This window comes from Phascolarctos cinereus, unplaced genomic scaffold (genome assembly GCF_003287225.1).
Source record: "Phascolarctos cinereus isolate Bilbo 61053 unplaced genomic scaffold, phaCin_HiC Scaffold_9;HRSCAF=440, whole genome shotgun sequence".
Lineage (NCBI taxonomy): Eukaryota > Metazoa > Chordata > Mammalia > Diprotodontia > Phascolarctidae > Phascolarctos > Phascolarctos cinereus.
The window spans coordinates 18784721-19073078 of NW_027556402.1; the positions used below are offsets into that span (position 1 = coordinate 18784721).

Consider the following 288358-nt stretch of genomic DNA (forward strand, 5'->3'; position numbering starts at 1 on the left):
CCATTAACAATCATATAAAAATTATTCTAATTACTTAATAATAAGAGAAACACCAATCAAAACAAATGTAAAGCTTTACCACACACCCTGCAAACTGGCAAAAATAACAGCAGATAGGAACAGTCATTGTGGAAAGATAGGCACACCAGTGCACTGTTGGAGGAGTTTTAAGAAGATATCTCCTTCCCTTCCTTTGCAAAGGAGGGAGGTCCACAGTTGTGGAACATTTTATTGGTTGGTTTTGCTGATTGCTTTTTCCCTTCCTCTTTTTCTTTTTTTTTTCTTTCAAAAATGTTCTTTGTTATATTGGATGGTTCTTTGGGAAGGAGAGAAAAAAGAATACAGAGGAAAATTTAGGCAATGTAAAAGATATTTCAGACAGTTAGGTGGTGCCATAGTGCAGAGAGTGCTGAGCCTGAAATCAGGAAGAGCTGAGTTCAAATTTGGCCTCAGATACTTGGTAGCTATGTGACCCTGGGGAAGTCACTTAACACTGTTTGCCTCAGTTTTCTCATCTATAAAACGAGCTGAAGAAGGAAACGGCAAACCACTTCTGTGTCTTTGCCAAGGAAACGCAAATGAGATCACAAAAAGTCAGATATGACTGAAATGACTCAATAACAAATTATCATTATTATTATTAAGTTGTGTATTGATATCAAGTGTGTTTCGGTAGGGAGACAATGAGAACATTTACCTGAAAAATTCAGGCCCTAAAACATTTACACCTGATTTAGTTAAGTAACTGGTGCCAAAGAGACTTGCATTATCTATATCTGAGAATCTTAATGATCCATTTCAATCTGTTGGTGCATTTCTAATCTTGAGTTTGACTTGATTCTGTGAAGAAGCAGAGAAGCAGAGAAGCAGAGAAGAAAGTTGCTAATGTCTTGTTTTAAGTCTATTCACCCAACAGATTCTTTTTAAGCCAATCAATGTTGCTTCTTTTTTTTTCCTTTCAGATTATAGTAGAATGGGGGCTCCTCCTTGAGGAAGAAGTCTAGTAACATTATACATTTCATCTCAAGAAATAGGTCAGGATATTCTGGAGCTAAAGCATTCCACAACTTAGAGAAGGTGGCAAGAATGCATGTGTAGACTTTGCCACTTCCCTGCTCACAGAAGCAAAGAATCCAGCCTTCTTCTTTTACATACACATATGTATCTCCATATAGAGGACACCAGGAGAAAGATGGCATCTCTCGACATGGCAGATGTTGGGGAGCTGTTTCCTGGAGAATCATGATATGGAATGGAAGTACCTTGGAGAGGTAAACCACGAGCCATGCCTAGAGGATCTGTACTTAGTTCTAGGCAGCTAAACACATGTTGAAAGAGCAGGCTATTTCATTGGGGATAAAGTTATTCAAAATATTTCATCAGATTCAACTATGGTCCCTTTTCCTCAGTGCCTTGGAGAAGGAACTCAGTGACCAGGAAAGGAGGTAGCGTCAATGATCTTATGAATTCAAAAGGTCCAGAGGGCTCCTTGTCATTTCAGCTAGCAGAGAATCAATGTATGAAAGGTATGGAATTTCTTTCTGTGTCTCACTGTTGCAGAGTCTGGGTTCCACAGCTAAAGTATTGATGGCCTAAGGAAAAAGGAAAGACCTTGGGGAATGACCTTCAGCACTCTAGCCCCGGAAAAAGCTGAGACACAGACTTGTCTGACAGTGATGACAACTTTAGACGATAACTTGGTAGGACCAATAGAAACTTAGCTAAGTGGTGAGCCTTCCCACTCCCACCCCCTCCCTCAGAACCAGGTGGCTGGTGTAAGGAGGATTATGTTCCTGAGACATTGGGGAAAATGTACATTTGTTCTTGCTATATCTATGAAGCAAATATATATTTGCAATAGCTACATACTATTAAGTGGTTAAATAGAACTGGAATGAAGGTCATTGCCCCTAACAAATGGGGGGAACAAAACCAATCAGGCTCAAGCCTTTAGAATACCTTGGAACCCTGAAGGGGATGTTGTCTGCCTGGCCTTGAGAGAATGGGCCAGTGTACACCCTCCTAGAATGTTAAAGATAGTAATATTCTGTCTGGTTTGAGGAGCATTATTGACTTATGAGAGAAAACGTGGCAAGAGGTAACCTCAGAGCTAGGAAGGCTTGTGTTTAAGTGTTACTTCTTACACTTACTGACTGTGTGACCCTGGGTAAGTCATTTAACTTCTTAGTGCTCTAGACAACTCTGAACATTACAGAAAGTGCCAATTTGCATCCACGGAAGGGATTTCTTCACCTAGGAGTTCATTATCCCAAGTGACATGTCACTGTCTGCTTGTATGATGTATTTGACTTCCCACTCCTCTCCCTGTCTATTAGAATTTAAGGGGAAAGGTGGGAAACAAAAATTGTTCAAAGGAAAGTTATCTGAAAAATGCTAACTGCTGGGAAGAGAAGTACTCCGCACTTGGAAATTAGACACCCTGGCAGCTTCTGTCTGACGAATGCCAGCTCACCAAATTTTGCAGGGAGCTGGAGTGAGAGAGATGGAACTCTGGCTATCAACTCTGAGAACATTCATTCTGGGTGATTTTTTTTAAAGATAAAAAATCCAATTTTTATTTGGTATATGCAGGTTTAGTAAGGGTGGACACATACAGAGGGATATAAAAATGCCTTTCCCCACCCCCCACCCCAAATAAGAAACTGCTGCTGGGTGAAGGAATTTAAGGAATAATTGAGCTAATTGAGCTGCACCAAAATTCCTCTCCCTTCCCCCAAAACAGTAAATCAAAATGATAAACAAGGGATCCCTGGGTAACAGAGAGAAATCGATCTCTGACAAGGGTCCATTCCTTTCTTAAGGGTGAAGATGCTAAGTTAACCCAGAAACATCATCGCAAATAACTGAAATTTTTAAGAAGTCAGGTACGATGTCAGTCCAGCAGTACATTAGTAACCCAGGAAAATAATGAAACAAGAGTCAGACCAAGACTATCATATCACTGCCAAAGAAGATTTTACAAAGTTCCATAATGCACTTGTGTATTAGGAAGGGGTGGGATGGAGAGAGAGAGAAGAAAGATGGAAAAATAGAGACAGAGCCACAAAGAGAAGGAGGGAAGGGGAGAGAGACAGAGAGAGAGAGATACACAGAGAGGAAGAGACACAGAGAGGGAGAGACACAGAGAGGGGGAGACAGAGAGAGAGAGAGAGAGAGAGAGAGAGAGAGAGAGAGAGAGAGAGAGAGAGAGAGAGAGAGAGAGAGAGAATACACTTATCTGTACGTTGTTTCCCCCTAAGTAGAATGTAAGTTTATTTTGGGCAGGGACCAATTTGTTGTTGTATTCATCTCTCCAGCACCTAGCACAATGCCTGGCACGTGGCAGGCAATCAAATGGTTATTGAATTGAATTGTATTAAATTGAAAGGAATCAGTATCCACCACCTTATGGGAAGACATCATGGTTGACTAGGCAGTAAGGTGAAAAAAGCCTCCAGCTTCTTGAAATAGAAGGAATCCACAACCCCAAAGCATCTTTCAGCCTTCTGCTAGAATTCAGGGCTGAACAGGGATCCAAATGTCAATGCTGACCAAGTCTCCCTATGCGGAAGGCATAGGAGAGCAGAGAGTGAATGTGCTCTAGAAACAATCAGAATGGTGTGACCATGCATACAATAAGGTTAGTAATTTTACAAAATGAATCTCTTATCAGATTTTGAAGGCAAAAAATGGATTAAATGATTTTTATAAATATTTAGAACCCATTCATCCACTCTCTTGCTTGGTAAAGAACCAAAAACCTCTTCAAATTCGGTTTCAGCCAAGATCTTCCTTCATCCATCCACCACCTCCTTGCCCTCTCCATTCTGCATGCATAAACCAACATAGAGAATCACAGGCAGAAGACAGTGAATTCCCACCCCACATTCTCAGATTTGGGCCCTCAGTGGAAACTGTCCAGGCAACCGTTGAATTGTTTGAGTTTGAAAACACAAGAGAAAAAGTTCTAACTATGTCTGAAAGATGCTTTCTTTTGCATAATACCTTCATCTCTCCACCACCAGCTTTCTCCTCACTAGAAAGAAATGTGTGCCTAATAGCCGCTTACTACTGATGGTTACTGAATAAATAAATGAATGTGTGGAATAAATGAATATGTGGATGAAAGAATGAGCTAAGGTTTCTGAGATGTGCTGTCCCCTCTCCCAGGGAATACATTTTACTGCTGAGGTCCTCCTTCCATCCCTGAAGTGCCTTTCCCTGGAGTAACCTCCAGCTACTTTCAGCAGCTGTGTTAATGGGGCAAGCTGAGCATTATTAATCTGCTTTTGCTATGCATAAATGTTCACTTCTCCTTCATGCTTTTCTCCCATGTCTTAAAGGCCCTCCCTCCCTTTCTCCATCTCTTAAAATCCCTAATTTTCTTCAAAGCTCATCTCAAATGCCAACTTCTACATAAGCCTACCTCTTACTAGTAATGTTTTCTTTTCCCCAAAAAAATTAAAAGCCCACCTTGTATTTATTTCTATGTATCACATACTCTGGGCAAATTCTCCAACCCCGACATAAACTGAGAAGTTGGGTCCCCAGAGGGGACCCTTAGGATTGGGGGGGGGGACCCTGAGAGGCTTAAGCATGTTTTTGTAAGGTTATAGCTCATAAGCCCCCATTGCCATGTTCCCCTCGCTGATTGTCAGATGATGTCAGTTAGTCACACAAACAATAAGTTTCAGAAATAAGTATTTGCTAAAGTTATATCATAAGAACAGTTGGTATGAAACACCCTGCCTCCTCAAAGTATGTGAGTCATGATCCCACAAGTACATACGGTTCAGGGGAGAATGGAATCAAGCTTGGAGCACCTACTGCAAAGCTCCTGGAAATCCCTTTGCTGGAGTCCTCACAATGTTCTCCCTGGGGATAGCTGAAGCTTTGCACTGGGCTCTTTGGAGAGTTCCAAAGCTATCTTTTCTCACGTATCTAGGTTGGCCTTGGCTCTCCATGCCAATACTGCCATCAGTCATGGCTATTCCTGAGGTTCTTTTAGGATATAAAGGAGATCTCCAAATACTTTGACCTTCCAAAGTTCACAAAGCCATCCTTTGATCAAGGTAGGGGAGGAGACAGAAACTACAATGATCCTCTCATCCCCACATGTGATGATGATAACGATAACTAGTATTTCTAAATCGCTTCAAAGTTTGCAAAGCCATATATATACATGTGCGTGTGTCTACATACACACACACACATACATGCACATATATACATACACAACTTTGCAAACTTCATCTGTATAATACATACATACATATATACACATATACTCGTACATACATATATACACATACACATACATATATATGAGCAGCTCAGTGGTGCAGCAGATAGAATGCCAGGCCTGGAGTCAGGAAGACCTGAGTTCAAATCCAGCCCTCAGACTCTTACTAGCTATGTGACCCTAGGCAAGTCACTTAACTCTGTTTGCCTCAGTTTCCTCATCTATAAAACAGCTGGAGAAGGAAATGGCAAACCACTCCATTATATTTGCCAAGAAAGTCCCAAATGGGGTCAGACATGACTGAAACCCTATGAGGTAGGTGCTATTATTATCCCATTTTGCAGATGAGGAAACTGAGGGAAACAGCAGTTAGATGACTTTGACCAAGTAAGGGTCTCAGGCAGGATTTGAGCTCAGGACTTCTTGACTCCAAATCCTTAGCTACTCTTACCGGCTAGCTAATTCTTAGGCATTTGGCTGGGCCCGTTCCCTCCTCTAAGCAGCCAGACACTTACAGGATGGGTTCCAATGTGGTTTGCTGATTTATGGAGGATAGAACATAGAACACAGCTTAGTGCAATGCTACAGATTCAACAGAGATGACTTCACCTGATAAAGAGGGTCAGGGTCTTTGGTCAGTTACCTGAAGGGCAGTGAAGCGGTTAATTGGTTCATCCAGGATCCATCTTTATGTGGATATACTTTGAAAATTTATACTTATATTTGGACATATCACCTCCCCTGATGGAATGCAATCTCTATTGTTTTAGGGGAGGACCTGTTTCATTTCTGGGTTTGTATTTGCAAAGCTTAGCACAAGCAGCAATTTAATAAGTGACTGTAAATTGACTTATTGATTAATTATGTCAGCGCATATCAGATCTTTTTTGCAGGTTCTCTCTAATGAAGGGGGTGGGCGATGATAAAAAAGAAGTGATGAGTAGAAGAAAGGTGATTTTATAGGAGTAATAGTGAATATTTGTTTGTATAGTAATACACAGACACACATATATAGTAACAGTGAATGTTTGGGGGTGGGGAGGATCAGTGGTAGCGTTAATACGTGAGGCAAGAGGCACCATGTACTGTTGTAACCAAAAATAGTGGTGGATACTGTGCTATAAGAAATGATGAGCTTGTTAATTGTAAACATGGGAAGACTTGCAAAAAAGAACGAATCATGAGATGTGTAGAACCAAGACAAAGGTGTACAACAGCAATATTGTTCTAAGAACAGCTTTGAATGACTAAGTTTTTGAAGTAGTATAAATACTCAGATAAACTACAAAAGACCTACGAAGGAAGATGCTATCCGCATCTACAGAAAGAAGTGATAAATAGAAGTCTATACAGTGTGGTTTTACATACATATACACATACTTGTATCTAACGGTAGCCTTCTCTCAGGTGGGGTGAGAAGGGAGGGAGAACAAAAGTAAGTGCACAGCAGAGAACAAAAGAAAACCTAGAAGGAAGCACAGAAAAACAGGGTAGCTTTGAAAACTGTGTAGTGTTTATTACATAATTTTTTTAGAAAAGTAAACAGCATGAAATGGAAATTCATGATTTTGTATCAAATCCTCTTTTTGTGTTGTACTGTGTGTGTGTGGAAATGTTCTTTTTTTGTCTGTATTTAAGTTCAAAATGAATTTAAATTTTTTTTAAAAGAATAGGGAAAAGCACAGAGGACAGGGACTTTTTTTTAATCAGGCAGAGAATTCTCTGTGTCCCGCATCTCTATCAGTCACTGGAATTACTGTGTGTGTGATCAGCTCTAGACAGGTTTTCTCCTTTGTTTTAAGACTGATCTCAGAAACTCTATGATGAATGAGAGGTCCTAGTTCATTTTATTGTCACTAAGGCAGGGGAGGAGGTGAGGGTGAAGGAAAGAAAGGGAAAAGCATCATGTGTAGTCCCTAATCTCGTCATCCAATTCCAGTTGGAGTTCAGAGAATCACAGATGTTTAGGACTGGAAGTTGTCTCAGCAGGCATTTAGTGCCACCCATTCACAAAAGGAAATCCCTCTGCAACACATACGACAAGGAATTTTCCAGTTGCTGCATGAAGATCTCCAAGGAAAGAAGGAAGCTTCCTTCACTTTGAATCACTTCTAACCCTTAGCAAGTTCTCTTTTATTTGTTCTGTGAAGTTTGGATTCAGTCAAAGGGCCGCACTTGAGGCCCTAGAGGGCCGTATGTTACTTCAAGGCCGAAGGTTCCCCTCCCCTGTGAGACTATCCATTGCTCCTGGTTATTCTCTCTGGGGCCAAAAAAATCAAGTCTAACGCATCCTTCCTAGCCCTTTCCATACTTGAAGACAGCATCAGTCCTCCCCATGTCTTCTTTTCTCCAAGTGAAATATCCCCCGTTCTACTCATTGCTTTAATTACGTTAGTTCAGCAACACAGGGAAGCCAGCTCTTTTTCTTAATATCTTATTTTTTCCCCAGTTACATGTAAAAAACCATTTTTAACATTCATTTTTAAAAATGTTGACTTCGAAATCCCCTCCCTTGCTTCCTCTTCTCCCCCTACCCTCATTGAGAAGGCAAGCAATCTGATACAGGTTTTCATGTGCAGTCACGCAAAATATATTTCCACATTAGTCATGTTGTAAAAAAAAAAACAGACCAAAAAAATGAGAAAAATAAAGAAATCTTTTAAAAGTATGCTTTGATCTATATTCTGATCCTGTCAGTTCTCTTTCTGGAGGTGGATAGCATTTTTTACCATAAGTCAGAAGCTAACTCTTGGTCTAAATCTAGTTCCCTTGTTAGTAAGGGTCACAATTTCACTAGCAATATTCCAGAACCTTCTAAATTAATTTGTAAAGGGCTTCAGTTACATTTGTAATCAAATGGATTTGTACCATGTCCATTCCATTCATGGGAGCTGTAGAGCCTTCAAAATCCTTCCCTCACATGCTATTGAGAAACCCTACTTCCATGTTGTCCTTGGTGTAACATCCAAGTTCCCATATGGTCCAGAGGGGACTTTATACATCTAATCCAATCTCCACATTTTATAGAGCAAGAAACAGAGAGTTTAAGTGACTTGCTCAAAATTACTCAGGCAGTTAAGTTGGAATCTCAGATTCTCTGACTCCAAATTCAGCTCTTTTCCCACTATATCACATAGGCTTTTGTGGAGGTCATGTAGGTATTTGATTTCCTAACACATTTACTTCCTCTTTAATGTGTTATATAACACATAACATGTAACCATGGGCTTATCAGTATCATTGCCATAGAGAATAGGTGAACCAAGGTGTTTATCCAGTATTCCCCAAGACATTACCCAGTGTTACCCAAGTTACTGTGGCTTTTGTTGCTCTTGAATGAACTTCCAGGAAGAAGCAGTAGTGGCCATGCTGGAAAAACTGGGGGTGCAGACAGAGCCTCACATGGGTCTTCATTCTGGACTATATGAATAGGAGCTAAGTAATGACTAGGTAGCCATTACCCAGCTAATGAACACAAATAGAGACCATGGAATCCAAGGTTCCAACCAGAGTGCACCACAGAAAGGTGGAAAACACATGAGATTGGATAGCACGGTTTTTAGAGTGCCCAGTCTAAAAGCAGGAAGACTCATTTTCCTGAGTTCAAATCCAGTCTCAGGCAGTTACTAGCTGTGCGACTCTGGGCAAGTCACAACTCTGTTTTCCTCCATTTCCTCATCTGTAAAATGAGCTGGAAAAGGAAATGGCAAGCCACTCCAGTATCTTTGCCAAGAAAACTTCACTAGAGATCATGAAGAGTCAGACATGACTAAACAGCAAAATAAGGTTGGACTTAACAACAACAATGGGGCCGACAGATCGTGGAGGAGCTGTTGAGACTGTACACCTAGTTCCTACAACTTTGCTTTCCCACTTTTGTCCCCCTGAGAGAGTAAGCCACTCTCTCTTTACCAAATGAAGTCCCATTGCTTCGTTGTGACCAGTGTGAGAAGAGAAAGGGAGAGAACAGCAAGTTTTTGTCAGGTCTCCTTTACAGCCCCATGCAGCCTACATAAGATATTCCCTGATTGCTCATTCCTATTTTATCTAATTTTTGTTGTGATGACTGATCTGGGCTCTCTCATTTTGTCACACTATTTCGAGTTGTTAAAACTAGATGACCATCTCAGACCAAACACTTTACACTAGCTGTGTGACCCTGGGAAAGTCACTTAACCCCCATTGCCTAAAAAATTTAAAAAAAAATAATAAAAAACTAGATGACCATCAACCTGAATATATTGGACAAAAGCGAGAAAGAATCTGTGTGTGTGTGTGTGTGTGTGTGTGTCTGTGTCTGTGTGTCTGTGTCTCTCTGTGCCCCTGTTTCTGTCTCTGTATCTGTGTGTCTGTGTCTGTGTCTGTCTGTGTCTCTGTCTCTGCCTCTGTCTCTCTGTCCATCTTCTGACTCTCTCTCTCTCTCTCTCTCTCTCTCTCTCTCTCTCTCTCTCTCTCTCTCTCTCTCTCCCTCTTTTTCTGCCAAACTGGTTGTGGGAGTGGGGGTGAAGATTGACGGGAGCCAAGTTGATAAAAGATTGTGTACTATTTTCATAGCCTTCCAGAGTGTATGAGTCCCAATTATACTCCAGAACTAGAGAGAGAGCTATAAAAACAGTGAGGTAGAAATCCAAGCACAGTAGAGGAAGGGGGAGGGGGAAACAGCTGCTTATATTGTCTGAGGTTGTCTTGGGGCTCCTGGTTCCTCTACTCTGTGGCTGCTTTGTCTGATCACCTGGGTTGTGTTTTTTTTTGGGGGAGGAGGAGGGATGAAGGGGGAGGGAAACAGAGGAGCAGGAAGGGAAACAGACAAGCATGTGTGCTCGTCTGATGCTAAAGGAATCCCTGGCTTTTCTCAATCACTCCCCCAAGTGGCTAGAAATATATACTACATACTAGAAATATATATTATATTTACAGAAATATGTATTGAAATAAATTTAACTTTGAAAACATTTTGAGAACTTTTATGATACCACAGGAATAGATTATTTTTTGTATTTGTTCTTGGATAGAAATTAGCCTGTCATAAATGATGAATGTACAAAAGCATTTCTTTTCCAAATACGAGAACTCATTCCTAGAAAGCCTAAAAGGATGTGTTGCTTCAGAATAATGTGATTACAGGCCGTATTTAGTAACATTAAACCACTGTAGAGACTGTATGACATAGTATAGAGAGAGCTCAGCCAGGAAGACCTAGGATACTGGTCATGCAACTTCCCAGTTCCCCAACTCTACAACAGTTGTCTCCAAATTTTTCAATGGAGCAACACTTCAGCAAAAAGTAAATAAATAAATGAATGAATGAATGAATGAAAGAATGAATGAATACAATTGAGCATGCACCTCCAATATATGTATTTTTTATACATTAGATGTGTGTACTATATGCTAATAGTGTATATATTATGAAACACAAAAATAGAAAATTTAAAGATGCTACAATATTTTGAAAATATTTCATTAAAAGTACTTTTTTGCTTAAAGTTGTTATTAATAATAATGATAATTTAGATGACAGCAATGTGATAATCTGCTTTATTGTGTTTTTTTTTTAATTTTAGTCTAACACTATGTAATAAAGCAATTTAAAAGTCTGGTTCTAGGTTTGATTTCAACATGGCTGACATTACCGAAAAAAACATCTCACAAAGATACATAAATCCAAATGCATCAGTTGTCTCGATCTACATCTGGCCACTGGACCCAAATGACTCTGGAGGTGAAAGTGAGGCTGGTGACTTTACACAGCCCTCCCTCACTCAAATCCAGTGCAGTTGGAAGTCATGACATCACCTTCCTGTGATGGTCCTCTTCAAGAATAAAGGACAAACCACACAAGCACACAAGATCCAAATGGCAACAGAGCACCATTGGCTATACACACTAAATCGTGATACTCATTTTTCCATCACATCCAACAATTTTACAAAAGTTTTATGGAAAGTCAACCAGTAAATTTCCATCTTCTCTGACATCAATCAGTTGGTGTTGGAAGGTGTTGCATTTTTATTTTTGTGATAAATAGGTTAAAAAAAACACTGAAACTCTTCATTCAGGAAAAATTTTAACAGTCTAGAAAATTCTGCTTCTGTGGTTTTTAAGTGTGCAGATACAAGGGCTTTTAGAGGTGACACTTTAAATCATTTTCAGCAACCCAGGGAGAGGAGAATAAGTATCTTGGAGGAGATGTTGGTCAGCAGTCTCAGAGACTGCAAGAAGGATGAGCATTAAGAACAGGCCATTAGATCTGGCAATTAAGAGATTGTTGGTAACTTTGAAGAGGCTAGTTTCAGCTGAATGAGGAGTCAGAGCTACCTAGGAGGTTAGGAACCTGTAAAACAAGATAGATTGTGGTGCCCTACACAGAAACTGGGAAGTTCAGAAGAGTAATTTGAGGGGAAAGACAATGGAAAGGAGCTACGGTGAACACTGGGAATCATCCATATCTGCTTAACCTGCGCCACTTACTCTTTTCTAAAATGCAAAATTCTAAAAATGCCCAAATGATGTTCTTACTCACCAGCCACTGCCCCAGACCATGAAGCAAATGCCCTAAGGGGAAAGCTGCAGGAACCACAAGGTGATAAGGGTGTGGAAAGTGTGAGTAGGTTAGAGGGGAAGGGAACTGTGTCGACCTGGCTGTTTGAAGTTAGGTTTCAACTGCCTTGCAAGGCTAAGGGAGGCCAGCCAGGAGAAGGGGCAGAGTGTTCTGTCTTTGTTGAGTTGTTTCAGTCATGTCTGACTCTGTGTGACCCCATTTGGGGTTTTCTTGGCAAAGATACTGGAGTGGATTGCCATTTCCTTCTTCAGCTCATCTGAGAGATGAGGAAGCTGAGGCAAACACGGTGAAGTGACTTGCCTAGGGTCCCAGGACTACTAAGTGTCTGAGGTTAGATTTGAACTCAGGTCTTCCTGACTCCAGGTCCAACACTCTATCCACTGAGCTACCTAGCTAAACTAGAATGAGTAAAAGATGTGGTGCAGTTGTGTCAGAGCAGAAAGATGTTGGGTGTGACTACTCTCACCTCTCCCCAAGGGGTTGATCACACCCTGTTTGGACTCAGGCTTTGTCCCTCCAGCTCTCTGACATTGGTCCCCATTTCAGAGACCACAGCCCTGAGATAATAACTTCCAGAGCAATTACTGGCCTGAATCAGAAGAGGGGTTGTCCTTCCTGGGTGCTCTCTACATCAGTGAAATCATGGGTACAGTAACAAAATTAAAAAAAAAACACATCAGACCTAACTTGGAAAAATACAAAGCTCAAGCTTCCCATAGGGAATATGATGAAGAAAGAAACTCACAGATGGCTAAGAAGATGTTTGGAGTGCTTGGTCTGGAATCAGGAAGACCTGAGTTTAAATCCAGCATCAGATGCTTGTTAGCTATGTAACCTGAGCAAGGCACTTAACCGCTGGCTGCCTCAGTTTCTCCATCTGGCATATAATAATTATTTTGAGGGATCCTAATTATTATTTTCATTGTCATCAAAATGGGGATAAACATAGCCCTTGTCTACCAAGGATAATGCTAGTTCAGTGCTTTGCAAACCTTAAAAACGTTCTATAGAGATGCTAGCTGCTGATGTTGCTGTTGGTAGCACTGCTGTTATTCGAGGGTCCCTTCCAAGGGATAAGATTACATCTCTAGATTACATAATCTCAAATGTGTCAAATATAAAACATAATGCGTGCAAAAGATTACAATCTCTAGAGAAGTGAGGAGTCAGATTTTTATAAATTCAATTCTATTTTATTTTCAAGTCAATATACTCTCCTCCCATCTTCCCACCATTAACAAAACAAAGGGAGAGGAAAAAAAATCTGTTACAAACCACTACAGTAAAGCAAAAAAAAAAAAATTCTTTCATTGACCATCTAGTTTCTTTTGATAAAAGCAAGAGGTAGAACAAACTAGGGAGTCCACCACTGAAGCAATGCATATTTCATACCCCTACTCTACAGTAGGTAGACCAAACTAGTGATCATCAGAAATTCAATATGATCTCTGATTTCAAGGAAGTTACTGGATGGTGGGGAAAATAGGGTAAGAATTTATACAGTACACATAAATATCAAGAACATGTAAACACATGCATTTAAAGGTATATTAATGAAATAACTAGAGTGTTGCTTATTTCTCTTCGAAGAGTAGGATGAATGGAAAGAGGTGGGATTAGTCTAGGAAGGCTTCATGAGGATGTAGAGCAGAGTTCTGAAGGAGTTTAGTGGGAAAGGAAATATTCAGGAGGAAGAAAGAATGAGTCACTCATTGGGAAGAAAAGCTATAGGTTTGCTTGGCTAGAGCTAAAAATATGAGTCAGGAAATGACGATAAATGGAAGATGTCAGTTAAAGGGTACTCTCTTGTTTTAGTCTTAGACTTCTAGAACTGTATTTATGAATACAGAATTCATTGGATAGCCACATATTCAGGAGTACAGGAGTGCCAAGAGATTGAGAGGAGTCTTTCTAGCTCAGAATAAGGGTGCCGAAATTCATGTGGAGTTACTAAGGCATGTCACAATTTGTGAAAATTGCAACCAATAATTATGAAAATGAGTAGAGAACATAACACAGAGCAAGTGATCACAATCATTACAATAATTGACAGATTATTTTGTGGGGGCCTAGGAAAGTATCAGTATTTTCCCCTTATTTATTTGCCTTAACACACTGTGAAAACCTAGGAGGGAAATTGTGGTTTTGATTCTTGTATATTGAGAACGATGGAATAATTTTAAACACGAAGAGATTTCTTTTTTTAAAAAAAGTCATAATATAAATCTTAAATTTGTGATTACAAAAGCAGGCCATACAAAGCTGATTTCATAAGGTTCATTAAGATACTGACATACCTCTTTCAAGGTCATTTGGGTTTTTATAAAAGATACTTCACATGTCTTTGGATTTTTCCAGTCTTTTGACTTTGTTACAGTATTTGTTGTTGTCCCCTGGAGTCATTGAGTTCTATGGCTTGGTCTTTGGTTGTGACTAATGGGAATTTGAATAATGTGAGATTCAATTTGATGCAAATTACCAAATGATACCAGATCACATTAAATGTGAGCCAAAATTCAATTAATGAGAAGTGTATGAAAGAGACTTTTAACACACTGCTTTATTAGATCGTAATCTGCACTTGCCTATAGTAATATGTGGATATTATGAATTGCTGTGTATCAACAATTGTGTTATCTTTTGTAAAGAAGAGGCTTTCACAAAATGGGCCAAAGAAAAGATACTTCAGATGGAAATCCTGCCAGCACAAAAAAAAAAAAGCTTGTTATTACATTAGAACAAAAATTTGGTGAAATTGAATGGCATGTATACAATCTTAGTGGATTCTAAAGGAGGATAAAACATCAGAATGCCCCAACCCACAGCAGGGAATACTATCAAACACATAGGTGACATTTCTTAAAAGACAAAATTGCATCACCTTTTGTGGTTTGCAAATAATGCGAGAAATAGAAATGTTACAATGAGAAAAATGGAGTGTCTTTAAGCTGCATGGATTGACGGTTGCAATCAATACATTCCTCTTAGCAGAGAAGTCATTCAGATAAAAGCTTCAAGTTTATTTTCAGCTGTGAAAGAAAATGGAAGGGAAATGGATAGTGAAGAAACTTTAACTGAAAGCATTAGTTGGCTCAATTGTTTTCAAAATCAAGTTCAGTTCCACAATATTAAAGATGTGAGAGAGGCACCTGGTCAGATGAGGACACAGCTGCTGAATATCCTTATATTGTGAAGAAAATAATAGGCAGCTAGGTAAAACAATGGATACAGTGCTGGCCCTGGAGTCAGAAGGACCTCAGTTCAAATCCAGCCTCAGACACTTCCTAGCTATGTGACCCTGGGTAAGTCACTTTACTCTCTTTGCCTCAGTTCTTCATCCTTAAAATGAGCTGGAAAAGAAAATGGCAAACCACTCCAGTATCTCCGCCAAGAAAACTCCAGATGGTGTCGTGAAGAGTCAGGCACTACTGAACTACAGCAATGGAAGAAGGTGGATACACAGAGCAGCAACATTTTAATGTGGATGAAACAGATTTATTCTGGAAGAGGATGTCTTCAAAAATTTATGTTTCTAAGGAAGAAAAACTCCCCCTGGATTTATAGTGTCTAAGGATGCTTTTATTAGGAGGTAATGGAGAAGGGGATTTTATATCAAAACTAATGTTTTGTTGTTGCTGCAAGTTCAGTCATGCCCAAACAAGCTTAAATAATGTGCAAACAGGGTTGAGTGAATTTCCCAGGGTCACACTGCTAGTAAATGTCTGAGGCTGGATTTGAAGTCAGGTCTTCCTGAATCCACCCAGAGCCCTATCCACTGTGCCACACCTTGTGTTCTGGGAGGCTACAACCATCAATCTTCCAGTGCTTTGGCAGTTACATAAGAAAGCATGGGTGACTGAAGCTGTTTTAAAAGGCCAGTTTTCAAGTTACTCTAGCCCAGCTTTTGAAAAATATTGCAAGGACAACAATATCTCATTTAAAGCATTACTGATTTTAGAAAATGCCCCGGGTAATCTAACTACCTTGTGGTTCATTGGGTGAGAATGTGAGCCTTCAAATTCAATGAGATGTGGATAAAGCTCTTGCAAGTTTAAATAAAGATAAGACTGTTCAATCTAGGACGCTAAGATATTTTAAATGACAATAACAATGTTTTTGTCTTATTGCCAGTGTAGGCTTATCTTTAAATACAATATTCAGTCATTTAAATTTTTTTTAATCTTACTTTCTGTGACTCATCTATTACTCAGCTTGTAATAAACTTGTATAAGGAAAATATTTTTCTTATCCTTTGCTGTTCTATAACATTCATAAATTTTTAAAAATTTATCAAAAAAATTTTCATTGCATGTTTACATTGGGTGTTGCCATATTATTTTATTTCAAATAGTCCAACTATTTCATGGGATTTACTATTTGCAGTAGACAGACCCTACCCGTACTTATTATATTCTAACTTTCAGAGCATCCTCAGGTTTCCTACCTTCTGTTCTAAACTCTTCATCTCATTTTGATTTTTTGCCTCCAAAGCTCTGATTTCATTCTTTAAAAGTCTCTTCCTTCATTGCTTCCAGCCATGCTTGTGTCTTTGTGGTCATGACATCTTTTCTCTGAGGATCTGCTTGTAATTGTAGGTTTACTTGCTTTGAGGGGGTCTCTTTCTTGGGTGTCTCTCGGCCCATATTATTTCTTTATTGTGTGGAGTGTCTTCTATTTATTCATATTTGCAACCCCAGTTCCTGATTCAGGATTTTGTATCAAGGCCAGGGCCTGCCCTCTCTTCTATTCTTAGACGGGGAGATCTGTCCCTGCTGGCCCTGACCTGAAATCAATGGGTTTGGGTTTCGTCTTTCTCTTCCTCTATCATTCTGAGTTAGAGTACTATGATCATTGAGTGCCCTAGACTATTCCTGGTCAGAATTCTGGTGTCCTTAGGTCTCCCCTAAGCGTCTCAGCTTAGTGTGCTGAGACTTCCAGTGCCACTGGAGTATGCCAGTCGGGTAGTGCCAGCTTCTGGCCCCCTACACCTTCTGACCACCCAGGAGATTTTTCACAATGGCACTGTGAGCTTCGAAAACCCGTTAACGTAACATGGCAGGCTTCAAGTGTCCCTGGAGCATTCCCGGTCTGGACATTAGCAGGCTCCTAGCCTTTTTACCTAAGTTTACTCTACTTTGTGTCTGCAGGTTTCTGGAAGTCTTTTTATGCAGCTCAGCCTGCATGAAGGCACTTAACTGTTGTTTGTCTGAATTTCTTGATCATTGTTGGATCTCATTCATTCCCTTTTAGATCTTTGCAGGACTGTACATGAGAGAGCTAGACTTCTCAGTGACCCTTCAGATCACCATCTTAATAGGATACCTATTAAATTTAATTTTATTCTATGGAGTCCAATATCTATCTGTGACAGTATCTTTACATCCTACTGTCTAGTATGTTAGCTGTCCCTCCAGTTTTTTGTAATCTTCAAATATGATAAGAACACCATCTATGCCTTTCTTCACATCACTGATCAAAATGACAAACATTCAAGAGGTCAAGGACAAATTTCCAGAACACTCCACTGAAGATCTCTTTTCAAGCTGACCTCCATTAATTAATGCCCATTCTTTAGATCCAACCATTCAACTAATTCTGGAACTTTCTTATTGTACTATCAAGTAATCCACCTCTCTATCTTTTCCACAAGAAATACAGAGTGGGCCAATTAACTAGGCACATCTCCAATCAATAATAATTTGGAACATTTTTTCATATGACTATAAGTTGATTTGATTTCTTCTTTGGAAAACTGCCTGTTTGTGTCCTTTGACTGAACAGTCCTACATGAGTAAAAAAAAGAGGGAAAAAAGCTTGAAAATTTGAGAGATAAAGAAATGAAAATTTAAAAGTTAATGAATTGATAAAACTAAGAGCTTTTAAAAATCTCTGACAAAATTAATAAGCCATTAGCTAAACTGATTTTTTTAGGAAAGGAAAATCAAATTATCACAATAAAAAATTGACATGAACTTAAAGCAAATAGAGATCAAGAGAATTATTAGAAATTTCTATATATGATTACAGGCTAACGAGTTTTAAATTCAAAAGATTGCATGAATAGCTATAAAAATATGAGATACCCAAATGAACAAAACAGGAAATTTTGATCCTAAACAATGCATTCATTTTTTAAAGCAAGCTGAAAGTGCATTGGGGGAAGGCTGGTAGCCCAGCGGATAGAGCACCAGCCCAGGGGTCAGGACGACTCATCTTCCTGAGTTCAAATCTAATCTCAGACACTTGCTAACTATATGACCCTGGGCAAATCATTTAACCCTTTTTGCCTCAGTTTCTACATCTGTAAAATGAGCTGGAGAAGGAAATGGCAAACCACTTCAGTATCTTTGCAAAAAAAAAAAACAAAAACATAAAAACCAAATGGGTATAGGAAGAGTCAGACATGACTGAAAAGGCTAAATGACAACAAAAAGTCCTGTCCAGCTAAAGATGTGTGATCCTATGAACCAAATCGAGATGCCAGATGTTTCAATAAAATGTAAGAAAAGAGACTGCACAAATAAATCTAAAAAGTAATTTACTTTGACAAAGCTGAACAAATACTAAAGTTATTCAATGATAGGAAAATAATTCATATAATAAATCATTAAAATCCAATTCACTTGCAAGTTATGGTATCACCTTCCTGATGTCAAGGACCTTTTCAAGAACAAAGGACAAATAACAACCTATGAGGAGTCTGAGCTGCCCCACTGGGGACCCAACTGACCAGTTCCAGTTGAGCAACACACTTCCACACTTCCTTCCTTCCTTCTGTCCTTCCTTCCTTCTGTCTTTCCTTCCTTCCTTCCTTCCTTCCTTCCTTCCTTCCTTCCTTCCTTCCTTCCTTTCTTCCTTCTGTCCTTCCTTCTGTTCTTCCTTCCTTCTCCCATCCCCTTTCTTCCTTCTCTTTCCCTTCCCTTCCCTCTTTCCTCTCCTTCTGTCTACATAGGATATCATACCCTTACCTGTGGGTGCTCTGTCCAAAGGAATGTAAATTTTGATAGCCGAAACCTAGTGTAAACCCCTCCCCAAACCATTTTGAACCCCAACATTTGAGAAAGCCTAAAACCCAGATTGGCCAATCAGGAGAGAAATTTTGGCCCACTCTGGGCTTAATCTACCATAATGCTTTGCATGCTCTGCTCTCTGAGTGAACCCAGAATGCCCCTTCCTGTGTCAACAGCTGAAGCCGACCAAAAGCATTCTTCTGTTTATGGCCGTTAAGGCACCTTAACCTAGACACTACCTTGAATAATGAGATTTTTCTTACCTTAGTATTTTATAGACATAAACTGCACCATGTCATGTTAATGCTGAAACAAACACAGACATCCTGGATCTATAATTTCAATTGACACTTTGTTATTTCTCTTGTCTTATTGTATTTATAACCTATTCAACTAAGAAACTTCTTTTCTCATGCTATTGTTAAAAAAATATGGAGGCTATATTTTTTTTTGAGTGACACAAACACCCTGAGTTGAGATTGCTCTAAGAATATAAATTGTCTATTCCAAATTGTTTAAGTCAGTCAGCATTAAAGCTTTGATTCCATGTACATCTCACTAACTTTAAAGGAACAAATAGTATGAATTTATTTATCACTGAGCTTGTTTACAGGCTAGATTTCTTTCTATAAAGACCATACTTTAAATCCAATTCACTCTGGCTTTCATAGATCGGACAACAATAGGTTCCCACCCAAGCCCACTTAGTGATCATTGTTTTGGCACTGATGGCTCAGAGTGAATGTAAATAATAATTGTTTCTGTCTTCCCCTACCAGATTGATTTTAATTAGGTAAAAGAAGTCATTCCTCAGCTCATTTCTTACCTAGCCTTAATCACTGAATGGGTATTGCCTCAGTCAAATTGAAACCTGTTAAAGACGTTAGCTTAAATGATCTAGACAATTCCAAAAGACTCATCGTGGAAAATGCAATCCACATCCAGAGAAAGAACTAAGGAGTCTGAATGCCGATCAAAGCACATGTCCTAATGGTTAAGATTCAGTGCTCTCACTGCCATGGCCCAGGTTCAATTCCCAGTCAGGGAACCAAAATATGTTGCAGTTTGGAACCTCAAAATGCAAGGGTTCAGGGTGGGGATCTGCTTCAAAAGAATTCAACCACTCAAGCCTTCTTTCAGTCCAAGTGGTGAGTTGATTGTAATACCAAAAGAAGCAGGCCAGACTCATAGGGAGTACTATTTGTGATGCCAATTGTGACACTGATACAAGCGGGCCAGATTTTAAGAATCTGAACAATTTAATGGGGGCAAGATCAACATTTTTATACTTAAAGACTGCAGGAAGACCTGAATGGGATTGAGTGGCAAGTAAGCTAATTAAGTAAACAGGGTAGACTGGGGTGCACCAGGTGCCCCAGGCAAATGCCTGGAATTGGATTCCCAAAATTTATAGGAAAGTTCAAGGACTTTTCTTTTTAGGGGTCCAGATCTCCCCCCTCCACCATCATTCCTGTATCTCACTCCATTCCTTAGAGTCCCTTCCATTTTGCCCTCTAGAATTTCCATTCCATAATCAACAAATTTCCCCCGATTTTAGACCTCTTCCTCTCATATTCCATCCATTTTTGGTACTCACAGAGACTCTTCCAGATGGCACTGGATCCCAGATTATCCTTTCTAACACTGGCTGTACTTTCTCTCATATCTTCCAACACTAGTCTTGGGAGAAGGAGCCATAATACTCCTTGATTACCCCTGTCACTTCCTGATTTTCCTTTTGTGACCATCACACATCAACCTCCCCTCCTTCATGTTATCCAGATTTATTACCCAATCTATATCTTCATGGTAGTTATCTACTTGACCTCAGGTCATTCTCCCTTCTTTCTCAAGCAGATAAGTACCTGACCCACAGAACTGGTCTCTGCACTGACTCTTGCCCTTATACTAGAGTACTTCAAATTCCATGTTGATGTCCCTTTAGCCACACTAGCTTCCCAGTTCCTCAGTCCTCTTAAATCCTATGGCCTATCATTTCCTCTCCATTCATCTATATATAAGGATGGCCACACACCTGATCTCAAGATCACACATAAGTACTTCATTCTCATGATCAAAAACTCCACAATCTCAGTGTCAGATTATAACCTCTTATCCTTCCATCTCTCTATGCTTTATTCTCCTAACCCTATTCTTTTTTTAAATTGTTTTTATTCTGAATTCAGACTCCAAAAATAAAAGGAATTTCTATATACATAGACAGGAGAACACAAAAAGGATTCTATGTAAAACTATGAATCTCCATTGAATTCTACTTGCTTCAAAAAAAAAAGTGTATAACAAATTCCATACAATAGTCTCAAAAATATTCTGCTTTTCTATACTTCTTCTGATCCTTCCTTGTTTTCTCCTCTTCATCTTCATCCTAAGCAGTAATACCTCCTCTTCTCAATGCCCTCTTCTAACTTTCCCAACTATCTTCTAGAAAACCAGTTTGACTTTATACTTTGTTCTTCTTTCAAGTCCCTTTTCCCTTGTCCTATCAAAGCTGATATTTTACCAAATATCAACTTCCTGTCCTTTCTACCATTTAGCTCTTCTTTTCTATTGCTTGTGTGCTGCTGAATGGAACTGAAAGAAGTCAAATAATCAAGTCAAAAGAAGCTCTCACCACAGCAAGGCATTACCTTTATTCCTTCAGAATTCCCTATTCTACTTGCCATGACAGCTTTTCCAATCCTCCTTTCCCCTCCTCACATCTCCAACACCATCCTTTCCCCCTCCCTCTCAGCTGAGTACCTCTTCTCATAATTTGTTGAGAAAATAGAGGCCATCCTCTATGAGCTCCCTTATCTGCTCTTCTCCACATCTCAGAGCCCCTTGATATTGTTTTCCTTTTCCCAATATCTGATGAAGAAGTGACTCTTTTCCTCAGCAAGGCCAACTCCTCTACTTGTACCCTTGGTGCCAAATCATTATCTCCAGCAGACTGGCCAACAATCATCCCCTTCCCTCTAATCTTCAATTGTCCCTTATGAGGGGAAGTTCCTTTCCCGTTGCCTACAGGATGCTTTTGTGATGCCTTGCATCCTTAAAAGAAAAAAAATAAATAACAGACCTTTTCTAGAATCTACCTTCCCCTCAACCTACTTTGCTATGCCTCTTTTACTTTTCATAGACAACTTCCTTAAAAAGGAAAAAAAAGTTATCTATGCTCTTAATTTCCATTTCTTTCATTCACTTCTCAAGTCTTTGCAATATGGCTTCCCATTTCATCACTCAACTGAAACTGCTCTACCTAACTTTATCAATGATCTTTTAATTGTCACATTGGACAACCTTTTCTCATTCTTCACTCTTCTTAACCTTGTGGCAGCATTAGACTTTGTTGAACATCTTTTTGATTCTCTCTCCTCTCTGTTTTCCTAAACCCCCCCCTTCTCATTTCTTACCTGTATGCACCCTTCTTCCCTGATTCATCATCAAAAGCACATGCCCTACCTGTGGGTATAATCCAAAGTGTGACACTTTCTACATTTTCTTACCTAATGACCTCATCAGCTCTCTTGGCTTTAATTACTATCTCTATTTAATGATTGTCTCTATTTGAATGATTCCCATCTCTAACCCTAGTCTCTCTCCTCAGTCCCAGTCACCCATATCCAACTGTCTGTTAAACATTTTAAACTAGATGCTCTTTAGGCATCTCAAATTTAATGTGTAAAAAAGAAATTCTCTTTCTCCAAAAATCTATTCCTCTACTCAATTTCCCTGGTTCTCTCCAGGTTATCACTATCTTTCCTGTCACCTAGATTCACTATGTTGGCATAATTCTCAACTCCCCTCTGTCCCTCAGCCCACATATCCTACCAATTGCCTAATATTGTTATTTCTACCTCTCGAACATCTCTAGTATCCATCCCTTTCTCTGTACTCACTGGGCCACTGCTCTAGTCCAGTTACTTATCACCTGTTTCCTGGACTTCTAGTTTCCTTATTAGTCTCCCCACCTTAAATCTCACCCCAACCCATTCTCCACAGATTTGCTAAGGGCAAGTCAGCTAATCTCCCTAGGCCTTAGTTTCTTCATCTTCAAAATGGGAGGTTTGGACTAGACAATTTCTGAGATTCTTTCCAGCCCTACATGTGTTATCCTGTGATCTTAAAGCACAGTTCTAACTATGTCACTCCCCTACTCAATAAACTCCAGTGGCTCCTTATTGCTTCAAGGATCAAATATCAACTTATTTTTTTCCACTTTTGATTCTTAAAGCTCTGGCCCTAACCTAACTTTAGCCTGGTTATACATTTCTCTCCAGGCCACATTTAGGAGCCCAGATAGCTTGTTGCTCCTTATTCCATCTGTCTCATCTCTGGCCTTTGCATTGGCTGTCCCTTACCTCTAGGATATGATTCCACTTCTTCTCTTTTCAGAATAGCTTCTTCGATTCAAAACAACTCAGACAGGAAATCTTTCCTTATTCCCATGGTTACAAGGGCCCTCATCCCTTAAACTATGCTTTATTTATTTGGTGTATATTTATATGTGTGCATGTTTTCTCCCCTGAGAGCATGTCAGTCCTTCGAGGTAAGAGATGGTTTGGTGTATGTCTTTGTATCTCCAGTACCTAGAACAGCACCTGCCACATAGTAGGCGCTTAATACATGCTTGTCCATTGATTGACTGTGACTATCTTTCTTGGCCATTAATTAAGTACCAGCAGTGAAATCAAGTCTTTTATCTATAGGCTGCCCTGAGAACAGCTCTCAGGAATATTAGCTCATGTTTCTAATTATGCTACTGCCTATGTAATTTTGGACACAACATTTAAAATCTCCAGTTGCCTCATTTTCATCATGTATAGACCCCATTTGTTACTTAATTATAAAGTACATTAGATGGAAGGGGGTCTAGTGCTTGGCATTTACTGATTGATTGATTGATTCAATGTAATACATGGAAAACATACTAGAGTAGAAATCAGAATACAGGGATTCCAAGCTTGGTTGTGCTACAAGCTATCACTTAACATTTCTGTTGTTCAGTTACTTTTCAATCCTGTCCAATTCATGACTCCATTTGGGGTTTTCTTGGCAAAGATACTGGAGTGGTTTGCCATTTGCTTCTCCATCTCATTTTGCAGATGAGGAAACTGAGGCAAACTGGACTAAGCAACTTGCCCAAGGTCATACAGTAGTAAGTGCTGAAACTAGATGTGAAGTCAGGGAGATGAGTCTTCCTGACTCCAGGGCCAGAGCTCTATCCATCTAGCTGCTCCCAAACATTTCTATGTGATGTTATAAGACCAGATAAATCTGGCAGAAATATGTCTATCTTTCCTCTGAGATCATTTGCACTTGATCCTTTCACAAAATACCACAACTTCACTGGGCTTACCACTACCTTTGAGATGTGCTAACCCTGCAATAATAGGGCAAGGGAGTTCAGTGTGGAATTATACCAGTAAAGGAAGAGAGACACCATTTTCAAAAATGTTTATACAGAATCAGCCAGACTTTTTCCAAGCAAATGATTTTGAATGTGTTAAGGGAGGGAGAAGGGGTATGTGTGGGTGTGTGCGTATGAGCTGTCAAAATTCTCTTACAAACATTTCTAGAAGCCAATATCCCAGGGGCTTCTGACTAGTAGGAAAGCTCACTAGGGGGATGCAGGAAAAAATAGGGAGAGAGGAAAGACAATGTGAACATCCTCATAATTCCACATGTCAATCAGCACATTACAACTGCAATAAAAAAAGTAATTATTCTGATTTTTCATATTTATCATTGTTATCAACACGACTTTAGGAAGATCTAGTGAGTGTGTGAAGATAGTAAGGTCGAAGCCTGTTTACCTAAATTATCCTCTGCTTTGGAAGAGTCATGTTACAATGTTATTACATGTCTTGAGAAAGGGCAAATGGTTCCATCTATCTAAAAGAGGATAAATACAGTGATAATTATCTTGAGAAATCATGGTTCTTATAGGCAGAGAAACATAAAAGATTGAGCATCTAATGAAGGAAGTATAATTTGCCACTCCAAACCACAAAATTCCACATTGGGGTACAAATCATCCAATCTGGTTGTCTCTGCTTCCTTCTTCTTCTTCTTCTTCTTTTTTTTTTGCTTAGGCAATCAGGATTAAGTGACTTGCCCAGGGTCACACAGCTAGTAAGTGTTAGGTGTCTGAGGCTGGATTTGAATTCAGAGCCTCCTGACTCCAAGGCCAGAGCTCTATTCACTGTGCCACCTAACTGCCCCTTCTGCTTCCTTCTTTTGCCAGCTAATTGCCCAATTCTCTGCTTCCCTTTGGCTGTGAAAGCAGATGGTCTCATTTTGACTCACCTCATGTTTTGAATTATTAAGAAGTGAAGTCTGTAGCATTTTGAAACTTTTCTAAAAAAAACTTTCCTAACTTTGTAATATGATGTTAAACTTTTATAATATGACACTTAAATATTGTACATTCATTGTAAACTGTGTCATCCTCAATTCCTCTCTCTCTCACTTACTCTGTCTCTGTCTCTGTCTCTGTCTCTGTCTCTGTCTCTGTCTCTGTCTCTCTCTCTCTCTCTCTCTCTCTCTCTCTCTCTCTCTCTCACACACACACACACACACACACACTCTCTCTCTCTCTCTCTCTCTCTCTCTCTCACTTACTCTGTCTCTGTCTCTCTCTCTCTCTCTCACACACACACACACAAACACACACACACACTCTCTCTCTCTCTCACTTATTCTGTCTCTGTCTCTCTCTCTCTCTCTCTCTCTCACTTACTCTGTCTCTGTCTCTCTCTCTCTCTCTCTCACACACACACACAAACACACACACACACACTCTCTCTCTCTCTCTCTCTCTCACACACACACACAAACACACACACACACTCTCTCTCTCTCACTTACTCTGTCTCTGTCTCTGTCTCTCTCTCTCTCTCTCTCTCTCACTTACTCTGTCTCTGTCTCTGTCTCTGTCTCTGTCTCTCTCTCTCTCTCTCTCTCTCTCTCTCTCTCTCTCTCTCTCACACACACACACACACACACACATCCCACATCCAATCTGTTGCTAAGCCCTATTGATTCTACCCTTGCAACATCTCTCATGTAAATCTTCCTTCCTTCTGACACTGCTGTCACCCAGTACGGTGCTCATCGCGTCACATGTGTGCTATTGCCATCATCTTGTGGATTTTTCTAAAGTGCAGACCGTGGCCGCGTCGCTCTTCCCTCCACCCAATTTAGTGAACTCTAATCGCTCCCCATCACTGGAGGGATCGTCCCTTCACAGCCTGGTTCCTTCCTAACTTTCCATCCTCATAGACTGTGATCTAGAGACACTAGCATCGTTGATGCTCCTCACACAAGACGCTACATCTACCAACTCCTTCTCTTTTTTGTTTTTGGCTAGGCAATGGGGTTAAGTGACTTGCCCAGGGTCACACAGCTAGTAAGTGTTATGTGTCTGAGGCCGGATTTGAACTCAGGTCCTCCTGAATCCAGGACTGGTGCTCTATCCACTGTGCCACCTAGCTTCCCCTTCCTTATCTTTTTATTGGCTATTCTCTATACCTGGTGTATGCTCCCTCCTCATCTCTACCTCTTGACATCCTTCAAATTTCACCCCAAATCTTCCTTCTGCACAAGGTCTTTCCTAGTCCCCCTCAACCCTTAGTGCCTTCCCTCCAAGGTATATATATAATATGTGTGTGTGTGTGCACGTACGTGTGTGTATACATATATACACACATACATATGTGTGTGCATGCTTGTACATGTGTATGCATATATGTAGCATATACTTATATATTGTACTTCTATCTATGTTTGTATATGTGTATATATGTGTGTATGTATATATACACATATGTTGTGTGTAGGTAGCTAGACAGATATAGTGCATAATTGTTTACATGTTGCCTCCCCCATTAGAATGTGAGCTCCTTGACAGCAAGGACTGGTTTTGCCTTTGTTTACATCCCCAATGCATAGCACAGTTGTCTGGTAGATAGTAAACACTTAAAACAATAAATCCTAATTGATTGAGATCTGGTGAAAATGACCAGAGCATTTGAAAAGTTACATTGGCTGAAAAATCTTCCACTTCTATCATCTCCAAGTCTAATCTTTTTAAATTTTTTTTTTAATTTGGCAAGGCAATAGAGGGTAAGTGACTTGCCCTGGGTCACACAGCTAGTGAGTGTCACATGTCTGAGGCCGGATTTGAACTCAGGTCCTCCTGACTCCAGGGCCAGTGCTCCACCCACTGCACCACCTAGCGGCCCCCAATCTAACCTTTTTTAATGACCAAGTCAGGAATTTCAGGTGGTATATCCAACTAAATATCCAGAAATGGGTGGTGATCATAGGCTCAGAGACAGAGATGCAAGGGACCTACTTCAGAGGCCATCTAGTTTAAATCCCTCATTTTCCAGTGAAGAAATTGAAGCCCATAGAAGTTGAGACTTCCCTAAGATCACCCAGGTCGAAAGCACCAGAGATGGGATTTGAGGCCAGGTTCATATCTCTGAGAATAAATAATTCAAATAATATAAGCACTGGCTCTTCCAACCTTAGTTTAATATATTTTTTCTTTCCCTGTAAAATCAAGGAGAAGAATTATACCAGAGCCTCTAATTGATGCGAGTGAACTCTATGTCAGAAAGAAATTAGTGGTTTATTCTCTTTTGGCAGTTTTTCCAAGCAATAAAGTATGACTCAAGCAAAAGCAAGTTTGAACACACAAAGAGCAAGGAAGAATAAACTGGGAGAATTTTTCTACATAATATTCAACCTTAATTTTTCCGAGGTCATGTTCTCATTAGATATCGTTAGGGAAACAAGGTACTGATTCATATTTCAGTAGAGCCATGCAGAAAGTCTTTGCAAGATAATGTTCTTAAGGGACTGCAATAAATTGGAGTCAGATCTGTAGCATTTGTCATCCAAGAAGGTTGATGGTGCTCCTATGACCCTGGGTAATTATGACAACCTCAGCAGCTCTGAGACATCAGTATAGATCAACGCCTCCTGTTTAATTGCCATGAATATGTTAGAATTCTCATCACTCATTAAGCCATGCCTTACTGTGGCCAGGCTGTCTCAGAGAACAGATTGGCTGTGTGCTTTCGCCAATCACTGATGGACTGGCCCAACCATCTACCAGCTGTTTTGTAAGGTTTAGAAACTCCTACATCCTTAGCAGTATTCACTGAGCAAACATCTTCTAATGTGGACTCCACATGAGAGATCCCCCGGGACCTCAAATTCAACATAACCTCAAAATGTGCCATTCCTTCTGACATCTTTATTTTCATTTATAACAGGGAAGCAAGGGAAATGAGGAGTGAAGATGAGAAGGGAGAGTGTTCATTCTAGGCATAAGGAAGAAGCAAAGGAATCTTTTTTTCCCCCTTAAATTAGAAACACTCTCAAAATTCATTTCTCTGGGCTCACTCTCCCGAACCACACTGGCACTAGTAGGTCAGGCTGCTTCTCCCCTCAGCATTTTTGGAGATGACCTTGCGGGACTTTCTTTTACTTTTGCTTATAGTCCCAATTATGTGTGTTCTCCCCCTATGTTAGTTGCCAGTTAATATTTCCCCAATATCAATTAGCTAATTAATGTCAATTAACTTTTACACAAGATTCTTTATTAAGGGGAAAAGAGGAAGCATGTCTTTTTTTTACTTAGTGAAAGTGTTATTTCTTTTTTAGTTTTCAATATTCACTTTTATAAGATTTTGAGTTCCAAATTTTTTTTCTCCCTCCTTCCTTCTCCTCCCCCTCTCCAAGTTGGCAAGCAATCTGATATAGACTATACATGTACAATCATATTAAACATATTGCCATATTAGTCATGTTATGAAAAAAGAATCAAAACAGAAAGGAAAAACCATAAGAAGGAAAGAGAAAAAAAAGAAAAAAATAGTATGTTTCAGTTTGCATTTGGGTACCATAATTCTTTCTCTGGATGTGAATAGCGTTTTCCGTCATGAGTCGTTTGGAATTGTAGATCATTGTATCACTGAGCAGAGCTAAGTCTGTCAAAGTTGGTCATTGAAGAGTGTTGCTGTCACTGTCTACAATATCAGGAAAAAGCATTTCTGAACCACTATGTTCCAGGCACTGAGCTAAGCACTTTTACAAATATGATCTCATTTGACACTCACAACAACCCTATGTTGTTACTATGCCCGCTTTACAGTTGAGAAAACTGAGGAAGGCAGAGGTTAAGAAGGTATAGCAAGAAGCAAAGTACAGCAGCCTCCCAAAACTGGGAACTCATTCTTCTCTACACACTACATTCTCCCAAGAAAAGCAGATTCTGTTTTTTTAAGGCAATTGGGATTAAGTGACTTGCTCAGGGTCACACAGCTAGTAAGTGTCAAGGGTTTGGTCTGAGGCCAGATTTGAACTCAGGTCCTCCTGATGGTCCTCCTGACTTCAGGGCCAGTGCTCTATCCACTGTGCCACCTAACTGCCCCTAAAAAGCAGACTCTTAAGATGGTTGTAACAAAATATTTCTCCCACTACATTTAATTCTGTGTGCCAAGCAGAAGAACCCACCCCTCCCTTGCTTGCAGGGTGTGATGTCTCAGATGCTGGTTTGATTCCCTGCTGATCTGGGGCAAGCAGTTCACTCCTCAAGGCTGGTGCCTCACCAGGCTCAGGAACGGCAGCTACCAGCCAGCCATAACCACCCCAAGTTGTTGGCTCTCTGAAGGTTCTCCTTGCCTTTCAAAACTCATACGGTTATAACATGATCCACTCCAACTGCGGTACTCATTCACCTAAAGTCAAGAAAGAACAGAGACAAAAGAAACACTGGCACCATGATTTTGTGGCCACATGCTACATCTCCTATCACCCAGAGGCTTATGATAAATAGTCCTTGACTTGCCAGGAGGGAAGAAGGAGAGTTTCTCAGCTAGACCCTTATTATGAGCTCAGTTCCCACTGAGCAGCCAATTAAAGAATTTTTTTTTTGGTACCACTCAGTAAGACTTTAGGTAGCAGAAGAGACCTGCAAATACTCTGAAGCAGGGAGGGGAAGCCCTTCCTCCATCACCAATTCCTAGAAGTTTGCTTGCCAAGCCTCCAGGTGAATATTACAGAAGGCAGAGAATCTTGGGCATGCTCTAAGGACTGGCACCTCATTGACCTCTTATCAGTCCCCTATTCTACACTGGTGGCACCACCACTATCATATTAGTCACTCCAGCCCCAAGCCTCAAGGCTCTCTTTAACTCTTGCCCTTCCCTGATCCCTCACATTCAATCTGTTGTCAAGTCAGTGACAGTAGGCACATGTATTTTTCAATTTATTTTATTTTTAATTGATGGAATAAAGCAAGAATTTCCATAACATAGTACAATAAAAAAGATTATTGCACATGACTGCTATGCACAACTTGCTCTTCCTTTCAAATATGCAACAAAATTATCATTTTAATTCTTTTTTTCCCCCTTTTTTCTTCCCTTCCCTCTCTGCCCTAGAGATGGCTACCATTAGACACAAATAGGTACATATTTGTAAAATTATTCTCTCCATATATATATATGCATATGTACATAATATAATATATACATATATATATCAGTTCTTTCTCTGGATACAGATAGTGTCTTTCTTCATATGTCCTTTAAAGTTAATTTAGTTGGTTATAACAGACAAAATAAGTTATTGGCTCAAAGTCATCCTTAAAACAATGTTGCTGTTACTGTATACAACGTTCTCTTGGTTCTACTCATTTCAGCAGACACATTTTAAAAGATGGATGAAAACAAAACAGAACCTATTAAGATATATGCTATTCTCAAAGTGGAATCCTCTTCCCAACCTCACCACCAAGAAGCCTTACGGAAGCCAGCTTCTTTCCTCTGCTGGAAGAAGAAAGCAGACATTTCCTTGGTTCTCTTTCTCCAGCTTCACACTTACTCCTCCATCTCTATCATAGCCACCCAGTACTACTGTTCCACCAGGTTCATGCAAGACAGAGAGCGTGTTGAATACTGTTTTGATTTTTTGGTACCATCTCCTCAGTGCAAAATGAAAGCAAAGTCTCCAGTCTTTGTTTTTCCCTGTTTGCCAATATCCCTCTCCCCTCAATCTTTACCAGTTCCCAACCTTTCACATCACTTCATCCGTCTTCAGAGTCGAGCAATCTTGATTCTTCTTAGCTATTCCAACAGCACAGGGATGGAGGAAAAATCCCACAACCCATTCTATTATGCCTAGAGGGCTGTGCTGGACACTGGGCTAGATCACAAGTTCAGATCAGGCACAGTTCCTGCCCTCATGGAACTTGATCTCTAGGAAGGGTATTACTTATACAAATATGACTGGGGTGAAGAAGGAGACACCTATATTCTAAGGAGCAATACAATAAGCAAATGCTCTTTCTAACAGGAACTACTGTGTCTGGGATGCTAGGAGACGGGCTAGGAGATGAGGCTCCTGAGGAGACTTTAGCAACACAGAGACAGCTCAGCTGGGATGCAAAAGTCTAAGCCAGCCTGGACCGTGCAGATAGAAGAAGGTTCTGGCCACAGAGCAGACCAGAGCTGGAACAGAGGATTAGATGACCAGGCAGACTAGAGGCAGTGACTGACTTCTGGGCAGGCTACCAATTACGACAAGGGAAAGGAGCAGAGCTGTGCAGCAAGGCTGGGGCAATGACCAAATGTGATTAGTGACGGGGCTCCGGACTATCCAGAAATGCAGCTATTTTCCTTAATTTTGCAGGTGGGGACCCAGAGGGAAGAATTTCCCTCTAGCATACCAGAGAAGAAGACAGTGATAATGCGCTCATTTGGGAAATTAATTTTTAGACTTTCTAATTTAAAAAAAAAAGATTCCTTTGCTGCTTCCCATGCCTAGAATGTTCTCTCCCCTCATCTCCACCTCCACCTTCCCTTAAGTCTCAGCTAAAGTCCAACCTTCTTCGAGAAGCATTTCCCATAATGCCTTCCCTCTGACACCACCTCAATTTATTCTGTCTGTGTCTTGTTTGTACATAACTGTACATGGTTGTTTGAAGGCTGTTCCTGTAAATTCCTAGAGATAACTTATACATCAAGTGAAGGATAGAGACTGTGTTTGGCTTCCTTTTCTATCCTCAGTGTTTAGCACAGTGCCTGGAACATAGTAGGCATTTAATAAATGTTTATTGATTGAGAGAGGGATTCTTTTTTTTTTCCCTTTCTCTGTATCCCTAGCACTGAGCACAGTGCCTGGCAAATAGCAGGTGTTTAATAAATGCTAGTCAATTGACTAACTCAAGTCAAATGTATTTGTGGATAATGTTATTGTTTACCTAGGTATAATGCTTCTTGGCAAGATAAGAGTTAATCTCAATTATCTCAGAAAACACATTTTCTTGGTCTTTCTTCATTGTCCTCTATTTGGCCATCACATTTAACAGTCTCTCCAGGATGACAGTTAATTCTCAGTCTTCTCTCATGTTCTTCATAGAATGGCAGTTAAAGTCTCCCTCTAAGATCCCGCTGCCTTTAAAGGACACAGTAACATTAGTTAGTCTCTGTGGGAGAGGTTTGAAGTTAGTGTGCAAAATAAACTCTTCCATTAAACTACAGAGATACTGAGACATAACAGATAGTGAAGAGAGAAGTCAGAAAGAGGTGCCTTCAAATGCTGCCCTGGACATATATTAGCTATGTGACCATGTCACTTAACTTTCAGTTCCTGAGGCCCCTCTTTTTTTTTGGTTTTTTTTTCTTTTGGCTAGGCAATGGGGTTAAGAGACTTGACCAGGGTCACACAGCTAGTATGTGTTATGTGTCTGAGACCGGATTTGAACTCAGGTCCTCCTGAATCCAGGGCCAGTGGATTCACCCTGAGGCCCCTCTTTAAGATGACAAGTTGCTACAGAAGAGTTAGTTATTCAGTCAATAAGTATTTAAGGGTCTACTATGTGCCAGGCACTGTGCCAAGAGTCAATTCACATTAAAGGAGGGAATGCCAGCACCAAGAGTTCCATCAAAATGTATCACCTGGGTGACCAATTTTTGCCTTCCAGAAACAAACTAAGCTTATTAAATGGATTAAACCAGTGATTTTTTTTTCCTCCCTGAAATGTTCTAAGAGTTTTTCTTCTTGTGATAAAAGCAATACCTTGCAGACTTGTACCTTAGAGACTTGTAAACGTTGAGTTCCCAGAGGGATGTGCCTTGCAGAGGAACTCTTAACTTTTTCATCAAGTATGTTTAAACATATGGTAAAATAAGTGGTTCTTTCTAAAGCAAGAAAGGTAATGTGGAATAGAGCTAGAGAGCTGGAATTGGCTCCAGGAAGACCTGAATTCAAGTCTCACCTCTGACTTAGGGCAAGTCACTTACCTTCGGTATTCTAGGAAACTCTCTGAGTCTAAAATATATGTTGCAGAGAAGTTACCAACCTGTACTGACAGAGGGGATTCCTTTTATCAGTAAAATCAGAGGCCCAGCATCTCAGCTCTCAGCCACACTGAGTGCATCTTTCGACAAGCATCTTCTGACAAGTGCATCTTCTAACCCCAGATATCGACAGTAGCAGCAGCTAATGGAAGGTGGTAAGTGCCCTGGGAGCCCATAATGCCACTGCTTCCTGGACAGTAAAAGTCAGCATGAGGAGCTTTTTTTTTTTTTACTGTGGACTCAGGGGAGCTGCGTCCAAATAATGCTACATCCTTGCTGAATATCCTTTCCATGCTGTTGTTAAGTAAAGCCCTTTTAGCTGGATGTTGTATGGTCTATAAATGTCCCATCTGGTTCCAATCTCAAACCTGAACCAATGGGATGGCCTAAGTCAGGCCTGGCCCAAAACAGATTGTACTTTTCATGTTTCAGTTGAAATGGGATTATAATGTTGTATTACGTTATGGGGCCACAACTCACTTGACCACCCCTCATGTCCTCTTCCTCCATATATTTAGCCTCCCTCCAGTTTCTTTTTTATTTTCAATTACATAAAATTCTGCTATGAAAATCTTTGAACATGTAACTCTTTCTAAAAAAAAAACTGTCAATACTGCCTTCTAAGTAAATTTCCAACACTGAAATTATCAGGTCAGAATTGACTCATTTGGGTTTGGAGGTGGAGGACGGCTGAGCATAATTTATAGTCTTAGAGAGTTGTCTAGAGCACTCAGAGTGCTTTAAGTGGTTTGCCCAGGGTCACATAGCTAATATGTGTTAGAACCAGGACTTGAACGAATATCTTCCTACCTCCCAGGCTAGACCACTCTCTGCCAGCCACATGGTTAGACAGTTGGCTTTAGATTCAGGAAAAGCTGATACATACTGGCCTGGGTATATGACCCTGGGCAAATCACTAATGTCTCAAACAATTCTACAAGTAGCAAAGGGGTTGCTTATCTGGATTGGCAGGGGGTAAAGTTCATATGCTAATGAAATCACACTTCCTCCAGCCTACTCCCTCCCTAATAGAAAATCTGAGATGTTAGCCTTTTTTTTAATCATCATTTAGAGTAAGAGAATAGCTTTCAATTCAGCCTACAAAGAAAGCACTGAGTTCTTTTAGAATAGAAAAGTACAATGAGATCATCATGGTTCATAAATATCCCCATATTGTGAAAACATCACACTTAAACTGTCATTCAAAATCTAAAGATACAGGCTGTTATCATTACACTAGGCCAGCAAAAATATCTCTTATTTAATACAGTTGTGACTGCCTTTATGGTCACTTCAACACTTCAGGCACCTAAAACAGAGGTTCCTAACCTTTTTAGGATCATGGATCCCACTGGAAATCCAATCAAGCCTATGGACTCCTCAGAATAATACTTTCAGACACATAAAACAAAATACATACAATTATAAAGGAAACCATTAGGCTTAAATAGTTATTTAAATTTTTAAAATGAATAAATTCTTAACCCCCAGGTTAAGAAACTCTGGTAAAAGATAGAAAGAAAATACATTAGTCAACTCGAGGTAACATACATTATATCAAAATCACAACTGGAAAGCAGAAGGTGTAGATACTTAATTGGCATCAGCAACTGAACTACAAACATTGTCTGGGAAGCCCCTCAATACAAAACCATCCCCAAAGCCTGTACTTCAACTAAAAATATATCCTCCAAGAAGTCAGGTACCAAAGTGCTTTTCAGATACTTCATGACATAGACTAACTGATTTGAAATTGCCTAATATAAAGCTACATTGCATTAAAGAATGCCATAATTATCCCCTAAGTATACAGTCTCTGCCTCCATGGCAACTAAAGCAGAGATGCTGAAGCCCTCAGTCACCATACTGACTAGACTAGAAAATATAGGGACACTAGAGGGGAAGCATTTAAAGGGGGTGGAAAAAAAACTTGATTGAATTTGCAGAGGCTCACCACCAAGAAGGTGGAGGAATTGCCCCTCAAGGGTTGTAATGTTTCCCCCTCCCAAAAGGAAATGAGGAATTCATTGAAGTAAAAGAACAATAACAACAAAATTTATACGTACAACTTTCTCAAAATGAACGATAACATCATAGAATTTAGAGCTGGAAAGGACCTTGGAGAGATGGGGAAATAGCTATAGATAAAATAAATGACACAGGTGAATGAAGATTAATTGGAACCCAAAGTTTTAAGAACAATTGTTAAAAAAAATTGTTTTCATAGGCAACTGGGAAATAAGATATACAGGAAATGGGGTATAGAAATCTATCCTGCCCTACAGGAAAATCAAAGGGGAAGGGAATAAGAGAAGGGGGGGGAGATATAGAAGGGAGGGCAGATTAGGGAAAGGGGTATTCAGAATGCATGCCATCTTTAGGTGGGGGGGAGGGATGAGATGGGGAGAAAATTTGGAATTAAAAATCTTGTGGAAGTGAATGTTGAAAACTAAAAATTAATTAATTAATTAATTAAAAAAAGAGAGAAAATGAAGATTGAAACCTAGGACTTCTGATTTCCAAAGTAATGTTTTTTTATACTACACTACCCAAGCTGGGACAACAAAAGGAACTGAGTCCAATTTGACGATCATTCATTAACTACCTGCTATATGCCAGGCATTGCTCAAAGTGCTGGAGCTACAAAGATGAAAAATAATCTTTGAAGGAGCTCATAATTTCATTTGGGAAAATATACATTATATAAGTAATTGTGATACAAGGTAGAACGGGTGAAGGGAGAGGAAAAATAAAGACAGTGTACCCTAAGAAAATAAGAGAAAGAAGAAATCACTTTCCAATGGGGCCAATCATGGAAGGCTTCATGGTCAACATATCATCTGAGCTGGGACATAAAGGAAACAAAAGATTTCAATTGGTAGTGAGGCAGAGGAAATATATTTTAAGCATGAGGAGACAATGTGCATAAACATGGAAGAATAAAGGACAACACGTGGTAAGGTCTGGGGCTTGGGAAAATAAGTCCAAGCTACGTGGAAAATGTTTTAGAAAAAGAAGAGACTGGAAGAAAATTGGGATTGCAGGTGACTGGTGATCAGGGTTTGAGCTCAGGGGATAATTCTGTAAATGTGAAAGATATTGGGGAGGTAGACAAGACTGAGCTTAAAAAGTTAGGGTGAAATGGAGGAAGGAAGATAATTATGAGGTTTCGAGTTCAGTGGTTCCATTAACAGAAATAGGGAGGTATCAGAAATAACCCTGCATAGGGTAACTATTAAGTTAAAGAGCAAAAGGCTATTCAATTATTTGTTTTATGGTAAAGAGAAGTGAGCACAAGTTCTGAGCCCCTGCATTTTGACATAATCCTGCAGAAAAAAGTGTGATACAGTTATTCAACAGTCCAATGTCCAACCTCCTTTAGCCTTCTGGTAGCCTTGGTGGGGGTTCATGACCATCTGAGCAAAGTAACAAATGACTGAAGAACTTCTTGGCACATAACACACTCGCCATACCAATCTTGGCAAAGTCCGGAGTCTCACAGGCTATCTTTCATCACCATCCTTTGCTCTTGTAGACAACAGCATATAATGCATATATCATTAAAGCAAGAGTGAAACGATCAGGATTCTTGACCAGGTACAATGTACTTAACCACTTCTATCATAGATTTCCTCTTTTGGAAAATAAAATATCTGCTCTATCTAATTTATGAAGCCATTGTGAGAATCATATAAAATAATGTGTGATCTTCTTGAGATGCATATAAAACAATCAATATATAAACCTACTTAAAATAATCATAAAAGAGGGAAAAATCTGTCTTACTCATGAGTTCATCCCATTTACATTCACAGTTATGGTGACTTCTATGATTTGTTCTTTGACTAATTCATTATTTAGGATTTCATTGTTGAGCCTCCATTTGGGTCTAGCTCTTTTGTCTGTGCTCCCTGAACTGATAATTATTTTTATTGCATTACAGTCTGTAAATGACGTATTTATTATTTCTGCCTTTTTACAAAAGAAAAAAAATTGATTCACACGTAGGCAAGCATGAAGTCTAATCCACGATATTTCAGGTATCTCCCCCATTACTTTGATTTGACTTCTGCTTTCACTTTTCTCTCCTTGTGTACATTTAGAATGAAATCTTAATACTCTCTGTTAAGAGAAGTTAATATTGTACTATTGTATTAATAACCAATTTTTAATTTGTGATCCATCCTTTTCCTCCTATTTCTGCTAAGACCCACTCCTGAAAAGGTCAGGCAGTTTAGAAGAGTATAACTGAGTAAAGTAATCTTCTCCCAGCCCCAAGGTATCTATCTACCTGGGAAGGAACCCTTACTTTTTGTTTACTTTGTAGACAAAAGCCAGCCTCAACTAGAGCTTCCCCAACCACAATCATGTTTCCTTGTCCTTGACCCCCTCCATTAGAGGTTAGGGCAATCCAGCTCATGAGGGAGAAAACTAGCTAGAAATGTCCAGATGGAAACATTCTCCCTTTCGCAGATGCCTTGAGGCTACTGAGCCTCATGATCAAACAACGTTATCAGCAGGAGGAGATGAAGACTTTTACTCTACCTTCTCATTAAACGTTTGCCAGTCAGGGTTGAATTTCACTTGTCAGGGGAGTTCTCTGTGAGAAGGCATATATCTGATGTAAGGCATTACAGAGTCTCCCTTGGAAACATTGGTTGCCTAGAGAAACCATTGACCATCAATTTATTGATTATTAGCTAGACTAATTTATAAATTGGTTATTAATTATCTGGAAAGTATCTCTTAGAGAGAGACACAAAACATAGAATTTGGTTATTTTGTTTTCCTTGGTTGATGAATTTGTTTGTTCTTGTGTTTCTGGGGTTCTTAAAAATTAAGTAATTTCTCCAGGTGTGTTTGAAAATTAAATAATTTCTCCAGGCCTGGTTTTTCCATCTAAGAATGTGTCAAATGCTTCTTTGTTTGTTGAATGCCCATCTTTTAGTATTCATGGTTAGGTTCAGGAATGCAGAGTAGGTCACCATGGACTGCATATTAAGCTCTTTTGCTCTTTGGAATATTTCATTCCACATCTTCCTGCAATTTCTGGTGAATACTTTTTGTTTGAATTTCCTTTCCTTTATATTTGAAAGTCTTTTTTCTGGTTGCCGGAAGAATCTATGACTTGACAGTGGGATTGTTAAATTTAATCACTTGGAGTTTGCGACACTGTTATTTTTTCCACTAGAGGTCATATATGGATTCTTTCAATTGCAACTGGTTTTTTGTGTTCAGAAATTCTAGGCAGTTTCCTTTTATTATTTCTTGTATTGTGGTGTTTGGGTTTTTGACTTGTCATTTTCTTCTGAGAGTCCTATAACCCTTAACTTGTCTCTACGAATCTTGTCTTTGAGATCAACATGTTTTGTTTGTATAGAGATATTTTCTTTTAATGCTATTGTTCTTTGCTTCTCTTCCAGATTATTCTTTACTTTTTTCTCACAATATCAATCAGTTATCTTCTCTTTTGTTTCTTTGGTGGCACTTGCCACTACAGATTCAATTCTTTCTATTCTGCCAATTATTTCTGATGTGTGAGCCATCAGTTCTGTTTTTACAAATTTTGTTTCTCTTTTAAACAACTCAGAAACATCCTTCCATTGTCTCTTGGGAATTCATGGGCTCTTCTGCCTTATCAGGTGTTGAATAATTTTCCTTTCTCTTGCAATATTTATTCATAGATTTCTGGGATCTTTTACCTGATCTGGAAGCCATATTCCTTTCTGTTATTAATGTCTTCCCTATTTACTTTTCTGCTTATGTTCAAGGTCTTTAACTTAATTTTCTTCCTCTTTTTTTCTACTTATAGTCAGGAGATTATAGATTGCTATACATTGCTTACTTTCTGACTCCTTACCCTTTGGTTTGACTAGGGTCCTGACCTCAAAACTGTCTCAGCTTCTTCTCTTACTAGACTATTCATGGTTCACAATCTATGGCATCTGGCCCAAGTAATTTCTAGGGAGACAGAAATGACACCATCTGGTTGCTAGGTTCTTTCTCTCTGGCTTAGTGGAGTGCCACATTGGCCTGTGCCTCAGCTCTCTGGTTGAGCTCTGTTGCAGCACAGCCCTCTGACACTCTGTACAGTACTATCACAGCCTGAACAACTCTCTGCCTTTTTTTTTTTTTATTTCCAAAACACTGGGAACAGGGGGGTAGGGTGTAGAGCTGAGTTCTGTTGCAAATCTGTGGGTCAGTTGGCTTGTGTTGCCACAAGATGGGTAGTGAGGGAGGGAGTGCTGAGTGAACATGTTAGAGATGAGGGAGCTATGTGCTCCTGGCCAGACCCTCGACCCCAGTGTCAACAGTCCTCTCTATCTGTCTCCCTGTGCTGACAGGGCTGGAAAAAAATGACTCACTGTTACTTTTTTTTCTTGGATTTTCCAGGTAGGACTTGATCTGGTACATTTTCTGGACCTTTGTGGTTATAGTTGTAGAGGGGAGCTCAGCTGTACTGCTTTCTTGGCTGGTCCCCCAAACTGGCTTTTTCAAATGGATATTTACTGAAAACACAGAATAACACAGAAGTACAAATACCACCCTACCCCCCAAAAAAGAAAACAATGGGGCACACTTTCATTCCCTAGTACTTTCCATCTCCTATGCTCATTTATCTAAAAACAGAGAAGAATGAAACACAAGCAAGTCAAAACCCACAGCACCAAGTTGGTGGCTGTTTCTTCCTTTACTGCCACCAAGAAAAGAGAAAATAATTTAGCCTGTTAGTGGCTGTGGTACATGCACTGGGTTCTCTTAGTAAACATTCAAAACTTTCCTTCATCAGATAGTAAGAAGACCAGAAAGAGTCACAGAAGAATACCTAAACATGTTCTGAATTAGGCCAGTTCACTACATCTCACAATTCAACAAGCACCCACATGGGTCGGCACCAGGCCGAGCTGACAGTATTTGCTCAAAGGACTGGACCTCTGTTGACTAATCCCCATTGCAGTCCTAATGTCAAGGGTTCTCAGACATACCTGATTAAGGTCCATCTGTTGTTTTAACCTCAGTAGCAGAATGAAATGAGATGCTGGCAGACCATCTAACATTTAACACATCCCCCCCCCCAAAAAAAAAAGTTTGCTTAACATTAGCATGCAAAAGATATCCAGCAAAGAAATGTTAATGATTTAGTTAGGCACAACTCCTCTGCTATGTCATGACAGGATATCTAGTCAGCAGAGTATGTCAGTACTAGGGAGCCCCTCAGCTACTCATGCATTGTGCTTTTATACTGAAGCCACCAGGAAGGTAAGTCAATGATTTATTTGAGCCTTAGTCCCCTGGACCAGATAAATCTTGAAGATGACTTCACTGCCTTTTAATGAGAAACTAGCATAGTCTACATGCCAGAGACCTTAGTTGGCTTTGTTCCTACAAAACAAGGGAAGGATAAAACAAAGAGAAATATAGATTAATATCACTAATTAATATTGATTCAAAAGTTTTATATAAAATTTTGGCAGAAAGACTTGGCAAAATACCCAAAAAATATTCATTCTCATAAAAATGAATTTATAATACATATAACAAGCATGGGTCAACATTATGAAAATAATTAATACCATTAAACTCATAAAATCTTCTAAACCTACATAATTATATCAACAGATGCAAATAAAAATTTTAATAATCATTTATGCTTTAAAAAGCTGCAAAAATGTAAACATAGAATGCTTTTTTAAAATGATAATAAGCATATCTCCAGACCCAAAAGCTAGGATCAAATGAAATGGAGAAATAGAAGTTTTCCTAATAAGTATAGGAGCAAAGCAAGGATGCTGCCTTCCATGTTGTTATTTGATATAGTTCTCGAGATGCCAGCAACAGTTTAAAAAGAAATTAAAGCTATATGTGTAGTCAACAATAAAACTATCTCTATTTGTTGAAGACATCACAGTTTATGTAGAAAATCCTGGAGAATCAGCAAAGAAACTAAGCTAATAAAATACCTTCATTAATAGCATTTCTACATAGCAATAATTAAACCCAGGAGAAAATAATAGAAAATGGAAGTCTCATTTGAAATAATTACAAAATACATAAAATATCTGAAAGTCAAACTATCAAAGCACACTCAAAAACTACGTAGTTACAATTAAAACTCACCTCAAAGAAATAAAGAATGATCTAAATAACTGGAGGTATGTTCAATGCTAATGACTAGGCTGAAACAGTATAAAAAATATACCCAAATTAACTTTCAGATTTAATGTTATGCCAATTAAAATGCCAAAAGAATGCTCACTAGAGCTAGATAAAACAACAAAATTCATGAATGAATAAGCAGTCTAGAGGGGAGACTACCACTTCCAAATCTCCAATTATGTAAATCAATAGTCAACAAAACTCTTTGGTACTGGTTTACAAAACACCAACTCCACAAAAGCAGATCAGTAAAACAGACTAGGTAATGATGACTTATAATCAATTAATTTAACCTAGTGTTCAATAAATTCAAGATTACAGATCACTTAGAGATGAACTTACAAATGGACTAAAATTACTGAGAAAAATGGCAACGTTTGACAGAAACTGGGTTTAGACCCACAATTTACACCATACACACCATAAGTTCATACTACTTAAAAAAAAACTGAAAGAAAACAAATCAAATATCACACATAGTGAACTAGAGGGGAATTCTTAACCAAACAAGGACTAAAAAACAGATAGTTTTGATTATATGTGTAACTTTTTTTTTTTGTGAGGGCAATTGGGGTTGAGTGACTTGCCCAGGGTCACACAGCTAGTGAGTGTTATGTGTCTAAGGTCAAATCTGAACTCAGGTCCTTCTGACTCCAGGGCCAGTGCCCTATCCACTGGGCCACCTACCTACCCTATAACTTCTTTTTCGAATCTCCCCTGTGGAAGTCATTAGAATCCCATCTTTTACCAAAAGCTTTCCCCACCCCTCTTAAATCTAGTGGTTTCCTTCTCTTGATTATTTCCTATATAGCCTGTACATAGCCTGCTTTGCATATGTTTGTTTGCACATTGTCTCCTCCATTAAACTATAAGCTCCTTGAGGGGGTGGGGGCCATCTTTTGCCTCTTTTTGAATCCACAGGGCTGAGCACATTGTCTTGCACATAGGTGCATAAAAATGTTTATTGACTGGTGGAATAGACTGTGGAGGATTCGGCAGTTTGACTGAAGAAGAAAGAATCAATGCAAACGGCAAAGAAAAAAAGGTTAAGAAAAATTTTCTTGGAAAAACTGTCAACTGTTCTTTGATAAAGAGATATTATAAAGAGAACTTTGTAAAGACCAAGTCTAGAGATATGATGTCTAAGAGTGATGCCTAGAGAGAAGCGGGAGAGATTTTTTTCTTCTTGTCCTGACTGGAGAGAAGTTGGAGAGGGCAGAGAAAATGTAAGGATATTCTTTCTTTACAAAACTAGTGTAATCTTTATCTTTTGAAGAGGTTGAAGAGAATTCTTGCAATCAGATTTTCTTTGGCAAGCCAAATGAACAAAACATTGTTGGACTTTTTCCAAAAGTGAAGAGAACACATCTGCCGTTATAGTAATACAGTTTGTAATGACATCTTTCTCTCAATTGTTTTTGTTTGGTACTTATTGAGCTGTTAATCAATTGCATGTTCAATTATTAAGCTATTAATTTAATTTATTAATTTGTATTTATTTAATCCTGAGAGTCAGGATTTTAATATATAGAAATATGCATAACTACTTACAGAAAAGAAGTTTTCTCCAGGTTACTTAACATTTGATGACCTAAAGTGGGTCTCTGAGCTTAAGCTGTAAAACATGTTGAAATTGTATTAACTAATAAGCAAATATCTAAACATACCCCTGAATTATTCTACAACTCAGAATGATGGGATTAAATATGAGAATGAGTCAAGCAGCAGGCATGAGGGGTGACTGAAAAGTGAAAGTGATGGTGCATATAGTTCCTAGGGGCTAACCCCTGAAGCTCTGTTAAACATAAAATTTTTTAAGTTTTGCAAGAACAAAATCAATGTATCTAAGGTAAGCACAGAAGTAATAGATTTGATCTTCATTCAAACATCTCTGATAAAAGTCAGCTAACTAAAATACATAAGAAACTGATACAAACTTATAACATCAAAAACCATTCCCTATCAGATAAGAGAACAAAGAATATGAAAGTTTTCAAAAGCTATGTGAACTGCTAATAACCATATAAAAGATGGCTCCAAGTCACTAATAATAAATGAAAATCAAAATGACTTTGAGGATTCAGCTCACACCTAGCAAATCATCAAAGATTACTCAGGAAAAAAAATGAGAGTATTAAATATTAGAGGGGCTATAGAGAGACAGGAACACTAATTGATGCATTGTATAGAGCTCTGGATTGGTGCAATCATTCTGGAAAGCAATTTGGAATTATGTTAAGAAAGTGCTCATAAACTGTAACCTAGAGATTTCACAGTAAAGCCATAATATACCCAATGGAATGGAAAAGTGTATATTAAGTGCTAGGCTCTGGGAATACAAATAGAAAAAATGAGACAGCCCATGAGCTAAGGGAGTTCTCATTCTTATTAGGGGAAACAACGCATAGAGCAGAGTTCAGATTCAGGGCAGATGGAAAGGCCATGTGGTCCTTAAGATGCAGTGGCAGATGACAAGGTCCAGGAGTCCTTTGCACATGACCATGGAAGATCCAAGATAGAAAGGTCCCAGATGTCCTGCAATAATTATAGAAATACTTTTTACAGAAGCAACTGGAAACAAAGTAGGTGTCCTTTGATGGGTGAATGGCTAAACAAACCTGGTACATAAAAATGATGTAAGACATGATGAATGTGAAGAAGGCAAGGAGACACAGGAAGACTTAGGAATGGATACGAGGTGAAGTCAGCAGAACCAAAAAAGATATAAACAGAAAAAGGCAACAAAAATCAAAGCCAATGCTACATAATGTTAATGACCAAGTCTGATCCAAAGAAGAAATATGAGACTGCACTTTTCCATTTTCTTTACAGAAGAGGCTATGGATGTGGACTACACGGCTTATGTCGATGGACCTGAGTGATGAGCTCAGTGGTTTTATTGATTTGCTTGGTTTTTTTTCCTTTTATTTTATAAAGGATGGCTCTGAATAGGGGAGGAGTGGGATTTTTTTTGGGGGGGGAAATGAAGGTGACATTAAAGGCAAGACTATGAGAATTTGTACTTACTAAGGGCCAGGCATTGTGCTGCATATTGGAGATACAAATACGGGGGCTTGGGGGGGAATACAGCCACTGTCCTTCAAGAGCCTAGCACTAATGGGAGAAAGCACACAAAAGGGAGCTTAAAGGGGTTGGGGGGTAGGTACCACCACAGGGGGCATGGCATCCAAGTTGAAAAGCCAGAAACAAAGCAGGGAGGGGAATGAAGAACAACTAGCCTAGGGCACTCACAAAATGAAGCTCCCCACATCCCACCTCACCCATAGGAGAATGGAGCCAGCATGGTAGAGGGAGATTCCAAGAGTGAAGAGATCACAAGTACTGAAGCCGCTGGAAAACAGTGGCCAAGTCCAGTAAGTCAAAGCCAGCGGGGGAACGAAAGATGGCCAGCCTGGGCCCCTCCTCAAAACATGGATTAAAATGAATAAAAAGCAGAGGAAATGTGCCAGGTTCTAGCACAATCCTATTTCCAGAAACATCTTCAACCTGCCAAGATGTCTTCTGTTTTCGTCACCAGCTTCCCCACATATGGGACTCAAGATTCTCTTTCCCCAAACTCTCCACGTACTCCTGGGTGGGAGACTGCATTGGAAAGAAGCCTCTGACACAACGCAATTGCATTTTCCCCTGGACAGTGATTCGCTCCCTCCTTCAGGAAGGGCCTTTAATGCATTCAGTTCACTAAACAAACATTGCAACAGTAATGACTGGTAGTGCATCTGGCTGTTTGTTTGAACATTTATTAGACATAAATAGAGTACTGCAACGATCTTGGCGGATTGGTGTACAGCAGGTGATCAGCTGAGTTCGATACTATGCACTGTGCGCCCAAGACACTACATCTGACATTACATGAGCCAGAAAAAAAAAAAGTGAAATGAAAGGCAGACAAGCAGATGTCCTGGGACTTAGGTGAATGGAAAGGTCTAGGACACTCTGAAGAGGAAAGTGTACAAGAGAGGGATTCTACAGAAAGGAATGCAACATTTATACCGACTGTGTCTCATCCACATGAGACAAGCCCACCATGTGAAGGCACAGTGCGAGAGCAGGAACCGACAGAAGTCCCTAGCCCAGCCACGGACTTGCAATCTCACTGTCCAGCAGGGGCCGCCCTGGGCCGGAGCTCCCAGGACCCAGGCGGCTGCGGGAGGGGAGGGGACGGGAGTGCAGGGCCAGGAGAGGAGAGAGAGGATCGGGTTGACTTTGTCATCACAGTCCAGGCCAGCAGGAGGGACTGGCGAGTGGGAGGGGTTTCACTGCAGCAGAGCGGCAGCGGCGGCGGCAGCGGCGGCAGTGCTGGGCTGGGATGCGAGCAGAGACTCGCCGGGCACCGGAGGGCAGAGCACTGAGTGCACCCGCTGCCGGGACCCGAGCCCCGAACCTTCTGGGCTGTGCGCGGAGCGCCCCGGGGACGCGGAGGAGATCGCTTGGGACCAGCGAAGGAACCTGCCTCCCGCGGCCAGCCTCTCGCAGCTGGGGGTCTCTCTCCACGCAGGCGGAGGAGCTGGAGCTCCGAGCCGAGCCCAGGCCAGAGCCTCAGGGGTACCATGGTGTGCCACACTCTCTTCACCCTGCTCGTCTTCGCGACAGGTACTTTAGCTTAAGTTCTCCCTTTGGGGAAAGACCCGGGTTAGGGTTTCCGGGGCAGTGAAATGAACTCCGCCGGTGCAGACGAATTAGCCTCTATTTTCCCTTGCGAGTCTAGGATCTTGGTGTGCGTGTGCACAGAGGGGTGGACCTGGAAGGGGGAGAGGGGGGTTGGACTTGAACTTGGGTCTGTACTTGCGTCTGGATGTTTGAGGCGTGTGTGCGTCTATGTGCTTGGACTGGGGAGGAGACGGGTTGGGGGGCGGGGTTGGACTTGAACTTAGGTCTGTACCGGCGTTTGGATGTTTGAGGTAGAGAGCGTCTGACTGTGATATTTTTTTGTTTGTTTTTTATTTTTTATTTTTTCTGACTGCGATATTGACACGATGGATTCTTAGGGACAGACTCTGGCCCAGGGAAGGAAGAACAGGTGGGCGCTCAGCGGCGCGACTTCCATTCCCAGAGCCCAGGTTTGAGGGCTGCCCAGAGACTGCATGGGCTCCCCGGGGCCAGCAGCGCTGGCGGTAGAGATGGGGATGGGCTGTCACACCAGGGAGTGAAGGGGGCAAAGATGAGGAGCCTCAGCTGCCTGGGACGGGCTGGGTGCGAAAAGTTTCCTCCTGAAAAGGAGGGGTTGGGACCGCCTGCGAGGGCGATGGGGTGCCAGGCTCTGCCCCTCCCCGAGGCTGCCGGCTCCCTCCTTGACCATTCGGGGATGCTGTGACGAAGCAGCGCCCGCGGCCCAAGGGGCTACCGAGAGCGGGGCCGAGGAGCAGCTACTTGAGATCTGCAGGAGAGAAGGAAGCGAGGACTGAGGCTGCCTATCTGAAAGGGTGAGAGGTTCTTCCACTTACAGGCTCCATGCAAGCAGGACAGAGAACTAAGTCAGGCAGTCTTCCGCTCCTCCCAGCGCCACTGCATCCCACCTCATCCTCCCACCCACCCCCTGCCTTCCCCCGCAGACTGGGGACCACGCGCGCCATCCCTACCTGCCTCTGCTGTCTAAGGAGAAGAGCTCTCTCTCTAGATCTCCCAAGATCGGGGCGGGGCAGGGAGCGGGGTGGCGCTGAGAATGTGTGTGTGTGTGTGTGTGTGTGTGTGTGTGTGTGTGTGTGTGTATGTGTGTGTGTGTGTGTGAGAGAGAGAGAGAGAGAGAGAGAGAGAGAGAGAGAGAGAGAGAGAGAGAGAGAGAGAGCGCAAAGGAAGCTGGTCTCCTACCTTCAAATATAGCTTGAAAAAACCCAAACCAAAAACAACCAAAAAGTTAGGGGCCGGAGGATTCCAGAGGACAGCGCTGAATCAGGAGTCAAAGGGAACTTTCGAATTCCTACCCAGCCACTTAACTCCCTGTGTGATTTGTGGCTAATTAATTAACCTCTCCCTGCCTGCTTCCTCTCTGTAGAGGAAGGAAGGTGATTGGAGTAAATGACCTCTTAGGGCCCTTCCACCTCTATGATCTATGCTTAAAATGGTCAATTTGTGACAAACCCAGATAATACTTAAATTTCTGTCATTCTTAGACCAACTTTTTTCATCTATTATTAATAGCTAGCACGTATAGACAGGGCTTTAGGGTTTGCAAATATCTCATTTCATCCTGACAACAATCCTGGGAGGTAGGTGCTATTATTATCCCTATTTTGCTGATGAGGAAGCTGAGGCAGGCAGCGGTTAAAATAACTGTTCAGGGACACACATCTTTGTTTTTCTTTTTTTCTGAAAGGCAATGATTTGCCCAGGGCCATACAGCTAGTGTCAAGTGTTTGATCTGAGGCCGGATTTGAACTCAGATCCTCCTGACTTCAGGGCCAGTGCTCTATCCACTGTGCCACCCAGAGGCCCTCAGGGACTGCCCCGACTCTAATAATCTAATAACAATAATAATCTAATAAGAGTCTGAGGTCTGATTGGAACTGGTCTTCCTGACTCCGCCTAGTGCTCGATTCACTGCCTCTTATTAAATTGGAAAGTAGAATTTCAGGCCCATTTTTAAAATGGGAGGTTTCCAGAGATTGTTAGAAGAAAAAGAGATGTTAGAAAACATCAGTCCAACCTTCTCATTTTACTGAGGAAAAAACTGAGGCCCAGAAAGGGAACCAACTCGCCCAAAGAGAAGATTTGGGGCAGAAATAGTGGTTTCTTAACTCCTAGTTCACTAAGGGTGACTTTAGACCACAAAGCCCACATCTTCTGCATTCAGGAAAATTGCTGATTTTTTTCCCCATTAGTTGTATCTCTATATCTCTGGTTAATTGATATATGTGGGCACTCTATTTTGACTAGGTATTTGCAACAGAACAGAAGGAACCAGGCATAGGTTTTTCTGAATATGGGAGAGGTTCCATTCTAAGGAAATGTAACAGCAAAAATAATGAGCCATATGATTCTCTAATTCTTTTATTAGCAACTAGAACATAATTAACAAAATAAACATTTCTTTATCCAAAAGCCCTAAAAAGAATCCCAAATCATGAAAAAGAGAATATAAGAAAATCAATTACATATGATTGTACTGCATATGTATATTTAGCATTATGGTACCAAAAATTGCCCTTTTTGTCTGTTTCCCTGTCAGAACTGCCTTCTGCTCTCTTCTGTGCATTTAAAAATATTTAATGGTCTTTTCTTTTCTTTTTTTTTATCATAATCACTACCCCCCCCAGACTCTGCTCAAGTCACCACTCCCCTCCCCATAAAAAACCTTTCTTCATAACTATTAAATACAGTCAAGAAAAACACATTTGTGTCATATCTATATTATGTGAAACTGTTTCTTATTTTGTCCCTATAGCCCGTTACCTGTCCGTTTAGAGATGGGAGACATTTTATCAGCAGTATTCTGGAATCATAATTGGTTGTTGCATTACTGAATTTTTAAGTCTTTCAAAGTTCTTTTCATTTTCATTATTTTGGTTCTTGTACAAATAATTCCACTGCCTCTGCTGACTGCATCCTCTCTGACTCCCAGCTTCCTCTGAATTGTCCCTTTTCTTCATTTGTTATGGTTAAATAGTATTCCATTACATTCCTATGCAGCAATTTCCTCATTTCCCAATTGATGGATACCCACTATCTTTCCAGTTCTTTGCTTCAATGAAATGTGCTTCCATAACCATTTTTGTGCATAGGAATCCTTCCCTCTGACTTTGATCTCTGAATCAAGGGGTCAGAGGGATCCACAATTTAGTCATTGGATGGGGCATAACTCCAAATTGCTTTCCAGAATGGCTGGATCAATTTGAAGTTCCACTAAAGGAACATTGGTGTAACTGGCCTACTACAACCCCTCTGACAACGGTAATTTTCTTCTTTTGTTAACTTTTCCATCTGATTGATGTGAGGCAGGACACCAGAGTTGGTTTACTTGGTATTTCCTTAATTATTCATTATTTGGAGTCCTTTTCTTTTTTCATATAGTAACTGATAACTTGAATTTTTTCCCTTGAAAGTTACCTGTCCATATTTTTGACCATTTATCTCCTGGAACATGGCTCTTTTTCTTACATATTTTTTATCAGAGAAATTTCCTGCAAAAATTTTCATATTAATTCTTTCCCTTCCAATTATAACTGCACTGATTTTGTTTGTACAAAAACTTTTCAGTTTTATGCAATAAAAATTGTCGATTTTGCCTCCTGTGATCATGTTATGTCAAGAACTGTCCCTCTATCAGTAAATGAGAAAGGTATCTCTTTCCATTTTCCTCCTTTTAAAAACAAGATGGACTTTTATATCTAGGTCATATATCTATTTGGGGGCTTATTATGTATAGTATGAATTGTTGATCTAAGTCTAATTTTTCTCAGACTGTTTTTCAACTTTCCCAGCAGTTTCTATTGAATATTGAATCTCAACTCTAGCCATTTATTTCCTTGAATATTGTGCTAATCTGTTCATTTCCTTCTGGACTTTGTTAACCTAATCTGTTCCATTAATCAAATTTTCTATTTTTAACTAGTAATAAATAATAATAGCATTAGCCTATATATAGCACTTAAAGGTTTGCAAAGTCTTTATGTGTTGTATCTCATTTGATACTCACAATTATGTTGTGAGTTAATGCTGCTATTTTCCTCATTTTACCAATGAGGAAACTGAGAAAAGAAAAATTAAGGGACTTGCCTAGGATCACATAGCAGGATTCAAACTCAGGTATTCCGGGTTTAAAGTCCAGCACTCTACCCGTGGTACCACCCAGATGCTTCAGATTATTGTCATGATTCTTATTTTCTGGTACAGTTTGAGATCTGTCTTCCTCCTTACATTTTTCCCCATTATATCCATAAACTTCTTGACCTTTTGTTCCTCCAGATGAAGTTTCTAATTTTGTCTAGTTCTAGAAAGTAACCCTTTGTTAGTTTAGTTGGTATGGTATTGAATCTGTAAATTAATTTAGACTTTTTTTTTAGCACAGCCCAATCATGCACAATTCACACCTTTCCAATTATTTGTCTTTATTTTTGTAAAGAGTAGCTTATAGTTTCGTTCATATAATTTCCTCTGTGTGTGTGTGTGTGTGTGTGTGTTGATAAAAGTCCCAGTGATTCTTAAAATTCTCCTCAACTGGTCTCTTTTCCTTCTCCTAGCACAATTCTTAAATGGGAGTTGGTTCCAACCCCTGGTTTAACCCTGACAAGCCCCTCCAAAATGATGAGGATCATGCTGGTATCAGGCCTCCTGCACAGCCCTTCAGGAGCTGAGTTCACTTTGTGTGCTATTGTGTCCACAGGGCTCTAAGGAGTGTCCAGGTGGGACCTGTAAGGGTGTGCTGGCAAATATTTTAACAAATGGCTCTCCGGGAAAAAAAAAAGTACATTTGACATACTTTTATGTTTAATCTGAACTATTAACATTTTCTCCATTACTTTAAGACTAGACAATTAAAAAATAATTAACAAACCAAGCCTTGATCTGTATCTTTTGCTGATATCCAAGATGTAAATGCTCTGCAATGAAAGTTTAACAATGGGTCATAACTTGGAAAAGCTGGCTCGGCACACCCCTGCCTGTCTCTCTATGCAGTGACTTATCAGGACTGGTCCTGTTCCCCATTCTGTTCTGAAACACCAGTGCTGGGATCTAGCTTTTGTTTTTGAGAGGCAATGTGGTATAGTAAGAAAAAAATAATGGTTTGCTGCCAGAGTCCTGGGTTACAATCTCTGATTCAGCATTTACTAGCTGGGGGACCTGATCAAGTCACTAAAACTTTCAAAGCTTCAGTTCCCTCATCTCTTAAATGTAAATAATAAAACTTGCAATACCTTCTTCATTGTTGTAAGGAAAGGGTGCTGTAAATCTTAAGGTGATTGTGTGTGTGTGTGTGTGTGTGTGTGTGTGTGTTCTAAATCTTAAGGTGATATATATATATATATAATAAAAAAAACATATTTTTTATTATTATTCTTACCTCATTTGTGCAGGCATAGTTAAGAGTCTAGTAGAATCATTGAAAATAACAGTTTTTTTTTACTTCTGAATTTGTACTTTGGCAGTGGTTATGAGTGCTATTTGTCTGGAATTTAAGTCTATTGCACCTGGAGAAAAAAGTTTAAATTAATCCAATTATCCCTTAAGATTGTTTTCAACCAAAAGGAGTGCCCATTAGGACCAAAAGTATCCTGGGTGATTATTTCTATCAGAAAAGTACTGAATCATAAATTGTTTATGCTTACACTGGAGAGAAGGATTTGGAGGGGGTTGCAAAGAACTGAAATGGGAATTATTTTGTCAGCATTATTTTTTCTTGTCCCTGCAGTCTTGCCACCCCCTCCCTGTCCCTTCTTTTTCTGTTTTAAGAAATTTTCAGGAAGCCAACTGTTAAAATAAAAAAACAAACAAACAACAACAAAAATTGAGACTGAATATTTAAATCCTAGGAAAAAAGGGAAGGGGTAGAATGAGGCTTTTCTTACTGGGAACCAATCCTAACTATATATCTAGAGCATTTCCCCTTCATTTCTTCACGCTGACATTTTTATACACACTGAAAATAGACATCTATTTTCAACAACATCGCAAACGGGTCTTTGCATTTGCTTTTCACTTTAAAAAAAGAAACAAAACTTGTGTGGTTTTTACACCAAAAGAACCAAAGCAGAACATTTGGTATGTAATAGATGCTTGATAATCAAATTGTTAAATTGCTGAATTTATTTGAAGAGTTTTAAAAGTCTTACAGCTGTGTGTGAAGTCAACCTTGATGTCTCAAAATTTAAAAAAAAAACACCCTTCTTAATAATAGAGTGTGGTGTGGTTTTAACCCAATTTATTACTATTATATATGTGTATGTATGTATATGTATGTGTGTATATATATATATATATATACATAATATATATGTGTGTATATATATATATATATATATATATATATATATATATATATATACATAATATATATGTTACTCAATTCTCCTCTTGGACAGAGACAAAGGTAATAATACTGCCACTCTCATTTCTATCTCAACTGTCCTAAGAAGTTAGGAATTCTTTACATTCCTACCACAAGTTTCCTCAATCATTTTCTATGGAGGAAGATGGTTTAGAGTGAGAGAGGAGAGAGAGTCAGGGAAAGCAGTTAAGAGGCTATTCCAATAGTCCAGGTGAAAGGTGATGAGGATCTGAACTAAGATGATGGTCTCACGAGTGGAGACATGGGCGTATGGGCTGGAGATGTGGGGGCAGAATTGACAAAATCTGGTTAACTGATTAACTATGGAGCATTATGGAGAAGGAAGCCAAGGCCAATTCGGATATTGTGAGAATGGGTGAACGGAAGGATGGTGGCCCTCTACCTCGCACCATATAAATCTGCACCTATATCTACCAACTGTCTACAGAAGGGAGAAAGTATATATTTTTAAAAAATTTTCAGTGTGAACTTCATCATTAATAAACACAAACATTTCAATACACAAAGAACAAGAAAGAAGCTCCCATAAGAAACTGTGGACCTCTCTAAATGTCTTTATGTTTAAAGAAACATTTATCATCATCATCACCAATGCTGGGTTTCCCTCTCTCACCCAGCCTAGAAGGACAGTGGCCACTCACAAGCCACCACTGGTTAGCAGAGGAGCTTTGACCTGCTCCATTTCCAACCTGGGCAGTTTGATCCTCTTAGATAGGCTGATGGCTCCCTGAACCCAGGCTCTTACCACTCTGTTGGTGCTAGATTTACTGGTGACACCTGATACCTTAGCCCACTGCCTCTCAGAACTCCTAAACTCAACTGATGCACCAGCTGTAGGCTCCCTAGTAGCAAGGATTACAGGGGTGTGCCATCCCACTGGGGGCAGTTAGGTGGTGCAGTGGATAGAATGCTGGGCCTGCAGTCAGGAAGACTCATCTCCCTGAGTTCAATCCAGCTTCAGACATGTATAAACTGTGTGACTCTAGGCAAGTCACTTAACCCTGTTTGCCTCAGTTTCCTCATCTGTAAAATGAACTGGAGAAGGAAATGGCAAACCACTCCAATATCTTTTCCAAGAAAACCTCAAATGCGGTCATGAAGAGTCAGACACAATTGAAAAATAGCTGAACAGCAGCAAGAATCATCCCACTCAGTAAAAATATTAACGGTATAAAAGTATTAAAAAAATTACTTCCATCTATGTCTCCTCCTATACTTTTCCCCCTCCTTCCATGCACTTTAAAAAAAATCTTATTGATGTTCTTTTTTTCCCATATCTAACACTTCCTACTAATCTGGCCCCAACACAGAACATCTTCCTTGTAACAAAAAAAAAAAAAAGCATTCTTCAGAAAAAAATAAAGCAACACACTGGCCATGTCTACGTAACATAGCATATCATCACTTCTTCGAGATCAAGATTAGACAGTGTGTGTCATTTGAATTAAGGTCTTCAAGTATTGTTTTCATTTATACTTTTGTATTCAATACATTCTCTTAAGTCCTTAAACCATAGATTTAGAGTGAAAGGGTCTTAAGGGCCATCTGGTTCACAGACTACACACACACACACACACACACACACACACACACACAAATAAAGCAACCAAAGCCTAGAGAAGTTAAAGTCATACAAGTATTAAATAGCCAAGGTGGGATTTGAATGCAGAGCTTTACTCTAAATTTGTCGCTCTTTCCTCTAAAACAGGAAGCCTCTATTTGCTCATGACAGTCCTTTCTTTCCTCAACATCCATTCTTCAAGCCCAATATAATTCCATTACATTAATATAACTCGATTTGTTTAGCCATTGTCTCCTCCCTCCACCATGAGCACTGTCTTTGTCTACTTTTCTTTTTTTCCTACAAAGAGTGTTTATGGGACTTTCTGTCTATGGGAAAATGAACAGTCGGTTGGATCACAAGGTCAAAAGTTATTGACTTTTTCCTCAAATAATTCCAAATTATTCGCCAGAATGGTCAGACCAATTCAAAGCTTTATCAACAGTTTGTCAAAGCTCACTAACAACAGTCTCCTGGTAGTTTGGGTTAGATTCTAGAAAAAAAATGAGATTTATTATGTCATAGCAGGTGAAAGCTATTCAGCAAGGATAGGCATTGATTTGATACAGTTGATGCAGCTAAATGAAGCATCCTTGCCTGAGTTCCCCATTATGGTCTACCAGACACGAGAGAAACCCTGGAGTTCATCATGGGCATTTTACATAATGGCTCATCATGGCATGTTAGCAGACCACTGAGCCTGCTAAGACTGGAGGATGGCTTCGATACATTTTTAAGGCAAAAGTAACCTAACATGCTTGGGGGAAGGAGTTAGAGCATTGATCCTACCACATAGTCCTTGGGAGAAAATGTGTATCTCTAAACACTTTCATGAACAGAAGAGAGAGAAAAAAATTAATGAATTGGGCACACAATTTTTAAAAAAAAATTTAAATGGCAAGTAAAAACAAATAAACATGAGAATAGAACGTCTGAAAATAAAAAAAAAATTGAAAACAACCAGCACCTTTTGACACCTCATTTTTTAAAAAAAGAAAATCATTGATTAAAAGGTATTAACTCTGTCTAACACTAAGAATTTACACCAAGCAGAAACCTTGTAGACTTCACTGCCATTTGGTAAAAGAAAATAAAAGTGTTGAGGAATGGTTTTGATTCTATTACCTTCATTTTAATGCTGAGATTTCAAAATTCTTCATCAATGTTAAATAAGAATGATTTACATCAGGTAGTTGAAGAATCAGCTGTCACCACTTCAGAGTTGCAGCTGTTCAGCAACCTGAAACCTTTAACCATGCGAAAGAGTATCAGAGAAGTATTCCTTAAATATTTACTGTCCAGGCACTGGGCTAGGAAGGAGTTGGGTTTACAGGTACAAAAAAAAAAAAAATGAAGCAGTCCCTACACCCAATGAGCTTCCATTGCCATGAAATACATGCCTAAGGTAAAACTCATGATTAGACAATTTGGGAGCGCCCTGCCTCTCAGTTAAGGTGCTAAATCAAACACCTGGAGGTGTTTTATTATATTAAAAGGGGGCAATAAAAATACAATGGAAAGAAGGCTGGTTTGGGAGTGACAGAATCAGAGTTAGAATTCCAGTCCTGCTGTTTATTACCTGTGTGACCTTAATCAAGTCATTAACCTCTCTGAGCCTCAGTTTTCCTATCTGTAAAATGAGAGGCTTGGACTAGATGATCCCTAAGGTCCTTCCAGCTCCAACTGTGATCTCAAGTGGAGAGTCAGCATCGAATTTGCGTTTTCATTAAAGGAGTGGGTCTGAATCCTTCTGATTCCCACAATGAGATCATTGAAGCCAAAACATTGGCTGTTGGAGAAAGCACAAAAGACCTGTTTTTAGGTCTTCATTTACTTGTTTCAGTGCATCTAGACAATAGGCCAAGCCTCAGTCTCTTTATTTGGAAGAAGAGGAAGATAATGCCTATTTCAACCAATTCCTGGTAGTGTTATGATACTACACATGTGCTTCCTCCACATCTGGAGTAGTTCCCCTTGCCCCACTTTGAAATCCTTGCCTTTTTCCAAGGGCATCCTCATCTGCCACCTCCTTTGTGCATCCTTCTCTGAGCCTCCAACTGGAAATTACCTTTCCCTTCCTGAATCTGTCATACCACTCTGGACCTTTCTTTTGTAATTTTGTTTGTTTGTTTGTTTGTTTTGGTGAAGCAATTGGGGTTAAGTGACTTGCCCAGAGTCACACAGCTAGTGAGTGTTATGTGTCTGAGGCTAGATTTGAACTCAGGTCCTTCTGACCCCAGGGCCAGTGTCCTATCCACTGTGCCACCTAGCTGTCCCCTTTCTTTTGTAATTTTGTGGATTTCTGCAGCCCTCTTTTATCTCTCCTCCTGGGTTGTCAATCCCCTGTGTGGGCAAGGACTAAGTCTTCTTTTATCATATATCCCCAGCTACAAGCGTAGGGCCTGAAATATAGCAGTCGCTTAATAAATGTTGAATAAAATCGATCAGACTAGATAATGCATGAAATAATGTGTGAAAGCACCATATAAACGCAAGACATTTGTAGTAATTTTGGCTTGGACCTATAATTTCATTGAAATAGGGAATACCCAGTGTGGGGAAAAAAAACTCTATTAATGCTGGCCAACATCTATTCTACAACTTATAGTCTTAGAGAGCTTACTAGGATGCTGAGATTTTCCATAACTTATTATATAAATGGGAGTTATTAGTTGTAACAGTAGAAGCAACAGCAATAGTAATGGTAATAATGGTGATAACAATGGTGGTGGTGGTGGTGGTAATGGTGCTGATAGTGGTGGCAATGATGGTGTTCATGATGGTGGGTAGTCTGCTAAGATATAATGGTGTTTCAATCTGTGTCATTGGAGAAAGTACCAACATAGATGAAATTTAATTCAATAACAAACTCACTGTTTCCTAGTCCCTGGGGATACATAGACAAAAATGAAATAATCCTTGCCTTTAAGGAGCTTATCATCTATTGGCAGAAAACAGCATTTCTATGGAAAGGGGCCCAGTCTCCCATTCCCTTACCCTCACTAATACTATTAGTACAAAGTAGACAGATTCAGTCATGGGTCTTGACTCTTAGAAGGTCATTTTCTATTTAGCTCTTGATTACAGCCCTGAAACTCAAGGGCAACCTCCAAAATAAAGCCTAGGTATGACTGATTATGCTTTTCCCCTAATGTGGGTAACAGGATCCCTAACACAGAGTGTAAGATGGGTATCAGGTATGGGACAGCCTTTATTTCACTCACCACAAAAATTCGTAAAACCCAAAGGACTTATAAGGAACCGTGAACAAGTTCAGAAGTATAAATCACTCTAATAGCCTAATAGACCCCCTCCAGAACGTTGAAGAAAGTATGCTTAAAGGACATCATCATCACCAGCAAAATACTATGTAAAAGTATAATGGGAAAGGAGGGGAGTCAAGCTCACCAGGAAAAGCTGGGGGGTTTTCTTTTTCTTCCATCATTGTAAACCTCAAGAAATGCCACTCAGACTACCCGCTGCTTAAAAGGCATTAGACATTTCTTACACGTCATTATGGAAATGCTCAAAGTACTGAATATGGAATAATGCCATTATCTCAGGCTCTGTGCCTTCACAAAATATAGCTGCCTTTCTAATAGCATTGGTCACCTACCACTGCATCCCCAATGCTTCGCTATTAACTCTATCCATTGCCTTAAAAATAGATGGGGTTTCCTTTGGAAAACCCAATGAATAGCCGCAGAAGAATTCTAGGGAATGCTCCTGGATGGCCCCTGCTTGAATTATCTCATCATAAGATTCTGGCCGTGTACTGGGTGTTGCATTCTTTAGTAAGAGCAGAAATGGGAGGAAACAAGAGTAACGAGCATGTTAGTGACTACCTCTGCAGACCCCATGCTTTGTCTTTATTTTATACACTTTTCAGAAATACTTCCTTGTATGGGTGCTAAGCTCCTTGAGGACTGGAACTGTCTGGTTTGGGGTTTTGTATACCTAACACAGTGCCTGGCATAATAGAGGGTGTTTAATAAATGCTTATTGACTGATTATTAATTAAAGTTCCCTATGTAAGGGCTACATTGTACTATGTACGGTCTCACTACTGCTGTTGGCCAAATATCAAATTCTAAGATCTTTGTGCTTGACAGGTTGCAATGGTCCTTCTGTTTAATTGATTTATTTCTGCATGCTGCTCCAGGTCACACATCAGTCTTTTCAGCCACGAGATTCACACAATTCCTGTCAGTAAGCTATTTTCCCATACAAAAGAGAACATACCCAAAGGACCTACTAACTTATAAATGATATCTCCTCCATCAAATGAGTTTTAAGCCTTTGACTGTGGCAGAGAGTGATAGCAGATTTGTTTGCAACCCATAAGCAGGGGAAGTTGAACTATCATTATGGTGTAGGGGAAAGGGGTGATGAATTTGGAGTGAGATTCAAATCATGGTCTCTCTACTTTCTACCTTTGGGATCATGGGGAAGTCATTTCCCTTTTTTTGTGAGGGGGAGTGTCTCACTTTCTTCATCTATGTCTTTGCTGGTACTTCTTTTGCTGGCTAGGATTCCTTTTTTAAAACAAATTTTCCTATGGGCTTTTAGCTAAGTTTTTTGTAGTTTTGAGGTGGAAGAAGTCACGTTTTTCCATTTCTCATTGGACTTCGTGATCATCATTCAGTCAGGTGCTATTATTAGGCTTTGCCAGAACAGGTGTGTGGGAACTGGGTGGTCTGCCTCCGTTCACACTTTCATTTGGCTGGAAGGTAAGCTAAAGAATTTAATGAGAATGTGTGAAGGCTTTTGTCTGTCTCATGGGTAATCATAAAGTACTGCACCGTTTCCTGCTCCTGAAGACTATACAGTCATGAATTTCTGACCGCGTGTAGCATTATATCTGGTAGTGGAGAACTTGGTTTTCATTCTTGGATGTGGGCTGACACCAGTGAATATGGCCAATGTCAAAGTCACTGGCTTCTTCCCAGGCTTCTGTCATTCAAAACATACTCATGTTAACCTCCACCTCATTTAAGGGAGGCATGTTTAATTATTGAACGGCTGCCAACAAGAACATGGGCTGAAAAATGTATAATTAGCCAGCATCCTTGAGACAGCACTGACCATGAAAAAATCTTGTTATCAAATTACCTGGAACTGGTTATGTACAACTTGGACAAACCACTGCTGTTAACATCAGAGAAAAGGAAATGGATTGATCCTTTGCAATCAGAAATGTGTGTCTCACTGATTATTTGACAGCCATCTGGCATATCTTCAGGTTGGAATGAGTACAGAACATCTGGAAGTGCCATAGGTTGGACTGCAAAGGGAAGTATTATCAAGGACATAGCTAATGTCCTCCCTCTAGGGAACCACAATGGGAAAAGAGCTGGCTAGCTTGGTGGCTTGTGTGAGGCCAACGGTGCACAGCCTCTTGTCAGGACAAGCTGAAGAGGAGAAAGTTCTGCTGTGTGAGAGGAATCCATTCTCCTCTGCCTGCATTGGGACACCAAATTCTCTTTCCATTGCCTAGTGAATGATTTATCATTGGATAAGAAAGGTGGAAATAATAGGCATTGTAACTATGCGACAATGTAGCTATAACAATATAACTCTATAGCATTATACATACATAACACACAATATACATATACATATATGTACATACATATATATACCTATATGTCTATATTGTAGAGATATGTATGTATGTGTATATGTATACATATAAATGCTGTACTTCATTTTTCTCAATGAAACAGACCTTAGAAAGAGGTTGTCATTCTAAATGAAACTATATCAGGGCAATACTTGCTTGGAAAAACAGAGTATACTACTTTTTCACTTAAAATCGAATATAACTTTGAAGGGATGTCTATATTTTGTACAGGAATAAAATAGTACTTTAAAAAATAGTGTTATTAACTGTTTCTCCACAATTAACTTTGGTTATATTAACTGATAGGTGGCTATTTTGATCCAAAGAATTTGGAACAAAAAGATATTATATGTATATGTGTGTGTATATATGTATGTATGTGCATATATATATATATATATATATATATATATATATTTCTAACCACCCCTGCAATAATAATAATAATAGCTAGCATTTACATAGCACTTTGTAAATATTATTTCATTTTATCCTCATAACAACCCTGGAGGTAGGTGCTACTATTATTCCTATTTTTACAGATAAGGAAACTGAGGCAAATGGAGGTGGAGTGACTTGCCCAAAGTCACATAGCTACTAAGTGTCTGGAGCAGAATTGAAACTCAGGTCTTTCTGACTCCAGATGTAGCATTCTACCCATCATGACACCTAGCCGCCTAAGTAAGTAAGATATATTCAAACCACATAAATGAAATGGGGCCGCCTAGTAGGTCACCACCATTAGTGCTGATGAGATTTCTGTGTAGACACTGATTGGTGTGTAGTAATAAAGCATTTTACAGATCAAAAATGCTCCATAGATTATTGAAGTCCTCTGAGCAGTTGTAAGTTATCTTATGCGTATTTAAAGCACTTTGAGGGGCTTTTCTCCTGGACTTGCATGATTGCGTTACCTGAGGATTTTCTACAGATTTTTTGACTATACCAAGTTCCTCTAAAATGAAGCTTGGCTGAAAGCACTATATAGACAGGTATTTTTCCAACCATGACAATATGCATTAATGGTACTTGGGTATGATTACTCATCAGTATGCTCAAAGGGGAGGGGCAGACGAGAACAAGGCCAGTTAAGCAAGTAGAGTGGCCTCTCTGGACAAACAGGAATGGTTTGTGGCCTGGAAATAGAATTTGCTCTTGCAGTACACTGAAAGGGATGTAGGAGGGCTCTCTTAAATGTTAAAGAACAGTCTGTGAAAAAAGCACCATCACCCACCCCTCCCTCCCAAATGTGTATGTACCCACCTGCACATGGAGTTAAGGCATAATGTTGTGGAGGGAAGGAAGGAAGGAAGGAAGGAAGGAAGGAAGGAAGGAAGGAAGGAAGGAAGGACTAAAGGAAGGAAGAAAGGAAGGGAAAGAGAGAGGGAGGAAGGAAGGGAGGAAAGAAAGAAGGGAAAGAGAGAGGGAGGAAAAAGGAAGGAAAGAAGGAAGGGAAAGACAGAAGGAAGGAAGAAGGAAGGAAGGAAGGAAGGAAGGAAGGAAGGAAGGAAGGAAGGAAAGAAGAAAAGAGGGAGAAAGGAAGGAAGGACTAAAGGAAGGAAGAAAGGAATAAAGGAAAGAAGAAAGGAAGGGAAAGAGAGAGGGAGGAAGGAAGGGAGGAAAGAAGGAAGGGAAAGAGAGAGGGAGGAAAAAGGAAGGAAAGAAGGAAGGGAAAGACAGAAGAAGGAAGGAAGGAAGGAAGGAAGGAAGGAAGGAAGGAAGGAAGGAAGGAAGGAAGGAAGGAAGGAAGGCATAAACACATTACCTAATGAACACATTGGCAGGGACTTTCATTTTCATTTGCCTTGTATTATTATCGTTGAATCCAGAGCAGAGCCCCAAGACAGTTGTGTCCATTACCAGGAAGATCTGATTAAAACAGGAGGTCAGGAATATGGAGTGCTGTCTTGACTGCTGAGTCCTCTCAATGGACTCACCATGAAGGGACCAGTTTCATAAAAGTATCCAAAGATCACTGAATGGAGGGATATGGGACACCAAAAACCAATGTAGCCTACTTCATAATAACACAATAATAAATATACTACTTTAGGGCTTACAAAGCACTGACACACCCATACACACAAGGACGCATGCACACACATGCACATATACACACACCCTGTGAGGTAGGTAGTGCAAGAATTATTACTATCCTTTTAAAGTTGAAGGAACCAAAGTTGATGGAGGTTGAGTAATATACCCGATGTCCAGCAGCTAGTTAAATGTCAGTCAGGATTTTTACCTATTTCTTCTGACACTAAGACAGTAATGTCTGAACTTGTCGCTCCCCTGCTCAAGAAGCTTCCATGGCTCCCTCTTGTCTCATAAATCCATGCAACCCCCTTGGCTTGACATCAAGTCTTTCACAATTTAGCTCCAACCTATCCTGATGGACCAATTTCACATTACCTGCCCTCATACACTCAACATTCCAGTCAAACTGACCTACTTACTGCTCCCCACACCTGACATTCCATCTCCTGACTCTATGCTTCAGCATTCATTGTCCCCTTGCCTAGAATATCCCACCCATCCCCCCACCCCCTACACAATCAGTCTCTTAGAATCTTAACTGCCATTAAGGCTCAGCTCCAAAGCCGCCTCTTACAAGATATCTTTCCTGGCCCAGGTGTGGGTACTCTTTCTTCTCTGCCACACTCCCCCTCCACAATATTAAATTTACTTTGTGTATACTTTGTACTTACTTATCTATTTGCATGTTATTTCCTCCCTGTAAAACATCAGCCCTTTAAGGAATGCTCGCTTTTTCTCTTTCTCTCCCTAGTGCCTGACATAGTGTCTGACACATAGTAGGTGCTCAATAAATGTTTATTGAATAGACTAATATAGAATTGTGTACTACTCTTTCATTAGTATAAAATGAAATTTTTTTTTGCAAAGAACTTGGCTAACATTAAAGCACTATATAAATTTTAGCTATTGTATTATTATTATTATTATTATTATTATTATTAATATTCCCCTGTCCATCTCTATACCATCTTTCTCATATTTGTATTATTTGAAAAAATCGAGCTCTGAACACTAACCAAATGCTGGGAAGAGGGGCATTGCAGGGGGCTACAAACACCACGTTGGTGAAAAATGGGGATACGGTCTCAGCCTACTTTATTGTGTTTCACTACATAGACTTAAGTGAAGTGAAGGTTAGTCCACTGAGAAACCTAGAGCGGAGACCTTAAAGTTCATTCCTTTATTTTCACAGATGAGGAAACGGAGGCCTGGACCAAGATTACATAATAAATGAGGAAGGTCTTCCTGATTCCAGGTCCAACCTTCAATCTACTAAACTACGATGTCTGAGAATGACCTTTTATCTCTTCGTCATCACAGACAGTTTGGAGTTGGGAGTTTTTCTCATTTTAATGTTTGTAAATCACAGTTTAACCTTTGAAATTTGTTGTCAGAACACAGCATTTACCAGCCCAATAAACATGGGTTCTTGCTAACAAACTTTCCACATAAAAAGTAATTACAGTCTCAAAACAGCAGGCCCTGGCTCCTTTCCATCCCTTTTTCTCAAGCAATCTCTTTTAGCACCCGAAAAAGGAGGGGCAAAGATGGTTCCAAAAGGGCAGGCTCTGGTGTACCTTTGAACCTGGGAGGGCACAAGGAATCATTCTGAACCAAGAAATGAGCTAAAATAAGATGTTTGTGTGGGAGAGAGGAGGCCCTCCCCCCAGCTTTCATCTTCAAAGTTTTAAAATGTTTATTGCCAGGTGTGGTGGCACGTACTTGTAATCCCCAGTTGTCTGAAAGGCTAACACTGTCATCTCTTGAGCTTGGGCCCTTTGAGCGGCAAGGCACAATGCCAATCTGATGTCTGAACTAAGTTCAGAGATCAGATGGGGAGCCTCTGGGAGCCGATGGAGGAGGGGTGGGTACCAGGGGCCACTGGGAGCCACTGGATTCCCTAAGGAGAGACCATCTGGCTCAGATCCAAAACTGAACAGATCAAAGCTCACATGCCTATCACAGTGTGCCCCTGAACTTCCCATCTGGGAAAGTTAGAGAGCCTCAATTTAAAAAATTTTTTTATTTAATTAATTTTTAATAGTATTTTATTTGTTTCCCAGTCACATGTAAGGAAATTTTTTATCATTCATTTTTACAAGATTCTGAGTTCCAGATTTTTCTCCCTCTCTTCCTTCCCTCTTCTGAAAATGGTATGCAGTTTTATATAATTTATACATGTGCTATCATGTAAAAATCTTTCCATATTAATCACAGTTGCGAAAGAAGAAACAGGTCAACAGGAGAAAAAAAATTGCGAGCCTGAATCTTTAAAAGAAACATCAATATATATTTGTCATTAATCTTTTCCCAATATATTCTTCTCTCCCTTTCCCAAAGAGCCATCACTTGTAAGCCCTAGAAAAAAATTTAAATAATTAATATATTATTTTTAAAATCATCTTTTCCCAATATATCCCCCTCTTCTCCCCTGCCCAGAGAGTTATTACTTGTAACCCTTAGGAAGGAAATTATAAAGAAAAAAAGCGGTTTAACAAACCTAGCCCATAACTGGGTCTGACAATGTGTATGATATTCCACAGTCAGAGTCTTCCACTTCTCCAGTGAAGAGAGGGAAGTACATTTTTTTTCATCTATCTTTTGGAGATAAACATTGTCATTTTTATTAAACAGCTTTTCATTATTCTTGTTTTGTTTATTCTTTTCATTTAAATTGCTGTAGTCATTCTGTATACTGTCTTCTCATTTCATTCTGCATCTGTTGATTCATGTGAGTTTTCTCATGCCTCTCCTCCCATCTTTTCCTTGCTACCAATAACAAATATAGCCAGTAAGACCATATTCCACAACTCTTCTCTTGTCCCTAAAGTGAAAAAGGCTGTCTCTCTTGGACCAAGCCAATCAACCAAATCTAGGACAAAGGGGAACCAATAGGATTGATTTTTTTTCTACTTCTGAACTACCTATATTGAAGACTACTTATTTATATATGAGCAACAAAAATTAAGAACTTAATCATAGGATCCTAGATTGATAATGAAAAACAACTTTGGGGGCCATCTAATCTAGCTCCTTTAATTTGTAGATGAAAAAACCAACTTGCCCAGGATCGTATAGTGACCCACATCTTCTGATTCCAAAATCATGCCCTTTTCCACTGTCCCATGATGCTTCTAGGCTGTCAATCATCACTAAAGTAGATTATGAGAATGGTTTAGACAAATACACACACAATATATACACAGTCACAAGAGCAGTAAAGAATCAAAGAATCTTCAAGATGGCCCTAGACCTGAGCATTAAAGAGAGCTGGTGTTCCAAGATGGAAGAAGGGAGAGAGTATGCTTGAACACTCACAGCATCAACTCTAGACCGCAATATAATCAGTTGACAGTAGAGTTCTAGGGTACTAAAAAATGCATTACCAAAGTTGGATTAGGTGGTATTATAATTTATTGGGCACAATTTGTTATAATAATGATCATGTATGACCTGGAGTCTAAAGCTAATTTGGTGGTCTCAGTGTCTCCCACTCCAGTTATCCTTTGGCCATCAAATCCCATAAACATTATGTCAGGGTTTCTGCTGATCTTTCCCACTAACTCTTCCTTATCATTCCAACAACTTGGCTGGCCACACATTTGTAATGTTAGGAACCTAGACCCCAAGATCTGACTTAGCAGGGAGATGGAGAGCTTTAGTTCATCCTGGGGAAAGCAATGGTAGTCTTGTAATTTTTTAGCCTGGCTATGTAAGGTAGTTTCAGAATGGAGCTATGAACCTGTGTGAATGTGCTTCCACCTGGAAAAGACATTAAGTCTGGGTCCTACCTGAAATATGCCCCTGCAGGTTAAAGGAGTGTTCCTCTCCAACAAGGTCCCCACATAAGATGGAGAACTCTAGGTGTTTTAATAATGTTGGTCCTAGGAATGATGATAAAATGGTCCCAATGGTTCTTTTCAGTCATTTAGAGCAATGGCAGTTGTTCAGTTGTTTTTCAGTCATATCTGACTCTTTGTGACCCCGTTTGGGGTTTGTTTTCTTGGCAAAGATACTGGAGCAGTTTACCATTTCCTTCTCCAGCTCATTTTACAGATGAGGAAACTGAGGCAAACAGGGTTAAGTGACTTGCCCAGGGTCACACAGCTAGGAAGTGTCTGAGGCTGGATTTGAACTCATGAAGAGGAGTCTTCCTGACTCCAGGCGCTACCTAGCTACCCCAGTGGCATCAAATTCGAATAGAAATGAGGGCAGCACATATTGACCTGGAAAACTACATACTAACATCGTTTGTGTTCTGTTGTATTTTTCTTTATTTCCATTTTAATCTAATTCTGGCAGCACTCCTGTGATCCCTCTGACCTAATGGATGACTGTGACTGACACACTTTCTCTCTCCTATGGAGACCCAAGGGCCTCCTTCCTCTTCCCACCTCGCCTCAGCTCTGGCTGGAGACTAAAAATGTTCTCTGTCATTTTAAGGGCAAAATTTCTCCCAAGTCTTATGCCAAGCCACTATTCATTAAATCGAATCAGTCAGGGTTTTAGTGACCATCAATTTTTCTTTGTGTTTTTTATATATAGAAGTAATAACATCCCTATTGAAAAGGTGACTTGTCAAGGCAATCAGATTGTAAGTACTGGCTACTTTCGGCTGGCATCCTGGGACGGATTTATTCCTCCCTCCCTCTCTTCTTCCCCTCACTGGGCAGAAAGGAGACCAGGAATCAATCATCCTGTGGTTCAGCTGCCAATTAGGTATTCTGAGCTACACCTGTTTAGTGGGCAGAGGGAAAAGTAAAGACCCAGGTGGCCAGCTCCCAGCAGTATAATCTTACCAACATGCCTGTCAATTCCCGGCAATCTCTGGCCCATTCCCTTACCGCCCAGCCTCCAATGTCACAAAGGTCACCTGCCAAATAATTCCCTGTATTTCAGTGGGATACTGAAGCTGCCCAGAGCAGAGTGCACCATTCTGTTTCTGCCCCCTACACTTCTCATCTGGGGAAGTTAGAGAGCCTTAATCTTTCTTTAAAAATAGTGACATATTTTGTTGTTAAAACCATCTTTTCCCATTATATTCCTCTTCCCTTCCCAGAGAACCATCACTTGTAACCCCAGAAATTTTTAAAAATCATTAATATATATTATTTTAAATATCACCTTTTTGCCAATATATCCCTCTCCTCTCCCCTACCCAGAGAGCTCAATCTTCAATAAGATGGAGGAAATTTTTCTCCTCCCACTCTAGTCCATTTTCCACTTAACTGTTAAATTGATCATGTCACAAACACCCCATTCAGTAAACTCCAATGGCTTCTATTACCTCCAGCATAAAAAATAAAATCCTTTGTTTTTCAACGTCCTTCATAATGTGCTCCCTTCCCACCTTTCCAGTCTTCCTACGCCTTCCTTTCCTCCAAGTACTCTATGATCCGGTGACACTGGCTTCCTTGTTCCTCAAACGAGATCCCCCCCCATCTTCTAAGTCTGTGCTTTTGTTTTGTTTTGTTTTTTGGCTAGGAAATGGGGTTAAGTGACTTGCCCAGGGTCACACAGCTAGTAAATGTTAGGTGTCTGAGGCCGGATTTGAACTCAGGTCCTCCTGACTCCAGGTCAGTGTTCTATCCACTGTGCCACCTAGCTGCCCCTGTGCATTTTCATTCGATGGCCCCCATACTGGAGAGCGGTTTCCTTTTAGCCTCAGGTAGAGTCTCACCTTTGGCAAGAAGCCTCCACCCCATGGTCCTTAATCTTAGTGCCTTCTTTCTCTCTGCGGATTATTTCTAGTTTTCCCCATATTTATCTTGTTTGCACATAGTTATTTGTGTGTCGCCTCTCCCATTCTACTGGGAGTCGAGAGCAAAGACTTTTTTTTATCCCCGGTGCTTAGCACATTGCTTGGCACATCTGTTGTTGTTATTCAGTCATTCAGTTGAATCCGATTCTTCAAGGACCCCAGCGCTGTCCACAGGCTTTTCTTGGCAAAGATACTGCAGTGGTTTGCCATTTCCTTCTCCAATGGATTAAGGCTAATAGAGGTTGAGTGGCTTGCCCAGGGTCATACAGTTAATAAGTGTCTGAGGCTGGATTTGAACTCAGGTCTTCCTAACTCCAGGCCCATAGCTCTATCCATTGAGCCATCTAGCTGCCTCACCTGGCACATAGTAGGGCCTTAATAAATGTTTGTTGTTTGCTTCCTTGGTGACTTCCTTCTTGCTGTGGCTTCTTTCTTCTCCTTCCCCCTCAAAATCAAAGTCAGGGCCAATTCTGAAATCTGGTTGAGTTGCCTGTCCACTCTTCGGAGTCTCTGCCATGCTGCCACTGCTACGGGGGCCCTTGCCAGTAACTGCTCCCTCTGTCACCTACCCCACTATCCACTCAGCCAGAGTCAGGGTCAGCCCCCTTGTGCAAGAGCCTGGATGATGTTCCAGGATCCTGTGCCAGGGCAGGACAACTGCCGCTTCTGGGGTTGGACTCTGCCTTGCTCTGCCTGGCTGGCACCAGAAGCCAGAGAGAGCATGTAGCCCCAGGCTGGTCCACCAGATCGGTGAGATCAGGAGCTGCCACGTGGGAGAGCTCAGGCAACTCCCTGGGATTTTAGCTTATCAGGCCAGGACTTGAAATCCCTTCCTGTCAGGGGTCATCCTCTCTGATTCAGGAAACCCCTCTTGCTGCCAGCTGGCCCCACCCCGGAGAGACCCAGGAGTTCCTAACATCTTGATTGCCCAGTGTCAAGTATGTCAAGCTCAGAGACAAGAAAAGAGTTAGAGAAAGAGACAGAATTTATTAAATGCTTCCTATGTGCTAGGCACTGTGGAAAGTGGTGAAAAGAGAAACAAAAAGACAGAAGGGAGGGAAGGAGAGAGAGGAGGAGGAGGAGAGAGCATCAGACAAAGAGACAGAGAGAGGAAGAGAGAGAAGGAAGAAGAGAAACAGAAAAGGGGAAGTAGAAAAAGAGAGGGAGCAAGAGGGAGAGGGAGGACAGGAGGGAAGGGAGGGAAGAGGAGAGAGACAAGAGATACACAAAGAGAGACACAGAGAAAGAGAGAGATCAATCCATCATATTTTTTAAGTGCCTACTATGTGCCAGGCACTGTTCTAAGCCCTGGGGATACAAAAAAAAGGCAAAAGACAGCCCCTGCCTTCAAGGAGCTTACAATCTAAGACAGACAGAAAGACAGAGGCAAACACATATAGAGCTAGGAAAAAGGGAAAGAGACACAGAGACAGAGAGAATTATGGTGCACAGTTTATAATTCAGAAGTGAAAGGGAAGCCGTCTCTCTTTTGAAACTTTTTAAACTTGTGCTACACATCCTTGTCCTCAGCAAACTAATTGGACTGCATTTGCCGCATTTGTCCCTATCTCTGATTCCAGAAAAGTGTCTGGGCTCTTGGGGAGAATCAGGCAATTTTGTCTCAACATCAGCGTGGCATCCTGCCCAATGGCCTTCTGAGTGACACATAAAGAATCCCTAGCTATTCCTTCAGCATGTTTTTTTTTCAGATTATCCCAAGATTGTGGTCTAGAGCATTGATATGGTGGTTCTCAACCTAAGCCTGCCAGCCACTGGGCCCAGAGACCACCACCACCTGCAATACAAGAAATCATACAAATTTGACCAGCAGTAGTTTGCTGCGGTTTTTTGGGGGGTATGGTTGTTATTAATGACACAAAATGGCCAGACTTTACTCTCTAATCTCCTAGGGATGGGGTCACCTCACAGTAAGCAACCCCCATTCTAGAGGTATCTGAGCCATCTCTAGAAACCCAGAAGCCAGTTCTCGTTCTCTCTCTCTCTCTCTCTCTCTCTCTCTCTCTCTCTCTCTCTCTCTCTCTCTCTCCCCATTTCTGTCTCTCTCAGTCTGTCTCTGTCTCTAGAGATTCATGTGTGTGTGTGTGTGTGTGTGTGTGTGTGTGTGTGTGTATAAATAGATAGAATATATGGTATATCTGTGTACACATATATCAGGGCTAGTTGGTAAGTGGGTAGAGTGCTGGGCCTGGCATCAGGAAGACCTGAGTTCACATCTGGCCTCAGACACTTACTAGCTGCTTGACCCTAAGCAAGTCACTTAATCTCTGCCTCAGTTTCCTCATCTATAAAATAGGGAATGATAGTAGCACCTACCTCACAGGGCCATTGGGAGGATCAAATGAGATTATAATTGTAGACAGCTTAGCAGAGTGCCTGGCACATAGCAGGTACTCTATACATATTAGCTACTATTATCATAATTCTTTGTATGCGTATGTCTACCCACCTCTAACTAAAGGGTTTTGTTTGCTAGAACATACAAAATACATATGAAGAACCTGAAAACTACTTAATATTTCTTGGGCATTGTGTATTGTCTCATGAATAACAGAACACAGCATTACCTGTTCAAATAGCCTCCTTTTCCCCTGGAATCAATTCCCCAAAATCCCTGTGGTAGAAGAGATAATTTCTTAGATCATGTTCACTGATATAGATAGGAGAAATTTTCCGAGAAGAGTATGGTTTCTATGTCAAAACACTATTGGTTAAAAAAAAGAAGAAAAATTTTAGAAAGATTTGATCCTATAAACAAAGGCTTGTTTTTAGGGTTTTGTTTTTTGTTTTTTTAATGAGAACTGAGTTCATGCTGTGATGAAGAGTCAGGAAACAGATGACCAGTCTCATTATATTTTTAACATCTCAGAGAAAGATATTGTTTTGACAAAACTGTGCTGAGGCAGCTTGGAGTCAGCATTTGGTGCTCAGAAGGAGAGGGACCAAAAGTTTGATATTTAACAATTGACACTAATTCCATCAATCAGGAAGTCTGAGGTCAGCCAGGAGGTAGGGAAGTTCACCATGCCACCTAGTTGGCTCTGTGCTTAGAGTGAGTAGCATGTCTCCCATGATTTTATATATCAACATTTCTGCCTACATGCCAAGAGGAAGGCAAACCAAGCCCACCCTCTCCGCTAACTGAGAACATGCCGTAAGAAAAAGTGGAGGATCTGATAGTGGAGAGAAATATGCTGGGGAAGCAAGGGGAAAGGGGCCATCGAGTTTGAAGATGTCAGGTCCAACCGCGATCCATCAGGGAATGGCCTCCATGTCTGGCAGTGGAGGAAGAGATAGCTGAATTGCAAGCAGACTGGAATGATTTTCAATGACGCATGCACTTTGTGTTATAAATGTTGGACCACTCACTAGGTAAAGTGTAGCTAAATTCTCCATTGGAATTTTTCACTTGGCATCTGGGCCTGAAAAGTAGAGGCCCAGCTCCAGAACCAACCCTCTCAGAAACAAAGAGCCCTCTTTGTGTGGCATTTCTCAATGAAGATTAGTGGAACCAGGAACCATCATCCAAGGGGAAAGGCTTCTATAAACCCAAGGAAAACACAGAACTTTACCCCCAACCTGCCATTCCAGTGTTAGGTCATATCACTCATCTTCACACATATTGTGGTTATGTGCCATACAATTTATCTCCTACATACCCTGGGAGCAAATGCTCATGGGTGGTAGAAATTGAGCCTTAAATATCTTTGTCTCACCCTTAGGCCTTTACGTACAGTTTCAATAAATGAATGATCATTATGTAACATTTAGTTTGTTTCTTGAGCTGAGCTAAGCAAAGTCTTTCCCTTATTAATGGTAGATGCCCAAATTTGACAGACAATATTTTTGATCAGCTTGTATATATAATATATATTATATATATATGTATATATATATATATATATATATATATATGTATATTTAGATCATTTATAACCAGAGATTTTAATACTAATCATTTGTGAACAGTGATTGACTTCTATCCACCAATCAAAATGCCCAACCTTTGCAATTTCATGGAGGGCAATTGGTAGATCTGAGTTTGCTGAAGAATCTATAATTCTCCTTACTGATTCTCATCTCATGTGTGGCACTGTTTGCTAGATTGAAAAGAAATTAATTAACACTGCCTTTCCTGCATTGGGATTTAGGCTGGTCTTGAAATGGAAAAAATAATAAACCCCAAATGTCCAGTAGCAAACTGAACTGATAAGCCTTGTGATTAAAATTCATATTTTTAAACTTAAATTCTCATTCCTTTTTCAAGATTTTATTAAAAATAATTTTGTTATCTTCATATTAAATTCAAACTCTTTTTTAATTTGAGGACTACAGGAAAATATGGGTAATTAGCAAATTCGGAAACTCTTATTTACAAATCAAAACAGAGTGAATAATTTAGGCTTGGGCCCTGGTGTATGATCTCCATTCACAATGGCTATGCCTCATGACTTTGAATGAAAACCTAATTCTCTGGGATCTAACATGGTGAATGCAGGTTTCTGATAAATCTTTGGATATGTCATACTATCCATAGATTGCTCATATAAAAATATTCTGAATACATTTATCTTTAAGGGACTTGGGCACTGAGTCTCAGTTTCCTAATCTGCTAAATCCAGGAGTTACATAATATTTAACATCCTTTTTAGCCCTGATATTCTAAGCTTAAGAGTCTAGCTTTCCATGACATTGCTGTCTCCTGGTTCTCCTACTATTTGTCTGAACTCTCTCAGTATTCTGTGTCAGATCTTCACTCAGACTGTGCACAATAGCCATGGGTGTCCCACAGGGCTCTCCTGAGTCCCCTATTTTTTCCCTCTCCTTCACTTGGTGATCTCTTCAGCTCCCATGGATTCAGTGACTGTCTTTATGCTGATGATCCCCAAATCTACTAATCCGGCCCTAATATCTCTTCTGACCACCAGACTTGCATCTCCAGCTCCCTGGTGGACGTCTCAAATTATATATCCTGTAGTCATCTTAAACTCATTATTTTCAAAACTGAACTCATTATCCTTCCCACCAAATGCTTCTCCTCTTTCTAACTTCTCTATTACTGTTGAGTACACCATCATCCTCCCAACCACTCAGGCTTGAAACCTAGCTGTCATCTTCACCTCCTCCCTCCCTCTGATCCCTCATATCCTATCTGTTGCCAAGAACTGTCTCTTATATATGCTGCTTTCTCTCCTCTGACACTGCCCTTAACACCACAAGCTTCAACTACAGCAACAGTCCTCTGGTGAATCCTTCCTAATCATGAGTCTCTCCCTCACTCCATCCATCGTCAATTCAGCTGTTAGTGATCTTCCTAAAGAGCAGGTCTTGCCATGGCAACCCCACAGCTCCCATTCAAAAATCTCCAATGGTTCCCTATCACCTCCAGGATCAAATATAAAATCCTCTGGCATGCGAAGCTCATCATAACCGGCCCCTTCACCTTCTAGTTTTATTACACTTCACACACCCACAAACACACACTGGGCTCCAATGATAATTAGCTTCCTTTCTCCAACAAGAAACTCCATCTCTTAATTGACTCTGCCTCCCTCCTTCTTAGGTTCCCTGGTTTCCTTCAATTCCCAGCTAAAATCCTACCTTCTACAGGAAATCTTTCCCAACTCCCTTAATTCTAGTGCCTTTTTTCTATTGATTATTTCCAGTTCATTCCGTATATGTTATTTTTGTACACAGTTGTTCTCATGTTATCTCCTCCATTAGATATGAGCTTCTTAAAAGGAAGGACTGTCTATGATAATTCTTGGTATCTTCAGCACTTAGCATGGTGCCTGACACATAGTTGGTGTTGTTCGGCCATTTTCAGTCATGTCCAACTCCTCATGATCCAATTTAGGGTTTTCTTGACAAAAATACTGGAGTGGTTTGCCATTTCCTTCTCCAGCTCATTTTACAAATGAGGAAACTGTGGCAAACAGGGTTAAATGACTCACCTAGGGTCACACAGCTAGTAAGTGTCTGAGGCCAGATTTGAACTCACAAAGATGAGTCTTCCTAATTCCAGGCCCAGAGCTCTATCCACTGTGTCACCTAGCTGCACCAGCTCCTAGGTTTGTTGACTGACTGATTAATAATTGAGCCTTTGTGTGATAATTCAGAAGGTGCTTGAGAATCCTGCTATGCCTGGGACTCTTTATTACCATTACTAACATCCACTATCATTTCATGGGCTATGTGTAGATTCAGAGAATGGAGAAGCCAGCTGTTAGTGTATGTAATGGTATCTTTTGGAAGCCATGAACATTAGCACGGGACCTTACATACTCCAGGCCAGAAAAAGAAGATGGATTTCATAGGAATCAAGATAGTGCCAAATATAAATTCAGACTTCAGGAATGAAGTTATGGCTTCAGTGAGCACTCTTTTAGGTCCCTACCTTTCATGTACCCATTATAATGACCTACGACAGGGGTTAGGAACCTGTGGCCTTAAGGCCACACGTGGCCCGCTAGGTCCTCAAGTGCGGCCAGTCAAAAAGCCACTGATCTATGAGAATTTACCTGGACGGTACTTCCCACCCCCACCCCATTCCCAGGCTTGAATTTGGGCAACCTGTCTATATATGGAAGAAAAATCTAAGGGAACGACCCAAAAATTCCTTCTCTGTGGTCAAGGTTTAAAGAAGTATTTTGTTAAGTTCAGGGTCTTTCCCCACTTTATGGGGAGGTTGTGACACCCTGGGTTAACTCTCTGTGCCCAGCAAAAACAGTTATTGCAACTGATTTCCTGAGTTCTGTAGATTTGCAGGTGTTCTTTCCAGAATAAAATATAATGTCATTCAGAGAAGGGAACCATGGTGGTTCTCACCAGGGGCACTGTTGAGATTTGAAGCAAAATAGGAGAATATTTCTTCCTTTTTTTTTTCCTTCTTTCCTGCAAATAGAAATTCAACAGACACTGAAGCATGGCAATTATTCTGTTATGTTATGCCAATATTAATCCTTTCTCTTCAGTAGTTTTGTGACATTAAATAATTGGCAGAGATTTTAAAAATTATTTTTATTTGTTTTGTTAAATATTTTCCAATTAAATGTTAAAAACTTTTAATAATTTTTAGAAATTTTGAGTTCCAAATTCTCTCCCTCTGTCCCCTCCCCCATCTCAAGAAGACAAGCAATTCAGCACTGATTATACATGTGAAATCATGCAAAACATATTTCATTATTCACCATGTTGCAAAGGAAAATGCAAACAAAATAAAACAACAAAAATAGAGAGTAGAAAAAAAGTGTGCTTCAATCTGCACTCAAAATTCATCAGTTCTCTCCCTAGAGGTGGATAGCATTTTTCATCATACATCCTTTGGAATTGTCTTAGGTCATTGTCTTGTTCAGAGTAGCTAAGTCATTCACAGTTGATTGTCCTTACGATATTTCATTACTGTGTCCACTGTCCTCCTGGTTCTGCTCACTTCACTTTGTATCAGTTCATATATGTCTTCCCAGGTTTTTCTAAAACCATCCTGCTCATCATTTCTTATAGCATGGCAGTATTCCATCATAATCATATACCACAATTTCTTCAGCCAGTCTCCAATTGATAGGCATCCTCTCAGTAACTAGCAGAGATATTTGTCATCATCAGGCATTACTCTTTCATCTTCTAGATATGCTAAATGTACTGAGAAATGCATGATATATTTATTTTCATTCTGATGGCTAAATGATATGCATGTAGCCGTGGAAACATAAAAGAGTATTTTGCCAACACAGAGAAAAGTATGATCATATCCCAATTGTAACAGGGAATTCTAAAAATACTGTCTCATTATAGGTTTTTAGCTCTTGTGGCCAAAATGACCCAATAAAAAAAATTAGAAATACTGAAATTGAAACACATGTGCAGATAAGTACATGTTTAGTACTGATTAAAATATAAACCAATGGAACAGATTAGACAAGGAAGAAGCAGAAACAATTGGGCCCAATAACTTAATTTTGGCCTGGTAAGCCTGAAAACAGGAAAGAACTACTTACTTAAAAACATCTACTTGAAGAAGTAGACAGAGCACCGGACCTCAAACCAGGAAGACCTGAGTTCAAATCTGGTCGCAGACACATACTGTGTTTGACTCTGAGCAGGTTCCTTAACAGAACTGTCAGTTTCCTCTTTATAAAATTGGAATAGCTACCTCTGAGAATTGATATAATGATCAAATGAGATAATATTTGGAAAGTCCTTTTTTGCAAAACTTAAAGTGCTATATAAAAGCTAGTTATTATTATTGTTATTAGACAAGCATTCCTGGGGGAACCTAAAAAGTTTGGCAGAAATTGGGCTTAATTCAACATCTCATAACATATACCACAATAAACTAAATAAAATAAAAAGTAAAATAAAGTAGATACATGGCCTGAATATTAAAGACCATTCTGTAAACATATTTAAAGAGAACTAGATCATGTACCTTTCATAGCTAAGGTTAGAGAGTGAATTCTTAACCAAACAAGGGATATCAAAGATAATTTTGATTATATGAAATGGAAAAGCTTTTGCATGAACAAAATTAATGCAGCTAGGATAAGAAGGAAAGCAGTCGATTGTATCAACCATGTATGAGCCTGACATCCAAGGTGTAATGTTAACTAAGGAGTATATAAGACCATTCCATTCCCTAAAAAATAAATCGTCAAAGGGTATGAAGGAGCAGTTTTCAATACGGAAATATTAGGTGCTATAAATACAAGAAATATTAATAAAATGTTTTAAAGAGAAAATGCATGCAGGAATGTTGTTCATTCTTCATTTTTGAAGAGGACCAATGACATAATAGGTGATATCTGGACTTGCTCATGAATTGGATTTAAGTGAGGCACAGTTACACAAAGCTGTTAGCCTCACTCTCTCTTCCAGAGCCATCAAAGGAATGTATGCTAAGACAAAAGATTTCAATAAAATGATTTTTAAAAGAAGAAAATGCAGAAGGAAATGTATGTTAGCTAATTCCAGCTAGACCGGATGCCTCGATATCTTTTGGGAAAATCTCTTATTGCATTTTATTCCCATCTTCATTATGCTTTTAGGTCTGCGTTCTTGACCTACAGTATATGTGGGCATGAAGTATTTGGACCCTGTCCTACTGACCTGGGCCACAGGATCTAGGAGAGTTCAAACTGTGGGAGTTTGAACTGAGAGAGTCTCTTAATGGAGAGACGTGTGTTTAGAATTCCCAGCTACATTTGGGTTGGAATCAAACTGGCTGAGCACCAGAGCTTGCTTCCCCTTTATTGGCAAAACGCCACCAGTTCTTTTCTGTATCCTTGCCCAGATGTATATGTATTTAGCCATCAAAATCAGACAAATAAATCATGCATCTCTCATTTTAGTCAGTGCAAAGCTTTGCTGATTCAAAGAAAGCATTGGTCGATAATCTGAAAATACAACTTTCTTCAGCTGAGAAAAGATGAGCCGGCGGAGGAGTTGATGTCCAAAGGCTTGATTTGGGAGCATAAACATAGGGAGAGAGCCCCACATGGCATACTTCCTGACATGTGTGTGTTACATCGGCCTAGGGCCACCAAGGATGCTACGAGAACCCTATATGCTTGTATAATGTTGAAAGCAGCAGTTCACCTTATATGGCAGGTAGAGTGGAAGCTTGACTCTTGTAATAAATGACTTTGCCTTTGTTCAGTGAAGGTCAAGAATTGCATGCCTTAGAAATATTTATATATGGTAGACTTTACATCCTAGCTATTTAAAGGCTTCTCATTAGTACTGAATGGCTAAAAACAATGGAAAACATCTAGATATCTTGGAATGGTAAGAGGAAAATAGCTTTTGCTAGAATTTAGAGGGGTCAATCATAGACATCTTTAAAAGCTCACATCCACATGTGCCCAATACAGAATGTCCCAAAAGTCTTAGTTCAGTTTTAACCTTATTAAAGCTGAAAACTTTGGGACACTATGTATAATTAAATGAGAAATTAAATTTAAAGACCAAATGTGGTGGCTTTTTATGTATGAATGAATGAAAAGGAATATTTCAAGTACTTCCTATGTGGTTGAGTGGTGGGCATACAAATACAGGACTATGAAAGACCCTTCCCTCAAAGAACTTACGTTCTAATAGGGAAAGGCAATACATGTAGAGGAGTGGGGGCCTGGGAAGGGAAGTTTGGTCTGTAGAGCCCCTGGGATGGATACTAAATGAAGTCAGAGGGCAATTGGTTGGCATGCCTTTTCCAGGAATGGTAATGCTGATTTGGTTTCTCTTGTCAGAATGAAAGATGGAGCAAGAGGGGTAGAGGGTGGTGTCTGAGTGTAACAGCATAGCAGGAAGATGGCCAGAGTGCAGCATGGTGGGTCTGGGACCGACTGGAGATGTTTAACTCTGACTCTGGAGTCAGTGCAACTGGATTCAGATCTCACCTCCGGACACTCTCTGTGTGAAATTGAGCATATTGTCCAGTCTCCCTGGACCTTGCTTCCCTCATTATAAACTGAGGTCAGGGACAATCTCTCTGCTTCCTTGTAGCTCCTCCTTCTCTATGATTCTAGGATTCTAGGATCTAGGTAGGCAAGCATGGACCAGGAAGGGTGAAGGGCGTGGTAGCAAGGTGCTAGGAGTGCAGTGCAGTGCATCTAGGCTGGTGAGATCTGGTGAACTCTTCCCAATCAGGAGAAAATGACCACAGGATGGAAGTGGGAAGATTCAGTTGAGAGGAGAAGGTGGAGTGTAGCAATAAAGAAGGAATACTTTCTGAACCACCCTGTTCCCTAAACCCAAACCTATTTCTTCTGCAGTGTCCACTCTCTTCTGACCTTGAAAGGAAAATAAATAGCATACGTGGCCCCAGAGCACTCAGGCTGACACATTTACAAGGTATACGTACGTGACATTAAGGAAGTGATCAGTAGTTCTCTAAGTTTTATGATTTTAAGTGTCATATAGTCCCAGACTTACATGCTATTAGTATTATGTCCCTAGAGTCTAAAATTAAACGTTATGAAAAATCACATGCATCAATGAATCAGTTGTTGTATTAATATGTAGAAAAAATAAGATAGTGAAGGCACGTGAGTTGTGGTGGATAGAGAGCCAGCCTCAGAATCAGTCTAATTAATACCCAAATTACAGCATGACTAAGAAACTGAATAAAATCATAGCTATCTTCTAGATTTGGCATTCTGAGGCATAATCACATCAGTCCCCTCATTTTATGGGTGAGGAAAATCCCAGGAGCAGTTGTTTTCAGTCATGTCCAACTCTTCATGACTCCATTTGGGGTTTTCTTGACAAAGATACCCTAGTAGTTTGCCATTTCCTTCTTCAGCTCATTTTACAGATGAAGAAACTGAGGCAAACAGGGCTAAGTGACTTGCCCAGGTTCATACAGCTAGTAAGTGTCTGAGGACATATTTTCTGAATCCTTGTTTGTAGCCAGAGGGCATAGTTAAATGAATAACTGACAAATATCTCATCTCACCAATTTTGACAAACCGTAAGAAAAATATTAAACACTAGTTGTTCTAAATACCCAGCATCAGGAGCTGTTTGCTTATGCACCAAGGACAGAGACAACACCCCCTCCCCCAGTTTAGCCAAGGTGTGGCTGAGAGGGCTATGCCAAATCCCCACCCCTTCGCCTGCTGTTTGATTTGCTACCTTATCAATTTTCTGACATCAGGTTCAAACACGATTTAAAATTACAAACATTTTTACAGGGTGTCCCAAAAGTCTTAATGCAATTTTAAGTTATTAAGACAAAATTGCACTAAGACTTTTGGTACACCCTATATTCCCTACTAAATTAATAGAAATTCATCATCTGTCTCACTAATTAATGATTTGCTTTGAATTCCCATACCAATTTATTAGCCAAACTAGAATAATACCTTTTCCCATAAGTTTTCACTCATCTTGGGCCAACTAGATGGCATGGTGAATAGAGCACTAAATTTATAGTTAGGAAGACCTGGGTTTGAATCCTGACTCAGAAACTTACTAGTTGAGGAAGCCTAGGCATTTAATGTCCATCAGTCACAGTTTCCTCATCTGTAAAATGGGAATTTCACAGATCCTAATTTACAGGATTGTAATGAGCATCAATGAAATATACATAAACATATGTATGTATACATATATAATACAAGTATATGTAAAGCATTTGCAAACTTTAAAAAGGTATATAAATGTTAGCTATTATTATTGTCTCTCTCAATATCAAGCATGACAGAGAAGAGAGGAGAGAAAAAGAGGGAGAGAGGGAATGAGAAAGAGAGAAGAGAAAAATGAGAGAGGAGAGAGAAAGAGAAGAAGAAGAAGAAGAAGAAGAAGAAGAAAGAAGAAGAAGAAGGAAGAAGAAAGAAGAAGAAGAAGAAGAAGAGAAGAAGAAGAAGAAGAAGAAGAAGAAGAGGACAGACAGGCAGAGAGAGAGAGAAGAAGAGAGAGAGAGAGAGAATGAGACAGAAAGAGAGAATGATAGAGATGGGGAGGGAGGGAGAGACACAGAGACAAAGAGACAGAGACATACAGACAGAGAATGAGGGAACTTCATTATTTACTTCTCTGTCCCTGGCTACTCACCTTCTCTGCAAGTCGTATACTGAAGTACTGTGATGGAGCAGAGAAAGAGTATAGAATAAGGTAAGTGAAAATAAGCCTCCGTTACATTCTGCACTGATCAGCGCCTTAGAATCTAAACCTTTGCATTAGTTGAAAAACTAATGGAAAATTAGAAGAGGTTTCAGAGAAGACACGTGTGTGATTGTGTGTATGATTGTGTATATACATATACACATATATGTCTGTGTATATATGTGTATATTTCTATATATATAGTGCGTGCGTGTGTGTGTGTGTGTGTGTGCGCGCGCGCGCGTGTGCGCGTGCGCATCTCTGTATATGACTCCAGGTCTGGAAAACAGTAGCTCTGAGGAAAATTTAAAGAAGTTGCAATAATTTAATCAAAGTGAAAAGAAGACTGAGACGTAATCCAATAAAATTCTTTCATTTTTTGAGCTTCTCCAAACTTTTTAATGGGGCAGCTAGGTGGCACCTAGAGCTGGAGGCAGGAAGATCTGAGTTCAAATCCAGCCTCAGATACGTCCTAGCTGTATGACCCTGGGCAAGTCATTGCCCCTGTTTGCCTCAGTTTCCTCACATGTAAAATGAGCTGGAGAAGGAAATGGCAAATCACTCCAGTATCTCTGCCAAGAAAACCCCAAATGGGGTCATGGAGAGTCAGACTGAACAACAAATTTTTGGTTTGGGTTTTCCTGTAGACTTTAGCTTCTTTTCTGTGTGGCTGAGTCTAGCTACCTAAAGCATTGTGGAAGGGAAATTAGCAAAGTGAGCTGGTGAATGCAAAGACAATTATGCTGTGAACCTGATGAAGGCGGACAGCTAATCCAAACCATTCAGGCACTTATTTTGTTCTCTTTTCTTTCCTCCTCATCTATTCTGGTGACCCCAATACCGGAGTTTTAGGGATGTGACTTTTCCAGATAATTATCTCAGCTCTCCAATTCATTTGGAGTTAGTAGATTACTGCCCTGAGGTCAATTCCATTCCTATATATTGTGAGAAGCAAATTTTTAATAAACCTTTTTTTTTAACAACCTGCAGAATAATCAGGTTTCAACTTTGAAACCAAACCACCAGCTCTCTGTGAGCTTGGCACATCAGTGGGTGGGGCTGAGGCCAGGCCCTCCTGTCCCACAGAACACACATCCTTCACTCAAATGTAGCCTAGTTTCAGTTTGAGTGGCCCCTCCGGAACCAAAATTAGCTGGGTATTTGGGCAGCCCTCCAGATTAGTCGGTGTCATGCACGTTTCTCAGTATTTGTGGAGAGATGACAGAACGTGGGTGTTTCAGATGGCTTTTGCTTCTTCTGACCTGAAAACATCTGAATCCTGTGGCCAAATGCTTGCTGGGAAGGGGCTGCACCTTAGCTATGCAAGGAAGCGACATCATCTGAATCCCAGGCCAAGTGTTACACCAACAACCTGCCTCACAAATGGATCGGAATGTGGGCCCCCGTTCATTGGAACGAATAAGCCCTGCTGTCTCAGGCAGTGCTATGTCACTGAAGTAAGGATGTGGATCCAGAAGCAGATATTCCCCCAATTAGCACGCACCCATTCGTTCTCTGTCTCCCCAAATTAATAATAATACCAAAAAACCAATTTAAACACGTAAAAATGTGCATGATTATGCAAAACAAATTCCCTTGGGCCCAGTCCAAAACTGTACATCCTCTTCCGCGTTTTAAGTCAGTCGTCTCTCCGGCTCATCTTAGTCTTCTGGAATCCTGCTTCATCACTGGCTTCACCAGAGTGCTAAAGAGTCCTTCAAAATTGCTCTCTCTGTAATGTGGTCATTATAGACATCATTCTCCCAGTTCTTCTCACTTACTCAGTATTGCTTCATAATGGTCTTCCCAATTTCCTCAAAAACTGCCCATTTTTTCCAGCTGTTTTGGCAAAATAATATGCCATTGCATTTGCATACCATGATTTGCTCAGATTAGCTATTGGGAGTTTGGATACTTCCTAGGTTTTTCTTTTTTTTCCTTCCTTCCTTCCTTCCTTCCTTCCTTCCTTCCTTCCTTCCTTTCTTTTTTCCTTTCTTTTTTCTTCTTTGCTTCCATTCATTCTTCTTTTCTTTCTTTTCTCTTTCTTCCTTCCTTCTTCTTCTTTCATTCCTTCTTTCCTTCCTTCCTTCCTTTCTTTTTTCTTTCATTATTCCTTCCTTTCTCTCTTTCTCTTCCTTCTTTCCTTCCTTCTTTCCTTCCTTTCTTTCTTCCTTCCTTCCTCTTTCTCTTCTTCCTTTCTACTTTCCTTCCTTTCTTTATTTCTTCCTTCCATTCTTTCTTTTTTCTTTCTTCTTTCTCTTTCTCTTTCTTCCTTTCTTTCTTCCTTTTCCCCTTCCTTCCTTCCTTTCTTTCATTATTCCTTTCTTTCTCTCTCTCTTGCTTCTTTCCTTTCTTTCTTCCTTCCTTTGTGTCTTCCTTCTTTTCTTTTTTTGCTACTATGAAAAGAATTGCACATAAATGTTTTTGCACATATGGGCCCTTTTCCTCTTTCTTCAATATCTTGGAGGTATAGGCCTACCAAAGGTGTGGCTGGGTCAAAGCATCTGCACAGTTTAGTGATCTTTCCAACTGTTTTCAAGAATGGCTAGACTAGGTCACGTCTCCACCAACAATGCATTTAGATGCCTGCAGATATAAAAACATTTAAGTATAGAATCTCAGAATTGGAAGGGATCTCAGGCCCTTTCTACTCCAACTCTGTCTACACTGCCTGTCTGAGACTCCTTTCTACAATTTACATAATAAGTGATCATATCCAGGGGTGGGGAACCTGTGGTCTCAAGGCCCCCACACTGGACCTAGAGGGCCACATGTGGCCTTGAGCCCGCAGGTTTCCCTCCCTGATATAGATCTTTTCTTGAAGTAAATAGAACACTAGACTTGTAGTCAGGAAGATTCAAATCTGGCTTCAGACACTTACTAGCTATGTCCCTGGGCAAGTCACTTAATGTCTGTCTGCCTCAGTTTCCTCAATTATAAAATGGGAAATATTAGCACTACCTCCTAGGATCATTGTGAGGATCAAATGAGATCATATTTATAAAGCATTTAGCACAACATCTGACATGTGTTGTTGTTCAGTCTTTTCAGCTGTGTCCAACTTTTAGTGACCCCATTTGGGATTTTCTGGGCAAAGAAACTGGAGTGGTTTGCCATTTCCTTCTCCAGTTCATTTTATAAATGAGGAAACTGAGGCAAACAGGATTAAGTGACTTGCCCAGGGTCACGCAGCTAGTAAGTGTCAGAGGCCAGATCTGAACTCAGGAACATGACTCTTCCTGATTCCAGGCCCGATGCTCTATCCAATATGCCATATAGTAGGTATTTAATAAATTCTTGCCCCCTTCTCTTCTGAGCAAACCTTTCCTATCCCACTTTTGGACAGCTATAATTGTTACAATCAACTAAACTGCAAGTCTTTTCTTAGCCAAAAAAAAAAAACCCACCTTATTCTGGTACAGATCTTGATTTTGATGCAGACTGGAGTTCGTGTTCCTTAAGCCTTTGCAAACAGGGGTTTGTAATTGAGCAAGGGAAAGAAATGACCTCAGCCCCACCTGTGGACTCTTGGTTTACCTTACCCAGGCAACTGAGTCCATGGCCACCTTCTTTCCTCGATTCCTTTCTGTTTAGGAACTGTCAGTGGGCAGCAACTGACACAGAATCTCTATGTGGAGCTGCTGTTGTGTCTTGCAGTTCTGCTGGGCTATGAGCCCTGTGTCCTCACCCAACTTATCTGTCAAGTTCAAGCCTGAAGGTTTGCAGATAGATCCCTATGGGTTGCTAGCCTTATGTCACAGGGATCACTGAGAAAAGAGCATTTAGCTATAGCAAGGAAGTAGTGAAGCTGGCAAAGGAAGACATCATTTTTCCTCCTAACAGAACTTTCTGATCTGATAAGATCCCTGAGTTCTTCACCACATTGTCTTAAGTGAGTTCTGAAAGGAGTTGAAAGAAGGGAATACACACACACACACCACACACACACACACACACACACACACACACACACACACACACACCCCTCTCACCAAATGGCCCTTTCACTCAGCTAACACTTGTTGGGAGATTTTCTTGGGAATGATTGATTGCAGGAAAGTTAAAGAAGATTGGGACAGACAGATCAGTGCGCATGACCCAAGTGGACTCTCAATGCAGAGACAAATGGCCAGTCAATCACCAGAGCAGGAGGGGACTAAGGAACACCAGCACAAGGAGAAGATTGCAGCAAATGTGGAGCACAATTTTCTTGAAACGTTGGTTAGGCATGGCAGAAAGGTATCACATTCTTTCTCAGCTGCCACATTCTTTCTCAGCTGTTTCTCTTTTGTTAAGACTCTTATTTTTATGACATTTCTTAGCCAACTCCTGAAATAAAGCAAACATATGTCTAGTATTTCTCTAATTTTTAGTAATTTATAATATTCCTTTTAGTATTCTTTTTAGTTCTCACCTCCCATCTCCCATCTGTTGCAAAGTCCTGTTGACTCCGCTTTGGCAGCATTTTTCATATATATATCCATTCTCTCCTCTGAAACTGCCCCCACTCTGGTGCAGACCCTCATCCCCTACCCCCAACCCCACCCCCATTCCTAGACTATTGTGATACCTTTCTGTTTGGTCTCCTTGACTTAAGTGTCTCTCTATTCCAGCCCATTTTCCATTCAGCTACCAAAGCAATCTCCCTAAGGTGCACAGGTCCGACCAAGTGCATGTACTTTTTGTTATTATTATTCTGTAGTTTCAGTCATGTCTGAGTCTTCATGACCCCATTTGGAGTTTTCTCAAGAAAGATACTGGGGTGGTTTGCCATTTCCTTCTCCAGCTCATTTTACAGATGAGGAAACTGAGGCAAACAGGGTGAAGTGACTTGCCCACAGTCCCACAGCTAGTACACGTCTGAGGCCAGATTTGAAGTCAGGAAGAGGAGTCTTTCTGAGTGCAGGCCTGATATACTATCTACTCACTACACCACCTATCTGCCCCATTCAAGACTATACCAACCATAATGTATTTATAGACTTTTATTCCACTTCTATTTTTAATTTTGTCTCTTACAAAGGAAAAGACAAACTGTTCTAAATAGAGCAAAGAAATTAGGCGTAAATCTCTAATTAGTCAAACAAACTCCAAAAGTGAAATAAGAGCATTTGTACAGCCTCTCACTTAACAAGAATTATTTTTAAGGGTAGGCAGTAGTGTTGAAAATGTTTTCCCCAAAATCTGATGATTGCAATATCAGATTTTACAAATCAAAATTTTACAAAAGCAAGCACATTTTTACAGATCTGGACATATAAAAATCAGTTTCTTTTCATTATCTAAGCATCCACCCATTATGTAGACAGTAATTATAATAAGTCTCTCAACTGTTTGGATTCTTGTTTCTGAACGTTGTCATGGCATTACAAACTGACCATTGGATTTTTGAGTCAGAGGGCCTGAGTTCAGATCCCACGTCGGCTAACTGTGTGACCTTAGGTGGGAGACTTTTAATACTTTCATGCCCTAGTTTCCTCACTTATAAAATGAGAAGGCTCAACGAAGTGATATCCGTAAGGTCTATTCAACTCTAAAGCCTATGGTCCTGTGAGGAAATGTAAACCCTGTTAATGTTTCATTTAGTAATTTAGTGCAGCTGGTGGATAGAGGTCTGGTCTTCAAGTCACGATGACCTGGCCCTGAATCCCGCCACAGGCCTTCCCTTCCTCCTTTTCTCTGAGCAAATCACTTAATCTCTCTAAAACTCATTTGTAAAATAGGGTTCATTACAATAGCACCTCCTCCCGGACGATGGGAGGATTCAATGAGATACTGTCTGGAAAGTGCTTTGTAAACCTGAAAGTGCTATATAAATGCTAGCTGGTATCATTAGGGTCAAGAGATCTGGGTTTAGCTCCCAGCTGTTTGACCTTGGGCAAGGCTAAAACCATTGGTCTGAACATCTCTCAGCTTCTGCAAGAAATGGAGACCATAATCTCTGTGCTGCTAACCTCACTGAATAAGGAAGAAAGGGAAAAACCTTCATGTGAAGTATAAACGCACTTTATCCTCATTCTCTTTGTTACATGGGAGAAGAGGAGCAAAATAATGGCTAGCTTGAATATTGGCTTCTTTCTTCAGTCATTTCAGTTTTGTCTGACTCTTCATGACCCCCTTTTGGAGTTTTCTTGGCAAAGATATGGGAATGGCTTGCCATTTCCTTCTCCAACTCACTTTACAGACGAGGAAACCAAGGCAAACAGAGTTAAGTGACTTGCCCAGGGTCACTCAGCTAGTACCTGTCTGAGGCTGGATTTGAACGCATGAAGAGGAGTCTTCCTGACTCCAGGGCCGTGCACTATGGCTCCATGTAGCTGCAAGTGTTGGTAGCTCCACAGAAATTACAGTAGGGACCTGGGCTTCTAAACGATGAGCCTGTTTCTTGCCAAAGAACAGTAAGTTACTCACCAAAGCCCACCTGCAGAAGGCAGAGAGGAAATTCATTTCCTCCCAGCATTGTTTTGTGGTTTCTTCTACAACGACATTTTTGAAGATTGCTTTTAGGACAGACAGCAGAGCTTCTCTCTTGAATGACCTTTATTTTGCTTTGCCTTAATAAAAGTGGACAGATGGTGGTATAAGCTGGGCCAGATTCACCTCAGAGCTATTACAGAAGACCCAAATTTTAACATGTAACATCAAGCTACATTGCTGTTGTTTGTGTCTAAATGATGTAATAGTGATGTAGTAATAACATGATAGAACTCTTACTAAACACACATAGTGCGGTCCTATCTGTCAAAGTTACTGAGATTCACAGACAGGAATAATCTTTCCTGAGACAGAACCAGAGAGGTCTAAATATAGGCACATAGTAAAACTCTAATATTCCTTTCTGCAAACTGTGGGCCAGCCTCTTGGGACTCTGGGTTCACACAGGCTGCATACAATCCTATACTATCCTGAGCCGAAAGCAGCTCAGTTTCTTTCTTTTGTCTCCACCCTGGAGTTTATTCTCGGAAGTTTTCAAAATAAAGACAACATATGGCTCATGCCTAGTTTCCCCAAATGTGGCTAACAGGGTCCCTAACTCCCATATAGGAACTCAATATGGGTTTCAGGCATCATGCAGTATTTATTTCTCCCCCATTCTGTGGGTACATGAGATGCAGAGGAATCACAGGAGCCCATAAATAAACAGAGAAAGAAAGCATTCCAGTAATCCATTAGACATCCCTTGGAAGGTAAAGGCACTTTGATGGTTACTGAGCAAGCACTCCACATTAAGCTCTGACCTGTACCCTCCTCTGAGCCACTCTTAGCAATGGCAGGGAAGGATTGGCACCTCCCCATAATGGTGAGGCTCTAGGCCTCAGCTGCTGGAGCCACAGAAAGCTTGCTCTTCCTCCTTGAAGAGGCATGCTGTTGACATTTCCCTCTAGGAAGTCAGTGACCAAACTTTCAAACGGCAGATTACCCACAAGGAAACCCCCCAAAACTGGGAAGTCCATCTTTTACAGTCTCTCATCTCTGGCTATGTCCACGTATGCTACCACCAGCACATGCCTCTGCAGAAACTTTGTCAGTGCCCTCAAACGTAGCGATATCTTGGGCATGAAAAGCTCATTTTCAGAAACTAGTCTCTTACCTGCATTTAGAAAAGGAAACAGAAACAATACAACTTGCCATATGCATTTCTGATGAGTCATACTTTTCTATTTCAATGGGGGATGAGAAAAAGAAAAGAACCCAAGAGAGACAGAGAATGGGAGACAGGCAGAAACAGAGAGAGAGAGATAGACAGACAAAGGCAGAGATAAAGAGAAAGAAAGAGAGAGAGAGACAGAGAGAGAAAAACAGTGGGAGAGAGACAAAGACAGAGACAGTGAAAGAGAGAGAGAGAGAGAGAGACAGAAATAGAGAGACAGACAGACAGAAAAAGACAGAGAAAGACAGAGATAAAGAGAGAAACAGAGACAAAAACAGAGACAGTGAGAGAAAGAGACAGAAATAGAGAGACAGACAAAGAGAAAGAGACAAAGACAGAGAGAGAAAAAGAAAGAAAGAGACAGAGAGACAGACAAAGGCAGAGAGAGAAGGAGAGGGAGAAAGAGGAGACACTTTTATGGACCATAGAGGAGAAATATCTTTTCTAACAATGGTCATCTTTTCTGACTATTAGTTACCAGTGATGATGAAAATGCAACCTCAATTATGGAGAATCAGTCAGAGGATTTCTCTGAGCCCTCTCCACAAGGCACCAAGGCATATGCTGACCTCCATGAGAGGGACCCTTCAGAAAAAGGGCTGGTAATTATGCCAAATTAATTGGGGAACTCATCTAATTGATCAGGTAGTCCCCCTGATCAATGAGCCCCTTTTACATTTTATTCTTATCTTATCATCAAAAATAATGACATATTTTTTCAGTGTTTGGGGGGGGGGTTGGGTGGATTCAATAAACAAGCTACTCCTGGTAGGAAAAATGTAGGATTGGATGGAATAACTGACCCCTACTGCTTAAGGATATCTCTTTCTCTCACCAGATACATGAACCTAGTGAGCCAGGCTCCCCCTGTCCCCTGAGAACCTTTCCCTTTTTTGTGGGTTAAATGCTTCAAGAGAATCTTTAGTGTCTTGAAGGAAAAAATTCACCTCCCTAAGCATCTGATCCATTAGCAGGAAGCACCCTAAATACTGGGGCAAATAGCATGGCTCCCAGGATAGCATCTGCTAAATGTTGCACCCAAGGAGACTTCAAGTTATACTGTCTGCCTGACCCGATTAAAAAAAAGACAAAAACAAGGACACCCATATTTCTGCCAATGCTAACATAATGGTCTGCTTCTCATGTTTGCCCAGTGGTTATTTTGTGTTGAACCAGGGCCATAAAGAGTGTGAACAGCCAAAAACTTTATCTTGAAAGTAAAAACTTCTATCCATTTTTCTTGTAAAACAGTTTGTTCCAGGACAGAACGATCTGCTTTCGTAAGCAGACTGTCTAAAACCACTTTCTTTAAGATTAAAATAAGTTTGAGGGATGCTCTCTATTAATACATCACTGACACTTCCCAAGGACTCCCCCCACCACCTTGTAACAAATAAGCACAATCATGAAAAACAAGTCATCACATTGGCCGGGTCTGAAAACGTTTGCCTCCTTCCACACCTACAAGCAATCCTCCCCCTCCTCTGAGAGGCAGGTGGCATTGACAGCCTGGGAGTAGCTTTCCTCTCCAGGTAATAGGGAAGCAAAAGAGGCAGATGTCAAAAAGGCCGTTGGTAGAGAGATGAAGGGGCCTTGGACTTGAAGTCAAGAATGGCTGTTGTCCATTCTCGAAGAGGCCCGAAACGACATCACCAGGGCAGGATCGATGTGCAGTGTGTCCAGCTGGCTGATCAACCAACGTGAGCTCACAAGGTTCTACCACAAGGTCAGGCATGAATAGTCCACACGAACATTTAGAGTGGAGATGGCTCTAAACGTGTGCATCTCATGTTTCTTTTGAGCTACTGCAATTCTGCTTTGCTCACGGAGCATAGTGTCTTCCTTGATATGGGCACACCATGCTGGATGGTCCTATGTCAGTGTCTCCCATGGCTCAAAATCAATTCCAAAGCTCTCCAGGGAGACCTTGAGAGTGTCCTTGTATGGCTTCCTCTGACCTCCATGTGAGTGCATGCCTTGTGTGAGTTCTCTGTAAAATAGTCTTTTAGGCAAACGTAGCTAGTCCATCACAGTTGCACTCTCTGCATTAGAGTTTGAATGCTTGGCAGTTCAGCTAGGAAAAGACTTCAGTGTTGAATCCCAGCTCCACCACTTAGTACCTCAATGGAACCTCGGGCAAGTTGCTTGATCTTTCTAAGTCTCACTTTCTTTGCAGGACAGGGTGGAAGTACAGAGAAGAATGGAAAGGGGAGGGAAATAAGCATTTATTAAGCTCCTACTGTGTGCCAGGCACTGTGCTGAGTGTTTTACAAGTATCTTATTTGATCCTCATAACAACCTGGAATTTGCTAACCCATGTGCAAATCAGTAGTGACCTAGAGACTAGGCAGGAAACTTTGGTTGTGGCAGGGTGAAATACCCAGTCAGTTTCTGAGCCATACTGGGGAAAGAGGGAGAGATACGGTACCTGTCTTCATGGGGCTTACAGTCTGGTAGATGGTTCCTCTTACACTTTCCCTCTTTCACGTATTTTCTCTTTCACTTAATTTCTCAAAGTCTAAATTTAGGACCCAGAGTTGTGTATGTGTGTCCTTTTTTTGTAATAGAAATCATTATAGATTTCATAATAGAATTTTGATAATTTCATAACAGAAATGGGTAATGCACACTAATATATGGTAAGTGCATTGGAGATATATAAAACAAAATGCTTTGAAGTTGGTGTGATGCAGTAAAGGACCCAGCGAGAGACATTATTAAGCAAATGATCCCAGGAAAGACTTCATGGAGGAGGTGTCATTTGAATTGGGCTTTCAAGAAAGGGTAGAATTCTACCTGGCAGGGGCCAAGGAGAAGGTGGACATTCCAGACCAAGGAAACGACAATATGGCAAAAGCACAAAGCTGGCAACAAGGGGGCAGCAAGCAGTAGATTTGGGGGAGGCTAGGAGGATTTAGGAGGAAATCAGCCTGACATGGAGCTGAAAACCAGTTGCAGAGAACCTGGAATGCCAAGCTAAGGAGTGTATCAGTCAGGCAAAAAAGCCTTTACTAAGCACTGAGCATAATAGACTTCAATCTGAGGGACTGGGAGAATAATGGTGCCCTTGATAATAACTGGGGGGAAGGGGGAAGGTTTTGGAGGGAGGGAGTTCAAGTAGGTTATCACTGCCCCTAGAGTTTTGTCTGGTTTCAAGGTGGAGTACTCTCAGCACTTTTTTGCATACTGTTCTGGACTTTATTTGAAAGACTGAGCTAAGCTAGGCATTGTGAAATTGTATGAATATGTAAAGACTGTGCAAAGTCTTCTATGAGAGGAACTCTCAGTGTGAGAACTTTCTTCACCAATTCAAATTGCAGTCCATTACCTTTTAGGACAAGTATTCATAGCCTAGGCTTTGTGAACTTCTTTTTCCCCTCAATATTTTGAAAACCATGTTTAAATGTAATTCTTGTTATTGTTCGGTTGTTTTAGTTGTATCTGACTCTCCATAACTCCATTTGGAGTTTTCTTGGAAAAGTTACTAAAGGGGGTTTGCCCTTTCCTTCTCCAACTGATTTTACAGATGAGGAAAACTGAGGCAAATAGGGTTAAGTGGCTTGCCCAGGGTCACACAGCTAGTAAGTTTCTGAGGCCAGATTTGAACTCAAGTCTTCCTGACTCCAGACCCAATACTCTATCTACTATGCCACTTAGCCGCCCCTCAATATAAATGGCTTCCCCTGTAATCCTATCTATTTTATACATTTAAAAATATTATTCTGAGTAGGTAGGTCCATAGGTTTCACCAGATTGCCAAATTCATTAGGTGGTGCATAGTAGCTCTATAAGGTACGCACACAAAAGGTACATAAGACACACACCCATAAAAATCTAAGATCCCTTGTATAACGCACAGTGCATACAAATAGCCAATTTACCATTTTATATGGTAACTAGTATAACCGAAACAATTAGTCATACTTTTTCAACCCTTGAAACCAAACTTTATTCATCACAAGATGCAACGACACCCTCTAATCACTAACCTGCCCTCTTAAAAGTTCCAATGAGCTTCTTTCATACCAGATGCATGACAAGGTTCCCTGTCTGCCCAGACAGAGGCCACATGTCTCCCTCCACGGTGGGCATCTGGCAAGCCTCTGTCAATCAGTACTGCCCTAAATTGAACAGGGCAGCTTGAGTCTCAAGAGTGGGGAATGCAGAGGCCAGCCCTTAGGAACAGGCTGATGACTGGGGCCTCCAGAGGGTTTTTTATAGTCCAAGCTCTGAGTGTCCTAAGTTGTTTGCCACATAAATTCCTGATAAAGTTGTTTATATAACTTTTCATTTGTGGCCTGTCTTTCGGAGGGTCTGCATATGTGTATCAGTTAAGAACACACATATGTTATTCAGCATATCATATCACACAAGAACTTATCTTATTATGGAAAAACAACTTAAGAAAATCATCAACTCATACACAAAATGGAGACTTAAAACAAAATGGAGTCAATCATACTAAGTTGACAAGCTTATTCTTACTAACTTGAAAAAGTAATAACTTATTTTCACTACACCTTTTTTGTAGAGCTTAACAGACATATTCAAGATTACTGCCTGAAGCACATAGTGATTAAATGACCAGCCTATTGAGTGTCAGAGGCAGGATTTGAATACTGCTCTTCTTGACTAAGTCTGGCACTGACTCTATTATACCAGCCTCCATAATTGTCTTCTACTGATACTGAAGTACCATGGATTCACTCGTGGATAAAATGAACAGGTTTAATTACAAGCTTCACATTATGGCATTGTGCCCCAGTGGGACCCAGGATACAAGATGGCAGCTGGGTGATGCAATGGATAGAGTGCTGAGCCTCTAGCATCTAGGAAGATGTGAGTTCAAATCCAGCATCAGACTTACTAGGCTGCATGACCCTGAGCAAATCACTTAGCCCTATTTGCCTCAGTTTCCTCCATTATAAAATGGGGATAATAATAGCATTTATCTCACAGAGTTGTTATGAAGAGGAAATCAGGTATTTGTAAAGCACTTAGCCCAGTTCCTGGCACATAGGAGGTCCTGAAGAGCTTGTTCTTACCCCTTGTTCAGTGAGTCTTGGTCCCAGCTTTTGTCTGGGGACAACAAAAAGGAAGTAGGATAATAAATAAAAATAAAAGCTATGTCTTTTGCTCATCAGAATCATAGAATACTTGAGCTGGATAGAAGAGATTTTAGAGATGATGCATTCTTAACTTCCACCCCCATTAAACTAGGATATATTAAATTATTGTTCAGTATTCATCATTTGACAATTGCATTAATCTTGTTGTCATCTATGTTGCTGAGGCATCTAGATGGCTCAGTGGGTAGAGTGCTGGGCTTGGGGTCAGGAAGACCTGAGTTCAAACCTGGCCTCAGACACTTACTAGCCATGTGACCTTGGGCAAGTCATTGAACTTGTTTCCCCTAATCCTCTGGAGAAAGAAATGACAAACCACTACAGTATCTTTGCCAAGAAAATCCTATTGGTGTGCTGTGGTCCTCAGGGTCACAAAGTGTCAGACATGACTGATCAAATCAAGAACAGCAACGTTGCATTATCCTTGGCATATTTTAAATCCCTGCCCAGCTTTACAATATTATTGAGGGAAGGAAAAAGAAGGAAGTCACACACACACACACACACACACCACACACACACACACACACATGCAGAGTCTCCCTTGATTGACAGAATGCCATCTCCTTGAGGGCAAGGATTGTATCATTTTTGTCTTTGTGTGCCCAGCACCTAGGACAGTGCCTGGCACAGTGCCTAATAAGTGTTTGTTAATTGGTTGATTAATTAAAATGGAAACCCAGAGTTTGACATTTGGAATTATCAATTTTTACATTACCTTTGCAAGCTTTAGTCTGCAAAGTTGGGGTATTCACCATAGTGAATACTGTGATGAAATGGAAACTAAAATTAAGAATTATTGAAACCTACAATGGAAAAGAATACCAGTGAACAAATGCAGTAGAGAGGGGTGCATTGTCAATCAAGCTGAATAGAATGCTGAATTTCTTAGAAGAACCAGAACACAAGAGCCACTGAGCTAGACTGATGGACTGTTTCTGGCTGAGAGGATCTAATTTGCACTGGGTAGACAAATAAGTGCTGTGCTCAGCTCATGCCAGGCTGGTCAGAGTGATCAGGCCTGTCTATCTCCTAGGTCTGTCCCAGAGTGAAAGAGAGTGCTCCCTCCTGCACAAAAATAACCTAACACACATAGACATGCCTGTGTTTCATTTTCATCAGCGACACCTGCAAGGATATGCATTCTGGAGCCTGGTGGGTCTGGTGAGGGTGAGACAGGGTTGCCTTCTGTTCCCTTGTGCATGCCTCTTCCCATCACTCTGGGGAGAAGGGGTGCACATCCCATGGGAATGTGTAGCCATTCAAGCCCCTACAAAATACAAGACATTCCTGGGCCAAGCAGCTTCTCTGTCTCTGTATCTTTATCCCTGAGAACCCCCCAGGCCTAAGGTGTTCTCTACAATACATACTTTAGGATTTGGGGACAGCACAAGATATCTCTGGATTCTTGTCTACCCCTCTCCAAGGGAGACTTTGAGTCTTGCATGCAGGAAGTGGGAGGAGGGACAAGCATTGTATTATATATGTTTATATAATACAATATTTATGTAATATACATATATGCATACATGCACATAGAGACACAAATGTAGTTATAATCTATACATGTATATCTGTCCTTCCAAATATTGTAGGTCTAGGAATATTTTTAAGAAGGTTCGAACAATTTTCCTGTTGCTATCCCTTCAAGAAGAAGGCATAGCTCAAAACTTATATCTGAAGGCTTGATTCCTTCCCACCAAACGCTAGTTATCCAGAAATCAGAGAAATTATACAGATTAGAATAAACCAGAGAATGAATGAGCTATTCCACTGAGAGTGATTTATCTCAGTGAGAAAGCTGGGAGACAGAAACAGAAAGGCAGAGACAGAGAAAAAAAAAAGACAGACACAGAGAGGGAAAAAAAGGGAAAGACTGACAGAGAGAAACAGAGACAGAGAAAAGAAAGGAAGGAGGAGGAAGGGAAAGACAGTCCTCGATCTCACTCAAAGGAAAATTCCCCAAAGTCTACAGGGAGGCCAGCAGGAAATCAGGGATGTGTTGGAAGGGCAGCTTTCCTCTATACATTTGTATGCACTGTTTCCAATGATGTTCTCTATCCTTCTCATCCTCTCTCGTCCCCTTTTCCTTTTGCTTTCAGTCTTTTTCAACATCAGGGTCTTTTCCAATGAGTTCATCTTCTTGTTACGTTGCCAAAGTATTTAAGTTTCAGCGTCAGTATTTGACTTCCAGTAAATAGCCTGAATTCATTTCTTTAAGCATTGCTGATTTGATCTCCTTGCTGTCCAAGGGACTCCCAAAAGTCTTCTCCACCACTGCAATTTGAAAGCATTGATTCTACAGTGTTCAGCTTTCCTTATAGTCCAACTCTCACAGCCAGACATTGCTACTGGAAGCCAATGGGTAGTATATAATACTAATGATAGTCTAACCTTGACATCCAAGTTTTAAAAAGTTATGAACCCTTTTTCTATATAGTAAACTCACAGTCATCCATATTCTATCAACCAGGAACCTCTCTTAGCAGGTATTAGCAGGCTTTACCATAGTAACTCACGTTCATAATGATGTCTCTTGGGCATTACAAGATCCTGAGGCAATTTCTGAATCATCCAAGAAAGATTAAGTTATGCTGCTTGGTATATTTTTAGTGTTATATATATTCTAGCTCTTTGAAAATGTGTGATTTATGTAAGATGATTATAGAAGGTGTGCCCAGAAGGAACCTGATAAATCCTTCCTGCATCCCTCTTCTATTTCCTTAACAAGGTGTTATTTCCTTGACAGAGTGAACTCTTTGGTAAAGGTGCTGACCCCGTCTGACCCTGGGTAGTCCCATTGTCTCTGTAAAATCATATTAAGAATGATTGATTGATGCCCAGCTCACGTGTCCTTGGACTTGGCCTTAAAAAAGGGAGATCCTAAGTGCCTGAATGGAAAGTGAATGTCCTTTTCCTTTTGTTGTAGAAATCTAGCAGGAGCCAAACTCCCATATTCCCAAATTCCCATAAACCCTGGATGGCAGCTTGAGTCAAAGAGATATCATTTTTAAGTGAAGTCTCCAAAATTGGCCTTGCTCTGTGTAAACCAAGAGTTACTTCTCTGATGCATGTCATTCTGGGTAATATATAAACTATGAATTATCTATATTTGATTCACCATAACGCCATCACCTCTCACCTATGAGATTATGGTCCATTTGGGTAGGGAGGAGGATAAGGTGACATTTGGAAAGACAAGTGGTTGAGGGTCAAGAGGAAGAAATATCCCTTTGGTGGGTCTCTTTTTATTCCATCAACGTCACATGTGTTTAACCAACTGGAAAAGCTTGAGAAACAGACAAGAATGTAAAACTATCTTTTCACTTTGTAACTTCATTAATAATGTGAACGAAGGTCTCTAGGTGGTGTGGAGCATGAAGTCAAGAATACCTGAGTTCAAATCCTGCCTCAGATATTTGCTAGCTGTGTGACCTTGGGCAAGTCACTTAACTGCTGTTCACTTGTTTCCTCATCCATGAAATGAGGATAACAATAGCCCCTACCTCCCACAGTTGTTGTGGGGATGAAATGAGATCATAGCTATGAGGCATTTGCCACAATGCCGGACACACAGTAGGTACTTTAAATGCCTGCTATCATCATCATCATCATCATCATCATCATCATCATCATCATCATCATATTGGATAGGATTGGAGAGAAATAAGCAAGTATGCAGAGAGTTCACCAACTTAGGTCTTACGTGGGCCAGAACTTGATGCATGACACAGCCAGCTAAACCATGACGCACTGGATACCAATGGTGACGATAACTGAGTGAGTTCAGATTGCCATTCCCTTACACAGGGCATAAGTGTTCCCAGCTATCCCCCTGGAGAAAAGCTTTGCCATTTCCACGAACAACTTCTGGGAAGTTGGTTCAGGTAAATTGAATTCTTGACACACCTTTGAAATTCAACTCAGAGGCTACCTCATCCATGAAGCCTTCCTTGGTCCTTCCTTGTAAGTCATGACCTTTTTTTAACTTTCTTATTTTTTAATGTGATGAACTTAACAAACATGAATATTTTGAAACAAAGAAAAACAAAATAGGATTGTATTTGAAACTATGAACGCGGTATGTACATTTTATCTTTTTTGTGATGCATATTCAATTTAGCAGGATAATAACAAAGCTTCCCAAATTTTCTGCATTCCCCTTTCTGAACTTCCTTCTGCTCCTTCCCAGGACTTCCTGCTCCACTTCTGCTCAGCTACACACAGAGACATAATATCCTTGACTTTGTCATTACCCACAAGTGTTCTATTTTCACGTTCGTGAACTCTGAAATTCCTCTATCTGCTCATAATCTTTTATCATTGCATTTTTCTCTTAGTTTATTACCTATAACCTTGTTCTCTGTGCTGACCATGACCTTCAATCCTTCTACTACTCAGTTAATTTCTAGTACATCACTCCTCCTCTGTCTACACACCCCTCCCTTTCTTGTCTCAACCCCTTGGTGGAGCAATTCAGCTCTACACTTCCTTCTACCCTCAAGACCCTTATCCATTTATCCTACTGCTGATCATACTTTGCCAAGACCCAGCTTAGGATTACACCCACTATCTACCACCTTTGCTCTTCTTCAGATTCTCCTAAATGGAGCTTGAGAAAACCATACAACTGTACCAAGTCTACTACAGATTTATGTTATTTAATATCAATGAGGTCCTCAATGTAAGAAGGCAATCCTTTTATAAATCCCTAATAGATTCACCCACTCAGGACTCCCTCCTCAACTTTCCCTTAGCACCCTTTCCCACACTCGCTCAGCTGAGGATCTTGTCTCACATTTCACAAAAAAATTGAGACCATTTGCTGAGAACTCCCTCCTCTTTATCTGATGCAAGTCACATATATCTATATCTATATCACATCCTATGAGGCTTGAAAGTACTATTGCACTTTTATTCTTAACATTTTTCATTACTTCCCTTGGCATTTTAGATGTTTTATTTCTCCAAACGAATTTGATATTATTTTTATCAACTTCCATAAAGTATAACTTTGTTGTTTTTATTGGTCTATCAGTAAATCTGTAAATTAACTTTGTTAGGATCATCATTTTATTGTCATAAACATTGTTTTTCCAGCTTTTTGATTTGTTATTAGTTTCATGGGACATTTTATAATTGAATCTGTACAAATGTTCAAGGTGCTTTGGTAGATTAGGCCCCAAATATGTTATATACTTTACTATAATTTTGAATGAGACTTCTTTCATTATTGTCTCCTAGATATTATTATTTTGTTGAAATATTGAATTTTGTGGATTTTATTTATATTGCAGCCTCACTAAAGCTATTGTCTCAATTAATGCCTCTGATGATTTCCTAGGATTTTCTAAGTAAACTAACAAATATTAGCAAATAGAGACAAGTTTCTGTCCTTTTTGTCTTAGTACCTTTAACTTCCCTCTCGTAGCATATTGTTATCACAAACGTTACTAGAAATTAAATTAAATAATATCAGGGAAATGAAGCATCTTTGCCTTATTCATGTGTTCACTGGGAAAGTTTCTAATCCCCCTCCCCTTACATATAATGCTAGCTTTGGGTTTTAAATGGTTACTTTTGGGATATTCCTTTATACCTTTATTCTGTATGGTCTTTTAGCATCAATGAAACTTGTATATTGTCAAAGGCTTTTTTTCTCCATCTACTGAGATGACTGTAAAATTTGGGATTTTTATTTTAGAAATGATTAATAAGGCTGATTATTGAATAATTTTTAGTATAAATCTAATTTGGCTTGATTTTAAAAAAAATAATTTATTTTAAACTTAAGAACAAAGTAAGAAAAGAAAAACAGGCCATGTACACAGCAGAACGTAAGAGATGATTCAATATAAAGCAATGAATTTCCATTTCAAGAAAACCTAGCTAATAAATACTACACATCATTTTCAAAGCTGCCCAAGTTTTATTTGCTTCCTTGTAGGTTTTCTTTTGTTCTCTGCTGTACACTTTTCACTTTAGTTTTTCCCCTCTCCCCCTAAAAAAGGTTAAAATTAAGCACATATGTGTGTGTGTGTGTGTAATGTATATGTGAGTATGTTTGTATACACACACGTATATACATATATAGAGATCCATAAACATACACACACACACACATATATATACTCATACACAAATACATAAGACCATACTATGTCTATTTCCACACGTTTCTCTGAAGGTGGACAGCATCTTCTTTCATAAGTTCAAGTCTTTCCTTGTTTTTCTAAGCCAACCAGCTCATCATTTCCTGTACCACAGAAATATTCAAACCCAATCCCATTCTATCTAAGAGATTGTCTATGATAGTTTTTTTCCCCGATTTTCTTCCTTCCTTCTTTTCTTGGCTGCACTGGTTTTATTTATACAAGAAAATTTTAATTTAAAATAATTGAAACTATCCATTTTCCACTTCAACAATGCTCTCACTTTATAATATGGTTTAAGGCTTGATCTGCTGAATCTGTTTCCTTTACATCTTTTTTCCCCTGGTTTCTTTGAAGTTTCTGACCTTTTATTCTTCTAAATAAACTTTGTTATTATTTTTTCTAACTCAGTGATATAGTCTTTTAGTATTTTAAATGGGATTGCATTACTTAAATAGATTAGTTATGTAAAATTGTCATTTTTTATTATATTGGCTTTACCTACCCATGAACAATAACTATTACTTCAATTATTTAGATTTAACTTTATTTGTATAAGAAGGGTTTTATGTCTATATTCATATAGTTCCTATGTCTGTTTTAGCAGGTAAACTCTCAGGTATTTTATACTGTCTAGTTATTTTAAATAGTCTAAAACAATATTGAATGATACGGCATAAAGTATAGTTTCCTTATTTTTCTCTTTTGATTAAATCTATTTTAGCTTTAACTTTGAGATCATGATGACTACCTTTTTTCACATAAGAAATTCTACTCTAGACCTTTTGAAAAGGTCAGGTTTTGAAACTCCTGATTTTGAAAAAAAAAATAAATTGCTTATAGTCTTTTGCCAAGATGTTATATAAAGCTTTTTTTTTTCATGTAACATCTTGGATAAAACTATAGCAAAAAAAAATTAATCAAGGCAAGATATCGTATGAAACCTTTAGGGTACAGAAGGTATAAAGGAAGGACTAGCACCTCTGATATGAGGGCTTGCTGAACCCTTTCCAGGGATGGTCATCCACCTTTGTTATTCAACCAGTCACCCAACTCTCCCTCTCTGTGGCTCCAAGAAGCTGTAGCATGCACAGTGGCCACATCCCAGCAAAACCATCTCCTCAGACAGGCTGAGGGTAATCAACAAGGCTCAGACTCATTGATGAGAGTGGTGTCTACCCCAAGCAAGGGAAGACTTCCCCTAGGGAATGGGCAGATGAGAACAATTTGTTCCAATGGCCATGAAGGTGGCTGAAGTAGGTGCCGTGGAATGCTTAGAGCTCAGTCAGCCATCAAAGACATCTAGGTCATCCACTGCATCCTGGGCCATTGCAGTTGTCCTGCCTTTTGTCTTGCCACTGGACTTCCACTAATCTAGAGGAGAGAGTGAGGCTGACAACTTTGCGTGACTCTGCCTCACTTAAGTCCAGTTCATGTACAAGTCAAGGCATCATTCTATGATGCTACTGGTCCTCTTCAAAAATGAAGGACAACCATCAACATATGAAACTTTTAAATTTATATTCACTAATAATGTACTACAATTCTATTTCTTTGCACTCTTTTTCCCAGATTAGGTATGATGACTGTATTTGTCTCATAAAAGGAGTTTAGTAGAATACTTTATTTCTCAATTTTGAAGAATAATTTGTATACTATAGATATTTAATTGTTATTTAAAAGATCGATAGTCCCCAGTTGATAAATGGTCAAAGGATATGAGTAGGCAGTTTTGAGAAGAAGAAAACAAAGCTCTCAATAGTCATATGAAAAAATGATCTAAATAATTCTTGATTAGACAAATGTAAATTAAAACAACTCTGAGGCACTACCTCACATCCCTTAGTTTGACTAACATGTCAGAAAAAGAAAATGACAAATGCTGGAGGGGGAAAATAGCTACACTAATGTACTGTTGGTGGAGCTATGAACTGGTCCAATTATTTTGGAGAACAATTTTGAATTATGCCAAAAGGGCTATAAAAGTGTGCATATCCTTTGACCTAGCACTAGTACTACTAGGTCTATGCCTCAAAGATATCAAAGAAAAAAGAGAAAGCTCCACATGTACAAAAATTTTACAGCAGCTCTTTTTGTGGTGGCAAAGAATTGAAAACTGAGAAAATACTCATCAACTGGTTAATATCTAAACAAGTTGTAGTATATGTGATGGAATACTATTGTGTTGTAAGAAATGACAAAGATGTGGTTTAAGAAAAAACTGAGAAGACTCATATGAGCTGATGCAAAGTAAAGTGAATAGAAGTACAAGAACATTGTACACAGTAACAGCAGCATTGGAAGGATAATCAACTATGAATGACTTAGCTACTCTGATCAATACAGTGCTTCATGACAATTCCAAAGGGCTCATGATGAAAAATTCTATTCACCTGCAGTGAGAGAATCGATAAACTCTGAGTGCCGATTGAAGCATGTTTTCTTTCACTTTATTTTTCTTGCTTTTATTTTTCTTTTGCAACATGGCTAATATGGAAATATGTTTTGAATGACTTCATATATATAAGGGGTATCATACTTCTTGTCTAGTCAATGAGTGGGGAAGGGGTTAGAGGTGGAGAGAGAATTCAGAATGAAAACTTTTAAAAATCATTTTATTTTATTTATTTGAAAAAATAAAGAGGATACAGTGACCCAGGATGGGGGGAAAATAAAAGATTGATAGTATTCTCCTATAAATTCATTAGGACCAGGAAATCAGGAGCTGTTTCTTGTTGGTTGTTTTTCTCCCCTTTGGTAGTTCTGTGACATGTAATTCAATTTCCTTTTCTGTGACTGGATTATTTAAGAAGTCTGTTTTTTTATTTTTATTATTTTATATAATTTGTGTTAGTTTATCATTTTGAGGCAATCTCTCTTTTTTTCAGCATATAACTGTACATGATAGATTCTATAATTATTTTCAATTTTTTCTCTTTTTATTGTGATTTTAACTTAGGTTTTATTGATTTTATTTTTACCCTCATTTTTAAAGTCAGGTTAGCTAAAGGTTTATCAGCTTTTTTAGTCTTTTCAAAGGAGCAGCTTCTAGTTATTTGTAATATCTAGAATCTGTTTGGTTTCTAATTTATCTATTTCTTTCCCAAATTTCAAGATTTCCTATTTGGTGCCTGTTTTAGATTTGTTTTTCAATAGTTTTGTAATTTTTTATAATTTGTTAGTTCACTAATCCTCTCATTTTATTTTTTGCTACTGTATGGTTTTAGGATAATAATTATTCCTCTGATGATTGTTTGGCTGTAACCCAGAAATGTTCGTATGTTGTCTCATCATCATTTTTCACGTAATTATTCATTGTTTCTGTGATTTGTTATTTGACTCTTTTGTTATTTTGGATTTTATTATTGTCTCCATTTTGTTCTATGTGTCTGTATGCGTTCCCTAAATGTCTTTTGAATACATGATTATATGATTTTTAAAATATTTCTGCTTCATTTATTTGCAATGTGTGCCCTGATGTATGTTCTACTTTTATAAAAGTGTCACAAATATATTCTTTCATGTCCCCATTCAGATATGATGCCATAAATTTTTAAACTCCAAATTCTCCAACGATTTGTTCAATTCTATATTTTCCCTGTTGTTTTTCTTTTCTTTTTTTTTTAAGGTCTGTCTAAGTTTGACAGAGGAATATTAAAGTCTTCTACTACCGTTATGTCACCATGTACATCTTTCTGAAATTCAGTTAATATTTCCTTTATGAATTTACATGCTGTGCCATTTGGAACATCTAAGTTTAATTATGTGGTTTCATTGTTGCCTCTGGCTCCTTTAAGCATAATGAAATTCCCTGTGTTCATATAGTGATTTTTTTGCCTTGTCTTGTAGCATGATTATAATGCCCAATCTTTTAAATTCATCTGATGCACAATAAATTTTGTTCCAGTTTCTCATTTTATCCCATGTATACATTTATTTTTGAGATATGTTTTGTGTAAGCAACAGATTGTAGGGTTTTATTTTCTTATCCAATCGGTCATTCTCTTTCATCAAGTTCTCTAGTGTTGTTGTTGGGTTCTTTTTTACTCAATTTTTGTTATTTCCCCTTCCTCTTTTAAGCCAGTATTTTATTTCTATGTGGAGTTTTGTTTAATCTACATTGATGCTATTCTGTTCCCACAGGCTCTCTCCCTTGCTATTTGTCAACCCTTTTCCTTGTTCTGGAATTTTGCATAATCTATGAGATTTTCTTTGTTTCATTTAGCTCCTTAATTCTTCTTGTCCATTTTTAAGTGTTCCTCCTACCCCATCAATTGAATGGTTTGTTTGTTATTTTCAGAATCTTCCTTTAAAGTTGTTTGTTAGGGTTTTTTAAATCTTTCTGTATCTTTTTCTAAGGAGGATTCCTTTACCTTGTCCTCTTCATCAGTTCCTATCTCTTTCTGTCTATTCTGAGCAATTATTCTTTGATTCATGATCCATATACTCACTTCTACTCTAATCTCTTTGTGTACATCATGAAATTAAAGCTTCTAAAGCACCATGTTTTAGCTCCTTCTAATCAGTTTTTTCATCATTGTGTTAAAAAAATCTTGGCTCATCATCCATTTTTTTTTCTGTTGTGCATCACTTCTAGAAGTATCAATTCATGAGGCAAGTAATGAGAATAGTAGCATTGGCCAACGGTAGACATTCACCCATGCCTACAATCGTGCAGTCCAATGCTACCTCCTGCCTTCCCCATGATTTTTCTTCCCATTTGCCATGCACTTTTCGTCTCTAGATTCATGGCCACCCAGATTTCTTGGCACCTCTTGCCCCCAGGGACTCTGATTTCTATTTTCCTCAGGCAGGATACTATTCATGGGAACAGACTAAGGGTAGGAAGCACTGGCAAAGTTTTTGCAGCAGGAGCACATCCTTGAGGAGGTCCTAAGCACAAACCACTGGGTCAATTTCTGAATGCTGCTGGAGTGTGGAGGCTGCTGGGAGGTGGCCAGAGGGGAGCTGCTCAGTGGATGCCTTACGCATAAGACTTCACTAGTGATTGTCCCTAAGGTTTTTCTGTACTTTTTGCTCCCTTGTCCTGTGGCTTCAGTTGCAATTGCTCTACAGCTGGTGCATAATTCCTCTTTTGATGGGGCTTGAGAATTACTAGAGACTACAGAAAATAATCAGTCCACTATCTTGTTTTTCATATTAGCCCATCCACTTTCAAACAGCTCCAATTGTTAAGAAATTTTTCCTGATAGCAAATAAATTGGCTTCTCTGCAACTTCTGCTTATTGTGGCTGGTCCTGCCCTCCAGGGCCAAAGAGAATGAGTCTAACCCCTCCTGTACAGGGGGGATCCTCTTATTATTATTTTTTTCTAATATATTTATTTAATATTTTATTTTTCCCCAGTAACATGGGGGTGTGTAGCATTTTTCATCATGAGTACTTTGGAATTGTCCTGGATCATTGTATTGCTGAGAATAGGTAGGTCATTCACAGCTATGATAATTGTTCAATATAGCTATCACCATGTATGATATTCTCCTGCTTCAGCTTACTTCACTTTGCATCTATTCATGTAAGTCTTCCCAGGTTTTTCTGACAGTATCCTGCTTATCACTTCTTATAATCCTATAGTATTCCATCACAATCATTTACCACCACTTGTTCAGCCATTCCACAGGTGATGAGCATCCCCTCAATTTGCAATTCTTTGCTGCTAGAAAAGAGCTGCTACAAATATTTTTGTACATTAGGTCTTTTTCCTTTTTGTTTTTCATCTCTTTGGGATAGAGACCTAGTAGTGGTATTGCTGGGTCAAAAGTTATGCATGATTTTATAGTCCTTTGGCCATAGTTCCAAATTGCTCTACAGAATGGTTTGGACTAGTTCACAACTCCATCAACAATGCATTAGTGTCTCAATTTTCCAATATCCCCTCCAACATCTGTCATTTTCCTTTTCTGTCACATTAGCCAATCTGACAGGTGTAGGGTGGTAGTTCAGAGTTGTTTTAATTTGCGTTTCTCTAATCAACGGTGATTTAGGGCATTTTTTCATACGACTATAGGTAGCTTTGATTACTTCAACTAAAAACTGCCTGTTCACATCTTTGACCATATTTATCAATTGGGGGAATGGCTCTTATTTTAATAAACTTGACTCAGTTCTTTATATAGTGGATAAATGAGGCCTTTATCAGAGAAATTTGCTGTAAAAACTTTTTTTCACAGTTATGATTACTGTATATTTCCTTCCATCCTATTTCCCCCCTGTTTATCCTACTCTTTCCTTCCTTTAACCCTGTCCAACCTCAAAAGTGTTTTGCTTCTGACTACCCAGTGATCCTTTAAATAGTTAAATCCCCTCCCCTAGTCTTTACTCCTCCAGGCTAAATAACTCCAGTTCTTTCAAGTAGGCTTCATGTTACATGGACTGGAGATCCTTCACCACCTTTTCTGAACCCTCTCCTGTCAATCATTGTCCTTCTTAAACTGCGGCAGCAGAACTGAACATAGTACTCTCGGGGAGGTCTAATGAGGATAGGATATAGTGGGAATATCATTCCCTAGAAGTTATCTGTCTTTTAACACAGCCCAGGATTTCATTAACTTTTTTGGCTACAACATCTATCACTCTCTTGACTCATATTAAGCTTTCAAGCCCCTACCCACCACCTCACACCATCTTCCCCTCTCCCAGCTCTTTTTCAAAACAATTACTGTCTATCAATGCCTCCTACAACTCATACTTTGACATTGATTTTTTGTCCCCAAGTATAAATGTTTACATTTATTCCTGTTGAATTTCAACTTATTAGATTTGGCACAGCATCCTATCCTGCCAAGATCTTTTTGGGTTGTTTTATCCAGTGTGTTAGCTATCCTCAGTTTTATGCCATGTGCAGATTTGATTATCTTGATACATATCCCTTTATCTAAGCAATTAAAAAAAAACATCAAACTGTACAAGGCCAGGCAGAGGTACCTGAGGTACAATGCTCTTGGGAGGAACAAGATGTACCATTATGAAATAATGAAAGAACATTTCTTTGAAGTATCAACTAATAGACACGTTAGTGCAAAAGATGTTCAGAGAGGGGAAAGGTCAGTATGCACCATAATTATACGGAAGGACTTCATGGAGGAAAGGGAGCTTGAGTTTAATTTTAAAGCCTGTGTTGGTAAATTATAGCCTGAGGGCCAAATCCAGTTCTTAATCTGTTTTTGTATGGCCCGTAAGTTAAGAATGGGTTTTACATTTTTATTAAAATTTAAATAAGAATTTTAATAACATATTACATTTTAATAAAAATGCAAAAACCATTCTTAGCTCATGCACTGTACAAAAAGAGGCAGCAGGCTGGATTTAGCTCTTAGGCCATAATTTGCAGGTCCCTGTTTTAAAGGATAGACAGGATTTTTAAAGTAATAACTGGTAGTTTTTACACAGTGTTGTAAAGTTTGCAAAGGACTTTACATACCCTACATTATTTACATTTCAAAATAACCCTGTGAGACAGGTACTATAGGTATTATTTCCAATTAACGTGTAACAAATAAGGCATCCTGCTTCTGTATATGAACTCATAAAATACCTACTTTGGCTGCAGGATACTTTTTGTGTCCCAGGCTATTCAAAATTATATTTCATGGGCTCCCACCAGTCTCTTTGCTTTTTCTCTCATCAGCCAGAGTGTAGAATTAGTTCAAAAGGAAAGACATTTAATGAAATGAAATCCTAAGAAAAGTCACAATAAAATACTCCTACCATAAACCTGAGGACACATTTTCTATAAATATAGATGCCATCAATGGGGAAAATGGGCATACATAGGAATGAAACATGAGGATCACACATTTAGAGAATACAGGAAACATCAGTGCATATGTAAAGGGTCAACTTATGTCTGCAGTGCTGCAAAATCATTATTGTCTTCTGGAGATGTCATCACAGTCCACTCACTGGACTTTGCTCTGCCAGCTACCATTGAGCAGGCATTGCTCCACTACTCTCTTGGTGGCTGCTAAGTGGAGGTTACTTGGTCTACATGTTGCTCTGCTGGTCTCAAGTGATCTTCTTGCAGTGGCTACTGGACCTTGTAGTCTCTACTGTGCTGTTTTCTTTGCTGTCAACTTTTGAGCTTCATTTCTTCATCTCAACTCCAATGGCTAGAACTTCTCTCTGAGAAGGATGCTCTGACAGGTGTTTAGTCATAGCTACCACACCAAGCTATTAAAGGCCAGGTAGATTACACACACACACACACACACACACACACACACTACCTCTGTGTCTAAAACTAGAAATTGCAGTCCTTTGTTCCAGAAAACTATATTACTTAGAGTTAGATATTCCCAAGACCATTTCAGCCTTAAAATGCAAATGAATTTGAGACAGAAAAAAGGTAAGCTAAACAGGCAAGGTTCTATACCAACCTACTTTACATTTTTCTCTTTATTACATAGATCTATCAATCAAAAAACACCATTGCTCTGTTGCTGTATTTTCAACATCAAAGAACTTTATGGTTTCCCTGAATACTAACAAGTGATGTGTCCACAGTCACCCAGCCAGTAAGTGCTACTGGCAAATATTTGAACCTAGGTCTTCCTGATTCAGTCAGTTCTGCACTCAGGGAGAAAGGCAACAAGAATTATATAAGCTTTACTACCAGGTGCTGCTGATTGTCACTCACTTGGGAGTCCCTTGCTCACCCTAGCAGCTTGTGCATGCCGCAGTGGAGTGAATGTACTTAATATGATGTCGCCAAGGTTGCCAGAGAATCAAGGACCTTCTGTCCTTTAGCTCTGCCTCTCTTTATGGAGTTTCAGCATTTGTCATCTGGAGGGGGTCTAGATTTTTAGAGCCATTCAGTCTAAATTAGCTCAGTGCCCCTCACCCATTGCTAGTACCACCCATTTGACTGCATTAGTTCAATGATTTTATCATAATGGGATTGATTTTCTCTAGATACTGATGCAAATTCTGGAATGCTGATCTACCATATTTTTACTCCCAGCATCAAATCAAGGATATAAACTCTACTACTTAATAACCAAAGAACAGAGTATATAAATAAATGTGTGTGTGTGTGTATATATATATATGTATATATATATATATATACACACACACACACACACACACACACACATATGTATGTATATGTAACACAATGGATAGAACAGCAGGTCTGGAGTCAGGAAGACCTGAGTTCAAATCCAGCCTCAGATACTTACTAGCTATGTGACCCTGGGCAAGATATTCTTTTTGCCTCAGTATCCTCATTTGTAAAATGAGGTAGTAATAATACCTACCTCTCAGGGCAATTGTATCAAATGATATCATAATTGTAAACTGTTTAGCACTGCCTGGCACATAGTCAGCACTATATAAATGTCGGCATTCGTGCTATGGATGGATGGATGGGCATATGTGTGTGCATATGTGTGTGTGTGTATACACATACACGCATATGTATAGATGCACACATATGTATATATAATATACACATATGTGCATATATGTATATAACTACTTGTATAGATATAAATAACTATATAAGCTACTTATATATAAAAACTCTACACATGCCTATGTATATATGTGTATACACACATATACATATAAACATGTACACATGTATGTGTGCATGTGTTCAGTAGTGTACCACTACTGAAAGGTCCCATATGCCCCAGGCATATGGTCAATCTGGGCACAGGAATTCTAGAATATACATAATCTGAATCTGTTTGATCAGCAAACCAGCCCAGCCCCAAAGCCCTCAGGATGCTTAATTCACAGTTCTTAAAGGAATAGTCATCAAGTATAGCCACATGAATTCATGAGTCATTGTCTTGCCTCACTCTCAGGACAGGATCTGGAATGTGGGTCCATTATGTTTATAATTTTCCTAATATTTAAACAAACTTGTATTCCTGATATAAATTCTCTCTGGTCATAACGTAAAATCTCTTCCATGTGTTTTTGTAGACTCTTTGCTAGTTTGTTATATAAGAATTTTGTGTTGCTAGTCATTGGGATATTGCTTTATAATTTTCTTGCTTTGATGTCTTTCTATCTGGTTTAGATGTATTTCTATCAGAAGAAATTTGGTGGGATCACTTCTCTTTTTTTTTTATTTTGGGAGGTTGTTTATGTAATCAAATTAATTGTACTTTGAATGTTTGACAAAATTATAAAACCATCTAATCCTGTGTCGTTGGGTTTTTTTTCTTTGAGAGTTCATTTATCACATTCAGTTTCTGTTCTTGAGACTGGATTATTTAAATTCACAATTTTGAGGCATTTTATCTTTTTGTAAACATTCATCCATTTCCTTTAAATTATCAGTGTTGTTGGCATGTAATTTGGCAAAAGAGTTTCTAATAATTTCTTTTATTTCATTTTCAGTTGTGGCTTCTTCTTTGTCACTTTTTTATGCTGGCAATTCAATTTTTCTGTCTTTTTTTTTAATCAGACTAGTTAATGGTTTATCTTTTTTTTGATCCATAGCTTCTCGTCTTATTTTACAATTATTTTTTTTCTTTCAGTATTGTTAATCTCTTACTTCACTTTAATAATTTTACTTTAGTGCTTAGTTGGAGTCATAAAATTTATTGTTTTTCTCAATTTCTTTATTGAGTGCTCAATTCAGAGATCTTTTTTTTTCTCTTTTGTGTTAGTGAGTGTGTATTTTTGTTGTTCAGCCATTTTCAATCATGTCTGACTCCTGGTGACCCAATTTGGGATTTTCTTGGCAAAGTTACTAGGGTTGTTTGCCATTTCCTTCTCCAGCTCATTTTACAGATGAGGAAACGAGGCAAATGGGCTTAAGTGACTTGACCAGCTAGTGTGATTCTATAGGACTGCAGGATTCTGTATTTAAGATATGGAAAGGCCCTCAGAGGTAATCTAGTCCAAATTCTTCAGTTTGCAGAAAAGGAAACTGAAGTTCATCCAGAGAGGTGAAGTCATTTGTACAAGGTCACATAGGTCACGAGCAGCTGAGCCAGCTGAACTCTGGCTCCTGGACTCAAAATCCAGCCTCTATCCAGTCTTGGTTCAGATAAAGACATTTTCAATAATAGCAGCTGATTAAATATTTAAGCAGGGAGGTGGGTGTGCAAAATCTAAATTCATTTGAGGAATTAATTTGCACACTTTCTTGATGGCCACCATGACCCTCTTGATATCATCTTTGGCTCAGCCCTTAGTCTCAATTCTGGTGCAACATGGTGCTGGAGTGAGCCCTAGCCTTTCCCACTTTCCCCTCCTTAGCTATGCACTCGCTCTCACATACACGCATGCACACACACTCACACACTTCCTCATGCACTCACAGACTTGCCATAATTGTCTATAGAGATCTAAATTTTCCCCTTGGGCTGTATCCCAGAAGTTTTCATATATATACTTCCTCAACACCCTCACTTTACTTGGTGAAATTTTCTGTTGTTTCTTCTTTTGAGGATTAAGTTAGTCTCCAATTAATGCTTATTCCTTTCTTCAAAGGCCCTTTCTTGAATATAATATTTATTGACTTGTACAAAATGATGAGATTTTTAAATATAAAATCTGTCTCCTATAAACTTAGAGTAATTACTAACTTTACCTCAATTTTGAGAAGCGCTCCATTGGTCAACCCACAAATTTTTGTTGAGTCCTGTTACAGATAAGATGAGATATAAATTGTCTTGGTGGATGGAAGGTGGGACTTTGAGTCATGTGGAGCTGGATTCAAATCCTGCCTCTGATACCAGCTGTGTGAGATAGGGATAAAGCATGGGGAATGGAGCTGTGATTTCATGGGTATAGGGAACTCTTGGGGGAGGAAAGTCTTTCTATCAATTCAGTTTAGCACCAACTCTTTTAGAGTTCTCAGAACTTGGTCAAAAACAGGTTTTGAATCTAGCTATTTCTGTCTTTCAGTCCAGATCTCGCCACACTTTGCCTCTCATACTAGCTGTGTGATGATAGGGAAATCACTTAATCTCTGAGCCTCAGGCAGTTCTCCAATACCATTAGCTATTTGCATACAGTTTCACTGGGGAGAAAATTTTTATACAAGATTTCCCATGCCAACAAAATCATAGAACCTTGACATGCAATGAGCAAGGTACTGTCTAGGGTGGGCTAGAGGGGAGAATGGCAAAAAGATGTATTATACATAGTTCCTACTCCTTTCCTATTACATTAAAAAAATATTAGACAGGAATCACATTTTATATTTGGAGAAACAGAACATATGCTCATAAGACCATTCATGCAAAGAAGAGAATTCTCAGTATTCAGTGAATACAGATAATAAGCGTTGGAGTAATTCAACAGAAGAGATATTGTTGTGGACTGCAACAGTCAGATAAGATTAAGGGCAGGAGGAGGAACTTGAACTGGGCTTGGATGAATGCAGGGAAGGAGATGAAAGGGCATTACAGGTAGAGGAAACAACTTAAACAATATGGTGGCAAGAAAGTTTAAAGAATTGAGGGGAGACAATGGGAAGACCACTGCTGTGAGTATCTGTGGAGGACAATGGATAAGGAAGGTTGTGACCAGATCCCAGAGTACCTTGCCTATAAAGCTAAAATAATTGGCTTTTTTTTAGAAGAGTAGAAGTGTGACTGAAACAACGTTTTGCATTTATTCATCTATGTTACAGTGTGTAAAATGGATTGAAGATCAAAGGGGAAATTGGAGGCAGAGAAATACTACTTAAGAGAATTTGGTGTCTTACTTTGGAGTTGTGGTAAGGGAGAGCCAATCAAATAAGATTCCAAGGTTTGAGCCTGGATAACTGGGAGAAAGGTGATAGAAGCAAGGAAGATGATAACTTGGATCATGGAAATGTTAATAAAGTAAGTCAAGAGTCATAGAGTCAAGAAAACCTATGCCTGAATCCCTTTTCTGATAACTATCAGCAGTGTAACCATGGGTGAGTCACATGACCTCTTAAAACCTCAGAGTTCTTTATAAATGAGGGGGCTGGACCTGATGACCTCTCAGATTCCTCTCAGTTTTTTGGTGCATGATCTTATAATCTATAAAATGGAGGTAATGATACCTGTAGTACCTACCTCATAAAGTTGTTGCAAGGTTGAAATCAGATAATGTGGAAAGTGTATACTTTTTAAAAATTTATTTCATATTTTATTTTTCCCCAGTTACATGGAAAAGCAATTTTGAACATTTGTTTTTAATACTTTTGATTTCCAAATTCTCTCCCTTCCTCCCCACTCCCACTGAGAAGGCAAGCAATTGGATCTAGGTTGTACATGTGTAGTCATGCAAATCATATCCATAATAGTCATGTTGTGAAAGAAAACACAGAAAAAATAAAACCTCAAGAAAAGTAAAGTAAAACAAGTATGCTTCAATCTGCATTCAGACACCATCAGTTCTTTCTCTGGGGATGGATAGCATTTTTCATCATAAATCCTTCAGAGATGTCTTGGATCACTGAATTGCTAAGTCATTCACAGCTGATCATCTTACAATACTGCTGTTACTTTGTACACAGTACATGTCACATTGTATCAGTTCATGTAAGTCTTTTCAGGTTTTTCTGAGAGCATTCTGCTCATCATTTCTTATAACACAGTTATATACTACAACTTGTTCAGCCATTCCCCAATTAATGGGCATCCCCTCAATTTCCAATTCTTTGCTGCCAAAAAGAGCTGCTATAAATATTTTTGTACACATAGGTCCTTTTCCTTCTTGTTTTTTATCTCTTTTGGGATACAGACCTAGTAGTGATATTAGTAGGTCAGAGGGTATGCATGCTTTTATAGCCTTTTGGGCATAGTTCCAAATTGTTCTACAGGATGGTTGAATCAGTACACAACTCCACCAACAGTGCATTAGTGTCTCATTTTTCCCACATTCCCTCCAACACTTGTCATTTTCCTTTTCTGTACTATTAGCCAATCTAATAGGTATGAGGTAATACCTCAGAATTGTTTTAATTTGCATTTCTCCAGTCAATAGTGAGCTAGAGCATTTTTCATATGGCTATAAATAGCTTTGATTATTTCATCTGAAAACTGCTCATATCTTTTGATCACTTATCAATTGGGAAATGTCTCTTATTTTTATAAATTTGATTTAGTTCTCTATATGTTCGAGAAATGAGGCCTTCATTAGAGAAACTTGCTTCAAAATTTTTGTCACAGTTACTATTGCTAACTGTATTTCCCTCCATCCTATCCCACCCCCCATTTCTTCTATTCTCTCTTTCCTTTCACCCTGTCCCTTCTCAAAAGCGTTTTGCTTCTGACTATCCCCTCCCCCAATCTGCCCTCCCTTCTGTCACCAACCCCCTTCTTTTATCCCTTTCCCCTCCTACTTTCCTGTAGAGTAAGCAACTGAGTGTGTATGTTATTCCTTCTTTGAGCCAATTCTGATAAGAGTAAGGTTCACTCACTTCTTCTCACCTTTCCTCTCTTCCCCTCCACTGTGAAAGCTTTTTCTTACCTCTTTTATGTGAGATAATATTCTAACTCTCCCTTTCTCTTTCTCCCAGTACATTCTTCTCTCACCTCTTAATTTTATTTTTATATCATCCCTTCACATTCAACCTGTGCCCCCTGTCCATATATACTCCTCCTAACTACCCTAATAATGAGAAAGGTCTTATGAGTTAGAAATATCATCTTCCCACGTAGTACTGTAAATAGTTTAACATTATTAAGTCCCTTATAATTTCACTTTTGGTTACCTTTTTATGTTTCTCTTGAGTCTTGTATTTGAAAGTCAGATTTTCTATTCATCTCCAGTCTTTTCATCAAGAATCCTTCAAAGTCCTCTATCTCATTGAATATCCATTTTTTCCCTAGAAGAATTATACTCAGTTTTGCTGGGTAGGTGATTCTTAGTTGTAATCCTAGCTCCTTTGCCCTCTGGAATATCACATTCCAAGCCTTCTAAACCTTTAATGTAGAAGCTGCTAAATTTTGTGTTATCCTGACTGTGACTCCATGATACTTGAATTGTTTCTTTCAGGCTGCTTGCAATATTTTCTCCTTGACCCAGGAGCTCTGGAATTTGGCTATAATATTCATGGGAGTTTTCATTTTGGGTTCTATTTTAGGAGGTGATCAGTGGATTCTTTCAATTTCTGTTTTACCTTCTGGTTCTGGAATATCAGGGCAGTTTTCCTTGATAATTTCTTGAAAAATGATGTCTAGGCTCTTTTTCTGATCATGGCTTTCAGGTAGTCCAATAATTTTAAAATCATCTCTCCTGGATCTATTTTACAGGTCAGTTGTTATTCCAATGAGATATTTCACATTGTCTTTTTTTTTTCATTCTTTTGGTTTTGTTTTGTTGTTCTTAATATCTTATAAAGTCATTAGCTTCTATTTGCTCAATTCCAATTTTTAAGGAATTCTTTTTTTCAGTGAGCTTTTGTACTTTTCCATCTGGCCAATTTTAGTTTTTAAGGAGTCCATTTCTTCAGTGAATGTTTGTGCCTTTTTTTTTCCCATTTGGCCAACGATACTTTTTAAAGCATTCTTCTCCTCATTGGCTTTTTTTTTAATCTCTTTTAGCATTTGGCTTAGTCTATTTTTTCAGGTGTTATTTTCTTCAGTATTTGTGTGTGTGTGTGTGTGTGTGTGTGTGTGTGTCTCCTTTACCAAGCTCTTGACTCATTTGTCATGATTTTCTTGCGTCACTCAATTCTTTTCCCAATTTTTCCTCTACCTCTCTTACTTGCTTTTCAAAATCTTTTTTGAGCTCTTCCATGCCAAATTCATATTTTTCTTGGAGGCTTTGGATGTAGGAGCTTTGGCTTTGTTATCTTCTCAGTGTGTGTTTCGATCTTCCTTGTCACTATAGTCACTTTCTATGGTCAGAATTATTTTCCCTGTTTGCTCATTTCTTGACTTAACTGTTCGTTACAGTAGGGTTCTGCTTCCAGGGTTGAGGGCACACTGTCCCAAGCTTCAGGGGGTTTGTGCAGCTGTTTTCAGAGATACTTCTAGGGACCTCTAAGTTTTCAGTTCTTCCCAAGAGTTATAATCTAATGAGAGGTGTATTTACTACGCTAGTGGCATATGCTGTGGTCTGTGGGTGACCACAATCACTCTTTTCTGCCCTTTAATTGTAACGAGGGTCCCTGCTCCAAGGTGGCTGCAAGCTCTGGTGTTCTAGTGCTCCTCCTCACCCTGGAACTGCCACCTGAGACTGTGATATGGATCCAAGTATGGGCAAAGTAATAATAGTCCTGTCTCAGTACCAGCAAAGAGACCCCTGTAATCTCCTTCTGACCAGTTGTTTGACTCCCTTACCATTTGTGGGCTGAGAGCTCCAGAAGCAGCAGCTGCTGCTGCTACTGCTGCTGCTGCTGCTGCTGCTTCATTGGCTCCCAACACCTGCTCCTGGTTCGCTGGGGCTGGGTCTATGCTGGCACCACCTGGGCTGGATTGTGCTCTACTGTCACCCAAGTGCAACACATCTTTCCTGTTGACCTTCTAAGTTGTCTTTGGCTGGAAAATTATTTCACTCTGTCTTTTTATGGGCTCTGCTGCTCCAGGAATTGTTTTATGGCATTATTTAAAGGTGTTCAGAGGCGTCTTGGGGAGAACTCAGATGAGTCACTGCCTTTTCTCCACTATCTTGGCTCTGCAGAAAGTGCATTTCAAAATGAAGAACTATATCAACCACCTTGCTGAGTGTGAGTTGATAGGAGGACAGCTAAACAAATAATCTAAATGAGTAGTGTTAAACTCAAATAGATCCCAGCAGTATATTGACTTAGAAAACCACAAATTCACATTATCTGTGTTGCATTAGATTTTTATTAGTTTTGTTAAACATTTCTTAATTGCACTGTAATCTGGTTTGGGCCTAACTTCGGAGTTTTGACCATCAAACAATTGCAAGTGTTGGTCCAGGGCTCAGAAGACAGTTCAGCACTGGAGGTAGACATGTTTGAGAGTCATTGACATAGAATTAATACTTGAAACCTCAAGACTGTATCATAGAACCGTAGGATTTTCAATCATGGAAGGAGATCATGTAGTCCTATTTTCTCAGTGTGCAGAAGAGGAAATTGAAACCAAAAAGAATTAAGTGACTTGCCTAAATCTAAGTTTGGTAGACTCAGGAAGAGAACCTTTTTCTTGACTCTTCATCCAATGTGCTTTCCACTGGATCTTGTTATTTTTTTGTTCCTATTATAATGAATCTGTATATGAAGTATGTAAATTAAATCTAGACTACATCAACAAAAGGGCATCGAAGTGGTGCAGGGGATAGAGCACTGTGCCTGGAGTCAGGAAGAATTAAGATCAAATCTGGACTCAGACGCTCACTGTGTGACCCTGGACAAGTCACTTAACCCTGTTTGCCTTAGTTGCCTCATCTGTAAAATGAACTGGACAAGCAAATGGCAAGCCACTCCAGTATTTTTGCCAAGAAAACCCACAGTGGAGTCCTCAAGAGTTGGAGAGATGAAATGACTGAACAACAATGCATTAACAGATAATCTAGATCAGTGGTGCCAAACTCAAAGAGATCCCAGCAGCATATCGACTCAGAGAACCACTTCATTAACATTATCTATGGCATACTATATTTTTATTTGTTTAGTTAAACATTTTTCTTTTTTGGCAAGGCAGTCAGGATTAAGTGACTTACCCAAGCTGACCCAGCTAGTAAGTGTCAAGTGTCTGAGGTCATCTCTGAACTCAGGTCCTCCTAACTCCAGGGCCAATGCTCTAACCACTGTGCCACCTAGCTGCCTGAAACATTTTTTTAATTACACTGTAATCTGGTTTGGGCCTAACTCAAGAGTTTTGTGGCAGCTTACTGGGCCAACAAGATCGACGCCTCTGATCTACATCACTTTTGAACCCTTCGATCAACTCATTTTGTCTACCCTCCTAATCCAACAATGATTTTTATTAGAATGGCCAACCACCACACAGCTCCTTAATTCTGAATGCTAGGGAAATTTCACTTCTGTTTGATGTGAATTATATATTAAGAATTTGACTACATATTATATAGTCTATATATACATGTGTATGTGTGTGTGTTTATATTTATATATATTTTATACATATACATATATTTATTTATATATACATATATATTATTTATATATACACACACACATATATATAAAGAATTTGTCTATAAATTACTTTTTTTAAGTGATTGGGACCCAGATAAGCCACACTCTGAAGGGCAGGGGAAAGCACAGGGAGTCTGACCATGTGGACAGACTAAAACTGCTATTGTTCTGATTTTGCATTATGTTGCCTGGTTTTCTATATTCTCTGCTGATTCTCAGTAAAGGTAAAATTAGCACTATTGTCACTTAGAACATTCATCCTAAGCCAAATCTAAAGTCAGAGGCCCCTTGAGGGGTCAGGGACCCTGCCCTGAGTATTCTCTATGAGGCGAAGATTGTCCCTAGTTCTATTTCAGTCCCTTGTCTTTCAGGCCTGGTGCAGCTGCCCATGCTGGCACTCAGCCCAGTTTCTTCCTCTGCTCTCTTCCTTTCCCTCATGTGGCTGGGACAGTCAGCATCTGCTAATTCTTTTAAGATGGTGGGCAGGGAGTATTCATTCAAAGTCACTGCAGCTTTTGAGGGGTCTCTGTTCCAGAGCACGGTCCTGGTTGAAAGGCAGCAGGTTTTCTTCCACTCTTCTCTTTTCCTTGGCGTGGGTGGGCAGAGCCAACATCTGCCACTTTTTGTGGGACAGGAGGTATGGAAGTATTCTTGCAAAGACACTGAAGCCCTAGGGTGTTGGACCGTGTCCAATCCTACGTGTTCGCTTCTGTTCCTGTCACTGGAAAATGGAGGTTGACTGGGGAGAGGCCCTGAATGCATTCTCTATTAGAGTTTTCCAGTGTTCATAAAAGACTTCACCTTCTCAGAGATCCCATCATCTTTATGGATTCAACTATAACTGCCCTACTTCTGGTGTGTAATTCCTTGGAGTGGGGCTGGGGAGGGGAGGTCTGAAGTTGTTTAGAGGTGACAAATCAGCCATATTGCTGGTCCCATGACCTAGAAATCCATAATGGCATGCTTAATAAATATTCGATTGAACTGAATTGCATCCTGACCCAGTTTAGCATTTTCACCTCCTTATTGTTTTATGTATACATACATTCACAATTATAATCTCATAATGAGCCCCTAGGACTCTTCTCTTATTCAGACAAACAATGCTGTTAGGTTAGGTAGGGAGAGTGCCTGGTGGACCCTGACAGCATTCTGACTCCAGTCCATCCACTCCCCCATTAGTCATCCAGGATGGATTCTCTTCATCCTTCTTCCCAGAATTTTAATGCCTATGTCAGAGGGCCTGAAAGTCTGGAGGGAAATCTGCTCAGTTGTTAGAGGTTACTTCTCATGTCCTGAATCTCCCTGGCAACTCTCCTAGACTGGTGAACTGGGTACTACAACAGTTTTACAGCTGGGGAAACTGAGGCACAGAGATGTGAAGTGGTTTTCACCCATCACATGACCTAATGAGAGACAAACTTAGAGATTTGGATTCAGATCCATTGCTTCATGGTGTCGATCTTCAAACATGTGTAGCATTCTCCCAGTATCTCAAATCAAGAGTAAACCAAAATTCATTTATATATACATGGAGGACAATGATGCTGAGTCCAGGAAATACACGCAATATTGCATGGGGGAAGCCCTCCCATCTGTGAGGTCATACATTCACCAAAGTACTAAAAGCCAAGAACTTGTTTGTTTTACAACAAGATATGTTAGAAAGAGGACTGGTCGGCTAACTACCTAACCTTGGACAAATTGCTTCACTTCTGTCTGAGTCTTGGTTTCTTCATCTTTCAACTGGAAGAACTGAAACAGGTGATCCCCAAGAGCTTTCCTGCTCTGGCATGGTGCAGTCCTATTGACCTCACTTGACAAAAGACTTCTTTGCAGAGAGGAAGAAATACATGGGTCAACAACCTTCTTTCAAAATGTGTGTGTACTGATGACGGCAGTGAAAGTGTCCTGGGCTATGCAGAAGGCCCATAAAACATAAAATGAATGGCTTCTAAATATCTCATCCCACATGTTGCTTATAAGTAGAGCTAAAGCCAACACGAGCCAAAGAGAATCTCAGTTTGCTTGCTTTTTATAAAGGTGATCTTCAGCTGGACCAGTGTTTAGAAGCCAAAATAACAGGTTGCCATTTTAGTGAATTTGTGAATAACCCTGATAAGCACAGATGGGGCCAGGCTCAGCTCAACTAAAAACAATGACCCTGATTGTCCATTTGTTTTCCCTTGGCTTGCCTGAACCTTCTTAAGCCATTCAGTCCTCAGGCGTCTGTCACATTTCAAAACTAATTGAAAACAACCCCAGAACTTCCTTAGCTTTAAAATATATATGCAAATGTAAGTACAAATATATATGCATAATATATGTGTGTACATGTATATATATATACACACACACATACAAATCAAGTTTAATCACGTAGATTATTCTAATGAGTTTTGTGAGGATACCAGAAAACTTACCGTTTACTCATCTAGATTTAGAGGTAGGCCGGTATGGTACACCTCGGCCTCACCAGACCCCAGTGCAAATTTTGTCTTTGCTACTTACTGCCCATGCCAACTTGGGGAAGTCAGAAGTTCTTTGGGCTGGATTATATGACCCTGCAAGATCCTTTGCAGTCCTAAATCTATGATGTAGCTTTTGAGGATGACCAGAGCCAGCCATCTATTTCTGTGTTTGGCAGAGGACAGTGAACTCACCCGCCCTGTCTCTCACACACACCCAAGAAGCAGGCAGCCAAAGATGAGAAGATGGAGGGTAGAGAAACTAAGAGGTTCCTTCATTCCATTATTGACTGGAAAATGATTCGTTTCTAGAGGAGTGAGAGATTTTGATAGACATGATTTGGGTTTTCAAAGACAAGGGTCCATATCATGACATGGTATCTCACCACATTATTATATTCTAAAACTGGAATGGGAAGAAGGCTGAATTTGAGTTCCAGCTCTGATACTAAATGTGAGGCCTTCTGCAAATGACTTCTTCACTTGTCTCAGCTTCAGTTTTTCCCTCCATAAAACTGGTGTAATAAGACTATCTACTTCACAAGATTAAAGGTTGCAAATGTCCTGTGCAAATGTGAGTTGTTGTAAGTGTTGGGCCATTTCAGAAGAATGTGTTATGTGTTAGCACTGAGCCATCCACATTCTTGATTCTAACTTGGCTATATGATATGAGGCAAGTCACTGATTTCTCTGGCCCCCAGTTTTCTCATCTGCAAAATGAGAAGGTTGGATTATTGTTGTTTGTCCTTCATTTTTGAAGAGGACCAATGACATCATAGGTGATGTCTTGACTTGTGTGTGAATTGGGTTTAAGTGAGGCAGAGTTGCACGAGGCTCACTCTCTGTTCCAGAATCACTGAAGTCCAGTGGCAGGACAAAAGTCTAAAAATGTAGTGGATGATCTTGGCTTCTTCAGTGTTTGAATAAGCTCTAAGTGCTCCACAGCACCTGCTTCAGCTGCCTTTGTGGCCATTGGAACAAATTATTCTCATCTACCCATTCCACTGGGGGGAAAATCTTCACATGCATGGGATGGACATCCCCCTAACTCACTGATAGGTTGGAGGCCTGCCAATTACTTCTAGCCTGGTTTAGCCTGATCCCCACAATGACCCTAAAGGTATGTAGTTGCAGGATAGTAGTTTATGGTTAGGAGCCCAGTCTGTGGCTGTGGAGTAGAACAAATTGGTAGAGACCAGAATTATGTCCACTCAAGTGGCAGCTACATTCATTACTTTTAGCCAATCTACTTTTTGATGTTCCTGTCCTGGGGAACAGGTTGTAAAACTGGACCTTTCTTACCGATAGTCAGAGCTCTCAAGGGTGAAGCAACACCAAGTGTCTTAGTATCCATCAAAAACCACCATGAGTTCAGTGACCACAGCTCAGAATTCCTGTTGCCATTAGAATTTTCTGACACTCAATATATTCCTAGTCAGATACTGCCTTCCACTGCCATCCTGACATTTGACCTCATCTTGATACACAAAGTAAATGTGAAGTTGGTGATACCAACCCTCCCAAGATAAGAATCTGCCTTTTTCATGATATGTCTACTTCAAAAACAAAATACCAGATCTCTGGCAACTATTAAGTCTGTCTGCCTATCTTCCTAATAGTAGTAGTAGTGGTAGCAGTAGTAGTATAATGGTAGTGGTGGTGGTGGTGACAGTGGTGGTGGTGGTAGTAGTAATAGTAGTAGTAGTAGTAGTAGTAGTAGTAGTAGTAGTAGTAGTAGTAGTGGTAGTGGTATTAGTGATGTGGTAGGGGTGGGTGTGGTAGTAATAGCAGTAGCAGTGACATTATTTGTATAATATTTTAAGATTTATAATATGCTTTATAAATATTGTCTCATTTTATTTTCATAACAACCCTGAAGGTAGGTGCTATGATTATCCGCATTTTACAAATGAAGAGACTAAGTAAATAAATGACTTGGCCAGGGTCATACACAACTAGTAAGTGAATCCATGGTCAGATTTGAACTTGGGTCTTCCTGACTCCAGGCCCAGCACTGTGTCCACATAAAAATGTAACTATCACTGAGCTACTTCATTAAAGAAGGAGATTCCTGGCCTGGACTCAGCTACTCAAAGATGTTTTTCAGAACATCAGCCAATGATTGATCCAGAAGCTGATGCATGGCCCATTCTTTCTTCCCAGTGGAAAAGTTATGGCTTTGGGTCTGTGCTGACAAATGCCAGATGGCCTTGGGGGTTGTTTGCTTTAGAGCTTTTGCTAATCCCAGATCCTCTTCCAGAAAGTATTTAATGATGAGCCTACACTCCATTGCCACGTATACAAGACCAGAATCTTCTGCCCATTGCTAATGAGATGGTGGTGGTGGTGGTGGTGGTGGTGGTAGTGACAGTAGTATAGTAGTGGTAGTGGTAATTTGTCTACAGATCTGGAAAAGTAATAGCCATATGGCCATCCATCACACGTGGAATAGACATACCAGCAGACTCTTTGGTGCTAGGCTAGTGTTTTGACTATTTGGGGGTTCCTGGTTGGCTCCTTGGGGGTTCCCATGGTTGTATCCTGTTGTGATTTTTAATGACATCAGGTCAGATTCATTTTTGCAGCAATATAGTACTGTCAACCCACAGGCTGACTTGACCCTTGCTTGTTTATTTATCCTATACCAGTAGTATTCATGCTATCACCTTTTAGCTACTTGGACCTGCCAAAAATGACCTCCCAGGGGAAAAACAGCTTGTGACCTGGTGGAATCTGCCAAGAGACACCTTTGCCTAAGAGGCAGTCAGAACCAGCTGGGGCTGGCCTAGAACATTAGATCAGAAGCTGCCTCATTCTAGTGAAACCACTAAAGGCTACAGCCAGTGGGGATTTAGTCCATGAAATCCCTGAATTAATTCCAGAAAGAAACAACAGCGAAGGATCCCCCAAGCAAGGACCCAAAAGAGATTCTTCCTCTTATGTCTTCCTATCCAGCAAGCTCTCCCTGCCTCCCCTCAGCCCAAGCCCATACTCACATTAGCATGCAAGTTATAGCAGATTATCTTTCCTGTATCTCTCTATCTCTGTCTCTCTGTCTCTTTCTGTGTGTCTCTGTCTCTCTCTCCTCTATCTCCCTCTTTCCCTCCCTCTCTCTATCTACTCATCTTTTTTTCTGTCTCTCTGCCCTTCTTCCTCTCCACCCCCCTCCTTTCCTCTCTTTCTCTCCCTCTCTCTCTTTCCCTATCTCCCCCTTGTCTCCTTCTTTCCCTTTCTCCTTCCCCTTCTGTCTATTTTTCCCTCTCTCTCCCTCCCCCAAACCCCATTCCTGTAGAAACCTAGAATACCACCTCTGGACTAGACGCTCATCTGTGCTGATGATTGCAGTCTCTCTTGGCTGACCGGCTGATCGACAGCAGTCACCAGGCCCACAAGAACTGAATATTGGGGTGCTATCTGATGGGAAGAAAGTGGTAGAGATTCTGTTGTGGTTATTTTCTAGCAGTTCATAGAGGCTACTCTCTCAAAATTCACAAAACCCTGGAGGGATATGTTACCACTGTTCCATCCCATTTCCCCCAGGCATTGGCTAGAAGGAATGTTGTTTTTGGTTTTTAGTTGGGAGATATCTTAGTGATCACTTCAATCCACACATACCTCTCCCTTGGTTTTACAGATTAAGAAACTGAGGCCTAGAGAAGTTAGACTACTTGTCTAGGTGGGAAGTAGGAGAGTCAGGATTTGAACCCAGATTCTCTGACTCCAAATTTAGGGTCTTTGCTGCTATCCCATCATTAAGGATATAAGTTTGCAGTGTCAGATTTGGAACTAGATGTCTATTGAGTCCAACCTCTCTGTTTTCCAGATGAAGGAAAGTGACTTGTCCAAGGTTACACAGCTAATAAGTGTGAAAGGCAAGATTCTAACTCAGGTCTTCCTCATTATCCAGCACTTCATCCACTATAAAAGTGAGAGGTTTATTTTTCTCCACAGGTCAGGATTGAATTCTCATTTTGACTGTGTGTGTATGTGTGTGTGTGTGTGTGTGTGTGTGTGTGTGTGTGTGTGTGTGTGTTCTCCAAGGCTAGGTTTTTCTACTTTCAAAAAGAGAGCCAGGTTGGCACAGGAGATAAAATTCTAAACTTGACCTGAGTTCAAATCCTTCCTTAGACACTTGCTAGTTGTGTGACCTGAGGTAAATCAATTAACCACTCCATACCTCAGTTTCCCATCTGCAAAATGGGAAAACTACCTCCCAGGGTTGTCATGATGGTAAAATGAGATAATATTTGTAAAGCACCTAGCTCAGTGCTTTCCATATAGTAGGTGCTATATAAATGCTAGCAATTATTATTAATGGCTAGGGGCTGGAAAGAAACAAGAAAGCACTTTGCAAACCTAAATATGCCACCTAAATATTAGATTTTTTTTTTAGCTTTAGTTTTTGTAGGTTTGCATAGGCTCTGTGTGGTGGTTTTCAGATACCTTCTGCTCTGGCTGCTGGCCAGATACTGATCTGAAATGTCTTTTCTACTGCTTTGGTCTCCTGGAAAGGTCAGAATTCCTTGCCCTGAGATGTTTTCCCAGGTATCCCCAAATTAAAGGGAACATTGGGATCTGTGATATATAATAGGTGTAAGGATGGCCTGAAAGGAGGCTAGCAAACAGAAATGGTGCCAGAAGCCAACTGAATGTGCCAAATATCTGCTAGATTTGAATCTCTGGAAGTAGGTTGGAAAGAAATCCTTTCTTGCAATCATCTCTGGTCTCTTAAGCACACAGTGAATTCAGGATGCATTTGGGTGACACCAGGGTCCTCGGCCTTAATTGATGGCCACTCTGGGGATGTTGTGATTTCATGCCATGGATAGAGCAGAGGAAGACAATGGCGAGAGATGCCTAAAGACAATGGGAAAATGATGATACTGAAGTCAGCCAAGCCCAGCTGGCACCCTGACAAAAAGGGGCAGGTTTCTTTGGGCATCGCTTCGGGCACATGAATCACCTTTCTGGGAAATGTGGCAATGAGACTCTTTGCCTCTGAAAGCTTATGTCCTATTTTCTCAAAATGCCTAACAAGCCAGGTCCTTCCCCACTGCTAAAAAAATAAAAATAAAAAGAGTTCCGGTTCACAGACCTACAAATATAGCAGCAACTTTATCCCAAGTGGGTAAAGTGTGAAATATGGAGATGAAAGGCAGTGATCATTGGTAGGTTTTCAGGAAGACAAAAAAAATCATCCATGCATTTCATTTAATTTTTACCAAATTAAAAAAAAATTTAAGCCTGGTAGCTTTATGATCGTATACAGGCATATACATTCTTGGGCAGCTAGATGACGCAGTGGATAGAGTGCTGGGCCTAGAGTCAGGCAGATCTGAGTTCAAATGTGACCTCAGCCACTTACTAGGTGTGTGACCCTGGGCAATTCACTTAACCCTGCTTGCATGGGTTTTCTCATCTGCGAAATGAGCTGAAGAAGAAAATGACAAATCACATTAGGATCTTTGCCAAGAAAACCCCAAATGGGGTCACAAAGAGTCAGATAGGAAAGAAAGATAACAACAACAAAGCATATACGTTAGTAGGAGGGACAAGGTAGTGTTTACATACCTTCTAAATGTTGCTACTGGACTAGAAGCTTATCTATAATGACTTTAATGACTGACTTCTTAGAAAATCTCCAAAAGAAAGTGAAATTCCTTCGCAATTGTCTCAATCAAGATGACCACTGGTACTTGACTTCAGGGTTGGCCCTTAAAGGATTACAAATAAAACCAAAGGAGGCCATCCCTCAACAAACAACCAGCCTGAGGGAGAGACTTCAGCTCAGGCTAAAGCCATTCCCCATTGAATGTAATAAAAGATGGCCAAATTCAGGATACCCATTGTTCAGAGACAAACCAGTTTTGCAGAGACAAGGCCAGTCCAGGAAGCCAAGTAGCTTTCTCGTGCCAAGAAAATAATCAGGACTCTGCCTGCCTGTCTCACCCTGCCATATAATCCTCAGAGCACTAAAAAGAACTTGTCTCCCAACAGAGGTGACAATGAAGCTATAACCCACATATCCCTTCTCCTCCTCATGTAGGGAAACAGGTCAAGCAGACAGACGTATCCTCTTTCAAATACTAAAGTGATATCAATCAGATCACAGACTTAAGGCTAGAAGAAACCCTTGAAATCCTCCAGTCCAGCCCTAACATTTTACAATTGAGGAAATCTGAGTCCCTTGGCCAAGGTCACACAGATTCTAGAAAGAGGTAAGATTTGAACACGGATCCTCTGACCCCAAGTAAAGTACCACTACACCAGTAGGCTATGCCTTGCTACCTCTTTAAAGAGTAGCCTATAATGCTTTGTGCATGTGAAAAAGCCCATTTTCAGGCAAGCTCTGACACAATGTTATATTATTGGTTTGAGGAAATGAATTTAATTACAGGACAACCCCTACTGCTTAAATAAGTAACCCATGGGTTAATTATTACAGCAGACCAAACACCCGTCTGCCAATTTTATTGAACTCAACATCCAAATAAATAAAGTTATGGGTAAAAGATAGGCTTGGTAATCATTTAAAAGTGTCAGCTAAGAGCTGCCTTTGCAAGAGTCACAGGATTGTAGTTTAGAGCTAAAGGAGGACGTTGGAAGTCTCCAAGTCAAACTCCTTCATTTTACAAGTGAGGACCCTGAAGCATACAGAGGTTAAGGGACTTGTCCAAGGTCACACAGCTATTAAATGTTTGCACCCAGCTCTTCCTGTCTCTAAGGTACATGCTCTATCCATTACATCCTGCTGCATAAAGTCCTGCCTCTGACATATCTTGGCTGGGTGAGCCTGGATAATTAACCTCTTAACGCCCCAGGAAATTCTCTAAGATGAATTTGCAGGTAGATACTGACTGGCCTTTTTGGTAGAGAAGATTTCCTCACCAGGAGTTCCTTATATCACAGGTATGGTAAAAAAAAAATAAAAATAAAAAAAATGAAAGCAGGTAACTACAAAGTGATAACTATCTCAGGCAATAAAGATTATTCTATTACTTCATCGTTTGGCATAGTGAATACAGAGCAGAAATTGGAGCTGAGAAGAGTTAGGTGGGATGAAATCTCACCTCTGATACTCGCTAGCTAGGTGACAATAGGCAAGTCACTAGACCTCCGTAAATGCCCAGTGGCTCTGTAAGACTCTTAGGTATGGTGACCTGTCTTAGGGGAGAGAGAGCTCCCACATCAATGAAATCACACAACTTTAGCACCACAGTGATTTCGAAGATACCCATGCTCAGCCTCTCCAACAGCAACTGTCTTTTACCCTAACTTCAGGATTCTCCCATACACTGGACCCACACTGCTGTCCCTGGACCCACTGGCCTCTTGTCCACTGGAGTCCTGCCCTTGGCTGATTCTGGGTCCATTCATGTATCTGCCCAGTGCTATTAACACCAGCTAAGCACCACCGTTTTGCTATGAAGTCCTAGGAGTTGCTCTAACATAGAGCAAAGGCAGTGTTAAATTACACGTATGTATGTGTGTGTATCTAATACACAGTATACCTGCTTATACCATGAGGTGATAAACCAGAGGTGTGTTGGAGCCAACTCAAACTTGCTCCTGAGAATCAATTGTTAAAATTCTCAGGAACTGATATACTTAAGGAAGTGGAGGTTAAACCTGAAAGTGTGTCTCCCTCCCCTAGGGTCATTAAACACTCACCAGCATACCCATCCACCCCCCAGATAAACCCAAACAAGGGAAGTGGATGTGCTTTCTCTGAAATGAATAAGTTTCAGGATGAAGGCGCTCATGCCACTCTGGGGCACCGTACTCTCCTCCTCCATAGCTTCCAGCACCATGAAAGCAGATTTGGAGCCTAAGGAAATCAGAGCAGAAGTTAGAGAAAGAAATTGAATGGCATTACTAGCAATGGGACAGTAAAGATCTCTGGTCGTGCACCTGGAGATTTGAAAGATGACGAAAAGATAGAAGAACACTGGCTATAGGAAATAATACTTGGACGAGGTTACAGACTAAGAATGTGATATCTATTAAGTCAAAAATCGAAGGCACAGGGCTTTCAGTCGCCACGCAGTTTACGAGGGTTGTTGCTGATGTTTGGTCTTTTTTGTTTTTCAGCTGTATCCAACCTTTCATGACCTCTTTGGGGTTTCCTTGGCAAAGATACTTTGGTGGTTTGCCATTTCCTTCTCCAGCTCATTTTACAGATGAGGAAACCGAGGCAAACACATTTAAGTGACTTGCCCAGAAAGTCACTACATTTAGGAAGTATCTGAGCACAGATTTGAATTCATGACAATGATTCTTCCTGAAGGCCCCAAAAGGTCCCAATCTGTGTAGAGCAGGCTGGTGTGTCTGTCCTTTTTTTTTTTTCTTTTTCCTTTGGTCCTGATGGGGAACAGGAGGCAGAGTTGTCCAGATCTAAGGGTAGTATGTTCCTTGCTGCCTACTTCTGAACTTCTGATGACTCCAACGGTGGATAGTAAGATCAATAGTTGACAGGATCTTCACTCTTCCAGTGAATCTGAAGCTTATTTTTCTCATTAATGGGCCTGTAAGTAGGCCTGGTCTCTCAGATTTAGGTTGTGGCCAGGGTAATAGGCAACTGAGGAACAATTTCTGGTACTTTTCTCGTGAATAGAGATATTCCATTATCACTTGAACATAGTTAATTGGGATCTCATTTATCAGCTGTAGATGTGTTTAGTATGGAGTGACTAGAGGTCCACCTGACATTTACATGGGACCTTTCATAAGTATCTCATGATATTAAGCCATACTTTCTGTTCATTGTACATGAGAATGATGGGAAAAACGTGAGGTCATTGGAGTCCTGTCTCGGCACAAATCTTAACTATCTACACCATTCCACTGTTGCTGCACACTCACTGTGATGTGAGTATTGAGAATACTTCTAAATATCTAAATCCTTGCAAGTGACCTTTACAATCACTTCTCTAAAATGGGTGCAGAGGTACAAAAAATCTAGGAATATATTCTTTTTTAGTCTTTTAATATCAAATTGCTTGCCTCTTCAATAAGGGTGGCAGGAACAGAGAGGGAAGGAGAGAATTTGGAACAAAAAATTGTTAAAAAAATGTTAAAAATTGTTTTTACATGGAATTAGAATTTTTTTCCCAAAATATAAAGTTTTTTAATAACTATAATAGTATGTATTACCCATTAGACTGAGCTCTTTGAAAGCAGGGACTGTGTTGTTTTTTCTTTGTCCCTTCATTCCTACTGTGTGCTATGGCACATAGTAAACATTTAATACATGTTTTGTTGACTATTTACTTGCAAAAGAAAGCTACCAGCTATCCTAAACAGAAGAAATTTCCAGTTGCACGCTTCCCAATGTTTTAAGCCCAAGAGATAAGGACTGGGTTTTGTTTGTTTGTTTGTTTGGTTGGTTGGTTTTGGTTAGGCAATTGGGGTTAAGTGACTTTCCCAGGGTCACAGCTAATTAAGTGTCAAGTGTTTGTTCTGAGGCCAAATTTGAACTCAGGTCCTCCTGATTTCAGGGCCGGTGCTCTATCCACCGTGCCACCTAGCTGCCTCAGAGATAAGGACTTTTTAAACAATACCGTTGGGGTGATAAAAGGCAATTTGAATATATTGATGTCCTGTACTCTTTCAGTCATAAACACACACACATGCATACATACACACACACATGCAGAACAGCTTTGCTCATAATCCACATGAATAAATAAAGTATGGCTCTGAAGGGAGGATGAGATAAAGGGTCCTGTAATCAGTAAAGGCTCTAATCATCCTCCAAACTGGCTCATGAATGAAGGCATATCAGCACATGAGTAAATACAAAAATTAGGAAAACAACTACCTTTATAAGGATTTTTCCCCTCCCGTGGATTCTCATCCCTGCGGATGGAGAGATGCCATGATGATGGTGAAATTTATTATAAAGGCATTTGAAAGGTTTCCTATAAAAGAGGAATTTACTGGGAAAGGAAATGGGAAATTATTATAATAATGCTAGACTGTTTAGTCAGTGCTGGGTCAAAAAGTTACAGATTGACCTTTTGTAGGTATGTGGGGACAAGGCCCTAACTCTGTTTGAACCTCAGAAAAGGTCAAAAGTCTTTTAGGAATAACCAACTTAAAATTTCACATAGTTCAAGAGGCAAAATAAAGGATATTTTCCCAATCAAATGAAAGAATCAGACAGTGGGGGGAAGTTGATAAGGGGAGCATCTTACCACTGCCTTTGAAGGGATATCACCCTAAGCTTCCCAGCAATCTGCATCTACCTAGAATTTAGTGGGGATTTGGAGTTTCTAGATAGCAACCATAGGTACCCTTTGGAATTTTTTCCTTCCTAGAATAACTTGAAGGCCCGTCAGCATGAACACTTTTGCCAAAATCAAACTAAGATTATGAATAAGTCAAATTTGCAGTCCCAAAATATTCCAGCTAACAATAGGAAATCCCGTGACTTAGCAAGGTACAGCTAATATTAATACTAGTTGCTATTGGGATAGCCATATGTCACAGTTCATAGAATGTTGGACTGGTAGTCAGAAAGATGTGAATTCAGACATTGACTAGCAGTATGACCTCCGGCAAGTCACTTAACCTCTGCCTCAGTTTGCCCACCTGTAAAAAGACAACAACAATTGTACCTACATCACAGGGTGTAAGAATCAAATGAAATAATATTTGTAAAGTGCTTCTTTGCAAAACTTTAAAAAGCTAAAGAAATGCTAGCTGTTACTATTGGAATTGACTTATAGCTGTAGCGTAACACATGATGGCCGTTAAAACTATCCGTCTTTTATATTCATTTGGTTCATGTCAAGTCTTTCCAAAAGATTTCAGCTCTTTTTTCCTTATCTTTCTAAGCTTCCAGCTCCCACATCTACATGTGCAAGGTCCATAGACCCGTCACATCATATTGCAAAGCCAAACATCAATTGTTAAAGTAAACTATCTCAAAATAAAACAGTGTCATTATGGGATTTCACAAAGCAGACTATGGGGAATTCACTTATAAAGCAGGCCATAGCATCAGTATATACCACAAATTCATTGTAATCACCATGTCAGATAATAGTGCAGACAGTTATCTATCCAGTGGCCAACTGAGGATATTGGTAGAAGAATCCGAAGGCTTTCCAGCTAACTGCTACATACTTCCCCTTTAACCCAGAAAAGGACAGATTTAAACAAAGCAGTAACAAAACTAACAGTAAAAAATTGCTCGAGATTTTACAGAATTCATGGCTTTTGTCCTTCTTGAAATGCTGACCCATGTTGGGTTTGGCTTGGGATGGTCAGAGCGTTGGCATTGTTCACTCGTTTTTTAGTCATTGTCTGACTTCTCATGGCCTCATTTGGGGTTTCCTTGGCAGAGATAGTGGAGTGGTTTTCCACTTCCCTCTCCAGCCCATTTCACAGATGAAGAAACTGAGGCAAACAAGGTTAAGTGATTTGCCCTGGGTCACAGACAGTAAGTGTCTGAGGCCAGATTTGAACTCAGTTCCTCCTGACTCCAGGTCCAGTGCTCTATCTACTGTGTCATCTACTGTTAGGGTAGCATGGACAATAAAGGGAAAGGTGCCAATTACTTCTTTTATAACTATGCCACAAATTTATTATACTCCAAACATTCTCAGTTCTAATGAATTGTACTGTTTTCAAGTTATACTCTAAATAAATTTAAAATCAAATCAATTTTCAATAAACTATCAAATAGAATTCTCAGCCTTCCATTCTGTTAGCGAGGGCAAGAGACTCAGACATCTTCATTTTTCTAAGGGGAAAATTTGCCCCAAAAGCTGATATTTAAATTATGCATTTTATAACTCCATGTAATCTTTTAGTTTGAAACTTTAAAATACAAGAGCTGATTTGTTTATGCTTATATAGCAGACCAGCAAATGTTAAAAGAGCCATTGAAATACAGGGCATTTCTGGTTTTGGTTTTATTTTTCATCTTAATCTATTCTCACAGATATTCCAGTATGGACTGATGGCATTTTTTTGCTTTCTAAGATCTTTTGTCTTTTAAAATAGAGCTCTTTATCAAAATTAAAGTAGTTCTCACCATAGAAGTGTGTATACATTTTAAATACTTAGACAATCATTTTGTCCAAATATTCAGAATGTGGCAGCATGTTTTAAAATGTCTTATGTGAGAATGCTAAATGCTGAATACTAAAATGTTTTAATGCTTATAAGAGCCTTTATGCATTAAATTTTACAATTATCTATTTTATGCTGTATTGGAGATGTGTTCAGTCATTTTCAGTCATGTCTGAGTCTTCGTGACCCCATTTTGAGTTTTCTGGCAAAAATATTAGGGTGGTTTGCCATTTCCTTCTCCAGCTCATTTGATAGATGAGGAAACTGAGGCAAAGAGAATTAAGTGACTTGCCCAGAGTCACACAGCTAGTAAGTGTCTGAGGCCAGATTTGAATTCAAGGAGATGAGTCTTCCTGATTTCAGGCCTCATACTCTATCCACTGCACCCCCTTAGCTGCCCTAGCTGTATTTGAGATACATGGTGTTAAGCTGATTTGTGTCTCAATGCTCCCTGCATTTCAGTTTTGAAATGACAATTTTGGCATTTCTGATCATAACATTAAAGATTCTGTCCAGGTCACATATGCAGTTAATATTCTTTTTTTTTCTAATTAATTTAATTTTCTTGTTACATTTTAAGTTCTAAGTTGTCTCCCTTTCTTCCTCCCCACCCTGCACTAGAGAAGGCCACCATTTGACACAGATTTATAAATATATGTAAAACCATACTATGCATACTTCTATTTATCAGTTCTTTCTCTGGAGGGGGAAAACATCTTCCATCATAGGTCCTTTGTAGCTGATTCAAGTATTTATAATACTCAAAATAACTTGATCATTCACAATTATTCTTAGAACAATTTTACTGTTACTTTATACATCATTTTCTTGGTTCTACTCATTTCATTTTTCATTATTTCATGCAAGTCTTTCCGTGTTTTTCTAAGATCATTGACCTCATCATTTCTTATGGAACAATAGTATTCCATCACAGTCATATGCCACAACTTATTCAGCCATTCCCCAATTGATGGGCATCCCCTAAATTTCTACTTCTTTGCCACCACAAAGAGAGCTGCTATCAATATTTTAGAACATATGGGTTCTTTTCCTTTTTCTCCGATCACATTCTATATAACATTCTTACAGGTATATTTTAAAAAACAAAAGTAAAATTTTCAGACTTCAATTATATTTTGGCTCCCAGAAGAGAAATGTTAGCTCAAAGAGCTACATATAAATCATTATTCAGAAAAGTGAAAGAAAGGTAGTTCAGTGGGCTAGACAGAAGAATAAACTCTGGCATCTTCTAGTTTCCAGCAATGTCACCTTAAATGCACTTGCCTTATACAATAACAGTGAAAGTTTTCTTTCCATTCTGAAGCTCAGCAAAGAGCCTTATTGCTCACATTCCATTCCTAATTTCTAATTTAACAATCTATAATAAACCCAGATAAAAATTCAAAGTTTGTACCCAATAAAATTTACAAATCCACACTTAGATGATCACGTCTAATTTTTTGTGGAATCATAAATGTAATCTTTTATTGCCAGTACAATAAATTATGGTAGAGAGAGATAGGGAGCAAAGAGAGACAGAAAGGAAGACAGAGACAGAGAGAGAGGGAAAGACACAGAGAGAGATGGGGGGGAGAGAGACAGAAAGAGACAGAGAGAGAAAGGGAGTGAGGGAGGGAGGGAGGGAGAGAGAGAGAGACAGGATAGAGACAGAAAGAGAAAGGGAAGGAGGGAAGGAGTGAGAAAGGGAGGGGAAGAGAGACATACAGAGACAGAGAGATTCCTTTATTTCCCATTATCTCTTCTTTTTCCATCTGGGCCAGATCAGAATGAAGAGTAATCTAAATAACTGCTCAAAACTGACTAAAATAGAAGACAATTCTGAAATTTAACAACTTCTTACTGAAATGCTTTCACTCTTTTTGAAGCAGGCTCCAACTTAATTTAAGGCTATTTGTTCTTTCTGAACAGTTCTTGTCAGAAACAAACGCTTTGGCTGGCATTCACACACTCGTATATTCAATGGATTGCCATAGCACATAGCAAGGCTCCCAAGTCAAAATCTAGGAACTCTTTGGAAGTCACTGTGTGCCCATCAAAGAGGGGTTCCCCTTCTTTTTTTTTCTCTTTCATCTATTTTAATTTAGCACTTCAGGCTTCAAGCATCTTTCCCTCTTTCCCCTCGCCTTTCTAAAACGCACTACAAATCTCTGGGAAATATTAGTTCATGGACATATTGGAATTCTCTCAGGGGCAAATTCAGGATTTCTGTTTCCCTTTGCTTCAGCCCGCTGTCAACTTCACTAAGGAGAAACTTGGTCCATGAGGTTGGCAACCACAGTGGAACTCTGCCCACAGAAAAGATCAGCTGGGGTGGGAATCAGTTCTGACAGATGGCTCACAAGACCAGGCATAAACAGGGAGAAGAAGAGAGATCGACCAGGACAACGAATTTGCAAAAGGCACATCACCTGAGCCTTAAGCACTGGCTATTTGGCTTTCCTGAAGGGCAGCCTAGGTGGCCGAGTGACTGACAAGTATGCTTGGTTAGGTCGGGGGAGAGAGGTTAGAGAAGCCAGCTGAGGCTCACTGAGCTGTCTGAAGGTCTTTTCAGGTATATGTTCTCAGAGCCAGATGATTCAGAATCCCTTCCACAGCAGTTAAGAGAGCATGAGTAAACAAAGGCTCTCTTACAGGAATCTACTTCTAGCAATCTGGCCACACAAAACAACAAAACCCAGCACTTAAGTGGTTGGAATCAAATAGAACAGAAAGAGGCTTCACCTCTGCGAACTAGCTGGACCACAACAAAACCAGAATTAAGCAGGATGACATTAAAGGTTCTTAGTAATGTGTAAAAAAGGGGGTGGGGATGGGAATACAAAGGATTCTGAGAAGTGCAGGTTTTGGCCTCTCCTCACTAAGTCCATGTGTTAGATTCCTGGTCAACAGGTCAAATCTCTCATGGGGAAAAAAGAGAATGCAGATCACAATGGTAGGGTAGAATTCCGTAAAACTTTATTGTTGTCACAAGCCAAGGTATCTATCCAAGGAAGAGCCATTTGGCTCAAAAAGATATGTCTATGAGGTGAATTGGCTCCTCTTATGAGCCATTTCTTAGAAAATAAAGAAGCAAAAAGAAACAGATTTAGGCTGGATTATTAACCGAGTACAAGAAAACAATGTTTTGAAAGAGAGAGAGAAGAGTGAGGAGAGAGAGAGAGAGAGAGAAGAGAGAGAGAGAGAGAGAGAGAGAGAGAGAGAGAGAGAGAGAGAGAGAGAGAGAGAGAGAGACAACAAGAACTTATTAAATGCTTACTATGTGTTAAGCACTATGTTAAGTGTTAGGGAGACACATAAGCAAATAAGATGGTCCTTGTCCTCAGGGAGCTTACATTCTAATAAGGAAGGCAATACATAAATAGGAATTGGAAAGCAGGAGAAGGCAGTAAAGGAGAAAGGGTATTTCCATGGGGACAAGGCAGACAGTAAAAAGATGGAGAAATTCAGAGAGTGACTGACATGGAGATGTAGGCAAAGGATTCACCAATCAAGAGAGTGCAGCCTCAAGTGGAAGTTTCCCCAAGGTGGAAAGATAGACAACAATATAGTGAGTAAGAAGTCCAGAGAGGTGCTCCAACCAGTAGTGTGTCATGGATGGAGCCCCTTCTGTAACAGTGGTCCAGACAAGAGAGTCACTCATCCGGAGAATGGGGATTCAAGGAGAGGTTTCTCCAGGATAGGAAGGTGGCTGGCAGAGTGGAGAAGTCCATAGAATAGGTTGAGCCAAGAGTGTGAATGATGCACTGTGTGTCAATGATAAAAGCAGTCACAGAATGCTCTTTGGTGTAGTTCCAAATTGCTCTCACAACTCTACCTATAATGCATTAGTGTTCCTATTTTTCCACATTCCCTACAACATTTGTCATTTTCCTTTTCTCCCATTTTAGCCAAGCTGATAAGTGTGAGGTGGTACCTCAGAGTTATTTTAATTTACATTTCTGCAATGAATAATGTTTTAGAGTATTTTTTCACACGAATATAGATAGCTTTGATTTTTTTAAAAATACATTTGGACGGATAAGTTGCATGGGAAATGAAATCATAAATATTCTTTGTGAGGAAAACTCAAAGAATCAAGAGCACCTGTATGATGTCATGGGAATAGGTCTTCCAAGAACCTACACAAAGAGCCATTGAGCCTGTGGTCTAATCCCAGCTTCACCACTAATAACAATAATAATGACAGTTTGCATTTATATGGAACACTCTAGCCATGATTCATTTTCACCTAAATTTGATCAATAAGCTTGTGAGGTGAGGGTGGCTCAAATACTATGTTCTCCATTTCAGAGATAGAGATACTGACGCTCAATGAGTTTTAGTGACATGCCCAAAGTCATGCATAAGCAACAGGCATGAACCCTGACACAAACAAGTAGTGATCCGATCTTAGATGAATTGCTCATTCTCTGGGTCTCAGTTTCTTCCCTTCTAAACTGGGGGAGATTGGAATAGATGAACTTAAAGCTTGCTCTCATGCTCACAGATTCGATGTTCCTGAGTGTTTCTAATTCCCAGCACCATAAGAGATAAGCTGACTAACATTTAAATAAATGCGCATTCAACACGTTTTTTACTTCACCATTCTGGACTATGGAATTAAGTGGCACTTCCATATGCTTGACCTTCAATGGAATGGGATCAAGGAGAGGAAGTAGAATGGTCTTCCCATACCCTATGGGGCAAATTCTCAATCCTCCTTCAATAAAGCGCAGAGCACCCTCCTAGAACCCACTAACTGTAACCAGGAATGCCAGTCAACTTGTTCTCCCCATCAGAACTGAATAAGGCTCTGGCCAAACACACTCCGCAGGCATTCCTAAAGACCAGGTCACATATTAGTTTCTCCCATTAGATTTCCATGACCCAGGCTTAGGGAAAAATCAGGGCTAGAAGAAAATAGCATTTAAGTAGTTGTTCATCCACTTCAGTGCTTTGCATGTATTGTTGTCTGACCAGTTGCCTACTCTTACAAAGCCTTTAGAAGACCATCTCTTGACAATTACATGAAGGGAGGCAAATGAGTTGGAGAAAAACAAATACTTCCTCTGCAGAAGTGAAGAGAGGACAACACGAAATTCCCTTCAAAACTAGAGAGGAGATAGAGATAACTATATGTGGGAAGGTGCTCAAGCCAACTGAATGGGCTCAAGAGAGCTGATTGTTAAGTTATTGGTGTGAATACTTACACCTTAGAAATCAGCAAATGCCACAAATCATGGTTCCATTGTCTTGTTGATTGTCAAGACTTAGAGCCATAGAGAAAATGTGTGTCATAGGTACAGTTTTGTTCATTTTTTCCTGAAAGCCGGTTGTTAAATACTTATCAGCACACCACTGACTCCATTAAGATAACAACTTCACTTTTCCAATCTTAATGTTAACAACCTGTCATTGATTCCTCCACAGGTTTAAGAGTACAGAGTTTGCCTGCATCAACCTCCTTTCCTGTTTCTCTTCCAACAAAATTTACCACATTATCTCCAGTCTGGACCAATCCTCCACAAAATACTGTTGATGTTACCACCTCCTCCAGCAATAGCACACAGAATAACTCGTTATTAACAGTGACATTGTCAGCTGAGACAACTCCACTTCCTGGAAACATATCAGTAACATCAAGAGACCCAGAGAGCACCAGCAAAGTCTCCATACAAGAATCCACAGTTACTGCTGTTGATCAGGAGGGAAAAGGAAACACAAAAGACCAGTCACTGCCTAGGATATTGCCAACAAGCAGCCAAGACGAGTTTATAACCACCCATGCAGTACTCAGCTCTGCAATACCAGAAATCAGTAATGATACAACAACTCCAAGTACAGTTTTGCCTCCTCCATCAGACGGAGAAGCAGTCACCTCCCCTCAGCCATGGGCCTCATCTTCTTCATCGTCATCTTTGTTGCCACCAAAGGTATCTCCAACCAGTGTAGTCACAGACTCCACTGCAACTGAAAGCCCGACCCATGAAGAGAGCAGTGAAGGACCCTTGGGAACTCCCACAGCTACACCCCCTGGAGCTGACCTCATTCCTAATGAGACCCCAACACTTCCTGCTTCATCTGGGCCTATGACAGAAGAGACAACTTCCCAAGTGACTATGCCAACCTATGCGGCGGAAGGCACTGACAGCAATACGGTGTCCCCTCGGATAATCATGGACCAAGTTCAGCATGCATTAAGTTCAGGTGAGTGGAATGGATCTAGAACATTAGAACCCAACAATGCCTACAGGTGTGAATTAGTTTTAAAGATAACTGGCAAGTGGAAGCTACTCATTTGTCAGTTAAAAGCCAAATTCTAAGTGTTGAGTTTGGAGTCATACCTCTTGGGCAAATGTAGATGACACATGGATGTCAACATTCTATCTTATCCATAGACACAGAGAATTCAATTCCCGCAAACATCCCATGGACCCTTCTAGATCATGTCTACTGATGGCCTACAATTTATTTCCAGCATTGTTGCCCCAGAGGTGATACAACATTGCCCATTGCTTTAAAAAATTGTGCATGATTTTTAATTGGGTCAAAGTACTTTTTTGTGTATATGTACAGTTTGAAGTTTTAGAAAGTCTTGAAAGGTTTAAAAGCAAGTAGAAAATGCTTTTTTTAAAAGAAAGTTAGATGGGTGAACTCTAAGGAAATAAGACACATGAGCTTTAAAAATGTAATGTTCTATGTGAATAGAGTACCATACCTGGAGTAAGGAGGACCTGAGTTCAAATCTAGCCTCAGACATTTACTAGCTGGGTGACCCTGGCCAAGTTACTTAACCTTGATTGCTTCAAAAAAAAAAAAAAAGTAACATTCTTTGGTATGTTTGAGTCTTTTAGAAAACTTCAGATGTTTAACTACAGATAATTGTGTTTTGTCTTCCATGGCGCTAATGCTAATGTTGTTGATGATGAGTCTACCTGCCTCAGTCTCTCCCCTCTCCATTCTATTCTGCATTCAGTCACTAGAGTGATTTTCTGAAAGCACAGGTCTGACTAGCAGCTCAATAGACTCCAGTGACTCTGTCACTTCCAGGATCAAATAGAAAGTTCTGTTGGGCATTCAAAACCCTTCATAACCCGCCCCCTCACACCTTCCAGTCTTCTTACACCTCACTCTCCTGCATGCACTCTTCAGTCCAGTGACACAGCCTCCTCTTGGCTATTCCACAAAACAAGGCACTCCATTTCTTGATTCCAGGCATTTTCTCTGGCTGCCCCCCATGCTTGGAACACACTCCCTCCTCTTCTTAGCCTCCTGGCTCCCTGGCTTCCTTCAAGTTCCAACTAAAATCCCATCTTTTACAAGAAAGCCTTTCCCAATCTCACTTAATTCTAGCGCCTTCCTTCTGTTAATTATTTCCTACTTATCCTGTATATAATTTCTTTGCATATATTTGTTGTGTCTCCCATTAGACTGAGGGCAGGGACCATCTTTTGCCTTTTTTGTATACGCGATGCACTGTTTGGCTCTTGGTATACACCTAATAAATGCTGATGGATTGATGACTCCTTTCTGTCTTAACAACTGTCCTCAATAAACTTTTTAAGTTAATTATTTCACCTAGATACAAACTCATTCTCTGAGTCTCACATCTCCCTAGGAATGACCATGGGTCTGACACCCCTTTCAGGAAAGAGAATATAAAGGATGAGCCCCACTCCCTTCATCATGCAACAAAATTGGGCATTTATTTTCCCTTATTTTCCATTCTCAAATCCTGGTGTGATTTAGTGTCTGGGACATCTGCAGAACTGATTAGCAAATATGGCAGGATCAAAGTGATTAATTTCATAGCCAATGGCTCAATTTAACCAATGGTGCTGTTGGGATTCTTGAATCTTTGGACTGAGCTAATTATTGTACCCATTCATCTCCTGCTCTGCAGCTTTGGGGTAGGCGACTCTGGAGCGCTGCCCTTTGCTCTCTTCCTGTGTTGTGTGATGAAAATGATAGATTGACTTTGTGTTTGACAACTACAGGGTCAGTAGCCTGCCTGGGGCTCTCAGCATGTTTTCCTTCTCTATCACCTGTTTGCATTTCATGTTGTCTTTGAATGTAGAAAATGCCAAACAGGAAGGTCGCTCTTGTTAGAACTGGTATACCCTGGAGTAAGGGTTCTTAATCTAGGGTCCATGGACTTCCAAAGAGTCATGAAGAGACTTCAAGGTATCCATTAACTTGGATACAGAAAAATACACAATTATTTCAATATAATTTGTTACCTTTGCAATCGTATGTATTTTATTTTATGCTTTTAAAAACATTGTTCTAAGAATGGACTACATGCTTCATAAGACTGCCAAAGAGCCCATGACACAGAACAGGTTAAGACTACCTGACTTAAAGGAATTTTGTGGCTGTGGGAAGTGGCATTGAGATATTAACGTACCTAAGGATGTTAATATGTTTTGTTATGTTAATGTGCTTTGGCATCAATGTGGAAAATGGACTGAAGTGGGGAGGCAGGGAACCCAATTAGCAGGCTCTTCTACCAATCAAGACTTGAGGTGATAAGGGTCTGAACTAAGGTAAGATCAGTGTGAGTGGAGAGAATTAGATGTGAGTGAAACTGTCATGTAAGAACCTCAAGATCTGGCAACTGATTGGCTCTGTGGGGTGAGGGAGAGTGAGAAGGGAAGAATAATACCATGGTTACAAATTTGGAAGGCTCTAAGTGTGGTAGTACCTTCAAGGCTTAGAAGAAGAGTGAGGTTGAGGGGAAAGATAATAAGTTCTGTTTAAGACGTGTTGAGTTTGAAATGTCAGTCAATATGCATTTATTAAGTGCTTACTGTGTGCTGAGCACTGTGCCAAGTGCTGGGCTCAGGACCAACAATTGGAAATGTACAGTGGGTAGTGGGTGAAAGACGCTAAAGCCAAGCACATAGTTCTGGGAGTCGTCTGCCAGGAGACAATAATGAAACCAATGAGAGTTGATAAGGTGATCGAGAGAGAAAATGTAGAGGGAAAAGTATGATAACTTCACCATTATCACTCACCATCTCCCAAGTGCTTCAGAAAGAACTAACAGGCATCTGAAAATACCCCAGTGCCAATGCAATATGTGAAATACATCGAAATAATAAATAAGTGTAAATAAAACTAGTAAACATTAAATAATAATAAATATTAAAAAATAACAAATATTAAATAAAATAAATACCAAGTAAATGCTAAAATAAACTAATAAATGATATATATTAAATAAAACTAATCATAAATAAATGTAAATTCAAAGAAATATAAAATAAAACCAACTCCTCAATCTCTCTGCATCTACCCCCAGTTTCCAGAGAAAGGTGCACAGTCTCTCCCCAAAACAGAAGGAACCCAGTGTTCACTTATCATGTGTAGCAATCTCCTTGATAAACATATTAAGTTCACCTCAAAGGCTGAGATGATGAGGTGTTTATTTTTTCCCTTATGTTGGCTGCTGGCCAGGCTATATTTATGCCCTTCAGTCTCAGGATCACGTGGCTGACAGTTGGGGAGCCCTTTAAGGGAAGGAAGTAGATTTGCTTCTTGGGTAACAGAAGACTTTTCTGGGGTTTTTCCCCCCCTGTTCACTGCCAAACAAGGTATAGTTCTCTGTAACTTCTTTCAAGGTTCCCTCCTCATTTTCTCACTCTGACTCTGCCTTCTCTGTCCTCTCCCAAAAGCCCAGTACCAATTTTCTCCATCTAAGGACCTAACACTAACCTGCCTGCATCTTAGCCAGCTGGCATACTTGTACACTTTGGACATTTTCTACCTCTATCCCACAATTCCCTCTCAGCTCATAATTATATTACTTCAGCCTCTAATTCTTTTAATTTCTGGCACAACTGGACTTTCTCTCAGAGAAGCTTCTCCAATTGTTTTCTGTCTCTTGTGGGATCAACCCTAAGGGAGGTAATGTGTGTTCTTACCTTTCTCTCACTCTCTCCAGTCTTTCAATTTAGCCATAGCAGGTGAAGGGCATTCAATAAGAAGATGCACTGATGACACCCCAAGTTGATTCAACTGAGTCAAGCTGCCCTGCTTGAATTGGCCATGATGGTCTATCATCACATCCTAGTACCAAATAGAGATGACACCCAGGTTAAGTTGTAGTTCTCTGGACAGAAGTATATGAATCCTCCAGATAAGGAAGGCAGGACAATAATAGCGGAAAGAATTGACATGAAGGCATCAGGGTTTAGTAGGCTTAATGAAGAAATGAACCTACTTCATAGATGCCATTTATGGACAGTTCTTCTTCTAAACATCCCAACAGCAACAAATCTTTAAGAAACTCCTGATTCACAATCGGTGTTGAAATTTGCCCTTGACAAGCTGAAATTTATTTCTCCATGGAGGAAATAAGCATGTATGAAGCTCCTACTATGTGCCAGCTCTATTCAAGTACTTGACAAATATTATCTCATTTGCTCCTCACAACCACCCCAGGAGGTAGATGCTGTTATTATCCCCACTTTACAGATAAGGAAACTGAGGTTAATTGGGGGTAAGTGACTTTCATAGGGCCACATAGCTAGTAAATGTCTAAGGCAGGATTTGGACTCAGGTCTTCCTGACTTCAAGTCCAGTATTCTATTCATTGTGCTAACTACCTTGTCTTTAGGAGAAAATATCTCTCCCTTCACATGAGGTATCACCAAGACATGGAGAATATCACAAGATCTAACTGTAGAAGGGGACCTTGGACCTCCCTAATCCCCACAGATTTCCTATAAGTTTGGAATCTCCCTTGAATTCGCGTCTCTCTCTTTTCTTTACAGAGATTTAATTCATAGCATTCCAAAGTAGCCACAGATCAGACCATAAAAAATTTCTCCATTCTGTGCTGGCATCTACCAGACTCAGAGAAGCCCTGAGGCTAGCAGGAATGACATTTTCAGCAGGAAGAGTCAGGCTGCATTTAGCAGTAAGGGAGAAACGTGTGCCCAAACAGCTACTATCAGGAAAGGGAACAAGGAAACCTTTTGTTATGGTTAAAAAACTGGTGCAGGGGACATCGTTGATGATGCAGGAGTCCTGAAATGAAAGGCAGTACAGTGTGGTGAATGGTGGGCTAGAGGTGGTTTAGTAAAGGGTATTGTGGGACAGCAGCTTGAAAGCTGGAAGTGAAGGCCATCTAGTAGTGTTGTTAGGTCATTTTTTCAGTTGTATCCAACCTTTCATGACCCCATTTGGGGTTTTCTTGGCAAAGATACTGGAGTAGTCTGCCATTTCCTTCTCCAGCTCATTTTACAAATGAGGAAATTGAGGAAAACAAGGTTAAGTGACTTGCCCAAGGTCACACAGCTAGTAAGTGTCTGAGGCCAGATTTGAACTCAGGAAGACGACTCTTCCTGACTCCAGGCCCAGTGCTCTGTTTACTATGGCACCCTCTAACTTACCCCCATACAATACAACCCCTTCACTTCATGGACAACGAAACTGAGTCCCAGTTCATAAAGTGGCCTTCCGCAAATCACACAGGTACAGATCCTTGAATTGAGAATACAACTAAAACAAAAAAAACTAGAAAAGCAACAAATGTAAAATACACAGACACACACACAATGAAACATTAAAACAGGAAGCCTGAAAAATCTGAGATTCACAAAAATGGAAAGTAAAAAAATATTTAAATGTAAATAAACGTAGTCAATATTAAAAAAAACTAACAAAATAGATTACCAGTTAACTAGTCTGATTTTTAAGAAGAAAAAAACAAATTGTATTAGAAATGAAAAAGAATTCACAACAGATGAAGATGAAATGAAGGAAGCCAGTTGCAATAGCACCATTGGCAGGAATCCTTCCCCAGCATCCTCTTTTTCCTCCTTCCCTTGGGATCTTCTTCCCACTTATACTTTTAGAGATCTTGGATGTATAGAGTTGGTTTTCGGTTGTTTCCTCCATTAAATATAAGCCCTTGGGGTGCCAGGATTTCGTTTTTAACCTTTTTTGTGTATGTGCTTAGCACAGTGCCATGCTTGTCCCCAAGCTTAGTGAATGCTTGTTGACTATTTTGCCCAATGGCAAGTAGGCCAAAAACCAAAATCTGCCTTAAAGAAACTTTATAAATATTTTCAAAAATATAGGATGCCGAGAGTAACAGAACAAGAAACAGTTTGTTTAATTAACCCCAAATCACACTGTTAATAAACGTCTTTGGGCCTCAGTTTCTACATCTGTAAAAATGGGTATAATAAATGCATAGAAAACTTACATAAATGTTAACTCACTATAGCTGATTAAAATAAAACACAAAAGTATGCTTTGAGATAGAGGACCTCCAGGCTCTTGGTGGATTATAATTGTAAATCAAATGTAGCAGCTTTAGAACCATGGTAACCAGAAACCACAAAGGCTTGTTTGAGATGGTTTCTATTAGTTTAAAATCTGTCCTCCCTGCCTTGGTTTAATTTAGTGATGCCGGCATGTGAAAGAGAAATAAATGGGGGAGGGAAAAAGAGAGTAAAGAAAAAAAGCATTTTCATCATCTTCCTTAGGAGGTAGTGAGTTACCTATGTTGTTGTTCAGTCATTTCAGTTCGTGTCTGACTCTTTTTGACGCCATTTGGGGTTTTCTTGGTGAAGATCTTGGACTAGGTTGCCAGTTCCTTCTCCAGCTCCTTTTACAGATGAGGAAACTGAAGCAAACAGGGTTAAGGGACTCGCCCAGTATCACACAGCTAGTAAGTGTCTGAGGCCAGATTTGAACTCGGTCTTCCTGACTCCAGACCTGGTGCTCTATCCAATGTGCCACCTGACTGCCCCAGGTAGGCTGAATGCTACCTCTATCACTATCTAATTTTAAAAAATCAATTTAAATCTATCTGCTTAAAAATCTCTATTTTAAAAAAATCATTTGCTAGGTGGGCTTGAATGCAGTTATCAATATTTCAGGGAGAAATATTGAAGAGAACAAATTATTACCAGGGATCTCAGCAGCATTCCTTAGATGCAGACACTGTGCCCATTACAGAGAAGCTATTTGTTTTTGAGACAACCAGAGTTAAGTGACTTGCCCAGGGTCACAGCTAGTAAGTGTCTGAGGCTAGATTTGAACTCAGGTCCTCCTGACTCCAGGGCTTGGTACTCCATCCGCTCCGCCACCTAGCTGCCCCCCATAGAAGTCATTGTCTTAGTCTTAGCCTGTCCGTAGAGAGAATCTGGCAGTAACCCGGCCTGTTGGGTGGCATCTAGTGAGCTCTTAATAAATGCTTGCTGATTGATTGAAAATCAACTTTTCTCTCCATGGCAACCCAAGAAACAAAAACGGTATAACATGGACACCTCAGTCATGTGTGGCTCCCTCCTCTTTTGCCGTGATGGTTGAAGCACCAAAGAGGAGTCAGGAGATGCTAAGAAGCACAGGTTTTTAGACTAACTTTAGACATAAGCTTTAATTAGGCCATGGGTGCACTAAATGTGACATCCTTGTCCAGTGGCCAATGAGTGAATATGCTGACGGAGGAGCTGAATCATGTCAGTCTTTACATTCTTTCTATAAAGAAAACCTGAAGTAAAGGAATTCGTAGCTAAAAAGAAGGAAGCCTTATGGGCACTCTGGGGAGAGGCAAAAACAAAATAAAAAAGGGAGACTGGTAGAGCGTGTATCATTGTACACTCAACAGCAATGAAAATCATATTTCATAGGATATTTGATCATCACACATTACAATACTAATGATAAATATTTGCAAAAAGGCCACTATGATAATTACCTACCTGTCAACATCAATTGCTATAAATGAATAGGCAGAGAAATTCTAGGAATGGCTTAAGAAGACCCTCCAAATCAAATCAACTCTAATACTTGGTAACCTTCCATACAGAGGTGAGAGAAAGTTGTTCATCCTTTGTTTGATCAATGACTTCACCAGATGAGAGATGTCTTAACTTACATTTGAATTGGACTTAAGTGAGGCAGAGCTGCACAAAGTCATCAGCCTCACTCACTTTTCCAGTCATCCAAGTCCACTGGCCAGAAAAAACTCAAGAGAACTGGATGACCTTGGAGTCTTTGACGTCTAAGCAAGCTCTAAGCACTCCACAGTGCCTGCTTCAGCCACCTTCATGGCTGTTGGAACAAATTGTTCTCATCCAGCCATTCTGCTGGAATAGATCTTCGCATGCTAGGTAGACACCCCTTTAACTCACCAACGAGATTGAGACCTGTCCGTTACCTTTAACCTGGTTTTTAACCAGAGGGTGACCACGGCTCATGCTGCAGCTTCTAGGATCCAGGTAAGAGTTGGGTGAAGGTGGACACCAAAGGTGGATGAGCAGCCCTGAAAAGGGCTTGGCAAGCCCCCACACCAGAGGTGCTAATCCCCCCCGAACACCCCATACACTCGCCATGGTTCATAAAGAAGGAATGAGAAAGGCCAAGAACTCACTTTACAAATATTACCTCACTTGACCCTCACTCACAGCAACCCTGACAGGTAGGTGCTATCATTAGCCCCATATTACCAAGAAGGAAAGACATGCTGAGATGGAGTGATTTGGCCAGGACACACAGCTAGTATGTGACACTGAATTTGAATTCAAAGCTTCCTGACTCTAGTTTCAACACTCCTCACTGCCTCATGGTCTCATATCTAGATGAGAAAAATGCTCTTTGAAAAGGTGAAAAGGTGCTGGGCATGGTGAGCACCAAATAACATCACACACACAAAATGAAATAGGTTGTTTTAACAGACTTGGAAAGCACTTGTTTTTCACTTGGGAATTTTCCATGAATCAACTTCTATCCAGTGACGCTGACCTCTTTTCTGTTTCCCAAACAGGACATCTCTCAGTTCCAGGCATTTCTGCTGGCTATTCCCCATACCTGGAATGCCCTCCTTCTTCATCTGCACCTCCTGGCTTTTCTGGCTTCCTTCAGTTTCCAGCTTAAATCTTACTTTCTGCAGGAAGCCTTGCCCAGTCTCTAGTGCCTCTTCCTGTTGATTATTTCCTATTTACCTGGTGTGTACATAAGGCTGTTTATTGGCTCCATTAGAATGTGAGCTCCTCAAAGGAAAAGACTATCTTTTGCCTTTCTTAGCACAGTGCCTGACACGTAATAGTCAGCTGATACTATCTATTTTCAGTCAGACTATCTACTTGTTATCTAAGATCAGAATTAGTAAAAAGCAAGAAGAAAAGGGAAAAAAGAACAAATACGCCATAATATTCAAACAAGTGATCTAATCTATTTAAACAGGGAGCTGACAATTTTTTAAAAAAAGGAAATGGATAAATATGGAGAGAGAAAAATATAAACTTTTCTCCATCAAGGAATTTGGACTCTAGCATCATGGCCCCATGTGTGCTTACAGAAGAGGTAGAAATGGTAGTAAGGGGAACAAAAACAAGAAAAGTAACCAGATTGTGCTATATGTGTATGGAAATGTGTGTGTAGGGATGTATGGATGTATGTGTATATATGCATATATGTTTGTGTAAATGCGTGTATGTGTTCACATATACGTACACATATATTTATATGTGTATGTGTATGTAAGCATATTTAATTTTTTTCAAATTACAAGCATTTATTTTCTCTCCCTTCTACCTCCCCACCCCCAGTTGGAAAAAGAATAAAAAACTCTTCTGTCAAATGTGCATAATCAAGTGAAATAATTTCTCACATTGCCTATGTTGAAAAATGCACATCTCATTCTGCCTCTGTGAGATGGAGGGGAGGAGGAGATGTGTTGTAGGCATGGGAGAGAGTCCATGCAAAGGCAGAGACAAGAGTATAATGTGTGAGGAGCAAAGAGAAAGCCAGTTTGAATGGATCTCAAAGTGCAGGAAGAAGAGTGATATAAAATAAAGCTGGCAATATAAGTGGGAACATGTTTGTGAAGAGCTTTAAAAGCCAGAGAACTCTGTATCTGAATCCAGAGGTAATGGGAAGCCACTGTAGTTACTGATTTGGGCAGTCAGATCTGTGTTTAGGGAAACTCCCTTTGAAAGCAATTCAGAAGATAGACTACAGTGGAGAAACCAGTTAGGAGACTGCTGAGATTAATCTCCATGAGTGGAGAAAAGGAATTAAATACAACAGATGTTGTGGAGGCAAAAATGGCAAGATTTGGCAACTGGTTGGATATGTGGGATGAAGAAAAGTGAGGAGATGAAGATAGCTTCAAGGTTGTGATGCCAGAAGACAGGAAGAATGGTAGTGCCTTATCTACCTAAAACCTTCAACAAGCACCATATGTAATTGGGACAAGCCAGAAGCATTTTCAAAAAGACTGGGGCTGAAACAAGGATGTCCATTATCACCACTGTTGTTAATATCATACTGGAAACGTTAGCTTTAGCAATAAGAGAAGAAGAATGGTAGTGCCTTCCACAGATGTGGGAAGTTTGGAAGAGGGATAGATCTGGGGGCAAAGATAATGAGTTCTGTTTTATACATGCTGAGTCTGAAATGGCAGGATTGTAGTCCTGGGGAGAAAACCATGTTGGACATAGACATGTCCAAGTCATTGACATAATTCAACCCACAGGAGCTGATGAGGTTACAAAGACAGAGAGAGGAAGAGCAGAGAAGGAAGATTAAGGGCCAAGGAGAGAACTTTGTAGTGGACCCACAATTAGGCTGTGTGATAGAGGAGGCTGAAGAGAGTGGCTAGACTAGTAGAAGAATCAGGATAGAGTAATGTCATGAAAACCCAAAGAGAATATCTAAAAGGAGAGGGTGGTCAGTGATGTCAAATGCCTGAGAGAAGTTGAGAAGGAAGAGGCTGAAAAAAAGACAGTCAGATTTGGTAGTTAAGAGATCACTGGTAACAATCACAGAAAAGTTTCCTTTCCTCCAGTCTGCTCTTTCTCCTCCAGTCCAGCAGGACTCTTCCTCCAATCAGATCAGCTCCACACTATAGCTGCTGAGCCTGATTTGTCTTTTTTTTTAAATAATATTTTCCTCCAATTACATGTTAAAACAATTTTTGCACTTTTTTTTCAAAGTTTTGCGTTCCAAAGACCTTCCCTCCCTTCTTTCTCCCTTTCCTTTCCCCTCCCTGAGGCCACAAGCATTAAGCCTGTTTATCTTCAGTGAATTGGGCTTAGTTTGAAGTAACTGCTAATTATCTTCATTTTTTTTTTCTCCATTCTGCTTCTCAGCTCCTCTGGATTCTGAATTGTAATATTTTGGCTTCTAATGCCTCTTATTCCTCAAATCAGGATCTCTTCAAATATAGTTACCCACCTCCACCTTAGATTGAGAAACTCCAAATTCACATTTCTTTCAGATAGGACATAAGTGGTCAACACATAATTATCTCAAACTTTGACTTCTGAGGGGCTGCTTTCCCTCAGGTCCTCTCAGAACTATCTCTGTCTTCTCTCAGGCACTGTTATCTGGCTGGTTAATCTTCCTCAGATTCTCTCAGAACTACCGTCTATGTTTTCCCTCACTGAGCTTTTCTGTGTTCCTCATATTTCTGTCATTTTTCTGCCCTTTTCAGTAAATAAAAAGGTCATATAAGAAAGGAACAATACCTTACACAAATAACTATTTTGGGGGGAGGAGGGATAAGGTTCCAACCTGTGATTTTATCCACAGAGAACTCCTGGTGTGGAAATGCCGTGCCTAAATGAGGACTGGTAACTCTTCTGTAATTCATAGCTTCAGAAATTTGCCTGGAGGCACTGAGAGATTATGAAACTTGTTCATAGTTACACAGATAGTATGTGTCAGAGGCAAGACTTGAACCCAGATCTTCTAGACACCAGGGTTGATCCCCTATTGACCACACCCCAATGTTTTTCACACTGGTAACTATAATACAAAATAATTCACAAAAAGCATGTGAGTTGTATAAGCCAAATGTAACATATATACATTCAACTTTGCCTCACTCAGCACCGGTCAAAAGCAGTGTGGTTGTATGTTTACTGAAGTGAGGACTTCTCACATTTTGGTATGAATCCTGCTTCAGACATTAGCTGTGTGACCCCAGGCAAGTTCCTTTACCTCTCTGGGATGCTGTTCTGTCATCAGCAGAAGGAAGAGGTTCTATTTAAAGACCTTTCTCTTCCAGCTATAAATCTTTGATATGAAAAAAATTAGAATTAAAAAATAGAGAAAAGAAAACAAACTATTAATCTGATAGGGACAACTTACCCTTTTGGGAAACTGAGACAATAGAAGTAGGGACTTACCAGGCATCACAATTTGTAAGTGATATAGAAAAATCTCAATTCTTCCTCTATTTTAGTTGGATTTACTGCATGAATCACAGTCTAGTTTAAGACGGTGGTGTCAAATTCAAATAGAAATGGGGGTCACTAAACCATACATGAGGATCCCTGTAGGCTGCATTTTAAGGTAGAAAACCACATATTAACATTATCTGTGTTTTATTGGATTTTGATTTAGTTTGTTAAATATTTCCCAATTGTATTTTAATCTGCTGTGGGCTACGTGGGCCTTCTGTATGACACCCCTGGTCTACAATATACAGGTCTGCAGCAGGAGCATCTGAAATGGCTGGCTGAAAAGCTAAGCTATTTCATGAAAAAAAAAATCACCAGATGACATGTTCTTTCCCCTGTTCTTAGGCTAACACTCATTTTCTCCTGCCTCTCTGCCTGCCTCCTCCCCTCCTCTTTGTTTCTCTGCCTACTTCCACCTTTTAAAAATAAAAGCAAAAAGAGGGACTTTCCATTTTATTTTGAACAAAGCCTGAGGAGAAATTACTTTCATTTTGATTGTTACACAAAATTGCTTCAGCCACAACACAAAGGTGTGTTTCTGCTGGCTTCACAGCATTCAGTATTCACTCTCAGAAGGCCTGAGGAAAGATTTTGATCCTGGTTGGCAGAAGACTCATTCCTAGAGAAAGTATCTCCATGGTAGGGTGCTCCTAAGAGGTTAAGCATTGCAAGGAAGAAATTCAAGGCGTAGGTACATCCAGGCTCCCTATGGTCATTTGCCTGATGGCAAGCCATCAGACACCCTCAAAGATTAATTTTCTTCCTTCTCATACTTGGTAAAAAGGGGAAAGGGAGTAGGTAAATATTAAAGCAAAATCCACATAAAAATCTTCCTTTCATAATGAAGCTTTCCAAAGATTACCAATAGGTGGAAAAGAATCATTGCGGTAAGGACGTTTTTCTCACAGAGCCTCTATCTCGTGGTTGGAGATAGATGTTCTCCAGTTTTCTAAGGAGTAGAAATAATGCCAAATTCAGCCTTTCATCACCTTGTCTCATGTCCACCCTGATTGGCTCCCCTTTCAAAAAATTAAAAAAAAATTCTCCATTCTAGAAGTTTCTCCCAGTATCCTGCTAAGTGAGATGCATCTACTAATTTCAACCTTAGTCTTGAATGTAACCTCAATGTTTATTTAATCATACACTCTTCCCAACTAGGTCCAAAACCTCCCCCCTTACACACACACACACACACACACACACACCCCAAAGACATTACAAAATAAACTAGGGGAAATCCAGGATGTTTTTTTTAAATTTCCCCTTATATCTTTTTTAACTTTTTTTTTCTTTTTTTAGACCCTGAGGGCTCCCTTACTTCTTTTATCCCACATATCAGTCTTTCTCTTAAACAATAACCTATAAACATGAGCTAATTTATTTCATTACTTAGTCACTTCTTCATAACACATACTTATTTACCTTTTTCCTGCTTCTATTTAAAATGTTTCTGAATCAAATAATCTGCCAGCTTCTGTTTTGGAGGGATTTTTTTGTTTGCCTTTTTTTTTCTTTTTTGCATGAAGTCTTCAAGTAACTCTCAGAATATTCAGCTTCTTTCATTGATCATTAAAGTTTGCATGCTATGTCATTGTGGACTCTGTTATAACTTGAGCTGCTTCACTTTATAGAATATGCTATTCCATCCCTTCTCCCATATTTTGTAGATATAAAGTAATCCTGTGTCATTTCAGTTCTCATTTTTTCATGTTTGAAGGTATTTCTCTCTATTGCTTACAAACTTTGGTGTTTTTTTTTCCCACATTGAAATTGTTCAATTTAACCACTACATGCCCTGGAATTTGATGAACAGATATTTTTTGTTCCTAGCAGCCATCTATGGATTTGCTTAATTGATGTTTTTTCCCCCCTGCATTCAGAAGTTCTATACAGTTTTCTTGTATTGTTTCCTGAATTATGACATGCAAGTTTTTCAATTTATGTTCTTTTGGGATATCTATGGTTCTTTTTTTTTATATCTATGGTTCTTAAGACATTCTGTCTTCACGGAAAGTTGCTTTGATTTATATAGAATTCATATTTATTTATTTTTTGCCTTTTGCTTCTCTCTGCAAATTTTCCTCCACTCCAGTAATTTCACGTCCTACATACATTATAATCTTTCTCAGCTTCTATTAATTTGAAATTGGATTCTCCATCATATATTCACTTTTCCTTAATCAATAAACATGAAGTGCCTACTATGTGCCAGGCACTCTGTTAAGTGCTAAGGATACAAAAAGAAACAAAATATAATTCTTGCCCTCAAGGAGCTTACAATCTAGTGGGGGAGCCAACATGCAAACAGATACATACAAAGATACAGGCATATAATAGGAAATAATTAGCATTAATTATTAAGGGGGTTTTACAGCACTGAAATTAAGAAGGGTTGGGGAAGGCTTTCTGTAGTAGGTAAGATTTTAGTTGGGGCTTTAAAGGAAGCCAGAGAGGTCAGTAATCAAGTGGAAGATGGAGAGCATTACAGGCATGGGGGACAGCCAGAGAAAATGCCTAGAGCCAAGAGATGGAATGTCTTATTGTGGCATACCCAGGAGGCCAGGGTCAACAAGATCAAAAAGCACATGTTGGGGACTAAGGTATAAGAAAACTGGAAGGTAGGAGGGGGCTGGGTCATGCAGGGCTCTGAAAGCTAGTATTTGCTCCTGAAGGCATAGGAAAACATTGGAGTATTGAATGCAGGGTGGGAGTGGTGGACATAATTGGACCTCAGCTTTAGGAAAAACCACCTTGTGGATAAAATGGAGGATGTTTTGGGGTAGGGAGACTTGAGACAGGCACAACCACCAGTAAGTTAATGCAATAGACCCAGTGTGAGGTGATGAGGGTTTGAACCAGGGTGGGAGCAGTGTCAGAGGAAAGAAGGGGACACATCTGAGAGATGTTACAAAGATGGAATTGGCAGCCTTAGACATAGGAGGTCTTGAATGTAGAGGGGAGAGATAGGAAGGAATCCAGGATGTCTCCTAAGTACAGGTCTGGGGGACTAGGAGAATGGGGTTGCCTTCTACAGTAATAGGGAAGGTAGGACCTGGGGAGGGGTTAGGACGAAAGATGAGCAGTTCTGCTTTGGGTATATTGAGTTTAAGATGTCTACTGGACATCCAGTTCAAGATGTCTGAAAGGCAGTTGGAGATGTCAGGTTAGAGGTCAGCAGAGAGATTGGGACAGGAAGGGTAGATGTGAAAATCATCAGCTTAGAGATGGTCATTAAATCTATGATGGGATCACCAAGTGAAGCAGTATGGAGGGAGAAGAGAAGAGGACCCAGGGGAGAGCCCTGGGGGACACCTATGGTGAGAGTGAGTGATCTGGAGGAGAATCCAGTGGAGGAGAGAGAAAAGAAGAGGTCGGATGGGCGTATGCTGAATTCTAATTCCTGACATAAATTCAGGCCTAATTTCTTCTTCTTTTTTTGTTTTTTTTGTTTCCCATTCTGGGATTCTTTGCTCATAGTTCATGATCTCTGGTTAGTTCACAGGATTTTGTCTTTCGTTGGGCAATATTGGCTCATGTTCTTTGATACGATATTTCTTCAACGTGATTTGGTTTCTCTTTGAGATTTTACTCATCCTCCTTTCTGTTTTTAGGCTATTCTCTGTTGCTTCAACAGTTTACATAGTAAATTTTTATTCATTTTTTCTCTTGGTCTTTTCGGTTTTCTCTTGTGATCTCTGCCACTCACACTTTGGTCCCTACTCCTTACACGGGGAGACAGACACCCCTAGCTGGGCTAGACTTAGCCTCCTTTCTTTGGACAATGTGGAAATTAGTTGAGTTTTCCAGTCTCTTTTCTAATCAGGCCTGGTGTTCTTTATCCCATAGCCTATGATCCTGAACATAGCATCCTTTTAGCCCTTCTTGTATCTCCATCCTCTTTTCACTTATGTCAAAAGATAGAATCAGTGACTGTTGCTTTTTGGGGGGGAGTGCATCAAGAGGGTGAGGGCATTCATTGCTATGAATGATTCCCTCCAGCCAATTCCCCAGTCACAATCCCATGAGTCTGCTTGTACTCATGGCAGTGGGCACAGGGAAGATGGGGAGATACTCTGGGTGAGAACTCTAAGTACTAAGTTCTCCAGAATTAACTCATGAGGTTTTTGTCTCTTTAGTATGTATTCTATCCTTACTTGTAGGTCCAGGTGTGATGTCTATATATTTGGCTCTTAATTCCTTTCTTTTGAGGTTTCAGGGTTGAACAGGTCTGCAGAAAATAACGATTTTTGCCATCTTGCTGGTCAAGACAAAAATTTTCCCAAAGAAAGCCAGAACTATGAATATGCCTGAAGCAGACAGATGGAGGGAACCAAGTGAGAGAAATTTGGAAAGGAGCACAAAGAGTTTATGTAATTTCTCTTTAAACTCCCTATAAAAAGGATAATTAAAGAGAAAGAGGAGGAGAGGGGTTAATTTTCAAAACTACATTATTAAGTAGCAATCACTGAACCTCTGCACCCTCCAAGTTACCTCCTTCCTCCCCTCTAGGTTACAGGCATTCTTTCCTGAGCTTGTAAAAATTCCAGGACACTTGAAAAGAGCCATTAGGAAGCATGAAGTGCCTAGAAAACTGCACCGAGGCTTTTTAGCTGGTGAACGCTCCGCTCCATTGCTTCTATCTCAGTCCATTTTGGAGACCTCTCCCCTTCCCCCAAAACAGAAAGCAGCCTTTCAAAACAGGGCCAGAGGTTTAAAATGAGGGACACCTGACCCTCGGGCCTCTGGGGCTAAAGAAGCAATCATCTTTGTGCTGAGTCAGCAGGAACATTTTTGATCATTTCATTTTATAATTATACTTAACTGGAAGTCAGGGAGTATTCCTCTCTTATATGAACCCCTAGAAACAAAATGTTCGGGTTTAAAAATAAATGTTAAAGAAATCCCACTACATTCTTGCCAGTACTACCTAAGTTTAGGAATTCCTGTTTTTTTCCTGAAGTTAGGTGATGCAGTGGATAAAAAGCAGGGCCTGGAGTTAGGAAAATCTGAGTTCAAATCCAGCCTCAGACACTTACTAGCTGTGTGATTCTGGGCAAGTCACTTTACCCTGTTTGCCTCCATTCCTCATCTGTAAAATGAGCTGAGAAGGAAATGGCAAACCCCTCCAGTATCTTTGCCAAGAAAACCCCAAATGGGGTCACAAAGAGTCAGACACAGCTGAAATGACTGAACAACAACATGAACCAGGCAGTGTGCTGAATACTGAGGATACAAAGAAGAGCAAAAGACAGCCCCTGTCCTCAAGGAGCTTACATTCTAATGAGAGAGCAGACAGACAAATATGTACAAACCAGCTATATTCAGGATGAGTAACAAATGATGAACGGAGGGAAGGCCCCAGAATTAAGGGGGATTGGGAAAGGCTTCCTACAGAAGGGAGGATTTTAGTTGGAACTTGAAGGAAGCCATGCTGCCTCTTCCTTTCTCAAAAATCTTCACTGGCTCCCCTTCAAATACAAATACCTTAGCCTCTGCATAGTCTTAAAAACTCTACAGCCTGGACCCAACTCTACCTGTCCAGACTTACCTCAAGATACTGTCCTGCCTGCACCTTATACTGTAGCCAAACTGGGCTACTTATTCTTCCCCCAACTCGTCCTATCCTCTCTCTCACCTTCATCATCATTATAGCTTTCATTTATATAATGCTTTAAGGTTTACAAACTGCTTTTGTATATATTATGTCATTTAATGCTCACAGCAACTCTGTGAATATGCCTATTATCATCCCCATCTTAAGGATGGGGAAACAGAGTCTGAGAAAGGTTGAATTACTTTCCTGGGTTACACACTTAGGAAAGCATCTGAGGCTGGTTTTGAACTCAAGTCTTCCTGACTTCAAATCTCATGCACTATCCATTGTACCACCCACTTCTGACAAGTGAGATTTTGCTCGTATTTGCCAGGGCCCAGGCCTCCATGTCATTTCCCAGCCTTTTCATAATCTTCCCCCTGGCTCTCTGCCTTTCCAGTATCTCTCTCTGTGGTCCTCCTAATATCCTGACCCTTGAGGTCACACACTGTCTTGCTTGTGTTTCTGTTTCTAATACTTAGCACGGTGTCTGACACGGAGTAAGCACTTAGTAAATGTTTTATCTGCCTGTTTATCCTTTGAAAGAGATCCCACTCATCTAGATGTGAGGGTTCTGCTTTGTTTACATTTCTAAAAGAAATAGTTATATTATTTTAGTCCTACATAATATATAACCAATCAGTAGGCATTCATTAAACCCCTGCTACGCATCAACCACTTCGAGAGTCACTGGACCACCTCCGTTCTATTGAAGTTGCTTTACACGTAAGTCATAGTGCAAGCCAAGGTCCATGCATAAACATAATGAGGCACCCAAAGATTTTTTTTAATTTGAAATAAGTTTTAATATATTCTGTTATAAAACTAAAGCAAACAGTGTTTATTCGTTTTTACAAAGTTCTTTACATAGTGACAGACCCATATTATAAATCCTGAGAAAATGCAGCTTTGAAAAACTGTTGAAATGGGAATTGTTTTTCTAGATATTCTTTTTTAAATTTTTATTTATTTTATTTTTAATTTATGGCATAAAACAAGCATTTTCATACTATAGTATCATTTCAAGAAATGATTACATGTGAAATTATAAATTTATTTTATAACTTGCTATTCCATTTAAATAAATAATAAAGTTACACTATAAATTTCTTTTTTTCTTTCTATTCTTCCCCCCCAGTTACTTATATGCTTATAGATTTGACAAAGTTCCTTATATACTGAGACATAAGACCTTTACCTGAGAAACTGTCTACAAAAATATTTTCCCAATTTTCTGCTTTCCTTCTGATCTTGGATACATCTGTTTTATTTGGACAAAATCTTTTTAATTTTAATGTAATCAAAATTATCCATTTCACACCTAACTTTGCTCTCTATCTCTTGTTTATTCATAAATTGTTCCCCTATCCATAAGTCTGATAAGTAATATGTTCCATGTTCTTCTAATTTCCTTGTAATATCTCTCTGTATATCTAGGTCACGTATCCATTTTGACTGTATCTTGATCAATGATGTGAGATATTGGTCTATACTTAGTTTCTGCCATACTGGCACCCAGAGATTTTAAATAACAGGTCCAAAATTACATGGACAATGCCAGTTACAAGCATGAGTGGATACTCCCAGTGCCTATTCTTGGATCTCAGAGCCAGCCTACACATACAGCTTAATTTCATCACTAGTACTTAATTAATGGCCAGGAAAGTTAGTTAACAAGCATGCATTAAGAGTCAACTTACTTTGTGCCAGCAGCTGACCTAGGTGCTCAGAATACAAAGAAAGGCCAAAATAAATAAATAAATAAATGAAAAGACAGTCCCTGCCCTCAGGTAGCTCACTTCATGGTCAAATGGGAGCGACAACATGAAAACAACTATGTGACATTTAAAAAGTTCAAGAGACATAGTTTCTGGGTAATTCAATGATTTTATTAATAAGGCTAGCGTGTTATCAATAAAAAAAGGTCAGTGGCACTCTTGAATGCCAAAGACCATCATGGCAGGCCCTTGGAAAAGTGGGTGTTCTAAAGGAGGACAATCAACTTTGATTAGTTAACAATTAATGAGAAAATAAATATTATAATGAGGGGTTGGGCCTATTCTAATGAACTTTGATGATGTCACTTACTTCTAAGTTGCCCCCAGCCTTAGGCAATCTATTCCCCACCCAAACCTGGGTAGAGAAGGTTGGGTGGGGTCTGACTGAGATTGAGGAGAAAGTTAATTCTACCTTCAAAAACTAAGCTTTTGAGATGAGGACTTTAGAAAAAGGGAGGAACTCTGGATCTCCCCAAATCATTGGTTACCAATAATCATTTTTCTCAACTATATACAAACAAAATATAGACAAGACAAGTTGGAGGTCATCAACAGTTGAAAGGCACTAGAGTTAAGAGGGGCTGGTCAGGTAAGGTTTGAGCTGGGACTTGAAGGAAACCAAGAGATGGAGATGAGGAGGCAGAGCATTCCAGACACAGGGGAGAGCCAGTGAATCATAGCACATCGTCTATTTACTGCCTCTTATTCAGTTTGTAGTAGATCCTGGCTGGTAGAAGCAAGCACCCACACTTCACTATGGTTCTGTGTTTCATGCATCAGAAAGCATGGTAGACATGACCTGGCTGGCTTCAGCCTTCTCCAGAGGAAATAAAGGGGTTGGGTGGGGAGCAGAGTCATATACTTGCCCAAATCAATTAATTCCTTGTCTTTTTCTGCCTTTCCACCCTTTTCCTTCTTCGTAGGAAGCGTCGTAGCCATTACCGTGACAGTGATTGCTGTGGTGCTGCTGGTGTTTGGAACAGCCGCCTATCTGAAAATCAGGTAACATTTGCTTTGCTTTCCCTCAGGAATTGAACCATGTTTCCTAGCTCTGAACTGTTGGTGAATAACAAGCAACCAAAAATAATGTATTAAGTACCTACTATGTGCCAGGAACGATGGGATACACAGAAATTTTTTAAAAAACTAAGTCCCTGCCTTCAAATGGCTTATATTCCAACATATAAGCAGCTATGTGCAAACAAAATATAGCCCTGAATAAATTAAATATCCTCTTAAAGGGAAAGTACAAACATTTGTTAAGTTTCTTTGAAGTCTCTTTGTTTCTCAGATCCCAGAGAGGTCAGCAGGAATTGACCATTGGCAGGGTGGTAAAATAGAACTAAAATTAGCATTTCATCTTATAACATCCAGGCATAGAATAAGACAATAATACTGTGGCAAAAAAAATGATATTATGGCAAAGGGATGAAAGATTAGGTCATTCTGTCTTACTGGAGATAAAGGAAATGTTTCTAGGTTGGGTTCCATCTTGGGATGGGAGACCTTCTACTGCCAGACATTAGATGCCCCTCAAGATGAGCCCCATGGACATTCATTCTAGTGGCCAGGCCAATATAGGACCATTGATTAACGTACAGATTTTGCCCACAACCATCTTTCCTCTCCCTCAGTGAAGTTGTCTACATTCATTCAATGTTCTCCCAGAACCAATTCAAGGAACACTGGTCAAAGCATCTACTATGTAGAATTAACTCTGCATTAACCCTCCTCAACAATTCAGTATTCAGGATATGTCTCATTCAAGGGCAACTTGGTGGCAGAGTGGCTAGAGTACAGGGCCTGGAAGTCAGGAAGAAGACTCATCTTTATGAGTTCAAATATGGCCTCAGAAGCTTGCTAGGTGTGTGACTCTGGGCAAGTCGTTTACCCCAATTGCCTCCCCCCCCGCAACACCTTCTGTAAGAAACCATCTTCCAAGTTTCAAACATCAGACTTAGAAAAAACTTTTAGCACATTGCCCATTTCTTAGTTGGGAATTTCCTGAACCAAAACAGCACCATGGACAAAGCACTGGACTTACCGTCCATATCATGCCTCAGACACTTTTGAGCTATATGACATTGAGCAAGTCATTGAAACTCAATGGGCCTAGCTTCCAACTCTGCAAAAATAAAGGAGCCGTCCTCAAAGGTCCCTCCAAATTCTGAATCTATGATCATTACAGATGTCCTGAAGGGACTTTCCATGCCTGGAGAGTCTGCAGCAAGGTTGATACCTCAACTACCTCCACCAAATACACACACACACACACACACACACACACACACACACAGCCCCATCTCACCAAGGATGTATTTCAGGACTTCTTAAATGGGTAACTATAGCCTTTTTTTCATATTTATATAACTGTGTTTCCATATAATTGGTTTCCTGTGTTATCTTACATATTTTATTTAAAACATTGGAAGACATGATTCTGAAAATGTGTCCATAAGCTTCACCAGACTGATAGAGGCATCTGTAACATACACATACACACACACACACACACACACACACACACACACACACACAGACAAAATGTTAAGAGCTCCTGGTGTAGAATCTCTGGCATCGGTCTAGCCTAGAGGAAACATTCTACTGGCTGTTCTAGCCAAGAATAAAGATAAATACAAACCATCTCAAACCAGTGACAAGGGGTAGAGGACAAAAAACTACAGTAACAATTGCTATCATTTTCTGTTTTGATTTGCTGCCCCTCCCACTCCCCAGATAGAAAAAGCTATAAAATAAAATCTACAAGTTTCATTAACAGGCCACTTAAATTTGTTCTAGCTGCTACTGATGTCTGATTAAATTTTTATAAAATTTCCAAGAGAACAGAATAGTTTTTCTGAGCCAACTTTATCCCAGATGGGAAAGGTCAATGAAATATCAAACTGAAATGACTCCTTTGCACAATTCTTCCTCAGATGATGATGACAGTTCTCATGGGGATGGAAATGGAGCATCATTATTGATCTCTGACACTGAAAACTGAAATGACCAGATATCTCATGCAGAAATCCCCTAAGGAAAACCCCTTCCTGCTACTCTATAAACAGCTTGGGCAAAAGAAACTATGAGTTAAGGCCCTCACATATCTTAAGCCCACAATATTATCCTTTCAAGCATTGTTTTAACAGCCTCTAGGACTTCCTCTGTTCCTCGCCTCCCCTTCACTAATCAAGAGTAAGTTACTCATCCACATAGGCTTTTATCCAATACTTGGAAAATTATTAGTAATTCAAAGGTATTTTTCCCTAAGGTTAGATATTGCCTCAACTGGAAATTCATTCCCCTTTCTCCTTTTCTCCAAATATACAAAAAACTACGGCATAGTAGTCTGTTTTCTGAGACTTGTTAGTTTACGACAACTGATGTCCCCTACCAAAAATCAATGAAGATGACTTTTTTCAATAACCAAATGAAAATACCACTGGCCTATGGGCCAGAAACCTGTTAAGTTCTACTAACGCTTCCTAGCTCTCTTTCGGTCATCTTTTACACTCTCTCAGCCTCAGTTTTATCATCTGTAAAAATGGGTTGTAATAATATTCACATCATTATGCCATAAGAGAAATGAAATAATGTGCATAAAGCAGTCTATAAATGTTAGTGAATTTTCTTTAAGTTTACACTTGTGATTTCGCTGATGTGAAGAACTCACAGTGTAGAAATTCTCTACTTTAATGCAAAATAGCATTTAGGCCATAAACTAGAGATGTTGAAAACTGTTTGGGATAAGTGACCACCCAGGGGTAATATAGCTAGTATGTATCAGAGGCAGAGATTAAAACCAGGGCCATCTCTCTGTCCACTCTGCCATATTAACTCTCCAGCAAGGTTGAATAGCAGATAAATACTGGGCTTGTAGTCAAAGGATCTGGTTTAAAATTCTGACTCCATTATTTTCTGTCCATGTGACATAGGGTAAATATTTTGACCTCTTCAGATCCTGGTTTCTTCAAAGGAAAGAGTTGGATGCTAAGACTTCTGAAGTCCCTTCCATTCTAAATCTATTATCATTTTTAACATACTTCAATCTTGACTCAGTTTGAAAATACCACTTAAGAGAGTGTGGATCTTGAAAATGCTATTTAAAGTGTATGGATGTGAAAAATAAATCACTACTCTTAGAGAAACTATTCCTAGATGATGGGTTTTAGAATTAGAGACAAATTAAAGAATACTGAGTCCAACCCCCTCATTTTACAGAGAAGAACCCTATAACTTCCTACTCTAAAGCTACCCACCCTTTGCCCTGTGCCCTCTGGAATGCCAGTTCCATTCATAACAAATTTGCTTTCATCTTAAACCATTCCCTTTCTCTTTTTCATTCCTTCTCGCACTCGCTGAGACCTCATGATGAAATGATACCCTGACCACCCCTTTCCAACACTGGTTGCACATTCATTCGCGCCCCTGACTCATTGGTCGTGGTGGGGAATTCTGAATATTCCTTGGCCCCTTCTTGCCACCATCGCTCAATAACCTCTCCTCCTTTGAGGCTTATTCGATCTTTATCAGCTAATCGAGATTCTGGTAACCGCTATCTATCATCTTCTGAGATCCTCTCTTTCCTTCCTTAATGAATTAAATGCCAGGCTCCTAGACCTTTCCCTCCTCCCCAACTCCTGGTCCCATATTATGGGACTTCAGCATACATATTGATACTGTTTCAAATAACCTCACCTCACCGTTCTTCAATTTACTCATTTCTCATGACCTCCTCCCCTACCCCACCGCAGCCACACACAGAGTTGGTCATACCCTGGATCTTGCCATCACCCTCAAGCACTCCCGTTCTATATTCATGAACTCTGAAATATTTGATTTATCATGATCTATCATCATTCCACCTTTCCTTCTGCCTTGCCACGTCTAACACGATCTTTATCCTCTCCTTTATTTCCAATCCTTCCACACCCCTCTGTTCTTTCCCAGAAGATCAAGCTTTCACTGGCTACACTCCCCTTGGTGAATTAGGTCATTTCTGGATGCTTCTTTACTCTAGAGTCGCATGTCCCCTTGCTCTGTTGTTTTTCATGCCCTGCCAGAGGCCAGCCTTGGATTATCCCACCATCCGTTGCCTTCAAGCATATTCTTACACAACTGAATAGAGCTGGAGAAAATAACCAGTTTTTGTTACACTACCTTAACTGCACCTTCACTGTGGCAAGGCAATCCTTTTATACCTCTCTAATTGATGCACTATCCTTCTCAGCACAATGACTTTGCTAAATCTTTTCATCCCTCCTCAAACCTCACCTTGCTCCCCCTTCCCACACCCTACCAGCTGAGAAATCTGCTTTATAATTCACTGAAAAAATTGAGACCATTTTCTGAGAGCTCCCTTTTCTCCCTCCTTCATCTTATATCACTCAGATGCCTTCTGCTACTATCTCTTCTTTTGCCCCTGTCCTAAATGAAGAGTCCTTACCGAGGCTAACCCCTCTACCTGCTCAAGCCATCCCATTCCATCCCATCTCTTCGAATAGATTGCCCCTTCTGTTATCCAAGCTCTCATTAATCCTCAATGTTTCCCTACCTACAGACTGCTTCCTACCTGCAAACATGCCTATGTCACCCCCACTCTCAAAAAACCCCTTCACTTGATCAATCCATCCCTGTTAGCTTTTGCCCCATATCCTCCCTTTCATAACTAAATTCTTTGAAAAAGTCATCTATAATTGGGGACTCCCTTTCCTCTTCCTCTCTTCTTAACTCTCTACACTTTGGCTTCTGATCACATCATTCCACTGAAACAGGTATCTCTAAAGTAACTAGTGATTTCTTAAATGCCTAATGAATGGATTCTTCTCAATCTTCATCCTTTTGATCTCCCTATAGACTTTACAGACACTGTTGGTTACCATCTTTCCCTTAATAGGAGGAGTATACAAGCCTTTTTCTAGGTTTTCATGACACTGCTCTCTCCTGGTTCTCCTCCCACTTGTCTGACCACTCTTTCTCAGTTTCCCTTGCTTGATCTGCAAGCTACACACTGACCATAGGTGCCCCACAGGACTCTTTCCTGTGCCTTCTTCTATTACCCCTCTGTACTATTTCATTTGATGATTTTATTAGCTGCTATGAGTTATCACCACCATGCAAATGATTCTCAGTGCTAACATTTATCCTGACTTCCAGTTTTGTACCCCCAACTGTTTATTCTACAAATCAAATTAGATGTCCCATAGACATCTTAAACTCAATATGCCCCAAAGTAAATTCATCATCTTTCCCCCAAAACTCTCCTCTTCCTATTACTGTCGAGGGTGCCACCATCCTCTCAATCCCCCAGGCTTGCAACCTAGGTTTCATCGTTGACTCCTCATTCTCTGATTTATTGCCAATTTCACCTTAGCAGTATCTCTGGAATGTGGCTCCTTCTCCCTTCTGACATTGCCACTACAGATCCATATCGTGTCTCTTGAACTACTGCAGCAGCCTGTTGATTGGCCTTCCTCGGGGTGTGACAGAGCCATCTTGAACCAGCTAACAAGAATTGATTGTTAAACTTTCAGTGTAAGAATTTACACCTTGGAAATTAGCAAACACTACAAATCAGGGCTTGATTTATTGATTGTGTTATTCATTGTCTAGACTTAAAGCCATAGAGAAAATGCTGGTTTTCCTGGTTGTCTCTCTCTACTCCAATCCAAATCTCCACTCAATTATTAAACTGATCTATCTAAAGCATAAATCTAACCACATCACCCCTTCCTTCCTTTTTTTTTTTGGGCAATTGGGGTTAGGTGACTTGACCAGGGTCACACAGCTAGTAAGTGTCAAGTGTTTGGTGTGAGGCTGGATTTGAACTCGGGTCCTCCTAACTTCAGGGTTCGTGTTCTATTTACTATTCCACATAGCTGCTCCCCCTCCTTCCTATTTCAATAAAGTTCAGTAGATCCCATCACGTCCAGGATCAAATAGAAAATCCTCCGTTTGGCATTCAAAGCCTTTCCTAACCTAGACCCCTCCTTCTTTTTGAGTCTTCTTACCCCTTATTCTCCAACACATATTCTTATGGACACTGCCTCCTTGCTTGCATATCCTAGCTCCAGCCATTTTCACTGGCTGTCCCCTGTGCCTGGAATTCTCTTCTTCTTTCTCTCCATCTTCTGGCTTCCCTGACTTCCTTCAGGTCCAAGATAAGACCTCACCTCCCTTTCTTGCTTCCCCGTGATATTGGTACCTTCTGTCTGTCATGATTATCTTCCATTTATCTTACATCTTGCTTGTACACTGTTGGCATAATACAGTTGTTTGCATGTTCTATCTCCTAGTAATTTGTGAGCTCCTTGAGGGCAGCTACTGTTTTCACTTGTCTGTGTATCCTCCTTGACAGGCACAAGTGATCCCATTCTATCTCATCTTCTCTAGTACCATGCCTGGTGCATAGTAGTACACGCTTGATAAATGCGTGTTGACTTGTCTTGGATTGAAATTTCTTCCCAAATACCAGCTTCCTCTTGAGACACTTGCGAAATCATTAGGCATCTCTTGTCATATTCCCATCCATATTCCCATCTCCTACATCCTGCCAGCCATTTTTATCAGTTTTTGTTTCTAAATTAGGGAACACATTCAAGCTGAAATCTGAGCTGCATTTGGTTGAAGTATATGGGGAAAAAACTGCCCTGATTCTCACCTACTGTTGGGTCCCATAGGGCACCTCAGTATTTGAGAAAAGCAGTCAGTGGGTAGCAAGAATTCCAGGGTGGACAGAGGAGGAGGAGGAGAGGAGGAGGAGATAGAGGAGGAAGAGACAAATGGCATAATAAGAGTTAATATTCCTGGCAGACCAGTACTTGGGCAGTTTGCTCTATTTGATTCAGGTTGTAAAAGTCTCACAATTTGGGGGTTTCCATTGCCCTGTTCCTTAATGCCAAGGAAGCAACCTCTACCTTAGATGGTTACGAACAGCCATTGTGTCTAAACACTTCCTACATGGAGACCTGTTTTCAGGTTAAGAAGAAACCTGCTTCTCTCCTTTGTGGAGGGTGCCTTAATTAGCATTGATTGACGGCTGAGTCCACAGCCACTCTCTTTTAAGTAAGTACCAAAAGTTCTGCCAAGGATCTCATCTTCTTAGGCACAAAAGTACCTTTGCTATCAGCAATGATGTGGATGCTACTATAATTGGGTATAATCATAGCCCAACAGATACAACTATTTTGTAGTTTTTTATTCTTTATAAAACTATTCTTTTCTTTTAAATTTTTTCTCTTTCATCTTGTTATACATCTGATAGTAACAAATATGAATGTTCCCTTATATAAAATGGACAGGGGAAGAAAAAAGGATACTGAATATCTATCACGCCTGGCTTGATTTGTTTAACGTAAAGGCAGCTACATGGTACAGTGGATAAAGTGTTAGACCAAGGCCTGAGTCCAAGCCCAGTCTCAGATATTTATTAGCTGTATGACTCTCTGCAAGTCACTTAACCTCTGTCTGCCTCAGTCTTCACATCTGTAAAATGGAGACAGTAAGAGCTCCTATATGCCAGAGTTGTAGTGAGGAACAGTTGAGACATATTTGCAAAGCACCTCGTAAACCTTAAAGTACTATGTCAATGCTAGCTATTATTAAATAATAATTTTAACTCAGTTCTAACACTGCCCTGCTTTTCTGTGTCCCATTCTGAATTCCTTTTTTTCTCTTCTGTATATTATTTTTTAATGTTGTAATAATTGTTTTTAATGTTGTAATGTTCTTACGGGGGGGGGGCTAGTACTACCACTACTTCTCTGATTCCCCCTATAAATATCTCCCCAACAAAGAAAAATTAAGCCCCTCCCTCATAACAAATAAGTATAATCTAGCAAAAGGAATCCATATATGGTCTTGTCTGAAAATATCTTTTTCCTTGCCTCTAATCCAGGGGTGACCTGGGGGCCAAAGGTTCCCCACACCAACTCTAATCTATCACTCACCAACCTGTGTTCCAGAAGTTTGATTAAATTATCAGTCTTCTGGAATCCTAGTCATTGTTTTGACAAGAGTTCTTAAGTCCTTCTCCAGTTCTTTTTCTTTGCAATATTGTAATCATTATATAAATCATTGTCATGATTGTGCTCACTTCGCTCTGCATCAGTTTTATTTTTTATTTGGGTTGCAGTATTTTATATACTGCCCCTTTGTTAAAAATTAATTACTTCATCTAATTTTTTAAAAAATTTACTTTTAGTTTTCCACATTCACTTACGTAAGATTTTAAGTTGTAAATTTTCTCCCCCCCCCCACCAAGATAGTGTTCAATCTGATATAGTGTTTCACTTAATTTTTAGTTAACCCTTTAGGGGACTCTAAGTAAACCATCATACCATCTGCAAAAAGCTATTATTTCATTTTCTCTTTTGCTGTTATTCGTCATTTTCAGTCATGTCCAACTGTTCATGACCCCATTTGGGGTTTTCTTGGCAAAGATACTGGAATGGTTTGCCATTTCCTTCTAATTTTACAGATGTGGAAATTGAGGCAAACAGGGTTAAGTGACTTGCCAGGGTCACACAGCTAGTAAGTATCTGAAGCCAGATTTGGACTCCCAAAGATGAGTCTTTCTGACTGTAGGCCTGGCGCTCTATCCACTGTGCCACCCAGCTGCCTGTTTCCTCTTTGCTTATGCAATTTCTTTGCAAATTCTCTGAATTTTCTTTTCTTTGCTTTACCTTTTTATTAGAGGTAAAAGGGGCCCATTTCTCCAACTCTATAGTTTTGCTATCTGTGGTACCTTTAGTCTCCCTGCTATTTTTATGATGAACTTGTCTGAGCTCATGGCTGCTGCCCCTGCTTTTTAGAAATTTGCATGAAGCATAATAAATTCTGTTCCAAGGCTTCATTTTAACTCTATGAGACTCTTTTATGTTCCGAGGGAATTTCTTGTAGACAACCAGAGGGTACTGGAAAAAGGGTCACATAAATAAACATGCCTGTGAGTACATCCTGTTTTATGGGCATGGAGGCACATAAGATTTCTTTTGAAAAGTTATATATCATGGGGTGGTTCACTCTGAATTTTACCTAAGCCTTTCAGACACACATTTTATCAGTGCACAACCACTTTGTTCGAAGAGACATCCTGACCACCAGGACTAGCCAATCAGTCGATTGGCATTTATTAAATGCCTTGGTATTTAAGAAAGGCAAAGGACTGTCCCTGCTCTCAAGAGACAGCCAAATGGGGGAGACAACATGCAAATAATTATGTATAAACAAGCTACATAATAGGATAAATTAGAAATATTCAACAGAGGGAAGATAGTAGCATTACTGTAGAAGATGAGATTTTAGTTGGAACTCAAAAGGAAGATAAGAAATGGAAAGGAAGGAGATAATTTCCGGAATGGGAGACAGCCAGTGAAAGTGTCCAGAGGTGAGAGATGGGGGGTCTTTATGGGAGGATGGTGTCCCTGGAGGATGAGTAGTACATGTGGGGGAATTAAGGTATAAGAAGACTGGAAAGGTAAGAGGGTGCTAAGCTGTATAGGGCTTCAAATGTCAGCATACATTTAATATTTAATCCTGGGAGTGATAGAGAGTGAGTGGAGTTCATTGAAAATGAGGGAGTGGTGGTCAGGTCTGTAGATTAGGAAGATTAATTTGACAGCTGAGTGACTGACGGATTGTAGTCCAGAGAGATTTGAGGCAGGACTATCAAATTGTAAGTTACAGCAAAAGTGTAGGCATGAGGTGATGAGGCCCTGCACCAGGCTCCTGATGTTGTCCAAGGGAAGAAATGGGTGCACAATTCTTCCTGCTCACCTGAAAAACCCACTCCCTCAAGCAAGAAGTCAAATTTTGTTGATAAAAGATAGACATTCCACACCAACCAAAGACTGAAAGAATTTAAATTTCAGTTATTGTTTCTGATTTATTTTTTAAAGGAAACAGTGGTAAAGTGGGCACACCTTGAAGAAGCAGGTCTTTTCAGAAAACTAACACTTTCTTTCATTAACCAAAAAGAAAATGAAGTATACCAAGTATATTCCTTTTATGAACCCAATCGTCAGTTCAGATTTCTCAAGGGATTGAGAACATTCCCTATCTTGATTTACTAATAACAGCTAGAAAATTAAAGCAACTCTGTGGTACCACCTCACACCTATCAGATTGGCTAATATAACCAAAAAGGAAAATGATGAATGTTGGGGGAAATGTGGAAAAATAAGGACACTAATGCACTGTTGGAGTTATGAACTGATCCAACCATTCTGGAGAACAATTTGGAACTATGCCCAAAGGGCAATCAAACCATGCACACCCTTTGATCCAGTAATACCACTGCTAGGTCTGTATCCCAAAGTGATTTAAAAAAAAAAGGGGGGGAAAGGACCAATTTGTACAAAAATATTTAGAGCAGCTGTTTTTGTGGTGGCTAAGAATTGGAAATCAAGAGGATGCCCATCGATTGAGGTATAGCTGAACAAGTTGTGGTATAGGATTGTAATGGAATACTATTGTGCTATAAGAAATGATGAGCAGAATGGTTTCAGAAAAACCTGAAAAGACTTACATGAACCGATGCAAAGTGAAGTGAGTAGAACCAGGAGAGCACACAGTAACAGCAATATGGTATGATGAAGAACTGTGAATGACTTAGCTCTTCTCAGCAATACAAGACCGTCCCCAAAGGACTCATGATGAAACATGCTATCCACCTCCAGAGAAAGAACTGATATTGTCTGAATACAGACTGAAGCATACTATTTTTCACTTTCTTTCTTCCCTTCTCTTTCTTTTTCTTTCTTTCTTCAAGTCTTCTTGTACAAAATGACTAATATGGAAATGTTTTATATTGATGACACGTGTATAACCTATATCTGATTGTTTACCATCTCAGGGAGGGGGGAGGGAAGGGAGAGATAGAATTTGGAATTCACAACTTAAAAAAAAATGTTAAGACTGCTTTAACATGTAATTGGGGGGAAAATAAAATATTATTTTAAAATAATAATAATAACAATAATAGTAGCTAGTATTTATAGAGCACTTTAAGGTTTGCAAAACTATATACACGTATGTATGTATGTAGGTAGGTAGGTAGATATAATCTCATTTGATCCTCACAATAGTCCTTGGCGGTAGGTAGTATTATTATTCCCATTTAACAAATGAGAAAAACTGACATAGACAGTGGTTAAGTGTCTTCCCCAGGGCCACAGAGCTAGAGAATGTTTGAGGCAGAATTTGGACTCAAGTCCTTCTGATTCCAAGTCCAGCACTTTTATCAACTGGGCCATCTATCTAATCCATACTTCAAAAGAGACCAGACAGTCTTAAGGATACCAGATCAAAGACATTGTTGCTACAAGAATTTTCCTCACTATTTTATAACACAAGAGAAGCCTTATTGCTGCAGGCTTCCACACCTTTCTGATCAATTCTATCTGATGACTTTAAAATATATGTGTATATACATACATACATACATACACATATATATATATATATATATATATATATATACACATATATCTCATTAGATTCAATTTCCTATTAGAATAACTTGATTTCATTCCCAATCTGAGAACAGCCAGTGGTAGAACTGGAGGCAAGAAATGTGGAAGACATCAGGGGAAGGAATGTGAAAAGAATTGGCTAAAAGGTTTACGCTTTCTCAGCTTTCAGATTCACATGAGGAGTGACACGAGAGGCATTTATGAACAGAAAAGAAACGAGTCAGGTAGAAAGAGCAATGGTAAAAAGATGGTAAAGATGGTAAAATAGTAAATGGTGGGAAAAAAAAAGGAACAGGTAGGCAGAATTATCTGCCATGGAGCCTCTAAAATATTAAAAGGCCCAGAGGAAGGAGGTGATGGGTAGATTCTCCAAACAGGATTTACCAAAACCCATACCCAGAATAATTAGAGTGGATTTCTTGAGGGTAGAATAGGGCCAGTGATGTCATTGAGAGCTAGATTATAATTTCACCACAGCAGAGAATAGATGTGGATGAGATGAGAATCTGGGCCACCTCCAAGTAACCAGACCCTCTCGTTTCCCTTTTCTCACAGGCATTCTTCCTACGGAAGGCTGCTGGATGACCATGACTATGGATCCTGGGGCAACTACAACAACCCACTTTACGATGACTCCTAACAGACGAGACACATGTGTTCTTTAATTTAAAAGTGCTTCTCTAGTAGCATTAATGCTAATTACCTGATATGCATTCAATGACAACCCTGTGGCCTGTTTTGTTGGTTTTATTGTTTGGTCGTTTGGTTTATAATTTTTATTTTTCTTCTCTTCTGGTTTCTGCTTCCCTTCTCTTTAAGAAAAAAAAAAAGAGCTATCATTTTTAGGTGAATCCAAATTGAATCTCAACCGAGTGAAACAGCATGGAAGCTGAGACCACCCTGGCTGCTTTGGAGAAGGGATGTACTTTTGGGGGAGCAAGGATGGCTTTTATGTGGGAAATCATATTAAATCTCCACAAAAGAAAGCCTGAGAAAATGATCACTAGAGGGGTTTTCATCTGCAGAAGCTCATGTTTCTTGGACTCCTTTTTAATCTCTGTTTATTTGGTCCTGGATCCCAGCTGCAGCCCTGCAGAAATGGTTGTAGGCTCTTTCTTCTCCTAATTAAGGAATGATCAAAATAAAAAGTGCACGAAAGGAGGGAGCCTGCCAAGGTGCAGAATTAACAAGTGAGTTTCAGATCCTGATGCGTTCTGTAGTTCTCTGCTTCACAAGGTGTCTCAAATTAAGGATGCCCAAGGCATCCCACTTCCGTTGGAAAAGCCCATGCACTTGCAAGCTTCTTGATGGGCCCAATGAGGGCCCTTTAAGGTGAACTTAGCTTGAGGCAGGAGGAGACAGGTGAGGGTGCCAGCCCACCTGGAATTGTGGGAGCATTTGGATATTGGGGCAGGGATGCAGAAAAGGCAGTTTCAGAGAGACCTCTGGGTATGCTGTGGCCCACACTTTATCTGAAGGAGACCACAGAACCCTCTCCATGGGCCCATGAGATTGCTGGCCTTGGCCTTATTACCTTTCAGTAAACCAAGGTCAGCTGCAGATGCATTCTGAAGGCATTTCTTCAATTTCTCAGTTACACATCCCTCTAGACAGGGAATTTACAGTGTGATCAACTCATTTCTTGGCCCCTATGCCTGCACTTGCTAACTCTCCTCTTATTCACTGTATGGACAAGCCAGGGCATTATTTATTTCCTGCCTAAAGAAACTTGATTAAATACCAGCACCCTTTTAAGGAAATGGAATCATTTTTGAAAACTGTTCTTTCTATTATTCCTGAAAAGCTGAGAAGATAAAATGCAGGGAAAAAAGATTGCTCACTAGAAGAAAATGAGGCCCACACAAATAGTATTTTTTTAACAACAGCTTCAATCACCATGCTGACCTTTACAACATCCATGTCCTTGTGGGATACAAATATACTTTGTACCTGTTTTCAAACACATCATCACCCCCTCTCCTTTGATGAGCACAATCAAAATTACATAGAGAATGTGAAACCTGGTCAGGTATTATTTCAGTCAGTCAACAAGGATTTATTAAAGTATTTATTTTGTGCCAGGCATTGTGCTAAGCTCTGGAGATACAAAGAAAGACAAAAAAAATTTTTAAGTCCCTGCCCTCAAAGAACTTACGATCTAACTCTTGCTGCTGATAGATAATAACATATTTGGTGTATAGGAACTCTATGCTTTCCTCCATCTCTCTGGTCTCCTGCAAATGATGTGCTATGCCCCTAAATAATAACAAAGGGCCCTTAGGTGCCGAAATAGAGCATTCGGACACCATAACCCTTCACTACAAAAATTTAGTATAGGACAGGAGCCACTTCTTAGAGGGTATAGGTTATTTTTTTTAAGACAACAGGAAACAAAGGACCTCTAATTAACATTTCTCTATCCTTCACCTATCTAACAACTAAAAACAAAACAATTTTTCCCCTCCATTTTATCTTCTCATCTTTTCAGGAATAACAGAGTAGTTTTCATGTTACTTGTCAGCCATGAAGCTCCTTTCGTGAGCCTAGTAGGGTCTTTATAGAAAAAGGTAGAAAGGGCTAAGTGGCTGTTCTGGCCATAGCCCCTACTGGTGATGTCTCTACTCCCACCTCTTCCTCTCCAGTCTCTCCTACCCAACAACACCCACTGTCCTAAATTTAACATGAATGTTCCTTGAAGACAGGGCCTGTTTCATGTTTGTCTTAATGTTCCCAGCACCTAGTAGGTACTTAATAAATTGGTAGTTAGCTGATTGATTCATTTCACTCCCAGAGGTCTTGGATGGTTGAGGAGCAAGGAAGGCATACAGAACCCCACTGTGGGAAACAAAAGGCCATGTTACAACAAGGAAATTCGCTTAAGCTGCCCATGCAGCATTTTATTCAGGAGATGTTAACTCCAATGGATGCTAGGTTCTGCCCCTGAGGTTTTATGTACCTACCAGAGAGTTCAGACTCTGCCTAAGGAATCAATCAACAAACATTTATTAAGCAATCACTATAGCCAAGCATTATGCTAAGCCCCGAGGATACTTACAAAAAGGGAAAAGTATCTGACCTGAAGGAGTTTTCATTCTAATAAGAGAGATGATATATACACAGATAAATCCAGAAACGGAAGGCAGCCTTAAAATGCATAGTATTAGCAGATAATAGAAAAAGAAAAAAAAAGTCTCCTATAGGAATTAGCCCTTAATTTATATCTTAAAGAAAGCTAGGGATTCTTAGAGTTGGAAGTTAGAAGGGAGAGCATTCCAGGTATGGAATTCAACCAATGCAAAGGCTGAAAAAAGATGGCAGATGGAATGTATGTGGCCAGTATAGTTGAACCATAGAGCACAGGGAAGAGAGTAATGTGTTACATTAGTGGAAAGATAGGAAGGCACCATATTGGGAAGAGGTTTAAATGTCAAAAAGAAAAGTCTACGTTTGATCGGAGAGGCATTCAAAAGCCATTTAGAAATTATAACTTTACTCTTGTAAATCACTGTAAGGCGGAAATTACAGCCTTACAACTTTAAGAATCTCATTCTGGCAGCCGTCATGGATGATGGTTTGGAATGGGAAGAGATTTGAGGCAGAGAAACCAATCACAAAGCTGTGGTCCAGACGAGAGGTGACAAGGACCTAAATTAGTCTGGAGGCTACATGAATGGAGGGAAGGGCATAGATGCGACTGGTGGAGAGAAAGAAACGACTAGATTTGTTGTGGTGGTGGTTTATTCTTTGTTCTCAAAGAGGATGGTGACATCAGAAAGGTGATGCCATGGCTTGCAATTGAATTGGATTTGAGTGAGGGAGGGCTGTGCAAAGTCACCAGCCTCTCTGTCTCCTCCAGAGGCACCTGGGTCTGGATATAGATCATAGATAGAGATATAGATCAGGATATAGATTTAGATCAGGATGTCCAGATATAGATCAGGATGACTGAAGATGGCCCCCACTAGATTTGGCAATTCATATAAAGGGGGATTCATAAATGACCTGGAGATTGAGAACCTGGGTGACTAGAATGATAATGGTGTCCTTCACAATATCAGGGAAGTTCAAAAGATGGCTAGGTTTATGAGGGAAGATAATGAATTCTGTTTTAAACACGTTGAGCTTGAGATGCACATGTTGAGTTCATAGAAACAATAACAATTCATGTCAATAGGATTCAGGAAGCATCCTTTTTTTACCAGAGAGTCTTTTACACAGGGTTCCAGTTGTATTGCATATTAGTCAATCCACCAGTCAATGATCATTTATTAAGCACCTTTTATGTGCTAGACACTGTGCTAAGGGGAGAATCCTTGTTTTCAAGAAACTCACAGACTAACGGGTAAGAAAACTTGCAACCAAGATAAACTGGTGACAATCTGCAGTGGGAAGGTACTAGCCTTGAGGGGCATTGGGAAAGACCTCTTGCAGAAGGAGGCATTTTATCTGAGACTTGAAGGAACCCAGGGAAGTTGGATGCTTAGACTGAGACATCCTGATCCCAAAGGGGGCTGGTTCATTGATGGGACTGGGAGCCAGAAGTGTAGACCTCAGACTGAAGGACTGCTCAGAAAAATCCTACTAACAATTCTTCCTATTGTCATTATGGGAAAGACGGGATTTGATCATACAGAATTTCATCACTGTTGGTTTGCTTTAAGTCATCTTGCCAAAGAAATGAAACCAGTCCATCTGTAATGGCTATGGTCCAGATGAAAGGGGATGAGAGCCTAAAGTAGGCTGATCATTGATAGGACTGGCTTAGGGAGACAGACTTTTAACTTCTCTTCATCATAAGGAGAATATCAGCAGTGCAACCATGGAGGAAATCATTTGCATGAGATGTCATGCTGTTTATTAAACAGGCAGACACGCCCACCTGTCTACATCATTGAGATACAGGAGATATGGATGCTATTTTTGATACCTTCCATGTGACCGTACTCAAGTTGACCAACCTCTATGTAGTTTTGCTCACTCATCTGTAAAATGGAAGTGATGCTCAACTCCAATGCTTCTCCCCTACCTGCCTCCCAGATGAATTGTGAGGATGAATAAGGCCACATCTGCAATGTGTTTTTAGCCTCTAGAGAAAATGACTATAAATATTAAGAATTATGTAGGCATCTAAGTGATTTCAGTTCCTTATTTGCTGATACGTGAATCTCTTGTTCCTACTTCCAAATGCAAATGCATAGCCGTATCCTGGCCTCATCTGAAAGCCATCATGGCTATGTCTTACCTTCAAACAGTAGATTGCTAGGATACCACCGCTGGGCATTGCCAGCCTAGAACTTTTAATTCAGTCTCTAGCTTCACATGGAAACATGGCTTCATGGGACATGATCAACATGGGTGGTCAGGGTCCAGAGATAAGGAGGCCCTAGCCCCAAAGACAGCTGAGCTATAGACTTGAACATCCCATCTTCTGCCGAGTCCTTGTTGGGATTTCTTTGGATTCCATGTCACTTGTTTGACCTTCATCATTCTTGCACAGATGCATGACTCAATCTTTTTCCTCTCAGAAGAGAGGGCAGATCATAGCTGGACCAGATACTAATTTGTACAATGATTCACCTTCTTTGCCTTTAACCTTCTTTGTCAAATGAATGTATCACTCACACCTTGCTTTTAAAAGTAGCGGTTGTAATGGATGATGGAGAAAACCAAATGAATAAAAAAAACTGGTTTACTTTTCTTGGGGGTGGGAAAAACTGTCCTTGAAAGCTGGGAACACAAGTGGGCAAGTTGATTGGATATTTGATGTCATTGTAATCACATTTGTCATAAGACATCCCACATACCAATTATTATCATACCCATTAAAGTTGTTTTAAGTGCTTGTGTGATTGGTGTGATTCCTCTGTCCTAACTTTGTATTTTGCATCAGATGTAGAATCTTGGGTGCAGATCCTGCTAGCTAACTATGCCCACAACAGAATTTAAACTGGGTGTTTTGCTGTTTGAACCTGAATTTGGAGCCAGGAGACATGAGTTCTGTTAGTTACTTCATCTCTCAAGGCCTCATATGTAAAATAGGGAAGTTGGTCCAGTCTACATAGTCTCTAAGGTCTTTCCAGCTCAAAAGCTATTACTCTGATCCATGCATTAATTCAGATTGCTGTTCAAATAGAATTTTAGGTGCAGAAGCAAGGCACAAGAGAAAGAGAAACTCACAGAGAGTCAGTGGGTCCTCCACATGTAACCTTGTATCCCTGGCAGATGAAGACCATAGCTTGGTGAAAAGTCTGGTGGAATTAAATTTGAAGTTGACCCTCAGGGGTCGTTCCTGACCAATCTCAGTGTGTCCATGAAAACAAGGTCAGTGAGTAAGCAGGAGACTGGAGACCCAGCAAAAAGGTTTTTATTCAGCTATCTGGGGACGTACTAAGGCAGTCGAATCAATGTATTCTTTTTATACACCACTTTTAGGCATCATTCTGCAGCATTAGCAAGAATAGTTTAAACCAATCACAGTAAAGGTCAATTCTGAGATCAGCTGGATATCAGGAAGGGGTGGGCATGGTTTTTCTCATGTGAACGTTCCCAGAACAAGATAACCTGTCCTGAGATGAGTGCATTTTTCAACTTATGGAAAATAGAAAAACAAGTATTATTTCCACAGCTGCTGTCTACAATTCTGTGTTTTTCCCACAACTACAGACCATGAGATATTTTTAAAGGAACACAGTTTCACTACTTTATAATACTATGCTATATGTCCAAAAGTGTTCTGAGATTAAAATGAGATAATAGGTGGAAAACATTTAGCAAACCGTAAATGTCATAAATTAAATAAATTATGGTTGTTTTAATTATTGTCATTAGCCTCTAGTCACCAGGTCTCCAGTCTGGCTTCATTCACTAGGCTTCTGCTATGCTCAGACACTTTGCTGTTGTTTAATCATTTCAGTCATGTCCGACTCTTTACGACCCCATTTGGGATTTTCAAGGCAAAGATACTGGAGTAGTTTGCCATTTCCTTCTCTGGCTCATTTGACAGATGAGGAAACTAAGACAAACAGGGTAAAGTGACTCACCCAGTGTCACACAGCTAGTAAGTGTCTGAGGCTGAATTTGAACTCAGGTCTTCTTGACTCCAGGCAGACAATGTTTACAGAGCAACACAGGGGTGATCGCTTTATGAAATAAGTAGAAGGGCAGAAGACAGTCCCTACCCCTGATGGCTAAGCTTCAGTGCTTCCAATTCTGTGAGTGAATCTTCTTTATCATTTTAAAGGGATAAGTGCTTCTAATATATCTTGGCTGCCAGCAAGCTTAGCTTTTCAGAGTCTACAGAGGCATGGACAATATTTAGCCAGCCTTCCAGTTTCTACGGGGAAATTTTTTCATACTTTGGAAAGAGCTAATTGGTTGTCATCTCCTCTTTACACTTCACTTTAACACATTAACACTTTGTCTTTCAGTTAGCTCCTTATTTTCTGGTGTGACATTAACTAGGCTGGAGAGAAAAATCACCCTACACACACACACACACACACACACACACACACTGGACAAAGAGAAATGCAAATTAAAACAGCTCTGAGGTTTCACTTCACATCCAGTAAATTCCCCAAACTTGGAAAGCATCATTATTGAAGGAGTTACAGGGATACAGCACACTAATACACTATTGGTAGAGCTATGAATCAATCTAATCATTTTGGAAAACAATTGGGAATTATGCTGTAGTGGAAGCAATATTCTAACTTGACAAATTAGGTGAGTTTCTCCTTTAAAAGTTACTGAGATGATCCCAAAGACTTGGTTGGCTCAGAGGACCAAAGACTCAGGCTGCTGACACCACTCCTGGTAGCCTGGGTAAAAAGTAGGCATAAGGAATCCCAGGAGCTCTCTCTGGTGCTTAGCTAAAGAAAAACAAGGGATTGTCACTCAGCTGAATCAACTTCAAATTTCCTCAACGTCTTTCCTTGTTGAATAATCCTCTTGCTATGGCTAAATAATCCTCTTTGGTAACATAAAATTATCTGTACCAATGCTTCATTTCATTCCAATGTTGAACCTAAAATACCAAGGGAATGACCCAGAACATATGCTTTTATAAAGTGTATAAAATGTCCATATTCATTGAGCCCACTTTAAGGCATATACCTCAAAGAAGGCAAAGACAGAAAGGAAGGTCCCATATCTACCACAATATCCACCGTAGCAAGGAATTGGAAATATTGTAAGCACCCCTTGGTTGAAGAATGACTAAGCAAAAAAAGCTGCATGACTTTAATGGAATATTATTGCTCTGTCTGTAACCACAATATAAACAATTCGTAGAAGCATGGGAAAACTTAGAAGTGATACAGAGTAAAGTAAATATATCCAATGACTACAAAACAAAAATGTAAGTAGAAATAGGAATGAACAGGGACTGAACAATGTGTGACTCAGATGACCAAAGTCAATTCAAGAGAAGAGTGAAAAGAATCAGATTGAAGTGAGGCAGAGTTGCACAAAGTCATCAGCCTCACTCTCTTCCTGAGCCACTGAGATCCAGTGGCAAGACAAAAGTCAAGACAACTGGCAATGGCCTGGGATGTAGTGGATGACCTTGAAGTCTTTGGTGTTGAACCAAGCCCTAAGAACTCCACAATGCCTACTTCAGCCACCTTCAGGGTCATATACCTTTCCTGAAGTTCCAAAAGAGAAAACACTCAAAACATTGACAGCACAATTGGGTAGAACATATGTGGAGATAAATACAAAGACAGCCTATGTCCTAGAAGCCATCTCTGAGAACCAGAGTATGAAAAGTAGGTCCTGTAGCCCACAGCAGGCACAAGGGACTATCTTCTGGACTTCCCACCTGTATCTATTCCACTTATTCATTCAACAAGCATTTATTAAGTGCCTTCTGTATACCAGGTGCTGTATTAGTTAGTGACAGAGAGACAAATCAAACAGCTTCCGACCTCAAGAAGTTTATAATCCACTGGAGGGAAGAAAGACAGACAAGTCAGTCCAAAATATATAAAAAGTGAATGCATAATTTCCTAGAGAAAAGGCACTAGTTACTGAAATGATTAGGAAAGGCCTTATATGAGAGTTGATACTGGAGCTAAGGCCTGAAGGAAGCTGCAAGATGGAAGTGAGGAGAGACAGATTCTGCCAAAGTCCTGAAATGGGAGATAGAATCTCATGAATGGGGGATAGCAAGGAGGCCAGTTGAATGAGGACTGCATAAAGAAGATTCGCATGTAATATGCCTGGAAAAGTGCCCTGGAATTATATGAAGAGCTTCAAAATGCTAAACAGAGGAGTATGTGATTTATCTGAGACAACAAGGAACTTCTTGAAGGAGGAAGTGGCATGGTCAGCTGGGCTTTAGGAATATCAAACTGGCAGCTGAGTGGGGGTTGAACTGGCCAGGGGAGAGAGCCTCAGTTAAATCATCTATAAAATGGGGATAATAGCCATAGTACAGACCTCACAGGGTTGTCTGAAAATCCAAATGTGAAAATAAATGTTTAATCCTTAATAAACATGTGTGGATTTGACTTCACAAATGCTCGTGTTGATTTGACTTGCTTCATAAAATTCAAAACACTCTATGGAAGCTAATGTTATTGTAGTAAGGGACAATAATTGATGCTCATAATCATGACCCCAACTCATTGAGAAAAAATTAAATTATGTTTTCATATTCATATTTTCTAAAAAAGAAAACTTTAGCCATTTCTTGATGACAAATGATAATAATGGTTGCATATCCATTGTCCAAGGACTGGCCTTACTAAGATTGTAGACATTGATCACCAAGATAGCCCCAGGGTGATTAATTTTGTGACCATGGTAGCTCCTGAAGACCATCAACCAATTTACAGAAGGTTTCTGATCTGTGTTAGTAAAGAGCATGGCTTCAGTGATAGAGTCATAGATCTTTGAAGCATTAAAGTGAACTCAGAATCACAGGGATACAAAGTGCACCTGAGGGACATATAGCAGTTTTAAGTATCTTCAAACACTGCAGAATTTTATCAATGACTTGCAAATGGAAAATTGGAATGGTGCAAGCAAGTGGTATAAGTCATCTTCAAGAACATGTGTGGTCAGAAAATGACCACACAATGACCATGAATTCTCTGCTTGAATGGCAACATAGATTTATATAGGCTTAATTTTTGGTCAGGAAGAACTCCAGATGAGAAATTTTGCATCTCCAGTACACTTTTCTTAAGGGCATTCAGATAAAGTGTATGTTTTATGAAAGAGTTCACTGTAGTGGCTTTCATTTACTACAGCTATCTAGAACAGGGTTTCATGACACCACACAATGTAATTTAAACTCATGGCATTTTATACTGAGTATAAAATGGTGTCCTCTGCATCCATTTCATGTTTTATAATAGAAGCAGATTGACTCAGATGGCTGTGGTTCTTATTATCAAAATTAAGCTTACTTGTATGCAAAACAATGGTAGGAAATTTGATCCCTGTTAAGAATCCTCTTTGCCGGTGGCCTGGCTGTACAAATATGGTGCTTTATTTAACAGAGTACCTGTGGAGAAAATAAAGCACACCTGATGTTAAGAAAAAATACCCCATGGAGCATGCATAAGAATAGACGATCTAATGAGAAGTCCCAGAGTTGCATAATTTTACCTAGAGAGTTCAAGGAAGAAAGAAAGCTAGAAGGCAAAGTCACTCCTTTTTAAGGTCCACTGAATTATCAGCTCTTCCTGTTTGATGGCCACAAAGGAGATTACTTTATCTTAAAACCTAAGTTCTTCATGGTTCAGTCACATGTGTCCCTGGAGTCCTCAAAAAGTTTCTAGGTGTGTCTGGTGCACACTACTTGCAACGTTCCTGTATATATTTCATGGGGTGCAAGACAAATCTCCCTGCATTTCTCCAAATTTCTCAAATTCATCATTCTTACAGTATGATAATATTATATTATATCCATAATGCTTTTTTTAAACAATTATTTTTCAACTAATGAAGACCTACTTTGTTTCCAGTTCTTTGTCACCATGAGAAATGCAGCTAACAGTTTGGTATATATGAGACTCTTCTTTCTGCATTTTACCTCCTTGGGTTATACGTCCAGCAATGAAATCTCTTGGTCAAGGGGTAAAGACATTTTAGTCACCTTTTTGTGCAGAATTCCAAATTGTTTTCCAGAATGGTTGATCAAGTTCAAAGGTACATCTGCAGGACTCTCTTACTACCCTCCCTCAGTTAGTGGTTATTTTTGTCTTTGATCCTCTTTACCAATTTATTGGATATGATTTGTTTTACTTTGCTTTTTTTTTTTTAGGATTAGCAATTTGGAGTAAACTCTCATATGGTTAATAATTTGCAATTCTTTTGAGATCTGTTATACACATATTCTTTTATCATTTACCTATTGGAGGGAGTTTTACATACTTGTTAATTCCTCATATATCTTTAATATCAATCCTTTATCAAAGCTGATGCATAGTTTTTCTTCAGTCAACAATTTCTTTTCCTATCCTAATTACATTGATTTTGATTATGCAAAGCTTTCTGCTTCTGTTTAATCAAAATTGTTTATTTCATCTTTTGTGATATCTGCTATTCTTGTTTAGTTAAGAGTTCTTTCCCTAGTTATAATTATGGTAACTATCTACATCCACATCCCTCTGTTTCTTAAAATGATACATGTTTCATATGCATTGGGAATTTATTATATATGGTATATGGTGTGAAATGCTAGTCTAAATCTGTCTTTATGCCAAGCTGCTTTCTGATTTCCTCAGAAATTCTTATTGAATGTGCACAACATAAAAAAGGCACATTCCCCTCCTGAAGGAGAAGGAGACTTCAGTCCTTGGCAAGCACAAAGAGGGTGTCACATTGATTGTGCTGGATTGTTCTCAGGATAAAATTCCCTATAAAGAAAACATGGTAAAGTGAAAAGCAGAGTCAGCCTCCCCAACTGGAGTGAAGTCACCTGGAATTAGAAGACCAGGTACAAATTCTAATTCATATACTTATCAGAACTTTCTAGCTGTATTTCCATGCGCAAATGACCTTAACCTTTCGTAGTTCTGCTCTGCCTCTCTCTAAAGTTATAACAATATTACTAAACTATCTATCTCACAGGGTTGTTGGGAAGAAAATATTTGCAAATATGGTTCCCCAGTGTCCTTTCTCAATGTAACCCCTTCTCACCTATCCTCCAGGTCCCCAGGACTATTGGAGCAGTTCTTTAGTTCAGCCCACTGCTCACAAACCCTACAGTAGTATCACTTTCTAAGTCAAAAAGGAAGACTCCAAATTCAAAGCAATTGTATTTAAAGCTAAAGAATAAGAGGCAATGCCATGGAATTAAATAAACTATTGAAGTCTTCCAGCATTTGTCCCCAAATATATGCTGTTGTGTCTCCACAAATGTCTCTGGAGGAAGCACTAGTCTCACTCCCAATTAACTCCTTACTCTCCAAACAGACTGTGCTATATCAGATACGAAACAGGCTCCTCATAGCTCTTAATTTCTCTTATTCACTTGCCTACTCCTTTTTTTCAGAGTCTCTCTGTCTCTGTGTGTGTGTGTGTGTGTGTGTCTGTGTGTCTGTGTGTGTGTCTGTTCTCTCTCTGTGTCTCTGCTCTGTCTCTGTCTCTCTGTCTTTCTCTGTCTCTCTGTCTCTCTGTCTCTCTGTCTCTCTTTCTCTCTCTCTCTCTCTCTCTCTCTCTCTCTCTCTCTGTCTCTCTCTGTCTCTCTCTCTCTCTCTCTCTCTCTCTCTCTCTCTCTCTCTCTCTCTCTCTCTCTCTCTCATGTACTATTGCTTTTGCTCTTGCTTCAAGTTTCTTGTCATTCCTCAACTGGTCAATAGTGACCAGCTTCTTACCTGGTTTCTGGTCACTCCACTTCTTGGAGCTCACTCCAAACCACGTCTCCCACAGTTACCGTCTTGTGGCTACCCTACAACTACCAACAGATTTTTAATCATTCTTTTTGAGCTGGCATTTGGAGAACTGCTAGCTCACACTACATCTAAGGTTGATATAGCTCCCCCAAATAAACATGATGCCTATCCCTTGAACCCATTTCCTGACAAAATCTTTAATACTATGTAAATGTCAGTTGGTGGTGGCAGTGTTAAAAAAAAAGTCTTGGTAGTACTTTCAAAGTGTTCTAATATGTCCCACCAATGGCATTAGCATAAATCTTAAAATTAAAAAAAAACCCACTAAGATAGGCTCTCCTGTAATTCAGAGCTAGCTCAGTATCAGAACAGTTCATATTTATTTCTTTGTCACCAGAAGCAAAGATAGGTGTCTGAAGACAGTCAAGATGGATATGTTACCCACCTCCTCACTTCTTCTCTCTGGCATTTAGACAACTACTTAATCTGTTAATCAACCAGCATTTGTTAAAGACTTACTCTCTGCCAGGCACTGCACCAAATGCTAGAGTTGTGAAGGCAAAAATAGGCCTTGCCCTCAGGGAGCTCACATTCTAGTGGAAGAGATGACATATGTGTGTGTTTATGTATAGAAAAGAGACAGGGACAAAGAGAGACACAGAGAGAGAGACAAAGAAGACAGAGACAGACAGAGAACCAAGGTACATATAGAGTGAACTTAGAAGCAACTGGGTGGTAAGTGGAAAGAGAGTGGAACTTGGAGTCAGGAAGACCCAAGTTCAAATCCAATCTCAGACAGGTACTAACAGTGTGATCCTGAGCAAGTCATGTGATCTTCAGGTGCCTCAGATGTGGTTTAAATGAAGCTTGGGTGCTAGTCACTGTGCCTTAAAATATGGGGAAGTATAGCCAGTGGGGACTCAAGCAAATGGCAATAGACAAAGATATACCCCAACACTCTCAGAGTACCATAAAAGCCTGAGAGGCAGGTGTATCACCTTGGCTCTTAGAGAGAGGATCAGAACATATATAGTGCAAAAAAGGCTGAAATACCAAAGTATCAAGAGAAAAATCTCATTAACAGCCCAACACACAAGCATCCTAAAAACTGAGGAGGAGAGAGTGAATATCTATCAAGAGTCATAGGAGAAAATATTCTAAGTCAATTAAAATAAGAGAAATGGAGATTAAAGCAACTCTGAGGTTCTACCTCACACCCATCTTGACTTTATTTACCATGGACAGCTAACTCTATTCATGGACTTCCCACACCCTCTGCCCCTGAAGCCTCTCCCTCTGATTCACTATTTCCTCCCAGAAGCTCCTTTTAAGGGCCATGCCCAAGCTAACCATGTCTTAGTTCCCTTTCAGGCTTTACTTCAGATTCTCATTCATCTCTTCCCTCTTCTCCCACACTTTTTTTAGTTTCCTTTTATGTTCTGTCTTTCCCCACTAGAATGTAAGCTCCCTGAGGGCAGGGGTTGTCATTTTTCTGCTTGTATTTGCATACCCTGCATTTAGCACTGTGCCTGACACATAGTAAGTAAGCACCTAATAAATGCTTGCTGATTTGACCTGACTTGACAATAATGACAGAAGAGGAAATAAGTCAAAAAGGTAGAAGGAACCCAAATACAGAAATACACATGGAGTTGGATGTGGAAATATACACGACTCAACAGCGAAACAGGAGGGTGAGAAAAGGGGGAAAAAGAAGAATAAGAGAAGGGTATATTTTCTTAGGGATGAGTTATAAACAAAACTAACCATGGAAGGCAGATCATGAAGAGGAATATATTTTTTTAAAAAAAGGAGGGATAAGACAAGAGTTTTGTTCCCCCCCCCATGGGGTGGTGGGAGAGAAGAGAAAGAAAATAAATGCTTATTAATTGAAAAAATAAATTTCTAAATGTATATAAACAAGAAAATTAGAAGAGAAAGAGATAAATTAGAAAACAAAGTCTAAAGAATTGATAAAAAATTAAAAGCTGGGTCTTTGAAAAGATTGGCAAAAAATTATAAAACTATGTAACTTAATTAAAAAGAGAATAATTGAAAAACAAAATTAAAGATGAATGGGGTGAAGTACAGAATAAAAAAAAAAAGAATGAACAGAGCTTCCTTTACACAGTCATATGCCAGTGCAACTGATATTTTGAAACATTATAGTTGACTATCTACAAACTAAAAAAAATTTATGAACTAATAGAACACCACATAGAGAGCATAAACAATCTAATTTCATAAAGGGAGGGGAATTTAACTAAATATAGATAAACTACCATAGGGGAAAAAACTTGGTCTAGAAAAATTTACATAATTATATCTAAATTTAAAGAATAAAAATATGCAAGTTATTCTCAAAAATTTGAGAGAGAAAACATTCTGTGAAATGCCTTTTTAGGGGACAAATATAGTCCTAATGCCTAAGTTAGGAAAAGATAAAGCACATCAAGGGAACTATAGATCAATATCATTAATAATAAATTCAAAGAATAAATAATGAATTCAAAGATTTAAAATAAAATCCAGGCCAAAAAAAAACTGAAGTGATATATACAAGTTGGATTTATATCTGGAAGAGAAGGATGATTCAACATTAGAAAAATAATGATTACTCAGTCACATTAAAAACATCCTAAGCTACATTATTATATCAATAGATACAGAAAAAACCTTTGGTAAAGTACATTTATTTATGCTAAAAAACAACACTGTCAAGAAACAGCATAGAGAGAACATTTTTAAGCACATAAGAAGCTTATGTTTAATACCTAAATCTAATATTATTTACAATTGGGAAAGTCTAGAAGCTTTCCCAATAAATACACTAGTAAAGCAAGTATGTTCCCTTTTCCTACTGTTATTTGACGTAGTTTTAGAAACACTAACAAGTGCAGCTGCATAGGATAAATTAACTGAAAGCATAAACAGAGGTAAGAAACAAAACTAGTCCTATTTTTGGTGCTATGATGCATACATATCAATGTGGGGATTTTATCTCATTTCCTCTAGGCTTTTCTCTGACTCATACTCACAGCTTTACAAGTTGGGTTCCTAAAGAGTGGCTGCTACCTTTGATTCTAGGGGTAAACTTGTAGGTCTGCATTCCAAACAAGCAGGTGTCACAAGCCCAGAGCAGTGTGCTTCCCATCATCAATCAGCCATTAGACTCAATTTGTTGTTGTTCAATCATTTCAGTTGTGTCTGACTCTTTGTGACCCTATTTGGGGTTTTCTTGGCAAAGACACTGGAGTGGTTTGCTACTTCCTTCTCCAGCTCATTTTACAGATGAGGGACTAAGGCAAACAGGGTTGACTGACTTGCTCAGGGTTACACAGCTAGAAAGTGTCTGTGGCCACATTTGAACTCAGGAAGATGAGTCTTCCTGATTCTAAGCTGCATCGACTCTATCCACTGTGCTACCTAGCTGCCCTTAGACTCAATTAGTTCCTATCAAATCCATTCAGTCAGAAGCATGGCAAGAAGAAATCTTATAAAACATCCCCTCCTAAAACTAGGACCGCTTTCCCACAAATACACAGAGCATCTACAGGAACAGCAGGCTCAAAATTAAAGTACAGTGATAACAAGGCACATGTGTAGAATAAACATGTCGCAGAGGCATGATCTTGATCGCCTTTCTCTCTTTAGATTCCTTACCTTAAGTTTGCAAGATGAGCTCTCCACAAGCCAACTCTCAATTGTCAGGGGTCAGGCTCCTGACATGAAGCTTCTTCCTTCATCAGATGACTATCTCTATATATCTATGTCTAAAATGTGTGCCTCTGCTTCCTGATGGAAGCCATGTCTTCTGTTAATCTAGTAGCTCCCCTTCAAAGCTACACTGCCAATGGGTGTGGGAAGGGAGAGGTGTGAGAAAGAAATTCCTTCCTCCCCATCCCTGGAGGGGTCTCCTTTATAGGCATCTACAGGTTTGCAACTTTCTCATTCTCTAGAGTGTGACATCTGCTGGATGGTGTATCTTTTGTCCCACAGCTACAGACCATGACAGATGAGAGGAAAGAGGACAGAGAAATCTCTTCTTCCTCCCTACATGTGTTCCATTCCCCAATTGCTCTGGATTTTTACTTCCTTCAATTCCCTAAGTCCCTGGAGCTTTAGGCAATTTGGTTCATTATCCACTTACGTTGGTTTCTTCTCAACTTAATCATAGAGATATTCCCATCTGAAAAAAGAAGAAAACATAGACGCATCTCTACAGACAGCTTAACAACTCATTAACACCTTATGATTGTGTCCTGGACCTCCTGTGACAACATCAACTAAGATGAAGAGGGGAACTCCCTTCCTTCTGATTTATGTGTTGGTTAGTTTTGCTGAACTTCTCTTTTCCCATGACTATTCTTTGGAAGAATTTCTTCTCCAGAAGTGTTCCCTATACCAATGAAATCACTTATTCCAAGTTCTGTCTCTAACCTTTCTTTTTTTGAGTTGCAGGGTGTGTATCTCCCACATAAATTATATGTGTCTACATGGATCCATGTAAATATGACTCAAAGGAAGGTTTAAATACATATCTCTAGTGACTCCTCCAAATACTTTCTCCTAGTGAGGCTTATTCCAGTGAAGAAGGGAGCAGGAGATTGGGGCTACAAGGTCCCTTTAGGGAGGGAGCATTGGTCTGAAATTTTCTCTCTCCACATATCCCCTAAATATCATTAGCTTAAGGGAAATAATTTTTAGCTTCAAGCTTGCTTGCTTGCTATTCTTTAACGCAGAAGAGCTCCAAGCTATATATCCAAAGGCTTGACTCCCTTCTCACCAAATGCCAGTTCCACAAAGACTATCACACATGGCAGACAGCAAATAAACCCATTTATCCAAGCTGATCACAAATAGAAAGCAGAGAAGCCATACAGATGAGAATATACCAAACAATACACAGAGAGAATGAGTTCTCCCACTGGGAGAGAAATATTTCATCTCAACCATAAGAAAAAGAGAGTTCCAGATTTCACCCCACAGGAAATTCTCTAGCATGGTAAACTGGAGAGAGAAACATAATCAGTGTGCTGGCTCCTCTATGTGTCGGCTTCTTCCAGAAGTTTTTCTCAACCTTCAGAGACCTCTCTCTGGAGAAAATCTGGAACCTCTGTCAAAACTGGAAGCCATAAGACCAAGAATCTCTCCTCTCCCAAGTTGTCTCTAACTCCACGCCATCACATAGACTTGGAATATGGAAGTATTCCGTAAATCCTTTCTAGATCGTAACTTTCCCCATTGTGATACCCATGTGATAGGTTGGCATAAGAAATTAAAAGGGAATTTGGAGGGAGTTTTTTGGAAGCTGCAGAGAACGCTCAAAGGCCAGAAAATAACACAGAAAAAGTTCTTTTTCATGAAGTATTTCTACTTAACATTGACTTATATGTAGCCTATGACCAAATACTTAACCCAAATTTACAATAAGGTACTGTAATACCCCATAAAAGAAAAAGGGGGGGGAAAATAAGACTTCTTCTCTGGTACAAATGGAAGGCCAAAAATGCCATGCAGATTTCCCGGGTCATGGGGGCACCATGCTCTTAACCCCCTTGATGTGGGAGATAATTGTAATAATTCTCTCCACCAGTGAGGAGAGTCTTACGGAAATTACTTGAGTCCTGGTTTCAGAAGATACTTCTCTGGAAAGGGGCAAGGGTAGAATAAGTTGGGTAATATAAAAATAAAAGATAAAAATAAGATAACAAAGACAATGATTATTGACACAAAATCTTCAAGGCTTCCCTAACTGATCTCCCTGGTATTCTGGAGATGGAAACATTGATAAGCAAGAGGCTTTCAAGTTGCACTTGGTTCAGAAGCCTGGACAAAGAAAAACTAGCTCTATATTTGGGCATAGGGCAGCTAGATGGTGCAGTGTATAGAATGATGGATCTGGAGTCAGGAAACTTTATCTTCCTAAGTCCAAATCTGGCTTCACTGACTCCCTAGCTGTGTGACCCGGGACAAGTCACTTAACTCTGTTTACCTCAGTTTCCTCATCTATAAAATGAGCTGGAGAAGGAAATGGCAAACCACTTCAGTATCTTTGCCAAGAAAACCCCAAATGAGTTCACAAAGAGCCGGATCTGACTGAAAACAACTCAGTGACACATTTGGACATGAACTCCTACTCTTTTTCATAAGAACTCATCCCACCTTATGTCCCTTCTTTCTCTGCTCTTATTCATAGCTTGTGATAACATATGTATATCCCCTTCAAGGAGAAAGGCTAAGCCCTCTGAGAAATAATGATAGCTGTCATGTATATAGGCTATGTGGTCTAAGTGCTTTGTAAATATTCTCTTGTTTGATCCTCTGTGAGCTAAGTCTTCTTTAGACTGGGATTCAAACAAGTCTTAAGTGATCTGCACAAATTCATACAGCTAGTAGGAGCCACACTTTTGAATCCCAGGCATCTTCTATCTCCATTAAGCCCAAGGCTCTCCAAACCCCCTGCCCACCTCACTCCCTCAAAGACTCAGGAGGGATACTAAGGGGCGTTGATTTACTAGACTCAGATGAGTTGGGGCCCTTGTGTCTGAGAGAAGAGAGTCAACAGTCTGACCACTCTGAAGGTGCTGGATGCCCTTCTCTACTTGGCTGCTGTATCCATCTACATGTTCTAATGACAAAGATTTGGGCTAGACTTCCTTGAAGCAGAGGGAGCCTCTGGTGCCTGCCTGGCTCTCCAGGGCACAGCGTAGGTGTGCTGTTGTTAAAGGATTCTCTTAGCTGGTTGATGTTACTTATTCTAGGTCTTTAGGAAGAACAAGAATGCCTTCCAGCTATTTTGTTATAGCCTGTCATGCCTGACACATTCTATCACAGCACACCCAGGAGTTCACTTTGACATCTTGATACCTGGAAAGCCAACAGAAAAGACAGCCCAAAATAGCAAGCATTTACATAGCACTTTAAGGTTTGCAAAACACATTCCAAATATTCTCTCACTGATTCTCCCAACAGCCCTAAGATACTTCTCGAGGAGGTAAGTGCTGTTACTTCCCTCATTTTTACAGATAAGGAAACTGAGGCAGGCAGCAGTTAAGTGACCTGCTCAGGGCCACATAGTCAGTATGTGTCTGAGGTCAGATTTGAACTCAGGTTTTCCTAACTCCAAATCCATCTCTCTATCCACTGTACCATTTAGCTACCTCTAAGCAAATGGATTTAATGTGAGAGAACCTTGTTAACATAGTTGAGGAGGAGGGAAAGGGAGTCCTGGAAAAAACACAAGAGGTAATAATTTTACTCAGGCACTAAGGGGTTATGTGACGCAATCACTACCCTGATGCAAGCCCTCATCACCTCATACCTTGATTATTTCAATAGCCTGACGGTTGATTTCCCCTGCCTCAAAATCTCTCCTGACTTCAGAACATCCATCCTTCACTCAACTGTCAAACTGATCTTTCTTAAGCCCAGGTCTGACCATGTCACCCTATTTAATTAACTCCAATGGTGCCTTAACATCTTCAGGATCAAAACTAAATTCCCCTGTCATTCAAATCCATTTATAACTTGGCCCCCTCCTATCTTTCCAGTCTTCTTATGCCATCTTCACCCCACCAGTCTTCAGTCCAGTAACACTGATCTCCCTGCCAGTCCTCAAAGAAGAGGCTCCATCTCCAACTCTGGGCATTTTCACTGGCTGTCCCCTATGCCCAGAATTCCCTCCTTCCTCACCTCTATTTCCTGGCTTTCTTGGCTTCCTTCCAGTCCCAGATGAAATCCTGTCTTAAACAAGAAAGTTTCCCCAACCCCCCTAAATGCTAGTACCTTCTCTCTGTTAACCATCTCCAATTTATCCTACATATAGGTCATACAGAGTAGTAGCGTATTGTCACCCCCATTAGACTGGAAGCTCCTTGAAGGTAGCTCTTTTTCTTTTCTTTGTTATCTTCAGCCCTTAGCACAGTAACTAGCATGTAATAGATGTTTAATAAATGCTTATTGACTAATTGTTAACTGGCATGTAGACTAGTTGAAATGTTCTGATGATTGGGCGTCTCATGTTCCATGTGAAATTCAATTCAATAAGTATTAAGCCCCTGCTCTGTAGCCTACGATAAGTGCTGGGAAGAATACAAAATAAGTCTTTGTTAATCTAATCTGATGTTATAACTTTAGCTTTTTGTTGGATAAATTATCACTTGGTTTCCCTGTAGCTCAAAAGAAATGTTAATAGAGGACTTATAGCTATCTTAAGACTTAGGAAAGGAATGAGTGATAGCTTCTGATGAAGTGGTCACAGCTGCTCCTTCAGGGAGGCAGACTTGTGCATGAAGAAGGGCATGAGTCATAGACTCAGAAGACCTGGGTTTAGATCTTGACTTGGCACTTATTAGATGTGTGGCCTTGGACAAGTCATTGTCTTTCTGTGCTTTGAGTTCTGCCTCTGAAAAATAACATTTGTATCAACATAACAGATTGAGTGTTAGACCTCAGTTCAAAAGTCCTGAGTTCAGATCTTGACTTGAACACTTAGCTGTGTAAAAATGGATACACACTCAACTTGCTGGAGCCTCAAGTAATGGTCTAAGAATATAATTGGCAGTTTATGAGCTTTGTCAGTAAAGGGAGTGCTCACACTATAAAATAAAATACGTCTTTGATATGACATATTGATTAGTTATTTCTCAAGATTATTGTAAGAATCAAGCAATTATAATTGACTGAATACATTCATGCCCTTCATGAGGGCAGCTCAGAGGAGACTTGATCGATTCAATGACAATAAAACAATCTAATTCCAGAGGACATGGACTTTTATCAGGAGGGATATCTCCCATGGGAACAGATGACCCCTAGCATTGTGTTGAGAAAATAGTAGGAACTCCAGTGATTGGTCCCCACTGAGTGGGAGTGTCTTTTTCATTTTTCCTTAAGAGTATTTTTTTTCCAATTACACGTAAAGATAGTTTTCAACATACATTTTTGTAACATTTGGAGTTCCAAATATCTTCTAATGATGAACTGGAAGCTTAGGAGGAAAAATACCTATTACAGGATCAATCCTTTGTGGTCTATGTGAGTAAGCCTGTAAAGCAGTCAAATTCTTTCATCTCCTTTTCCATTTCTCCAATCCTTCTCCCCACCTTGGACTTCCAGACTAGAGTGCTACAACAAAGTGGAGGGAATGTCTTCTTCCCAGTGCACCATCACCACTTCCCCAAATCTTTCCCAGAAACAGAAAAGAGGAATTTGCTGGTGAAGCATGGGGAGAATTCCTTCCTCTTCCTTCTACAATTGAGTCTGAGAGGCAAGTTTGTGGACCATTAGTTGTTCCCAACTGCTATTTTATACCTCTGCTTTCCTTTTCTGAGCATAGATGAGAGACTAAGAATCCTTAGAATGGTTCCAAGCCTTTGGGATTACTTCATAAGTAATACTGTGTTCAAGTCAGGCCTCCCAGAGGAAGAAGAATTCTTCAAAAGCTTGCTATTTGGAGGAAGAAGAACACAAGATTGATTGTGCTACATCTGGAAAACTAAAACCATGCCTTAAGGGGCCAGGAAATCTGGACCTTGCCAACCCTCCATGATATTGCAGGGAGTTTTTCAGATATTATAGGTGTAAGGCCCACTGAATCCAGGGCCATCACCAGTCATCTTGACCTATGTCTTGACATTGGACCTGGAGCATCTGGAGGAAAGAGTAAGGCTGATGACTCTGCACAGCCCTGCCTCACTTAAATCCAATTCATTTGCAAGTCAACACCTCACCCTCCTGATGTCATTGGTCCTCTTTGAGAACAAAGGTTCAATGTTAGGACAAAATGAGGCACTCACAAGTCATTGCCATAATATGACAAGAATATGTGACCAGGAAACATTGGAACTTAGATTTTCTGGGCATGGGCCCCCTCATTTCCATTTGGAAATCCATCTGGTCAATAAGTCATCAGTAGTTCATTAGGGCACCTACCAAATCTGAGAGGCTCAGATGCTACATGACTGGAACTTTTTCTGTGCCTAGATAACCAGGAAGCCTTATCAGGAAAGTGAAAACCAATCAGGTACATGGGGCATCGGGCCTCCCTCATGCCAGCTGGGTTGAGGAGCAAATATGGGGGTGAAAAAGGAAACTGAGGCCAATCAGATCCAGCTTTGTTTTCTCATAGCCTCCATGCTTACATAACCTGAGTTTGAAACAATTTAGGTTTTCTCTGAATTTTCTTGTCCTTTTCCCTCCCTCGAATGATTCCCATTCTGAGGATGCCAAAGAGGCAAGAACTCATCAAGAAGTTGGGCCAGTGTAGTCTTCAGGGGCTTGATAAGTTGAGATGCCAAAAATGTGCTCAATGTCTTACTGTATTTACATTTTAAATCAGAGATTTCAAAGATCTGACAGTGGAGAGGAAGGAGTGGAGATATTTATAATTTAACCAGAAAGAAGTAGCCGCCTAGATGGAAAGGATGTGGCATTGAAGAGGGAAGCTTAGGAGGGCCTTTAGCCAAGCTTCACTTGCTCACTGTTTGGGTTTTGATGGCTCGGAATGAATTTAAATACGAATTGTTTCTGTTCTGGCCAGAAACTCTGAGGGTCTTCCCCTCCCAGATTGATTCTTTTATGAAGGCAAACTACGTCATCTTTTGCCCTTTTAATTATTGAATGGGTGTTATCTCAGACAAACCGAGACCTGGGAAGAACCTTAGTTTAGAAAGAGCAAAGTCACCCACCGCATCCTGGGCATCACCAGTCATCCTGACTTTTGCCTTGCCACTGGACTCTGAGGACTCTGGAGGAGAAAGGGAGGCTGTTGACTCTGCACAGCCCTGCTCACTGAAATCCAATTCACTTACAAAGTCAAGACATCACCCTCCTGGTGTCTTTGGTCCTCTTGGAGAATGGAGGACAAACAAGTCTTATCAGAATTGAGTCTACAATTAAAAATTACAAGGTAAGGATAGTTATTTCCTCTCTTTTAATTTATTTAATTTATCTATTAATTAATTTAATTAATCTATTAATAAACACGATACTATAATCTAGAAATAACCTGAACTTTTGTCTCAAGCACAAAGGGGCCAAGGGTTAATAATAAGTTGAGGTAGAGATCCCAACCCTTTTTTTTCTCCACTTAGACTTTGTTAGACAAAAGGAAGTGACTCCCAGTTCCTCATCTTTGCACAGTTTCCGCATCTATAAAAGGAATGGCTGGTGTTTGATCCCCTCCAAGGTCCCCTTCAGCTCCAAGGTTCTAACACTCACCTCTGGCCAAGCCTGCTGCTCTGTGCTAAATTAACTGCTCTCTTTCCTATTTCCTCTAAGATCTTAAGTCTCAGTAATATCCAACTTCTGTGTTGGATAATTAGATGCCACAGAGACAAAAACTCTTTGTCTGAGGTGACTCTCCGGCTGCCAGTAGCATTTGGGATGAGAATAAAGAGCCTCTGGCATTTGAGAGGGTCTCCAGGTGTCCTTAAAACACTTTAAATCCTTGCTAATGTGTTCACTTCAAGAGTTTTCATTCCCCTTAGATCTCACAGGGAAGTCCTTTAAAATGTCATGGATATCACTGAAACTGAGTGCACATTCAAGAAAACAACCCGCCTCTGCCTAGCACAGAATCATGCTTAACAAATTTGTGAAATTGAATCAAATCCATCATGTTTTCATCTTCCACAGAAAAGCCTATAATAAATGCACATGCACCCAATATGCTGGGTACTTTCCCCCATCCCCTTGTCTGGCCCCTCCTAGTCCCAGGATGTTGTTTGTAACTTGGAACAGCACTGGAGTATGTCTAATATTTGGCCAGGAATGGGTCCAAAACCTTCACCTTGCACCCAAGTGAACTAAGTAGGGGTAGGGGTGAGACAAAGGTAAGGTGAGTAGGAAAGTTGAGGATCATTTTGATAATTAAGTTTTCTGAGGCTGAGGACAAGGCCAGGCAAGATGATCCTGGTGGTGATGGGACACAATGGAAAAGTCCTCCTGACAGTAGATGACTGTCCTTACCAACCACTTATACACACACACACACACACACACACAGAGCTGGGCTTATAAGGGTATGTCACTTAATGAGGTTTCCCCTTCACCCACTTGCCCCATTCTCGCATTCTCAACCTCTCCTTATTCTTTGGCTCCTTCCCCACTACGTACAAGATGTCTCCACATGATCTTACCATCCCCTCAGATGTTTCTCCTCTAACTCCTCCCCTTTTCATAGCCATACTCCTAGAAAGGCTCATCTTGGAATTATCCCCTTTTTTCCTTTATCTCTTCAGCACCTAGCATTGTGTGTGCCACTTAGAAGGTATTTCTTCTCACTTCTTTGGTTGATTGATTGACTGTTTGGAGCACAGAGATTTCAAAAATCAGAGAGATTTCAAAGGTATCGAGGTATAATAATGGTTAGAAAATCTGACCAAAAATAGAAGCATGAAGGTTATGCCTTTACTTTGTCTTATTGGTGATAATAACTTATGTTACATAAATAGAAATGATCATTTATCTAGTTCTTTAAGATTTCCAAATTATTTTTCATGCATTATCTCAGTTGATACTGATAACCACCCTGTGAGGTGATTACTGCAAGTATTATTTGCCTCCACTTTATAGATGAGAAAACTAAAGCAGAAGATAAGTCACTTGCCCTCCTGGCTCCCAGTCCATCATGTTTATATCAGGTTTCTTTTCATAATTAGTAAATTTGAAATTATGATAGTTTTAAAATCAATGAAAATTTATTTTAAATGTTTAGTATATTAGAAGTAAATTGATACTTACATATGGAAGGATGAGGTGTGAGGTAGATTTGGTCCCTGACCAAATGGATTTCCCCACATCCAGGATGTCATCACAAACTACTCATAGAACATATCCAAGGTACCAGGTGGCAGAAAGAACTACCATCATTTTTGTTGTCTTTCAATAGTGTCTAACTCTTCATGACCCCATTTGGAGTTTTCTTGGCAAAGATACTGAAGAGGTTTACTATTTCCTTCTCCAGCTCATTTTACACATGAGAAAACTGAGGCAAACAGGGTGAAGTGACTTGTCCAGGGAAACACAGCTAGTGAAGTGTCTGAGGTCAGATTTGAACTCAGGAAGATGAGTCTTCTGACTCCGTGCCTGGTACTCTATCTACTATGCTACTGAGCTGCCCCAAACTTTGTGCAGCATCCCCTATGGGCTATTCTCCCAATTTGTTTTCCCAGGTTGGTTGCCCAAAGAGTGGCTATTAATCCCAGGTTCTATGATACCTTGTGGGCCTGCCCACATAAAACAAAGAGTCCCTACAGCCAAACTTCTTAATAGTCTATGGGCATAATTAGCTCAAAGCATTGACATAACTAAGATGACATAAAGACAGTATTTACAAAACATTGGGGAAACTCATCCCCCAAACACCAAATCCTTTGGGAGAATGGACACAAATATAAAGTACATTGGTAGTGAGGTGAGCATGGAGGGAAAATACAAGACCAAGGTCATTTATGCTTCATATATTTAAGGACCTTGAAGTCTCCACTTCCCTCTTTGTGGAGTCTTCTCGGCTTCCTTTTAGGTGCAGCAGTTCTACCAGGCAAGTCTCTTAGCTAGGTTCTCAGGGTCCACTCCTGTCTATAGCTTGACTCTTAATTGCCAGGACTAGTTTTCCATGGCGTTCATCATTCTTTATATGTGTGTGTATGTGTATCTATGTGTGTATATAAAATATTATACATTATATATATATTTGCTTCATAGATCACTTGAATGACATCTTTCTCTTTAGTGGAGATTGATTACTCATCCTCCATGCCTACGTGAGAGGTGGACCCTATAAGACCTTGGGAGAAAAGAGAACATCGTTTCCTGGTTTCCATCTTTGAGAGAGAAAACATATGATTCTAGAGTTTATTTAGGTCCCTGGAGGGAGAGAAAAATTCTAGGAAAAAGCTGATGTGGTCAGTACCTGGCACACAATCATGTCCATATCTCAGGCTTGTTACAGCAGAGACTTTGAGGAGAGATATGAGGCCCTCTGTCTTTGTTCAGCTGAGCTATCACTCCCAGTAGGAGAGCTCACCTAATCTGAACTGTTGGGAATATTCTCAAATGTATGCATGCCTTTTCTTATTTCTGTTTTGTTATTTACTTAAATAAATGGGTTTTATTTGCTATTTTTGATGTGTACTCACGGTAGAACTAGCATTTGGTGGGGAAGGAGTCAAGCCTTCGGTATATAACTTGGAGCGCTCCTCTTCCCTTAAAGGATAGTGGTACAGAGGACAGCTTGAACCTAAAAATTATTACTGCTAGAAACCATATATAAGGAAGTAGATAGATCTAATTTTACCCCAGAAGCCCATCTTTCTCAGGAGAACAGAATGACTGGACTCTGGTCCCAACCTCCGGCTTCTCATCCTGCCAGGAATCAAAGTTTCCCTTGAAGAAGAGAAGGGGGAAGAGACACTAGAAATGTCTATTCTTGCCCCCCTAAGAGCCACATCACAAACTCATGTGGAAACACACAACCTATGCATAGCATACACACATAATTACATTTACACTAGTATCTCAGTCAAATTGATAACACAAAGGTTCAATTTACTCTTCTACAAAAAGTGCTGCTTGACATGACCTTCACATGCATCCTTTATAATTCACTGTCAGTTTGATTTCTTTTTTTCCTTGTAATTTTTTTTCAATCAACAAAAATTTACTTTGTTCTTTTTCTTCACCTCAACTTCCTAATATGTATGGTCAAGCAAAACAAAAGTACATTTCTCCTCTGCATCTTGAGTCCATTATCACTCTCTCAGGGGGTGGCTCCATGTTTCATCATCAGTCCTCTGGAATCATGGTTGCTCTTTGTGTTAACCAGTTTTTGTTTACATATGCTTTATTTGCATAAGGCAGACACAATCCACTTTTTACTTAAGGATTTATTTTGAATGAATTTTGCAGATCAGATAGAAAACTAAATAAGTTTATGGTTTTATTTATTTAAAATTTTTAGCTGAAGCAGATTCTTTTGAACCTATTGAGAAATTAACCATCTCAATTTCACAAGTCAATCACGGATTACACATCACATTGGCACAGAGATGTATCTGGGCTTTCAACATTGTGAGAAATTATTATTTCTCACTTGTATTTAATAACTAATTGCTGTGTTAGAACCAAGGTTTTCCCCTTTTCTACTTCCTCATTCAGAAACCAACCATTGTGGGAAATTTCTCTTAAAGATTTACCCAGGCCAAGATCGAATCAGACGGTAAAAGAAATTCTAAGTTTGGGCTAATGGGTGCATTCCTGTTCATTGTGTTTGTTCAGACAGGTCTGGGGAAGTAGTGATTCTCTTTTTTCCCCAAAAATACCTTAAAAATACTAAAACTTAAGTACACAATAAGAAAAGAAAAAAACCATTATAAACTTAAATATTAAAATTTAAATACAAAATGAGAAAAAAAAAAACATTGCCATGTGCACAGCAGAATGTCAGAGAGGATTCAAAATATACAACAATAAATTTCCATTTCAAGAAAGCCTGTATGATAAATACAACACAATGTATTCAGTGCTGTCCAGCTTTTCTTTGCTTTCTTATAAGTTTTGTTCTCTACTGTGCACTTTTTATTTTGTTCTTTTTTGACTCTCCCTTTTATCAGACAGGTGATGAGGAGATTGATAAGTCTCTTTGACCAAGACTTGGGTGATCCAAGTCATTACCCCAAGATCCTCATTGTAATATAGTCCACCCTCTCATTGCAATATTCATTTACCCATTAATTATTAACCAATAAGAGTTGATTGACACCCTTGGGAACATCTGCTCTTCTAACGGCATATAAACTGTGAGCCCACTGCCAATGGGAGTCTTTGGTCTAAGAGAAAGATGGCCAAATGGCCAAACTTTTATTAAAATGCTGACATTATTAATAAAATTATTAAATTACTCAGAAATTATGTCCTCAAAACCTTTTTAAATGCCACAATATTAAGCATATACCCATGCTATAAACAAACCAGGAATTCATTTTCTCAATCTTCCAAAACGAAGCCAACAATTCTGACATGAGAGAAACTTTGAAGAAAATAATATTATGAGGGGCCCCATTCAGAATAAATGATTCATTCTGTTGCTAAAATTCATCTGCTCTATTTCACAGAGGAGAAAAAAAAACAGATAAGACATTATTTTCTAGTCTACGCAGTTTGGCCTACAATAGGATCTAGCTACTTTAATTTTCTTTTTTTCTTCTTGGAGGTCAGACTTCTGCTGAGGTGCTCTGTACAAGGGTACATTTATTTCATTTAGACAAAGACTCTTCATTGTTATATAGCTGATGTCTATTTTGTCTTTTATCATATTTATTTTATTAGACAGCATGTATGTCTTAGCAATAGTATGCTATACAAAAGGCATCCACTTAAAATCTTGTGTCCATTATACATTTTATTTTCAATAAATACTACCCATTCATTCCCAATAAAGGGCACATCAAATACAATCCTATCTCATTAAGGCAGTGCATTGAAATACTTTTCTTTTCAGTAGCCAGATGATGAAATCTATTTTCACCACTTCTCTCTGGCACTTGAATGAAGGGCTAAGTTCTAATTCAGAGCAGCACCACTCAACAGCAATAAAATATATCTAAATAAATATGGCCTACCATGGTATAAATACACTTTGGATTTTTGAAAAATTAATTGGTCCCTCTCATTCCCTCCTCACCCAATAAGCAAATTTTAAGTAAATAAATAAAGCCCTCAATATGTATCTTCATAGTCCAGCAAAACAAATTCTCACATTGGTCTCATCTGAAAATGTATGACTCTTTCTGCATTTTAAGTTCATAATCTTTCTGTCAAGAAATCAGTTAGTCAATAAGCATTTATTAAGTAAACAGGCACTGTGCTAAGTGTTGAAGATACAAAAATAGGCAAAAGACAGTCCTTGTCCTCAAGGAACTCACTGTCTAATGATGGAGAACACAAGCAAGCTAATATGTACACTCAAGCTATATACAGCATAAATAGGAAATAATTTAGAGAGGAAAGGCAGTAGAATTAAGATGGGCTGGGGAAACCTTCCTGGAAGATGTGGAATTTTGTTTGGGACTTTAGGCAAGCTAAGGAATCCAGAAGATAGAGATGAGGAGAGACAATATGCCAGGCATGGAGGACAGTCAGAGAAAATTCCTGGAGTCCAGAGATGGGACAGTTTGTTCATGAACAACAAGGAATCCAGTGTCACTGGACTGAAGAGTATGTGGCAAGGGAGGGAAGAGGTATAAAGTGTCAGAAGATTGAAAGTTGGGGAGGTCTAGGTTATGAGGGTCTTTGAACATCAGACAACTCTGCATTCTGTCTTAGAAATGATAGAGAACCACTGGAGTTTATTAAGTGGGAGGTAGGGGTGGAGAAGTGTGATACAGATGTGGTCAGACCTGCCCTTCAGCAAAAAATCACTTTGGTGGCTGAATGAAGGATGGATTGGAGTGAGGTGAGACCTGTGGCAGACAGATCACCCAAAAGGCAATTTCAGTAGTCCAAGTGTAAAGTGGCGAGGGCCTGCACCAGCATAGTGGCAATATCTGAGGAGAGAAGGGAGGAACATTTAAGAGATGTCACAAAGGTGAAGTGGAGAGAACTTGGCAACAGATTGGATATTGAAGGAGTCAAGGATAAGTAGGTTGGTAGCCTGGGGGTCTACGAGGATGGTGATGTCCTCAACAGTAATAGGGAAGTTTGGAAGAAAGGAGGATTAGGGGAAAAGACAACAAGTTCAGTTTTAGCCATGGTGAATTTAATATGCCTATTAGAAATCCAGTTTGAGGTGTCTGAAAGGCAGTTGGAGATGTGAGATTAGAGGTCAACAGAGAGATTAAGGCTGGATCGGTAGATCTGAGAACCTTCATCACAGAGACGGTAATTAAATCCATGGGCACTGATGAGATCGCCAAGTGAAGTAATACAAAGAAAGAAGAGAACTCTTAAGTTAGAGGACATAATCTGGATGAAGATCCAGACAAGCAGACTGAGAAAGACTGGTCTGATAGGTAAGAGAATGAGGAGACAATAGTGTCCCAACAACCTGGAGAGAAGAGTATCAAGGAAGAAAGAGAGAACAGTGTCAAAGGCTTCAGAGAGGTTGAGAAGAAGGAGAATTGAGAAAAGGACATTAGACTTGGCAACCAAGAGATCATTGACTTTCAACAGAGCAGTTTTGGTGAAATGATAAGGTCAGAAGTCAGATTATAAGGGGTTAGGAAGGGAGTGAGAGGAGAGAAAGTGGAGGCATTTCTTTTTTTTTCATTTGTTGGGGGTGGGGTGAGGCAATGGGGTTATGTGACTTGCCCAGAGTCACACAGCTAGTAAGTGTCAAGTGTCTGAGGCCAGATTTGGACTCAGGTGCTCCTGACTCCAGGGCTGGTTCTCTATTCACTGTGTCACATAGCTGCCCCTTGTGGAGGCATTTCTAGCTATCATAGACAAACTTCTCGAGGAGTTTGGTCACAAAGAGCAGAAGAGATATAGGACAATAGTTAGCAGGGATGGAAGGATCAAATGAAGGTGATGGAGACATGGGTGTATTTGTAGGCAGTAAGGAAGATAAGTGAAAGAGTGGGAATGACAGAGGGAACAGTCTATTGGAGGAGTCAAGATAGAATGGGATGACTTGTGTAGAATGAAGGGTTTGCTTGGCAAAGGAGTAAAGTCACCTTTTTGTGTGAGATAGGGGTGAAGGAGAAGATCGTGGCTGAAGGCATATGAGTCATATGAGAGGCAGAAGAGGGCAAAAAAGGGAGCTCATGGTGAATGGCCTCGAGTTTTTTCTGTAAAATATGAGGCAGGGTTCTCAGTTGAGGGTGTGGGGAGGAGGACCCATGGGAGATCTGAGGAGGAAGGAAAAAGTTTGGAAGCACCTCTGTGGAGAGTTGTTGTCCTTGGTGGTGGTGGGGATGGTGGTGGTGGTCCTTCATTCTCAAAGGGGACCAAGAACATCCCCAGGGTGATGTCTTGACTTGCACATGAGGGCCAGTGTGTCAATAAGGCAAGCATAGAAGTAGCAGTGAGGGCCAAGTTTAGTTTGTGTGATATAAATTTGCGGTGGAAGCAATCAGAACAATTGTGTGATTTCTTTTTCTACCTTCATTAGGCAGCACGTATAGCAGTGAAGACAGTGAGTGGATGGTGAGAGTGATGAGCAGGAAGTTTCACCTTCATATTTTGGGATTTAACATTTCAACATCTGGATTAGTGTTCTAAAGTCTTTCAAAGTTGTTTTTCCCTATGATGTTGTTATCATTGTCTACATTCTTCTAGGTCCTCTCACTTCACTCTGCATCTGCTCCTCCCAGATTTCTCTGAAACTGTCCATTTCCTCATTTCTTATGGCACAATAGTATTCCATGATATTCACGTAGCATAATTTGGTTAGCCATTCCCCAGGAGGAAAATATGCCCTTACTTTCTGATGTTTGGCTTTCACAAAAAGAACTGCTATAAATATTTTTGTGCATATAGGTCTTTCTTTTATAATATTGCCTATATGACAGCTGGTTACTAATTCACTCCCTATCCGCTGTAGCTGTTCAGTCATTTTTCAGTCATGTCTGATTCTTCATAACCCCAGTTAGGGTTTCCTCAGCAAAGCTACTGGAGTGGTTTGTCATTTCCTTCTCCAGTTCATTTTACAAACGAGGAAACTAAGGCAAAGAAGGTTAAGTGATTTGCCCAGGGTCACATAGCTAGTGAGTGTCTGAGGTCAGTTTTGAACTCATGAAAATTAAGTCTTCCCGACTCTCGGCCCAGAATTCTACCCACTACATCACATAGCTGGGCCCCGCCCTCCATCCACAGGCTCCACTTTAAAAAAATTTAGATCATTTTTCCACTTGGAATTTACTAAAGCACATGGTCTAGATGGTGGTCTAAACTTATTTTTCACCAGATCTCTGCAACTGTCCTGAAAGTTTCTGTTCAAGAGTTCTTTCCCTAGAACACTGCATTCTTGTATCTATTGAAGACTAAAATATTGCATGAATTTTCTTCTAATTCTTATTTATCTAATCTATTTCATGATCAATTTTTATTTTCTTTTTATCTAATACCAAATTCTGCTAATACTTACTGTTTTTACTTAACATTTACATTTTTTTAGCTGTAACAAGGTCAGGCCGTGTGTGTGTGTGTGTGTGTGTGTGTGTGTGTGTGTGTGTGTGTGACATGTGTGTGCACGTATACACATGTGTGTATGAATTGGGACAAAATATGTCAGTGTCTATAGTCCTACAGTACTTCTCACATTTCCTACATTTTTTTTCAGTTTATTTATTTTTTATTTTGAATTTCATAAGTAACAAAAGCATTTCCATATACAATGTGGAACAGAAGATGATGGTACATGAAACCGTGAGTCTGTTATATAATGTTTTTTCTTTTTAAGTATAGAATTAAATAATGAAAGCATGTAGTAAATTCAACATGGACAAACTTTGTCATACCTGCCTTTAATTCTTTCTACTGTTTAAATGCTTTTTCTGTGGCCTTCTTCTATTCTCTCCTCTTTTTATTTTTTGGGCCTAACCCTTCTTTTTCTCCTACTTCCCACCGTAATTGGAAAAAGAAAAAAAAAATTCTCATGACAAATATAGACATTCAAGCAAAACAAATTATCACTTTGTCCATACCCAAAAATACATGTCTCATTCTGCATCCTCAGTTTATCAGGAGGAAGGTAACCTGCCATATCTGTCCTTTGGAATCATGGAGGGTTACTGCACTGGTCACAGCTGAGTTTTTCAGCGTTGTTCTTGCAGGTGTTTAAATTTCTCCTGGATCTGCTCATTTCACTCTTTTATATAAATCATCTGAAGTTTCTTTGAAACCATCCTTTTAATTGTATTTTATAGCACAGTAGTATTCTATTAAATTCACATTATGCAGACATTTTCCAATTAAGAGACACCTTCCTAGTTTACAGTTCTTTATCACTGCTTCCAGTATTTTTGACTACAGAGGCCCTTTTTCATTTTCTTTGATCATTTGGAGGCATAGACTCAGTAGTACAATCAACAGATTTTAGCTTAGTGACTTTAGAGGTGTAGTTCCATAGTTGCTTTCCAAATAGGGCATCAATGTGCCTGTTTTCCCACAGCCCTTCCCACATTTATCATTTTCCTTTTTTTTTTTCTTGTTGCCAATATGATGATTATGAAGTGGAACCAGTTCTTTTGGTCTTCAGAAGAAAGTACTTTTCAAGATGAATTCAGTTAATTTTTGATAACTCCCCTTAATCTTCCCGAGCCTCATTTTCAGGGAGGTTGGACTAACTGATCTTTAACATCCCTTCAACTCTGAATACTTAGATAATTTTACTTGCACTTACTCTATTTATATGTTTGGAAATAAATACTTCTGGAAAGCTTGTGATATGTATTGGTGGAGAGAATATCTGCACCAAAAAATCTCAGTTGGGAGTTTTCTCTGGATTAAAAGGAGGGAGCAGGTTCCAGAACCCCTGGCTACGCTATCAAGGCATGGTCCTATGCTTTCCATCTCTGTAGGAATACTAATGATGGAAATCTAGGACCCATGGAATTTTGGCGTTAGGATATCCTAAAGCCTGCAGAGAGGTGGCATCTAACCACAGGGCAGGCAAACCCCAAGACATTTTACAAACGATTTAAGAGCAATCCAATCAGTGTTCTTAGAGGAGATAATGCTTCTTTATCCCTCCACGAATGCTGCTTTAAGAGCACTATGTTGGGGTGAAGGGGGGTATGACTAGCAGCCTATAAGGAGCAATGGACACAGTTGTATTCTAAATAGGAACAACTGCTCAGAGCTCATTAAGAAATATTGGAAAGCACAGCTGCCTTTCTTCAGGTTGTTAGCAACATGAGCAGTAGCCATTGAGCCAGAGGAGACAGCTGCACAACAAAGGGGATTTAGCCTTGGACAAAATAACAGTTGTGCTTTACGGGGTTATGTGCTCAAGAGCCTCGTTCTAATCCCGGCTCCTAGGATGACTGCTGGCCATGAGAGTCAAAGCTATGCTGTCGTGCATGACTTTGAAGCTGTTCTGCAGCTTAGAGCCAGGGGAGCAGGGTCCCAGCTGTTCTGATCCCTATGGCCCAGCCAGCAAGGCCCTACGCCCCAAAACTCCTTCTTGGCTTCCATGATTCCTGACTGGTTCACCACAGCACCTTAAAATACCTCTGAAAGCTGGGTAAAGGATTTAAAAGTAGGGTGACTAGCACAAAGCATGACACAAATGTAGGACTCATTCGTTCAAGGAGCATTTATTAAGCACCTTGCATGTCAGGGCATCACCTCCCTGATGTCATGGTCCTCTCCAAGAATGAAGGACAAACAACCTCCGTGAGTAGAAAGAGAAGTTGCCCCACTGGGGGCCCAACTGGAACTGGCCAGGTGGGCAACACAGGTCTTTGCTTTTCTCAGTCCACATAGGGTATCATACTCTTACCTGTGGTGAGGAGGGAATATTAATTTGGCCATCAAGTGAAGGAAGGGTTGGAGAGGGCAGAAACTGAAGGTAGGAGGACAAAATCATAGGAGGCTATTGTAATCGTTTGGGTTAGAGGTGATAAGGGCATGAACAAGGATGCTGATTTTATGAGTCAACAAAAGAGAATCAACAAAACATACAGAAGACCAAAAGCCATTCCCCAACAGAAAAGTGGTTGAAGAATATGAACAAATGATTCTCAAAAAAAGAAATGCAAATGATTAGCCATATAAAAGAAGATGATAAATCACTAATAATAAGAGAAATGCACATCAAAAACAACCTTGAGATCTCCCCTCACATTCTGCAAATTGGGGACAATGATAAAGATAGCAATAGCCCATATTGTAGGGGCTGTAGGAAAACAGGCACAGTAGTGCATTGTTGGAGCTGTGAACCAGTACAACAATTCTGGAAAGAAATTTGGAATTATATAAATAAAGCAACTAAAATTTCCATTTCTTTTGACCCAGAGATTCCATTACTAGACTTATACTCCCAAAGAGGCCATTGATAAGAAAAAAGTCCTCTTATAGACCAAAATACTTATAGAAGCACTTTCTGAATAGCACAGATTAGAAAATAAAGAGGATGTCCTTCAATGGGGAATGGCAAAAGAAATTGTGGTACTTAAATGTAATGCAATATTACTGTGTGTTAAGAAATGGTAAATGTGATGAATACAAGGAAGCATGGAAAGAGCTACATGAATTGATACAGAGTAAAGTAAGCAGAACCAGGCAAATTATATATATGATTACAGAGTAAAGTAAGCAGAACCAGGCAAATTATATACATGATTACAATAATGTAAATGGGAAGAACAACTATGCAAAAAAACCCATCAAAAGTGAATACTGCAAAATTAGAAATACTGGACATGTCTCAAAAGAAGAGATAGGAGAAGACACCCTCACTCCACCCCTTTGTGAGGTGGAAGGACCATAAGTGTAGGACATTGTACATATTTCTAATGTATTGATTCAATGTATTATATTCAATGTATTGATCAGTTATGGTCTTTTTTGTCTTTAAGAAAATATAGTTTGTTCTGGTTTTCTGCAAGGAGAGGTGATATTGAGGAATACTATGGTAAGGTTTCAAAAAGACATCAATATAAATTTATCAAAAAAACCCGAAACTTGGTAATTGACTAGATATGTAGAATTAAGGAGAATCATGTCACAAGTATGACTGCTAAGTCATGAATGTGGGTAACTGGAAGAATGGTCGTATCCTTGGAAGAAACAGGGAAGTTAAGAGAAAGAGTTGTTGGTGAAAGATAATTAGTTCAGTTTGAAACAAGTTGTGTTTAAGAGGCCTACAGAACATCCAGGTGGAGGAAAAATATGGTAAGCAGTTGCAATATGGACTAGAACTCAGGAGAAAAACTAGGGCTAGATATACAGTATACAGCTGGGAGTCATCTGCATAGAAATGAGAGCTAAATCCAGGGAAGTGTTATTTTGGGATAAGGCACTATTCCCAGAAGTCCTTATTAAAATGCAAATGTGTTATCTGGAGGAGGTGACATAATTTACATGTTAATTCATTGGCAAGTATTCAATTCAACAAATATATATTAAGTGCCTACTAGTGCAAGGCACTGTGCTAGGTTCTGAAGATACAATGACAAAAAAAACACCCAACTAAATAATTCCTGCCCTCAAGGAGCTCACTTCCTATGGGGCTATACAATATGTAAAATAAATAAGTAAATATAAAATAATGTGAATGGAGAAAGAGAGAGACAGAGAGAGAAATAGAGGGAGAGACAGAGAGAGTACTCAGGGTGGGTGGCATCCATGCAATTATTAAGTAGAGAGAAGGGCCCCAGAGGAATAGAAGCAAAGAATAGGCACATTTTGATAGCAGAAGAATGGAATTGAATGGAATAAATTGGAAAAGCATTTATTACCATACTCTGGCAATCACTATTTGCCAAGTGCTAAGCTAAGTGATGAAGATATAAATAGAAAAGTGAGAGTCAAGGAACTCACATCCTAAATGGGTGAGATAATATATAAAGGAGGGCTCCTTTTCATGGCAGATGGAAAAACAAAGGTGTACTTAGGGTCTGGCAAAAAAAAAAAAGCTAGCAAAGCAGATGGCAAAGCCCTGAGGCCCTTGGAGAACAATGTTAGGGCAGATGGTCCATGATGAATAACTGTTGGGAAGAGGGTAGTGGATAAGAGGGTTGGAGTGAAGTAGGACTCTTGGTTACCTCCAGAAAAGATGGGGATGGGGTCTTAGCAACCAGACAAGAGTGGACGTCTAGAGCGGATGATAAGAACTGGGCAATGAATGAGGTTTGGGTTGAGGACCCAAGTTAGCTGCTGCTGGTGCCAGTCCATCAACCATCCACTATGTAAGTTGATGTGGGTATCACTTCAGGATAATTTGGGAAAAGTGAAAATTATGTCTCTCTTTGGGGCAGAGGAGGGACACTACTTGAAGGACCCCAAATGTAGAAGTGAGTGCCAGAAAAACTGGTGCTTCCAAATTTTGCTCCAGCCCTGCTCTCACTCATTTTCAGTCTTACATTTCTCTCTTCTCTCCTTCCTCCTCCTTTTATTGCTTAAAATAGACCTTAAAGAGCCTTGCTTCTGCCACACTCCATACCCACCCTGGATTTTGAGAGATTTGACAAAATGCTCTGCTGAAAAAATGCTTTAAGCTCTTAAAAATCAAAGAGCCCCTTTTGCCTGGTATTATTTTCATCAAGGAAGAGAAGAATGCTCACTAAGAAAGCTTCTAAGGCCCTGAGAGTAGCCAGAGTCAATTAACATTAGACCGCTACTCAACAAATAAGGAAATTCACTTAACTCAATCAATTTGCACACATTGTGGTTATATTTGAGATTTTTAAAAAAGGTGCAGGTTGGAAAGCTCTCCTGTGAAATAGTCATATTCCAGTACAGACATGTCAGAGAACCCAGTGGTAGCAGTAATAACAACAACAATAATAATTAGCATTTATATAGTACTTTAAAGTTTTCATGTTTTATGTTATTTGGTTTTATTTGACCCTCACAACAAACCTGGAGAGGTAGACACTATTATTGTTAAGGTCAAGTTTGGTATCCACATCATTATCATCCCCATTTTAAGGTGAAGAAACTGAGGCTAAGAGAGGTTGACTTGCCCCAGGATCATGCAGCTAGTTAAGTGAGGTGGTATTTGAACCCAGATCTTCCTAAGTCCAGAGCTCTTAGGCACTGTACTGCCTAGCTGACTCTGGTACCGGTGCTTCTGGTAACAGGATAATTTCAAGAGCAATAACACTGAGAGTGAGACACTAGCAGGGGCAGCCATAATTAGAGTGTAGAAACAAGACCTCTGTCCTAGATTCCTGAATTAAGAAGCCTAGACACCACTTGTAGTTTTTCATCAACATAGCAATAACAGAATTTCTCACCCAGGAAACAAAAGCAATTCATTAAAATAGGAATCTACCAAGTGGTGGCATAGGGTGCATCCAACTCCATCCATCTTCCCAACAATTGCATCATGCCAGCGCTACTGGGGCTGTCTCCAGTGATCCTTGACCTCATCCTATCCCAATCTGATCCAATCCAATTAACATTTATTAAGCACCTACTATGTGCCAGGCACTGTCTCCTACCTGTGCTCCTCTCAGTTGGGAACAATCCATGTCACTTGGTCCATATATGGTACGTGGTACTTGCCCCAAGCATAAAAATTCCTAGTTATGTCCCTGCTGTTTTCTTGATAAATAAGTATACTTCCAGAGAGAAAGTGGACTTGAGTGTGGAGCCTTTGGCTTTAGCTCCTTCTTCAATAATTCACATCATTCTAACCATTTGACCGATATTTCATAACTCACAGTACACTTGTTCCCCTCAAAATAACTGGTGGAATTGCAAATGTGCCCGGCACATCAGCCTCTATTAAGTGACATTGAACATCACACTCTGCTCCCAGGGAAATCCTTAAAGAGGGAGGAGGATAGGGCAAAGGAGCAGATGGTAGAGTCCAGTGGGTGTGAAGTCCTGAAGATCTTCTCTCATGCCTACAATGCAGGAAAGCAGCAAACTGACACCAGCAGGGCCTCAGAAGACCAGCAAGAGGTGAAGTGATGGCTAGGGAGACCTGTGCCATTAAAAACACTTGAGAGACATCGTTTCTGGGTAATTTAATCATTTGATTAGTGAGGCACAGGTCATTAATAAAAGATGGTCACTTATACATCTCTCTTAGACCAAAGACAATCGTGGTGGCAATCTCAGAGGACTCACAGTTTATAGACCCTTTGAAATGGTCAATGAAGGGCTGAGAGTGACCCTTGGACCAAGACATTATCTCTACTCAGACCACTACAGGCTTGGGCTATCTAGACAAAAGGGCCTGTCTCCTCCCAAGCTCAAGTAGAACACAATGGGCTTCCCTACCTTAGATTAAATTCCTTGTAAAGTTGGGTGGAGTATGACCAAGATGAGGAGAGTTAATGTAATTTCATTGTCAGTAATGTCCTTCAAAAGAAAGTGAACTTTTTAAAATGAGCAATTTAGAAAAAGGGCAGAGTCTCTGAATCTCCCCAAGATATTGGTTATTAATAATGATTTCTCACGGGCCACTGGCATCCTAAGGCATATGTGAGCTGTCTCAGAGTCAAGAAAGTCTTAGAAAATCAAGGAAACCTTCCAAACAAGGGAGAAGAAAAATCAAGAAAAGAATAAAAAGAGAAACAAAAGACTTCAAGAAAAGGGAGAAAGTAGCATGGAAGGAGATGAAGGGAGAAAGATGAAAGAGGGAGGGTGGTGAAAGGTGAAACATAAAGGTTGCACACTGTGAAAGGAGGGCCATTAGCAATGATCCATGACAATTATCCATAAGAATATCCAACAACCATGAGAATCTTAAATTTCAAAAAGGCTTCAGGATTATCTAAGCCTGCCTTTTCAGCAGATGCAGACATCCCTCTGCAACATGAATATTAGGTGGCTCCACTCTTAAAATAGCTGACCTTAGGAATTTCTCAGTGGTGTGCAAGTAAGGAGCTGCCCATGCCTGACTCAGTCAATCCCCTGCCCTCTCTTAAATTCAATAGTCCCTCAAAGAAACAGTTTTCAAAAATAAAATGAAATGTTTTGCTGTGCACATGGCAATACTTTTTTTTCCCTTTTCTTATTTTGTATTATTTTGGTTTTAGTATTTAAGTTTGGTGGGTTTTTTTCCATTTCTTATTTTGTATTCAAGCTTAAAATTTTTTAAAATTTAAAAAAGGAAACACTTGGAAGCAAATCCCAGATTTAAACAAAGAATAAGTTCTTAGCTGGCCAGATAGATTCCAGAGTACATTTTGTTTTTAATGACAACCAGTAGATTTGCTATTTTTTTCCAGTTCTGAGAGAAAGATAATTTCTGCTTAGCATAGCAAAGCTGTCATTGCTTAATAGTTAGATAGGTAGAGAGACAGGGAGGTCAAAAGGAGACCCAGAGAACAAAAGAGAAGGAGAAGGACACAGAAAATGAGAAAAAAGAGGAGAGGAAAGGAGGGAGAGACAGGAACAGAGGGGAACTAGATGTCTGCTAAAGTAAGATCTCTTTCAGAATTAAAGATTCTACCTTGATGTGACTAGGAGAGACAAGGACAAGCAAAAAAGAAACTGGATGAGTGCAGAGGAGAGGGGAAGGAAGGAAGGAAGGAAGGAAGGAAGGAAGGAAGGAAGGAAGGAAGGAAGGAAGGAAGGAAGGAAGGAAGGAAGGAAGGAAGGAAGGAAGGGAGGGAGGGAGGGAGAGAGAAAGGGAAATATTTAGGAAATCTTTAATTTACCAAGTCAAGTTCAGAGATAGACACTGATCAAAGGAAGCCCTGCCATTGATTAATTTGTGAACTAGACTATGGAAGATCCGGTGGCAATGATGGTCCCTCTTTTGATCTTAACACCCAACCCAAGTCTCTGCCCTCAACTCTCTCTTTTTCTTTAGTTAATTATTTAATAGTATTTACTCTGGCGCAGTGGTCTCCAAAATGTATACAGAGGTATACATCTACCAACAGAGCTATAGGCCTCCCTGCTCCCTCCGTCATCTGGCTAGTGGAGGCAACAAAGGGCTGGGCTGCTGATTTGCTTCTCCTTCCCCACCTCCATCCAGGGTTAGGCAGTAATGGCAAAAGGGATCTATGCAGACTGAGCAAGGGTGAGGAGACAGGCTTCAATGAGCTACCTGGTCACGTTCAGAGGCTAAAAGAGGTGGCCGAGACAGAAGCACTAGGCTCAAGGAAGCTGAGGGCTGGAACAGCTCTGGAGACCAAAAAGATCACCAGGAAATGGGAGGCCCAGTGAGCCTCCAGTCAGTCTCTCCCTCACTCCAAGGGCTGTACAGGTGGGGAACGCTAAACAAGGGCATCAAGGCGGCCATAAGAGATGGCAACGAGAGACATTGGTGCATGAGTCTCCCTGGGGCTGCATTTAAGCACACCAGGGTTTAAACCAATTTGACTACAGCAAAGAGTAAGAGACTTCATGGCATTAGCCTAGGGACAATGGCCTTCAGACGAATGTGGATTCCCTGCTGTACTGTCCTTGGGAATTCATTAATACAAGCTATTAAACCCCTAACATTTGGCCAGAGATGTAGATCTCTGAGCTGTTTAAATTCTCAGTATTTAGGCTGACCACAGACATCCCTCATTTGTATTCTCTACAAAATTAAAAACATAGATACCTCCAAAGCAACCAAGATTGGTCTTATCTTTAGCTAGGGATTGGATTGGGTTTGAGTTGCATCTGGATCTTTGTTACAGCGGAGGAATTTCCCTCTACCAACACCAGATGGCACCTGCTCTGAAATCTCCAGGCTTAGAGCATTGCCTATCTAGAGACAGTCAGCTTCAAAGTGCTACTGAAAACAGCAAATAAAAGGCAATTTAAACATTGGTGTTATCAGAAAGAAAGGAATCAGTGAGAGAAAAGAGGCTACTGCATCAATCACTTGAATTCTCAAGCAGGGTAAAGTTCAGCAGCACCTGGACATACCCCACACTGTGATCACTGATAGCCCATCGGTCCTTGGTGGATTGCCTTCCAAGCCCCAATGTGATGAAGGAAGCCTGGGTGTGCTAAACTCTGCTCCAGCTGTTTGCCCATCCATGCCTCTCTCTGCCTCTGTCTCTGTCTCTGTCTCTGTCTCTCTCTCTCTGTCTGTCTCATCTTTCTCCCAAAACAAAAACAAAAAAGACCTCAAGCTCTGAGGCCTTGAGCTGCAGCCATCATAGCTCAGCCTCTTCTCCTGAGGTCCTAATGGTCAATTCTCATGATCACAATGCAAAGGATTTCATTCTCTCCAAAGAGTTCGGCTCCCATCTTGCATTTTTCTATGTCCCAGAGGTTTTGGGGCTGCATAAGCAAACCCTGACACAGTGTTCCAGCATGGTTATTCCAGTGTGCCCACATTTATATTTCAGTCAGTAAGTCAACAAGCATTAATTAAATGCCTACTCTGTCCCCGACACTGTGCCAAACACTGAAGATACGAATTAAGGCCAAAGACAGTACCTGCCACCGAGGAGGTCATGAGCCAAGGTGGAAGTCAACACCCAAACAACTACATACAGACAAGCTGGGATAAAGATGAAGTAACCATGGAGGGAGGAATTAAAATTACAAGGGGTTGGGAAAGCTTCCTGTGGAAGGTGGGACATGGGATAACTGAAATAATAAATGAAGGAGGCTCATTCAATCAACCTGTCTTTCCAGATCAGAATTCTAATAACCTGACTTTTTTAAGCAAATGGAATGATGTCTTTTACCCACCCTGTGCTTCCCATCTGTCAATAGTAATATCCAGGTTCTGATGAGTCCCCAGTATTTGTTTACAGCAAATCAGCAGCTGCTAATTAACAGGATGTGACATGAGCAAGCTGTGTCTGATGTCTGCACACATCTGGAAAAATATGATTTATAAATGCTGGTTTAAAGCAAAAAAAAAATTTGTTTCAAATAAAAACTTAAGGAAGAAAACCAGCTGTGCCAATATGTAGTATATGGATTGGTACTGACACTCTGCTCACTCAACCAGGGCATCACATTCACTAGCTGAGACGTCCTGAAGAAAGAATGGCAGTTCTGCAAGTGTGAAGGGGTTCTCTGTTCACTTTCAGCATAGTACCATGTATTAGCACATCACAAAATGATCGATCACTATTTTCTCAAATCTTGAAGCGTTTCAATAAGAGACCAAAAAGGTTTTTTGAACCATGAATAAACACAATTTTAAATCACTTTAAAATAATGTTTACATCATCTTTTTCATCTTTTGAAATTTCTCTTTTATGTTTTTGTAATGCAGCTAGATGGTACAGTGGATAGAGTTCTGGGCCTAGAGTCAGGAAGACTCATCTTCCTGAGTTCAAATCCATCCCCAAATACTTAGTAGCTATGAGACCCTGGGCAAGTTATTTAACTCTATTTGTCCCAGTTTCCTCATCTGTAAAATGAGCTAGAGAAGGAAATGGCAAACCCCTCCAGTATCGTTGGCAAGAAAACCCTAAAAATGGGATCACAAAGAGTTAGACATGACTGAAAAATGACTGAACTGAATATATTTATCAATATATATGTGAATATACATATGTATATGTATGTATGTACACACACACTAACGTACTCAACTGATGAAAAAAGTTTGAGGATCATTGCTCTAGGGAAAGCTGCCAGTGTGAAGAGTAGAGAGAGTCTTGCTAGGGAAGTGACACTGGGGTGTGGGGTTTTATCTGGGCCTAATAAACCCAAAACCTTTTAGTGAACAGCAAAGCTCCTTCATTTGCATAATTGTTTCCTTTGCTGCTTCTCTTTGTAAAAAATAATGAGCCATTATGCATATAATTAAAGCTCCCTTAATAAATAAAAACCAGATTGGCAACAATCACAGGAGATCAGCAGGAATTAACTTCAAGGCCATGTCCACAGAATCTAACGCTAACTTCATCTGCACCAGACCCCAGGAACAGGAAGAAATGGGAAGGCTCTTCCTTTGGTTTCTCTCTGAGGTCGGACTTCCTGAAGACGAATGATTATGATCTTAATGTTGCTTTGCCTGCACACCCACCTCCTCTCTCTCTCTCTCTCTCTTTCCTCTTCTCTCTCTTTCTTCCCTCTGTCTCTGACTCTGTAATTCTGTCTTTCTGTCTCTCTGTCTCTGTCTTTCTGTCTCTCTGTCTCTGTCTCTCTGTCTCTGTCTCTCTGTTTCTCTCTCTTTCCCCCTTCTCTCTTCCTTTTCTATGTCTCTTAGTCTGTATAGGTGTAGCTCCTTTTGCCAGTGCTTCTGAATATATTTAGCCAATTTGTAGCAAATATCCCACAAAACAGTTTTCTTCAGGTTTGGTGAGGTGCCCATTAGGCCCAAAGGACATCTTCAGCCTCTTTGCACTGTACATGTCCAGTTTTCCAAGAAGTACAGTCCTATAGTACAGGTGCCTAATTTCATATTGCCTCATTTATCCTCAGCCTGACTGATCCCATCTATCAACACTGAGCCTTTGGAGACTCAAAAAAAGCAAGGGAAAAGAACAAGGTGGAGGCCAGCTGGCCACTCTACTTTGGATAACAGACATTTCGAGGCTAATTGGAAAATGGATACTGCTGAACGTAAGTTAAGAGGCATGAGCTCTGCAGGTGAACGTTGGACAGCCTGCAAAACTCAAATCTCCTCCCTCAATCCCCTGTACTTTTTAAGGGAAGTTACTAGAAATAACCTCCCAGCATATTACTAGAAAAAAATCACAGAAATTAAAGTGAACCATCTTGGCAAGATATTCACTCAGCCAGGCAGTCAATCAATAAACATTTAATAAGCATCTGCCACGCACCAGGCATTGTTCAAATGGTGGTAGATACAAAGAAAAGCAAAAGACAGACCTTGCCCTCGAGGAGCCCGCAAGCTAACGGGTGAGACAAAAATGCAAATATATATCTACCAACAAGCTAAATGCAATACAAATGGGAAATAATTACTAGAAGGCACTAGTGTTAAGAGTTTAGGAAAGGTTTCCTGTAGAAGATGGGATTTTAGTTGGGACTTAAACGAAGCCAGGGAAGCCAGGAATCAGAGATGAGGAGGTAGAGCATTCCAGGTATGGGAACAACCAGAGAAAATACCCACAGCCAAGAGGTGGAGTGTCATATTCATGGAATAACAAAGAGGCCAATGTCACTGGAGAGAAGAGTCTATGCAGGGGGCTGGGGAGAAGGTGTAAAGTGCACGAAAACTAGAAATGGGGGGAAGCATTAGGTTATGAAGAGCTTTGAACACCAAATGGAGGGTTTTACCTATGGTCTTGAGTCTGGGGATGCCATGATCAGACCTGTGTTTTAGGAAAATTTCTTTGGTGGACTTGAGGCAGGCAGACCCCCCAAGCAACTACTGCAATAGTCCAGGCATGGGGTCACAAGGGCCTGCACCAATGTAGGGCCAGTGTTAAAGGAGAGAAGCAGATGTATTGAAGAGATGAAATCAACACAGGTCTCGGAAACAGATGAGGTAAGGGAGGTGAGAGGGAATGAGGAGTCAAGGATATACCTAAGTTCCAAGCCTGGGGGTGAGGATTTAGGGGAAAGATGAGTTCCATTTTGGACATGGTGGTGATAGTTAAGATGTCGACTGAACATGCGGTTCAAGATGTCTGAAAAACAGTTGGAGATGAGAGATGGGAGGTCAGCAGAGAGGCTGAGGTTTGTAGTTGGGGCTCGTGCCTGGAGTCCATCCCAAGTGTCTTCTGTCCATCAACAGATGGTTACAGTTCACTCAGCTCAAGTCATACCTTCTACATGAAGCCTTTCCTGGTATGCCCACCCACCAATGCCTTCTCTCCCAAACCACTTCATATTTATTTGTGTTTTCTCAATATATTTGTTCTGCATACAGTTATATATGTACGTATATATATTTATATATGTTGTCCCCCTCCCTATTTGAATAAAATTTCCTTGAAAGTAGGGACTGTTTTATCTTCTGTGCTTATATTTTTAGTGCCTAGCATGGTGCCTAGAATACATTGGGTGCTTAAGAAATGCTCATTAATTGATTATTGATTGATTAATTGATTGTAGAATTGGGATGTGGTTCTGTGGACTATGCAAAAAACCTGGCTATATGAGGCCTGGAAACAGTCACACTTATTGAGTGACGTTCAACACTGCAGTCCTCAGTTGACTCCCTTACACAAAGTATTAATAATACTGGTGTTATAATTGCCCATTGTCAGCAAATAACAAAAAAAAATGCATTTAATGCCATACAAACAGCCAATGACCACGTAGGACTAGTGATGGCGCAACGGACTCCTGCCAGGGCCTGGATGATTCCAGTAATTATAATGTCGTCTCTGGTGAGACAGTCCAAGAAATCCTGAAACTAAAGCTCAATGATGGTGTCCTTTATCCATTCCTTTTTCCAATTCCAGGCTAACAACAGATTAAGATGTAGACGTCTAGTCTCCTTCACATTCATCGCAGTGTACAGAAAGACACCATTGGTGTTTGCCTCCTCATCCCAGTGGAGTCAAGGTTTGTTTTAGCAGAACTCTAGACAGGCACATGCCACCTGACACAGATTAATATTGTTCCAAAACTATAACAGGTGAGAGAACCTTACTCGAGGCATCAGTCCTAATGAGATGGGAAAGAAGAAAGAAGAAGGAGTTGGGTTTGGGGGGAATGAGAAAAAGACGGAAGTTGTTGTTCAGTCATTTTTCAGTCATGTCCGACTCTTCCTGACCCCATTTGGAGTTTTCTTGGCAAGGACACTGGAGTGGTTTGCCGTTTCCTTTTCCGGCTAGTTTACAGAGGAGGAAACCTAAACAAACAGGGTTAAGTGACTTGCCTAAGGTCATACAAGGGTCTGAGGCCAGATTTGAACTTAGGAAATGAGTCCTAAGGGGTAAGGAGACCTAAGCTTAAATCAGAGCCTCAGTTTCCCCTTGTGTAAAATGAGAATGTTGGACTAGCTGGCATTTAAGGTCCCTTCCAGCTCTACCTCTATGGTCCAATGACTCCTAAGACTTTGAAATTCAGATTGATGAGTTTATTGTGATGGGTAGTGGTAAGAAATTGGGAGCCATTAAAGGTATTTAAGCAAGGTATTAACACAGTGAAAGGGGTATTTAGGTAATGTTTAGGTGACAGCAGGGTATAGACTGAAAAGAACCTGTCATCTAGGAAACCAGTGAGGAGACTGGTGTAAGCAACTAAGTGACTGTATTAGAAATAGAGCAATGGGAACCAATAAAGAAACGAAGAAAGCCATTCTGAAGGGAAAATGAGCAGGGCTCAATACCTGGCTGGATACGAGGAATGAAGGAAAGGCACAAGATGAAACTGACCTGAGGACTGTGAGCCCTTGAAATCTGGAGGGCTGGAGAATAATTATCTGTAAAGGAAAAGACAAGTGATGGAATCTTGTGGTGCTCTAACAAATGAGGAAATGGGTGATTTCAAAAAGATATGGAAAGACTTAAACGAAATGTTTCAGAGTGAAGTGAGCAGATCCAGAAGAATAATTTAAAGCATCCACGTTATAAAAATGAACAATTCTGCAGACTTTTTTAAACCGGAGAAGAATGAAATGAGCAGAATCCGGGGAACATTTTATACAATAACGCCAGCATTATAAAAATGAACAGTTTTGAAGACTGTTTTTTAAAACTCAAAAAGAATAAAATGAGCAGAAACCAGGAGAACAATTTATACTATATAACCCTGTGAAGACAACACTGTTAAATTGCTTCGCGAGTTAAATAACTCTGAGTTTTTAAATAACAACACTGTTAAATTGCTTTGCGAGCTATGATCAATATAATGACTATTCATGATTCCAGAGGAGGGACGATGAAACCCACTATCTGCGACAGAGAGGTGATGGATTCAGGCTGCAGAATGAAACATAAATATTTTTTATGCAGCCTTTAAGGGAAGTTTTGCTTGACTATGCATATTCATTAAAAGGAACTTGTTTTCTTTTTCTTTTCTTTTTACTGCAATGGAATGGGGAAGAAAGGTGATCAGGAGAGAAAATAGATTTCTGTCAATTTCTTAGAAATAGTAAGGGGTGGGGTACTCCAGAGGTGGAATATCATATGAACTTTCAGACGAGGTCACTGAATTATTAATTTTACTTAATTGTTTTGCTTTGTTACAGAGATCTCTCATAGAGTGGAGAGGTAAGAAGAGGCCTGCTGCAGAAGGGGGAGATATGAGCCATTTAACTTCACGTAGCCTCAGTTTTCCTAATCTGTAAAACAGATAAAATAATACTAGTCCTGTCCTTTTCTACCTCATGTGATTGTGAAAATCACATGAGGGGACGTGAATGAGAGGAGAGAGGAGAAAGTACTTTGTAAAAATTAAAGCTCTGTATTAATGTGAGCTCATACTTCCATCACCCCTCATTTCTATTGATTATCTCTATGTTCTAATATTTTAAGTAAGCATTTAGCATTACAATAGAACAGCCTTCTGTCTAGGCAAGAAAATCATTCAATACAGGATTACAGAGAGCTCAGGGACCTGCCCTGAGAGATCCTTTTTCTTTTGCACTTCTTTCTTCTTGTCTTTCTCTTTATATTCACACACACAAAACTGTGTGAGAATATACATACATAGATGTGCATACATACACATATACATCTGTCTATAGGTGTGTGTATACATACCATATGTGTGTGTGCTTATAGTCAGCGTTATATCCCAGAACTCCAGACCTCAACATCCTAAAGGCATTGTTGTCTCATGCCTCATTAAGCATTGATAAGTGACCCCTATGTGCCAAGCATTGTGCTAGATGATAGTGATGCAGAGACAAAAATGAAATAATCCCTGTAGAGTCTTAAGAGCATATGTGCGGATGTAAGAATCTGCTGAGCAGGCTAAAAACTGGAGGGAGTTTGGGAGGGAGGGCCCCAGCAGTCAGGGATGTGATGAGGAGGATCTTCTTGTAGAAGGTAGAACTTGAACTGAGTGCAGAAGGAAAGAAAGCACTTTGTAAAGTGCAGATGAGGAGAGAAAGCAATCCTGGAATGAGGGATAGCCAGCGCAAAAATACAGAAACACGAGATGAAGTACCGCGTGTGAGCTCCATCAGAACATGCAGCCTGGAAAGGTGGGTTGAAGCCAGGTCATGTAGGAACTTTAATACCTACACAGAGAAGTTTGTATTCTATTCTAAAGATAACAGGGAGTCATTGGGTGTATTGAGTAGGGGAGTGAAAAAATAAATCCTATTCCTACGGAAAACCACTTTAGCAGTCATGAGGATAGACTGGAAAGATAGAGAAGTGACTTGGAGACCAATTAGCAGTCTATTACAATAGTCCAGATGAGAGGTGATGAGAGTAAGACAATGGCCACGTGAGTAGTGGTAATAAAGATAGCTAGAATTTATATAGCAGCATAAGGTTTGTAAAGCACAAAGCACTTTAATATTTCTTTGAGTCTCACAATGACCCTGGGAAGTAGGTTCTGTTATTATCCCCATTTTACAATTGAGGAAACTGAGGTAAACAGAGGTTAAGTGACTTTTTCAGCATCACATCAGAAAGCTGGATTTGAATTTCCTGGCTTCATGCTCTATTCACCGTTCCCCCTAGAGAAAATACAAAGAACACAAACGATGGCTTAGTGGGAAAAAAGTCAAGTTTTAACAACTGACTGGCTATGTAGAGCAGAGGGGAAGATATCAAGGTTAATGCCAAGGTCACATCCCTCAGGGACTTTACAAGCCTAGTCCAAGTCACTCAGTATATGTGAAGAAACCGAGGCATTAAGTGACTTACCTAAGATACCACAGGTTATAAGAGGGGCAGAGGTAAGATTTGAACCGAGGTCCTCTCTGCCTTTTCCACTGTTCAACACTACCTCTTTCTCAACCAAGAGACAATTTTCTGGGACTTACATTTACCATCAGTTTCAGTCAATAAGCATTTATTAAGGGCCTACGATGTACTACGCTGGGTTCTAGGAACACAATTCAAAGATGAAACGGTCTCTGCACTTGAAGACCTTGAATTCTCTTGGGGGAAGTAACATGTCCACCTGTAAGTAAGTGTAAGATATAGACAAAGTAAATCCCAGTTCATTGGGGGGGGGGGAGAGCAGAAAATGCCTCACACTAGAGGAAGCAGCTGAGCTGAACATTGGAGGAAGCAGGGAAACAAGAGACAGTGCTAGAGGCATTAATGATTTATGGAGAGCCAGTGGGAAAGAAAATTGGATTTCTTTGGCTAACTCAATAATATGGACTGAAGGGAAAATGCACAAGTATAAATTTGATGTGCTAGGCTGCAGTAGATAAGTCCTATGGTATAGGGCATATAACAGTCCCTTCCATCTTTTTAACTTTATGGAGTCTTGGGTCTCATCTCTCCCACCAAGTTTTGCAGCCAAGTTTAGGCATCATCCAGGTTCCATTAGTCAAACCTATCAGGTACAGTACTTCATTCTTTTCTCTTTAATTTTATCTCTTGCCTTGGAGGTTTTTCCAATGTGATTATTTTATTCTTTCCTACTATTAGGAGTGTGCTCAGAGCTATCTGCTTCTCAGGGTTCCAGGATGCACTCGGGGACTGGCGGGGTGTCTCTTCCTTACCATCACCGACTTATGCCCCCACAAACCATTTCCCTCCTCTCTTTGTTAAGGGACAATGATTGGTGCCATGGTTCCATTCATTTATTTATTTATTTATTTGAATATTTATTTATTTATTTGATAGTAGCTTTTCTAAAGGAGTATTTACTTTGAAGATTTAGCGAGAGCAAAGGATAAACATTTTCCCTTAATACCTAAAGGGCATAATTTCCTCTTAAGGAGAATATACCCTGAAGTGTATTCTCCTTCTCAGGGGAGAATAAGCACAGCTTAGCCCAGTTCCACTTAAGAGTCAGTCCTACTGAGTTCACATCTGAATCCTGGATGTGATTAATTCCTGGAAGAATTCAATATAAAGTGACACTTTGAAAACTTAAAAAAAAAAAAAAGCCCAAACTGCTGTCAGCTGAGTCCCACTGGGCTGGGGTCCTGAAGATCACTCCTTGCTCCTCAAAGCAATAATGCTGAACTGATCACAACCCCAGACTCTGGAATGCCTGAATGCCTTCCAGATATTTTGAGTTCCCAAGGTAAGGTCTCACCCCCCACTCCTTCACTAGTCACCTTGAGCTGAAGGAGTCATTGAGTTGTCCAAGAGCTCTGAGGCAAAGAGGAAGGGACTAAAGATGGCAGGTGTTTTTGAATGTCTCTGTAGCCAAAGAGCCTCCTGTTCAGCACAGGATTAGCTAACCTGTTACAGAATGTCCAACCGTGCTTTTCAATCTCTCTAAGACACTTGGGCTGGGCCATTGCCATTCATCTTGACTTATATTTTGCCATTGGACTCTGGCGATTTTGGAGGAGAGAGTGAGGGTGATGACTTTGCACAGCTCTGCCTCACTTAAATCCAATTCACTTGCAAGTTAAGACATCACTCTTCTGATGTCATTGGTCCTCTTCCAGGACCAAGGATGAATGACAAACAAGACCCTTGGATTCCATATCATCACAACTCTTCTGGAAGCAGGAAGCAGATTCCTCATTATCACCACATGGGGAAATGTCATGAACCATACTCTGTGCACTTACCAGACCCCCAATACACTACCTTTCCATTCCCATAGGATCATCAGTGTGTTGGCAAATGTTTAACAGCTGGCTCTCTCTGCAGTGAAAATATATACCTAATGCACTTTAAGTTTAATCTGTATCATTAATATTTTCTCCATCATTTTCTTTGGTCCTCACAATCAAAAATAAATAATAAATCAAGCCCTAATTTGTATTATTTTCTATTTCCAGGATGTAAATGGTCATACTGAAATTTTAACAATAGGCTTTTGTAAGTGGGTTGGAGCCCACCCCTGCCTAGAATCTATTACCGCCACAATACAGGCAAATGCTGGCCTTTTAAAACTATTTCTAAGCATTTCCTTGCTCCTACATTTAAAACTGATAGTCACTCAACAAACATTTATTAAGCATTTACTATTTGCAAAGTGTTGGGAATACAAAGAGAGGTTGCTTAGTAAGCAGCTATAAATCCATGTCACAGGACCTCAGAGTTGGAACAGAACTCAGAGACCATTAATCCAACCCATACCTGAACAGGAGTCCTCTCTCCATCATACCCAGTAAGTAGTTACCCAGTTTCTGTTTGAATACCTAGAGCAACCTGTTAAGCTAGTATCTTCTGCTTTCCAGAAGCTCCAGTTACAGAGAAGTTTTTCCTTATATCCTACTGAAATCTTCCTCTCTGCAACTTCCATAGGTGTTCCTGGTTTTGCCCTCTGGGGCCAAGCAGAACTGCCTTCTTATCTTCAAATCCTGGGAGGTAACTATTGCCTTTCCCAATCAGAGTCTCCAAGTCTGCCCTAGGCTAAAAATTCATAGTTACTTCCAGTGATCTTTCTATAGCATGGTTTCAAGTCCCCTCACCACCCTTATCACCCTCCCTTGGCTATGTTTCATCTTCTCAATGATCCTCCTAAAATGTAGTTTGTCGAATCAAATACTTAATAATCACAAAATATTTGACATGGAAGGAATCTTAGATAGTGCCCAGCTCAACCCTTTCATTTTGTAGATAAGAAAACTGAGATCCAAAGGAGGAAAGGACTGGCTAAGGACCCCCAGGTGCCCAGCTGTGGAGTCAGCAGTCTGGCCCCCTTGGTCCTAAGACGCACTACATGGTGAGCACCTTGACCCATTCATCCCAAATTCTGCTGAACATACCATCTAACTGTTAACTCTGCACTGTGATTTAGGGAGGTGGTGGGAAGACAGAGAAAATGGAGACCTTCCATTAGTGCTAGAAAGAAGTCCTAACAGTGAATGGAGCACAAGCCCTGAAATCAGGAGGACCTAAGTTCAAATCTGACCTCAGACACTTGACACTTATTAGCTGTGTGACCCTGGCCAAGTCACTTAACTCTGATTTCCTTGTCCCCTCCAAAAAAAGTCCTGAGACTCATATTCATTCAATCAGCCTATAAGCAACCCTGCCTCCCTCCTCCCATCTTGTCCTAGGTTAAGTAGGATAACTGTCCTATCTTCAAAGTAGTTCTGGCTGGTCAACGTCTTCCCCTTCATTTGCAAAAGTTCCTATTCTGCAGACTCCTTTCCTGAATGTCATATACCCTTTCACTCAGTTGATGAACACTGGCCCTCACCCTTCATTTTTCACCCTGTTCAATAAAAGGAAATGTCTTTTTGAATTCAAAGCTTCTGAGGATTGAGGAGGGCTTCATTACATATAGGGAAATTGTTATTTATGAACCAGTGTCCTGAACACAGAAGTCACTGCATAAATATTAAGTAATCATCAGGGTGGCTTTCAATCAGTTTCAATTCAAATAAGAGGCAGATCTGTGAATGGGAAGCAAAGGGTTCCATCATTCATTAGGTCCTTCCATACCTACCCTTCCCTATCTCATACACACACAAACACACACACACACACACACACACACACACACACACACACACACACACACACACACACATTCCCTTTATATACTCTATTACTTTCCAAGTCTCAATCAAATTTGCACTGAAAGTTTAGAATAAGGCCTTGGGACACACAACTGTGTCAAGCTAATTGTTATCCTAACTAAAGATATACCAGGCAGCAGGAAATTGAGTGAATTAATTAATTAGGTTTTTTTAATCACTTACTAAGTGGTTACTATGTGCCATGTACTGGGGCAAGCTCTAAGGATACAAATACAAAAAGTGATGTAGTCCTGCTCTTACAGGGCTTATACTATAATAGAAGGCCAAGGATGAAAGAATTATCATTTTATAATTTAATTTGTGGTTATTAACTTTTCACCTTTTGTATCTGGCCGTCCCAACCGGACTATAATGTCTTTGACATAAGGGAGCCAGGACCTAACTCACATAGGGCTCTACCATAGTTATGGATATAAAGTATGTGGCTACAAATTAGTTAAGACCTGGGTTGGGAAAATCATTTGACATTTCTGGGCCTTTGGTTTCTAATATGCAAAAATGAAGAGATGGGACTACCATGTTCTATCTAGGTCCTTTAAACTCCCATAAATGTATAGAATGAATAAATGAATGAATGAATTCGTATTGCAAACAACCGTCTCTTCCCTAGAGACCTCTCCCATGACCCTTCTTCACTCCTTTTGGAAGAAGTGATCATAGTAGCCCCAGAGAGGTAAATTTCCATAGTGCCGCCTGGGTCACCTCCAACATCAAAGAATGGCCAGCCCTTAGATTACCTACAAAAGAGAACACAATGTGATATAGCCAATGAGCGAAGAAAATTGTTACTTATTTATGCTCCAAATCTCCACTTTCATCTATGGCCTTGGCCTCTAAATTCTCTGCTTCCCTCCCAGACCCGAGTCTCCAGACTGCAACCTGTCTTTGTTCCCAGTGTGGCTCCTCCCACTCAGCCTTCTCAGAGCGTTGCCATGGAAACTCGAGATACAGGAAGTGATTCTTGGGGCTCTGCAGCCACTTTGCCAAATAGACATATTATTGAACTTGCAAGAACACATCACACAGGGAATAACTGGACAGCCTTGAAGCTAGGAAGATCTGGGTTCAAACACTGCATATGTTGGCTGTGTGACCTTAAGCAAGACACAACACCTCAAAGCTCTAATAGAAACTAATTCCTCTGGGCTGCATGTTGACTTAGAAAACTACAAAATAGCATCTATGTTGTACTATATTTTTATTTATTTGTTGAGTAAAGTTCTTTACAGACCCCAAAGAGTTATAAAATGCTAGATATTATTATTATTCCTATCGTTATTACCGTGACTCCAGCCATCGAATCAGTTCTGAATAATGATGAAGTTAACATTAAATAGCATTTGTACAGCATTTAAAGATTTGCAAAGCATTTATCATTTATTATCTCATTTGATTTTTATAACAACCCTGAAAAGTAGGTGTTATTATTATCATCATTTTACAAATGAGAATACTGAGGTAAACATAGGTGAAGTGACTTACCTAGGGTCACACAGCTAGCAAAAGTCTGATGTAGGATTTGAACTCAAGTCGCCTAACTCCAACACTCAAACCACTGTACCACCAATTTGCAATCTGATTATATAATCATTTAATTGACATTTCTCCATTTCTTCTCATAGGTTTAATAAGATGCTTCACCAAAGTGGTTCCTTTCACCTACTAGTTTAACTCTTCAAAAAGAGAAATAAGATTAGTCTGGAATAATCTGTTCTGCATGATACTCGCTGGCACTTTGTAAACACCGCTTTCCTATCTAAATATTCACTCAACCGTCTCTTTAGTGATATGTTACATACTTTTCCCAGGAATCAAAGACAAGTCTATACTTTTCAGGCTGTTCTTCTCACTTTTTGGAAGATTGGGACATTTGCCCTTCTCCAATCTTCTAGTACCTCTCCTACTTTCTGTGATCATTCAGATATTACTGACAGTGGCTCAGTAATCCCTTCAGCCAATTCTTTCAGTAAACCTGAGGATGGCGTTCACCTGGGTCAGGTCATTTGAATTCGCCAAGGGTATCTAGGTGCCCTCTTCCTATTTTTTTCCTTGGGTATCAATTCCTTACTAGTCATTTTTATTCTGCTAGCTCTAGTATAAAGGTCATTCTTCTTTGCAGAGAAAATATAAGCAAATTAAGATTGAACAGCTCAGCTTTCTCTCTGTTGTTATCATCCCATCCTCACAAGTAAAGATCCTGACACTATTTTTATAGGATTGTGATGCACTCACTCAATCTTCTGTACATTTTCATTTTAAACCTAAGTCAGCTGGTGAGTTTCCTATGCATCCACATTTTCTTCAGACCAATCCCATTTCCCCCTTCTCATTGGGAATTGTTTCCCTTTGTGTCATCTTTGGAATTTTATTCTTGAGCATCTCCCAACCCTTGTAAGCTGACTTCCTCTGAATAATTTTACTCTGTGGGTTTGTACTTATCTTTTCTCTGAACCCTTTGAAATCTGTTTTTCCCAAATCTAGGACGCCTGTCAGTCTATGCCAGAAGTTGCTCTCATCTGTCACAAAATCTAGGGTAGAGTGATCACTTCCCCCAAGGTTCTTATCACTTTCACCTACACAGCCAATTCCACACTGTCATAAAGAGTCAATTTCAGAATAAGATTTTCCCTTTGTTTGGTTTCTTTACCTTGTGAAGGTAAATTAAATTAGCACTAAGGCAGATCAAGAAGTTTTTAGTTGCTCTGTGTTTGGAAGACTGGGGGCTCCAGTAAACAGTCTGTGTGAATGAAGTCCTCAATCACTGTTCTCCTCTTTGTCAGAATCATGACCTGTGAACCAAATTACCCATCTATTTCCTCTTTCTGTAGAAATGGTCAATGCCAATGTCACTCTTGTGTATTCTTCCTTTGATCTTCACCCAGATACTCTACATCATTCTTTGCCCCTCTTGTTCATGGACTTCCTTGAATGAGGATACCTTCTTACTATACAATTTTATCTCCCCTCCCCTTTTACCTACCCTGTTTCTTTTGAATAATGCATATTTATCCTGAGCTTTTGTCCAGTCATGGGTTCATCCCACCAAGGTTGGTGGTGGTAGTAGCTGAGATGTTTTGCTTCAGTTCTACAGGAGTTGCTTTAACTGGATGATTCCAAGTTGCTGAGATGAAAGAGAGCTGTTGGTCTAAGGGTTGTTATTATCCTTAGGACTCTTGGCCATAGTATCTTGGGCTACCCTCACTAGGCTCTGAAAGAAGGTAGTAGTTGAGACGTTATTATTAATGTGGCCAAACTGACACTTATCTCTCTTTCTCTCCCTCTACCTTGATTAGGCTCTATGATGAAAAAAAAAATTTCTTATAACAGGGGAATGAAGAATGTTCAATTTGCTCTTTCTTGTGGGCTACAGAAAGCATGTACTGATGATTCTTCTTATTTCAAATCAATCATGCAGAATCCCAAGTGGAACCTATTTTTAGCCTTGTGCGAGGGCTGGCACTATATGCTGACAGAGTCTCTTCATTGTCTGCCGAGCTGAAACTCAGTGGGTACACAAAAGAGGTGACTTAACCCCAGCCCCGCACCTCCCTCTTCTCCTTTCTGGCTATGAAGATTAAAGACTACTCAGAGCTGGCCTAGAGAGTTGGGTGGGGAAGGAGGAGGATATGAGAATGTGGCCACTTCTGTATTTGTTATTCCCTGATTTTTAGTGAACAAGTATCCCATGGTGATTGAGTCCAGGACTGGCAGAGACTCCATGAGTTCAAAAATATCTGAAGGCCCCTGGGGGACCTGGGCAGTGTCCCTGGAGGTTCAGTGGCTGATGGCAGGGCAAGAGTCTACACTGGGAATGAGACACAGGGAGGGCAAATGGACAGAAGGAAATAGTCACTTGAGGAAAAGGGAGCCTCAAGGGGCATAACTCCTTGCTTTGGAGAGAAGTTCTCCAAAAAGAAATGTACCTAATAATAAGAGTACTAGGTTAGAAGCATACATCCACAGGATTATTCCCAAAAGCTGAGAGTAGTCAAATCAAATCAATTTAACAAGAAGTTATTAAGTGGCTACTATATGCCAGCCAGGTAAGTGCTAATCAATCCTAAAATTATATAGCACAAGCCCCTAGTGAGGTGTTCACCTTTGGTACCCTGCTAAGGGACAACTAATTGGGGGGGGGGGGAAGGCATTTACTGAAAGGAAAGATTAATCGAGTAAATGCCTAATAAGATACCATTGCTGGTGTTGGAGGGGAAAGAGAAATCCCCATTCCACCCTACCCCAACTGTCTTCATTGCCAAAGCTGTCACTCCTCAGAGCTGTCCCTTGCTTTAATTCATAAATGGAAATCTCCTCCATTAGATACTGTCAAGGGTGAATGGGGAGGGGGATCAGTGAGGAGGGAGAGGTGGGCAAACAAGAGGTAAAAAATCCCTTCCCTGACTTGCTGAATTCTGTCAGAAGCCCTTCTAAGACCCAGCTGTCTCAACTGATTCCTTAGAGATTATGTTGCTTTGTCAAGGCCACCAGGGGCATGGCTAATCCTTCAACTGGCCAATGGCTAGCTGCCCTATAATTCCATCCCAAGTTAATTGGAGAACTCCATCAGAGCTCCTAAAGGAGTAATGAAGTATAAAACATCCCTTTATACTTCCTTAAAGATGCTAACACCTCATTGTCCCTGTCACCTGCCCCTTACATCCCCTTGGGCTGGGGGAAACTCAATTAGAGATCCTCAGATCACGCCCCTCACTATACTTACATACGCAGATACATATAGCAAGTACAGCTGCTCCTTTTTTTTTAATCTCCAAATTTGATGACCAGATGGCAGATTTCCTTTGGGAATGGAAAGATTTCAGGTTGCCTTAAAGGCAGAAAATACACACACACACACATACACACGCACACGCACACACACACACACACGGAAGGAATGCTAGAGAGTGGAAAATGTTCTAACTACAAATGCATTTAAGACTGAAGTTGGGATGAGTCTGAATTATTTCAGACTAACATCCACATCATTATGGCTACTGTTTATTTCTATCATATATGTTTATGAATTATCACCGTTTATATATGAAACATAGGCAGGTGGTAGCTGTGATCTCTTCACGGATGACAGCTGCTGATTATGTTGCTTAGGAAATCTGTCATGTGGGCTGAGCTCCAATTTAGGCTCTGGGTCTGGAGCTAAGCAGAAGCATCTCCAGGCTCTTCTAATTACTTTCTATAAGCTAAATTCAATTCAATTCATGAGGTTCTGGTGGCCAGCAAAATGGGGCATTAGTGACTCTCTGTAAACCCCTTCAACACTCTCACTCTAAACAAAGGAAGTCTGCACCAGATATAGAATAAAAAGAGGTAAATTCTCAAGATAAGAATATATAATATTCCCAGGTAAGATAGGAATATTACAAATTAACACCAGGGAGCTTTGATATATGAAGGATTCATTCAGTATACTTCCCCCCCCACCTCAATCATTTGTGTGGCCTGGACCTAAGGTAGGGACACCCCCTCACCCCCTATCACTTCAGTGATGATGCCCAACACCTCAGAACAAGCAGCAGGCCTTGTCTTCCCAGGAATTCAAAGGAAAGGAGGTGAATGCCAGGCATAACTGGGAACAATTGAAAATGTTCCAGATAGTGATTGTTTCAGAACTGAGAGAAAGGCTAGTAAACCCAACTGGTACCAGACCCCTGCACCAAGGGTTAATCAGGATAAAGGCCCAAACACACCACAGAATCCTCCATGGCGAGGAGTTCAGCCTTGCCTGGTCTTTAGCGCCAGTAAAGAAGATAGCACCAAAAAGTGACTGGCCAGGAATATAAGAGAAAGACAGAAACACCAAAAGATATCAAGAGAAAAAAATCCTCAGGAGGACTCAGATGTGCAAAAAAGAATCCACAGAGAAGATCCTAAAAACTCAGAAAGAGAAATGAGCAAAACTACAGAGAAATCAAAATGCCATGAGTAAATATTGTAATATGAAGGAAAGGGAACCTGATTAAAGAAGTCAGAGATCATGAAACAAGAAAAAACTTCAGAACAACTCAAAAGAGTAAGTCACAAAAGAAGATGTTAGGAATGAACATTTCAGAAAATTAGTGTTCTCAATGCAGAAAATACAGAATTACAAAACACAGCTAGCAGGCTAGAAAAAACTGGATCCACGACAGATGGAGACTTTTTGTAAAGAAAAGAAACAGAGACAAACAGATACGTAGCACAAATATAGTGAAATGGAGGAAAATGTCACAAAAGAAAACAAAAGGTCACATGCCACACGTATGCTCTATAAGCCAAAAAGTTGAAGACAAGATAAGCAAAGAAAACTTAAGAGTCACATGTCTCCCAGAAGATTATGACGAATCCCCCCCATCCCACAAAAAAATACTAGAAAACTGTCTAGAATTTCTGAACACAAGCAACAAAGCTCTGATTGAAAGAATCTATAGACTATTGCCAGGAAGGGGGAAAAAAATCTGTCTTTTAAACGCCAATGGAATCCAACAAATAATTATTAAGCTTCTTCTAAATGCAAGGAACTTGGCTGGATACTCAGGAGTGTTGCAGTATGGAAGTCTAAAAGGGAAGAGAGAGCTTAGAATCAGTTTTCGAACAAGCATGGAGAGTCCTTCATGGAACTTTACAGGAGCCAAGTAACCATCAGTACTCAAAGTTTAGTGGGGAGGGAGGAAGGTAAAGGAACTGAAGAAATGAGAAATGCCTCTTCACTCTCCAAGTTACCAAAGAGAATGAAGTGACCCTTTTTTTAATGGAAGAATTTTAAGATAGAAATAAAGAAGAAAAGGATCTGAAGAGACAGAGATGAATCTTGTCCTGTTTCAAGAGATAGGGGAAATGTGGTACCAGGGAGAAAGGGAAAGTGGAGGAGTAAGCACTTAGAACTAGGTAATCTGTGTAAGCCTCACAGGGTCAAGTTATAGAACCAGAAGGATTTTCAGAAGCTATTAGCCAACCCTCTAATTTTACAGAGGAAGAAATTGACACCCAAGATCCCATAGGTTGTAAGCTTCAAAGTGTGAGACATGAACCCAGGTGCCCTGACTACAGAGTCCAAACACCATGATTACCTGGTTCTCAAATTTCCCCAACATCTAGGACCTGTACTTTCAGTCCATCTCCAACACACAGAGTGATGGTCACAGCTTGAATCTTACCATCACCCATAAGCATTCTGATTCCATAATCAAGAATACTGATATCCCTCTCTCTAATCATAACCTCCTATCCTTCCATCTCTCCCTGCTTCATTCCTCCTAAACCTACTCTTCGTCTCTCTCATTTACTCTGCATATCCACTCAGTTCCTGAATATTGTCATTTCTCTACAACATTCTATGCACATACCCTCTTTTCTCTACTCCCAGTTACACTCTCATTCAAGCCCTCATTACCTCACACTTGGACTATGTCAACAGCTTTTTTTTGTAAAATAAATTTTCATAGATAGCTTTGGTTTTTATAAAACGGTTCCCCTGCCTGTTCCTCCCAGAGAGCCATCCTATACGACAAATAATTTTTAAAAGAAAAGAAAAAAAAAAAGAAGAGAAAAATAAGCCAACACTCTCTCATTGGACACTCTGTGTCCAATTAAGACACTCTGTCTCAATTTCCTTCCCTCTCCAATTGAACCTTCCTACAGCTGTCAAAGTGATTTTCCCAAAGCATAGGTCTGACCATGCTATTCCCTACTCAGTAAATCCAATGGCTTCCTATTACCTCCAGGATCAAATATTAACTCCTGTATTTGACAATTAAAGTGCTTCACAACCTGGCCCTTTCCTACCTTTCCTACCTAGTTATTCCTTGCAGACCTCCAGTCTTACATCTCCAATTGCTCATTAGACATCTCAAACTGAGTGTTCCATAGACTCAACATGTTCAAAACTGAACTCTAAGTCTTTCCCCACAAACCCTCCCCCCTTCCAAACCTGCCCATTACTGTGATTCTCCCAATCACCCAAGCTTACAACCTGGATGTCTTTCTCAGCTCTCTCTCTGTCTCTCTCTCTCTCTGTCTCTCTCTCTGTCTCTGTCTCTCTCTCTCTCTCTCTCTCTCTCTCTCTCTCTCTCTCTCTCTCTCTCTCTCTCTCTCTCTCCAAAGCCCATATATCGTTGGTAGTTCCAATAGTCTAGAGAGTACCTAACAAAAATAATAAAACTGACATAAAATTTTCTCCATTATCCCACTGTTGAAAATGTGCCACCAAGAAGTCATTCAAAAGAAGGAAAAATGTAACGATCCGTAAATGATATTGATAGATGCGTTCTATGCCAGTAGCAGAAAAAAAATTCACAAACAACCTAAATGCCTCGTGGTTGAAAAAAGGCTGAGTAACCCATTCTGTATCAATGTATCTAACTATTAAGAATGACAGGGGCAGCTAGGTGGCACAGTGGATAGAGCACCAGCCCTGGAGTCAGGAGGACCTGAGTTCAAATCTGGCCTCAGACACATACTGGCTGTGTGACCCTGGACAAGTCACTTAACCCCAATTGCCTAAAAAGAAAAAAATAAAACAAAACAAGAATGACAAATATGGGGACTATAAAGAAATATGATAAACTACACACAAAATAATGCAAAGCAGAATAATATTAGAATGACTACAATAACTCATTCCTAAATACTAACACAGGTGACATACACATGGCCCTTGCAGCCCAACACTTCCAAGTATTCCAAGTATGACCCAAACTAGATTAAAATCTAATTAGAAAATATTTAACAAATGAAATAAAAATACAGCACAACATACTGTTAACACGTGGTTTTCCAAGTCCATATGTGGCCTATGGGAATCCTTATGTACAGTTATTTCTATCTGAGGGCAGCTAGGCGGCACCATAGCATATAGAGTGCCAAGCCTAAAGTCAAGAACACTCATCTTCCCGAGTTCAAATGCAGCCTCAGACCCGCCCCGCTCCCTTATCCAATCTGTTGCCAAGACTTGCTGATTTCTTTGCAACATCTCTCAGATTTACTGTCACCACCTTGGTATAAGCCCTTATCACCTCAGACATGGACTACTGCAATAACCTGTTGGTGAATCTGCCTGCCTCAAGTCTCTCCCCACACCAGTCCATCTTCTAGGCACCAAAAATATTTTCCTGAAGTCAGAAGCACACTAGCGAACACCTGGATATAAAATGTGAGAAGTCTTCAGGAATTATAGGCTAAATTAAACTCTGATAAAGCAAAAGAAAAAAGAAAGAAAGAAAATTAGGGAAGATGTGGAAAAAATTCAAAAATACAGGTGGCTGATGTGTGCTATCTGCAAATAAATCTGTCCAAAGGAACAGAAGGTCTGCTCTGGCCAAGCAGTAACTATCTGTAATAATCAAAGTTAATAAAGAAAACTGGAACAGGATGTAGAAAACATCAATTACCCAGGAAGAATACAAAGTTGAAAGGATGATTTTGATGATAAAATCAGCAAAGTATATTTAAATGAGAAAAGAGCAGAACATGGAAGCAAAATAAAATTAAGACTTTTGAGAGCAGGGCTCCATAGGTTTCCATTAACTATGATTTTAGAACTAGACTGAGCCCCACTTTGAAGTCTTAGTTTTACCTTGCTTCTTTGTCCAACCAGAAGGCAACTTTCATATGCAGGCTCCCTCCTTGTCTCCCTTCTTCTCTACCTAGTCTTTCATCCTCAGAAGCACAGACTCAAAGTTGGAAGGGACTTCAAAGTCACAAGTTGGAATACCCAACCAGTACCTGAATAAGATTCCCCTCTATAACATCTTTGACACATGACCATCCAGTCTTCACTTCAAGACCTCAAGTGAAAGAGAACTCACTCACTTCCTCCAAAAGCAGTACATTCCACTTCCTGATAACTCTAATTGTGGGAAGTTTTGTTTTGTTTCCTTAAATCTGCCAATCTGCAACATGCACCCACTGCTCCTACTTCTAGACTCTAGAGTCAAGTAGTATAAGTCTGATCCCTCTTCCATATGACCACCCTTCAAAGAGTTGAAAGGCCCCTCAGTAGTTACCTCTTCTATAAGTTAAACATTCCTAGCTCTTTCATCTGATCTTTCTATAGAATAGTCTCAAGTTCCCAAATCAGTTTGGTTGCATTTCTCTTAATACTTACTATCTATCTTATCCAAAGTTCTTCCTGGCATATTCCAGGACATGGAGTCAAATGCTGCAGATGTGACCTGATTAAATCCAAGCAAACCACTGCCTCCATGTTCTGGATTTATGTCTTTCCTAATGCAATCTAAGATTGCTTTTTTTTTTCTGTTTCTCACCACTGACTTACAATGAGCTTGCAATCCAATAAAAATGTTTTTTTTTTTACCACATGGACTGCTATATAGCTATGCTTCCACCATTTTGTATTTGTGAAATTGATTTTTAAACACTTTGTATAGAGTTTTACATGTATCGCTGTTAAAATTTCCTCAACTTGGGTTCAATCCATTGTCCTAGCTTGTCATGATTTTTATAGATATTATCTATTGTATCAGCTGTCCTTCCAAGCTTTGTGTCCCTTACAAATTTGATGGATATATATTTTGGTCTGATCCTCACTCAAGCCAGTCCCCTGGTACTTTAGGTTCAATAATGGAGCAGATGAGATACTCATGGGTCATTCAACAGTTAACCAAAAGAGATTTAATCAAGGATATTCAACTAGAATATGCATTGATGATGTCCTGAGTTGAAGCTGAATTCCTGAACTGAAGCTCCCTTCCTTGATCTGCCCAGCACCGCCTCAGAGGGCACTTGTGGCTGTTTTCTATTCAGACAACCTGGAATTGGTATCCACAGCCTAAGCTTCTAATCCCCAAAGCCAATCAAGTCTCTCGGATGGCTTCAATAATTTACAAGAAAAAGCTAGCCTAATTTTCATGCAGTCATGGGTTGGGGGTCTTGCTGCCATCATATCCTCTCATCAAAGTTATTTTGTGCTGAGCCATTTCAGTAATGTCTAACTCTTCAGACCCCATTGAAGGCGGAGAGTTCTTGGCAAAAATACTGGACTGGTCTGCCATTTCCTTCTCCAGATCATTTTACAGATGTGAAACTGAGACAAACAGGAAGACACTGACACAGCTAGTCAGTGTCTGTGGCCAGCTTTGAACTCAGGTCTTCCTGACACCAGGCCTGGCATCCTATCCACTGTGCCACTCAACTGCCCTACAAAACTGCTGAACAATGTCAGGCCAACAATGCATGCTTGAGTCACTCTACTAGACACCATCCTCCAAATTCATATTGAATCATTTATGATTACTCTTTAGGTCCGACCACTCAGCCTGTCCAGAACTGTTACTGTTACCATCCCTAACCCTAACCCACATCTCTCCATCTTGTCCACGCAGATAGTATGACAAACTTTGCCAGTGCTTTGCTAAATTCTAGATAACTATATCTATAACATTATTCTTATCTACAAGTTTAATAGGGGCAGCTAGTTGGCACAGTGGATATAATGCTGGGCCTGCAGTCAGGAAGACTCATCTTCCTGAGTTCATTTTCTTCATCTGTAAAATGATCTGGAAAAGGAAATGGCAAACCACTCCAGTATCTTTGCCAAGAAAACCCCACATGGAGTCTTGGAGCATCTAACATGACTAAAAAATGACTGAACAACAGCAACGTGTACTGCTTGATTAAGATCATGACATACATTGTCTCAGTTGGTCCTGACAACAACCAATGAAAATGTTATTGTCCCATTTTCACAGATTAGGAAATCAAGGTTCAAGGTGATTAATTGACTTCCATTATCACACAGAGATTTAATGACAGAGTGAAGGCTTGAACTGAAGTCTTCTCATGTCAAATCCAAAATATTTCCATTTCATCACGCCACCATTAAGAAGCAGCAGATGGAAAAATATATCCATAAAGGAGGTCACAGATACACAGAAAGCCCTCTGGAGTTAACTGCCCCCCTACAATGTTGTTTCCTGGAAAGCATACTTTCCCAGAGGCAATGAAAAATGGTTATTGAGGTTAATGATGCATGCCTATGCGAATCTGCATGCCCTTCCCACTGACACCTGTAGAAACTTTTCCTTAGAAGTCTTTCACCAAGTTGTTAAGTAGAGACCAAATATAAAGATGAGTGAATGTACTTTCTTGCACTTCTGTATGAACTTTGTAGTAAATTTGGGTATTTATAATAGTCAAAATGACTTAGTTGCTCAAAGTTGTTCTTAAAACAATACTGCTGTTACTACATACGACATTTTCTCGGTTCTTCATTATTTCATGCAAGTCTACCCAAGTTTTTCTAAGATCATCGAGCTCATCATTTCTTATAGCACAATAGTATTCCATCATGATCATATTTCATAATTTGATTAGCCATTTCCCAATTGATGGGCATCCCCACAATTTCCAGTTCTTTGCCACCACAAAGAGAGCTGCTATGAATATTTTAGAACATATACATTGTTTTCCTTAATCATCTTTGGAAGCTTAGAGAGATGTAGGATTCTTGGCTCAGTAAGACGGCAGATGAAATTTAATTTTACCTCAATATTAACAATCCAAAATGCTTTATAATGCCCTTATGGGCCAAAGACCTATGGTGCATCTCAACTACTCAGTGCTGATGGAGCCACATTGATTAGTGATCAGGACATGATCCTGGAGAGATGAGCTGACCACTTCCATAGTGTTCTCAACAAGCTTTCATCAATCAATGCATAAGTCACTGACCATATGCCTCAGTTTGAAGTCAACTCCTCTCTAACCAAACTTTCATCTGACGAAGAGGTATTGAATGCCATTAGGCTTTGCCATGTGGCAAAGAGCCTGGTGCTGATTCCAACCCAGCAGAGATCTATAAGGCAGGGGGTCCACATCTCATATTGAAGCTGACTGAAATCTTTCAGGTGATATGGCAAGAGCAGATTATTCCCTAGGAGATCAAGGATACCTCCATTGTCCTTCTCTATAAAGGAAAAAGAAATAAGTTGTACTATGACAATCACAGAGGGTCTCTCTCTTAGTCATTGCTGGCAAGATTCTTGCCAAAATATCCCTTAATTGGTTGATCCTTCACCTGGAAGATGGTCATCTACCCAAGAGCCAGTGTGGCTACAGAAAGGGCCAAGGAACAGTTGACTGGATGTTGGCTGCCTAACAACTCCAGGAGAAATGCAAGGAGCAGAACAGAAGACTATATACACACACATAGGTAGATACATAGGTAGACAGACAGACAGACAGGCAGATACTGTCAGTTGTGAGGTTTTGTGGAAGATTATGGCAAATTTTGGTTGCCCAGAGAAATTCATCAGAATTGTACACCAGTTCCATGATGGCATGTTGCATAGGTTCTGGATAATGGATGATGGATGCTCTGCACTTCCCCAGTCACTGATGGAGTGAAGCAGGGCTGTGTGCTTGAGCCCATGCTTTTTAGCATGATGTTTTCCATGATGTCGTCAAATACCTTCAATGAGGATTAAAAAAGCATCAGTCAACTACCACATTGATGGTAAGCTGTTTAACTTGAAAAAGTTACAAGCCAAGACTAAAGTGAAGGGAGTGTTGGTGCATGACTTTTTGTTCACTGATGATTGTGCACTCAATGCCGCCTCTGAGGCTGAGATGCAACAGAATATGGATTGATTCTCTGATGCTAATGCTAATTTTGACCTGATAATCAACACCAAGAAACACAGAGGTTCTCTACCAACCAGCACCACACCATTCCTGTGTGGAACCACTGGTTCCAGCAAATGGAGAAACTTTGAATGCTATGGATAAGTTCATTTGCCTTGGCAGCATACTCTCCAGGGATGTCCACATAGATGATAAGTTTGAGGCACACATTGCCAGAGCTAGCTCAACATTTGGGAAGCTCTGGAAAAAAAGCGTGTGTGAGACAAGGGGTATTACACTGCTTACCAAACTGAAGGTCTACTGAACTGTTCTACTGACCTTATTATTGCATGCCTGTGAAAACTGGACGGTACAGCAGCACCAGGCCAGCAAGTTGAACCACTGCCATTTGAATTGTCTTAGGAAGGTTCTGAAGATTACACAGCAATATACTGAGGTCCTCTCTTGAGCAGAACTGCCAAGCATTCAAACTCTACTTCAGAGAGTGCAACTCTGATAGGCTGGCCACATAGCCCAAATGCCAAGTGAATATTTGCCTCAAAGACTATTTTACAGAGAATTCACAAGGTAGGTGCTCACATGGAGGTCAGAAGAAGCAGTACAAGGACACTCTCAAGGTCTCTCCAAAGAACTTTAGTACCAATTGTGAGACATGGAAGAAGACACTGGCACAGAACCCACCCAGCAGGGTGTGCCCACATCAAAAAAGGTATATGCTCTAGGAACTAAATAGAATCCAGGAAATGTAAGGTGCACAAATCTAGAAACATCTCCATCCCAAATGTTCTAATGGACTATTTGTGCCCAGCCTGCGGAAGAGACTTCTGAGCTCACATTGCTGGGACCAGTCACAGTCCATCACACTGTATCTTGACCTCAACATCATGATGACATTGGTGTCTTTGAGTTTGAAGGATGAATACTAACATGTTAGCTAGATGCTCTACAGAGGATCTTTGAGAGAACGTGGCTAAGAATGTCACAAGATGAGAAGGCATGAATGAGTTGTAAACTATACCAATTGAAAAATAAACCCATAAAGGAGGTCACAGATTCATTGAAGTATAGAAAGCCCTCTGCAGTAAACTGCCCCTCTACAATGTTGTTTCCCCTAAAGCACATTTTCCCACAGCCTATGAAAAAGGGTTAACGAGGTTAATGAGGTATGCCTATGTGAATTTGACTACCCTTCCCACTGATTGGGAGGAAGATAAGGACACCTATAGAAGTCTCTCATTGGAAGTGTTTCTCCAAGTAGGTAAGGAAAGACGAAATATAAAGATGGGTGGATATACTTCCCCGCACTTCTGTATGAACAGTGCTGGAAATTATTAAGATAGCTCATCCAGAAAGAAATGGCCCTGTTGCTTTCTTTCCCAGTGGTGTCAGGATCTTAGAAAGATACTCTCTTATATACACAAGGCTGGCTTTTGTATTGGCTATAAAATGCCATATAATCAAGTTTTGTCTCTTGGTGGTTTAGGATAAGAAGTTATTGCGTGGAGAAATCTAATCCCAGCCTATCGCTATAAACAAAGGCTTTACAGAGATTAAAATGGTGGACAGATCACAAACAATAGAGTCCTTCATATACTTAAGTCTTTTCAATGTAGTCAGGGGACTGAAGTACTAGATATTTGCCAACTCAACGTCCCTAAACCATCTCTGTGCTCGCTGGTTTAATGCAGATTCTCTGGGAATTTAGCCCAGGTACAAGCAAAGCTTCATTCAATTACTGCAAAGTTTGAAGACTTACATTCAGATTACTGTGGTGCTAACATAGTCAGGTCCTTCTACATTTGACATCAGAAAGACAATGTGAGTTAAGAGCTAAGTGGACTTGCATGTAGATCTAGGAGGAGTCACTCTGGGCCTCAGTTTCTTCATCTTTGAAATCAGAGGTTGGGCTAAGTCAAGGGTAGGGAACCTTTGGCCTTGAGGCCACATATAGCCCTCTAGGTCCTCAAGTGCAGCCTTTTGGCTGAATCCAAACTTCACAGAATACATCCCCTTAATAAAAGGATTTGTTCTGTAAGGCCACATGAGGCCTTGAAGCCACAAATTCCCCACCCCCGGGCTAGGTAATCTGGTCACTTTCCACTTTAACACTTTGTAGATCTGTGGCAATTTACTGTAGCTGGGCAAAATGTTTTTAGTTTCTATTTTCCTTTGATTGAAGTATGATTTAAAAGTATAAGCCGTCTTCTAGGTGGACAAATTTGTGAAGCTGGACTTTCAGTAGCTTCCCTTGGCCTAGGGGCTTCCTATGGCTTTCAGAAAAGATTTCTTTAAGTGACTTATGCCCAGTCCCAAACCTGACCAAATTAGAGAATATTCTGACCTACCTTCAGCCAGTGAACCAGGCCCAGGCCACATTTCAAGTCACTGTTTGTATTCAGATGAACGCAGGTGGATACAGGTTGGAGGCAGCTTCAGGTGGGGCTTTCCCTTCCTCTGTTCTCTTTACCTCTTAGGATATAGAGTATCTCTCCCACTTCATCACCCCTAAAGTACAACATCAGTCACAGCCTTCCCTCTCAGAGTCATGGATTGAGCCACTGAATGACATCATGCCACCATAGAAATCTTCCTCAAATTTTTCATTATTTGCCATACAAAGAGTACTACTCAACTTACTCTGGGGTGTGGCAGTGATCCTGAATTATTTAAGAACATCCCAGTAAAAAATAAGCTCTAGAAGATCCTACTATATTGAAAGGGATTCAGGAATGATCCTAGCAACCAACTCTATCTATTCTCCAAGAGCCAGCCTATGGAGAGGCTCATCACCTTCAGGATGGCCACCCAATGATGGCTTCTCCAGGCAGGAAACAAGCCCACCAACCAAAATGTGCATTCCTCCCGTATGGTCCTCTTCTGCTGTTGCAACAGCAGCTGCAGAGTGACATCACTAGAAATCATGGTTTTTAGACAGCCTATCAACTTTAACTTAGCCATTGATATTGAAATGAGACGTCTTTGTCAAGTTATCAACAAGCGGGCATGTCACTGGAGCATTTGAATTGTCTCCATCCTGACATCCTATTAAAATCAAACTGGAAGATAATAAGGAGCTATCACTGAGTCAGGAGTTCTTAACCTGGGATCTGTGAACTCTCTGCGTGTATATGTATATGTATGTATACCTGTACGTGTGTGTGTGTGTGTGTGTGTGTGTATATATATATATATATATATATATATATATATGCAAATTAATATGTACATATGCACATGAATAAATATATACGTACTTCAATAGTATTGCTTTCCTTTGTAATTCTATGTATTGAATTGTATTGTATTATATTGTATTTAGAAACATTCTTCTGAGAATAGGGTGTACAAGTTTTGCCAGACTCTCCAAGGAATCAGTGACGCAAAAAGGGTTAAGACCTCTCATTGAAGTGGACAGCTTACTCACGGGTTCTAAGAGAGGAGGCAAATAAAAGATTTGAAGGAATTGACTTCATCACGCATACAAAAACAAGAAGAAACATCATTTCAAGAGACATCTAGCACTGCCATGTCTATGAGAAGCATTTTTTAAAAACTACCATAAAGGCACTGAAAACTTATTCACCAACATCTGTTGTAGAGTACAAGGAGGTAGACAAAATCTACACAGACAACTCTGTGAATTCCTCTAAATTAAATACTAGCTAGGCGGCACAGTGGATAAAATGCTGGACCTGGAGTCAGGAGGGCCTGAGTTCAAATGTGACCTCAGACACTTACTGGGTATGTGAGCCTGGAAAAGTCACTCAGTTTCCTCATCTGTACAATGGCTATGATAATAACTCTCATTTCTCAGCGTTGTTGTGAGAACCCAATAAAATGATGCTTGTGAAGTACTTTACAAACCTTAAACAGTGTGTAGATGGTAGCTATCATTAATTAATAATAGAGTAATTCAAATACAAAGGAGAATGTGAGAAAGAACAACAAAAAATGTGTTGGAATATGAAGTTTGGGACTGAGAAGTGACTGCCTGTGGATGGGCCAGGGAGGGGGGAAGAGTCATGGCTGGCTCTGAGGTTAGGAAATTGGGGGGCTGAGAGGACTGTGGTTCCCTGGACAGAAAAAAGGGAAGTTGGAAGGGCCAAGGGTCTATCCTTTGTGTCTGCATGCCTAGGTGTTCCCAGAAGATAGAAGACCTTTTTACATGATGGCACTTAACAAGTAAGGAAAGCAATGACGTGTAAAATGAAAAGAAGAAATTACAAATAACGAAAAAAAAATAAAGAAATTACAAATAGAACTCGACATTCTTTACCCTCAAATGTCATTAAGCAGTTAGATGCCACTTTCTTTTTTCAATTTGATTTTTTTTATTAGTTTATTTTTAGTTTTCAACATTCACTTACATAAGCTTTTGAGTTTTAAATTTTTCTCCCCCTTCCTCCCCCCTCCCTCCCCAAGACAGCATGCAATCTGATATAGGCTTTGTGTATACATTCGTGTTAAACATATTTTCACATTAGTCATATTGTAAAGAAGAATTAGAACCAATAGGACAAACCACAGGAAAGAAGAAACAAAACAGAAGGTTGTTTTTTTTAAAAAAAAAAAAAGACCAAATACTATGCTTCGATCTACATTCAAACTCCATAGTTCTTTCTTTGGATGTGGACAGCATTTTCCATAATGAGATTATTGGAGATTAGACCCCACTTTCAAATCTGAGAGACGGCAAGCAATCAAAACCTCTCTAAGGAACTGAGCGTGGACCACTGGAGTCAATCAATTCAGTATCAATACAGAGAAGACTATTGTCTCACCTCAGCTATCTCAGAAGCTCTTCCTCTCTTTCTACTCTTTCCCTCAATTCGCCCTCTAAAAGAGTTTCCTAAAAGCCTTGGCTTAACACAGGGTCAGACAAAGATTCACAGGGCAGCTGGGTGGTGCCATATTGCACAGAGTGCTAGGCCTGGACTTAGGAAGATCTGAGTTCCAATCCAGCCTCAGGTATTTATTAGCTGTGTGACCTTGGAGAAATCACTTAACCTCTGCCTGCTTCAGTTTTCTCATCTGTAAAGTGGGGGTAATAATTGCATCTACCTCTCAGATTTCTTGTGGGGATCAAATCTCAGCCTCAGTCTCCTTATCTCTAAAATGAGGATAATGACATTTGTAATGCCCATGTGGTGGTTGTGAGGGTTAAATGAAATAATCTATGTCAAGTGCTTTGCAAACCTGAAAGCCCTATATAAGTACTGGTGTTTATTATTATTACTATGATCATTATCATTATTATTATTATTATAAATCCATGAACTTTCTAAAATAACCCAAACTAAACTTTTAGTGGTAGCAAAAAAAAAAAACAAGAACAAAAATACAAAATTAGAAATACAATGGGTACCCATTGATTGAAGAATGGCTGGTGGAAAAGCTAGAGTATTTGAACGCAATAGAACGTTGTTGTGCAGTAAGAAATGGACATAAGAAATTCAGAGAAATATAGGAGGGCTAGTATGAAGTGATGTAAAGTCCAAGGAACAAGAGAATTATACAATGAGCATATCCCATATCTTATGATGAGTAGGATAAGATAAAAACAATACTAAATGGAAACCAATTTAAGATTGATTTCAATGATCAAGCTTGAGAAAACATGATGAAACACAGTCCTCTCTTATCTCTACAGACATGAGGGGCTGCTAGAGCAGAATGTCACGCATAGATCAGTTTTAATTGATATTATTCCGTTATAAGGAAGCTAGGTGGCACTATGGTGGATAGAGCACCAGGCCAGGAGTCAGGAAGACTCATCTTCCTGAGTTCAAATCTGGCCTCAGATACTTACCAGCTGTGTGACCCTAAGCAAGTCATTCAACCCTATTTGCCTCAGTTTCCTTGTTTGTAAAATGAGCTGGAGAAAGAAATGCCAAACCACTCCAAGAAAATTCCTAACGGGGTCATGACGAGTCAGACACAACTGAAATGACTGAACAACAACAAAAATATCTCTATGTACCTCATTTGCATGTAATTATTTGGCTGTTGTTTTCTCTATTAATATGTGAGCTCTCTGAGGGCACAGGGCTATTTTTTGCCTTTTTTTTGTATCCCCTGAGCTTAGCAGAGTGCCTGGCATATAGCTGGTGCTTATTAATACTTACTGATTGGTGACTGTAAAGTGAGGCCTCTCTAGTATAAAAATCATATATAGATATTGATATAAATATAGATATGTATCTTTGCCTCACTTCATACTAGTCTTTCTACATTTCTATGGATTTTTCATGTTCATTTCTTACTACACAATAATATTCCATTACATATATATAGTAATAAATGGTAATAAATCTACATATTGATAGCTATCTATATAGATAGATATCTGTAAAGCTCTATGTAAATACATCTCTGTAGAGCTAGCTAACTATACATGATGCTGTTCACACTACATATATGCCTCATTTTAGTCAGTAAGTCAACAACCATTCATTAAGCACCTACCGTGTATGTGCCAGACACTATGGATATAAGGGAAAACAGAATGAGTCCTTGCACTCAGGGAGTTCACAGTCTAATGGGGGAGACAGTAGACACGTGATTATGTACAAACAAGATGTAGGACATGTACATACAAAAGGCATGTTACAGAAAACTTTCCAGACTCTGGTTAAATGGATCGCGTTTTCCCATTGATAGCTTAATGATATCTTCTCCTTTCTCTGATTTTCTAAGTGGTCTTCAGATGACAATAACTCCTGACATTTTACCTTTGAGTCTCTCTGACAATTAACATCTTTGAATAAAGACTCAAATATACTGAAAACTTGTTAAAAAAAAAAAAGGCCCCTTCATTTATTCTGCAAGCTTGGAAAGAACCAAGCACACAGTTGAAAGAGGGCTGGGTTGCTGAATTTGAGGCCTACTGCATTCCCCAGTCCCTAGTGACCCAGACCCAACACCATTGCCGTTCTCATCCTCTGTGTCTTCAATTGTACAACAAAGAGTTTAGACAAGACGCTGTCCGAAGGCCCTCATGGCAGAGTTAGTTTATGAGAATTCCCCTAAAGTGGCCTGTATCTGCAAGGAGCCACATCCCTCATGTTTGCAGAACATAATCTAGCTTAAGAAAGGAAATATATCCCCCATCTTGCTGCAGGTTGTAATTCTGACAAGTCTGTTTTTAGGACTTAACGCAAGAGCCAAATCCTGGCAATTCCTGGTCATTACAAAACCTCTAGTACATTCTGTTCACAGGCAGGTGCTGGATTGGGCTGACTGGCCCCCGTCCATATTTAGTAAATACATTCTGGCAACTCCAAATCCCCTCCCCTCCCCCCCAGGCCCCATAATAAATGGATGGTATTTGGAAACGTTTTGCTGGGCCTAATAGCTGCAATGTTGCTCCCTGAAGGTGGCTGTAATGCAAGTTGGCTGGCAGATTTCCTTTCCATAGCAGGTCACTTGATAAATGCTATTATTAATTGCAGAATGTCACAAAATTCAAAGGAAACAACAAAATCTTAAGGCTGTGATATTGTTGAAAGAGCATGGCTTTGCATACAGAAGACGTGGGTGAAAATTCTATCTCTAGCACTTACTTATCACAAGCAAATCATCAACAGCAGGATGGTATATTGTAGTGGTTCACTAAGTGTGGTCCAGAGACCCCTGAGGGCCCTTGAGACCCTTCAGAGGTCCAAGAGATCAAAACCATTTTCGTATTACCGACATTTTAATTTTCTAATATAATAAATTTGATAAACAAATCTGCATAAAAGTAATTTGGGGTTCTCATTAATTTTTAAGAGTGTAAAGTAGTCCTGTGACAAGGGTAAAGCACATGACAGGTGTCAGGGAAACCTGGGTTCAAATCTTATCTTAGATACTTATGAGCTCTGGAACCCTAAGCATGTCACAATACCATTCTCTTTTCAGCATCTTTTAATAGGTTGTCTTCCCCCATTACAAGGCAAACTCCTTGAGAGTAGGGACTTCTTTCTTTCTTCCTGCCTTCTTTTCTCTCTTTTCTCTTCTCTCTTTTTTCCTTCCTTTCTCTCTTTCTTTCTTCCTTCCTTTCTCTATTTCTCTATCTCTTTTCACTGAATGGACATTGCCTCACTCAAAGTGAGACCTTGAAAAGACCTTAGCTTCAAAGGGCCAAGCTCTCCCACTGCATCCTGGGCCATCTCCAGTCATTCTGATGAATATCTGGCCACTGGACCCAGATGGCTCAGGAGGAGAAAACGAGGCTGGTGACTTTGTACAGCCCTGCCTCACTTAAGTCAAAGTCAACTGCAAGTCATGTCATCTTCCTGATGTCATGGTCTTCTTTGTGAACAAGGACAAACCACAACCTGTGAGTAGTCTGAGCTGCCTGAATGGGACCCAGCTGGCCAGTTCCAGTTAGGCAACTCAGCTCCTCCTCTCCTCTCCTGTCCCTTCTTCTCTCCTCTTCTCCTTACCTGAGGGTGTTCTGCCCAAATGAAGATAAATTCTGATGGCTGAAAACTACCCAGTTAACTTGGGATTTACTGGCTGGATTTCTTTCTCAAAGACCAAGCCTTAAACCCAATTCACTCTGGATCTCATGGATTGGACAACAATAGGTCCCTGCCCAAACACCATTTAATGGTTATTTTGGGGGGGGCTTACAGGCTCAGAATGAATGGCCAACAACTCTGAGGGTCTTCCCCTCCCAGTTCAATTTTTTTTTTTATTAAAGGGACCATCCCTTGACTCATTTCTTAAAGAGGCCTATTCACTGAATAGGCATTGCCTCACTCAAAGTGAGAACTTGCAAAGACCTTAGCTTAAAAGGGCCAGGGTCTCCCATTGCATCCTGGGCCATCTCCAGTCCTCCTGATCGTTATCTGTCCACTGGATCCAGATGGCCCCGGAGGGAAGAGTGGGGCTGGTGACCTTGCACTGCCCTCCCTCACTAAATCAAAGTCAATTGCAAGTCAGTCATGATCTCCCGGATATCAGGGTCCTCTTCGAGAACAACGGACAAGTTACACACAACCTCATGCCTCTCTGTGTGTGGACTGATTTGTTGTTTTATTTTTTTTCCATGAAATTTGTTTATCAAGTCTTGTCAAGGAACAGCTTTAGTTGTTTCAAGACCCATTACAATGTATTTTTTTAATATTAACTCAAAAATCTTCAAAAGTTCTTTTTTCACTGAAAAGTGCGTCTGGACTCAGTAACAGTTCACCATGACCTCTTTAATTCCAGGAACAAGGAGTAACAGAATTATATGCCAAACAGTCTGACAAAGTTGCACGGTTGGCCCATTATTTTTCACCGGATATAGCTAGCTTTCTAATGTCATGCTGGACTCTAAAACAGGAAAGAAGTTGTCCTTTAGAAAATGCACATGGCTCAGTCAATTACATTTACTTATGTAATTATGCTGTTTTTTCAGTAATCATCAGGCCAAAGATGGGGGCAACCATCCATCTGCCAAGGGCACCAATGGTTTTCACTGAAAAACAAACATACCCAATATTGCATTGCTGCTCCTGTTTCAGTATAGGTGAAATAGGACTTTACTCAACAGTGTAACTCAAATGATCACACAATAGCATATGATAGTTACACAAGAGCGTTAGTGAAGCGATCAAGCAGGAGACTGTAAGTAGGTGTCTCTTACTCTCTGTACCCCCTCAACAAGCGCCTAGCCTTAGGCTACCTTTTAGTGTTTGTAACTTCCCTCTTAGCTATACCTAGGTTCAGCAGGTGCTTGGGGAGATAACTATACCAAGCTTGGCCCAACTCAAGGTGTTACACTAACTCCATTGATCTAGGCATACCAGAAACACATAAATCCAAAGGGGAAAGGCATTAGGCTCGATTCAACCACCATAATGAAATCTAGCAAAAGGAATACCAATAAACAGAACCCTTCTCTGTTTGGACCTTGTAGAAGACATCCTCCATGGCATCACTGAACGCTTGTGATAATTATAAATGAAAGTATATGGAAGGAAAATGTAAAGTTCTTAATTAAAACGTGTAAAGACACAAATACCAAGGAAATGAATGAGGGCGAAAAGCATCCTCATCTCCCTTACCCAAAGGGGTACAGATCTCCTTTACTTATGGGAATACTAACCTAATTTGCCCTCCATCCGTCTAACTCTCCAGCACAGTGGGAAGGCTGAGTTGTTTTGTTCTCACAGGCCAGAGGGTGGATTTTTGGTATGTGCTGAGGTCAGCATCTTGGAATTCTTTCCCTTGGGGAAACAAATGATAACTCAGTTTTCTCAGCAGTTATCCCCATGTTATACAGGGTGTCCCACAAATCTTCGGGCAGTTTTAAGCTTTGATCATTTTAACCTATTAAAACTATTAAAGCTATTAAAACTTAAAGCTGCCTGAAGACTTGTGGGACACCCTACATATTGAAGATTAATAATAATAGCTAACATAGCACTTATCATTTACTAGGCACTGTGTTAAACACTTTACAACTATTACCTCATTTGATCCTTGTAATAACCCTGGGAAGGTAGGTGTTTTTATTATCCCCATTTTACAGTTGAAGAAACTGAGGTGGATAGAAGCAAAGTGACATGCCCAGAGTCACATAGCTAATAAGCATCTGAGGTTTGATTTGGACTCAGGTCTTCCTGATTCCAGCACTCTACCCACTGTACCTTCTTGGCTACCTCAAGATATAGACTTCATGACACTTTACCAGCTCTGCTCTTTCCTCTCTAGCTAGGGCTGCCACTGCTTCTTGCCCTGTCCCCTTATAAACCTTCCACACCATAAAAATTCCTTGCCCGATCAGGGTCCTCACCTTGTGACATCATCATAGAGTGGAGTCATGCACACTCTCTGATGGGAAGAGTAATCCAGTCATTGTCACTACACTGCAATCCACTTCTACATCATCTATAACGCAAGGTAACTATCACCAAGCAGATGGGGCAGAGCCAGAGCTGAAGACTTGGGGAAAACATTTAACACCTTCAAAGTCTCCTGACTAGAATCGAGCAGAAAACAGAACCACATCTAGGGGAAGCTTATGGCTTCCTGACTAACAGAACCAGAACCATGGCTAGCACCAAGAAATCAGTACCTGACAGGCATTGCCCAGACTTCAGTGTTTCCACGGGAAGGGCAAATTTCCTTCAAAGCAGTAAATTAGACCTTGTAGAAGACAATAAAAGCTTAATCAACTAAGACCACAGTCGAGATCTTGAGGTGGGATATGGCAGTCTATAGGAAGGGCTAGTCTAAGCCAAGTCAGGGAACAAAGCTTCAAAGCTCATATTGAGGAATTCATGTTAAGACCAGAAAAAAGCAAAGACCAAACCAAAGGAAATCACCTCTCAGAAACGTGTGCCCACCAAGCTCTGTGATCTGGTCTTTCCACAAGAACTCAAATTGGACAGTACTTGTGTGGGGTTCAGTCCTCCTCTGTTTGGAAATTTCTCATCTGCAGTGTGGAGATCCCTTGGAGATTTCTCATCTAGAGCACGCCCAGAGATGAATCAGTGAGGTAAGATCCCCTAAGCCAGCACACTAAGATTAGAGAAAATATATGGATGGCACCTGGGTCTTGACATCAAAAATGGCAAGGAAACTGTCTACCAACATTCTGCCAAGTGCCTGACCAAAACATATGTCCTTTATTACATGACGTTAAGATTGAAAGCACCATGCTTTATTGTAGGTGAATACCTTAACTAAATAAGAACATGTCTCAATCAATCAATCAAAGTATCTTAGGCTAAGTGTGAAAAGTCTTTGAAAGCCATTGAATGAAGTGAAATATTGCCAGAAACAATGACTGAACACCCAAAAAAGGAAGATCTTGCTTCCAAAGTCCTTGGCTCTATCAAATGATTCAACATCAGACACTGATGAGATTTTATCAGTGGAAACAATGTTAAGAAAGATGCATTACCATCCATTTGCTGCTGCATGCTAAGGACCACAGGATCTTCCATCTGACTTAAGGCTGGAACCTTCCATATATGTTGTCTCCTCCATTAGAATGTGAGCCCCCTTGAGCTCATTATACTTCTTTTTATTAGGTGCAAAGCACACAGCAAGTACTTAATAAATGTTTTTGTTTTCATTCATTCATATAAGAGGTCTATTTCAATTGGCTGGGGCTTTTGTTATACCTCTGGATCCTATATATAAGCATCAAGTTAACTAGAAGGAGGAGGAATTCCAGAAAGTGGACCATGTGACTTCCCAGCTCAACTTCAAGGGGCAAAGGTGGGTGGAGTGGGTTGTGACAGCAAAGAGAGCTATCAGGGGTCTTTGTCACTAAAGAAAAGCAGAAGACCCAGACTGGCAGCTCTTCCCCCAATTTGCCCTCCCAGTGCTTGACTATATATAGACAGATATAATGTGTTGTTTCATTACCCAACTGATTTTTGCCTCAAGCCCAAAGAGGCCAGGGGTTAGCTAAAGATAGATACAAAGTTAGTAAGTGAGCCCATTCTCTGTCTAAATGTTAGGAATTTTCCTAACTGTGGGCCCAGGACAATTGGGACTACATTCCTAACTGTTTGTCTGAAATAAACTCTCTTAATCCAAAAAGGAGGGATCTACTAGGGGGCCATTATATTTCCCCCAAGGCTTAAAACAAGCTATCTGTTACATAGCAAAGAACCATTGCAGTCTCCAGTTCTGGTCTAGGCAGCAAGAATGTCTCCACAGGTGTAGATCTTGACCTTTTTATGATCTTGGAGAAATAAAATCAAACAATGAGAGAAAGAGTCCAGGGAGGATGGGGGATAGAAATTTAGAGGGATTAATGAGCCTATGGAACTGCACATAAAATTAATGTTCATTTAGAGGCAAACCACAGGGAGCTAGCAAACCCCTCCAGTGTATTCACTGCAAAGGGAAATATTAATGGCTTAAGCAGAATTGCTCAGAAACAGTAAGGTTTCCTTTAGTTTCCTCAGGTTCCTAGCCTAACCAGAGGACTTTGCTGGAATGGAAAGCTCTCTAGATGCATGACAGGATATGACAAGCCTAGAATCCTGATTACACAATGGAAACACAAACACGGTACAAACCTACATGGAAAATTGATAAAGAGCATTCTACTTAGGGAATGAACCAAAGAGCAAATGACAGAAATGATTAACAATTGTATGAAAAATAACAGGCAAAAGAAGAAAACCCACCATAATCTGCTAAGGCGCTGTGCAGAGGAGAAAAATACAGATGAAAATATAGACAGCATGTCCCAAAAGTCTTAGTGCAATCTTAAGCTATTGAAACTTAAACTGGATATGGATTATTTTAATTAGAGAAGAATCAAGGTGACAAACTCAAAATAAGCACAAAATAATTCTTGAAGATTAGAGAAGAAATAGATACTTGGGAGAGTAAAGTTCTTTAGAAAGTATTCACACTAAAACTAGAAATTGGTCCTTTGAATAGATGAAGAAACAACCATTATCTGGCCTGGTCATAAATGAGAGAGGAAAATCAGAATACCAAAACAAAAACAGAATTTTCCAACAACAGCAAAAAAAAAAAAAGAATTACCATAATCTATTGGCATAGTTAACATGCTACCAAAACCAAGAGCTTAAAAAGTAATTAATGATTGTCAAAGAAATATAAAAGCTCAAATTAACAAAAAAGAATGGAAGATCTACATGTCCCAATCCCAGAAAATGAAATTGAATGAGTTATAAAGGAATCATCAAAACTAAACCAAAAGGAACTGGATGCGGGTGCAGAGATATTTACACATGAATTCCTTGAAACATTCTATAATCTATGCTACAAAGATTATTTTCTATAACTGAAAAATAAAACACATCACCAACTCCTTTTATAAGATCAATATAGTCTTAATACCTAAACTATAAAGGGACAAAGCAAAGACCAAAAAAAAATCCCTATAGTCCAATCACTAAGGGATTGTTGCAAAAATGTGAAACTAATGAAAAAGCATTTATTGAGACCTTTACTATGTGCCAAGCACTGTGCTAAGCATTAAACATACAAAGAACAAAGTAAAGATAATTCCATTCCTCAAGTTGCTTACAGGAGGAGACAGAATACATGAGGCCAGGAAGACAGAGGTACTCTGATCCGAAGTTACCTGGATGATATAATCAACCATGGGAAAGTAGATTGACACATCCCTTCCTGGAGGAATGACAGAGTTGATTTCATTATAGCTCTAGAACTAGATGGGAGCGAAGGGGGGGGGGAGAAGTAAGAACATATGCATGGCAGCAAGGCAGCGGTAAAAGAATTGCTAGGGAGTAGGAAGTAAAGTACAACCATTACCTGCTGGAATCAGTGGGTCAGGTGAGACATTCTCCAACCAAGACAGTGAGGCTTCAGAGCAGAGTTTCCAAAGCTAAAAGGGTTAATGCCTCCAGTTTCTGTTTCTGATGGTAAGGAGGCTGGTTCAAAGACAATTAGAAGCTAGAAGTGAAGTGAATCACAGCCTGAGATAGCCTGAAAGAGTGGGCTAGATGAGACAATCACAAATTAGAACAACAGGTCCCTAGAAGTTCGAAATTAAATAAAATCTTAGGAAACCAGATTACAATACATCCCAAATGTATTGGCCTTGATAAATGCCAAGGGTGAAAGGAGAGTTCAACATTAGGAAAGCAATTAATATAATTAATCCTATTAAAAACAAAAGCCATCAAAACTACACAATTATGTCCACAGATATAGAAACAGCCTTTGACAAAATAACAATACTTATTCATGTTGAAAATATGAAAACCATACAGAAAGGTCACTTTTAATATGATAAAATGTACATATTTAAAACCAAAAGCTAGTATTATTTGCAATTAGGGAAACATAAGATCTCTCCCAATAAATAGATGTGTAAACCAAGGATGTCCTATTATTTTTTGATTCAACTTTAGTTACTATATATTTGGGGCATAATTCTTTCCTCTAAGTCAGATTTTGAAGTTGGAAACATTTTGGAAAACAACTGCTCTGCCATCTTGTTTATCACATTATTTTTATTTTACTTTTAAATAACTCTAATTTTTAGGAAGTTTACCTTACAACAAGCTTAAATCTGTTTCTCTCCAATTTCCATTGATGCTGGATTTGCTCTCCAAAGCCAAGTTCACTTACACCAGTTACTCTATTCTCTTCCCTTTTTTGAAAATAGGACATTTGTCCTCTTTTCTGATGGAACTGCTCAATGTCTCCATTGAACATTTGGTGCATAGCTTATAATGTCCTTGGCATCCCAAGGCTCGAGTTACTGTGTTTCTGAAGATTACCTAGCAAGGTACTGAGGGATTATACTCTCCATTGATGGGAACAGTGTCCACATAGACATAATCACAGCTCATTGACCCCTTTCACAGATACAGTGGAGGTTATCACTATAGATTTAAAAGAGAGCAAATAGAATCTGGGAGAGACTACACTTGTCATTTGGGGGGGGAAATGTACTGTCATTGCTAAGAGACACAGAGAAAAATGAGCAACAGAGCATATTTTCTGAGACAGGAAATGAATGAAAAGCATTTACTAAGCAGTTGCCATGTGCCAAGCACTGTGTTAAGTGCTGGAAATATAAATATAAAAGCAAGACAGTACCTGAATTCAAGGAGCTTACATTCTAATGAGAAACTTACATTCTAATATCAGAGGCAAAGTAAGCTAATTGCCACAGAGGAAGAGAAAGAATCTGAAGGAAGAGCTTAAAAAGACTGTATTTTTATTGAGCATTGAGGAGTTGTCAGCAATGGGGCTATATGACTCTAGCTATCACCTTTTTCAGAATTATTGTAGTACTGAGAATCTATATGCATAATGTTGCATTATCGGTTACTGCTGATAAATTACTTTGCCAGTAGCCTTGATGTTTGAGATTAAAGTGAGAAAGAAAGAGAGAAAACCTTATGGGAAATGTGTCTCTACTTTATTTGTAAACTGAAATGAGGAATCAGAGCATCTGATTGATGAGACTGTGCATTTCTATACACTAATGAGAAAATATCAGAATGGATATCCCCTTGACTGTCTTTGAACCCAGGTAGAAAGTTCATAAGGAAATTAACCAGTGGCATGTAAAAAACAGAAAAGGTTGGTGTGGTTGTCAGTACATGAAAAAGTTATTCTATATGTAGAAAGTTTTATTCTGAAGCCTATAACAAAAGTATCCTAGCTATTTTTAAATTTCCCTTATTCCCATTTCTACCTACCCCTCACTGGATTATAAACTCCTGAAGGGCAGAAACAGTGACCCATTTCATCTCTGTATTAACGAAGCCTGCATAGCACAAATGAGGTGATTCAGAGATATTAAATTGAATTCGATGTATGAAAAGATAACCCGACACTCTTTATATTTTAATTTCATCAAACAGCCAATTGATATGGTTTTTTTTTCCCGAAATGGCTGGTTGTTTTCCTAAATCACCATCTTATAGACATAATCTAGTATTTATTTTCTACACAGTGAGAAATGAAGATAAAAACAAGCCAAATAGCATGTTTTTTACTAGAGAGTTTTGTATAAATAACCTCTCTATTTAATCTGCCTAAAAATAAATAATGGTCTAGACTTTCAATAATAGCTTAAGGGTTGTCTGAGGGAATGGAGGTCCTTACCAGGTACAAATTAAGGGCAAGACAACCACATGTTTTTCAACTAACAATTACGAAGTAGATGAAGTTTGTGTTTGACTATTGCCACCTGTTCCTTTGGTTTAATGTGATTCCTTTCCTACAGGGTATCTGAATTTTAAGAGACTTTTAAAATATATAACCCTCACCTAAAGAAATAACTATTAGCTGGTAAAGTTTCAGCAAGCAAAGATGAAAAGAAAATCTCCCAGCTATTTGACTGAACGTGACATTTAGAACTTTGTAAGAGTTCTTTACCTGTGAGTGCAGACATAGTACAAACCCTATCAGTGCCATTCCTTTTATCACAGGCAATGGCAAAGGGTCAAGTTTTACATTTATTATTATTTCCAGGTGTGCTTATCTGAACTCTGTAGTTACTGAGGTAATAAATACCTCTTGTCACTTGATTTACTCAAAGTTCCGATCGCTCAGATTACCACCTAAAGATTCTCTTTATTTAGAAAGGAGATTAACTTGCTGACCCTGTCAAATTTTCCCATAAATGGCAGAGTGCATCATTTTGCTTTATATTTAGACTTTAGATTAGGCATAGAATACGAGTTCTGCTCTGTGGAGGGAAAAAAATGGCATGACTGAGCCGCGATCTGAACTCTGTCATCCTGTCTCCATGGCTACCATTGACTCTTCTGAACTTGCATACTTTGGAATCCAAAGGAACAAAACCAAAACAAAACCTATCATATAAACTGAGAAGGAGACAGGAGTAGTGATGGGGAAGCCTTCTTGCTTAGTCGCGCAGTCCAAATCACGCTTGGCCAGAAAAATGAAACTGGCTACAGGCCAGAGAGCCAGGGAACTATTTTGTTGGAAACTAGAGACTCCTGATTAGTTTCCCTCATTTATTATTTAAAGAAAGATAAACAGGAAGGCGTTATAGATAGAGTATTGGGCTTGGAGTCAAGAGCAGCTAGATTTCAATCCTGCATCTGACACTTAATTGTTTTGCAGCGATCAACAAATCACGTAACCTCTCCAAACATCCATTTCCTTGTGTCTAAAATGGGGATAATACGGCCTACCTCACAGGTTTGCTATGAGTCCCAAATAAGACCAGGGGAAGAAGAGAGCAAGCATTCATTACATACCTACTATGTGCCAGGCACTTTAAAAATATTATCTCATTTATGCTAAGTATTATGCAAGCTTTTAAGTTCCATATAATTATAATACTAAATAGCCCCTATATGTTATGCAAATATATATTTATATAAATAATACATAGTATGCCATTTACAGGGCACTTTAAGATTTGCAAAGCACTTTACAAATATGATCTCACTTGATGTTCACAATAACCTTGAGAGGTAGGTGCTGTTATTAATTCCCATTTTACAGGCAAAGAAACTAAGGCAAACAAACCCCAGGGTCAGACAGCTAATAAGTGTCTAAGGTTTGATTTGAACTCAGGTCTTCCCAACTCCAAGTCCACTCTAGCCAGCGTACCACCTAACTGTCAAACAACTTAGCTGAATTATTCCTGTGCTGCAAAATGCAATAGTTTATCTGCTTCAAGAAGCTGACCAGAGATGGCATATGGTACCTTCATTTTGTCATCTGCACTAGTTGACTGGTCTGACCACCATTTGGGGGAAATTTGTTTAAAAAGAAAACTGGCAAATAGAATTGGTAAGCTATCTTTTATCAAAATAATAATAATAATAATAATAATAATAATAATGATAATAATAATAATAATAATAATACCTGCCAAGACAAACCCAGGAATGATATGAGCACAATTAAAAAACACTTTTCACGCAAATAAAGTCAGATCTAAATAACTGTAGAAATATTAATTGTTCAGGGGTACACTGAGCTAATTTAATTTTAAAAAGACAATTATACCTAAATTAATTTACTCATTCAGTGCCATGCCAACCAAACTACTAAAAAATTACTTTATAGAGCTAGAAAAAATAACAAAAGTCATCTAGAAGAACAAAAAATCAAGATCAAAGGAATCAATAAATGAAAAACGTGAGGGAAGGTGGCCTAGCAGTACCAGATCTCAAACTGTATTACAAAGCAGTAATCATCAAAACATGGTACTGTTACTGGCTAAGAAACAGAGTGGTAGGTCAGTGGAATAGATCAGGTACACAATACACAGTAGTAAATGACCAGATTGCTCTAGTGTTCAATAAACCCAAAGATCCAAGTTTTAGGGACAAGAACTCACTATTTGACAAAAATTATTGGAAAAACTGGAAAACAGTTTGGCAGAAACAAGGTATAGACCAATATATAGACTGTATACAAAGATGTTATCAAAATGGGCACATGATAACAATATAGTGATATCATAAGCAACTTAAGGAATCACAGAATAATTTACCTGTCAGATAAGGGAAGAATTTATGACTAAACAAGAGATAGAGAACATTATAGGATATAAAATGGATAATTTCAATTACATGGAATTAGAAAGTGTTTGCATAAACAAAACCAATGCAGCCATGATTAGAAGGAAAGAAGAAAACTAGGGGAAAATTTTTACAGCAAATTTCTCTGATAAAAGTCTCATTTATCATATATATACATATATATATATATATATATATATATAAAACTGAGTCAAATTTATAAGAAAACAAGTCATTTCCTAATTCATAAATGGTCAAAGGATATGAAAAGGCAGTTTTCAGAAGAAATCAAAGCTATCTATAATCATATGAAAAATACTTTAAATCATTATTGATTAGAGAAATGTAAATTAAAACAACTCTGAGATGCCACTTCACACCTATCAGATTAGCTAATATGACAGAAAAGGAAAATGACAAATATTGGAGAGGATGTGGAAAAATTAGTACACTAATGCGCTATTGACTACTGGTCAAAGGACTATGAAACTGTCCATATCTTTTGACCCAGCAATACCACTACCAGGTCTGTATCTCAAAGAGATCAAAGAAAAAGGGACCTTTATGTATGAAAATATTTGTAGCAGCTTTTTTTGTGGTGGCAAAGAATTGGAAATTGAGGGGATGCCCATGAATTGGGAAATGACTAAACAAGTGGTGATATAGAATTCTGATGGAACACTATTGTGCTATAAGAAAAGATGAGCAGGATGCTTTCAGAAAAACTTGGAAAGACTTATGTGAATTGATGCAGAGTGAAGTAAATAGAACCAGAAGAACATTATACACAGTAACAGCAATACTGTATGATGAGACTTAACTATTCTTAGCAATACAATGATCTAGAACAATTATGAAGGACTCATGATGAAAAATGCTAACAACCTCCAGAGAAGGAACTGATGGAGTCTGAATGCATATCAAAGCATATTTTTTCACTATATTTTTCTCAGGGTTTTGGTTTTTTTTTTTGGTTTATGTTTTCTTTCACAACATGGCTAATATGGAAAATGTTTGCATGACTTCACATGCATAATCTAGAACAAATTTCTTGCCTTCTCAAGGAGGGGGAGGGGAGAAGAGGGAACTTGGAACTCAAAATTTTAAAAAACAAATGTTTAAAAAATTACATGTAATTGAAGAAAAATAAAATAAGAGAGAAAATAAGTTTAAATAAAAAAGAAACAAAAAAGAAGTCAAATATGAGGAGATAAAGATCTTGGTTGATAAATTCAAGAAAGCAGAGACCCATACTGAGTTGGCTTAGCAATCAGTGGCTAAGCTGGAAAAGACAACTGATTACTTGGAAGATCAACTGAATTACACCAAAAAGGATCATCTCTACACTCAAAGGATGCTGGACCAGACACTGATTGACCTGAATGAGATGGAGAAACCCCTTCCCCCACACCCATTTTGTCTCACTGAGACTTACTTTATTGGAAGCCAGCCTACCTAAATCTGACCTTTAAACAGAGAGCTGCTTTTTAACTCAAAGGATGCTTTCTTTCCCAGGCTTTGCTTGGGAAATCTCCTCCACCCCACCCCCAGTCCTCAATGTCAATTTCTCCTAACTTCAGCTTTCTCCCAAAGTTCCCAGCTAAGTTAAAGGCTGAGCACTTGTGGGAACAGCACTTAAGGAAACATAAGAACAAAACAATAACATCTTTAAAAAACATGTGTAAAGTATGCATTTTATAATTATCTTTTTTGTTGTGATTATAGCAACTATTTGTAAAATATTCCAAATAATTCACCATCTTCTGTTGTTGTTCAGTTGTTTCATCTCTGATCCCCTTTGGGGTTTTCTTGGCAAAGATACTGGAGTAGTTTGCCATTTCCTTCTCCAGCTCATTTGACATATGAGGAAACTGAGGCAAATAAGGTTAAATGACTTGCCCAGGGTCACACAGCTAAAAAGTGTCTGAGGCCAGATTTGGACTAACAAAGATGAGTCTTCCTGACTCCAGCACTCTATCCACTGCAGTGCTGCCTAGCTGCCCTCTCCAGCTCCTAGACTACATCTAATTACTTTCTGACTTTTGGATGGTAACTCTTTCTGCCTAAACAATATCCCTTCTCTATAAAAGAGGGAAAAGGGTATCAGGGTGTCTTTATCAAGAGCTATATGCAGCCTAGGGAAAGACCTCACCAAGAGAAACCACAATTCTCCATGCCAAGCACCAGCCAAACCAGAACTGTCATTCCAAGAGGAGTGAGTTTCCCAAAAGAGTTCTGGTCAGGCTTTCACCTTTAAAAAATCTTGGTATGTCTTTATTTAAAATTGCACCAGAAGTAACCAAGCAAGGCAGCTAAATGGCTCAGTGGATAGAGTGGTGGGCTTTAAATCAGGAAGATCTGAGTTCAAATTTGACCTAAGACACAAGCTATGTGGCCCTGAGTATAATTCATGACCCCGTTTGCCTCCTTTTCCTCATCTATAAAATGAGCTGGAGAAGGAAATGACAAACCACTCCAGTACCTTTGCCAAGAAAACCCCAACAGGGTCACAAAGATTAAACATGACTAAAATGACTCCACAACACCAACAAAAAGTGCTCGATCAGATTACACAAATGAGATCTATCTGGTCCCAAATCATCTGCCCTTTTCTCATCCACTCAGGGCATGTTTCATGTGACCTAGAGGTTGGGGTGTCTACTGTCCTCATGCAACATTTTTAGTAACACTTTTCCTACCTATTAGCCAAGCGAAATTCATTCCATTGCTCATTCTTGTGTCTGAAAGAGTTGATCTTTCTAAAAGTGTCATCTCATTGTGCTTTGTATCACTCGATGCTGGAAAAATTTAGAATGGCTTACATATAAAACTTGTTCTAAGTTTATACACAAATAAAATATATGTAAATTTTGGTGCTTTATTGTACTAGGAGTGAGGAGCACTACTCATCCCTCCCCCAAAAAAATATGGCTGTTTGTGTTCTGCAGTTCATGGGCTGACATATTTGCTGAAATACTTAAATTTCTTTTTTTTTAAATGAGTTTCCTGTGAAGTCTACGTTAGCATTGTATCATTCAGTTTATTAGCTTGAATGTATTGTCCTTCAGCGTGCTCAACTTGGCAGTTGTTGGGAGAAAGAGGAACCAATAGTGCGAGTATTTTGTTACTAAAAATTGACAAAACATCTTCTGAAATAAACAACCAGTTTCTGAAAAAGACAAAAGAAAAGCAACGAAGCTGAGAACCACAGGATGTTACAGCTAAAAAGAACACTGGAGATTATATAGTCTAATCCCTTCAGTTATAGACAAAGACTTGCTGATCAGTGACATCTAGATAGGAGAAGAAATGAATTTCTATTTTTCTGAGAAATATAAACTTCAATGTGTTTTCCTAAATTTTAGAATCCCCACGATACTTCCTTTTTCTTTGGATTGCAAACTGATTGACTCTACATGCTTGCAGAGCACTTTATCTTATTTTATTCTATTTGCAGAAAGGGATGAGAGGGATATGTTGTGATAGAATTTCCAGATTAGAAAGGACAATTGCCCATTAGGTAGAGATATTCCATCCTAGGGTATATGTTGGAGCATGTCACCTTTTCTGACAGAGACTATATATCCATGTTCAGGAGATAGTCTTGTTGGACAGTTCCCTCATAGCATGCAATCTCATTGTAGGCAGTATGCCCTAGACTTTGGGGGTCAATGTAGAAGAGAGATGAAGTCATAGTGGCCTTGAAAGTTTACTCTTGTTTTCTTGTTGTTCATAAACAGTTTCAGCTTGAAATTACCATTTTCTTCTTGGTATTCTGAACTTTGTTTACTTGAACTATTTACTTTGTATATGTGTCTTTCACATAGTATAAACTTAATAAGTTTAATAGAATTCTTTCATAGAGAGTATGGTCAATAAATTTTTGTTGGATATTTGTTGAATAAATCTGAATGTTGTAAACTTCTCTCAGGGCTCTACTCTTCACTCTCTGAACTTCCTCTACCATGCCACAGAAGCCTCCTCACCTCCTTAACCTGGAAGTATATTCTGCCCCATGGCACCTTCCTCTTATTGGCTAGTTCCTCCCAGAACCTCCATTTTCAGAAAAACATCCAGGATAGCCATGTCTTCATTCCTCTCCAGACTGAGATATAGTCATCGTTGCAATGAGTTGTTTTGAGGGTACATTAAAGAAGTGAACATGATGTTAAAATAACTTATTAATATAATCATATGTAATAATAATAACAAAATAATTTATATGAAACTTTAAGGTTTTCAAAGTGTTTCACATTATCTCATTGGACCCCCTCAATGACCCTGTAAGGCAAGTACTCTTTATTATTATTCCTATTTTATTTCTTATGATTTTTATTATAAAAATGTTTTATTACTTCTATTTTAAAAATGAGGAAACTGAGGCTCAGAAAGGTTAAGTGATTGGCCTATAGTCGTATAGCTAGTGTCAGATGCAGGATCTGAACCCACATCCTCCTGAATTCAAATTTGTCTGCCAATTATTCGTCACAGCAGGGTTCTGAATTCAGACTCTGCTTGAACTGGTCACCTCATTTTCATGCCCAGTGCTCAATCTGTTTAGTCATTATCATGCCCATGTCCTAAAATCTTTCATTTGTACCAGCTATGAAGTAACAGAAAGGAAGCACTAATAGCATGCCTACTTCTCAGGGGTGTTTAGAGGAAAGCACCTTTTAACTTGTAAGGTGTCATTTTTATATAAGTTCTGGTTATGGTTATTTGACAGTGTTATAGGCCTCTGATACTAGTTGTGTGACCCTAGGTAAGTCACTTACTCAGTCTTCCTCAGTTGCCTCATCTATGGAATGAAGATAATAATAGCACTTACCTCCCAGGGTTGTTGTAAGGATAAAATGAAATATTTGTAGTGTTCTACAAACGTTAGAGCATTATATGAATGCTAGATAAATAGCTGTTAGGGTGAGCCTGACTATAAAGTACTAGAATGAAATGAGACATCCATAGACCATCTAATAGTTAACAAAAAGTTTTCTTGGCCAAAGCATGGGAAGGAATACTCAGCAAGAATACAGCACTGGATCCAACATGATTGGCTCCCTCATCTTTGTACAGAAACGTTATGGTAACATTGTGGTCAGTGGAATGTATGTTGTGTGCTGACTCAAAAGGCCCTTGGATATATACCAAGTCTGAGAGGCATTCTTCATGGGAGGACATGTTATGCCACAGAAGACCAGGAAGCCATGTCAACGGCTTGAGCCTTCGCCCCTTGAACTAATCAATTTTTAGGGAGAATTTTTCTGCCTTTTAGAGGAACTAGCTCAACCAAAATGGCAAGGCCTTAGGCAAACATGAATCTGCATCAGCCTTTCAAGCATTAGCTCCATGAACCAATTAAGCCTTAGGGTGAGACTTAATTGGTGGGCTTCCCTGCCTTTTAGGGCAAAAACTAGTCTAGTCTACCTGGAAGTTATTGCTACTGTCATTTATGGTGATGATGGGAGTGGTGATGAGATAGTGAAGATGATGAGGATGGCCATTGTTTCATGGGCAGAGGATCAAAATGCAACTGTGTGAACACAAACAGAGCTGCTTAGCTCTAGGCAAACAGTTCAATTTCAAGAATAACCGGTCTTTGGAGCATTGGAATGACTACCTCCATCCATGCTGAGATCTGGTGTGGTCTCCAAACATTTTTGATCTTGTACCCCTATCATTAAAAAATGTTTGAGAATACATTCCCAGTGGGGGAGGAAAAAAAATATGTGTATATATACACACACACACACACATATATATGTGTGTGTGTGTATGTATGTATACATACTATATCCATATACATCTGCAAAATATACACTTATTGGTATAGTATATATATACTACTGTACTAATAATTATGTAAATTGGAAAACATAAAAATCAAAATTGAAAAAGAATGAGGTAAAGAAGAAATAACATTTTATTTACTGGTGGTATAAAATATTTTTGTTCTTAGTAAAATATTATTATTTATAATGATATTTTGGTGAAAGGACTGTAATTGAATATACTTAGAATGATTTCCAGATCCAATTCTCAGTTAATTTTGATAATTAGTCTTACTGGTTGTCATAGATGCCAATGTTATGCCACAAAGAAATAGAGATCTGAATGGAAGTAAATCACTGGCCAGGCTTACAAAATCATGACTTTCATCTCTCAATCTCATCTACCAATTATGCAAAAGCTTTTGTTGAAATCTGGCTAGTAAATTTCCATCTTTCCCTGATGTCAACCAATTAGAGTGAAATGGGAGGGAGTAATAAGGGGGCAGTATGTAGGGATAATCAAATATAAGCAGTGGGCACTAAGGTGGTAAAGAAAAAAAAACCACACAAATAGGTAAGTGACCACATGAGCAAGGCACAGTGCAAATATTATGGCTACCAGACTTTCACAGCCCAGGGAATTCATTCCCAGAAACTCATTCAGAGTAGGTCCTCAATAGACCTCTTGTTATGTTTTCCTTGTTCAGTCTAAAGTCAGTGCCCCTCTCCAGTGAGGAGTTAGCAATCGTAGAAAGATAATAATGATTTATTTTCATGAGCTAGTTGCTATATGCAAGTCAGTAATACAAAGAGATCGATGTAATCTCTTAATGACTGACTTTCAAGGAAAGCTGTTTAATTTCATCAGTCCGAACTCTTCTAGGACGGAGTAGCATGCCGTCTAGTTCCAAAATATTATCTCTGCTTTTCCACCAAGAGCCTTACAAGAGGCTATTTGAGGGAGCTAAGCAAACCAAAGAGGTTGGTGAGTGTGACAGATTGTGGTTTTTTGAAAGTTGACTGGCGTCACCCAAAAGTATTAGAAATGAATGGCCACTTTCAGTATAGAGAAAAATTGACAAAGAAGAGGTTTGGAACTCATTCCTCTGACCCAGAGTTGCTAGACAGTTAACCTACGTGAGTTTACCCACCCACCAAGATAGTTGCTGTTTTGTCTCCCTCCTCTTTCTTCCCGCAGTAGAAGAGAAATAGAGATGTGTTTTCTAAATGGTGCCTATGAGCATTCATCTTATAGTGTCATGTAGTAGAAACAACACTTGGCTTGGGGTCACAGGTGGCTGTTGTTGTTGTTGTTGTTGTTTCAGTCATTTCAGTCATGCCCAGTTCTTTGTGACCCCGTTTGGCGGTTTTCTTGCAAAGATACTGGAATGGTTTTCCATATCCTTCACCAGCTCATTTTACAGATGAGGAACTGAAGCAAAGAGAGTTAAGTGACTTTTCCAGGATCACGCAGCGAGCAAATGTCTGAGGCCAGATTTGAGCTCAACAAAGATGAGTCTTCCTGACTCCAGGCCTGGTGCTCTACCCACTGTACCACCTAGCTGCTGTTGGGATCACAGGACCTGAGTTCAAATCTTGATTCTCCAGTGGCTGGGGTACTCTGTCACTCCCTCTTCTGTACATAAACATGTGGTTTGAACCAGATTCAGTCTTGGGGAGCATGGCCTCTAATGAGAGTGGGTTAGGCTCTCTGTTTTCTCATTCTTTGGCTTATTGAACACCCTGCCCTGGTGTCCTGGGAACAACTTTACTTATAGCTTATGCTACTTATCAGTTCTGGGGTTCCCTCCCCCCAAAAAGGAACTATACGGTACACAGTGTACAATATGCATCAGGTAAGGAATGGGGGAAAGGCAGCATGATGTAATAGATAAAGACCTGGCCTCAAAAGAGCTTAAGTCCTGCTTCTGACTCACAATGGCTGTTTGAGCCTGGGGAAATCACTTAACTTCAATGACCTAGGCAACTCTCTAGGGTTGTAAGTTGCAAAGAAAGAATTGAAGGAGTTTCTTCACCTGGAAGTTCCCAATAAAACCACAGGTCCAATCCCTATCCTTCCAGAACAGATAATTTATTCCTATATGCAAATGGAATGCTAAATACAGAATACTCACAAATATGCATTTAATAAAAAAAAACAGAATTCATAACCACTAAAATCTGTTGAAAGGCTGATACTTGAAACATTTCAGAACATAAAAATAGTCCACAGGATTACTAATTAGGCAGTCTCTGCACTAACAGAACAACTCTTGGTACATATTTCTTTCTAAAATAGACAGTCTTGGACCAATCTCCTGGTCAATGGCCTTCCTTTCCAAGATTCTAAAAGAGTTGTTAGGCCCTTATCCCCTATCTCCATTCAGCTCCAACCTTATGAAAGCCAGAACTCCCAGATTTCTTGAACTCACAGGGTGGCCTTCAAGTTTGGATACATCTACTTGGGGACAGGTACAAGTTCACCAAAGATCAGGAAAGAACAAATGCAAAAAAGAGATGGAATCTAAACTCAAGCTCAAGCTTGCCTAGGCAAGATAGTTGCTTTAGATGCTACATGTTAATGGTCACATGAAGGAGAAGTTGGAATTAGGGCAAGCCACCTCACCTTCACCTTCCTTCTGAAAGCAGCTCAAAGTAAAACAATTGTAAAACAATTCACATCCAGAAAGCAATAAAGAGCCTTAGGGACTGGCCACCTAACCCTTATATATACCCAGTAAATCACTAGCTCCTCCAGGTCAATAACCACTTAGGGGAATTTATCATTTCAAAATGCAAGCCCCAAGAGGAGAGGCAGAGTCAAGATGTCAGACAAAAGGCAGGAACCCATATGACCACTCCCAAATTTCCCTCCAAATGATTCCATGAGACTATTAAAAAAAAAACAATAAAACAAAGTCAAAAGAATGAAAAATAGGAGAAAATGTGAAATATCTCATTGGTAAAACAAGTGACGTGGAAAATAAATCAAGGATAGAAAATTTTAAAATTATGGGACTCCCTCAAATCCATGATCAAAAAAAAAGAGCCACATATCATCTTTCAAGAAATTATCAAAAACTGCCCTGATATCTTAGAACCAGAGACAGAGAGCATTACAAGAAGTAAAATGGAAATTTTTTTATTACATTCAATCAAAAAGGTTTTGCACAAACAAAACCCACCCTACCAAGATTAGAAGGAAAGTAAGAACATAAGAAGAAAAGTTTCAGCTAGTTTATCTGATAAAGGCCTCATTTTTTTTAATATATAGAGAACTGAGTCAAGTTAAAAAGAATACAAAAATGGTCAAAGGACATGAACAGGCAGTTTTCCAATGAAGCTATCTATAGTCATACGAAAAAATGCTCTAAGTCACTATTGATTAGAGAAAATGAGAATGACAAATTTGGAGTGGATGTGGAAAAAATATGTAAGTAGCATGTACTATGTGGGTACATTACATTTGTAAACAATTACTTGTGTGAATGATAAATCCATTCATGAGGATTCAAAAACTAGGAGGATCCTGAGAGAGTCTGAGTGAAATCTACCCCTAGGACACTAGACTTGCCAGGACAAGGGCAAATTGGTAAAAGGGAGCCAACCCAGGGAGTGAGTGGGTGTTGACACACTTAGGTGAGATATGTGAGACCCCTCTACAATGTGTCTTATAATAATGACACTTTTACATCCTAAAACTGACCATTTATTTTACTTCAAAGCAAAAAGAAGGAGTGATCAAGGTATTCATAGACATGAATGCCATGCCAGAGGAAGTGAAGGAGCATAAAAAGGCTATGTTATTCTCCTTGAGTGAAGACAAGAAAACTGTAATGGAGGAGGATAAAGAGATCCTTGTGGGTGATGTGGAACAAACTGCATGATCTTGTGATAGAACCAGCATTTCTCTGAAGCAGCATCTTTCCTCCCACCTACAATATGGAGGGGCTTTACCTGAAAAAAAGACAAAGCTGCCTTGTTTCCTAGTCATCTAAAGGCATAAAAAGTCCCAGGCACATGGAGTCTGGGTCTCTCAGACTTAGTGGATACCTGAGACAACTCGAGTCACCATGCCCTACTGACTAGATTCATTTCCAGATGGAAATGAGGGGGGCCTCATCCCGACAAGCTAAGTGCAATGAGATAAGTCCTCATAGCATATCCTTGATATGGTAGAATAAGGAACCTCCTTTGTTAAAAGTCCAATGATCAGCAATTGCCTCATTTCAGCCCCAAATTCAATATGAACTAAGAGGATACTGGCATTGTAGTCACATGTACCAGAAGACCTATGTCACCTCTGTCAAGATGCTGCAGGACAAGAGCTACCACTCTTTCCTCTACAATACCACCTACAAGACCAGGGACATCAATAAAGAGGACTTGGCGTTCATCTTCTGATTCCCCAACTGTGACTCCCTCAAAAGCAAAATCATCTATACAGCTTCAAGGATGCCATCAACAAGAAACTGACAGGAGGCAAGCATAAATTATAAGCCAACTGCTACAAGGAAGTGAAGGACTGTTGCATCCTGACCTAGAAGCTGGGAGGTGGGGCAGGGTTTACACAGTGATCTTTCTACTGTGACCCTCCCATCTCTAGGCCCCTGCCTGGAGCCACAATGGTCACTGACCTACCCAAGTGGTGGTGGGGCAGAGGGAACAGGTTAACCATTTCCTGCCAGACCAGAGGGGCTGGTGTCCCTAACAGTTAAAGATAACCCCTTCACCCCATTTGCCAAAATATCCCCTGACTCCTCCACCTCCCCCAACCTTAACCCAAAGGTTCTCGCCTTCCCATGGAGGTGCATGTCTGAAATCTGTTACAAGGGAGGAGAGGCTCATTGATCACTTGAGTTTGCAAGTTCTGAGCTACAGTAGGCTAAGTCATTTGGATGTCTGCACTAAGTCTGGCAGCGATATGGTGAGCCCCTGAGACTGTCAGGGGTAGGGGTTGAGTTGGGGATTAGGGCAAGCCCACACAAGGTGGGGTGAATTAGCCAGGTCAGAAATAGAGAAGGTCAAAGTTTCCATGTTAATCAGAAAACAGTGAGTTCTAGGTTGGAGGAAGTCTGGGCTCAGGGGACAGTTTGGCAAATGGAGTGAAGGGGTCACCATCCTCCTGCTAGTAACCCCAGCCCCTCCTATTAGCCTTCTCCCTGTAATTCGAAAGTAAAATTTTGGCTGAGACAAAAATTACTTCTCTACAATCCATGTTCTTTCCCACACTCACATTTTTTGTGGGCGTTGAAAGCCCTGATTGATTATGCACAAATGACCCTTCATCCTAGATCTCTTCAGTTCACATTCATTCCATCTTCTGACTCATCTATAAAATAGATGAATAATGGGAGCTTGGCTCTCTCTAGAAAACAGTGCATCCCTAGCCACCCCCTCCTCTCTTCTTCTGTCCCCTGACACACTGGCAAGGAGGAATAGGTATTCTCCTTGCTTCTCAATGCTACTTCCAGATCTTCCTGCCACCATCACTTAGCAACATTTTCTCCGAGTCCATTAGCCCTAATATTTTTATATTATATTATATTAGAATCTTTAACCTACAATTAGCCAGTTAACTATACACTATCCATTGCCCTTGAAACCCTTGCCCTCTTGTTTTATCACCACTCATGCTTTTCCAACCCCTTTTGCGGAGTTACTCCCACCATCTGCCTTCCATGTTCCTATCTGATTGCTGCCAAATGCTCCTGGAGAAAGTCCTACAACTATGTCAAATTTGTCATCTAATTTAACTGGGCCATCATCACTGCAGGCTAATTCTTTTATTTTTCCCTGATCACACTCTGCTCAGTGGCTTTCCAAATCCTCTCATCTCCTTAAGCTCCCATATACTCTGTCCTTCCTTCTCAAAATGGGACCTCACCTCTTACTATATTAAGACAATTGAGGTCATACTTTATGAGCTCTCTCCCCTCTCTTCCCCCATTCTACACTTCTCATGACTTCGACATCACCAGCCCTGGTCCCATTCATTCTTTTTTTTTTTCAGTCCCTCTTGGACACAGTCCTCTGCCTTCCACAGAAAAACCCTCTACTTGTAGTACTTAAAACCATGTTTCTGTCTTCTCTAGATGCTTGCTTGTCCTCTCTTTTTAATCTTGAATCTCTCTTTGGCCACTGGCTCTTTTTCCACAGCTTACAAATATAAGAGTGGGATTGAAATCACCCCCATTCCACTTAACCCCGCTACATTTATCATATTCTATCAAATCAGATTTGTGAACAAGGTCTAAGCACCTCTACTTAACCAGTCAATAAAAGACTAAACCACTTGCCAAAAATGAACAGGAGTTACATTGACAGAAAGTGTGTTCAACTTTACCAAGTAAACTTGGTTACACCCTGTGGGCCATCCATAAAATACCCAGCCAATTTAGGCCCAGGGGAGTCAAGTAGCCAGAAGTTTAGGAGTGGGAGGTGTTCCAGGAAAAGGCCTGAGAAAGAACCCCCAGGGACCAGGGAGAGAAGGGCATGGAGAAAAAGGGTGGAGACAAGAGTGAGTCTTGTTTTCCTTCCCCTCCCCTGGTCAGAGAATGACCTGGCAAGCTTCCAAGGTCCAAAAGATTTGGGACTTTCCATTAGTGTCCTAGCAGTGTTCCAGGAACAGCTGGCAGTATAGTCTGCAACAGGAGTCAGGGCCAGACTAGACAAATGTTTAAGGGTCTACAAAAGCCCTCGAAGAAAAAGCTATATGCTACCTAAGAGGAAAATTGAAGAATTCCAACAATCAGGAGCTGTGAGTGATTCATTTGCCACATTTGTTCACTAAGATTGATCTCACTTTCTCCTAGAGATTTGTACAATATGTCACAGAATTTGTGGAGAAGGAGGTGTTTTGTACCTATTATTCTTCTTGTACCACCTTGGTAAATACCCCTTTCTAAAATCTAATTATCTGACTATGAATTGATTATCAACTGATAATCACAACAGAAAGCACCAAAAAGACAACTTCCAAATTTTCAGGGCCACCCCTAGAGTCCTGAGGGAAGACATAGCCAACCCTGTTTTTAGGGATGCAACTTGTCAATACAAGTGGAAGTTGAGATAGAGGATTTGCTACACCAACATGCTTAAGTCTCACTTGTCAAAAAAAAAAACCTTCACTAGTAGAATTGTGAGAAGATGGCTATGTGTTAAGACCTAGAAGGGCCTCTGTTCCCCCACAAATATACTCTTCGTGATTTTCTTGCATCATTCTCATTTATCTTCCCAGTTTTTCCTCTACTTCTCTTACTCATTTCTCAAACTCCTTTTTGAGCTCTTCCATGGCCTGGGACTGATTCATATTTTTCTTGGAGGCTTTGGATGTAGGAGCTTTAACTTTGTTGTCTTCTTCTGGTTGTATGTTTTGATCTTCTTTGTTACCAAAGAAAGATTCTATGGCCTAACTTTTTTTGGACCTTTGTTTATTCATGATCCCAGCCAATTACTTGAGTTTTAAATTCTTTGTTAAGGTAGGGGTCTTCTTCCAGTGTGGAGAATGTACTGTCCCAAGCTTCAGGGTTTTGTGCAGCTGTTTTCAGAGATACTTCTAGGGACCCACAAATATGCTCTTTTTTAAAAAATATACTCTTAAAGCTCTGAAAGAGCACCAGAGGAAGAAGTGATAAAGAAAACTGAAGAAAATTAGCCATAAATTTCTCCATCCAGTTTGGGGCTACACAAAAAGACCAGAATCCTGCAGGAAGCTCCAAGTAGAGATAAACCAAGACATACAGAAGGCAAAGTGTGGGCAGACCCCACAAGGCTAGCTCAAGAGACAGGGCTAAATCAGCACCCAGGCAGTGCTCAGGCAGCAGAGCCACAAGAAACAGGGCCAGAGCAGTGCTTAGGCATAGTGTAGAGGCCGAGGCAACCATGGGATCACCCAGGACTACGCAGCACGATAGCCTTGTCTAAAATCATGAACCCCTGTTTTGAGGGAGTTCAGCTAAAACATAATAGATTTTACTCCTGCTCCTTATTTTAACACTGTGTGAATCTTTATACTTCAAGTAAGTTTCTTGTAAATCACAGATTGCTAGATTCTGCTTTCTAATGCATTCTGCTGTCCTCTTCTGTTTTATGAGTGAATTCATCCCATTCATATTCACAGTTATGATTGTTATCATGTATTTCTATCTCTCCTATCTTTTTGTACTCTTTCCTCTCTGTGCCCCATACCTGGTCCTAAGAAGGTGTTACAAGAGAGTTTGCTTAATACTAGTGATCAACAACTGATCAGTTTCTGCCCCATTGCCCCTCTTCTCTTCCCCTTTCTCTGCCCTCAATCCTTGGTTTTTAACTCTTCCTTTTTTTCCTATTGTTAATATTCCTATTATCCCTTGTGATGTACTTTGCAACATTTGGATTTCTTTTACTTATAGCTCCTGCCCTCCATTTTAAGCCCTGTTTTCCCTTCTTCCTAACCTGACCAATTCCCCTGCTGAGTTTAATATTCATAGTGCCCCAAATGTCTTAGTGCAGTTGTAAATTTTAATAGCTTAAAACTGCCTAAGATTTTTGGGAAAACCTGTATTTCTATACCAAGCTCTTTGTTTTTATATGTGTATAAGAAAAAGAGAGGAAGAGAGGAGAGAGAGAGAGAGAGTTCAAATTTCTTTTGTCAGATTCAGATGAAAGTGAGGTTTGTTGGATGCCATTCTGCCTTCTCTTTCCTCCTTGTTTGTTTATTCCTTTCCCTTATCTTCTGAGATAGTTATCTCCTTTTCCTCATCCTTTCCTCCCCAAAACATTTAACTTTTCCTCCCATTTCCTTCCTTCTCCTAAGACCTTCAAAACAGAACAAAATCATCTCCAGGCCCTCTGCCTATCCTATTTAACTTTTCCTGTAATCCCTGAAGACATTAGTTTTATGAGAGAACACTCATTTCTTATCGCCTCATTAAAATGTAAACAGTTCATGGTCTTAGAGTCTCTTCCAAATGATCAAATGTATTTATCTTCCTATGTTTCTAGTGACTCCTCTATTTTCATTACGAAGTTTCTAGTCAGTGCTTGAAAGTCTTCTATTTCATTAAAGTCTGTTTTTGCTTTTGAAGAATTATACCCCAGTTTTACTGGATTGGTTATTCTTAGTTACAAGCCTTTATCTTTTGCCTTGGGGAGTATTGCATTCCAAACTCTCCTCTCCTTTTTCTGACCATTTGTTGAGCGTTGTGAGCTCCCATCTATGCCTCGTTGGTACTTGACCTCTTTTCTTGTTGGCTGTTTGCAGCATTTTTTCTTTGGCATGGAAGCTCTGAATTTTGACTATTCCATTCTTTTAAGGATTTCATTCTTTCAGAAGTGGATTGGTGAATTCTTTCTATTTTCACTTTCCCCTCTGGATCTAATAGAACTGGAAAACTTTAAATCTATGGTAATGTGTTGTTGTTGTTATTATTATTGTTGTTATTGATTTGTCCCTTCTGTGACACTTGAGTACGTGATTTTTTTTTTACTTTGTCTCTTCTCCCCCTATTAGAAAATAAGCAGGTGCAGCTAGTTGGCACAGTGGATAGAGCACCAGCCCTGAAGCCAGAAGGACCTAAGTTCAAATCTGGCCTCAGACCAAACACTTGACACTTACTAGCTGTGTGACCCTGGACAAGTTACTTAACCCCAATTACCTAAAAGGAAAAAAAAAGAAAGAAAATAAGCACATCACCTTCCTTTAGGCTCTTCCAATTACTCAAATATATTTATCTGTCAAGATTTTTCGTAACTTCTATGTTTGCATTTCAAAGCTTCTACTCAACTATGCTCTTTTTATCGGGAATATTTGAAAGCCCTCTTGTTCTATTAAATGTTCAATTTTTATCCTCAGCTTTTCAGGATAAATTATTCCTGGTTATAAGCCTTTATCTTTTGCTTTTGGGGATATTTCCTTTATAGTAGTTGCTGCTTAACCTCTTGTGATCCTGACTGGTTCTTGCTATTTGAATTCCTTCTATAATGCTCACAACATTTTTTCTTTGACTTAGAAGCTCTGAATTTTGGTTATGACATTTATGATACTTTTCTTTTTGGAGTTTCTTTCAGGAGGTGATCAGATGATTCTTTCTAATTTGCTCTTTGCTGTCTGCTTCTAACAGATCTGGGTAGATTTCTTTCATGATTTCTTGGATGCCAAAGATGTCAAAGATTTTTGTTTGGTCATTGTTTTCAAGGAACCCAGTAATACTTAGGTTATCTGTTTTATCCATTTGTGACCCATTTTCAAGGTCAATTCATTTTTGTTTGTTTGTTTTTAGTAAATACTCTTTATTTTCTCCTTTGTTATCTTCTTCCATGCTTCTATCTTTGGAATTTGCTAACATTTTACATTGTCTCATATGGTCACTGAATTCTATTTACTATATTCTATTTTTCAAGAAGACCATCTATGATAATTTTCTATATATTATTTCTAAGCTATTTATTTTCCATTCAATTTTTTTTCCTCTTGAACTCTCATTTCATTTATAATTTCAATTTTTCCTCATGCTTTTTTCCTTTTTTTTTTTTAGGCAATTGGAGTTAAGTGACTTGCTCAGGGTCACACAGCTAATAAGTGTCAAGTATTTGGTCTGAGGCCATATTTGAACTCAGGTCCTCCTGACTCCAAGGCCGGTGCTCCATCCACTGCACCACCTAGCTGCCCCCATGCTTCATTTCTTATAGCTACTCTTGTAACGCTTGTGGTAAAGGCTTTTTTTCTGTATGATTCTGCTTGTAGGTATTATTAAATTGTTCTCTTCTTCTGGATTTATCTCTTGGACTTCATTAAGTGGAAGGGAAAAAAAGGAAGTAAGGGAACATGCATTTATTAAGCACCTAATGTTTTTCAGGGACTATGCTAAGCACTTTACAATTATCTCATTTGATCCTTACAACCCTGAGAGGTAGCTGCTATTATTATCCCCATTTTACACTTGAGGAAACTGTGACAAATAGAGGGTAAATGACTTACCCAAGGTCACACACACAGCTTTTATCTAAGGCCAGATTTGAACTCAGGTCTTCTTGACACCAGGCCCAGCATTCTATCCACTGTACCACCTAGCTGGTTCCTTCATTGTGTTCATTGTTTTCTTTTATTCACTCATGTTTCTAGCCTCAGTTCTTAGAGTTAGACTTTGCACCAAGGACAGGCTCCATTTTCTCTTGGCAATGTCCCTTCCATAGTCTGGATGTTGCTGTTGCTACCATTCTTGATAGGATATCTGGTCCTAGGACCCAGTCTTTGCCTTAATCCCTGTTCTGCCTTAGTCTCTTGATGGTCTAATATAGATCTTAGCTTATCTCTGCCCACTCCTTGCATAATTCCCCATTAGGAGTTGGTACTATTCTCTTCTATGTCAGTGAGAAGCCCCAGGTGGTTGTTGAAGATCATGCAGGTCTCAGGTCTCCTACAAGATATCTTGAAGCAGACACACATGCACTGAATTGACCCTGTGTCCTGCTATGATTCCCAATGTTCCAAAGCAGTGGTTCTCAAAGTGTGATCCAGGAACTTTAGGGGGTGTGAGGGGGCCAAAGTTAATTAATACTGTTTTAATTTTAAAATAAATTAAATATCAATAGATATAGTCCAATAAACAAAAGTTCTTTGGAAGGGTCGTCAATAATTACTAAGAGTGTAAAGGGATCCTGAAACAAAAAGTTTGAGAACCACTGTTCTAAGGAGTACATGGCCATGCCCTCTCTCCTTGGGTATAACTTTGGGGGAGGAGGGAAAGGTTGTCTCTATCTTTCGCTTCTTTTCATATAGACCAGGACCAGGCTCTGGCTTCAGCCACCCAATTACTGGAGCTGGCTTACAATCTACCTGTTTAGAGCTTGACTGGGTTCAGACCCACGTGTGGGAGCTTATGCTTTCTTTCCTGGAATGGCCTACCTCCCCATTTCTTCTAGTTTCCCATTCACTGGAACTCACACTGGCTTTGTGGAGCAGTCCAGCTCCTTACCTCCATTGGACTTCTGGCCAATTTTCCTAAGATCACACTAACTTACCTAAGGTGTCCTCTCTACTTGCCTCTTATAGATTCTAGGCATGCTGTTGAACAATTCTGTACTGGATTGAACTTACTTCTATTTTTCTTTGATTTTCTGTATCTTTTCTCTGTCTGGAACCCTTTTCAGATATTTGCAGGGTTTACACGGGAGATCTGGTCTTTCCTATGACCTTTCAGGTTGCCATCTTAACTAGAAGTCATCATAGTGAATTTTCAAATTAATAAATATCTGGAATTCTGCCTCCCACTGGGAAGAGTCATTTAAGTCAAGCCCACTTGTCTAAAGCATTTGCTATCAGAGTTAATGCAGTTTTACAGATGGCTGATCATTTAAAGACCAGGAATAATTCCCTACTGGCTTTAACTTTCTTTTTCTTTGAGGTCAGTCAAAAATGAAAAGGACAATTCCATCTTTTGAGAGCCCTTTCAATGTGGAAACCAAGCGTTACCGCTTGATCAATGGACCATAAGGACAAATTATGACCTGATTGACTTGCTGAATTAAATCTTTCAGAGTAACAAAATGTCGGTCTAACCTCTAAGCCCAAAAATTGATCATTAAGAGTACACTGTCCCCTTGGGATCTGGCTACTGTTACTGTAGCAATAATACAGTCATAATAATAACTCAAAGGATAGAATCATAATGAATAGATGGATGGATTTATTAAGCACTTACTCTATGCAAAGCACTTTAAGGTTAATAGTGATCATTACATACAATTAGTGACTCAAATGTTACGATCAAAGTTGTTCTCTTAACCTCATTCCAATATTCTGTACAATATTTTTAGAATTGCCATGAATTTTACAAACACCTTCACAAACACAGGTCAGAATCTAGCAGTTTTGTAATCCAGGGCACAAGTTGAAGGCACTAAGATAGCAACAGAATTCTCAATCCTCTTCCTTCCTAGCATCTGTGATCATCTTCCCCTCCTGTGTACTCTTTCCTAAGTGGGTTTTCATGACATTGCTGCCTTCTGATTCTCTTCCTCCTACCTAATGCTACTCATTCCCTTTTAATGGACATTCATCCTGGTCATGGTCTTTAACTGGGGGTATCCACAAGGCTCTGTCCTTAGCCCCATTCTCTTCTCCCCCTATAGTATGTCACTTGGTGATCTCATCAGCTCCCATGGATTCAACTAGCATATCTACACACACAACTAATAGATCTATAGATCCATCTTCAATCTCTCTCCTGAGTTCAAATCCAACATCACCAGCTGCCTTTTAGATATTTCAAATTGGATGACCCATAGACATCTCAAATCCAACATGTCCAAAACATAGTTCATTATTTTTTTCAAAAATCATCCCCTCTCCCTGTCTTTCCTATTATTGTCTAGAAGACATCTATCCTCCTAGTCACCCAAATTTACAATCTCAGAGTCATCTTCAATACCTTACTTTCACCCATCCCACGTATTTTCTCCAGTCTTGTGTCTGCCTCCATAAGTCTTTCTCTACACTCACACAACCACCACCTAATATGAGTCCTCATCACCTCATGCTTGGAAGTAAAGAAAACAAACAATTATTAAATACCTACTATGTGCCAAGTGCTATGCTAAGTTCTTTACAAATACTATCTCATTTGACCTTCACAACAACCCTGGGAGCTAGGGTTGTTATGATCACCATTGTACAGTGGAGGAAACTGAGGAAGACAGAGGGACTAAGCAATTTTCCCAGCTAGTAAGTGACTGATTTCCCTGACTCCAGGTGTGGCAGTCAATTCACTGTGCCATCTAGCTGCCCACTTAGACTATCACAATGGCTTTCTAATATGTCTCCCTACTTCCATTCTCTTCCCTCTCTAATCCATCCTTCACAGCTGCCAAAGTAATTTTCCAGACCATTGCACACACGTGGTGTGAGCGCACATGCACACATGCACACGCTCAGTAAACTCCAGTGGCTCCGTGTTACCTTTCAATCTATATAATTTGGAATTTAAAGCCCTTCATGACCTAGCCTCTTTCTAGTCTTCTTATACTTGGCTCACTCACACTCTATTTGCTATTCCCTACACACTACCCTCCCTCATCAATTTACTGCCTCCAACCACATGCCTTTCACTAGCTGTCTGCCAAGCACATGTTCTCTCTCCCCCACTAGCTTCCCTCAAGACTCAATTCAAATCCTGCCTTCTTCAAGAGGCCCTTCCTGCTCCCCCTCCCCCTCAGTCCCTTCTGTCTGAGCTCACCTCCTATCTACACCGTATCTTGTATGGACATAGTTATTTCCATGTTTGGTCCCCATTGGAATTTAAGCCCCTTGAATGCAGAGATCTTGTTTCTGCTTTCTGTGTATGCCCAGCACATAACACAGGAACCAGTACGCAGTAAGTGCTTAATAAATGTTTGTTGAAATAACTTCTACCTTAAAATAATGTAATCGGGGCAGGGGGATGGGAGGAGTCAATGTGAGTTCCCACACTCACCTTTCCACCATAAAAGCCAGATCTCCTCCAGAATCATCTGTCACTATGACATGAAGGTCTCCTGAACTCAGCTTCCTACTAAAAAGTTAAGTTGTCACATGCTCAGCATAAAATCATTCAAAACTGCATTGGGACAATGGTGTCCTGCCTAGTATTCTAGAGGACCTGGGGGGTGGGGGTGAACTGAGCAGCACAGAAGCTACCCCAATCACAGTTATCAGCTTAGACAATGGGAATCAATTCATTTGGATACACATTTGCTAAATGGAAATGCCTTGGTGCCAAGTTGTGGATTTACATAAAATTAAAACGGAAATCTCCCAAATTCTACTCCAAAGGCTCAAGCTTCTCCAGTCCTCAGAATGAAGCAATGATAGGGGGGGAAAAAACCTTGAGTAGCATCCCCTCAAAAAAAAAAAAGCCTATCTCCACACTGAGATATTATAATAACTATAACCAAAAAAATCATACAGCTCCTGGTTGTGTATGTTTCAAGCTTGAAGCTGACACCAAGTCAAGAGGCCTCCACAAACTTTAAAAGTGCTTTCTCCTTCCTGCCCTTGACCTCATCACCACACATCTCTCTCTCATGCCCTCTTCTCACCAGTTCTATTTAGCTACTACCGGCCCACGTCAGTAATCAGCTCAAGTTGAAGGATATGGTGATATACATTTATGGGGAAAGATGTTTTGCAGTCGGTCAAGAACCACTTTCCTATATGTGATGTCTCACCCTATTAGAATATACATTTTGTGAGGGCAAAGTCTCATTTTGGTATTTATGTACTCAGCACCTAGCACAGAACCTGGCACACAGTAGGTGCTTATACATGTTTTTCCATTCATTCATACACTGAGGCTTTGCCAAAGTGATAGATGTCATCTTAAAACAGATCCTGATTTTTAAAGGTAACCACAGTGACCAAAAAGCAAGCAACATGCCAAAAACCGAGATGAAGAATAAGAAAACAAAAGGGCACAGAGAGCAAAGGGAGGTGGTGCAAAGTCCAAGGAAACAACCTGAAACCGGAGAAGCTAAACAAAGCAAACAGGAAATCAAGGACAGCAAGAAGGGTATTGACAGTTATACCTTTTCTCACCCAGGAAGCTTCCAGGAGTCAATCCTCAAGTCTGGCTACCCTGGGTTCTGAGAACATAGGTAAATTGGAGGACCCGGCTGGGACAGCGAATTAAGGAAGCTGCTGACAAACTCCTGATCAAAACCCACAAAAGGTAAATCCAAAAAGTGGGTACTTAAACAGCCATTATCCTATATGACCTCACCCTGGAACATAGCAATAGTACTGCCTTTAGAAGCCTCAAGATTCTCTACTTATGTGGTTCAAAGCCAACTGTTAATTGATCCACTTCTTTTTCTAATTCATCACTTGACTAGTAAGTGTTTTATCAACCACAATAGATAATGCAGATTCTTTTTTTCTCTTTTTCAAAGTCAAACAAGGTGCCCTATATACCCTGGCACTCAATAAATATTAATTGGGAGAGACAATGAATGTTTGATGGAAACTTGGTCAGACTGAAATATGTATCCTAATTACTTTTGAAGATGCATTTAATAGTTGAGTGATCACCTCTCAAAAGCACTATACAAATCTGTACATTATTAATTAATAAGCTATCATTCTTAAAAGGGCTTTCCTAAATTAATTAATTAGTTATACATAGTCATAAGGATGAATGAATGAGCAAAGTTACCAAGTGCTTACCATGTGCTAAGCACCGGGGATACATAGAAGAGCAACCCCACCCCCACGCCCACTGTTCTCAAAGACCTTACATTCCAACAACAGTAGGGAAGGTTTGGGCTACAAATGAGAAGGAAAGTTTCATGATGCTTAAGTTAGTGGCTTTTCTTGGTCATTTCCACTGATAAAATCCTATCAGTTTCTCCAGACCTCCAAGTGCCTTGGGGAACACCTACAGTTAGTAGGAGTGACATGGATGATGGTCAAGCAAAGGAAACTGAAAAGATGTAGGAAAAAAACCAGGACAGAGGAGTGTCACAAAAACTCAGAGGCAGCTTTTCAATTTCCCTAATTCTTCAAGAGTACAGGGGAAATCTGATAGGACATGACGATGCCATGGCTAAAATGAAAATATTCTGGAAAGCTAGGAAGTTGTCTTTCCCTTGATCCATCCACAACCCACCATGTCATCTTCATTTGGTCCTTAATAAGTCAGATTTTTGAGGCAGTTAGGTGGTTCAGTGGATAGCACACTGGATCTAGAAGCGGGAGGACCTGAGTTCAAATCCAGCCTTCAGACATTCATTAGCTGTGTGACCTTGGGCAAGTCCCTTAACCTCTATTTGCCTTAATCCCCTAGAGAAGGAAATGGTAATCCACTCTACCATCTTTGCAAAGAAAACCCCACATAGATCAGGTAGGTGGTGAGGGCAGCTAGGTGCAACAGTGGATAGACACCAGGCGTGGAGTCAAAAAGACCTGAGTTCAAATCCAGCCTCAGTTTCCTCATCTATAAAATGAGCTGGAGAAGGAAATGGCAAACCATTTCAATATCTTTGCCAAAAAAATCCCAAATGGGGTCATGGAGAGTCAGACACAACTGAAAATGACTTAACAAGAGCCAGATTTTCAAATGTGGAAGTAACTCTGTAGGAAGTTGTTTCGAGTTGTCTTCTTTCAAGTCACCAAAAGCCAGGAGGATGAATTTACTAAATGCTTAAGAGAAAGTTTGCTGAAGAAATGCCTGACTGCCTGCATTCCTGCCTGGGAGCAACCTTCATACTTGGCTCTGGGACTGTTAAACAGTAGCAGTTAGAACCTTCTCCAGGCCCAAGCTTAAAGCTGAGCCAGACTTTCAAAAGCCTGTTTGGGCCTGGTTTCTTTCTCAGATATTTACAGAGAGATTCCTCCGTGTGTGTGTGTGTGTGTGTGTGTGTGTGTGTGTGTGTGTGTGTTTATGTGTGTGTGTGTCTGTGTGTCTGTCTCTCTGGCTGTCTCTGTCTTTGTGTATCTCTCTGTGTCTCTGTGTGTGTCTCTGCCTCTTTGTCTCTGTCTCTCTGTCTCTGTCTCTCTGTCTCCGTCTCTCTCTCTCTCTCTCTGTCTCCGTCTCTCTCTCTCTCTCTCTCTCTCTCTCTCTCTCTCTCTCTCTCTCTCACTCACTCACTCACACACACACACACAGAGTTATCCCAAATCCTCTTGTCTCCCATCTTTTTCCATACTCCAAAGCACCATCCCACTTGGCACCAAAACCCAATATTTTGATTTCTCAAGCCTTAGGCATCATAGCTTAGGAATCTCAGTGTCACATCACCCATGATAAAAATAGGGAGAAGACTTGGACTAATTGAATTAGTTACCAAAATTCCTCATCTACAAGTGGAGTTTCAGGGAGTGGGGCAGATATTTTGGGTTAGAGAGGAAAGGGCTAGCTTCTCTCAATTCCCTTTAAATCACAGTATAGTATTTCATAAAGCCTTCTGGAAGTTCTCCAAGGATGGAGTTTTAAGGTCTTCTTTCAACTGAATACATTAAAACCAATCACCATCTGTTTTGATATTTATTTTGTGAGAAGACAAGTCACACGAGTTTGAGAGAAGACACAAAAGCTAGGGTGGACTGTATCAGGGGGCTTAGGGAGGTGGGGGACAATTTTCTAACCTTGTCTAGTCTGCACAAATAGCCTGTTGAGGTTCTGCTCTTGACAGACTGCTTTGGTCATATCCGTCTCCTATTGAATAGAGTAGTTCAAATCTCAAGTGAAAAAAATCATTCTCTCTCTGCTTCTGTCTCTTTCTGTTACTTCTGTCTCTGTCTCTCTGCCTCTTTGTATTTTCTCTTTGTCTCTGTCTCTCTGTTTCTTCTTTCTCTTTCTCTGACTTTGTCTCTGTCTTTCTTCTATGCATCTTTATTTTTGTCTCTGTCTCTGTCTTTGTCTCCCTCACTATCTCTCTTCTCTGTCTTTTTCTCTGTCTCTTTATCTTTGTCTCCATCTCTCTATGTCTGTTTCTGTTTTGTCTCTGTCTCTCTGTCTCTGTCTTTGTCGCTCTGTCTCTGCCTTTCGTTCTCTATTTTTCTGTTTTTTTTTAATTTATCTAGTATTTTATTTTTCCCCAGTTACATGTAAAAACAATTTTAACATTCCTTTTTAAAACTCTGAGTTAAAAATTCTCTCCTTTGCTCCCTCCCCACCCCACCCCCATTGAAAAGGCAAGCAATTCAATATAGGTTATAGATTTGTAATCATGCAAAAAATTTCCATATTAGTGATGTTGTGAAAGAAAACATAGATAAAAAAAAACCTCAAGAAAAATAAAGTTTAAAAAGTCTGCTTCAATCTGTACTCAGACACCATCAGTTCTTTCTCCAGGGATGGACAGCATTTTTCATCATAAGTCCTCCAGAGTTGTCTTAGATCACTGCATTGCTGAGAATAGCTAAGTCATTCACAGCTGATCATTTTACAATATCGCTGTTATTTTGCACACAGTACATGTCACTTTGCATCAGCTCATAAGTCTTTCCATGTTTTTCTGAGAACATCCTGCTTATCATTTCTTATACCACAATAGTATTCCATCATAATCACATACCACAATTTAGTCAGCCATTCCCCAGTTGATGGGCATCCCCTCAATTTCTAATTCTTTGCCACCAGAAAAGAGCTGCTATAAATAGTTTTGTATATATGGGTCCTTTCTTATTGGGTTTTATTTAATCTCTTTTGGGATGCAAACCTAGAAGTGGTATTGCTAGGTTAAAGGGTGTGCATGGTTTTATAGCCCTTTGGGTATAGTTCCAAATTGCTCTACAGAATAGTTGAATCAGTTCACAACTCCACCAACAATGCATTAATGTCTCATTTTTCCCATGTTCCCTCCAACATTTGTCATTTTCCTTTCCTGTCCTATTAACTAACCTAGTAAGTATGAGGTAGTACCTCAGAATTGTTTTAATTTGCATTTCTCCAATCAGTGATTTAGAACATCTTATTCACATGGCTATAGATCACTTTGATTACTTCATCTGAAAACTGTTCATATCTTTTGATCATTTATCAATTGGGAAATGGCTCTTATTTTTTACAAATTTGACTCAGTTCTCTGTATGTTTGAGAAATGAGGCCTTTATCAGAGAAATTTGCTTCAACATATTCTTCACAGTTACTATTGCTAACTGTATTTCTCTCCATCCAATTCCTTCCTCCTCATTTATTTTATTCTATCTCCTTTCACCTTGTCCTTTCTCAAAAGTGTTTTGCTTCTGACTACTCCCTCCCTCAATCTGCCCTCCTTTCTATCACCCCCCTCCCTTTTCTTACCACTCTCCCCTTCTACTTTCCTGTAGGGTAAGTTAGATTTCTATATCCAATTCAGTGTGCATGTTCTTCCCTCTTTGAGCCAATTCTGATAAGAGTAAGGTTTTATTCATTCCCCCTTACCTCCCCTCTTCCCCTCCACTGTAAAAGCTTTTTCTTGCCTTTTTTGTAAGATAATTTATCCCCTTCTACCTCTCCCTTTTTCTTTATCCCAATACATTCCTCTCTCACCCCTTAATTTTATTTTTTTAGATATCATCCTTTCATATTCAACTCATATCTGTGTCCTCTGTTTATATATGTTCTTTCTAACTGCCCTAATGATGAGAAAGTTCTTATGAGTTGAAAATATCATCTGCACATGTAAGAATGTAAGCAATTTGACCTTATTGAGTCCCTTATGATTTCCCTTTCCTGTTCACCTTTTTATACTTCTCTTGAGTTTTATATTTAGAAGTCAAATTTTCTATTCAGCTCTTGTCTTTTCCTCAAGAATGCTTGAAAGTCCTCTATCTAATTGAATATCCATTTCAGTTTTGCTGGGTAGGTGATTCTTGGTTGTAATCCTAGCTCCTTTGTCCTGTGAAATACCATATTCCAAGCCTTCTGACCCTTTAATGTAGAATCTGGTAAATCTTTTGTTATCCTGACCATACTAGAATTGTTTCTTTCTGGCTGCTTCCAATATTTTCTCCTTGACCTGGGAGCTCTGGAATTTGGCTATAATATTCTTGGCAGTTTTCAATTTGGGATCTCTTTCAGGAGGTGATCAGTGGATTCTTTCTATTTCCATTTTGCCCTCTAGTTCTAGAATATCAGGGCATTTTTCCTTGATGATTTCTTGATGTCTAGGCTCTTTTTTCCTATCTTGGTTTTTAGGTAATCCAATAATTCTCAGATTATCTCTTCTGGATCTATTTTCCAGGTCGGTTGTTTTTCTGATGATGTATTTCACATTGTCTTCTATTTTTCATTCTTTTGGTTTTGTTTTATTGTTTCTTGATTTCTCATAAAGTCATTAGTTTCAATTTGCTCCATTCTAATTTTTAAGGAATTATTTTCTTCAGTGAGCTTTTGGACCTCCTTTTCCATTTCACCAATTCTGCTGTTTTTAAAGTGTTCTCCTCCTCATTGATTTTTTGTATCTCTTTTACCATTTGGCCTAGTCTGTTTTTTAAGGTGTTATTTTCTTCAGTATTTTTGTGTGTTTCTTTTTCAAAGCTGTTGACTTATTTTTTATTATTTTCTTGATTTTCTTTCTCATTTCTCTTCCCAATTTTTCTTTTACTTCTTTTACTTGATTTTCAAAATCCTCTTTTAGTTTTTCCATGGCCTGAGACCAATTCGTGTTTTTCTTGAAGGCTTTGACTTTGTTGTCTTCTTCTGAGTGTGTGTTTTGATCTTCCTTGCCACCATAGTAACTTTCTATGGTTAGATTTTTTTTCTTTTGTTTGCTTATTTTCCTAGCCTATTTCTTGAGTTTTAACTCTTGTTAAAGTAGGGTTCTGCTTCTGGGGTGGAGGGTACACAATCCCAAGTTTCAAGGATTTTGTGCAGCTGTTTTCAGAGATACTTTTAGGGACCTGTAAGTTTGCAGCTCTTCCAAGGTGGTATGATCTGAAGAGAAGTGTGTTTGCTACTCTTCTGGCCCTTGCTTTGGTGTGTGAGTGACCACAAGCACTCTTTTCTGCCTTGGAACTGTGTGGAGGCCCCTCCCCTCTTCACTGTGGCCACAAGCTCGCTGTGCTAGTGCTCCTCCCTGCCCTGGGACTGCCACCCAGGACTGGGACTCATATCCACGTATGGCAAAGTAACAGAGTCCTGCCCCCAAGGCCAGCAAAGAGACCCCTATAATCTCCTTCTGGCCAGTTGTTTGAACCCCTTTACAATGTGTGGGCTGAGAGCTCTGGAAGCAGCTGCTGTTGCTGTTGCTGCTGCTGCTGCTGCTGCTGCTGCTGCTGCTGCGGATTCAGTCACTCTCAAGACCTGCTCCTGGTTTGGTGGGGCCAGGGCTGTACTGGCACAGCTGGGACTGTGCTCCTTTCTCACCCAGGTGCAACATACCTTTCCTGCCAACCTTTTAAGTTGTCTTTGGCTGGAAAATTATTTCACCCCATCTTTTTGTGGGTTCTGCTGCTCTAGGAATTTTTATGGCATTATTTAAAGGTATTCAGTGTGGTTTGGGGGAGAGGCAGGCAAGTCACTGCCTTTTCTCTACCATCTTGACTCCACCCCCTGTATTTTTCTCTTTATCTTGGTCTCTCTGTTCTCTCCTCTCCATCTTTCTCTTTCTCTCTCTGTCTGTCTCTGTCTCTTTGTCTCTCTGTGTCTCTCTCCCTTTTTGTATCTCTCCATCTGTGTCTGTCTCTCTATCTCTGTCTCTGCATCTCTTTCTCTGTGTGTGTGTGTGTCTGTCTGTCTCTCTCTCCCCCCCAACACACACACACCCTGCCTGAACTTACAACAAAACACCCTAGAATCACAGCATCTTGGGGCTGGAAGGGAGCGCAGAGCACAACTGGATCCCACTCTACACCCAAACAAAAGTATCCTCTCTAGCGTTCCCTGGAGGCCGAGCTTGGATCCCTCTAGGAAAGGCAATCCCACTGTCTCTTGAGGCTGCTGATTCCAGCCAGAGATAAGTCCAGCAGACATCAAACCCAAATGTGTCTCTTTCCCAAGCTCTGCCTTTACTGCTAGTTCTGCCCTCTCAGCCCAAACAGAACAAACCCCAATCTCTGTCCACGATACAACCTCTCAGATACTTGAGGATGACTCTAATCCCCTCCACCTCTGCTCCTACCTCAAGCATTCCTTTAATCATGTTGAATTTCCTCATTTCCTGTCATTAGTTCTCACATGGCCCTCTACCATCTTGAAGCTTTCCCTTACCTTTAGCTCTCCATGCTTTTCCTCACATTGCCTGAGGTGGAGACCCCTCCAAGTTTAGGAATGACTCATTTCTAGGTGGGTTAATAAAATCTTTCTAGAAAAGCTACTCATTGTACAAAATATATATCAGGTCCTGGGCAGCTAGGTGGTACAGTAGATATAGTACCAGCCCTGGAGTCAGAAGGATCTGAGTTCAAATCCGTCCTAAGACACTTATTAGCTGTGTGACCCAGGGCAAGTGCCTTAACCTTGTTTGCCTCATTTCCTCATCTGTAAAATGAGTTAGAGAGGAAATGGAAAACCACTCCATTATCTTTGCCAAGAAAACGCAAATGGGGTCACAGAGAGTTAGACATGATTTAAACAACTCAACAACACCAAAATGTATAAGGTATTGGACAGCTATTTATTTCCTCCATCATAAAAGAAATGCTTATAACTTGAAAGACTCATCAGCTTACATTAACAAACACTTAAAAACATAACCCTCTTACTATATACCTCTTATGTCATACTCTCCTGGAATCTAAAGGTATTTGAGGGGACTGCTGGAAAGATATTTCACTTTGTCTTTTGACCTATAGTGCCTATGTAACTCACAAGTCTGGATCTCCTAGTAAGCCAGGGTGTGACTTGACCTTTCTTAGTCTTTCAAGACTTTTACTGGAAATCCAAAGCTGAAACTTCCTGAGTCTCAAGCAAAACACTCCAAAAAAAAAAAAGGGGGGGGACAAAAAGAGAAGCTGGGCCTTTTTCTCCCTATCGGTATTTTACAGCTTACTAAATAAATCCAAAGGGCCACCCAGGAGCCACTAGTCATACAAGAGGCCAGAATACACGTCATTGAGGAAGGACACAGAATGTATCCTCCATTCCATATGAAGTGTTCCAGTCCAGCCCTCTACTACACACTGAACTCAGAACTCCAGATGTGGTCCAGATGTGCTTCTCGGAGCTAGTTGGTAATCAGTGGGAATAGCACAGCTGGTTCACAAGAAATCTTTTATATATTATAGTATTAACATTTAAAATATGATAGGGTCCATGCTTTGGTTTCTGGAATAAATTTGTAATTTATTTTAATCCTCATTGATGCCTCTTTCAAAGCAATAATTGTTAATATGGTATTATTGGTGAAGTGGTTAAAAGCTCTGGACTTGGAGTCAGAAAGATCTGAGTTTAAATCCCCTAATGGCTGCGTTACCCTTGGCAAGTTGCTTAGCCTCTCTCAGCCCTCAGTTTCTTCATCCATAAAATGGGGATAATAATGGTCCCTACTTCATTTGTTATGAGTATCCATTGAAATGACATACATATAGTGCCTGGCAAACCTTAAAACACTATATAAATACTAGATGATATTATTGATGAGGTAGAGGACTTGTTCTGTTTTATTTTTCTGGAAGATTTTTGTGCTATACTCTCCAAATAGGAACCTTTAATTTAAAAGGTGTATAAATGAGCCACTTTAAAGAAATTACTCAAAAGGAAATAAAAAGTCACAAGATCATAGATGTACAGAGATGGAAAGGACCTGAGTCCGCCCCTAATCTTCACCATTGTATGATAAGGAAACTGAGGCCAGAGAGGTTAACTGATTTGCCTGGGGTCACACAGTTAGTAAGTCTTGCCAGATTTAAACCTACATTCTGGCTGATTACAGATCCACACTATCTACTACACCACACTGCCTCTTTGAAAGCTAAAAGAGAATTTTATCTTGTACAAGAATCTCTTTTATTTTAAGAACACAGGAGAAGGGAGCTTTTTAAGTAGACAAATATCCTCTGGGTTTTTTTTTCTTTGTATTATTCCTCCATCATTTACTGTTTAAAAGCCACCATGGAATTTCCAGGCGCCAGGCTGCTGATTACAGTGCTAATATATCTGAGCCAAATTAGGGGACAGGCAGATAACTCACTCTCTTTCTTAGATAAACAGTGTGGAGAGAAATGTGACAGTTCTCATGTTATTCTAAGCCTGGTTTATCCTTGGCTGAAGTCAAGGTTCCAAAGTTAATTTCTTGGTTGTGATTCCAGCAGTGCAGTGACCTGGATTCATAATTCTGCCTCTACTGCCTATGTGACCTATGGCAAGTCATTAAACCTGGGCCTCAGTTTCCCTTTCTGCAAAGGGAGGAGGGTGGACTCAATGGCTTCTAAGGTCCCTTCCAACTCTGGATCTATGCATCCTACAATCTATAAATAATCAATGGTATAGCACTGCATGTGTGGTGAACTACCAAACCCAACCCCACCCCATCCATGCTATGGCTGCCCCTTTAACGCTACATGTAACAGCTATTCCCTGGGCTGGCTCCCTTATTTCATCCTACCCTCATCCTGGCAGATACAAGTTTTCAGAGCTAAAGTGCCACCACATGGTTGCCTTCAGGTCTTCTCAGTTTCCTATGGCTAACACTAAGTTGTTAAAGGAAAATGCATTTTCATTATTGACCAGACTAGTTCTAGAACCCCCAGCTGATGTGTTATTTACATGATAAGCCCTGATAGTGTAATGCACCCTATTTATACAACCAGTCCCTCACAAGAATGGCATTTTCAGCTCTTAAAATAACCACTTATTTAGAAATGACACAAAACAAATACTAATTACACCATAAGTTTGTTGAATCATTTTAGTTGTATCTGATTCTTCATAACCCCATCTGAGGTTTTCTTGGCAAAGATACTGGAGGGGTTTGCCATTTACTTCTCCAGCTCATCTTACAAATGAGGAAGCTGAGGCAAATAGTGACTTGCCCAGTGTCACACAGCTGATAAGTGTCTGAGGCCCCATTTGAGGTCCTCCTCTATCCACCGTGCCACCTAGCTGCCCACACCATAGGTATTCATATAATGATAAGATACATCACAATATGTACATAAATCTGGGGCATAGTCTCCCCTAAATGCACCAGCATCTGTGGGGGAGAGTGGGTACACACTTACAGAAAACCTAGTCGGGAAGCACATGAGAAAGAAAAATCTGTGTATTTGGAATTACTCACAACTGTGAACTGCAAGTTCTGATGTTATTGGCCCATTCAGGAATATTCGCAAGACATAAGACTCTTTCTTCATATTGCTTATCTGTCCATCCTCAACTCTCTTCAGCTGAGCAAATCCTCTTCTCTATTTGAATAGCATTTACAAGCTTTTTCTATTTATAATCACCTTTAAAAGGAAGTGAGAAAGTATTGCATCTTAATATGAATAGCAGTTTGAGTCAAATTTATAGGAATATAAGTCATTCCCTAATTGATAAATGGCCAAAGGATGTGAAAAGGCCATTTTCGGACTAATAAATCAAAGCTCTCTATAGTCATGTTAAAAAATGCTCTACATCACCATTGATTAGAAAAATGCAAATTAAAACAACTCTGAGATACCACCTTACACCTATCGGATTAGCTAATAATAACAGAAAATGACAAATGTTGAAGGGGATGTAGAAAAATGAGGACACTAATGCATTGTTGGTGGAGTTGGGAACCAATCCAACCATTCTGGAGAGCAATTTGGAACTATGCCCAAAGGGCTATAAAACTATGTATGCCCTTTGACCCAGCTATTAGGTCTGTATCCCAAAGATATAGAAAAAGTTGGGAGGGGCCTATTTGTGCAAAAATATGTGTAGCAGCTCTTTTTGTGGTGGCTAAGAATTGGAAATTGAGGGGATGCTCATCAGTTGGAGAATGGCTGAACACGTTGTAGTATATGATTGTAATGGAATATTATTGTGTTATAAGAAATGATGAGCAGGATTCTTTCAGAAAAATCTGGAAAGACTTATATGAACCAATACAGACTGAAGTGAGCAGAACCGGAGAACATTATGCAAAGTAATGGCAACACTGTACAATGAAGAACTTCGAATGACTTGGCTATCAGTAATACAATGATCCAAGACAATTCCAAGGGATTCATGATGAAAA

The 288358-nt window shown here is 39.9% G+C and overlaps 1 protein-coding gene and 1 long non-coding RNA gene across 2 annotated transcripts; both read left to right on the top strand.

The window, feature by feature from the left end:
- Positions 1 to 45878: 45878 nt before the first annotated feature.
- On the top strand, positions 45879 to 175390 carry PARM1 (prostate androgen-regulated mucin-like protein 1). The gene is made up of 4 exons (XM_020988470.2): positions 45879 to 45963; positions 136926 to 137702; positions 157999 to 158077; positions 170104 to 175390. Exons 1-4 carry the CDS (start codon positions 45921 to 45923, stop codon positions 170186 to 170188), a joined length of 984 nt encoding a protein of 327 aa, XP_020844129.1. The 5' UTR covers positions 45879 to 45920; the 3' UTR covers positions 170189 to 175390.
- LOC144455260 (uncharacterized) lies at positions 59955 to 64239 on the top strand. The gene is made up of 2 exons (XR_013483978.1): positions 59955 to 60237; positions 62786 to 64239. It is a non-coding gene; the product is annotated as an uncharacterized LOC144455260 (long non-coding RNA).
- Positions 175391 to 288358: the final 112968 nt, after the last annotated feature.

Bases quoted from the DNA above. Each gene is read 5' to 3' on its own strand.
- PARM1 (XM_020988470.2), top strand. From the start codon at position 45,921: ATGGTGTGCCACACTCTCTTCACCCTGCTCGTCTTCGCGACAG. The intron at 45,964-136,925 runs GTACTTTAGCTT...ATTCCTCCACAG, and splicing joins CCTGCTCGTCTTCGCGACAG to GTTTAAGAGTACAGAGTTTG. The intron at 158,078-170,103 runs GTAACATTTGCT...CTTTTCTCACAG, and splicing joins GCCGCCTATCTGAAAATCAG to GCATTCTTCCTACGGAAGGC.